Source organism: Emys orbicularis, chromosome 10 (assembly GCF_028017835.1).
Source record: "Emys orbicularis isolate rEmyOrb1 chromosome 10, rEmyOrb1.hap1, whole genome shotgun sequence".
NCBI lineage: Eukaryota > Metazoa > Chordata > Testudines > Emydidae > Emys > Emys orbicularis.
The window spans coordinates 2,451,809-2,740,166 of record NC_088692.1 but is presented as its reverse complement, the minus strand read 5'-3'; the positions used below and the strand labels follow the sequence as shown (position 1 = coordinate 2,740,166).

Sequence of the window (288,358 nt, the reverse complement as noted above, 5' to 3'; positions counted from 1 at the left end):
GCTTTCGTGGGTGAATACCCACTTCTTCGGCTCCATGCATCCGAAGAAGTGGGTATTCACCCACAAAAGCTCATGCCCCTATACGTCTGTTAGTCTATAAGGTGCCACAGGACTCTTTGCTGCTTTTACAGATCCAGACTAACACGGCTACCCCTTTGCTACCATACTTACCGTGAAGCTCCCAGGAGCTTACCCAACTTGGAGCAAGCTAGTCCATGCAACCATCAATGGCTCTATTACAGGGGTACTAACTGCAACCCTGGGAACAAAACACATCAGCTCCATGCCTGGGCCCAGCTCCACGGTGGGCTCTCTCAGCTCAGCTGATAACGGGAACTGCTGAACACCCGAGTAGGACAGATCTAGCCCATGTAAGCCTTATCTATTACACACTGGCCAGGAGCAGCGTGAAGAACCCAGGTGACCATGTGCCCCAGGGCATTTGGGGTGACCCACAATGTCACGGCAGGGATCATGGCTGGAAAGGAGAAATGACTCTTTATGAAGGCCCTAAGTAGTTACATCCTGTCTGCATGCAGTCGAGCAGCTGGGCTCTGTCTCATAGTCCTGACGTCTTCAACTTCCAGCCTTAACTCCTGCTTTCAGCCAGTAGAGGTGAATTCAGATCCCACTAAGGAGAGCTGAAGTACAGTGGATCAGATGCCATTCCCCGTCAGCCGAGCACAGCATGAGAGGATGGTACTACAGAGGTATGTGCAGCTTTAACAGCTCCTGGTTCTGTTTGTTACTAGAGAGGGAGGCCCCTTGGAGGTGGAGATGAGAAGGGGACTCAGCTGGTTTCTAAAATTCCAAGGTGCCTTAGCATGATCGGAGCAGCCGTGAGATTAGATCTGAACAGACAAGGTGGTGCCAGCCAGCCAGCCAGCAGTTCCACTGTCTCATGCCTTCATCCCACCAACTGGGGCTGCACTTCAGACACCGTTTTGAGGCAAGGTGCTTGCAGATCTGCTAGCATCACGTCGGGCAGTGTCAGCGTTGTGTGTGTCCCTGAAATTCTGCCTAGGGGAATTTGGGGCAAGACAGGAAAGTCTGGCTAATGCTGCCCTGAAAGTGTAGCTCAGTGGGACCCTGCCAGGCCTTGTAGCAGGTCTAGCCCCTCTATTGGCCACTGCAGGGACTTAACAGAGCATGCTATGGCAGGGGAAGAGGCAGGCAAACTATGCCGAGAGTAGCTGCCTTGGTTGAGGGACGGAGGGGCAGGGCACGTCTAACTGCCCCAAAGAGGTGGAGCCAGAAAACTAGGCCAGCCAAACAGGGGCATGTGCAGTGGGGTTGGATCTTAAACCTCTCCTCCATCTCCATCTGGATGAAAGATACTATTGGCTCCCTATGCCTGCCCCTCTCTCCCTATCCCAGAGAGGCAGGCACCGGCTCCTGGAACGACCTCCTCCAAGCCCACAGCCTCCCTCACCCATGTCAGTAAGGATGTTGTGCTCCACCCACTTATAAAACAAACCCTCTGCAACTCTTTGCGTCGCCATCAGCTTGCACTGCAAGTTCCTTGGGACCAGAATCTCGCACGGATGTTTGCTGTGTCCTGTAGAACACCAAGTGTGTTCTCCATGCTTAGCAAATAATAGTGCAATGAGCTGGGTGTGAGTGCCTGTGCGCACACATCACTGCCACCCATTCGATAGAAGTGGGTGTTACCCAACTGTGTGTCACAAGACCTGTACTGGTAATGAGTAAGGGGGAGTCCCCTTTTCCTCCTGTGGTGGAAGTCTGTCATTTTACTGCTGCTGTTACTGTGAAGCTCCCTGTGGCCAGAGCTGGCAGCTCAGTGATGACTGGCAAGTCCTAGGTGGCCATGTATTTGCCATAATAATTTTCTGCATGCAAAGCTCTGTCTCAGGCCCCTGGCTTCAGAAGTGTGCAGCGCGGCGTCTTCTCCGCCATGTTTTGCACTGCAGGAGCAGTCTCACTGTCTCTGGCCTTGCCAGCCTGTGCACGTGCCAAATGGCGCACGTCAGCGAAGAACAGCAGTGGTGTGAAATGGAAACTCGCTGCAGAAGGTGAGCAGTTGGCAGTGGACTCCACGCGGCAGGTCCTGGTTAATTGCAGCTGTCACAAAGTGTAACTTGCAGCTGCTACAGGGGATGGACTGTGAGCCACTTGGGGGTGTGGTACATTTGCTTTGCTTCCCTAGGTAAACAAATGTGTGTGGGGGTCTTGGGGACGCTGGAGGAGATGGCTGAGCATGAATCTTGTAATACAGGGCATGGTTGTGGCGGGGTGACTCCCCCAGTTTCTCTCTACATATTTCCAGTGCATCAGCCCCCACAGTACCGAGGTGGTTTAACAACACTCCATCCTTAGTGCACTTTACACAGACTGAATTTTGCCTGAGCTGTTATCCCCATTGTAGAGTTGGGGAAACTGAGACAATGAGAGGCTAAGTGATTTGCCCAAGGCCTGTCACTGAGCTTGTTTTCACACCTTGCTTCAAGAACCCAAGAATCCTGACTCCCAGTCCGATACCTTAACCACAAGCCCCTCTCCCTCCCCTCCCAGCCTGATGGTACATCCTACTGCAATACTAAACCTGTCTTGGTTGGCTACTTGGAAGGCAGCTGGAAGACAGAGGGTGGAGTTTTACCATGATGTAAATAGCTGATGTGCAGTAAGCAAACAGCGCAAATGTGTGGATTAATGAGTCAGTTAATTCGGCTGGCTGTCTTTTTCCTGGGCTGTAACGACCTGCTTAGCTCTTACACTGCAGCAGGTGCCTCTGGAAAACAGATTTCACAGCTGGCTGGTCCATGTAATACCATTGCTACGAGAGGAATATGTGCTGGGAGACACGTGCTGTCCCAGCTCCCCACCCTATTCTGCGCTACACTCCCCGGAGGAGGGAATCCAATCGCTGGCTTTGCCCAGCTGAGGGATGTGTGGGCAGTTCGCTGGGGGCCACACCAGGTTTGCAGATTGCACCTGCCCTCCTCTGCAACATGGCAGTGAAGCCTGTGGAGGCTACAGGGAATGGCGTGAGAGGGGGCCAGCCTGCAGTCTCCACAGGCTGCGCCTCCCTCTCTGGGTCCGGTGGCCCTAGTAAAGATCATCTAGCCTGGCAGCTCAGATGGAATTTTCACTGCCTCAAACACTGGGTGCAAATGATCTCAATGGTGAAAGAATGAGGGAGCCCGACTTCTCAGTGGGGTGGGCTGTGGGCCCAGCATCCCTGTGCCGGGCTCCCTCCCTGGGCTCCCAACCTGCTGCCAGTTGAAAGCTCTAGCCTGACTCTCCTGGCCATCAGTGGGCTAGGACTCAGCTCCCGCAGTGCTGGTGTCTGCACCTGTGCTCCTCCAGGACAATGCACCTGACGCAGGTCGGGATGGAGGCTGCGAGGGCAGGACGGCATTTTCAGTTGCAGGGGTTTGTGCTGCGGAATAAATGTCCATAGGAGAGGAAGCTAATCTGGTGTCCGCTTGGCGCTAGGACATGCTGCAAGACCCTCCGGTCGGATAAAGTTTCCCCACCCGAACCCGAGTGACAACCCAAAACAGCCACGCTTTAAACAGAGTCTCCCATGAGCCGGGAGGGGAGACATACGAGGGAGCCTTGACTACGGTGGTGATGGACACTAGCTCTCACCACTCGGACTCTCCTTCAGCGGGAGGGGCGTTGGAGGAGGTGGCAGCTCAATCCTGCTGCCCCTGAAGCGCTAACTGACCCTGACAGCCACAAAGTCCTAGGTGGCTACAAACTAGTGACAAGAGATGGATCCGCCCCTCCCTCTCTCCCGGCCTGGGGACTCCCTTGTAGTTTTGTATTCCCACCTCAGTGGTGTGACGCTGCTATCCTCAGGGGTTATTTCAAACTAGTCCAGCCATTCGACTTCAGAGGCAGCATCTTCTTTTCCCTGACTCTGGCTCTTGTCTCTCTGCCCTCCCCAGTTCCCGGTGGTTTATATGAAGTCCCAGCTAAACCATCCCTCTCTGCAATGCCTGGATTTCCAGAGCAGAAGCTGCAGTCACCCTTCCCCTCTCTGCTTGAACGCGTGTGTGGTAATCAGCCCTTTCCTGCTGAACAGGTTGGGCGGTGCAAGGGCTTATGCTTCCCTTAGCGGTTACAAGGGCGTAACTCAGCATTTACTTGTTTTAGAACAAAGTGGAGAAATCCCAGGTGTGGGGAAAGGGGAAATAGTTTCATTAGAAAGGGGGGCATTGTATTTTTCTTTGGTGCCTCAAATGTACGAGTTAAAAGTATTCTCTCTCTGCACTACAATTCAATGTATCACCGGTCAGTGCTGACCCTAATTGATTAATAGTCTCGCCTGCTGTTGTGCCTGGCAGTTTGGAAAAGGTTCCAGCAGAAAGCCAACCAGCGGGTGATTTACCACTGAGCTCTTTGGCAATCAGGAAATCCTATTACCTCCTGGCCCAGTGCAATGCTGGGCGAATGGCACTAACACCTAGGCTGGGCGGGCAGGCGGCTGATGCTGGGTCTCTGGACAAAGCCTTTGTGAGTTTGTGTGTCACACAGATGCTCCACCGTGCAGTGGGTGAGTGCATGGACCTTTCACTTTAAGAGTGCCAAGGTCAAATCCTGGTTTAATTCAGCTGTGAAAATCCCCTCGGGCCACACGTGAGACCCTCTGACTTCTCCCATGGGGCCCTGGACTGGAACCTCAAGGGATGCTGAGGGCAGGACTGAGGTGTGTGGGGCTGTGCCTTGCTTTATGCATGGCCACTGCTAGTGCTTCCTCCCTTTCACAGGCGGTGAGGCCCAGCTCCTCCCTTTGATTCCCATAGGAGTTAGGAGCCTAAATACCGTTCAGGATCTGGGTCTGAGTAACTCTTACTCCGGCTAATCCAGACGCCCCAGCAGTGGGGAGCTCCCAGAAGAGGTTGAGTGACATCGTCCGGCAGTGGCAATGAGCTCTACAGCTCCTGCAGTCACAATCCAGCTTCTTTCTGTTCAAACACGTCCCTGCGAGTGTTGCATGCGCAGGGTCTGAACCCGAAGCCGGAGCACAGCCCTCTGGCAGCAGTGATAGGGCACGTGTGGCCAATTGCCCCCGTGCGGCCAAACCCCGGCTCCACTTCCCTGCCCTTTCCTAGGGTCGCCTTTGACCGTCACCTAGGGCTGGGTTCTGCTTCGCTCTCAATTGCTTCTGCCTGCTGGTTTCAGTTCCACCGACACAGGTGCAATCAAAAGCTTGAAGGAAGAGCTGTAGCACCAGCTTGTGGCTGATCTGAATCTTACTGGCGTTAACAAACTGCCCTTGTCTCTCAGCACTGTCTGATGGGACCCACACTCTGTTCTGTGCTGGGCAACCTCTGCATTGAATTTACCACCCCAGGCCTTCCCCTGAAGAGTCTCTCATTGGCTGTCACAAGCCTGACAGCAGAACGTCCCCACTTGTGGCCCGGTAGGAAAACCACCGGTGTCTTTTCGCCTCTTGATCTGCATTAGTACCTTTAAGCAGAGGTACTTTTTTATATCGGCCCTGGTAAATCAATGTGCTACTGCCGGCTTCGCCAGGCCCGAGTGCCTAGCAGGGAGAGCTCCTAACAGCAGACAGTGTGATTGAATAGGTGTGGGTCCCAGATGGCTAATGGTGAGCAGGGAGAGAGACTGGGGTTCCCTGTAGTGCCCAGAAGAACTACCCAATAAGTGGTCCCTTCTATAAGGGGCTTAGCCTAGTAGACCCTCAGAGGGCCAGCAGGCTGCCTGCTGCCTGGGAACTTTTCCACGTGTCTGCAGTTTCTAGAGGCGAGACGTCTCCTTGCTTGCCAGGTGCTGTCAGTATCACCAGCCAGGTAGAAGCAATGGGCTTGACAAGGACACTGTCCCCTTCTCCTTGTCCCTGGAGCAACGTGACTGGGAGAGAAGGGGGTGAAAACGGCACTGAGACGCAAATGCAAAAGCCAGCCTCAGACTAGTGGAGCTTGCAGCCTGGGAAACAGACACACCCGTGCACACTGCTGCGATTCTGAGCGTGCCTTGCACTTCGCATTGTCTGTCCTAGCGGTTTCTCTAACACCTGTCACCGTGGGAGCGAAGTGCTATGTTTAGACAGTGCCTTTTAGTGCGAAGGGACCCCAGAGCCCTTTGCAGTCTCCCATCGACGCACCAAGAAATGAGAATATTCACAAATCCCTTCTCACTGCTCACACGAATCACCCTCTGCTTCTTAATGCTTTATGGGGTGACTTGCTCCCGGGGTTCTCCGGGCACTGCACACGCCTGTTCTCCGGCCATTACAGTGACTGCGCAGAGTGGGGGAGCGGGACAAAGCTGGACTCTGGAGAGGGGGAGCCAGGCTGGTGAGGTCACACGGTGAGTGGCTGGCAGAGCGGGGAACAGATCCCAGGAGTCCTGACTCTCTTTTCTCTGCTTTCCCCAGCAGCTCAGTCCCTGCCCATACCCTGCTTCACGTGGCCTCCTGAAAAATGGCCTTTAACCAAACTGCCGCCCTCCTGAGAGCAGTGTGTGAAAAGGAGCTAACTCCTATGGGCCTCTTTGCAGTGTCAGTCCCGCTCCTGGTCCCATTTGGGAAGCTGGACACCCAAAGAGGAAGCAGCGTCTCTTCCCTACTGTCCGGGCCGAGAAACGTGAATATCTTGAGCTTTTTGTCCTCGGAGGGACAGCAAGAGAGTGGATTTAAGGGTGTAACTTCCTGGGTGGGGAAGAAGAACTGAAGCCGGCCGGTTCTCCTAGTAACAGCAGAAGGGATAATTGAGGCAGCTGGCTCTTGGGAAAGAGATCAGTGTAGGGAGGGAGCAGAGAGAAGAGGGAAATGGATGAGCTAATTCCTGAGCTGCAGAGAAAGGTTGAGTTTTGACACGGTGCCTTAGCGGAATCGCTGGCTTACACTCTGCGGCACTGGTTAGCTCTGCGCTGAGACGTGCTGCTGCTAGTCCCCCGGGGGCAGGGACCATCCGTGTACATTGACTTTGGGCCATAAAGGCCCTAAGAAGCAAACCCCAGCAAGCTTCTGGAAACCAGCCACGGGCCTGTTAGCCTGGGCAAGAAGTTGCCCAGCCCCACGGACCGGGGGTCAGAGCCCCGGAATTGGCTGCATGTGCTGAATCAACAGAGTTTCTTAGATTGAGACTGGTGCCAGTCAAAGACATTTTGTTTCTTCAGCATGTGTCTGTCCCTGCTGGGGCTTGTTTAACATCAAGCAGGCGTGTGGGTTTCCCCACGTAGGTTTGGCTCCCAAGGCATCCCTGCTAGGCCGGCGAGACAGGTCTTACTGCAGAGGTGGCAGCCTGCGAGTGAGGAGGGAAACTCGCTGGGTTCTCTCATGGGAGCCCTGCTTTGTTCTCGCCAAATAAAAGCTCTTCGGAAACATCTGTGGTGCCCCTGGGAAAAGCGGCCTCCTGCACAGAGCAGCCATTGCCACTGAGGGGAGCTGGGTATGGCGTGGGGAGCGCGTTCTGTGCTCCCTGCTTTGGGACAGGATTCTGGCCCTCACTGCTGCTCTTGGATCATATGCGTGGTTTGTGCGCTGGGAGCCCTGTGCTATCCCCGGGACTTCCCGTTTTGAAGCGGTCTCGAAAAGGGGAAGATGTCCCGGTGGCTCAGGCACACAGCTGGGGTCAGGAGCTGTGGGCCGTATTCCCAGAGTCTGCTGCAGGATATGGGGCAGGTCACTTAACCTCTCTGTGCCTTATGTTCCCCATATGAAAAACAGAAGGGAAGTGTCATTTCCAGCAATGGGTTTGTAAGGCCTGATTTGTTCTGGTGCTTGTCAAGGGCTTTGAAAGCCTCTGGTGGAATGCAGCAAACAAGGTAGATGTAATGTGATCACAGTGTGGGGTGGCAAGCAGCATGTACCCCTGATTCTCGCTCTGGGGCATGGGACCCTTTTGGGAAAGCTGAGCATGGAATGGTCTAAGGTGCCCAGGGCTCCAGGGTTACGTCGGTCTTGGCTTTCATTTAAAAACCCAAAACAATGAAGGTCTCTAGCCTGTATGGCAGTGGAGAAAAGCTTGAAAATGTGACCCAAGTGTAACTGATGCAGTAAAGTCTGCCTGAGTCTGCAGACAGCCTGAAATGATAGCTCTGAGAGATGTGTCCCATGCATCTCAGTGGGAACCTGCAGTTCCAAATGGGAGCGGAGCCATCATATGGGGTGGGGGCACCAGGGGCCCTGTGCGGTGTTGGGCCTGGTTGCCTTAATCCAGCTCAGCCCCCTCATCAACACACTGGCCTCAAATTCATTCATCTTTTTCAGAAGCATCTTCTGAGCATTAACAGGGGCAGGATTGTGGACTGGAGGGGCCACCAGGCTGGCCTAGGAATGGGTAGGTGTTTGTGTGTGGCCTTTGTGATATGATCACAGCCTAGTAATCTGCCTGGTGAGAACAGATTGTTTCTGACATCTGCAGAAGCCGAGCAGTTATGTAACTTCTTTTTGCTAATTGTCCTCTCTGCTCCTGTGTTTATACCTGGTGCTTCAGCTACTCACTGAACAAGGGGGAGAAATACAAACCATCCTCCAGAGGCCTTGCTTTGCCTGGCAAAGCTGCTCCTAAAAAGCCTGTTTCCATTACAAAAGCGAGGGAAAACGTCCTAGAAAGACACATTCTCTCCGCTGGCGATGGGAAGGCTGGCTGCCGTGTTGAGACCTAATAACAAACGTCTCCGTTTGCTGCCGAAAATAAATGCCATGTGCTTAAACCATTGTGCACGCTGTCCCCTCTGCACGTGTGACATGCGTAATATCCCCGGCTAGGTGTGTAGTCCCTCTCTAGTCAGAAGGATCACAAAGAGCTTTGCAAACTACTCCGGGGCCACGTCACCCACTGCTGAAATGCTGCTGTCTCTAGGTTGGAGGCTCGGCAGCCAAGTTGCCTCAGTTACCCTACAACTAGGGTGACCAGATGTCCCTATTTTATAGGGACAGTCCCGATATTTGGGGCTTTTTCTTCTATAGGTGCCTATTACCCCCCCACCCCCGTCCCGATTTTTCACACTTGCTGTCTGGTCACCCTACCTACAACAATGTCCTAGGAGGAAATGAGTGAGTCCCATGACAGACTGAAACAGCAGTGGCAATTCTGACCAGCTAGAATGGAATTGGCTGAATGGAAATGGAGCCAGGACTCCTGGGTCAACAGCCCTGGCCTTACAGAATGTTCTTTGTGGCATGACTCACGTGAAAAGCAGCAGTGAAGCAACTCCAGCCGCTCTGCTGGGACACTCCTGTAGCGGAAGAGCGCCGCCACCAGAACATAGCGGCGGGGGGGCGGGGCGGGGCGGCGGGGAGGCTAAAGAGGTAGAGAAAGTCGTCCTGGAGACAAGAGTGAGCTTCCCCCCAAGCCAGTGCCATTATTTTTTTTGTACATAATTCTACATTTGTAAGTTCAACTTTCATGATAAAGAGATTGCACTACAGTACTTGTATGAGGTGAATTGAAAAATACAATTTCTTTTCTTTTTTACAGTGCAAATATTTGTAATCAAAATAATAATACAAAGTGAGCCCTGTGCATGTTATATTCTGTGTTGTAATTGAAATCAATATATTTGAAAATGTAGAAAATATCCACAAATAGTTAAAGAAATGGTTTTCTATTATTGTTTAACACTGCGATTAATCGCAATTAATTTTTTTAATTGCTTGACCACCCTAAAAAATATCTTTGTTGGGCTCGGCAAACCCAAGCCAGGGGCCAAGACACTCATTTTCGGGGTGGGGTTTCCAGATGGTGGTCAGTGGTGGTCTAACTCTGCTGCCATTTAAGTCAAAGGAATTTTACCCTTTGCTTCAGTGGGAGCAGAATTATGCTGCATAATATCAAAACTCCCGCCTCATATGTTATATATTTCTTACAGAAGAACTTATGTTTAGCTAAGAAGTGTGTGTCTTCTATGTCTGGACTACATGTCGCTGCCACCGCTCTCCCTATATGCTGTAATGCTTGTTGTCTGTCCATCAACACGGCTGCACAGTAACAGTCACTAGAGAACCAATTCATCATTTTGACTTTATTGTTTGGTGCTCTGAGCCATCCCTGTAATGCACTTCACCAGGTGCTGTCAGACAGCCCCGTCCCCAAAGAATTTACAGGCTAAATAAAGGAGACTGACAAAGCGTGGGAGAAAGGGATAATATTTCCTATCTTGCACAGGGGGAACTGAAACCTAGTGACATGTGTGGACTTGCCCAAGATCATTGATTAAAGCCTAGGCATTATTGGTCCATGTTTAGGGCTCCAGTTTCTGGAGTCATGTAATTATTGAATCTGGTTGTAATATGAGTCTTGGCTTTCATTAAAAAAAAAAAAAAAAAAAGAACCGAATCCAGATCTGAAGCTAGAGCCTCAGCTAGAAAACCCTCAAGAGGGCAACGAGAACGATTAGGGGTCTAGAAAAGCTCTCGTGGAAAGATGAGGATTGTTTCCTTAGAAAGGAGATGAATAAGATGGGCCATGATAAAAGTCTACACAAAAAGAATTGTCGAAAGACAGATTGGGAGCTTCTGTCTTCCCTGTCTCCTAACACAAGAACAGGAAAACATGCAAATAAATTTAAAATGTGGGAAACTGACAATAGAGAAAAAGAAAATACCCTTTTCACATTATGCATAATTAGACTGTGGAATTCATCGCCACAATAAATTGCTGAGGCCAAGAACTCGGCAAGATTCAAAATGCTGAAGTGCTGCCTAGGCCTTGTGCTGGCTTTGTGCACAGAAGTGAGTTTCGCCCGCTATGATCTTTACCAGCCCTGCCCTGCCATGGCTTCAGGGTTCTGGGTAACTGTCATACCAAGGGCTTTCCCTTCCTCAGCAGAACACTTGCCTGTCTCTTCTTTAGCCCTTCCATTTTCCATATTCCCAATAAACTTGCAACCACCAAAAGGAAGGGATGGAGCCACCAATTCTGTGTTCCAGGCGCTCCACCCAGAACGGTTCTGTATTTCTGTACAGTATCCCTCCCCAAGACTCACATTAAAATAACATCCCTGTGCGCAGGCGGTGCATAAAGATGCCAAGTGTCTGGCTGCAGTGGGGAAATGATGGATGAATGCTTTGTGGAACAAGCCAAGCCCCGTCCCCCCCCAGCAGGAAGCATCTGGGAATCCTCACTTTGCTATTCTGTTAAGGTTTCCTTTGCCAATCTGGGGCTGGAAAAAAATCTCAGCCTTAAAAAGAAAGGGCAATTTACTTTTACATGTTGTCCTCAGTGCATCGGGGCCGAAGTCCACCAAATATGTGTGATTGATTCAGCTAGCAATGGAGCCCGGCGAGAAAGTCGTGCGCCTGCACTGAAATCCTGCTCTCTTTGCCACTGCCTGTCCACCGAGAAGGCCGTCGTGTGCTCTAGGTGCTCCTAAGGCTACTGGCTCTGCCTCCTAATGACCCTGGTTCCCAGCCTCCGTGTCAAGTTGTAATAGCATGTGTACAGCTCTTACCCCGTCCCCAAAGGGGAGCTGAAGAGAAAATATTAGTGAGACAGGAATGGCCGTCTGCTCTCTGATGTCTTTGGAATTTCCTCCCCTGATATTTGCACAATCTCTCTGTCTGTGGTCATAGAATCATAGAAGATCAGGGTTGGAAGGGACCTCAGGAGGTCATCTAGTCCCACCCCCTGCTCAAAGCAGGACCAACCCCAACTAAATCATCCCAGCCAGGGCTTTGTCAAGCCTGGCCTTAAAAACCTCTAAGGATGGAGATTCCACCACCTCCCTAGGTAACCCATTCCAGTGCTTCACCACCCTCCCAGTGAAATAGTGTTTCCTAATATCCAACCTAGACCTCCCCCACTGCAACTTGAGACCATTACTCCTTGTTCTGTTATCTGGTACCACTGAGAACAGTCTAGATCCATCCTCTTTGGAACCCCCTTTCAGGTAGTTGAAAGCAGCTATCAAATCCCCCCTCATTCTTCTCTTCTGAAGACTAAACAATCCCAGTTCCCTCAGCCTCTCCTCATAAGTCATGTGCTCCAGGCCCCTAATCATTTTTGTTGCCCTCCGCTGGGCTCTTTCCAATTTTTCCACATCCTCCTTGTAGTGTGGGGCCCAAAACTGGACACAGTACTCCAAGTGAGGCCTCACCAATGTTGAATAGAGGGGAATGATCACGTCCCTCGATCTGCTGGCAATGCCTCTACTTATACAGCCCAAAATGCCATTAGCCTTCTTGGCAACAAGGGCACATTGTTGACTCATATCCAGCTTCTCGTCCACTGTAACCCGTAGGTCCTTTTCTGCAGAACTGCTGCCTAGCCACTTGGTCCCTAGTCTGTAACAGTGCATGGGATTCTTCCGTCCTAAGTGCAGGACTCTGCACTTGTCCTTGTTGAACCTCATCTGATTTCTTTTGGCCCAATCCTCTAATTTGTCTAGGTCCCTTTGTATCCTATCCCTACCCTCCAGCATATCTACCACTCCTCCCAGTTTACTGTCATCTGCAAACTTGCTGAGAGTGCAATCCACGCCATCCTCCAGATCATTAATAAAGATATTAAACAAAACTGGCCCCAGGACCGACCCTTGGGGCACTCCGCTTGATACCGGCTGCCAACTAGACATGGAGCCATTGATCACTACCCGTTGAGCCTGATGATCTAGCCAGCTTTCTATCCACCTTATAGTCCATTCATCCAGCCCATACTTCTTTAACTTGCCGGCAAGAATACTGTGGGAGACAGTATCAAAAGCTTTGCTAAAGTCAAGGAATAACACATCCACTGCTTTCCCCTCATCCATACAGCCAGTTATCTCATCATAGAAGGCAATGAGGTTAGGCAGGCATGACTTGCCCTTGGTGAATCCATGCTGACTGTTCCTGATCACTTTCCTCTCCTCAAAGTGCTTCAGAATTGATTACTTGAGGACCTGCTCCATGATTTTTCCAGGAACTGAGGTGAGGCTGACTGGCCTGTAGTTCCCCGGATCCTCCTTCTTCCCTTTTTTAAAGTGGTGTTCTCTCTCTTGTGCGTGTACGTACACACACACACACACACACACACACACACACACACACACACACACACACACACACATACACACACACACACACACACACACCATCACTTGCAAAGCAATGCTCCTCCCATTGTGTGATTTCCTTTTGCTTCCATGTAGAATTTTGCATACAGGGAATGAGCCTCTCTAGGCCTGCCATACGACGGAAGGGAAGGAAAAGGACGGGAAGTTTGGCTTTCTGAGCAGCCAAACCCCCACAGTTACTTCCACCTTAGACTCACCAGCCCCAGCCTGTCCGCAGCACCAGACCCCTGCTGGCCCCTGCATTTCCCGCTAGCAATGCTCTATGAGCGAGTGTTGATAACAGGGGCCGTGCTCCCCACGCCCAGTCCTTCTCAAGCTTGGTTACAAGGAGGGAAGAAAGGGCTGTTGATGTCACTTGGGCTTCAAATCTTAGGGCCAGATCTTCAGACTGATGTAAAACCAGCCTAGCTCCGTGGTCATTCAACCAGCCTCGTTAGTATACAGAGAGCTCAAGGAGGAAGAATTGTATCCACAAATTCGGTCTGGCCAGATCTCAGTTAGGTTCAGTCTGCTGAATATCGGGGCTCATGGGGGCGGGTGGGGGGAGGCTAAGGAATGTCTGATCTGAAAATAGCAACTGTTCCTCCTCATGGGGGCGGGTGGGGGGAGGCTAAGGAATGTCTGATCTGAAAATAGCAACTGTTCCTCCTCATTTAAGCCATGTATTACTTCGCACCATGCTGGGCCTGAGTAAGCACAGAGGGAGGTGGGTGAGTCTGTTAGCTTGAGAGCAGATGGGTGGGGGAGATACAATGACGTCTTGCTGCTTGTAATACTGTTCTTTCATTTATAAAGCACCTTTAGATACAGGGCCACTGAAGTGCAGCCACCTCTGGGGTGGAGGGCAACAGCCAAGTGCACAATGCTGCGCAGCAGAGAGGAGGGAGAGAAAGTTTGGCAACCTCCTGCTCTTACAGGAAGACCCATGGGATGGAGAGCAGGCCTGCAGCAGCTGCTCCAGGAGCTCGTTGAATATTTGTGGTGAATATTCCTGGCAAGTTAGCGCCTATTGAAGTGTCACAGCAGGTCTCTGCTGCACTGCTCTGCATTGGTAAATCAGCATGTTCAGCTGCCATCTGCCCCTCCCTGAGCAGTTCTGTTGCTGCCTCTCTGTAGCTGTGTGTTATGCAACATGTGTCCATCGCTGCACAGCTGCACCTCAGTGCCTCGCCATCTCCCTCCCTGCGCTTGGCGCATTGCTTGCACTGAAGGCAGGAGACGCTGTGGAAGCCAGGCTCCCCAAGGAGGTCTGAGCGACAAAGAAGGGGCAGGAACATGGCCCACCGCCCTGGCAATGCAGAGGATGTGGCCAGGCCCTGCTAAGCTGCTGGGCCAGATCTCTGCTCTCAGGCACAAAACCCACTGTGGGGAAGCAGAGGATCAAGAGAGGAAACGCTGTGGCCTGGAGACTCCACTTGGCATGCACCATCCCGTGCGGCCGCCTGGTTGCACTGGGAGTCCAACCCCTAGCGCCTGTAAGCAACCCTGTCCGTTACTAAGCTGACGATGGGCTCCAGGAAGCAGCGTGGTGGCGTTTGGGGGTCGGATCAGTGCACCTTGGAATTGAATGTGTTCTCACTCCATGGCGTTCCTGGGATGTGATCTGCATAGCAGAGGCTTCAGGCGCTGCGTAGGGCACTGGCATCTGCGTAACGTTACAGCCGCTGAGAACTAGGGTGACCATATTTCCCAAAGGGAAAACAGGACACTGTGTGGGGCTGGCCCGCGCCCCCCACCCCTCACTACCCCGCACTTCTTCCCCCCACATGGGGCTGGCCTGAGCCGCTCGCCCAAGCCCTGCCTTCCCCCGTGTGAGCCTTGCCTCCCCGCTGCCTGGGGCTGGCATTGCTGCTCACCCCCCACACACTCCCCTGCACCCCACTTTTTTGACAAAATCAGCAAGAGCAAAGGGGACAGATGCCCACTTTTGCAAAAAAAAAGTTGGGATGGCTGGGAAAGGGCTTAAAAAAGGGACTGTCCCGGCCAAAATAGGACGTACGGTCACCCTCTCCCAGTGCCATTCTTTCAGCCTGTCGGAGCTGCACTGCGAGTCTGAACCCAGCTCCAGGACGGTCTGGGAGGAACTGCAAAGCCTGATGCTCTTGTGCGTTTGCTGCAGGCCAGGTGGGGAGCCAGGAGCACGATGTAGCCGGTTTCTTCCTCGGCTTGTAGCTGCTGTAACTGGGGAGCTGTGTGCAGAGCCCCAGGGGCTGCTGGGAGTAGGCTGGGGTGGGAGCTTGCTGATGCAGCTGGCTCTTGCTCCTGACGGGCTGGCCTCTCTGACTCATGTAGCGTTCAGCACAGTGCCTTATGTAACACACCCGCTCAGTGGCATGTCATCGCCTGCCATTGAAAGGAATGCCTTGCTGCATGGACTGCGGGGCTGCTGCACCCAAAACCTCACCGGTGCATTGGCAGTGACTCTCTCAGCAGTGGTGGGCAGGGAGATTAGCTAGCAACCTGAAGCTTGCACACGTCCTGTCTGGTCCAGGATTCTCCTCCCTCTTCCCCCAGACAACAGGAGACTCTCTTGTAATGCCCACAGTAAGGGATACATGGAGTGAGGTGTGATAGCACTGCCTTATGCTTCACTTTTCCTCCCTGGGCTTCCCCATGTCCATCATCTCCACTCATTGCAGGCGCTCTGGGGCAGGGGCTGGGCATGTCGTCTCTGTCGCTGACGTGCCCTGGCACGCTGACGTGCTATGCGATAACACGCTCCAGGGAACCCTGCTGTCCGCCTGCAATGGGGACGATGCAGCTAGACGGATCCAGCTGCCCACCAAGGCTTTGTGGTTCTAACCTTAGCCCTTGTCGCCCATCTATCTCCGAATGCTTTCCAGAGGAAGGGAAGTGACGTCCTCCTCCAATCACAGACGGGGAAACTGAGGCCCAGTGAAGGGACTTGCCCAAAGTCTCACAGCAGGTTAGTGTCTGAGCTGGGAACAGAACCCAGCTGTGCTGTGTCCCAGTCTAGTCCCCTGGGGTTAGGATGTACAACTGGGAGTACAACAGTCGGTTGCTTTTCCTTCCTGTGATCTTCCTCTTCTTGTGCCTCTTGACTTCTCGGTGCCTCACTGCTAGAGCTGACCGGGAAATGGGGACGTGCTTTCCTGGGGGAATTTTCATGGGAAAATTCCTCATTTTAAACCTTCCAGTGGGGAAACAACCTGGGAAAACTAGAAAAATTAAGGAAGTTTGTGAGCACCTGTTTTCTCCACTTGTGGGTGTTTCCCGCAATGTTTGCCAGTTGGAAAACACTGTGAAAAGTGGGGGGTTGGGTTTTTTCACACTTTTGACCTTTTTTTTCAGCTGGGGAGGGGAAGTCAGTGTTACCTTGTGTTACTTTCTTGCCCTTAAAGAATGTTACTCTCAAAAAAATGTAATACCAGAAACCGGGGGGCGGGTTTTTTATTCAGAAACTTTTTATTCAGAAACTTTTTTTAAAAATGGGAAAACTTCATCAGACGAGGGCTGTTGTTTTTTTGTGAAAAATTTTGTTTCCTCTGAAATCCCATTTGTTTCAATGAAAAACACGTATTGTTGAAAAAATGTCTCCTTTATTTCTTCCTCTGAAAAATGGGGAATGTCCCATCGGTGGGCAGCCCAGCTGTGGTGTGTACTTCAACCTAGGGCAGTGTAATAGTCTCCTAACCTACGATCAGAGAGTCCTGCTGGTGATCAAATGAGTGTCCTTTAGCACCATCCAGCTACTCTCATCACTACAGGTGCATTTCAAAGCATAGAGACCCATACTCTGCTCTTCTATACTGATGCGTTTCCATTGACTTCAATGGGATTTGCACTGGCATCACAGAGCAGAAATTGACCAACAATCTTTAATTTCCTCAGTGCAATCAGTGTCTGGGGTGGGGAGCTTGGATCTTCCCCTGCTCTTTTTCTGAACACCATGTTTCCATCTAGCTGCCGCCATTGCATCCTACTATGTGTAACGACATGTTATCAACCCTGGGCAATTCTGGGGACACTGAAACTAGGGTAGCCAGGGAGCAACGGGTGTATGTGCGTTGTGGAGTGTAACAGTGGGGAAATATTTGCTGTTTTCTATTAAAGCCAGATCCAAAGGGCAAACCCACCTCTGAGATGAAAACTGGGTTAAGGGGCGATGCAGGAGAGACAAGGTATACCAGGCCCTCCTCCTCAGCAGCCCCATTTACGCAGAGAAATGGGATGGATTCACTCAGATAGTTACAATTCTCTTAGGCAGAAATTCTTGGTACCTAATTCATTTTATTATCCCTCACGACATGTCTGTAAATACCTGAGGCGCACAAGGTGGAATGTTATTAACACTTCCAGTGCCAGGTGAAAACCTGTCAGTCTGAAAAGCCTCTTGTTCTGCAGAGATTATACCACTTTATTTAGCCAGATATTCTTTGGGGTAAAAAAAAAAAAATCTTAGCTCCTTCAGTTCTTTCGACACTCAAGGGAAGGCAGTTGGTGCAAAGCCAACTGCTCGCTTGGAGGACAAAGAGGTTGTTCCTCCCGATGAAATGGTGCAAAGCAAAAGTCATACCGCTCTCTCCTCTTCCCCAGCCCCTTCTTGTATCCCTCCTACATCCTGTGTTTTACATGTCGATTTTATGAGAGTCCTGCTGGAGGCTATCACAGGGAGAGCGTGTCTTGTGAGAATGATACTGATAGCAGAAAGCCTGAAGTACAGGGCCGAGTGTTAAAGAGAGACCGCATCTCAGCAATATAAAGCACAGTGAGAGATCCACATGGCTGGGAGCGCAATCAGTACCGAGCGCTTACTGCTAAAGAGATCAGCAATGCTATCTATTTGTAAATGTCCTTACCTGTGATGTGTTAACTCCTCTGGTCTGGATACATTGAAAGTGTCTTCACAAACTAAGGCTCTGATCTAAGATCTAAGCATGTGCTGAATTTTGCCCATGACGTGCAGTCCCATTGAAGCACGTCAGTCTTTGCTTGACTGAGGCCTAAACAACTATTTCTGCTGTTTGTTCACTTTTGTTGCTTACTGCTCTGCTTTGAAAGCTAAGATCAATTTCACCTTTGCTTCTGGTCAGTTTCGTACTGGGTCTAATCCTGCTGTCAGTTAACTACTGACTTCATGTTGGATTTTTAAAGGGCCTTACTCTGAGCACCCAACTTCCATTGACACGAGTGTCTATTTCCCTTAGGCTCCTCCGACAATCACAGCCTGCAGTGGGAGCAGGTTCGGGACCGTTGACGTCTTTGATAGCACAATGCTAGCGGTGGGGATTTGTCTTCATTTTAATTTTGCTGATGTTTTGAAATCGAAAACGATCTTCTGAAAAAATTAATTTATTAAAAGTTGCTGAAGCGATTTCTTTATTAGCTTTCCCTTCTTTGATTTTCTTTTTCACAACCCAACTGATCAAACTCAGCTACAGTCTAAATGTGACCTCATTGCTACCTCCAGCAGCCCCCACTTCTTTTGTTTCCTTCTGATAAGATAGAGGCAAAGGCCAGTGCCACTTTCCACTGGAACTTCCTGGGCGTGACGCGGGAGCATCAACCGTCAGCAGAGATTCTGTAGCGGGTCCATGCAGTTCTGCAGCAAGGTTGGTTTGCTGCTAGCAGATGTCCCCTTGCAACGTTTGCCGTTTTGTTTCCCTTGGAAATCTCCGTGCCTGGCTGGTTCTGTGAGGTGCTTCTTAGCCCGTTTTTTAGGTGCTCAAACAAATAAGAGCAATATCGCACTGCAAGGAAAATGATGGATGTCTACACCAAAGAGCTGGAAGAGCTGGAAGTTTGGTATTTGTACCATCACAAGCCTGTGTGACAATCACGCTGCTCAGCCCAGCAACGCTATTGTGAAACAAAAGGAACCCAAAGGAAAATGGGAACAGCCAGGCTGGATCAGATCCAGTTTCTATCTGAATCAGTGTCTTGTCTCTGACATGTGCCAGCACCAAAGCTAGATAATAAAACCAGGTGACTTGTTTGTTTGGGGCTTGGGCAACTGGTAGGGAGGAGCCCAGCAGTACCACTACATACTCTCCTGTCTACTTCCCCCTACTCTGGCCTAACCCCAGCGCCCCCTGGTTAGTGCTGATAACGGGCATTGCATCTGCTCCTGCCCGCGTCCAGCAATGCTGTTCTCACCGTTGGCTGGGAGGGTAGGGGGTGTTGCTTCAGAATGACATTGGCCACAGGGGGTCACTCTGCTCTCGCCCCCTTTCACAAGGGCTGTGCCTGCTGGTGTGGCAGGGAGCTGAGGTGCTGAGACTCTCAGGACTGAGCCTGGAGCCTGAGCTCTGATCAGCTGCTTTTAAACACTAACCTAGAAGATCCAACTGCACAGCGAAGACCAGAGACTCCAGTACAGAATGGGTCACTTTGTTTGAGAAGCCTAATGAATAGCCAGAGCTAGATAATCCCTCATCGCCAAGGGTGAAATTCACTCCGGTGCAGCGGGCATGGGTGGCACTTTAAACCCACAGCATAGGTCCCTGTGCTGGCCGGCTGCGGAGGGGTGAATTCTGCAGAGAGCAGCAGAAAATGATCCAGTGTTCTCAGATTTCAAAACAACTGTGACACTGAGAATCTCTGGTTACTTTCTAGCCCTTTGGAAGCACATGCAGCAACGGTGCCACTTCCTACGGGGTGGACAGCAAACCTTCTCTGGGCAGAAACTGCCTTGGACCCAGCTGGAGGAAAAACTGGCCTTAGCTGATACCGATATCACTTTCCTGTGTGGAAAAGCCTCAGTTTTGCTTTCTTTAAAATGGGTGTGACTGGACTAACGCGAGGCTTCCATCGTTATCAGGGGGTGACTGGGGATTGCAGTGGAGTCATTAGCAAGGCGCAGCTCTCCTGGGTGGAACCCTTCCTCCCTTCCAGCAGCAGCAGCAGCGGAACGCAAACCATCCTGCAGCCGTCTGTAAAACCGGCAGCTACCTGAGCCGGTCTGCTCTGAGGGGACAGGCAAAGCAACAGCCTTCCCTTAGCCGAGGCCACAGATGCGGATGCCCGGGATATTGCTCTTAATTCCTCTTATGACACAAGTCATCCACAGAGCCCTTTCTCACAAACAGACATCGATCTCTGGAATGAGGCTCTTGGCAGGGGAACAGACTGACCATCAAAAGGCCCCTCATTCTTCACCAGATTTTTCCTGCTGAAGACTTATTAATAGGTCGACTGAACCAAGAATCAATCTGAGCCTTCGTCTGACCTAAATCACCAAGCTCTGGGGTTGAGCCCCGCCAGCAAAGAAAAAAAAGTTTTTAAAATTCTCTCTGGCCTTTGCACTTGCAGGTTTCACTTGGGACCAGGAGCAGAAATTCCTACAGACAAGCTCTTCTCACTGGGCTGTGTATGATACAGAACTGAAACGGCTGGGATGTTGTTTCCTGTCTGTTTTTGTTGCAGGGACACTTGCAGCCTGCTCTCCTGAAAATCCAGAGCTTTGGAGCCTTCGGATAGTTGTAGGTGCTTTTATTAAACTGACCTTTTGGAATTTCTCCCAACATTCCTTCTCGGGGTCAGTAAATAAGCCCTTGGAAAGGGTAAGGTGCATAATGCGGTGGGATCTATTTAACTTTCCTTTACTCTCCCCAAAGTCAGAACCAGAGAAAGTTTAGTAAATATTGTTTGAGACTGATGGGGGCGAGGGGGAGAGGAGGAGAGGCAGGCATTCATCCATCTTCCTCCAGCAAGGCATCAACCCAGCAGGATGCTACTGAAAATTACCGGCTATCTCCGGTATATGGCAGCAGCAGCAGAGTGACAGGCGTCGCTGGAGAGCCCATCCCAAGGGAAGCCAATTGGATAATAATGCAGGAAGAAGAGAAGGGGGAAAACCTTTCATTTATTGGGGAAGAGAGTTGGTGAACTCATCCCCACTGACAATATGATAGCTCCCATCTCCGTGGTTCGCTCCCAGCTCCTGCTTTGCATCGTGTGTCGCTTTGTAACAGCACCGGCCAAATAAAATAACGATTCGGTGACAAAAATAAGCAGTTGGCAAGCTACCTTTCCTCAAGCTGGACCAGAGGCTGTTTCATCCAAGAGAGGGTTTAACGCTCTCCACAAAGGAAGTGGCCACATCAATGCAAGGGCATATCTATTTAAGGGACACCATCATAGGCCCCAACCACATCAGCCACCATCAGGGGCTCGTTCACCTGCACATCTACCAATGTGATCTATGCCATCATGTGCCAGCAATGCCCCTCTGCCATGTACATTGGCCAAACCGGACAGTCTCTACGCAAAAGAATAAATGGATACAAATCAGACGTCAAGAATTATAACATTCAAAAACCAGTTGGAGAACACTTCAACCTCCCTGGACACTCAATAACAGACTTAAAAGTGGCAATTCTTCAACAAAAAAACTTCAAAAACAGATTCCAACGAGAAACTGCAGAACTGGAATTAATTTGCAAACTGGACACCATCAAATTAGGCCTGAATAAAGACTGGGAGTGGATGGGTCACTACAAAAACTAATTTCCCCTCTGCTGCTACTCACTTCTTCTTGTCAACTGTTTGAAATGGGCCACCTTGTTTACATTGGCCTCATTACCACTACAAAAGTGATTTTTCCTCCCTTGGTATTCTACTGTTGAGAACAGCCACTTCCACTTGAATTGAGTTGTCTCGTTAGCACTGACCCCCCACTTGGTAAGGCAACTCCCATCTTTTCATGTACTGTGTATATATATACCTGTCTACTGTATTTTCCACTCCATGCATCCGATGAAGTGGGTTTTAGCCCACAAAAGCTTATGCTCAAATAAATTTGTTAGTCTCTAAGGTGCCACAAGGACTCCTCGTTGTTTTTGCTGATACAGAGTAACACGGCTACCCCTCTGAAACCTGTTAGTATAAATGGTAAAGGTTGCCTGTGCGGACAAGCCCCGAGTTACAGAGAGGAGGATTTACTATGTAACCATAGGCAAGTCAGTGTGGCAGAGATGGGGAAGAGCATCTCTAGCTCCTGACTCCTCTCATGTTCCCCCTGAGGAGCACTACATGGGCCGTGTGTACTCCAGTGTCACCAGTGCCTGATGTCAGGGTACAAGACACACAGCCATGTACCTTCCAGGAGGCAATCTGCTCCATTCCGGCTCGTGCGCACAGGTCCTGTTCGAGTACCTACCCACTTCAGCCTGCCCTCTCTCTGGCTCTCAGAAGCCAAGGCCTGCCTATCCTGGCCGTTTGGGAAAAGCCCCAGAAACAAGATTTGTCCCACACAATGTAACTACTTGTTCTATACTGCAGTGGGGATTCCTGGCACGGCTCTAGTACACACTCTTTGAAACTGGGGGGAAAGCTCCCTCCGGCACTTGGTCCCACACTTGGCTTCTCCGTCCATATTCACTGCCTCCCCTCTTGCATTCTCTGTGATCCATGGGGGCCAGGCCGACACTGAGCTAACGTCCCATGGGGCCCTCTTGAGAAGGGTGTTTGCTCCCATTGTCCCACCTCCTACTGCGCAAAGTCTCCACCGGTTTCCTTTCCCTAGATGAGCGGCAGAGTCCCTGAATGACAGCATATCTTAGAGAGAGGGACCAATTTTCCTCCAATGGAATGAGTGAGGGTCCCTTAGCTCCATCCAAGGTTGCAGATGTTTCTACGTAAAGGTTGCTTTGGCCAGCACAAGGATTGTTCCCTGCAGCCCACTCTCCAGTCTATTGTGGTTTGACGTGTCTCAAGTCATCAGACTTTAGTCTGTTCTCTTGGAGACTTCCACAGCCTAATTTCTCATGCCTGGAAAATGTTTCCTGACTTCAGCTGACATTTTCCTCCTGCTGATTCCAGCCCACCCCTTCTCACCCACCACGATCGCTTGCCATTGTGTGGTTCTTGTGCTTTTGATTGCTCTGTTTCAGATTGCACGCGCTGAGGGGCAGGCACCTTCCTTGGCTTCTTTGCTTAAAGCTCTATGCACGAAAGAGAGCATGCCGGATGCTCCCTTGCCCTGCCCCTCATGTTGTCTCTTACACCAGTGCAAAACAGGGGTGCAGAATGCTTCCAGGTCAGGATGGTAGAGGTTGACACCATGTCGCAGGGGCATGAACGATGGCACATGGGGCAGGGCCTGGGAGAATCAGCCGTACTGTTTCTATATTGCATTTTGTGGTGACTTCAGATCCCCCACCCCCCATCTGGAGACTTCCTAGGGGTTCGTGTCTGCCCAGATGCTGAAGCTCGGGGAGGGGAGTCACGGAAGATAGGACCCACTTGGTAACATGTGTAAGGACAAAGGGGAAAATCAAATGACTTTAAAAACTCTCTCTTTTGAACTGGCTGGAGAGGCTGAGGACTCCCCTGGGGAAGAGACAGAGGCTAAGGAATAACCAATACAGTCCAGCAGCTCACCTCAGCCCCGATGGCTTCTCTCCCTCGAAGCAGAGCAAGGATTCGAGCTTACCCCAAGGTGACAGCTTTGATGGCCTGAAACTCGTGGAGCAGCACAGCCAGGTGGGCTTTTTGTATTTGAAGTCTTCTCAAAAGAGAAGCCACGAGAGAGCGAGGCTGCACGTGCAGTGATGCTGGGGACAGGGCTTTTAAAAGAGGACAAAGCCCTAGCACCAGTCTGACGGTTAATGTATATTGTCGCAGTGCCTGGCACTCAGCTCGCAGGGGAAAGGCAAGTCTGAGAGGGGGCAATAGAAGGCTTGGCTGCGTGAAATGGACAGAGAGGAGCGTCCATCCAGCTCTGTGCGAAACAACCCGATGCTCTTACTTGTTTCATGTGGCTGTGCACAGAGAATACAGGAGAATGTCTAGTGGCAGAGCGCACACACACACACACACACACTCTCTGACAAAATGCCAGAGGAAACATGCAGTTTCAGACAGTGTTGTCTCCAGTGAAGATCTTCCCCAGGCGGCGCTGCGAATCGGCCATGTTCACTACATCCGTGCTCTCCCCAGGCACTGCAGCCCCTCGTGCAGGGGGAGGAAGTGGTTACAATAGACTGATCTCGTTTCGTGACATGGTGTCTATCCTGTAAACAAAATTGCCCCAGCTCCTTCACACCCAGCGACAAAAGAGCCCTTAGATTTCTATTTATAACTTTTCTAACAGAAAACCTGTCCCTGCAAACCAGCAGTCCCATATGCTCTCTGTGTGTCTTGTAAGTACCCAGGTAATGGATACAATCAGACTGGCCATAAGATATATGCTTTGGGCTAACCTGGTCCTGTCTGTGTCTAACACCCATTGCCGATGGTTCTGTTTTGATGACCTTACCCAAATGCTGACCCAGCAGATTGGCTTGACGAAGGGGAGGCGTAGTCACTGCCACTGCTGAGGAAGTGCCCTTGATCCTATCAGAGGATCTGGTGTGATGCTTTCCATTTTAACCCCCTTCTTTACTACAGAACAGCCCTGAGGTGGCAGGCCTGGAGTCTGCTTCATGCACAAAGGCTTCAAAGGCAGCTAGTAATTTGCCTGGCATTTCATCCTCTAACCACCCTGTATTTATCTTTGAGTTCTATGTTTTAAGCCTCAGATGGTCTCAGCTATAATCCGCCGTGTCTCTGCTGCCTGATCACGCTGTGGGCGGCATACTCTGAGCAATCCCTGCTTAACCCAGGCCCCTGATCCCCTCCTGCTACAGAACTCTCCTTTGCTTTTCCCCGCACTGGCTGGGTGAGGGGTGTATGTGGCTGGGCTGTGTCCACACGGCACAGCCTATGCCAGCATAGCTCTGATGGCATAGCCCTGTAGTCTAGGTGCAGAATACACCGAAAGGAGTTTCTAGGTCAATGTAGGAACATCACCTCCTGGGACGATGTTAGCTACGTCACCAGAAGCACTCTGCCAGCACAGCGTGTTTACACCGGGGGTTTGGTTGGCAGGGCTGTGTGGGTCGGGGTGTGGGAAGGTGGGTCGGAGTGCGCGGGAGACGGTGAGTGTTTGGAGGAGATGGTAGCTGTAACCGGGTGCAGACGGATGCAGGGTGTTAAATATATTAGTGAGCAGTTTTTAAAGAATGCCATTTGATCATTCTTGGTCACGTGACCAAAAATACCCTTGGGTTGTTGGCTGCAAAACAGCCCTGCTGAAGGCAAAAGTCTGCACGTGCTCTGGCCCAGCCCTGAGCCTCTCTTCTCCACTGGGCCTCCTGGCAGGGAAGAGGCCAGTTCTCCTAGGTGAGGATAAAGCCTGGGGGGCCTAGAACATTGGACCCCCTCCTCCTCAATGTCCTGGGGTTGCATTTGTCCCTCAGGTCACTTCCTCCTCCTCTCCCTCCTCATCTTCCCTAAATCCACCCCATCCCTAACACTGCTCATTCCTAGCGCCTGCATAGCACTTGGCAGCTGTAGATCTCAAAGCACTTTACCAAAGAGGGCAGGAGCATTACCCCTGTTTTCACAGAAAGGGAAACTGAGGTACAGAGCCTTACTCAAGATCAGCCAGCAACAGAACTGGGACTAGACCCCAGGTTTGCTGAGGCCCAGCCTAGTAGCCACAAGGCCACGCTCCCTCCCCAGCCTGCCTGTGGATTGTAGTAGTGGTTGGAGAGCAAGCGAGCCCAGGAGCAGGGGCGGCTCTATGTTTTTTGCTGCCCCAAGCACGGCAGTCAGGCAGCCTTCGGCGGCATGCCTGCAGGTGGTCCACGGTCACGTGGATTCGGCGGCATTTCTGCGGGTGATCTGCTGGTCCCGCGGCTTCGGCGTACCCGCCGCTGAATTGCCGCCGAAGCCGCGGGACTGGCAGAGCTCCTGCACGCACGCCGACCCAGGCACGCGCTTGCTCCGCTGGTGCCTGGAGCCGCCCCTGCCCAGGAGCTTCTGGGGCCTGCTCCTGAGGAGGGGAGGGGGAGCTGCGGGGCCTGTATCTCCCCAGTCTGTGTCTTGAGTTGTGGATGTGACACACTACCAGATCTGACTGGGAGTGACTTACACCCAGAATCAGGCCCTCAGTACTTCAGCGAGTCACTGAGCTTGTTTTGGTGCACCAGGGTTCACCTGTCTGAGATGCACATAATGGGCCAAAAACCCATCCTTGGTGTAACAGCAGTTGACTTCAGAGGACTCCCCCCCAGGGATGACCTGGGCCCGAGTTGTACACAGTTGGGAGGGGAAGGGAAGGAGGGAGAGAGTAGGAAATGCATGATCCAGAAGGAAAGCAGAGGGTGCATCACAGTGCTTGGTTAAAGCTGGGAGAATTATGCAGGATTTTGCTACTGTCATTACTCTGGTACCCAAGAATAATAATGAATAATGACCAAAGCAGCCTCCTACTGACTAGCATGCACACACCGAACACTAATGTGCAAATCTTCCAGGGCTTTGGTTAACAACCAAGATTTTAAAGTCACAGGTAACATTCCAAGGCACAGAGGCCTGCAGGCATAGAGTGGAGGATTATTCCCAACCACATTTCCGGTGCTACCAAACCGAGCCAGCGCTCGCTAAGCTGGGTAAGAGAGTCCGTAGAGTTCCCTAAAGCAAAGGAGCAGACAGAGAAATGAAGGGAAGGGTGAATTTTCTGCCCTTTGCATGTTCCGCCTCTTTTTTCCTCTTTTCACTCTATTGATTTATTTTGTACATATTGGGTCAAAGCCTCAGGTACACTAGAGCTCTGCTTGGGGCAGCCAAGGAGAGGGAGAAGAGACCTGGGTAAGTTTAAACTCCCTTTGTGCTCCCACGCCCCCAAGGACTGCTGGGTGCTGATTTGCTCCCCCTGTGTAACTTAGTGCAGTTTCAGGGCTGCTGTAAGCCCTGCCACTTTGTAGCAGCCCCCTAGGGGACAGCTGGAACATAGCATGCTCTGACCATACCCTCTTTGCTGGAAGAGCCAGGGAAGGGTGAAGTAACGCTTGCTACACTGGTTCTATGAAAATCAGGGATTTCCCCTTCCTTTCCTTTGTCCCATTGGAACCTGCCACACCCTTGTAAATCTAGAGTGACTCAGTTGAAACCAGTGGGCTATGACCGAATTCTCCCCTAATCTGAGAAAAGAATTAGTCTCATGTATCTCAAAAACAATACATTTCTTCATTTGGTATAATGAAGGTAGAAGGGCTTGGTTTTTCCGGTTTTTTGAATTTGGATAGATCACAGATGTTTATGTCCAGCGATATTTTTTTTCCAGTTTTTGTCAACTTAAATGTTTGCCTTAGAAGGAAAATAATAAAACCCAAATCCTCAGATACTAATTATTATATATGCAAAATGTAGTGACTATGCAAGATTCAGAAATGTAAAGCTCAAGCCTGCAATTAAACTTTGCATGTAATTCTAAAAATATTTTTAAAACAGTGTGCTGCTCTTCCCTCTCTGGGGCGTTCAGGAGTGGAACGCCTTTTCCATTGGTTTCTGGGTGGAGGGAGAAATTGACAATTGTTGGCATTTATTCATTATAAGCTAGTCCTTCCAAGGCAAAGTATAATCTACGGGATACAGGGGAAATTCTCCTCTCACATCCACATGGTCCCTCTTAAATTTGGCCCCTTAGTACGCACAGAAGACAGAACTCCCAGTGAGAGGAGAGCAGAAAATTTGCTGGGAGTCACCATTAAGACCCGGAACAAAGATTTAGCACCACTAAAAAAACCAAAAACTAGAAAACAAAGTAAATTAAACTATATTACTCTTGGTTACAGTTTTACTGTTGTAACTGTATAGACGTGCCAGGCATCACAGCATTGTTTCTAATCAGGTTACAAGGCAGATTTTAAGATAGTACAATGTTCTTCCTGAACCTACACAACTCCGACACAGAAACATGCATGCACAGGGGCGTGTGCACACACACTCTGAGATCAAAGCTATATTAAGTTCCCAGGCCATTAATATCCTGAGCATCTAGTGGGCAGTTATGAACTTTATCAGTAAGAGCAGAGGTGTGTATACTTATACTCCGGGTTCTATTCCCAGTTCTGCCACTGACATGGGCTGTGACTCCGGAGAAAATCACTTAATCGCTCTGTGACTCGGTTTTAATCTCTGTAAAACAGAGATCAAAATATTCTAGGGGTTGTGACACTCTATGAATGTTTCATTAAATGCGTTAATTCCGTTTTCTTTTGGCCTCTCCCTGAGCCTTTTCAAAATTAACAAACAATACTGGTTCTTCTAGACCGTTGCACTGGATTAGCCTCCACGCCACCTCACCTCAGTCTGCTGGACTCTCCTGGTGTCACCCTGGTACACACCGTGTGCTGCATACAATTATAACAAGGCTGGAGGAGGTAGCCTGCTGATACTGTCATGGTGATGGATAATCATTATGGGCTATTAGCCTGACTCCACCTTCTTCCAGGAACAGATCTGAGAGCAGGAGAAAACCACACAACGTGAGGGACAGAATGAAGCTCCTAAATTGATTACTACTCATAGGCCATTTGACCCATCTTCTTCAGGCCACGTTTTTAAATTTAAACACCTGACACTGATTTTGGGCCAGAGGGGTGCTACCTCCTGCCGCTGCAGAAGCTGTAAGGGCTGGTTCAGCCTTAAAAGGGCGTCTTTCCATAGCTGTTTGCTGTGGCTGGCTTTCTCTCCGATTTTGGAGGATAGCTAATCTCCATTGTTTTTAGCAGTGAGGAATCGATGCAGCGTGACTTATAGACTTGGAGCTGTTCTTTTATTGTACAGTGCTAGCAGCACGGATGTCAGAATCAGAGCGAGAGAGTGCATGTTTGTAGGAGCCATAAGGATGGGCTGGAGCTAAGGCGGATGATAAAAGAAGAATGCTAATCAGGTTCGGTGTTGGCAGAAGCCAACTGCTGCACAATAAATAGCCATTTTAATTACTGCACAATATTTATGAGTTCGCTTCCTCATTTGGAAAATTAAAACAAATGCTCCATCCAAATGATCAACATTGTACAGAGAAGTGCAGGGTTGATAAGGAAGCATATTTGCTCCTAATGACTGAATAATTGGCACCTGATCACTGACAGAGCTTTATGTTGTCTGCTGCTATTCTTTGTGTCTTGATTGCAAAGAGCACCTTTAATCTCCATGGGTCTAATTGTTCCAGGCTCTGTTCTGGGCGCCGCCCTTGTCTTCCATGGGCACAGATGTCCATAAACACAGAAGACAAGGAGTGCTTCTAGTGCACAGGGGGAGCAGGAATTGGGAGACCTCATAGGACTCTGCTCTTTGAAGTACAGCGCTGTACAAAAGGATGTTTGGGGACTGAGGTGGAGCACAGGCAGTGCTGGGGCATCAAAAACTACATTAATCTATATGAACAGCCATTTCTCTCTCTGTCTTGCTGTATTATCTACCTGTAAACCTATACGGCACCCAGTCACCATGGTAATGGAATTTAGTGTTGCCAACTCTTGCAATTTTTATCACGAATCTTGTGATATTTGGTGTTTTTCTTAAAGCTCCAGCTCCTGGAGTCAGGGGATTACATGGAAATCATAGCTTTCATTTAAAAAGGAAAGTGTCTAGCCCTCGTGGATGCAGACAAAAGATTGAAAATGTGACCACTTAAGGCTCTAAACCAGACAGCAAATAAAAAGAACCCCTTCATTTTTAAAATCTCATGAGTTTCAAGCCAATCTCATGATTTTTTGGGGGGGCCTGGTTTATGATTTTTGAACATGTGGGGTTGGTAATAGTGTATTTGCATAAAAGGGAGTTATAGCAACCACTAGGGATGAAAAGTGAAAAAAAAATGGACATGAAGCAGCTGTTGGGGAAGTTTCTCATGGTCTTCTGAAGAACTCCTCCTCCATGCACAGCCTATGGGCTGCAATGAGGATCCGGCCCAGTGACAGTAACCAACATTTAAACGCAGGGATGGAAAATCAAAACCCCTCAGCTCCACTGATTTCTTCCCTGAAATCATCATGCTATCCGGGCAAAAGGAATGGTGATGCCAAATCTTGTTGGTGCTAAATATTACAGCTGAGACAGAATGCACAGTAGATAGCTCATATGATGGACCTTTCTGCTGGTCTTCAGCACCCGATATTCTGGCTGCCTGAAACCCATCCCCATGGAGAGAAGGCTTAAGTGGAATTTAAGGGGTGTGTAGGCCACCCCTCTCCACAGCGGGTGAATTTCACCCTATTTGAGCTGTGTTGGTGTCAGGGCTGTAATGGTGGTCTGGTCTAGTGCTCAGAGCCAGGGGCCGAGTCAGGGTCGTGGTCGGAAGTCACGCCAAGGGTCAAAGCCTGAGTAAGGATGCCAAGCCACGCCCAGGAGTAAGCTGGGGTCGGATGTCAAACCAAGGCCAAAGGTGAGGTCAGCAGGCGGGTCAGGGCGAGGAAGCAGCCAGCAGGAATAGGGTGTGGGAACAGGAGCAACATGCAGTAACTTGGTCTCAGGGAGTCTGGGCATCAACAGGCCTAGCAATTAGTTGCTCGGAGAAGAGGTGGGACAGGAACAGGAAGCGTTATACCCAGTGGTGTCCAACCAGCAAGTTTGCTGCTAGTCATCTGACCCTGCTGAGGCCGTGGGTGGCGCCTCCAGCACCGGGGCATTAGCTGGAGTTCCCTCAGCTGACCTTGCAATGCAGTGATGCCCAGGGTCAGGTTCTCACACAGGATGATTTTTTTGGGTCCTCTGGTTGGGTGAGTGTACAAGCATTTGCAGGGTGAGGACTCCCAAGGGCAAACTGCAAGTTTTGGTTCTGCTACTGTCTCATGCACGTGACTGTGACGTGCTTCGCCTCGGGCTGTTTGTGGCAGCAAAGCTCAACGGTGTGAGTGTTCTTGGAAGGGGAGCCCAAAAGGGGCACAAGTGCCGCCGAAGTGGAATTGCCCACTGCTCTTACTCACATGGAGTATGACCTGACCCCCCGAGTAGCACAGCTGGGCACTGAGCAAGCTCACGGGTGAGGAATTTTGCTTTTGCTGTGTTTGCCCAGTGCTATGAAAGATCCATTCTTCATTTCTAACCCAGGGCTGTGCCTTGCTTGCTTATGGGTTTCGTTGCAAACATTTTATACAGCCTGACATTGCAACAGCAGAGCACGCATAAATTATGCTGGTTTCCCCCCAAGATTAGCAGTGTAAATTTTAACTACACCCCAAGCCCTGCTGCATCTTGTTTATGCAGTCCAGTTAGGGGTGGGGTTTTTTGCCCTTTTCTTAGCCTTCCCTCTCTGTTCCTCATTTGAAGTACTTCTGTTGCTATGGAAATGGTGATGTCATTAGTATGGGTGGAGCTTAATGATATTGGTGAGTGCAGTATAAAGTCAGTTTATGTAATGGACTGAAATGGGGAATATTAGCAATTACGATAAACCCAGCTGGGATCTAAAAAGGGCCAAATCCCAACTTCAGTAGGGCTACATATTGAGTAAGGTGCTACTCAGTGCAAAGGTATCAGAATCAGGTCCTTATAGAATTTAGGATAGGTCTACACTACAATCAGAGGTGTGATTGCAGCTCGCCTGGACATACCCACACCAGATTAAAGCTAGTGTGGACGTGGATAAAAATAGCTGTGAAGATAAGATGGCTCGGACCCCAGCATGGGCTAAGAATGCGAGTATGTAACCAGGGTTCTGGGTGCGCTTCACAGCCCATGCTGAAGACCAGACAGCCGCATCTTCAGTGCTATTGTTTCCACGCTAACTAGATTAGAACTAGCACAGGTATGCCTACGTGAACCACAGTCACATCTCTGACTACAGAGTAAAAATACCCTGAGTGTGCATATGGTTTATATATATATATATATATATATATATATATATATACACACACATTCAAATGTGTCTTTCTTTGATCTGGCACAATTGCATTTCTGTTTTGCACACAAAATCACCACAGTTGCATGTGCAAATCAGATATTTCATAAGCAAATGGCCATTTTGACTCATAACTGCCAATTTGCATATGTAAAGTCCCAGTTTTCGGTATGTACACACAGTAATTGTGCCTGCAAATTAATACACCTCTACCCTGATATAACGCTGTCCTCGGGAGCCAAAAAATCTTACTGCGTTATAGGTGAAACCGCGTTATATTGAACTTGCTTTGATCCGCCGAAGTGCGCAGCCCCCCCACCCCCCGGAGTGCTGCTTTACTGCGTTATATCCCAATTCGTGTTATATCGAGTCGCGTTATATTGGGGTAGAGGTGTACATGGTTGCATTTTTGACAGGCAGGCCCGCTGAGTCAACATGCTTTCATGGTAGACTTTAATACTGTTTTTTTACATTTCCCAGAAGTGATATTAATTACAGTATGTGTCAATAACCTTTATTATTTGATCACTGACCCAGAGTACACACTATATTGGAAAATAAAATATGTTGATTTGCTAGTTTACATGCTAGATTATTTTAATGATTAGTGCATAAATAATACAGATTATTTGCACTGTATTAGCCGATGTGCCTCAGAAATGGGTCATGCTGAAGATTTCCAACAGCATTTGATAAAGCATCCGGATTTAGTCATGTATAGATACCTGCAGACCAGCTAGCAGGTCTTTCCAGGTTAGAAGATTCCACTTTGCCTTGAAAGAATTAGAAAAAATGCATTGGTGGCATTTAACACTGTAAACATTGGTTTTAAATGAGCCAGTGGGCACGCTGCTTGGCATTTGCATTATTTGAGCTGGAAGCACCAAGACATCTATTTCTCACTAATCAAAGCTATGTTAATTTTCAGGGCTGGCTCCATCAAATGGAAGGTCCTTTGGTGAAGGACAATTGCTGTTAGGTCAGGTCATGTAGAGGAGCATAAAGCTGCCACGTGGGTTTGGCCACGTGGGTTTGGGTTTGACGTGAGAGTGGAAGGCCACGGAAGGGTCGGACAGATGAACGGTTTGGGGAAACCATGGGGAGGAGAGGATGGCTCAGGGAATTGGTAATGGACTATGGGCCCTTTTCTGTCTAGGCAACTGGTGTGACTATGGAAAGTTATTGAGACCTCAGGCTTATTCCACAGCCTCTAAGCCGACGTGAAACGAGTTAGTCATAGCCCAGTTCCCAGAGGATGGGTGTCCACAAAGCTAAAACATCCCCTGTTACAGTCGGGCACTGGAACAATGTGTACGGGGTGCGGGGGGAGAGCTGAGAGCCACTGAACCGAACTGCAAACCCTGGATGTGATGGAAACCACTTCAGGCCAGGGGGTGCGGCAGCCCCCCCCACACCCCTAGTTCCAGCACCTAGGGTTGCAGTTGAGAGTGAGCAACAGCCTCGCTGCCAGTCTCACCTGAGGCAGGCTAATCTATGATGCTTCACCTCCTGCTGGCCCTGTCCTTCTTTGGTCTTCCTGGTTGCCTTTCAGCTGTTGTGGGCAGCAGGTTGGTGCGTGCATGGACCAGCCCAGCACTGCAGTGCAGGAAGTCTGGTCTACGCTCTGGCGGCACTCAGACTGGCAAATCCAAGAAACAATGTACTGTCACCTCCAGATGGCAGCTGGTAGAATCTGACTGATAATTATAGCGACTGGCTTCCGGGTTCGAAGAGTGACTCCGGATAACAGGCAGAGAGGCGAGCAATGTGATTCTCATGCAGAAATCATGCTCATCACATGTCTCTCCTCATTCAGCCAATGTTTGCACATTTTACTGACTGGAGAGGATTCCATGTAACTACAGTTTTGACAGACAGGCCTGACCAGGTTGCCAGCCCATCTGACTGATGTGCTGATGGCTGTCTGTGGGCAGAGGCCGCAGACACTCAGGTTAGCTCAGCTATTCAGATGATTAAATAGCCTAGTTCATTATGCATTAAAGAGAAAGTGCTCTGTATCTCTGCAAATCAGGCCCTCAGTGGGAGCTGCAGAGGCTCTGCTCCTCTAATTATTTTCGCCCCTCTCTCCACAAAGCTAGCTACAGCCTATCCAAGAAGTAGGCTTCCCTAGGAGGTTGATTTGATTGGATTTTACCTGTTTTCCAGGGAGAGTCAATTTCTTTAACTGTTACTCTTGCAAATATGATTTGTAGCTGGTAAGGGCAGCCCTTCGGTGCAGGCAGGAGGACCTGTGCATCTTGTGCTCTCACTGACACCTGCACCGAGGGGGGGTAAGATGCTGCCAGATCAGAATTTTATGCAACCTTCCCTTGCCCCAGTGGCACCATGTTCCTCCTTCCACTCACTGTGCCCAGGGGCCAAAGCCTGAACACGGCCCCAGGCAGTGGAGAATCAGGCCAGCTTTTCTGCTGACCCACTGACTGATCCAGGCTACTATTGGTTACTGATTTCCAGCACCGATGCTAATTGATCTCACTTGCCAGGAGACTATTTCGCTGGGCCACCCTTGGGATTAAAGGGAGCAAGCTGCAGAGTCACTCTGCAATGATATCACGTTGTCGCTCTGTCACAGCTCTTAGCTTAGGGTCTCAAAGCCCTTTCCAGATATGAATTATCTCAATTTCACAACAGCCCTCTTGGACAACTAAGTTTTATTAGACCCATCTGTGATGGGGTCTATCAGGCCTGCTCTGTCCCCTGCTGGAGGTATCAGCCCCCTGACACCCACCCTGATCAGGAAGGGGTACCAACAAGACTGATTAGTCCTCCAAAGGCCTAGACGGGCTAGAAGGAGGCACTGACCAATTAGGAGCCACCAGGCTTGCCTGATTGCTTCTTCTCAGGGATGTGCTGGGTGAGAAGACGTGCTACCCAGACCCCCAGGGCCAGGTCAGGGCCATGCCCTCAAGCATTGTAACTAAGTGCTTGCCTTTGAGGTTTTGTTTGCTTATTTAAAGGCACAGACAGCCAAATTCTGAGTTTATTTTTTTTAGCTGTGTAGAGACTGTCACCGAGTGCACCGGACGGGCTGCCCAGCTACAAGCAGGAGGCCAAAACTTGTGGAGTAAGACAGGGAGCACCTGCAGTACCAGGTTTGGCCCTGCAGGGGCTACTACGAAGCAGGCCACCTGTGACACCTTGCTACAGGTGAGGTGCTTCTGCCTGGTTACAAACAGCTGTCACAGAAAGCTCACATTGATGAGGAAATTCAACGCCATCTTCAATGTGCCAGCGCAGCTTCCAGACGCTTGAGAAAACGTGTCTTCGAAGATCGTGACACCAAGAATCAAACCAAGCTTCTCGTGTTATTTCTGCTCTTTTGTACAGCATTGAAACTTGAGTCATGTACAGTTGACTCCTCAACCATCAATGATCCTCCACAAGATCCTCTGAATCAAGTGGGACGACCGATGCACCGACATCCGTGTCCTGTCCCAAGCCAAAATCTCCAGCGTTGAAGCTATGATCATCTGTCACCAACTCCGTTGGGCTGGTCATGTTCTTCGCAGTGGTGGCTCCAGGCACCAGCGCACCAAGCGCGTGCCTGCGGCGGCAAGCCGTGCGGTGGCGCCCTGCCGGTCCCTGCGAGGGCGGCAGTCAGGCAGCCTTCGGCGGCATGCCTGTGGGAGGTCCGCCGGTCCCGCGGATTTGGCGGCAATTCGGCGGTGGGTACGCCGAAGCCGTGGGACCGGCGGACCTCCCGCAGGCATGCCGCCGAATCTGCGGGACCGGGGACCTCCCGCAGGCATGCCGCCGAATCCGCGGGACCGGGGACCTCCCGCAGGCATGCCGCCGAAGGCAGCCTGCCTGCCGTGCTTGGGGTGGCAAAAAAGCTAGAGCCGCCCCTGGTTCTTCGAATGCCAGAAAATCGACTCCCGAAGCAGATCATGTTCTCACAACTGAGCCATGGCCAACGGACAAAGGATGGGCAAAAAGAGTGTTTCACAGACACCCTCAAAGCCCACGTGAAGAAATGCAATATTGACATAAGCTCATGTGAAACCCAAGCCCTCAATCGACCAAAATGGAAAAGGACCTTGTAGCAAGGAAGCCAATATTTCAAGATCCAACAGAGACAACAGGAAACAGAGAAACGGGAAAGGAGGAAAGAACACGCTGCAGCCCGACTCAACAATCCAGATCTGCCCATTCCATTGGGAAAAGTCTGCCCCAATTGTTACAAGATCCGTGGATTCCAGATCAGTCTCACTAGCCACCTGTGGATCCACCAGTGATAACTGGCTATCATTTTATGGAAGACAATCGTCCTCAAATTCCGAGGGATCGCCACCAACAGGCGAGGAAACTGAACCACGGAGAAGTGAAGTGACAAGCCTAAGATCACACAGCAAGTCAGTGGCCGAGCTGGAAATAGACCCTGGGATCGTGGCTCCCAGATAGGAACTCAGATACCAAAGCAATGAGAGTGGTGTAAAGACGGTCCCTCACTCCCACCACCTGCTCACATAAATAACAGCAGAAGTCCTGATTCTCCTCTTGCACACATCTCTGCAAATCTGGACTAACTCTGTTAGCTCAATGCAGTTACACTGGTGTGAGTGAGAGGAGAATCAGGATCATGCTCCATACCCACAGGATACAAATCCTTCATTGGATGAAAATACTACCATAAGGGGGCGCCAAGCCTAAGAATCAAGCTCAGTTCCTCACTCCTTGAAACTGGGCAACAGGTATCTTTGGCCCCAGTGGTTTCAGCCTCTGCAGGAAGGCACACCGTGTATAGCTTGGTAGTGACCCGGGAGCGGTATTACCGGGCTCTACAAGTAGCAGCATCCTGCCCTCCTGGGCCTGTAGGAAGGGTGGGCATGAGGTGGAACTTTTGAGTCAGCAGCATTAAGAGGGTTGGAAGAATGGGCGGAGGGAGAGGAAGTGAGATGGAGATAAATCCATGTACCCATCGGCGAAGCAGGCACATGCCTAAAGTTCAGAACATGCCACCCCACCCCTCCCAGCTCCAAAAGCCATTTCCATTTCCATAACACCAGCAATCATTTCCTCTGGGCGTGGGAGTGGGAGGGTCTGCAGAAGTCTTCCAGCGAGATAACAGGACCCGTATTTTGGCAGGTTGATCTGTGGCTGTTGGCTGTGCACTGCCCTTTACATGGAAAATAACACAAGATAAGAACAGTGAAAACAGGCAAACCCAGCACCTCACCAAGGGAAGCCTGCACCTTATCCCCAAATAGTCTTTCAGTTGGGGCATGAGCAGACATGCTGGGAAAACCAAATGTCCCTGGAATAGAGCTGTAAGGACAGGAGAAGGAGCAAAGGATGATGACAACCCCTTAAAGGGCACAAACCACGCTGGGGTGTGGCTCCACCTGCGAACAAGCAAACAGTGACAAGCCCATTACTTTGCTGCCAAGTATGTGCTGTGATCACATCCTCAGTGCATGCCTTTGCTAGGGTGGATTAGGAGAAGGCCTGAGGGCAAACCATTGCAGAATCATCAGTCGTATGACATGGTCTGTTGTCTCGCTTCCCTTTACAATGATTAAGGGTAGCCTCACAACACCGCCATTATTGACAGAACAGCTTTGGAGCATTCACGCACAAGCATCCCTGACAATATTGGCTACCCCAGTGCATTCTGGGTCATAAAGTGTCCACCCACCATGAGACAATGAAGGCCTGATTCGTGCCAAGGAACCTTTGCTGGATCTCTCTCAGCAGAACAGGCTATAATGTAAAAGGCTAATGGCCAAGCTGAGGAATTGTGAGGAAAAGCCGTTACAATTGTGCAATTAATGGTGCATCAGGATCAGGCCCGTAGTTTGTAACTTAGCTGGGCTCCTGCAGGAATGGGCATGTGGGACACTGATCAGATGTTGTGCTGTGCAGTGTGATGAGCTCTGAAGATGAACCATTTTTAAAGGAGAGTGAAATTTGCCAAGGAGCTGCCATTTGTGTAAAACCAGCCATCCCCATACAATGAGGAATTTTAAAGAGCAATCAAATTCTCTGGGACATGGCTATCACAGTCTGTGCCGAGCTATCTGCATCATCGACAAGGCAGGTCCTGCATCACCTGGAGAAAGATTTGATGAAAGACTGAAGAACTTGATATTTTGGCAGGAATAAGGGGAACTTGCATCAGTGCATGAACACAACGTTCATCAAGGGGGTTCCAGAAATAAGCGTTTATCTACACTCATGATTGTTATCATTTGTGTCCGGGGCTGTCTCTAGACACCAGCTGAGATTGGAGTCCCATTGGGCTGGGTGATGTCAATTTACACAGTGACAAGAAAAACAGGAAGCAAAACACCCCTTGTTTTTCAGTGTTAATTTTTGTTCTATGCATTTTATTTCTTTTTAGAACTATCTTGATAACGGGCCCATGAGTGGATGGATGGATTTGGGGGTGTTTTTCAAGGAGGGTGAAGAGATGATTAAGAGCTGGCCTGATGCAGGATGCACTGATTTCACTACAGTTATGCTGCTAGCATGCCAGGGAAGAAAGAGACTCTGGGCAGACCCAGAAGTAACCCCCACCCTAAGATATAACACGGTCTTTGCTTGTGGCGGGGCAACAGGTATTAAAAGTTCAGAGAGGAGTTAGAGAAATAACAACTGAGTTTAATAAGAGCTCCGGGATGGAAACCTGTGATTTGTTAAAGTCGATGGCAAAACTCCCATTGCCTCCAGTGAGTACAGGATGGGGCCGAAGGGTGAAGTTCACCCCTGCACAGAGGGCTGACATGCTACTTATGTCCCACTTCAGCCCACCTTCATGACCAGCAGGTGGTGGGGAGAATCCACTCTGAACTCCACCCCTGTAGCCCTCCAGCAGGGTATCAAGTGACCATATTGCCGTAGAAGACTGGCTGATCTACTCCAAGGGCAGGGTGCGGGTTTTACTGTCTTCTCAGCACTGCCTGGTCCAAAGGTTGCAGACACAGAAGCTTGTGAAAGGAGAGAAATCTGTGCTTGCGGAAGGCAATGCAGAGCCTGTGACTACAGAGCAAGCAGAAGGGAAGGGAAGAGAAAAGCAGCAGCTACAGCACTGCCCCTTTCATCTGACAGACTCCGGGGTTATCTACAGCCTTCAGATAGGGAGGAGGTCAGTAAAGGGTACACGCTGATGTCAGGGGACACGACCAGGGCTTGGGTTCCTATCCCGCCCACTCTCAGCAGAGTGACCCTTCAGCCACACCCTCCCTTCAGAGCTTTGTCTCACATCAAAACCTTCCAGAACTCAGCAGTGGGTTTCTGGGCTGTTTCCAGAGCTCTTTGCAATTTACCCTAACCCTAGCAGTTTATAACCCAGTGGAATTTCAAATGCTATGCTTAGACCTGATTCTCCATTTGCCTGCACCCTGGGTCATACTTTATGCTAGTGTATAGTGGGTGTGAAATGCTACCATTGTGACTTAAGGTATGTCTACACTGCAAGACAAGGTGTGTTCTTAACTCGGGTTAGCTAACTCAGGTTGAAATAGGAGTGAAGACATGGCAAGTTGGCTTTTCACTTGGGTTAGCAGCTCGAGGTTTAACTCCAGGCTCCTCTATAGGTTTGAACTCAAGTTGCTAATGTGAGTTAAAAGCCTTCACTGCTACTTTAATCCGAGTTAGCTAATCCGAGTTAAGAACACACCTTTTCTTGCAGCGTAAACAGACCCTTAGTAGAATTCTATGCCCTCTCTGAACTGACCCCACAAGGTGCCGGAAGAGAAAATAAGCCCCAGTTTGGGTTTCTGGTGAATAGTATTGACCATTTTGTATCTTTAAGTAACATAAAGTGAAAGCAACTTATTGATCAAACATTATTGTGAAACAAGCAGCAGAAATTTGGGAGTTTTATAATTAACTTGGTTTAATCATCAGCACAGGGAGTTGGCTTGACGTTATGGGCGATTTCAGGGTACATGAAACAGAATTAATTTGTTCCTCCTGAAAACCCAGCAGACAAGAATATAAAATATTTAAATAGCCTAACCATCGTGATATACCGAACCATGTAAGTACTTTGCATGATCGTGCGCTTTTCTTGCATTTAAATCCTGATTGGTTTTGTTCATACAGATTTATTAGCTGGTTTGATCCTGTTGCCTCTTTGCTGAGAGGTGGGGGCGTGGAAGTGGGTCAGTTAGTGGCACAGAGACTCAGGATATTTCCTAGTCTAATTTATTCACTTATACCATGTTAGCCCTGAGCAGAGACGGCAGAAACAGCAGTGATCCTGCAAACAGGTGAGCCCTTTCCCAGAAACCCCAGCCAAAGCAGCTCTGAGAGTCCAGGCTTTTAGCCAGAAAGCCGCTGCCTTCTCTAACCCTGATTCCCTCAGTCCTCGACTCTCCTCTCTTCCTGTGTTCTGCCTGCCCCCAGCTGGGAAACCCCTCGGCCCACTCTCAGGGTCCTCGCTCTTCTCATTACTGAAGATGGGCTGGTTCAGGAAAGCTTGGACGTTAGCTCCTTTAGGCCTGGTGTGGGGGCTTGGCAACACAAGATGTTATAGCTCTTATATAACACTGTTCATCCATAGATCTCAAAGCACTTTACAAAGTATCATTATCTCCATTTTACAGATAGGAAAACTGAGGTATAGAGAGGGGAACTGACAGGCCAATGGCAGATCTTGGACTAGACCAGAGATCTCCTGAGTTTTAGTCCTGTGCCCTAGTCACTAGGCCGCAATGTCTCTAAGGAGCACATCAAACAAGCTAAGCCTAGTGTCCATTGAAGCTGGCTTCTCTATGAATCTCCACTTGGACCAAACAGAGTGTTTAATCCACCCCATCTCCTTCATAAACACACATGCGTGGTGCTAGAGCCAGGCTTTATGGGATCCTTTGGCCAGGCCCTCTATTTCTACGGAGAGGTTCATATCTATTACCTACAGATCAGTAATCCATAACATGGACTTATGGCATGTTACTATGTGAAACTCAGGGGGAAAAAATGCTCTCCCAATAGATGTGCTTTAAATCCTGTGTTTGTGATGGTAAATCAGCATCCTCTACTGCCACGGGGGAAATCCGTCCTCCTGCCCCTTGACATATGAATTCTGGGGCTGGGTTGGGGCCTGATGGGCCCCCATTTTAAATTGGAGCAGCTCCACTTTGGCTCTCCCCCGCCTCCCCTCCCCCCATACACCTCTACCCCAGGGCTGTGTAGGAGATCAGCACCAGGGGCTGTGGGGTGGATCAGCGCAGAGGCATTATATCACATCAGCTAGGGAGGCGCTCTGCACTGCACGTATTCTCCAGGGGCCATCTCTGCACCCTTTACGGACGTAGACAGTAATGAAGAACTGGGGACAATGTTTCTTAGGGTTTTGAAACTGCTTCAACCCATCGTTATTCCTGGATTGTGACATTGTTATTTACCATGGAGTTTTTTCCTCTGCCTGTGACGCCGCTGGGCTGTATGTTTGAAAAGCTCACATCTATGAATAGCCTTGTTTTATAGGGTCACAGATACAGATTGGAGCCAATAGCTCAGTCCTTAGACCCCCTGTGCTGCGTAGGCTTTCACATTATGAATTTCATTCCTACTGCACAGAATACAAATTAAGGCAATATTTGATTCACCTTCCAAGCACACAAACATACACACTGGAGATTGTGATTCAGTGTCTGAACTACAGAATCAAAACAAGGTTGTTAAAAAAGTGAGTTAAAAGTAAATGAAAAATTATTGCTTTTCTCATCTGCAACGGGAGCAGTGGCTGTTCCGTTCTAATGTCATGGCCTAGATTTGTCTCTGTGACTCTTGCTTATGGTTGGCTGTTCAGTGAGAATTTATGTTGTACTTGTGCTCTAACATTTGCCTTCTTTGTTTTTATAACGAGACTAGCAGTGAAGGATGTTTTTGCCCCCAGTGGGTGTGTAACTAGGTCTTTCTCTCTATTCTCATCTGAATTCAGATTCTCTCTTCCTCCTTTGCTCCGTCTTATGTGCATTGAAGATATGAAATATGCAAAAATGTGAATGCAGAAAGAAAGAGCAAAGCAGCTGATGTTACGCCGGGTGCCTAGAGGAGACTCCATTTTGCCCGATATTGCCCCCAGTTCCCTCGGCTGTGCCCACACTGCAGAAATTAACCACTGATAACAGAACCATTTGGACAGCACGGCGTAAGCTGCAATGGTGCAGTCATGCTGTTTCAGGTGCCGCTTGGCCCCACTCCCATGCTTGTACTGTACTACACCACTGCAGTTGCACTGCCCTCGGGGTACCTATCCAACAGATTCCCTGGTCCCTGCAGCAGCAGCTTTTGGGAGCCCAGGAGAACTGTGGGGGGAAGAGGTTACACTCTCAACATTTCCTGGGAGACTCCCCAAAATCCCCAGCCACGAACCCCATTTTCTAGGTCATTTCTCTAAAGGGAGGCCAGGATGAAAGCACAACTCTTGCTCCTCGCTCAGCAAAGAAAGTTTCAGTGGCAGCTTTTGCAGAGTTAGTGGGGGAAGTAGCTGCCTGCAGTGGGGTGGTGGAGGTGTCCAGGCAGTAAGTATGAGACCCAGAGACCAAGACTAGCAGTTCATTGAGCTATTGCTGCAATGGTCTTGCACCTCCAACTGCAGTGTAGCCAGATGTGTGCAGTATGTCAGTATGAGGTTTGCCAGGAGGAGCATTGCTCCTGGGTCCAGGCCATAACCACAGTCTGGTGCAATAGAGTAATCCTTGAGATTTGGAATGAGCAGCAGTTGCTGCATAAGTGTGCCAGCTGCCACAGAAATGGTGGACAGTGGGGGCAGAGGAGGACCGTGTAATGGCTAGCCTTGCTCAAAGCAAGTCTAAGCTTACTGATGCTGTGCTCACCTGTGCTCTTGAGGGACCATTTTTGTGTGTGGACAAAAGAGGGATGTTCCGGGCATGCCAGGGGAAGAAATGGTGGTTAGCATGCCAAGTATAGATAGAGCCACCGAGTGCGGGGAGAAGAGGGTTAATGCTGCTGTTAGTACCTGTATATTTGATTTTGCTCTGATGCTTTTTCCACAGGCTTTCTCGGGAGGATTTAGGTTGCTCAGAAACACACCCTCAAATGAAGGAAAATAAAAAAAGCATTCTCAAGCCTCTTCAAGTTTAAATACGGAACGAAACAGTCTGGGCTCACAATGCTGAAGCATCATGAATAAATAAAAGGCTGTGGCCCATGTGCTATGACCCAGGATGCCAATGAACAAGAATCATAACGCCGTTACACTGTCGTTTCCCCAGGAACACTGTCACTGCTGCATGGGTGTGAAGATTTCTCTGCAATCTGCAAGAATCTCTATCTTGTCCCTTTGGGTGCTGTCTTTTTTTCAGAGAGCACAATGCCAGTTCTTCCAGACTTTTGTCAGAAACAAACCCTTCCTGGCACTACTGTAATTTCTTAAAACTATTTTTACTGCGAAGTAGAATTCAAATGTACCAAAGTAGGAAACGAAGCAAATAAACCACACACTGCCATGCAGCAATAGACAACTACAGTTTGCAGTTACAGTTCACCCCTTTCTCTTGACTTGGTTGCTGCAGTTTGATGCAATACCAACATCCCCTCCAGACTTCAACATGCATTTTATTACTTGGAGACTACTAGAAGAGACATTGTATCTTAGTTTTGAAACAATATTTCACTTACTACAACTAAAATGTGACCAATGTTGGGCAGGCAAGATAAAGTTGTTTTATGCAATGTATGCTTTTCTGTGCCAACATGATGTGCGTAGCACACAGTACGTACACACTTCCATCAGCTCAGGTTGTGACTTTTGCTCTGAAATATTCTCAGGCATAATCGGTCCATTTTAAGGTTCCGATTCTGCAAGGAGCTGAGCACCAACTTGAGGACGGGTGTGTGACATTCCCTTCTGTAATGTCATCTGGTGTCGTCAGAAATGCCCTAGATACCAATGAACAGTTTCTCACAGAAACTCTGGGCCTGATTCTGCTCTCACTCCTACCGGTGTAAATAGGAACTAAACCCAATGAAGTCAGTGTAGTCCCACTAATGTCTGATTGGTTTAAGGGAGAGGAAAACCAGACTCACTATTTCTTTAAATCAAAATGAAATGTCTTCCTGGAGGCTCTGCTGTAGTTCAACTACAAGTTATTGGGCTCTGGAGAGCAACCCCTGGATGAGTCCTGTGTTATGATCATAACGATCCCTTCTGTCTTTACAATCCACGAATCTATTAATTCTGTTTCTGGCAGCTCACCTCCAATGCTCCTTATGGACACTCAGAAGAACTTTGTTATTTAGCTCCCTTTATCATCACGTCCTGGTCTAACTCCAATTTCTTCCAGCAAAGCGTTTCTTGTGAACAAGATACAGTAACACAGCTCAGTCACTCAGCTCTTTCATTTCCTGGGAGCTGGCCCTTCTCCATGTGGTGTGAAGAAGAGTTCCCTTCCTAAGGATATGAATCATACCTCCAACTGAGTCTTCTCCTCATCCCTGCTGTCTCACAGCTCTCCCCACTGCTGCTTGGATTTGTGGGGGGACGGTGGGGTCTAGGAGTGAGTCTGACTCTCTGTGAGTCCATGGGGTAAGGAAATCCTGTGTGCCTTGTTTTCCCTGTCTGAAAAATGGGGATAGCACTTACCTACCTCTCAGGAGTGTTGTGAGCATTAAGCATATATTCTCTGTGAAATACTTGGAGATCCTTGGAGAAGAGAGGAGCGATAGTGCAGCAGGAGCAAAATGTCTGAAATATTTTGTATGTTGCTTATTTTCATGTTCAGTATCTTGCCCTTCTTGGCTGGCAGAAGTCATGGTCTTTTTCAGAGGAATTTTTGGTTCAATCCTGTCTGCAGTTATTTCTAAATATTTTGTGAAAAGTTCCAAGTAAAGTTCCTTTAATCACCACAAGCGATCAGAACCTCATGCTCAAAAGTCAGGACTCCCTGCAGCATATGCTGGGAGTTCTGACTTAGCAAGATGAGCATCACTTGCTGAATCACTGATACTGCTTTCTGCAGCACCCTGTGCTTTCTTGGGAAGGCTCTCGTTCATCTTAGGTTATGACCAAAATCTCAGTGCAAGGTGGTATGGCTGCAGCCATTTATTTTTTCCTTCTTCAAAGTAAGATCACTTGCCAAATTGTTTTAAAATAAGGAGGCATCAGGTGTTAGTAACAAGTCTGGGTGTTCACAGAAAGAACTTGTCAGCAGAGTTGTCTCTAAATAGGATATCTTTCAAAGCCTTTGATGAAGTGTTGCAGCTTTCTGCCAAAATTATTTATTATTATAATTTATTAGTATTAGTGTTCCTGAAGATTGGTGCAAGTCTATCCAGGTCCCAGTACATAAGAAAGGAAGCATCCATGAATGTGGGAACATCAAGGGCTAAAGCTTTTGTTGCATGGGATGAAGATACTGCAGCATTTCCAGGGTATTAGGATTAGGTTTATGTTGTTTTCACGTCTTGTTTATTCTGGAAAAAAAACAAACAAAAGGAAACCATCACATGATGGATTTCATAGACAAAAAATATTAAACCTCCTTAATATTAATAGAAATATTCCCATTATTGATTTAAAAGTCAATTAAAACAAGTTTGTGTGTGGATTTAGACCTTACCCTGCACTATTTTCAACCCAACATTGCAATATTGGGCTGGTGCATGAGAATCAGAAAATAAAACTGACTAGGCACTAAATCTGTTTTCATTGTCCAGGATCAGGGATGTGCAAAAAATAAAATAATATGCATGGCATATGAGATTTTAAAAATCCTTTCACTTTAAGTATCTGGGGTATTTTTAGTAAATTGGATACAATAATTGTTTAAATTATGTGATTAAAAAACAAACAAACCTGACAGTGCCTCTCAGCTAATTGGCTCTGGAGTCCTCCTCCCTCCCCCGAATAAACCGGACATGTGAGAACAACATAAACAAGTCTTCAGCCTGCCTGACCTTACTCATGGTATCTAATGCTTCATTCCTGCTCTCTGAGCGGATTCCTGCACACCTCTGGGCAAGGCACAGAGGCAGGGGTTTGCCCACAGAATCCAGCTGCAGGTTTGGGGCTTAAATTTCCCCCTCTCTGAGCCACTCCTGACCTCAGTCTGGGATACCCCATTCACATGACATCTGATCTCCCCACGATTGCAGTTCAGTTGCAGGAGATCAAACTAGGTCATGATGGTCTCCTCTGGCCCTTTAACTCTATGAAATCTCAGGGAAGTAAAATTTACTCTGGATATTTTCTGTACAAGACTGACATGTCCCTTAATGGTTTAAAGAAGGGATTTCCATATTACATTATTTATTTATTTTATTATGTACATGGATTGCAGTAACTCCGAGTTTGTGTTCATCCCCGATGATTACTGTGGTGGTTGTGAAGATGAGGTAGGTTGTGTTTTCTTGCCCTCCTTGAGTATTTATATAATGGGAGTGCACAGTTGTTTGTGTGTCATTTCATGAATGGTAAATAAAAGGAAGTACACTTGGCTCTAGATCTGTCATGCTTAATAGATACTGGAGAGAGACTCCTTAGGGATGTGGGGCTTTTCTCCAGGAAGAGAAAGAGGAAATGAGATTTGTTAATAACTCTGGTAATTGTTTTCCTTTCCTTTTTAAAAAAATAACAGGAGTACTTGTGGCACCTTAGAGACTAACAAATTTATTAGAGCATAAGCTTTCGTGGGCTACAACCCACTTCTTCGGATATGCATCCGAAGAAGTGGGTTGTAGCCCACGAAAGCTTATGCTCTAATAAATTTGTTAGTCTCTAAGGTGCCACAAGTACTCCTGTTATTTTTGCGGATACAGACTAACACGGCTGCTACTCTGAAACCTTTCCTTTTTAAAAGATTCCCCCCCCCATCTCAATAAGGGATCTGTCCGTCTATTCCTAATGCTCTTACTTACCTTTCCTTCTTGTGTCCCTAGTCAGCCACATTCTTCTTACAACCTGTGCTGGAGGGCAGGGCTCTTTCCTGACCCATGGGGGCTTCTGATGGGAAGGTTTCTCCCTGCACTAGGACCCTCCTTCTCCAGGCATGTCACCCCCTGGAATGTGACCCTCCGGGCAGCCACCTATCCAGCTCTCCCCTACAGGCCCCCTTGCCTGCCCTCAGATATGAGCCTGACAGTTGGGGTTGGGACTCAGTTATGCAAATGAAGGAGTTGATGGGCGGAGCTAGTGGCTCTGCAGAAGGTGCTGAGGGCATGGTATGCAAATGAAGGGTGGAGATGGGGGAGATATTTTGGTGGGGGCTCCCTATGCAAATGAAGAGGGGAGGGGGTGGGGCTTGCAGGGGGTGTTAAGGTTGCAGGAAGAGGGGGATGCTCTTTAACTGTTACCTGTGAAATATACAATTAAGAGAGGGATGGGCAGAGGTTGGGGCTCCCCAAAGGGTGTTGGGTGGTAGAGCTCTGGAAACAAGGAGAGGGTAGGCGGGGTCTAGGGCAGATATATGCAAATGAGGTTGTGGGAGCGATGCAAATTAGAAGTGTGTGGGCGAGTTTGCAGATAAAGTCGGGGGGGGTGCCCATCAGGGGGGTGGGCAGGGCTATGCAAATCAGGGCCAGGTGGGCGGGACTGGGAGCACTGCAGCTTTGACGCCGAGGACCAAGCTATGCAAATCAATCCGTGGTGGGAGGGGCTTGGGACGTGCCTATTGAAATAAGTGCAGTGGGCGGGGCTGGCAGACGGAGCTGGGGCACGTCGCGCAAGTAAGGGGGGAATCGGTGGGCGGAGCTAGGAGCAGCGCCGCTAGTGCAGGGGGAGCGGCTATGCAAATAAAGCTCCGGGGCGGGACTTAGCATGGAGATGAGCGGGCGGGCACTATGCAGATGAGTGGGCGGGGCGGACAGAGTCTCTCGCTCTCCCTTCCCAGCTGCAGCCAGAGGTGCCGGGCGGCTGCATCCGGCTCGCGCGCAGCATCCGCACCAGCTGCAGCTCGGGCTCCGCGGGCGAGCAGCAGCGCAGGATGGCGGAGCCGCCCGCCGCCCCCGGGTCGGAGGGCGAGGAGGGCCCGGTCCGCTTCGCCCGAAAGGGGGCCCTGAGGCAGAAGAACGTGCACGAGGTGAAGAACCACAAGTTCACGGCCCGGTTCTTCAAGCAGCCCACCTTCTGCAGCCACTGCACCGACTTCATCTGGTGAGTGCGCCCGGCCGGGGCCCCCGCAACGCGCCGGGACCTCTCCGTCATGCACCCTGGGGTGCACCGCTGGGACCCCTGCACGCAGCACCGGGGACCCCCTGCACCCCTCGGCATGCATTTCTAGGGACCCTCTCAGCCATGGAGCACTTCCTGCATCCCTTGGCGTGCACTGCCAGCCCCCTCTCTGCTGTGCTCCCTGCGGGGAGCCCTGTCAGCGCCCCCCACAACTGTGTATCCCGTGGGGGGACACCTGTATCCCCTGCATGCATTGCCAGGGACCCCTTGCCCCCCTTGGTTTATATGCTCTCCTAGGGATCTGTCTGTATGACTGTGCCCCCTTGTCCCCCCAGATAGACTCTGTATTCACCAGCTACCCCTGCCTCCCTGGGGCACCTCCTTTGTGCACCCCAGGGCATGCCCAGCTCCCTGGGACATTCACTCTGCTCCTCCCTGGCCCCTCACACAACAGCAAGTACCCAGATTTTACTGGGCACTCCCCCCCCCCCGCGCTATCAGCTGGTAAATTCACCCCCTGTAGCTGGGGAGCAAGACTGTTAAACTAGAGCCTCCCCTCTCCCCACATCTCTCCCCCACCCCCCGCTTTCCTGGTGCACCTAGCCTTTCCCCAGGGTTGTTTCTGCAGCATTGAACCAGCTGCTGGGCACTTCCGAGCCTGTCTCCCCAGGGGTGCGTTTGAATGTCCCTGCAGGGCAGCAGCTCGTTGGGAACAGGTTGCCAGCTGCTGTCACTCTGCTTCCAGCTCTAGATGGGAGGATCTGAGAGGTCTCACTGGGGAGGCTCAACCCAGGGAGAAGGGGTGGGGCGGGTTAGTGTGTGGGTTGATGCACTGGGGATGCTAATTGTGTGTGTCTTTCCCTTTGCAGGGGGTTTGGGAAGCAAGGATTCCAGTGTCAAGGTAGGTGCTTCACCTGTATTGCATTTCCGCTTGTTGTGTGTATGTGTCGGGGGGAGTCCCCTGCCACACAGGCCGGAGGGTGTGCGATCCCCGCCATGCTGTGCTGTGGGAGTTGCAAACAGGGGAATCTCTGGGCCTCTGATAGTGCATCTTTGAAGTTCTCAAATGTGGCTGGGAAAAGCCCTGTGGGAGCCTAGTGCTTGGGTTTTCATTGTGCTGATGTGAAGCCAGAGCAGCTCCCTGCCTGGTGGCTTATGCCCCGGGCTCTCGGAGTGGCCAGGGCTTCCCTTCAGGAGATGTGTGCAGAGCGTATAAGACAAGGCTGGGAGAAACAAAACCGAGAGCCCCCTCTGGTTAAGTAGCTTTAAGGTACTGACAGATACTGACAAAAGCCAGGAAGTGCGGGCGGATGGTGTGACTGGTGGGGAAGTGCAGTGACAGTGTGTCAGCCCAAACCCTCTGCTTCCCTTTTAGGTTATTTCTGTCTGTTGGGGGTGGTGTGGGGTGCTTAGTTGTTCCTTTTTGTTAATAACTTTCATTGATGACTTAATTAAAAGTGAGTTTCCCCGGCATGCTGCAGTGACTCTGGTCTCAGCTGTAGCTTTACTCAGACAGGATAGGAGGGGACTCTGCAGCACTGAGGGTGGGTGTTGCCTACACCTCCATCCAATGCAAGCACATTGACCTGAGGCTGACCGCTGCTGAGGAGTGTGTGCTGGGTGGAGAACAGACTTGCACTAGGTGGCTATTGCTACCCCTGCTAGTGGACTGACAGCAGGTGTTTATCGTTATTGTTGTTACACCTAGTGAGATCCTAGTCCGTGACAGGAGCTCCCGTGTTAGGCAATGTGCAAAGAGACTTACAGTCTAAGTAAATGATATCTCGGCCGATGTCCTTTTCCCCAGACATCCCCCTCCCCCCCAACAAGTCTCTCCCCCCTACAGTCAGGTGGCTATTAATGCAGAATATGTATTGGATAAAGGGGTGGCTTTGCTCTTGGAGCTATTCCAGCCTAGCATGTAAATTACCACTTCAGGAATATTGTTATTGAAAGGGGTGTGGGTTGTGGGTGGATGATGGAATCAGGAATCCAGTCAAAATTTATGCAGAAGGTACAGTCACAGTGAAGTAGCTTAGTCATTTCCCCCCTCCCCACTTAATATCTAAGGGATTGGTCAATGCTTTTAAACTGAGTGCTAGTCATGTTTCATCACTTGAAATACAAGTGAGGTCCAAGGAAAGCAGTGGAGATAGGTAAACTCACTTTTTATGTACATAACCTACTATCCAAACATGTGGCTCATTGCGAACTAGCTATCGGCTGTCTAGTTTTGGGATTCTTGTTAACTATGCAGCCCTGAAGCACTTGAAGGGCTGAGTTAAACTGCTTGGAAAATAAGGCTTTATAACAAACCAACGAACACCCCCCTTTAACTCTAGGGTTGTTATAATCAGAACTCTCCATGTTTTGATAATGCTGGGGATTTTTTGTGTTCAGGGATTTATGATGTGTCCTTATTACATGAAATCGGTTTAGCCTGATTTTATACTTGGTGGCTGGCAGTTGTCACTTTATTTTTGATCTTTTTGCAGGGAAATACTTAAATACATTTAAGTATCATACATGCATATACAGTGTAACTAGGTATTGGCTGAGGCAGTTTGGTTCAGATCTGCATCAGGTTGGAGTCTTATTTGAAGTCCAATCAGGGCTGTGATTTATATTTTTAATGGCACTGAAATCTTGTCCCCAAATATCCATTTTGACTGGTGGCTTTCTCTCAAGATCAGCCATTTTGCATGAGACTGAAGGCTCTGTGGAATGAAATCTCACAAGAACAGATAGTCTTGGCAGACTTCATCTGCATCAGAACTGGAAAATGAGCTCCATCAGACTTTGGAAGTGACACAGAAACAAAACTCGAGGCATGAGATCACTGTCTCGAGATTTGAACCCAATCTGACACCTGTCTCTACAACACCTCTGGAAGCCAGGGAATTTTAGAGGAGAGGTTTTATTATGGCCCATTTCTGGACTATAACAAAGGTTGCAAAATACTGCAATAAGCCTAGTTCTAGTGTCCAAATACACTTGATGGGATCACTGCAGAAACTCTCCGAGATGCCAGGGTTCTGGAGATCATTCCCAATAAAATCTACTTGTAAGAGCCTAAATCATGCTGCCTTTCACTCAGAGGTGCATAACATCTGCCACATATGTGACGGGTCTGTCTGTCTTAAACTAGCAAAACCAAAGAAACTCAGAGCTCAGACTAAAGGCCTGGGCTGACGTTGTAGCTTTCGTGCCTGCTTTTCTCTGCGTGCCAGAAAGTCGTAGTGGTGGGAGTCAAGGTCAGTGTCTCGCCAGGGATCTGTAGCCTTCGCTCTGAGGATTCGTATTTGATTTTAGAGTCACTCATCAGGTTACTCCGGTGGCGTGTTTTGTGGCTTAGCCTTGCATAGGGTGACCAGATGTCCTGATTTTATAGGGAGAGTCCTGATATTTGGGGCTTTTTCTTATATAGGCTCCTATTACCCCTCCCCCCCCCCACCTCTGTCCAGATTTTTCACACTTGCTGTCTGGTCACCCTGGCCTTGCAGCAAGTGCTTCTCCCTCACCCCACCCCACCCCACCCATGGCATGTGTCATACCCAGCAGCGAGGTCGAGTTTACCCATTTCTCATTTGGGGAACATGGAGTTTAGGTTAGGTTCATTTACCCACTTCATTTTGCACCACTACACCACTGGCTAAGCCCCTGTGCTACCCGCGGAATGTTAGTGTTTCTGCTGTGAGCAGTAGCCTGGTCAAAAGTGTCCATCGAATTATAACATAATTGAGAGTCAAAATCTAATAGAAAAGAGTCAGCTTGGACCATCCGCCGTTAATGCAGAATCTCTTTCCTGCTATGTAACGTCTAGTGCTCTGCTGCATCCTGATTCCTACCTGTGATGCTCAGCAGCAGACAAATTTTAAGGTTTTATAGTCTCTTTTGGAGCCATTTGGAAGTATTGACCAAACCTGTAATGGAGCACTTGCTCCAAGGTTTAAGCTGTATGGTTGTAACATACAGTGTGGGGTCAGCCAACAGGGTACCTAAAAAGACTCTCTCAGAGTTGCAAACGCACCGCAACTGACCATCAAATGTTGCAAACAAACCCTCCCCCCACCCTACAAACTCCTAGGTGGGACCTCCAAAACATCTGGGGGATGTCTGCATTGCACTGCGTTTGCAGCTCTGAGTCTCGGAGCCTGGCTCAATTGACTCAGGCTGGGGCTGTGTGACGTTACTGCTCGGGCTGCAGCCCTGGCGCTCTAAAATCCAGCGAAGGGGGTGTATCACAGAGCTCAGGCTCCAGCCCAAGTGGGAACGTTTACACTGCTATTTCTAGCCCCTGGGCTCTGAGACTTGGTGCCATGGGTTTTTCTTCACATAAGTAATGCAGACGCACAAGTCATAAGAACATAACATAAGAACGGCCGTACCGGGTCAGACCAAAGGTCCATCCAGCCCAGTATCCTGTCTGCTGACAGTGGCCAATGCCAGGTGCCTCAGAGGGAGTGAACCTAACAGGCAATGATCAAGTGATCTCTCTCCTGCCATCCATCTCCACCCTCTGACAAACAGAGGCTAGGGACACCGTTCCTTACCCATCCTGGCTAATAGCCATTAATGGACTTAACCACCATGAATTTATCCAGTTCTCTTTTAAACGCTGTTATAGTCCTAGCCTTCACAACCTCCTCAGGTAAGGAGTTCCACAAGTTGACTGTGCGCTGCGTGAAGAAGAACTTCCTTGTATTTGTTTTAAACCTGCTGCCTATTAATCCTGTTGACTCAATAGGATTTAACCTCCTAAGTCACTTAGACATTCTTGAAAATCCCACCCCGGTCTGTAAAGGCTCCTCCTTGCCTTAATAAGCCACCCCCTGAGATATTTCAAGTTACGAGCATGCAGAAATCATTGTCTTGTATTCGAGTAGTACTTAGAGACTCCAAACAGATCACAGGCTTCACTTGGCAGGGCGCAGCATAAACATAAAATAGGCAGTGCCTGCCCGCAGATTGCTTCCCAAATCATGAAACTTCTATGGGATTTTAGTTTTTATGTCCCTTGGTAAAGTGTTTTGAGATCTGTGGATGATAAATCTTCTCGGAGGTAGTAGAATTAAACTTAATGATTAAACTGCTGAAACTTAGTAGCAGTGGAACTAATCTTTATCAGAGTCAAAACCTCTTCCACTATGTACACTAAGTTTAGAGAGACACAATCTATGTAGAATATTTTTAGGTTTGAGATTGAAGGCATAGAATAACTTGATGTGCCATCTGCCTTTAGATCACTGATCGTCCACAGAAAACTCCAGGAGGGGTTATAATTTCTCCCATGGCAGGAAGAAAGAACTGAGGATCCCAGGCCTAGAATCATAGGGGCCAGTCCCTTTCCCCCCAGAATTGATCTGTATTAAATCTTGATCATTCCCACCCTCTTACCTGTCAATCTGGTGCCAAATTGGTCATCTTGTTTCAGGAGGCTAGGACAGTACCTAACACTGGGGGTTTTGTTCATATTTGGCTCCTCCTCCAGTCAGGTGTCATAGGATACACAGTATTGGCTACTTCCACCTTTTCATGTTCTCTGTATGTATATATATTTCTTACTATATGTTCCATTCTATGCATCGGATGAAGTGGGTTGTAGCCCACGAAAGCTTATGCTCAAATAAATTTGTTAGTCTCTAAGATGCCACAAGTACTCCTGTTCTTTTTAATAAATGCATTATTTCTAAATGGAAGAAACTATCCATAATGCAATTCTCGTTGATGGTGAGAGGCCTTTCATATTCTGAAATTATTCCATATTGTATTGTTTTAGTATCAAGCACCAACTTTGACTCTATGAAGTTCTTTAACTTCATAAAGAATCTCCTGCAGTAGATGAGAACTGAAGGGCAGTTCACGTCTATCGTATTCTATCTGGGTCTCATCTTGTCGGTGGACATGCATTGGGGCTTCATTGTGCTAGCGGCCTGGAGTAGAAAACCCTGTCCCAAAGAGTTGGCAGTCTTAGCCGACAAGACAAACGCAGGGTTGGAGAAAGGAAGGACTGTTATTCCCCTCTTACAGATGGGGAACTGAGACCCAGAGGAATTCAGTGACTTTTCCAAGTCAAATAGAGTTGAGGCAGAATCAGGAGTTTAATCTAGATCTCCTGATTCCTAGTCCAGAGTCTTCACCACAAACCCATCCTTTCCATCAGCATAGCTGCTGAGCGGTTGCTGTGATTAAGGGCTAAAATGTGGAGAACTTAGTTCTTTATTCTGACTTGGCTACAAGAAGTGGCCCTGCGTCTCTCTATTGCTGTGTCTAAGCACTTTGTTTTAGAAATCAATCCTGTCTTAGATGAAATAAAATACTTGATTTTATATAAGTGTCTGATCTGTCATTTGGAATCTGTCGTTTGTCACTTATTACTTCGTCATTGTCGTAGGCCTTCCAGTCGGGATCTCTATCCCTTGTGCCCTTAGGAATAGCTTTCTCGTATGTGAGATGTCCATGCCAGAACGAGTTTCCATTTAGTTCTGTTTCCTTTCTCGTAGGTCTAGGTGCCTTACAATAAACTGCTGTTGAGGTTTTAAGAGTTTCCATTTATTCAATACAAATTCAAGTCAGGTTTAATAATTTTCCCAACTATTTTTATTCCATTGTTTAGGAGACTTCAGGAAACTTGACTGAAGTATGTGTTTCCCATTTCTAAACTGCTTTCTCCTGCCTGTACCTGCTTAAATAGGCGTTCGTTTGTGCCCTGCTTTCTTTCTGGGGCATCTACAATAATTAGCTTATTAATTACTGTGACTTTCTATATTAAGTTTGGGGAGACTGACTGGTAGTCATTTGAATGATTAAGATACCATGAATTCCACACTAATTGCTGGTCTCTCTCACATGTACCTTAAAGTTATTGAGCAACTTCTCCCTTCAGATAGAAGTATTGAATTCTGTCACCCAATCCCAGCTTCTGGCAAACAGGGGATGGATCACTTGATGATTACCTCTCTGTTCATTCCCTTTGGGGCACCTGCCATTGGCCACTGTCAGAGGACAGGATACTGGGCTTGGTGGAGCTTTGGTCTGACCCAGTCTGGCCGTTCTTATGTTCTTAAGAATCAAGGGCGGCTCTATGTATTTTGCTGCCCAAGCACGGCAGTGAGGCAGCTTTGGCGGCGCGCCTGTGGGAGGTCCGCTGGTAACGCGGATTCGGCAGCATGCCTGCAGGAGGTCTGCCGGTCCCGCGGCTTCGGCGTACTCGCCGCCGAAGCCGTGGGACCGGCGGACCTCCCGCAGGCATGCCGCCGAAGGCAGCCTGACTGCTGCCCTCACGGTGACCGGCAGGCCTCCCCCCGCGGCTTGCCGCCCCAGGCACACGGTTGGTGCGCTGGTGCCTGGAGCCGCCCCTGTTAAGAATACATCTTTCATTAGCCAGTAGGAGTCTTGCATACATGCTGTATCTAAGAACAGATCTTGGCCCATAGAGTCTTATGAGCTAATGATAACACTCAATGTATGTTGAGAAATAGAAATATTGGAAAAATGTAGTTGTCACTGGGGGACTGTGGATGTGTTTGGAGCTGCCGGAGATGAACAAAGTTCAGCATGCAACGCTTATGTATAAGCGAAGAAAAGACACAGATGGAACTCTTTGAGTGTCATAATGATCTGTCGTCCCTGAAAGGTATGAAAGCTTTAATGTGGCCTTGAGTGTGGCTTTTTTTTTTTTTTTTTTTTTTAGTACTTTGAGTTCCCTCTGCTTCTTACAAAGTTCTAAAATGGATTTCTTTCCATGCTGTGAGAACCGTGTAGAGCAGAGACGCGGGTGGGGTGGGGGGGAAATGAGCTTACCCTTGGTTTATTGACCAAGTGAGACAATCCTGTATGGCCTTTAATGGTCAGTGGCATTGCCTTCTGGGGATTCCTAACTGAATGTTTTGATAGTGGTAACGTTAAGCGCATTGATGGAGGTAGCGGTAGACTGCAGCCTGGGAGCTCTGATCTGCAAGTGGCTGATATTAGGCTCCTTTTTTTTATTTATTTTTTTATTTTATTATTTAAAAAAAATTTTTTTTTGGCTAATGGCAGGTGTATTTAGGCATCTAAGTTTAGGGTCTTCTTTTTGAAAATTTTGGCCAAGGGTTTTCCGGTGGGATGGGTTCTGCTGGTGAAGCCAAGCTTCTCTTCTAATGATCGATCGCCTGCTCATCTCAAGCAAGGCAAAGGTGTCTGTGCCTTGCTGAGGACAATGAGTCCCTGCCCCTTTATTGGAGTTGCTAGGCCCTACCATAGCACAAATAACTGTGTGGAGATGGAAAAACCAGGTACCTTTGTAGAACTAACCTGTAATCAGGCTTTACGGAAATTACCTTCTTACTATAGAAACTTGAGAGTAAGATCTTCATTCCTTTTCAATTAAATAAAACAAAACACCTGATGCTGGGAAAAAGGGCTGGTTTGAAAGCCCTGGAGAACAAAGTCTCTGTTTATCCCGAGAACTCATATAGCCTGAGCAGTGGCAGTCTTTCTTTCTCCACATCTGTTTAGCTAACGTGCCTCAATTCTGGCTCAAAGGGAACTGTTGGTTCCCATGGCCCATTCAATCCTTGGCACCTCTGCTGAGACTGCTAACAGGAGTGCCAGTGGCTCTGGAATGAAGGCATGTGTCCTATAGGAACTGGACTTGCTAACAGCTGTTTTGTTGCCAGCCAACATGGAGCCATGTTTCTGTGTCTGCTGATCCAGGCAAGAATCAAACCACTGCCCTATAGGTGAAGAGCCGGGCAGTGGGACTCTCACTTACACGTGGATGTGAAATAACTTGCTCCTGTTACTGCTTGCGGCCTTTTGAATGTACCTAGCAATTGGGAAGGATTTTGGAAAGAAGAATCTTGATTCTTTTAAAAACAACAACGTGCCTTATTTACTGTTGGAGGCTTATCTCACATGCAGCAATTTTTTGTATTTCTTTGTGACTTTATCTGACTCTATAATTAGGCTGGCTGAGGTGTGTTCACCAAGTATTTCATTTAGACTGAAGTTTGGAAATAAAATATTCACTCGTCTTACAATTCAGCTTTCTCATTTGGCTTCAGTTTTCAAACTCAACACTTGGTTCAAAACATAAGCCGGAGAAGGCACCGTAGGATTTAATTAGAGAGAAATATCTGCCTTTAAAACCCACCCTTTCCTTCCCCCCACTCCTTTGCTGCCCTCCAAACGGAAGTGAAACCCGTAATACATTCTAAAGTTGCAAATCATTCCGATGCTACATTCTGTCTTGTTTCTATCATAATTCGCTCCATGTAGCTACTCAAAATGTGGTTTGTTTTATTTCTCACTTGCAGTCAATAAAGACAAACTCCAATCATTCAGAGTTGTCTCAAAACTAGTAATTTAGTGGTATACTGGAGAAATGTTAGTGATCATACAGACTAATTAAAATGGTACTACAATTACTTTTGCAACACAAATTATGTTGTTTATGTAACGCTGCAAAAATTGGAAACATCATTTTGAAGAATGTTTGGATGCCTCTGGGGTGGAACAATTCTTAATATACTTTAATATTGCAACAAGGAAGTGTGCTTGCATACAAGGAACCCAATTCTTTTTGCTGCTAGAACTGGTGCAGTTGAGCAGGTAGAAATAGAAAGGGGAAGTTGGTTTAGTCCTCTGTTTGCTTCTCCAGATGGTTAGTTTTGCAGAATTTTGATTAAAAATGTTTGACAGACACACAAAAGAAGATGCATTCTCTGAATTTAGGTTGAGTAGTGAGGCCTCCTCCAAAGTCTGCTTTAAAACAGGAGGCAAGTGGTGATGGTTCCTTCTAATTCTCCCCTATCTTGCTCTGGATTCCCCCTGCCCCCCCATAATTGCCTTCAAGGTTCATTAGCATGTTTTGGAGTTGGGAGGGAATTCTGGAACTTCAAGAATCTGCAGATGACTTGTAGAAATGTTCAGTTTGTTGCAGCATATATCACTTGGGTACATTAAGAGGCTGTGACTTAATTAGCACCTTTCTTCTTACAAGTGCACAAAAATCCATTAAGTTCATCAGGGAAATCTATTTTTTCCCCATTGCAATTAACGTCGATGGATTTTCCTTTCTAGTCTCCTGAGAAAGGATAGCTGCCACCTTTTTAAAAAAAAAAAAAATTTTTTTTAGCTACAGTAATCGGGTACTCCTGTTAGGGGCAGTAATGGGTCCTGACGTGAAGCCCACTGAATATCATCTGTGTCTTTGCCTCCTGCTGCTCCATCTGGGTAGGGGTATTTTCCCATCCCCAGTAGCTGAGTATGACAACTAGGTTTATGATTAAATTCTTCTACAGTAACGAATTCTGGTGGAAGAATAATCCAATGTTTGGGCCTAAATGAGACCTTGATAAACAAATATTTGAAGAATAGGGTGTTTTTCCTTCCGTCTCAAGGTTTGAGATGTTTGTGCCCCAGTCCCCTTTTCCTCTCAGAGCTGGTCAGTTTTCTGACTAACCGACTTCTTGTCAGAAAAATACAAATGTGTTGAAACCAAAACTCTCTTTGAGGGAAAGGGTCCGTTTTGATGAAACTCTCCTCAGGAAACATTTCTCAATTCCAGGATGGAATATCAAGCGAGATGCCGCCAGAGCCTGGTGGTTAGAGGACTCACCGGCATGTGAGAGGCTTAGGTTCAAGTCCCTGTTCGGAATCTGCTTCCAGTTCCTGCTTCAAATCGGTTGGAGAAGGGCCTTGAAGCTGGGTCTCCCACATCCCAGTGAGTGCCCCAAGCCACCAGGCTGTTCTGCGGTGGGTGTCTCTCTTCCTCTGTGGTTTTTCAACCAGAATGGGAGAACTTTAGAAATCTCAAATTTTTGTGGGACAGAAAAACCATTTCACACCCAGCTCTGCTGCTCAGCATCATGTGATCATACAAACTCCTGCCATGTGTCAGGGACTGGGAGCAGGGACATGGAGTAGCAGCTTACTTCCTTTAGGGGTCAGTTTGTTTTCCCTTTTGAACAGGGAAAGCCAGAACCCTAGTCTCCAGGTGAGGTGAAGTTCATACTTCTGAAAACATGCATTTACACGGGCACAGCACCTGATCTTGGAAAAGTAGAGTTACATCTCTTTGCAAACACAGTTTTGCACTAGCTGTGGGTGCATGGCTTAACATTTAGTCATCCAATTTACTGTGCCAGGAAATCGAGTAGCTATAATCTGAGGCCCTGATCTTGCAATCTGATCTGGGTGGGTGGACCTTTATGACAGTGGAGGTCTGTGGGGCTCCACAAGGGTATAAGGGTTTACCTGTGTAGATCAGATGTCAGGATTGGTGCTTAATTGCAGATGTAGAAGTGGAGGCTGGGCCGTATGCCGCCTTAAAACCAGGCTCAAATTCTTTTGGGATCTTCATGGAAGTTAGAATTTGAAAAGATCCACTGGGGAATCTGGTCCAGTCTTGCCTTTCTCCCAGTCAGTCAGGGCAATATTGTTTTCTAATGTTTGGTCCAGCTCAACTTAAAATGCACATCACTTGTAAATGCTTAAAACTTGCACTGCAGATTTCTGGTTCACCTTTGAACTTAGGAGCTAATGAGGCATGTGCTCATTGTGACTAAAGTTAACTTTTAATTCTGTCCATCACTCTAGCTCAATGAGGGCTTGATCCATATGCGGAGCACTTAATTAAAAAGTGTACAGTCAAAAATAAAATGTTAATAGGCCGCCTCCTGTTCCTGCCTGCGGATCTGTGCAGTAATGAGAAGGGACATTTTGCTGGTGGTGGGTGGGATGGGATTGTGCCAAAGATAAATGTTTGGGTGTATTTCTCTGCAAAAGCCAGCTGTGAAAAGAATTAAAGTGTTTCACATTAACGTAAACACAGCTCTCGACCTGCCAAGGTCCAAACGTGGGACGGGAGCCTCTTAGACGTGTGACAGGGCTCCAGCGTGAGGGACAAAACAAAGCAGCAGTGGAGGCTGAGTGAAGTGCTGTGCAACTAATGCCTTCAGCCTGCCTTCCCGAATCACTAGTTTGGAAGTCAGTGAACTAGAGCAGTTTTAAAAAGGGGAATAACCAGCCTTGGTAGGAGAGAAGTAACTGTAGGTCTTGCATGCAACACGTTCCTCATTTGTTCATAAAATGCAAATGCAAGGCAGATTTACTCAGGAAATTGCGCTGGGCTGGCTCTTAGTGCAGGCAGGAGGAAAATTTCACTGCAAAAGTAGAACTTCTGAAGGTCACAAAGGGCTTTCTATTGTGTTACCGTCTGAGCTAATCTGGCCCCTGGTATGTCCTGATAGCTCCCAGAGAGGCACAGATGCTGTCAGGTTTCCTTCAGATCACTTAAGAGACTGACTTCTCTATTGTGTGCTCTGTGATAACCAGGCCAAGGAGAGGATAAGAATTCATCACAGAGCCTCTTCAGTGCAGCGTTGGCATCACAGCAGACAAAGCAAGCGAGGTAGATAATAGGTACATCTCAAATGTTGGGGTTGTGCTACCCCTGGATTTGTCAGAAATCTCCATTAGAGCCCCAAACCATTGTGCTCTTAAGAGCACAAGCTCTGTACTGACACACAAGGAACAGAATTCAGGTACTGCATGCAGTCCCTTGTTCTCTGGGACGGGAGCATCATGTCTCTATCTCTGGCATGTCTGAGGTTCCTTGTTACATTAGGGCAACAGTTAAAGGAAAGAGCTCCCCTCTCTTCACCACAGCAGCCGAGGGGGAGGAGAGGAAGCTGTGGGGGATGTAGTATACCTAAGCCAGGGAGATGCGTGTTATTGCTCCTCTGCTGTTGGAAGGGGACAGGGTGTCGTCTCCCATGTACCCCCTTGAGCCCTGCGTAGGGGCCATGGAGGTAGCTTGCTTAGCTCTGTGGTAAGGAAGAGTATGTCCTACCTCTCAACACCAACTCCCCGCAAGCCACGCTGCCTTTAGCTGACATTCAGGTCCGTCTCAATGGTTTTCCAAGTCAGCGATGGCTCTCTTCCCAAGGCAGACTAGACAGGGAACAGAGGAGATGGGGGCCAGGGTGGAGGAGGGATAGAGGGCAGAGAAGTAAAATGAATGGAGTTACTTTAAAAGTTCTCCAGACAGCAACCCTGTGAGTGAAGATTAAAATCCCTGCTCACAAATAGCTTCCCTGTGATGGGCCTGCACTGGCTCTCCAGTCTCATGGGGGCTAGCGTCAGGAAACATGCTGTGAACGCCGATGAGCCCACTGGTAAGCCAAGATTCTGCTAAGCTGGCGTGGAGAGCAGTTCTGAGACAGAACATGTGTGACTCCACCTGGCCTTGTCTTTATGTGCTGGAGCAGTCGGTTTCCCACAGACGCCCAGGGGCCTGAGCTGTTTGACTACTACAGATAGTGCCACAGGCGTACATGGCCCTGTACACTAGGCCAAACTGAGCCCTACAAATAGTCCTTGCCCTGGAGAGTAGGGGCTTAAAGACACAACTCCAGCCAGGGGAACTTTGCACTGGTTACACAGCCAAATCAAACGCTCTCTCCAGGAGAAAGCATGTGGTCCGGCAGCCATCGAGAACGTGCTTCTAGTTCTGTAATGCCAAGGATCAGGGGCTCATTGTACAAGGCGCTGCACAGCCAAGAAAATGCCAGCTTGTGCCCCAGAGAGCTTTACAAACTATAACTGCTTTACGGTACCTTGCTCCAAGGAGTCAAATATCAATGGGGGCCAGGTCACTCACAATACAGGCAGCCCCCGTCAGGACTCTAAACTCATGATTAAATATCATTTTCAAGAAGTAACTGGTAGGAATTGTGAATAGAAGTAGCTGCCGTCAGCGTGCTGTCAAATATTTGTACCTGTGCTCTTTGGGCCAGATCTTCAAATGGTGTAATTCTCCCTCGCTCAGTTAAAGTCAGTGGAGCTACAACAAAGGACGCCAGCTGAGGATCTGGCCCTTCCTCTTTAATCCTTCTGGAGGCCATTTCCCTGGATTTTTTTCTGTGCCCTGCACTCCTCACTCATTGACTGCGCTTCATGCTCAGCACCTGCCTTCCCCACATAACTTCTAACCCTATAAGAAGTATATATGACATTTCTATAGGAGAAGGATATTTCTGCATGCATGTGTCCCATAAAAAGCAGGTGTGGGGTGACTTAGAGTGAAGAACTTTGTTTTCCTTGGAGGTCAGTAGGAATCTGCAGGGCATCTGCCAGTGTAAAATGGATTGAGTAGATGTATGGTGCGGGGCAGAATGTCCTTTGGCTATCGGCGCTTCAGAGCTGGTGGGGTTGGCCCTTGTTAAAGGAAAGAAGGTGCTCCCTGCTACAGGACAGTTCCATGATAATCGTCCCTTTTCACCATCTTAGCTGATGAAACTGAATGCAGGCTGCAATTGATTTCTTGGTTGGGGAAGCTGTGCTGATACTTTAAACTTTTCTCTTGTTAAAAAACAGCCCTACAAAACATTGGTTTTTTGGATGTGGAACATCTGATGTCCTTGGGATTCATGTGCTTGGCTCATGTGCAATAAAATTAATTACTGCTGCTTATACGTTATCCATTTTTTATAAAGATAGGATTGTTTTTTAACTCCTTGTTGGGATGGTAGGAAGTTACTTCCACGTATCCCTGTTGGGTTAAGTCAGCAGGTGTGTCCTACAGTTTCTTAACTCTTTCAGTTGCTGACAGTGGCTGACCATATTGCTTCTGAAATGGAAAATGTGTTCCATGAAACAATGGCTGATGTAGCTGTATGGTTTCGCTGTGCAAATTCAGCTGTCAGTGCCCTTTTGCCTAGTATCTGTTTGCTGTCTGTGATGGGTATTGTCTATTGGCTGCACGCTGAACTGCAGTATATAAATCACTTCAGGACAGTTCTTCCTGCAGCTACTTTGTCTGCAGGATTTTTTTTTAACTCTCACTGTAAAATACAATTGTACTTAGCAGTTAGCGATGCAGCTCTTCCTTGTATTGTTAAAGCCCATTACCTTCTGCCCAGCTGCCCCATACTCAGTGTAGTACAGTCTTCTTTCCGGTATCTTTCTAAATAAATTGAAGGCAAAAAAAAAAAAAGGCAACTCAGTTTCCAAAAGCATGAGACTGCAGTCAGCAAATCTCGTATGAAAAGATGCTTCATCCAATTTCTGCTTGATGCATAGACTCTCCTGGAAAATGCTTTGGACTAAGTCACCGTACTGTCTGTTACTATTACTACCTCAGAGTATTGAGTTACTGGAATCAAATAGCGTAAGAGTATGGGAACTGGCCATGACACACATTGATAAACTAAAGTAGGTAGGGTGGTTAGTCAGACACTTTAATGTGTGCATGCTGGTCGGCTCCATGTGGATCATTTTTGACCCTAGGCTATAATCATGTCTATAAGTGAAATTGTTGGCTTTCAAGGGATTCAGATGGACTCGTTAGGCCACTGTTATGGCCACAACTCTCCCCATGGTGCTGAAAACTGTGCTGGGAGAGCAGGGAGAGAGTTCCTGGTGTTTCACGCGAGGCCTGTTTGAGTCCATATTTCCAGTTGGAGAGACCCGGGAGGGCACAAACTCTTTGTTTTAAGAGTTGTGGCTGAATTCCTCACCCTGAAGCTAACTTGTATTTATTTTAGTACCTTATGTGTTGGGGCTGTGTTTTATCTGTCTAAATACATATTGCCAATTAACTCTACTATGTGCATGCAGATGCCCTCCCTAATGCCCAGACCACCTGTGAACCTCCAAACCCAGCCTCCTGGGCAAGTAGATCTTGTTAGCGCCAAGCAGGATCTGAGAAGGGATTGATAGTTTCTGGAGCAGAGTTAGTGGCTCGGACAGAGGATGCTCTGCAAAGATGCCCAAGGAACAGTTCCCTTGGCGAGAACTTCAAGATATTTTGACTTGCTGGGAAAACCAAATTTCAGGAAGGGGGGGGGGGAGTTTATGATTATATACACCATGTACATATTCTGTTTGGGGCAGAGTGGGAATGCTACTTGCTTAAAGGGTAGTCTGCCTCTTCTCTGTGGGGACGAGCGACTTAAAATTCCAACGCTATTTTTCATAATCCTAGCGCTTGCCTTCTGAATTAGGCTGCTTGGATTTAGTCAGTTCCTGTGTAGCTAAAAAGATCACGATACTTGGATCATGGCTCTAAAGTGAGTGAGGTGTAAAACACCCCCCTGGCATGTTGTCATGATGTTAACTGATCGTGCTGGTGGCATTCTTATCGGTTTGTGTTGCATTTTAAAATAATACAACAGTAATAGCTTCACTTGCATAAAGAACAACGAAATACCTCTGAACAGTTAGAATATTTTAGGTGTTGACACTTCTAATACTCTGCTAAATGCATCTTCATGAACTCCAATCATAGCAGAAGAGTGAAGAAGTGAAGTGTTCAAGCGGAGCAAAACACTCTTCTTGGCTCTTGTGAATGGCTTAGTCTGACGCTCTTCAGTGGTACAAACTCTGAAGGTCATATCCAGTCTTGGGATTGTGCGGCCACCAACTCTTGCTATGCATCCGAAGAAGTGGGTTGTAGCCCACGAAAGCTTATGCTCTAATAAATTTGTTAGTCTCTAAGGTGCCACAAGTACTCCTGTTGTTTTTGCGGATACAGACTAACACGGCTGCTACTCTGAAACAACTCTTGCTAGTGGCTGCTCTGACGATTTTTCCTAAGGTACTTAATTAACTTTAGGAAAAACAAATCAATATGCACATAGAGACGTCCCAATCATTGTAATGTATTTATGTGGGAGGAAGCTGGTAGGATGTAGAGCTCCCCATTCAGCGCACAAGGACTTTGTTCCTATTCTTGTGCTCGGAGCGTGTCAAGGAGCAGGAGCCCCTCACCCTGCCGGGGAGCTGCCAAGCCCAGCAGCCGCCCGGAGCCATTGAGCTGTTGTGGTACCTACAGCGAGCGTGGCCCCAGTAGGGGGAAACGCCGACCCATCTCTCTGTCCCTGCTGCCTGTGGACCTTCAGCGAGAGTCTGTCCCAAGAAAGGTGGGTGGGGAACTCACCGGCTGCCTCTGGAGTCCCAGGATCCCCATGCCTGGTTGGGCGGGAGTGGGGAAGCTGCCTAGGCAAGTGCCCCAGTGGCCGAACGCCGCAGCCACCTCCAGTGCTGTGCACACCAGCCCCAGCTATCTCCAGAGGCGCTGCCTGGAGCCCCCAAGGAGGCAGTGTGGTGCAGGACACTTCTCCCTGCTGGCAGTGCCAGTGCAAACACTGAGGCAGTGCGCCTCGCTGCCTTTGATAACCGCTATTCAGGCGCAATAGCTGAGTGCTGCAGGGAGGGGCTGCTGCTTTGCTCTCCCAATCTCCGCCCGTGCTTGGGAGGCTGCCGCATGCGGCCATGGTGGCTGCATTTGAGAAACGCTGTGCTGAAGCACTGCACAGTCCTCACTTACTACTTTTGCCTGCAGATCTGTTGCCCTTTATTGATGGATTGGTGGACAGGCATTCTTCAGAGATCATTACATCTTGGCACTTCATTTGCCTGGGTTAATTACGCTTCCCATGTAAGCAAAACGGTAGTGCTGTCAAGGTCATGAAACTTGCACATTCCATGCCTGCTCTGAAGAAGCTGGTGAATTCATTTGAGCTTTTTTAAGCAGTGTGTTTTTGTTTGTTTGCACTAACCCAAGGAAAAGCATTAGTTTTTGAAACCTGAAAATCCTGCAGAACTCTATTAGAATATCAGGGTTGGAAGGGACCTCAGGAGGTCATCTAGTCCAACCCCCGGTCAAAGCAGGACCAGTCCCCAGACAGATTTTTGCCCCAGATCCCTAAATGGCCCCCTCAAGGATTGAACTCACAACCCTGGGTTTAGCCGGCCAATGCTCAAACCACTGAGCTATCCCTCCCCCCATAAATGGGAGGGATATTAACTCATGGCGTAACCAATAGGAGAGAACAATAGGAGTCTTAGCCAAACAAATAATATCACACCCTCCCTCCTGGACCTGGTGAAAGAGAGAAATAGATCTTTGCCTCCTGACATTAGGAACTACAGTTGCTCTGATGCCGCGGTGATGAGCTCTCGATAAGAACTTGTATATGAAGAACCATTTCCGGATTCTTGCCACTTCGAACCTAGGCCTATTAAACTAGACCCTTCCCCTCCCAGCTGCTGGTATTTACTGTTGAACAGCACCCAGAGTGCCTGGTGCGGGTTGGAGCACTTTTACGTTTAATACTTCTAGGTCAATGTATTGTGACTTCTCCCCATATTCCTGCTCAGTTTAGAACAATCCTCGAGAGTCAGTTGTTATTACTGATTGGCACAATGAGCTGTAATGACGTGGAGAGGCAGAAACCAGTAAGGTGGTGGAACTGCAGTAATAATGTTATAATCAAGGTTATTAATAACTTTAAGCTTAATTTGACACGCATCTGCTCCAACTTGCCCATGTGCTGCTCCTTCAGGAAAACCATGTTTTAAGGGGGAGAATCTGGCATATATTGAATAAAGAGCTTGAGATCAGGAGAGCTGGCTACAATTTTCCCATCAAAGGTTTTTCAACAAAAAATAGCATATTTTTTTCTGAGCAAAACTTTAATAGGAAAAATTATTTAATTGAAAATGTTTAGGGTTGTGTGTGTGTGTGAGAGAGAGAGAGAGAAAAATGGGAAAAGAAAAAAGAGGTTTTAAAACCTCAAAACTTCTTTGGGTTTTTCATCAAAGTTCAAACTTTCATGGGAAATATTGAAAACATTAGAGTTTTTTTCAAATTCTCCATGGAAAACAATTGATAGTAATTTTTGAACAGTTCTAGAGATCTGTTTTAAATGAAAAGTGAAAGTGGAAATCCGTTCCAATGCCATCTCAAATAGCTCATTCTGTTAACTTCCCATGTCTATTCATTTGTCTCTGGGATGGGAAGGTTCCTCAGGATTAAAGTCTCCTGGAAGTCAGACTTGCAGTTTTTAACCTGCATATTGTTGCAGAAAAGTAAAACCGAATCAAACCCTCCACAATGCCATAGTGAGAACCTGCCTCTAGGCTTCCTTTAGGGGCTTCCCCTGCAGTCAAACATCGGTTTTGGCCTGTCAGAGTTTCTCTCCCAGTTAGCTGCCTCACTGCAGCTGCCAGAGATGATCAGCTGGAATTCTTAACCCTGCATGTTCCCAGCAGCCCAGGTAGTTCTTGCCTTCCTGTGGGACATGGCAGTGGCTATCAAAGGCTGAAATAAAATGCAATCAGGGGTTTTAGTTCCTCTGATAAAACTTCTGTTTTTTTTTTTTTTTTTTTGTCCAGCCCCTTTCCCTCCAAGACGCTCTGTAGCAGCTGTGGTGTTTCAAATGCAAACTCTATTTCTGTAGCGGAAACAGAGCTCCTGTCAGACCTCACTTCTTATACAGTGGGTGAAATCCTGGCCCCATTGAAGTCAATGACAAGTTTGCCATTGACTTGAATGGGGCCAGGATACCCATGTGTCTTGGGACCTGGGTCCTCCAGATTCTCTTACCCACACCCACACCCGTCAGCTCTAAGAACAGAGGCTGGTGGGTTGCTATGGGGAAAGCGTTGGGTTCCATTAGTGCTACGTGTAGCAGTGATTCCCCAGTCAGTGACTAGGTCTGTACACTGGGTATGTCTACAGTGCAGTCAGGAGGTGGCTTGCAGCTCGTCTATGCATACCTGAGCTAGCTTTGGTCTAGCACAGGGGTGGGCAAACTTTTTGGCCTGAGGGCCACATTGGGGTTCCGAAACTGTATGGAGGGCCGGGTAGGGAAGGCTGTGCCTCCCCAAACAGCCTGGCCCCCGCCGCCTATCCGCCCCCTCCCACTTCCCGCCCCCCTGACTGCCCCACTCAGAACCCCTGACCCATCCAACCCCCCTGCTCCTTGTCCCCTGACCGCCCCCCCGGGGCCTGCGCCGCCCGGCCGGAGCAAGCCAGGCCGCCATGCTGCCCAGCAGGAGCTCACCGCCCAGAGTGCAGGTGGCACAGTGATCTGAGGCTGCAGGGGAGGGGGGACAGCAGGGGAGGGATTGGGGGAGCTCAAGGGCCAGGCAGGATGTTCCCGCCGGCCGGATGTGGCCTGCGGGCCGTAGTTTGCCCACCTCTGGTCTAGCAAGTGCACTAACAATAGCAGTGAAGCGGCGGCAGCACAGGCTAGCCACCCGCGGACCCTCCCAGAGTTGTGGGCAGGTTTGTACTCGAGGGGCCAACCTGTGCCTCTCCCCATGCTGCCGCAGCTTCACTGCTGTTTTTAGCAAGCTTGCTCGAAGTAGCTCACATACGCATACGTGAAGTGTAATCGCACCTCCTTACTGCAGCGTAGAAATAGCTGTTCTATCCAGTCCCCAGGAGACTAGTGCCTCTGAGCAGTATTTGGGGGGCCAGGTTTGTTTTGGAGTGATTTGCTTTCTAAATCTGTAGTACGTCCCTGCGTCCTGTCCCTGCACGCAGTCCATGGCTGGAGTTAAGGAGTTGAGAATCCCACACCGAGCTACTGGGGCCAAGGGAACACGTTGTCCTCTGCAGTTTTCAAGCTTCGCAGGTTTTCTAGCCCCATTAACTGCACCTGCAGAGGCCATCAGCTCGGCGAGAGAGGTCTGTGCCATAGCTCCTGCAGAGCTCATGAGCACCGTAGCTGAGAGTTCGCCTTAAAGTAGCTGCTGTGGAAGGAGATTTTCTTATTGCACCTCTGTGAAACAGTCTGACTCTAAGCAGCCAACTATCGTATCTAAATGGGGAAACCCAAAGTCATCAATGCTGTAGGATAGCATTTTCTCTCGTCCTATGACCTGCCCCCTTGCAGCACTTCGGTAACGGGCAAGGCTCATTTAATTCCTCCTTAGTTTTTCAGCTGTGAAGTTCCTTTAATTAGCCTCCACTCTGTAGGGTGGCTGTTAAACGTTCAGGATGAGATGTTACTGGATTTTAAAAAACTGCAGCCGTGGCTCACTTGCTAGGTGGAACTGTTACGGTGATTAGCATTTGTGTGAGGATGAAATCCTTGCAAGTATTTAAATCTGTTTTATAAAAAGCACATTGCTCAACCAGAGGGTTCAGATATTTTCCCCTTCCCTAAAGCAGTCTGATCAGATCTTTAATACAAAACACTTCAGAGCTTCAATTTTTTTATTTTACGTTTTGCTGTTCCAGTTCGGCTCTGGGGAAGAGACCACTTTCCAGCTGTGGACAAGTTCCATCATCAAATGCTGCATGAAAAATGACTTATTCTACTCCCAGCTTGGGAAGATTAAATCCTCAAACGGCTGTACGTTAAAAGTTGTTCCATTAAACAGCAGCTGCTCTAAGAAGTTGAATGTTTAATAAACACACTTCTAGCTAAGAAGGTTTCTGGCAGGTTACAGGCCAGAACATTCCAACCTCCTCTGAAATCTAGCTTTGCTGCTGCTCTGATCCCTGGATATTTCAAATATATTCTTCAGAACTTTGTCTCAAAAAGCAATAAGATGTCACCCACACAAGGAAATGCCCACTGGCTTTGCCATACAAAAAGCCAGCTAAAGCATTTATCGCACCTCTGCAATCTTGACCAAGGAGTCAGTAGTTACAGACTTGGAATGAGTACCCTGGTTTATGTGATGCCTATGAAAAAGTTAATTGGCTCTCAGCAGTTGCTGGGTAACAACTTGAAAGCAGTCCCCGCCTCTAGCATAATGCTTCTATCCTGTGTTTCATTGCTGTAGTGTGTAGTCACTTCATGCTCTGGGAGAGCTGTGTAGCTCTAGCAAAATTGGTATGGGGTCCTTTTCCGAGTGTTCTGCAGGCTGTCAGACTAGTTGATCATAATGGTCCTGTCCGGCTTTAAAAGGCTGCTCCTGTAGAAGACAATGAAAACACTCCTTTTGGAGTCTGAGGGGTGGTGGTTTCGCTCAAATAAGTTTCTGGCCTACTGATTTTGTGTTCTTCTATCTATATGTGATGGGGGGGCCTACCCCACACAGGTGAACAATGGGTTAGCAAGAGTCTGAACGCAGTTAGCCCACTCTGCTGCCCCTGGAGGGTGTCAGGCTTGTTATTGGGAGTAGCTGGGCCCTCAAAAAGAAGGAAAGGGGAGTTGCAAGAGGGAACTCAGGATAGAGAAACCAGGACAGAGGAGGCAGGGAGTTCCCATTTTCTGGGGTGGGGGGCGAGGGGGGGCTGGGGAAGGCAGAGTAAAGGGATGGAATTAATCCCTGTGGCAGGCCCTGGAAGTGGGTTGAGGCACAGAGAGGTGGCCCTGAGGGGTCGGCGTTCCAGCGGAGAGAGGAGGAGATAGAGGCCTGGGAACCAGAGGAGAGGCTGCGTTAAGCACAGGCTGCAGGGGGCTTGATGCTAGGAAGTGGCCCAGGGAAACAGCCACGTGTCTGAAGGAGCAGGCCTCCTTGCTGAACACGAGGTCGCTGGGCCAGAACCCAGAGCAGAGGGTGAGTCTGGGTGCCCCTGCCTCCTTGAGGAAGGGGTGTAGAAGCCCATCATAAGGACGTTGAGTCCAGGCTTGGGCTGCAGACTCCGTCTCAAGGATGGGCTGAGGAATAGCCCGAGAAGGGGGAGAAGGGACGTTTTGGGGCTCTGAGTTGTATTGTTGTTACCCTGGAAGGGGGTGACCTGGATGGAGGGCTGGGTCACGAGAGAGGCAGCCCACCGTGGGCCTGGAGCAGCTGTCAGCAGGGGCACTAGAGAGGAGAGCGCGTGCCCCAAACTCAGCCATGAGGGGGCGTTCCAGTAGTGAGTCTTTTTTCTTCGCAGTATGTGTTTTCCCACTTCTCCAAGCTTTTTCTGATATGAGTCTCTCTAAGTATGAGAGGAAGTGGAGGAAAAGGGGGTCAACTGCCTTTACAGCTGAGTGGTTTAACGTTACAACCAGATCCCGTTGACACGTGGATGTGAACATGCTGATTAAAGGTAGGTTTAAAAACAGACTTGGGGAGTGTTTTTCCCCCCCCCTTCCCCTTCCCCTTGGAGTGAAGTCACTTTAATGTGGCTTGATTTAGCTGCTGGTAAAGTTATGCTATCCTCAAGCATCCTTGGTCCAGGCCCTCTGCTGCAGGCTGTGTTAGTGGCGATTTGTCTCTTCTGACTTGCGAGCAAACAACTTTTCCCCTTTTAAAGGAGTCCCATGCTGGAGTTCTTAGAGGGAGGGAAAATTGATTTCTCTAGCTTTAATATTGGCTAAATGAGACCCCAAAGACTCCATTAGACTGTCTTAAGAATTAGCAGAGCCATTGCAAAGGACAGACTAACTTGCATTCTAGCCATTCTGTAGCTTTTCCATGCAAGTTTTAACTTGTGCTCCGGTTGTGGGGGAAAAGGCTAGTAACAAATAGTGATGATATGGAGGAGGCTGACATTTTAGATCCCTGCCTAAATAACTCTCTTTTTAGTGGGAAGTTTTACAGCTTTAATTCTTGTAAAGGGATATTCCACAAAAATCTCTCCTTTAAAATACTCCTTTTAGATGGCCTATATAAAAACATCAATAAAAACTTGTTAGCTTTCAGATCAGCTTGAGATGTTACCCATGGCTTAATCGTATTACATAACAATTCTAATCTTCAGTATGCATGTACCAATAAACATCTGTAACCAGGGCAACACTAAGATGGTGGGTGTATAATAGATTGAACTATCTTTGCTACCCAAAGTTTGAGCTGGGGAGAAAGGTGAAGAATTAAATAATAATTAAACCGCAATATTATGGTGGCCTGCGAGATAAAGTTATTGCGTCACCTAGTATGTAACTGTTGGTAATGTAGATAAAAGACCAGTGCAGAATCAAAGCCATCCATCAGTTAACCACAGTAATGGGTGTTGCCTGAGAACCTATTTGGATCTGCCTTATGATCGTTTTTCCACTGGGATTGCTTGGGGAGTCTCCAGTTTTATATAATATAGCTGAAGGTGGCTCCCAGGAAAGTGTCCGTAGCACTGTATGCAGACTCCCCCCCCAGCCCCACCCCAGATACCGCCAAACTACTTTTGTCACAAGGTCTTCAAGTCCAAGTCAATCAAACTGACCACTGCAAATCAGTCTGAATTCATGGGAACAGTCTGAATTCATGGGTTCTCCACCCAAGTGTGTGCGGGGCTGTTTTGTTTGTTTCAAACACTACCCCTGATTGTCCCACTTGAGGTACGAGCAGGTCTGCCCATAGGATCGAGTACTTTGTAGACAGGCTTTTGAGAGGTATGTAGGAGTACATCACTGTGATGCTGCCAGGCTAGGTGCCAGCTCATGCCAAGCCTATCTGGCTCACCTGTGTGTTAGTATTGTTAAAATAGGTATTAGAATTATCAAAATGTGTTTAGACTTTATTGAATGCTTGTAAATTGCAGCATGCCTTAACCTCTGTATTCCCTGTTGTAAGGTAGTCTCTAAGCACTTGTCTTATAAACCTTTGTAACTGTGGCTATGTCTACACTACTGCGGTAAGTCGACCTATGCTATGCAACTCCAGCTACATGAATAACGTAGCTGGAGTCGACGTACCTTAGGTCGAGTTACTGCGGGGTCTACACCGTGGGGGGTCGACAGGAGAAAATCTCCCATCGATTTACCTTATTCTTCTCGTCGGGCGTAGAGTACAGGGGTCGACTGGAGAGCGATCTGCAGTCAATTTGGCAGGTCTTTACTAGACCCACTAAATCAACCGCCGGTGGATCGATCTCAGAGCGTCGATTCCGGCTGTAGCATAGACCTGCCCTGTGCAAATCACCAGCCAGGAGAGAGATGTTAACTAGTGTAAAGTGCTGGCCAGCAAGGAAGGCCTATTGACAGCACACAAACTAGAGGGGAATGTTAGAGGACAAAAGACTTAATTGTTTACTGCCCTTCCCCCCACCCCACAAAGATGAGTCTTTCAAGTGAATTTCTCCCATCAGCTGAGTTTGCAGATCAAAGCAGAAGGGGGAAAATGAGGATGGGGGGGAACTGTATCTTTATGCTGCTTGGACACTGGGGGACAAGGTTTTTCTAGGCATAAGCAAGAGATCCCCAGTGCCTAGCCTGGGTTAGCCTTAAAGGACATGTAGAGCTTGCTTATCATAGAAGCGTCTATTACTTTTTGAAATGCAAGATTGTAACTTACTTGTGTGTATATGCGTTTACCTGCTTTAACCTCTTAAATAACTCTTATATCCTTTTTCTATATAATAAATCTTTAGATAGTTTATAGTAGGATTGGCTCCAAGCATTGCCTTTGGTGTGAGATCTAAGGGGCAATTGACCTGGGTAAGGGACCGGCCCTTTGGGATTGTGAGTAACCTGAATATCGCTGTGATTCTTGGTGTAATGGACCATCCATCACACAGGCAGGCTCACCTGGGTGGCAAGACAGACCGGAGTACCCAAAGGGACTGTTTGTGACTCCGTGTTTAGGCTGTTTTAGTGCCTGAGGAGTTTACACTTGATGATTGGATGGTGAAATCTCAGTATAGAACTCACAGCCAGTTTGGGGTTGTGCCCCAGTTCTGAACAGTCTGCTCTGACGTTGGTACTCATGCTCGTGAGCCTCTGCAGGACAGCTTGACAATCACCTTCACCGGTTTAAAGAGGATACACTCAAAGGCCAATCACAGCACGTGTGTACGGGGCAAAGGAAATGGCGGTTCTTAAACAGATGTCCAGGATCTCTTCCCTAGAGCCTTCTTTACGGAAACTGATCTAGCCGCATGTGCAAAAACTAAGAAATACCATTAATAAGGCCTTATTCCCATCTGTTCCCCAATTTCCCCCAAAGGGGAATAGTTTAACATCTCTATCTACTTGTGGTTCCTCTTTAATCCTTTAGTCCCCAGCTCTGTCTTCCCAGGTGGGAGGAGACAGGATGGGGAGTTCCTGACCAGCCACAGGGAAAGGCCCTTTAAAACAGGTAATTCCACTGATGTTCCAAGTTAGTTGCGTAGGCAAAAGTTTCAAGCTCGTGGATGTTTTGTATCCATCCACGAGGATGGGACTCCTTTTACTGGTGTGGTGCCAGCACATCTGGAAATGAGTGGTACTTAAGGGCCTTCGGGGCATGACTGATTTCAGCATGGCAGGCCTCATTACATTAAAGAGCAACGGGAAGATTAAAAATTAAACTTGGTAATGAAGGCCATTTCTGCAGAGTGATTATACAACCCTCCTGGAATGCACTGCCTAAGAACTAACCCATTGCGTCTAACAGGGACTTAAGATTAAGTTATGTTACAGCATCTCTCTGAGGAGCTATATTTATAGAGACAAACCAACTTGGTAAAATTTGATTTTAATTTTGTTACAGTTTTGACGGATATTCCTGATATTTATTTGTAAGCATTTTTTCTATTTTTATAGACTTTAAATTTTCACCGTTGTGGGAAGTTATGGGGGAGGGGTCAGACAATCATTACTGAATGACAGTAGACACTGAGATTCAAAAAGTTAGATTTATAACTGTTAAAACACAAATTGAGTATTTTGACATGTAGTATTAACAGAAATATCCTTAAATCAAAATCTAATAAGCTCTCAAGCAGCAGTTTTTTTACTTTGCCTATCAGTAAATTTTGTTGATTGACATTTACTGTTAAAAAATCTAATCTGTGTATGTGTGTGTTTGTGTGTACAAAAAAAAGTGCATATGTTGTCCTTGTGAGGAAAATCAACAATATTTTAAAAAAATGAAGTCCCAGTAGGGTCCTGTCTAACTCCCCTCTAAGACCCTCTTCCTGCGTCACAATCCAGTTCTAGTTTTGGATGGCGACACTTTTACTACTTGTATTGCAGTACCAGCTGGAGGCTCTGACTGAAATTGGGGGCCCCCTCATACTAGGTGCTCTACAGAGCCCTACTAAGAAACCGTCTCGGCTCTGAAGAGCGCACAGCCCAGCTAGACAGAGGGCGTGGAAGAAGGAAAATAAGATTCCCATTTTACAAAGGAGAGCTGGGGCACAGAGAGATGAAGTGACTTGCCCAAGATCCAGCAGTAACTGTGGCGGAGCTGTAACTTGAGATCTCCCGAGTCCCCAGTGCTTTAACGACAAGACCAGCGTTCCTAATGGTATAACTAAATTAATTGTGTGTGGTTTACTGCACACACCCAGTCCTCCTCAAAATAACCTCTCCACAATCCCTGTCATGTCTGGGGAGGGAGAAACTTCTTTTATTTGTAACTTAAGATACTATTAAATCTGGCTAGATTCAGAAATCTGATCTGAATACATGTGTCCTATACTGAATAGGTACCACTTTCTTCTCTTGCTAACGTTCCTTACCGCCGTACATGTGGGCTGGCTGGCAGCAGTAGGACTTAATTTGCCGGCTTTGGGATATGTTTGTTTGGTTTTTCGTACGAGCATCTTGTCCCCTCAAAGCTTGTGCGCCATGGGGTGTGGAATTCTGTTGAAGGCGCCTGCTTGTCACAGGTGTTATGGTCAGAGTGAAACACGAACGCTCTGTTTAAAAAGTAAGAGGAAAAGGTCATGTGAGTAACCAGTGATATGTCTAGTATCAGAGGGGTAGCCGTGTTAGTCTGGATCTGTAAGAAGTGACAGAGTCCTGTGGCATCTTATAGACTAACAGACTATGTCTGAGTCTTTAGGGTTGACTCCAAATAGCCTGGCTAATCTGGTAAGGTCTGAAGAGGGGCTAACAGGCTGGGGGTTATCTTGCCTCTGACTCAGACTGGAAGTTCTGTAGAGCCCTTAGGAACAGCATTGTTGGCCCGGGGGGATTGGCAAAGAATTGGACATTAAATCGAGGGGTGAAGTGGAAGAGTGAGAAGTGCCCTGGCTTACCCGGTGGTGCTTCCGTGAGATGACTGAGCCTGCAGACATCCCCCACCTTGCGAGACTTGAGCACTCTTGGTGAGGTGGCCCAGCACACAGATGCCACAGGAAGTGGTGCTGGTGATTCGGGAGGTGGCATCTTTTCCTCTGAGTCGGTATTGAACCAGTCCCTCAGCATCTCGTAAGTACTATCTCCGATGTTGTACACAAACCCCTTTGCATTAGTGGAATCTCTGGGCTTTCCTCACCAGAGCGGAGATGTCTCCGATGTTCTGCTGACGTTGCTTTCTGGGCTCCTAAAACCCCTGTACTTGCAGACAGATGAGAGATTCTTCCCTTCCCTTCAGATGAGATTTGTGAAAGCCATTCAGAAAGGTCCCTATCAGAGGGAAATGAGCTTGCAGGATAGTATCTACTACTACCTCCAAACTCCCCACCTTGCCTGTGACTTATTGGCCTGCCTGTTGACTGTCTGCATATAGGCAAAGGAATGGTGAGGCCTTGCTGACTGTTGCATAGTGCATAAACAGGATAACTCCCAGCGGACGAGTGTTTAATTCTGGCTCCCCTGTTAGAAGTGCAGCTGTAAGGGCCCTAGTTAATGTCTCCACTGCAGAAATGCGTGTGATGCATACGTGGAAAAACTGGTCACCAGGCAGTGAGGATCCTGTTTGCTGCACAGTGGGCAGATGCATCAGACTGAGTTTCTGTCAGGCTGCTATGGGTGGCTCTCTCGGGCAGGCTGACGCTCCTTGGCAGAGGAGGAGGGTAGAGCGTATGAAGGTTACAGGAAGTTACCCCAGCTATTCAGGGGCGGCCATTTAAAATCTGCACAGTCACTGCACAGTAGCATTGACCTTTGCCACCTGTGTTGTTTATGCTGGGAATGGGAGATACATCCCACTATGTTGTGGTTAGAAGAACTAGCTCTCTGTAGGTGTCAATTCAGCACTCTTCATCAGCACTAAACAGAAGTGTTGGGGGGGGGGGGAAGTATTTTTTTTCCTCTCCGAAGGAACTAAACCCCTCAAGTATCTATCTAGGGAATCATAAGGCACATTTAGAAGTGGGTTTTTTTTAGTGCAATATTTTATTTTTTGCACACTCTCAACGAAGCACTTGTGATGCTAAAAGGGAAATACAGACTTTAGAGCTTTTGCAACAGTAAACTGCTGAAAATCCTGCTGCAAAAGGCTCCATTGTGCAATGAGCATGAAGGATGTTCCATGCAAGGGAAGAGAAATTCCCCTTCTCCCCAGCCCAGCCAGGACTAGCCGCTGAGCCTGGCACAGGGTAGAAGCCACTGGCCGGGGTTTCCCCCAGCCATGCCCCCCTGCAGTGATTTACCTCTTCGCTGGATGCTCTGGGCGTCCAAAACGATGTGCCCGCACTGGTGGGGAGGGGTGCATGACGTTGTTGCGGCTTCTCTATGCTTCCCCGTCAAAGTAATTTTTCAGCAGGGAAGCAAAGAAATCTGCAGGGGACATGAATTCTGTTTGCATGCAGTGATGCAGAATTCCCCCAGGAGTAAGTGACTGAGCAATGTTGGTGTACAGACCCCTGATTCAGGAAAGCACTTATGCACATGCTGAACTCTAAGCATGTACTGTTGGCCCACTGATGTCAATAGGCCTCATTAAAGCTAAGCATGTGCTTTCCAGAATCAGGGCCTCGTCTATGGGCGCATTGGGCTAAATGCAGGTGTATAGCACGGAACCTTGTCTCATTTTCGTCTAGCTCAGGAGAGCGCGAGTTGCCGTGCAGCAGCCTTTTGGAGGTTTGCTGCGCATGAGGGCTCAGTTCCAATTAAGCTGTTACTGCATGTTCAGGTCCTGTCCCAATTAGGTTTTATTTGCTTCCCTGGGCCCTAATGTATTACAGCTGCCTGGCCATTATATGGAAAGCGGGCAGCTTAATTGAGAAGGCTGGTGGCCCAGCTTTTCAGATAACCCCTGTGGAGCGCGTGTCAACAGAATAAACAGCTACAATAAGTTGTTTATGTCCTTTAATAGAACAGGCTGGGTTTGTCACTAGTGAAAACACCTGTGTTGCTACAGTTGTTGGACAAGGAGCTATTCTTAGTTAGTCTTGTTCAATACCATATTAAAACAGTTGCACAAATAGCCGTAGAAAGTGGCAGAAAGTGAGCTGCCTAAAATTCCCCTTCTTTTTTAGGTTGAAGTTATTAGCCACTTTATTTTTGCATTTTGGGAATGTGGCTGGCCATTCCCTGCTGAGCTGGAGAGAATAAACCCATGTACTGCTCTGCTGGGAGACAGTGCAGAATGTACAGCAAATCAATGCTTCGTGTAGGGATTCTCTGCAAAGCACGCATGGCTGTCTTAATCAGCTATTCGGAGGTGCTGTAATTGGGGTGCTTTGAAGCATGGCGGTTGCAGTAGCAGTACTGGGTCGATGAAGGGGATGCTGACGTGTTTTACCTACATACAACTGTTTGTTTTGGGGTTTTTTTAAAGGCAAACTCGACTCTGACTTGGAATCTCTTGAGTTCTGCATGCACTTGCCCTACTTAATCACTTCTTCCCGGTGCTGTTACCTTCATACTCCTCCTGTTCTTTGGCGCACTTGTTGCAACTTGGCCTAACCTAGTTTGTAAACTCCTTGGGACAGGAATCCTGTCACTCTGTTTGCACCTACCCCAGAAAGGCTCTGATCCTGGTTGAGAAATTCGAGGTGCCCATGCAATATTGATAAAGAAGTATCCCATGATTTCCATCAGACCTGGCTTCCCTGCCAGTTTCATGGGTATTGAAAGGACATGACTGTCACTTTTCCCTTCCATGTGAAGGTTGAGGGTGTGCGTGTGGGGGTGGAGGAGAGAAATCAAGAGCCGCTGTCCATTATATATTTAATTTGGGGGTAAACCATCTCTAACTGCTATGGGGATGATTGTAGCACATCCCCATGGAGATCCTCTTGTGGGGAAGGTACATCTTCGCACACTTGTATGACTGGCTGAGCACTATGGTAAGCATCCCAAACTCCTCAACCTCCTTATTTTGTCTCTCTCTGCATGTGGGCTGGTTATGACTTCTGTGCAGTACACTGTTAACTTCCTATGCTGCCTTCACTCCTCTCATCAATAGAAGGTTAACCTGACTATCCGTCGTCACTGTTGCTTTGTTTCCCAGTGTGTCTCAGCCTTGGTTGGTACATTAGGTAACTTCAGAGTCACATTTCAACGCTATCCTCTCTTGTCTCGGTGCTTATTTGTTAGGCTCTTCCTGGCTGGCTACGGGATGAAGGAAGGTTTAAAAAAAAAAACTTTTGAGGTTAGGCCCTCACTACTTAGCTCAAAAGGAAGTGAAAGTTGCTTCACTCTTCTTTCTGATTAGGTTTTGCATAAAGGACTGTCTCGGGGAGGACGTTGTCCTTATCAAAAGAAAATATTCTCGGCTTTCTCTCTTCTCTGGTCCCAAACAGCACTTTGATGTATGCTGCTAGCTTCTGATGAACATACAAATATAACTAGTGATCTACATAGTTTGTATGTGAGCTCTTTCATATGCTGCTGCTTCTGCATGCTCTGGTCTAGCAGCAGTACTTGGGATTACGATCTCTGGGCTTGCTGGAACTCTCCAATACTTGACAAAATGCTGCAAACTTCTCTCAGAATTGGTTTGTGTTTCTTGGCACTGGCGCTCTTCTCTTTAAAGCTCAGGAATGCAGATTCTAGAGCCCCTCTCTGGTCCCATGTTCAGTTTTCTGTTGATCTGCAATAGTACTGATAGAGCAGCACTCCTCCTCTATAGCAGGAGAGGGAGAAAATTCCTTAGAGAGGATGGATGGTCTAGTAGTTAAAGAACTGGACCCAGACTCTGGAGATTTTGGTTCAGTTCTTGGTTCTGCCAGACTCCGTGTCTGGTCTTGGGCAAGTCACTTACCCTTTCAGTGCCTCAGCCCTCTGCGAAATGGGGATGATCAAACTTGTCTGCCTAGACTGTAACTTCTTTGGGGCAGGGACTGTCTTTTGCACCTGTCCTGTACAATGCCTAGTGCAATGGGGCCCTGATCTAGATTGAGCCTTCAGGAGCCACCGTAATACAAACCACGATGATGCTAAACTGCTGCTGCACATCGGTGGGAAGAGTTTCTCCATGTGGACTCACTGCAGCATCTTTAGCTCCGATTTAGGGGACACAATCACTTGGGAGCGAGTGGGCTTTCCTCTCCGGCATACTTCAGAGGATGTGTAACTCTTGTTCCTCCTGGAGTAGGGAGAAGCAGTCTGATTCTGCTCGGCACGCGTCCATGACACCGGGCGAGGAGACTGTGCCCCTGTGTCTGACTGAGTGCTGTGCCAGTGTGCCTCGGAGGGGAGGGAACCTTCGGGTGCTGGGTCGGCAAGAAACGTTTCCATTTGCTGCTCAGCCTGAACCTGGCTGATCCCAATGAGCACTTGTAACTTCTCAGCCGTTACTTTTCTGGCTACACGTGTAGAAATCTTTTTGAAGAGGGGACGCAGCATGGTTTAAGTGACAAAAGAAATAGAGCCGCCACCGTTGTAAGTCCTTTTCATTTGGCTGTTGATGGTTTCTCTTGGGGAAAACAGGATTCTTTATAGAGCCTGGTTTTGTTTGTAGTTACTGCGCTCGCTCCCCCATCTGTATTCTTGTGCTGCTGGGGTTAAAAAAAAAAATAAAAAAAAATCTTGGCCTGTAAACCACTGATCACTCTGGACTCCTGGTCTGCCAGGGAAATGGCCACTTGGGTGTGACACTCGTAGTTCTCTTCCATAAACGTGCGTGGCTGCTGTCACAGTTCTGATTAAACTAGATGCTCTGCAGGCTTCTCAGGTGTCCCATCAACCGACTGCTCTCATCCCTTGTTCAAGATCCTGATGTTAACCCCGTTGATTTCAGTTGATTTGCCGTCATACCCCGTTAGACCGTATCTTGGCCAGTGCTCTGAAGATTTCATGATCAGACTGGCAATGCCCACAGAGTCAGGAATTAAAATCATTTACTTAATTTGTGCAGTAATTAGCAGAAGAGGGCCCTGATCCTGCGCAAGGAGCTTGTAGCACTACTGCAATTCAAATGAATGAGACTCTAGCCACTTCTTTAACACATGGTTCAGTGGCTCCTAAATCTGTATTTTATACAAGCAGGGTTGAAATCCTGGCCCCATAGAAATCAGGAGTTGCCAGCTCTCTCCGCTTGAGCCTTGCGTTAGTTGGTTTGCTTTTTTTCAAAGCCCCACATCTTTGAGAGTCGGACATAGTCCTGGGACTCGGCTTTCATTTTTAAAAAGTCTTCAGCCCTCATGGTTGTGGGGAAACTCTTTGAAAATATGATCCCTAAAGTCTCAAGCAAGAAGGGGAACTCCCCCTGCCCAAATTGTATTTAAGTAATTCATAGGTATGTAGCCTGACTCAGGCTTTTGTATGTTTGCAGTTGGCAATACTGCAGTGGTCCCCCGTATTTTCTGGCTGGATACAGAGGTTTAGTGTACTCGATACCTGGGTAACTTACTGCGTTTTGTAGAGTGGGTCACTTTGACCATTGTGCATTTGCCAGTTCAGACCATTCTCTTCTAACTCAGCGTAATTACACATGTAGTTCCATGCAGCACTTCAGTTGTGCCTTCACAAGTCAGAAGGGGCTTTTTGCAAAGGGCAGAAATAATGATCGCTTTATAATAGCAAGGAGATGAAGAGTGGAGACCTGGAGGGTTCTGTCCTAAGCCATACAGCACGTACATTTTGTAAAACCTCAGAAGCTGTTGTACCGTTTAAGGGCAATGCTCTTTGTTGGCTTGTTACAAGCTGGGAAGTTAAAGCCGGGTTTGGTTTGTAAGTTGTCAATAAGGTTCTTTGCGGGTGCCCTGTGTGGCAATTGCAATTGTGCATTAGGGCATGGTGTGTCTAGTGTGACTGGCTGCCAGGTTGGTGTGAAAACAATACAGCTGCTACACTGGAGTCTGCTGTAACTTGCGCAGTCACCATGGCATGTCCTAAGGGACCTTGTCCTCTGTAGGGTCTTGTGATGTGTAACTCTTTGGCTATCAGCCTTTGTACGCTGCACAACAATGTGAGCTGTAGGAAGCACTGTGTAAAGCGTCCCCCTTTCTGCAGGTCAAGCTCGCCTTTCCATCTTGTGCATGGAGGTCACGGCGCAGGTTGCTAGTTATGGAAGTGCCTGGGTCTGACATTCCTTCTTAGCCTCTCTGCCAAAACAAGTGAGGCTGATACCAATTTGCCTTTTACAAATGTTATAAATCGACTCCCCTGATGAAGGCTCGTCCTGCTGCAGCTCTAAACGCTAACGCTGTTTTCTCTCTATGGGTACGTCTATACTACCCGCCGGATCGGCGGGTAGTGTTCGATGTATCGGGGATCGATTTATTGCGTCTCATCTAGACGCGACAAATCGACGCCTGTACTCCATCTCCGCAGGAGGAGTAAGCGGAGTCGACGGGGGAGCTGCGGCGGTTGACTCGCCGCCATGAGGACGGCCAGGTAAGTCGAACTAACGTACTTAGACTTCAGCTATGCGAATAGCGTAGCTGAAGTTGCGTATCTTAGTTCGAACCCCCCCGCTAGTGTAGCCCAGGCCTAAATTACGGTAGCATGCAGAGGCCCCAGTCAGGCTGAAGGGCCATTGTCTGTTTGAGCGCCAGTTAATACAAAGATATCCAAAGCTTACAGCTGAAGGCCCCAATCTTGCACAGACTGACGCCTGGGAGCAGTCCCATTGAGTTCAGGGCCTGTTCATCCGCTTAAAATTAAGCATTTGCTTAAACATAGGCAGGATCGAGGCCTAAGAAACCATTTCAGGAACATGTCACAACTAGGGTGACCAGACAGCAAATGTGAAAAGTCAGGAGAGGGGGTGGGGGGCGATAGGAGCCTATGTAAGAAAAAGACCCAAAAATCGGGACTGTCCCTATAAAATCAGGACATCTGGTCACCCTAGTCACAATCCTTGCAATCCCCTGATTGGGTGAGAGAGTGACTCCTTTGTGCTAGAGGGGGTGAACCATAGAGCACTTGTTACAAGACCTCCACACTGGAGAAATGACAATGAAGATGGTGAAACTGGATTCATGCTGTGATGTGACCTGCCAAGCGTAATGTGCCTCGAGTGAATGGAATCCGTATACCAGAGCTCTAACATGGGGCTGCTCCGAGCCGGTTAAAGGTTGCTTGCTTGCACTGTGGTTCTCTCCTGATAGGCTTCTTCCAAAGTGGTTTTCAAATTCCTCACCCACTGGCCATTCATATGTGAACACCACCTGTCCCTCCGGAACATCTGCCTTTTCAGGGCGATGCTGTTGTCTTTTGTCTTCGTCGTTTGTCTTTAATGGAGCCACCAGCCTATGGCAACCACAAGTCCACAGTCTGTTCCTAACTCTTCCCTACCTGGCTTGAAATGTTGCCATTCTCATGCCTCACAGAGTTCAGTTTGGGGAAGAACTGGGCCACTGACAGGAACTGCAGTGGTTCTGATCCAGAGGCATACAGTCTGAGCTTTGACCCCACTGAAGTGCCCTATCTACAGTGAATGCCTGGGCTGATATTCTGAAATAGTAAGAGGTCAATGTTTCTACAACTTAGAAGCACTATTTATTGTCTCGTGACGTTAGCTAAGCGTCCAGTTATAAGTTGTGCAATTTTCTGTCAAAATCTATTGGTGGAATCCAGCTCCTGGGTGTCCATATTTCCTAGTTACATGAGGATCTGTTTAGTCACTAGTTCCCGTATAGCTGCCTTCCACTGAGGAAAATGCATTAGGAAGCAATCTTCATTAGTGTATTTTGAATAATACCAAAGAAAGACTGCAGAATTCATACACATTAGAAGGAATTTTTTTCTCTTATGTCTTAGAAATTTTGAGAAGTCATGTATTAGGTCCTGTGGGGATTTATTTGAAGAAATCTTGCAGAAGCCATTTCCTGGCAAGATCTACCACACTCCCTGACCTGTCACATCTCAGTCGCACTTACTGCATTTGCTTCTTCTCTTTCATATTTCATTTTAGGTTGGCAGCAGGGCAGCAAACTAACAGGACCTTCCCATGAACAGAAAAGTGAACATTCAAATAGATTAAAACCTTCCTATTTCAGTAGATTGCAAAGATCTTAGTGATAAGAAGCTGTATTTCCCCCTACTCCTGCGCTCTCTGAAAGATAACTTTGATATGCAACCTAATTTACATACATTTTATTAAATTGCTGGCCAGTACGTCCCTCGGCCCACGCCGCTTCCAGCAGCTCCCATTGGCCTGGAGCAGCGAACCGTGGCCAGTGGGAACCGCGATCGGCCGGACCTGCGGACGCGGCAGGTAAACAAACCGGCCCGGCCCGCCAGGGGCTTTCCCTGCACAAGTGGCGTCCCAAGTTTGGGAAACACTGATCTATGCTATTGCCTTGCAAATAAGCTACACCGTATCTAATGAATCAAGTTTTAATGTACAGCAATAAACCTAAATGTAAATGGAGTTTATACCAGAGGTGAACTTGGCCTGGTGTCTCTGAACTTTGCAGTAGGCAGGTGAGAGAAAGGATGGTCTAGTCGTTAGGACACTAGGTTAGGACATGAGATATAACCAAAGTTCAATTCCCTGCTAGGCTACAAACGTCCTGTGTGATCCTGGGCACTCTCTGTGCCTCAGTTCCCTGTCTGTAACATGGGATAGTAGCACGTCTTGCCTCAGGCATGCTGGGAGTATAAATGCATTAATGACTGTGAGAGGTCCTGATACTAGGGTGATAGGGGCTGTATAAGTACCAGAGAGGGGCGCTGAATTTGAGTTGGCTTACTTGCTTTATTTATGCATGTAAACATGTCACTGATTTATGCAGTGCAAAAGCAGCCATTCCCCTTCTCCCTTCCCAAATCCTGCTTCACTGACGATTTATGTCCACTGGGCTTCCATTGACTGGGACTCTTCTCCTGCAGAGAGCATCAGCTCAGCAAGGCTGAAGCTAAGTTGCTCTGCGGCTCCGTTTCGGCCGAGCTTTGGAGATCTTCAGGGAATGTGGTTCCCTGCTGTCTGAACCCTAATTTTATTAATAAGATCTTAAACGCCACCCAAAAGGTGCATACCATTCCAGTTCTATTGTAGTGCCTTGTATTCGTGCGCCAGGGTTGGTTGCTGCCCCCCCACCTATGCAATTGGGTTTGTTTGAAACCAGAACACAGGAATATTTTGGAGAGTGCCACAGGTTTGAGTGTATATTGTACACTCGGAAGTGCAGTACTAGTTATGTTCTTTGCATGTGGTTAACGTCTCTGCTGACTCACTTCCATGTTTGATTCTTTGAGCACATGACTCCATATCACAAGGGCAGAACAGTAAAAGCTAGAGGTGTGATATTACTAAGTAGTCTTGGTAATGTTTACTTCTGCAGAGCAGCTGTTTTTAATTTGAGTAACTGGGTGACCTGGGCTTCCCCCAAGACTTCAGGGCAGGTTTGAAGTTGGGCTGCATGAAGGAAATGCAGTGGTGATGTACTTCAGACAGCTGATCTGAGAACCCCTGGCATTGGTGGTTGCAATCCAAGATTGGGGAGGATGCCTAAACCTGCTCTCAGCAGGCACTGGGACAACTTGAGAGTGGGTCTCTCCCCGCCCCCTGCCACGCTCCTGTAAACTTCTGAAATTTCTTAGCTGCTTTAAAGGCAAACACATGTTTGTGGCTTGGTGCTGCAAGTCCATGGGGAACTGAATTTCTGTTCTTTTGGATTGTGATATGTAGGAACTGCCAGACAGGAGGTCCACCCAGTCCAATATCCTGTCTCGGACAGTGGCCAGCTCTGGGTGCTTCAGAGAAAGGTGCAAGAGCCCTATAGGAATGGATGGGGGCAGATTATCCCATCACATTAGGCTTCTTCCTGATTTCTACTAGTTTGAGATGGGTTTAAACCCTGTAATAATTGCTTCCAAAAATTGTTAGCATTAATGATCTGGGCTGATTACGATATGACTGTCCAATCTCTCTTTGAGCCTGGATACAGTTTGGCCTCCAGCAGCTGAATAAAGCTACTTCTACTGCTTTCCAAAGGGGCTTGTGAGCAGGAAGCAGGTGGTCTGTTTCACATGATCCTGCCGTTGGTTATGCCCACCGTAATCCTGGGTCTGCCTTGGGCACCGGGGCTGCCGTTTCATTTGAACAAGTGCCAACAGTGGGGCAGGTGCACCTTGGACGGGTGGGGCAGTGAAGTCCTTGGCTCCAGAGAACTCAGCCTGAATATGCAACAAATGGACACAGGTTGAGGTTGGCAGGATGAGGACGTCAGGCGACGACTCAGTGTGTTCAGAGGGTGAAGCTAAGGACGTGCCCTGTTACTTCTATCACGCTTGTGCATCACTTTCCATAAGTTAAAGAGGTAGGTGGCTGGGGTATGGTAGTTCCTCTGTGGCTTTGCTCTGAGTACAAGATCCCTCTGAGCGGCGGGAATTTGACCCCAGTACAGAGCACCTGCCGGCCATGCTGCACTGTCATGAGTCTGGGATGTTGCATTCAGTAGGCAGTTACTATAGACGATGGTGCCGGCAGCTAGCCACGCCTGTGACCCTTTTTCTTCACTGCAGTATTGTTTTCATGGCTCCTTGGCGTCAGTTGCAGGGTGATGAAACTGTAGGAGGCTCATAGTCAGGGACATCAGGGCAGGAGCAGGGAGAGGAGGTGATGCTTAGTGTTACACACCAAACTAGCTTAATGCTTGTCTGAGAATATTGTTGTGAGGTGGGTGTGAGCTGGGGATGTTCAGGATCCCAGAACCGTGTATTTGCAAAGAGCCTTGCAATGGATTATGTAGCGGGCGAGGGCCTGGTGTGTTACTGTGGTAGCCCTTCATTATTATTATTTTAAAAAGAAAACTACCCCAAAGGTTTCCAGCTGTAGATCTTCTCCTTTCATCAATTTGCAACATGCCAGGTCCTCTTCATTTTATGTTTGCTCCTTAGTTCAGAATAAAAGATGTTACTTGACTCCCCTGTTTAGTGGCCACTCGTAGTTAAAGGTTGGAGGTCGTTAGAGCTCTTAGCTCAGGGTCACTTGCTTCTCTGCCTAGGCATTGACAGCATCCCCAGTGGCCCTTGTCAGCTAATTTAAAGGAACTGGTAGCTGCTGTACCGCCAGCACTGAAACACTTCTCCAGTATTTCTGAGGTCTCATGAAATCTTCACGTCAGCTGTCTTTATGCACTGGTGACAGTGGTGTGCCAGGTGTTTCTGACAGGCAAGACAAGGTCCATGCTCTGAGGCACAATCTTGAAGGACAGAATGACAGATAAAGTGGGGAGGGCGGGGACAGAAATGCAAGGAATAACAAGTTAACCGTTACATTTAGCATGTGTTTTGTTAGGAGAGCTGGTTGGAAAATTTTGTTCCCCCCCCCCCCCCCCCAGGGAAAATGTTGACAGATGAAACTTTAATTCATTTTGTTGATTTTTCCATGGAAAAATGTTAAGTTTTCAGTAAAATATCAGACTTGAGCCATTTTGGTTTTCAGGCGTTCATGCTGTTTGATGAAATACCAGTTTTTCCTCAAAGCAGAAACTTACACAAACTTCATTTAGTGGAAAACCCAATTTTCCATCAAAACAGTTTTTGAGACGCAACATTCATCAGCCCTTCGTGGTTCTCATATAGTCTTATCTACGCTGCAGTGTGAGTGAAGTGAAAAGAACAGAAGGATGCGTAAGAGTGGGGGCTGGGGTTGGAGAGCATCTGAATAAGTGAGGTTTTTCATTTTTAGGAGAGACTATTCCAGGCAGAGGGAGCAGCATGGAGTAATAAGTGGGGGAAGGAGACTACGGCTTCACTGAGACAGAGCTGTTTGTAGGGCACAGGAGTGGCTTGGTAGGAGATGGAGAAGGCTGTCTGCAGAGCCTTCAAAGAGGAAGCTGGATATAAACTTCATGTCCAACAAAAACCAGAGGAAGAACTAGGAAGGAGGTATTGTGAGAGGGTGGCAGGAGACCAGGTCGTAGGTGTCGGGCCTAGTGGTTGGAGCTGAAGGCAAGAACTGGAGTCTGGGTCTGAATGCCAGAACCACGGGTCTGGACAGAGTCAGAGCCAGGAACCAGGGCCGAGGGTCATAACTGGAGTCGCAGGAGCAGGGCTGGTTCAGAGGCAAGAGCAAGGCTGGGGCAGGACTAGAACAAGGCCAGGGGCATGGCAGGGTCTAGGCTGGAGGAGGGCAGATGCCAGGCAAGAACAAGGCTTGGAGTGAGGCGAGCACAGGCAGGTGGAGAATCTGCGGGCATGTGTGTTGAGCAGCCAGTGAACTGCTTGTGAAACATCTGCGCTGCTGTGAGAGTTGCACCAAATTGCCTTTTCTCTTTCTATGTTGCATATAAAACTGAATACTTGGGAGAAGCCAGTGGCTTAGATTCTCAGTTGGTATAAATGGATTTAGCGCTGATCCCCTCTCCCTATTAACCTCAGTGGAGCTATGCCAACTGAGGGTGTGGCATGCCATTCTGGAACTGCCCCTGGGCGCTGTGGATAGGTTGGGTCTGAGACTAGCGAGTTGCGCACAGCACGGTTTGAGCTGAAAATCCACAGGAACTTGAGGGCAAGGTTCCATGGTGTGTCAAGCAAAGTGCGACGAACAGAAACATCCCCAAAGAGGTTGTGTGGCGACCCCTCCCTCCCCAGGGGCCGGCAGCAGGGTTTGCAGCACAGTATGGAACTCTATCACTTGGGCTCAGGGACTATGCTAGTAGCAGTACTAGAGGGTTTGTTTCTAGTGAGACCAGCCACTAGATGGAGACAAATCGCACGCTGGCGGCGTTAGAATAGAACAGAGGCGAACTGGTGCTGCCCAGTGGGGTGTTTGGACTTGGGACCACATCCGTTGTCTTCCATCCCTAACTTCCAGGATTCTGTGAAGCTGGGAATAAATGTGACCCAATACTGAGCTGTTTTGAATTCACACAAGCCCCAGGGACAGCAATTATTTTTGCTTGTCTTCAGTGAGAGCTCTGCCAGGGCTGGTGTGATGAACTTCTCCAGAGAGGAGCAAGCTGCTGAAGCCATGTGTTCTAAGTTCTCTCAGTGTTTGGCTCCGTCTTGCTTTCATTGCAAAACACTCTTGTGGGGCATAGGGCAAAAGTTAGTGACTGTCTAGTTCTTTCCTCTCCGTGTGAATGCTTCAGCTGAAGGAACTGAGGGCCTAAGCACTGTCCCTGACTTTCAAATGTTAATACTTAAGTTGGTTTAACTTTTTTCAGAGGATTCCAAACAGTCACACCGTAATGTACGTTAATGGCCTGTCAGTGTGTTCTAATTTTTAAATCTCAAGTGTCTAGTTAAACTTGTGTCACGAATTCCTCCGTGGCTTCCCAGCCTCCTGAGTGAATAAGTGGGTTTTAAAAAAATCCTGCAAGCTAGGGCTGGAGGCAGAGAAGAACACTTTCTTCCGGTTGAAAACGTGCGGTGCAGCTGTCTGTTCTGGTTCCCTGCCTAGGTTAAATTGCGAGGCTAATGGTGTTATAAGGGGAGTGCAAGGCCATTTTCTACCTGCTGGTGCAGGGTCACACGCTCTGTATGCTGAAAATGCACGTCTGTATTTAGGAACATGGGGCTGATCCAATCTGCCGATCCCTAATATCCAGCTAGCTCAATATCCTGTCTCTGACAGTGGCCAGTACCAGCGACATCAGCAGAAGGTGTAACTACTCTGACCTAAGCAGATTTGGGGTAATCTGTGACTGAAGCCTGAGGCTTAATATCCCTACCAAAACCTTATCGCTAATTATAACTGTCCAATTCCTTCCTGAATCTTCTGAAGTGCTTTTCCCTCTCAGTGACATCCTGTGGCAATAAATTCCACAGTCTGAGTTCTCTGGCAATCAGGGCCATTTCGTGGAACTCACATTGTTTGCACATGGGAAGCGAGGAAGTGCAGAATGGCTGGGTGATTAGGAGATAAATTTAGGAACCTAAATGTTGAAAGACCAGGCAGGGAGGCCCCATCACAAGAGCAGAGCCCATGGTTGGCATAGATGCAGAGAAGGAGGGTGGAAAAATATATAGGATCCTCCAGTCCAATTTGACCTAGCTCTCAGCAAGGGGTATCTTTTTCCTCAGGCAGAGACAGGCCTGCTGGAGTGTGAATCTGCGGGGGCAGGCAGTGGCCAAATCAGCCACCCAAAGGCAACCAAAGCAGCCCAAAAAGAAACAGGCGGTGATCTTTGGTGGGGCCATCTGACTCCTATAAAGACAACAGGCTGGTATGGTGCCCACTTAGTGCTGGGGAGAGAGAGCTCTGACAAGAAGTGGAAATGGAATCCGAGAGAATCCGGGGGAGCGGGAGCATCGTTCAGTGGTCCAGGCCGCCAGTAGCCGTAATAGGATGACTAGAGCAAAGGGAAGACTTTGGAGAGGAAGGATGGTTCTGTGGTTAAAGCATTGGGCTGGGATTTGGGAGAGCTAGGTTAGGTTCCCAGCACCACCACAGACTCCCTGCGTGGCTGTGGGCAGGTCACTTGATCTCTGTGTACTTCAGTTTCCCGTCTATAAAATGCCGGTCATAATGCTTTGTCTTGTCTGTCTGAATTTGGGACTTTGTATGCATGCCCAGTTCTTAGCACGATGGGGCCCTGGTCGCCCCCTGGGGCTGCCATGCGGTACCGTAACACTATAATAACTTAGATGATCAGGAAATGCTTCCTTGCCCCGAGGACTCCTGGACTGTGTCACAAACTTGCAAAGGAGGTAGTGGAAATACCATTGCTCGGGGCCCTTAATGCAACTAGCTAGGACAGAACACTCTGGAACATGCTGCTGAGGCCAGTGGAGTGTAGGTGGATGAGATGACAAGTATCTTTCTATTCCTAACTCGTGCTTCTATATAGGGTAACTCTCATCGTGCATCTAGGAGTCAGTGCTGACTAAAGTGAATAGAGACTTGTAATGCAAGAGTCACTTTTGACTTCCGGACAGAATACGACAAATGGCTTTAAATGAATATCCGCCATGACAGGTACGGTTGCTGTCAGGCAGAGGATATAACCGCCCCCCCAGCGCCCCAGAAAGTGAACAAGTGAATTGAATTTTTATTTATTTTTTGACACTAATGGAACAATTTAATGTGATTTCAAAAAGAAATGAAGCCTCCTGAAGCTGATTTAAATATGGAAGTTTAAGCAGCACAGGCCATCCCACCGTGAGTGGGAGCCGTGAAAGCCGAGATCTGAGTGGGATCACGCTCGGTGGGGGGAAGGAGTGGGTGAGAGAGCAAGCTGCAGCTTGAAGCAATTGTTCAGCGTTTGAAGTAGCGGGAAGCGTTTGGGAAGAGGGGCTGAGAACTGTGCCTCTTAACTGATCTCCCTCTTCAGCGCTCTGATTAGCAAAGAGCTCCCTTGAGCTCCCGTCCCTGGGTGAGTTTTCTCCATGCCTCCAGTTGTTGTAACTTTATCAAGGGAACTTCCTTCCCGATACTTGACTAATCCGTTTTTTTTTTTTTTAAATCTCCTCCTAGGCCTGGTTCACCTCGGTTCTTCGCTCCTTTGATGGATAGTTTCTGTCAGGCAGTTCCGGAGGCCTTGCACCTCTCAATATTTTTAAGGAGGGTTCTGGAGAAGTGTCCTCTGAACAGCAACCAGGGGAAACCAGGGTGGGTTTGGCGGTAGGAGTTGTTCCCCAGACGCTACTAGCTTACTGTGAGAATCTAATAGCTAGGCACTTAGGCCAGAACATTTGGAATTGGCCACTGATTTCAGGCCCTTCTGTTTGTGGGTGCCAAGCTTGACTCCTCTACTGTCTGACCCTTTTATTTTTATTTTATTTTTATTGCGGTCCTGCAGCTCCCAGTGAGCCTAAAACCTTACAGGCCACCTGTTCAGCCAGCATGGTCATGAACAGGGGTCTCAAAGTCCCAGCCCATGGGCCATCTGCGGCCCGAGAACCTCCCGGACCCTGCGGTGGAGAGACCTATGCAGCCACGCTGCTAGCTCTGTCTGCTGCAGGCACTGCCCCCCCCCCCCCCCCGCGGCTTCCACTGGCTGGGGGAGAGGGACCGAGATAGCATCACTAGTTGCCAGGCAGCGTCAGCTATGGAGGCAGCGTCACTTTTTTCCACAATGAATATAAACAAGTCAAAGTACCGAACACAACTCTCTGATGCTCACCTTGCTGCAATCCTGAAGGTTTCAACTGCTCAGTCACTGAGGCCAAACGTCAACAAACTGACAGAACTGAAGCGTTGCCAGGTGTCTGGCAAACACTAACAACTCTCTGGCAGGTGAAGAATTGTATAAAGTTGTGTGACAGTTTTATTATTTCTAAGAAATTCGAAATAAAAAATACAATATAAACGTTTTCTTTTCTGAACACCATCATCGGTGACATGATTGGCCCGCTGGGAGGATTTGAGGACTGGCCCTGGCCCTGGCCCTAAGGTAAATTGAGTTTGAGACCCCGGTCATGAAGCATGTGGGGAAGGCTCTAGGGCTGCCATTGCTGCTGAAGATCCTGGCCAGTTGTTGCTGAAATTTGTTGTGGTAGCAACCCATGATGTGCAGGGTGCTTTCCAAACCGGGGGAGACGTGGGAATGAGGATGTGCCCTGAGGGAAAGGGGAAGGGCGCGGTTGGAGCTGTCAGCATGGCCTTGAGCACAGGTCGGATTAGTTCAAGAGGCTGCATTCGTAGGCTTAGAGAGGGGTATTTTGCAGGGGCACTCGGGGTTGAAGTGGGGTGGAGGAAGGGTGGGAGGGGATTGGGTAAGGGCAGGGGCAACTGCAGGGGAGGGGAGTAGAGAGGTTGGCGGAGGAGAACACTGGGGCAGAATGAAATGGGCCAGCTGAGGGCTTGCCATGGCAAGAAAGGGGAGGGATGAAAGTGGGACCAGCAGCCAATGGAAATACAGTAAACAAGAAACCAATCAAGGCTCGGGGCAGGGCACCACTGCAGCGCTTTAGCGAAGATGCTCCTGTGAGGATGAGAGTGCTTCGCCCGTCGGCATAGTTACTCAGCCTCCGCGAGAGGCGGTAGCTATCTTGGCTGAAGCTGGTCCTGCCTAGTGCCACCTTGAAGACTTTCTTATTGCTGCTGGGTGTCGGCCCCTGCTCCCCACCTGCCAAACTGCACCTGACTGCGGGAGTTACTCTGGGCAGTGGTTGCTCTCCGACCTCCAGGGGTTCCGCCACAAAAAGCCGAGCTGAAAATACTGGACGTACGTTTTTGTTTTGTAATTGATGCAGCCTGATGGGAGACACTGGGACCCAGAATTGAACTGGCATGTGGGCTCCAGAGATTGGGTGATAGTGGGTGCTGTATAGGTCAACTCCACTGGAGGGGTGGGGAGGTGAGGGGCAGTGTGTGTGAGGGAACCAGAGAACCTTGCCTTTCTCTGCACCATCGTCCCCCAGCCCTAAAAGACCTGTTTTGCTTGGGTAGTTAGATTTTGAGGCACATTATCTCTGGGCTTAGGTTGCATGCACCTAGCTCCACACTCTTCAAGATGAGAATAGAATTCCCCAGCGGTGGCAGAACTATTCTTGATCTGTGCCAGTTTTCCCCCCTTTCCCTACTACGTGCCCAAATGGCTTTAGCTTTGTGTTGATATTCCCAGGGAGCCACAGCGTGAAGAAAAGTCTTTACACTGCAGCCCCCCGCCCCCAAAAGTCATAAGTTCTCTAGTAAAATAACCTTAAATGAAAGCCAGGGGAAGTTCTTTGCCTGAGCCCCTGGGCCTCCTTTTGTTGGAGAAAAACAAAGGCTAATTTGTGTGAAGTTTGTTAGTGGAAGCTTGAACAGAGGCTTTTGCCTAGGTAGGAGGTTTTTCTTATGTTCTGGAGGAAGATGGTGGCTTCTCTAGCTACTGCTGAATCTCTCTTTTGGATGTTTTTTTTTTATGCATAAAGGGATCATTGGTCAGGACTTGCTGCAGGAAATTGGTAGCGAAAAATGTCTGAGAAAAGCCTTCCATGAGATGGCTCAAAGGGGACAGCAGGAAGTGCTCAGCGCTGACTTGTGTGGTTTCACTTAGCGTGGGGTCCTGTTCAGTCTCTTTCTTTGCAATCTTACAGACTGTACCAGAGTGAGAGGAACACGCAGTCTGCACAGGGAGTTAAAGGCAACTCTAGAGCACTGCCATGCAGTCACCCACAAAGGAAAACTTCCTTCGGGAGCACTGAGGCCTTGTGATCCACTCGTGGACCGCAGAGTGCCTTAATGGGGGTTGTCCAGGGACACACCTGTTCTTTCTCCATGCAGAAATATCAGCAAGATGGCTGCAGTTTCTGTGGGGCTGGACACACTTTGGAACCAGTTTTACTAGGGTGCAATTGCAATCAGAGGTTGAGGTGATAGCACTTTTTAAGATGAAACAGCAGCAGTTAAAATGTGGCATTATTTTTTCCCCATATCTTGTGCACTGAGTTAGCCGAGGCTCACTGGCTTTATGTTTATGTGGGTTTCTTCTTATACGAGTTCGGGGTCAAAAGCAAAATCTACTCGAGCTGACTCTGTGGCTAAGACAGGCTGTGTTCTTCGAATCAGTCAGAACTGGACACTGAAGTCCCATTTCTCAGTTGCCATGTTGTCGTTGTTCAGCTGCAGACCCGTCTAACCTAGCCTGGGCTGTGGAAATCAATAGGTTGTTTCCTTATCGTCACAACCAGAAGCACTAGAAATCAGAGGTTGCTACAATAAGGATTTAATGAGTTTTAAATCAAGTTGGGCCTGGTCAGTGCTTGTTGTAGAAAATGCTGTATGCAGTTCGGCAGGGAGTATCATTAATGATTCATCGGGTGCTCTACGGTCCAGTGTCAGTACTATTCCAGTGATCCAGCATGCTGCTAGGGGCTGCAGGAAGTGATCTCTTTTGAATGAGATGTAAAAGGACAGTCTCCATGACATGATGTAAGAGTAGGGGTGTTAGCTTCGTGTCCTGGATAAAAGTCCAATTGGATAATTTTGCCTACCTAAAACTTTCTTGCTGGTTTCAGCTCAGGTACTACTCCGTTACTGACTTGAACTGTAGCAGTGTTGCTGTGCATTGTTAAACAGCTGCTGTGTTCTGTCCCAAAGGCAGTTGCATTTCAGTGGCAAGGGAAGTAGTTTTTACACTACATACGTACCATATATATATATATGGAGGAGAGACTCCTGTAATAAATTGGAGACGCGTTGGATAAAACTTTAGCGTACCAGTCACCTGGCAGCATGCGTGCCAATCCGTCTCCTCAGATGTGACTAATGCGACCATTCGAAACTGTTGTTGCCAACACTTTTGTTAGTGCATAAACCTGTATTCTTGCTTTAATATACATAAATTCTGCACTCCTTTATACTGGTATAAATCCTTCGAAATAGGTATGATTATACCAGACTTACAGCAGCATGACTGGAAGCAGAATTTGGTTGAATGAGGAGGTTATTCTTGTGATGAGTTTTGAGTGCTCCTCTCTGTGATGATCCTTGTTTGTTTTTACCAGGAGCACTGCTTGGTCAACCTGTCCTATGCACAACCCGGGATTATATTTTGACCACCGTTAACATCCTGCTGATTTTAAAAATACCCAAACCAGAAAACCCTGTCAAATTGTAGGAAAATCTGTACCCCACTCACAAGTTGCATTCACCATGACTTTGTTTTAAATAGACAGAATAAATTTGCTTTTCCAACGCCAGTGTCCTCCACCAAAAATGTATTTCATCAGGAAGCTGACATAAGGCTCAGCCCTGTTGAAAATCAGTATTGGTGGGTTTCGTTGACCTTTTAATATTTGTTGAAATGAGATGCTCTAAAACATAAATATAGGCTTTCAAACTAGTAGGGATTCATTAGCAAACCAGTCTTTAACGTACCTTAGGGAGCTACTCTTACCTCTTGAGTTTTATGCTGTCCACTGGGGGGAAAAAATGCCTCCTGTGGTGAAGGCTGGTTTAAAATGCCCCATTCTCCATCTCCTTCATCCACCTACACATTATGGTGGTCTCTCTGTTACTGTGTCAATCTGCAAAACTTTAAATTTTAAACAGGAATTTGCAGGAGGCAGGCATGGCGTTTCATGCAGGGTTGGCATGTACTGGTTTAATTTATAGCCTCCTGTCTGTTGCTGTACTGTGCCCTGCAGCTGCTTGCCAGCTCTGTTAGGTGACTCTTCCCAGGGCATGAGCAGAAATCTCTATTCAAAACACCTGCGTTACACTATAGCCACTACAACCACGAGGAGTCTGGTGGCACCTTAAAGACTAACAGATTTATTTGGGCATAAACTTTAGTGAGTTAAAAACCCACTTCTTCAGATGTATGGAGTCATCTCAAGTTATGCCCGAATAAAACTTAGTTTTTAAGGTGCCACCAGACTCCTCGTTGTTTTTGTTGATCCAGACTAACACGGCTACCCCTCTGATACTATGGCCACTACATTTTGCAGAGGGGGGTGGGGGAAAGGAGATGGAAGATAGCTCATTGGTGGGACACATGACTTCATGCGTCTTGAGTGGAATGCATTTCTTTTAAACACAGGTAACTGTTTAAGGAAACTCTAGGTGGATTTACGTTATGAATATGGTGGAGTCTTTCAAACCGTGTATGGAACTCAGAGACACTTTCTATTTACATCAATGGAGGAGTTGTCTAAATCCCATACATGGAATGAGATTTTTCAAAGCTTAAGCCCAGGTTGAGCAGCTCCATATTTCAGTCTCTCCAAGTCTGTCCTTGAGGGACAGCTGCCCGTGCTAAGGGCTAGTCTTGCTCCTACCCCATCAGCTAAAAAAAAGCACGGTCAGGTTGGAGGTATCACTTTAGGAGTTATTTAACTGCACCTTCTAGTGCTGCTTTGCTTTACATTTGGAAGGCTTTTCTACCACCATCAGGGCTGGAAGCTTCCCCTTTATAACGCATGTATGTAGTAACTGAATTAAATATGGAGACTTAAAATCTATTGACAGTTATGGTTCAAACAAGCCCCTGTGCTTTTTCCAGGAAAGTCTCCTTGCTCCCTACTGGCAATGAACTAGTCTTTGGCTTGGGGTTTAGCATGTATTTGTCGCATCTCTCCATTAGCTGTTATGTGCTGGTGCAAGCTAGCTGGTTCCTCTAACTCACTAGGTCTTAAATATCGACTTACATAACTTGAAAAACCCTGTTACTTCCCGCCTGGCAAAGGGGGCTCCCCCAGGGCTGGGCTGCTTGCACCAAGTGCTGGCGGGCTTTTCGTTTTCGGGATTAAACTGCTACCTTCAAAAGCACCCTGTGCCATTGTAACCAACGGGATGTTGCCGTCCCTCAATACTGTTTTCACTGCCGCCTTGAGGCCAAGGAGCAGTATGCAGATGTATTTTACCATGCTGTATTAGGAGCATGGCAAGATAATGATTAACCGGTTGAACTGGAGACATTTATGCAAATGTAGTGCACTTACGGCCCCTCTCTGCCTCAACCCCTGTGCTGGGGATGTCTGATGAATGGTCTGGACTTCCTAGCTCAAAGTGAGGCGGGGGTGATGATGCTTCCATCATGCACTCAAACTGCTTCACACAATGAATGAAGGTCAGCACTGAACTGTGCATGTTAAAAGGGCTCGGCTAAGAGATTCGTTATCCACGCTGCTGAGCAGACTTTCCCGCCTGCACAGGGAGTGCTCCTTATCTAACAAGGCAAACAAGTTCCCAAAGGCCTGTCTTCTATTACTGTTGTGACCTGAAAATCCCACGGGTTTAACTTGTACGTGGCGACATGTGCCTTGCCTAGAGTCCACACAGCGTAACTTTAATAGTGTCAGTTCCCTCCTGAAAGTTGCAAACCTGATGTACATCATCAGCAGCTAAGTGGCAGGTTCAGCTATTTAATGTGACTGATTTATGATGTCACATTGTTTCAAGGGCCTAAAATTAGATACAATATAGAAAGAAAACTGTAACCTCTCCATTATTGCTATATCTGGGACAGTCCCTGGCTTCTGTATGAAAGTCATTGCAATCTTGTACGTAAAAGGAGAAGTGATTCTCCTATCAGTAGGTCCAGAGCTGATGGTCAAACTGGAGGAGAGGATCTAGTCTCCAGATATTTGTAGGACACTTTAGTACTGTTTGGGGTTGTTGTTTTTTTTAAACATTAACTATGCTGAACAATTTTATTTTTTTGAGAGAGACACCAAAAGGCAAATCAGTGTCCAAGGATGAATCAAATATGGCATTGTAGGGCCAAATTCTGCCCTTAAAGTGATGTAAATCACTTCAGTGGAATTCCTTCACAATTGTAGCAATGAACTGAAAACAGTTTTTAGCCGCCTTGGTGCCTGCTTTAAGACGACAATCGCTGCACTAGAAAGAAATCTGTCTCAGATGCTGGGAGCAATCCTCCCGCTGTATTACACCCCCTCCCTGGCTTTAGGAGTTTTGTTTGTGGATTCTTTAAAAGTCCTTTATTACTGAGCGTTACTGGTTGTTACGCTAGTAATGGCAGATATGCAACTATGACAGGCTCTTGGGTGCTAAAACCCCATAGTGAGATGCAGAACTACTTCTGCCCACTTGCCGGGTCAGCCAGACCTGCTGGGTCCAATTGGCTCCGGTCCAAGAGTACAAAAAGCACAGCTGACTGATACGTTTCCATGGAAGCATTTTTATGGGACATGGCTTTTTGATGACGTGGCTATTTCTTGCCCAACATTGCTTCCCTTCCACACACCCCCACCAAAACAAAACGAAACCTTTTCCATGTTCATTGAAAATGTTGGGGCTTTCATTGAAAGTTTTTTCAATGAAAATGAGAACTTTCTGCAAAAATGATTAAAACAATTTTCCCACCCAGCTCTAATAAGAGGCCTTGTCTGTGAGGCAGAGGGACCAGGAACAGAGAGGGTCCCTCAGGCTGCAGCCCCCTGAGCAGCTGACCTCTGGCGAAAGCGTAGGTTGTGGATTTGGTTGGTTAGCCAAGTTTACAGTAAAGGCAGACCTCAGGGAGGAGGAGTACTGGAACTACATCCTATGTGCGAGGTGTAGGGTGGTAGGACCAAAAAGTCCCACCAGCAGCTGCTGTCCAGCCTCACACTAAGTTCTGCTGCTCGAGCTGGCCTGGCTGGCACTGGTAGGGAAGTGTAATAGGAAATGGATTTTTGTTGCTGTTTCTTGGTACTTTGTGCTTCATATCAGTCTAGGCTTGCCTCTCTGGAGAGACGTCCGAGCCCTTGGTGGCAGAAACAATGGGGCTTTCTACGAATTGCACATCAAGATGATATTCAAAATTGGTATCTTGGGTTAGCTTGGGTCCTCTCCTTTCTGATGCTATTGGTTTCTTGTCCTGTAACTGCTCTTTCACCACCACAAATAGAGTTTTGTAGGAGAGGTCAGACATGCATTTTAGACCTTATTTGTCTCCATCTGCTGGCCAGCTGTCAAACCTTGTCCAAAGCATGAATAAGGGGATAGATTACAAAATTCTTCTCTCCGTTGCGGTGAGGGCTTAATTTTGACTGGTACGATTCAAACTAGTGATAGTCTTTGTATCTGCGTTAACCACTGTGCTGTCTGGGGGTTTGCACCTTGCTCCAGTAAAACACTTAAGCACATATTTAAATTTCAGTATGTGAATTCAGTGAAGTTCAGCACATGCTGAAGTGCTTTGCTATCCTGGTAGCCATGTTGCATCTCATCAGTACAGTGCATCTACAAATTAGGGATTGCACCAGGGAAACATGACCTAGTTTCCCTAAACTAGACAAGCTCAGATGCACTAATGAGGTAAAATCGTAGTGTGGACAAGGCAGTTTGTAGTTTTAACACATGGTAGCAGGCTGAGGCTAACTGGGTGTAGGGTGAACTAACATTCAGTAAGAAAACACCATTTTTTTTTCCTGGTGAACAAAAGGCCACAGACTCACTGCTCCTTTCCCATGTGCCTATCCCTTCCCTCGCCCCAGAAATTCATCTACTTGGAGTGTGGTTTCCATGGCACAGAGAAGAGTTCTCTGCTCCCACATTCTCTCCCAGCTCAGCTCCCCGGTGTAGGCTCCCAGGGTTCAGACCCCGTCCCTGAGGAGAGGAGTTGGAAGAGTGAAAATCATTCGCACGAACAGCGCTTTCTGTTGGAAATCCTCTGCCCATTGCTGCACAAACATGAAGCTTTGAAGCCAAACTAGGCCTCACTCAGTCAGAGATGCCTATTTGATTTGTTTAAATGGCAGTGAAGGGCAACAAGGAAAATCCTAAAATTCTGCTGAGAAACAAATGTCGAAGAGTAATACAGAAAAATGCTTGCAGTGGCTAGAGAATGCAGTCTAGCTGTTCAAATGTAATATACTGCGGGACCTGCACCCAAAGGTGATTAAAGCTGAAAGCAAGTTGATGGTGTGGGAAGTTGCTCTGTTATGTGCAATATAGGCTTGGAAGGGGGAGAGGGGCTTCCATGTTTCCTCAGTAGGGTGATCAGATGTCCCGATTTTATAGGGACAGTTGCGATTTTTGGGTCTTTTTCTTATATAGGATCCTATTACCTCTTTCCCCCCCCCCCACCCCCTGTCCCGATTTTTCACACTTGCTGTCTGGTCACCCTATTCCTCAGTGTATTTATTGCCCTTGGCAATCAAGCTTCCATTTCCCCCCCCCATGCTGCTTAAACTCAAAGTCAAGGAATCCTTGTGCAGCAACCCTCCATCTTAGTGAAGCATCAAATTAATATTAGGTTATGATGTTCTGTAGCTGCATCTGGTGCCTCATAAACACAGGAAAGTCCCTGCCCGGGAAGACTTCATCCTAATCTGAGAAGTAGGATACATAGGATGAAAAGAAATGCCAAGATGTCAAGTGGGATGGGATGGCTTCTGTATGGAGATCCCAGCTGAGCGTCTGCACGAAAGGAGGGTGCTTAAAGTGGGCGCCTGTTCTCAGGGTTTGGGCAGAGGGGTGTGAGCCTGAGAGTGGATTTTGCATGCGTTTTTCAGGTAAAACACCCACGAGCTGCAAATGGGGCATTGCCCAAGTCAATGTAACCACTAGACCCTGGGCTGTCACTAGGTAGGGTTACCATCCGTCCGTATTTCCCCGGACATGTCCGGCTTTTGCGTCTCTAAATAGCCGTCCGGGAGGAATTGGTAACAAGGTTAAAATGTCCGGGGTTTTTTTCTCCCTCGCCTCCCTCCCTTCCTTCCATGCAGAGTGCGGCTGCTGATTGGGCGGCTGGGCCGATTGAGCTGCTCCCATTGGCCTCCAGCAGCCAGAGCCCGCCCCTGCTCCCCCCTCCCTCTGTCAGCAGCCCTGTGTAACACACAAACCGACCCACCGGGCAGCATGTTTTGCAAACACGTGGGGCCAGAATGGTAAGGGGAGTCCAGGGGGGCAGTCAGGGAGCGGGGGAGTGTTGGATGGGTCCCCGGCCTCCACCTGCCACCCCCCCTCCGCGCGTCCCCCCCCGTACCCCCCTTCCCTGCCTCTCCCTTGCCTGCTTGTACTGCCAGAGCCAGCAGCAACTGCTGTCTGCTGCCCCCGGGTCCTAGCATCCCCCATCCACTAATGGGAAGACAGGCTGCCCTTACCCTGCCCTTCCACCCTAGCCCCGAGCCTCTCCAACGCCCCAAACCCCTCAGCCCCAGCCCTCATCCCCCCGCACCCTAATCCTCTGCCCTAGCCCTGAGCCCCCTCCTGCATCATGAACCCCTCATCCTCAGACCCACAGCCCTCACCCCTGCATCCCCTCCTATCCCCAAACTCCCTCCCAAACCCCCTCCCCCTTCCCACACACCCCCTCCTGCCCTCAAACTCCCTCCCAAAGCCTGCACCCCCTCCCTTTGCACCGCCTCCCACCCCCAAACTCCATCCCAGAGTTTGCACCCCTCACCCCCTCCTGCACACCCACCCCCTGCCCCAGCCCGGAGCCTGCACCCAGCACCCAAACTCTATCCCAGAACCTACACCCTGCACCCCTCCTGCACCCTAATCCCCAGCCCAGGACCTGCACCCCAGACCTCCTCCCCCCACCCAACCCCCCTCCCAGAGCCTTAGGCAGGTGGGGGTGGGTGGGTTGTGGGCACCACCAAAATTTCTACAACCCTGCCACCCATGCGAGTGGATAAGGGTCTGGGCAGTCAGGGTGGGGGGTTCCCAGCAGGGGTCAAGAAGCAGGGGGGGTTGGGGTTCTGAGGGGGGCAGTCAGGGGGGTGGGAAGTGGGAGGGAGTGGATGGGGGCGGGGGCGGGGCTAGGGAGGGGCTTCTCCCCCCAGTGTCCTCTTTTTTGATTGTGGAAATATGGTAACCCTATCACTAGGGATTTAATCTGGGACTTCCAGAGGCAAGACCATGAGCCTGTACCATTTGAGCTAGAAGAATGAGTCCCCTATCTAGCAATTCTAGCAGACTCTGTCTATCCTCTGTGGATCCATCACAGAGGGGAACATGTAACACATTGAACAGAGGGTCGCAGAATGCAGGATTGGGCCCATAGGAAGCAGTGGACTGAGGAGCACGTGGGAGAGCAGAAGAAAATTGGGACAGGGTCAAAATCTAGCAGAGCCTTGCAAGGAGGAGCAAAAATATTATTGAACCTTTGCAATATGTCACTACTACTGGTTGAAAATGTTTATTGCTCTCTCTGTAGTGCTGGAAGGAAATGGAAGGCCAAGGAATGCACCCCAGCATCTGACCATTTCAAGTGAGATTAAAACTGAAATGAGCTGGGGGCTGGCGTGGAGGGGTGCAGGTGGGCTAGCAGTGAACGTGCGAAGCTCTAGCCCTGGGGGGACAGCAGCTTGCAGTGGGTTGGAGCGGAATCTAGCTGCACTGTGGATTAATGGGAGCAGTGGCCAGAGTTGAGTCTGGAAGAAGGCGAATGACTGAAGCTATTATGGGGTGGCTGGTGCACAAGACCCGGTGCAAGGGGGAGGGTAGCATGGAAGAAGTGGCACAGATGAGACTTTAAAATTGGAAAATGTAAGTTGCAAATGCAGGGAACTGGTCAGGAAACTCCTCTTCCCTGGACACACGTGGGCATGCATGCATTCAGATGAAACATGTACATGATTTTTTTTGCAGGAAATTTCAAAACCCACTGTGAAAAATGCAATGCAGAACAAAAACTTTCCCTCTGAAATTCCCGGTCAAAAGTGACGCTGTCAAACATTTCCCCACAAAAACTAGTTTTTGGTCAAAATCCCACTTTTTATCTAGAAAATTTTTGTAAATTTTTTGACCAGCTCTACAAATGAGCATACTGGAAACACAGACACAGACACAGACACAGACACAGACACACACACAGACACACACACAGACTTTCTCTCACTCTAAAAGCAGTGTTAACTTTTCTTTTTGCTCACAGAAACACTCTTCCTGCCAGGGCCCATTAGGGGCTGCTAGAGAAAGCAGTCACTTTTATGACACTTCTGCTTTTCCCCGGGGCCCTTCAGTGCAGTTTGTTCTTCAGTGTCTTTGTGGGGTGGGGGATGAGCTATGCAGATACTCTGTGAGATGGCTCCATTGTGACTACTTTGTGTGCTGCTGTGATGTTGCACTGTGGTGCGGTGTTCTGTAGAGAAACAAAAAGACGACGTCTGGTAACGCCATTTGGAGAATGGGAATTAATGTTTAGGTCCAGTTTTCAGAGCTTATACACTTGGTCTGGTGAGAATCCCTGTCCTTATGACTGTTCAGTCTGTCACAGCTAAACAAACAAGCACCGCCTGCTCAGCTGTAGGTGGAGGGCTTTAAAAAGCAGAGGACTGCACTGCAGATCTCATTTAAGACAATCTGTTTGGAAACATTCCTCATCTAGTATGCGCAATCAAGAAAGCAGAAGTAATGCTGGGCGGGTGGGAGTTAAGCAGGTGGGAGTTCACGTATTAAATCTACCTAAGCAACACAGACAAATTGATCATGTTGCTGTTTACTGTATGGGCCGGTGATGCAAATGTAACCAATGCATCCCCATTCTAAGCAGCCCAAGTGGATTCAAGAAAGAATGGTTCAAGGAGGTAATTAATCTGTTTTACCTCTTTCTTTTTACAGAGAAATAGTTAATTCTCAGTCTATGCATTAAGCAATGAGAGAGCGTTACATGGTGAGATGCCAAGAATGCAGTTTTTAGAGATGGCAGTTAAAAAAAAAAAAAAATTACAAGCAATTTTGATGCTGTTAATTTACAAGAGGGCAAGGAAAGATGGCTTAAAGAAGGGCTGTCAGCTTTGAATCGAACTCTTTAAAAATGAGCTCCAAGAAGCATCTGGTAATTCTGCTACTCTTGAGTCCTGCTACCAGCTTCTGTGGCTCTACAATTATAATTTTCCAGCTTTGTTAAAAATGGTTTTTTTCCCCCCTCCCCTCCCCTGTTGCTGTGGGAAAGACCAGTATGAACAGGGAAAACTGTCTATATTGGGGGAACAGGGAGACATACCTATGCACAAAGCAAACACACTGAAAACTAGAAATGTATTTCTCTATTCTATTTCAGTTACACTAACCTTAGGTGTTACATGTAACAACAGGTGATGGGATTTCATGTGGAAATGAGATTTTCTTTAAAGTTGTGTCCTTTTTTATGGCTATAGGTGCCTTTTCTTCTTTACTGCTTTTATTCTAAAGAAGAAAACGAAATGTAAAGACTACCTTTGAGGTTTCCAATGACGGCCTGCATTTGTCTTATAGAAGACGCGATCGATGGAAACCATGCCAACTACAGCAATACAAACATTATTCAAAATTACATCCCTCAGCAGGAGAGGCTACAGCATCCGACACCTTCAGTGGTTTAGAAGACAAATGAAGGCACTGTTCACAGATGTTGCTGCTGTACACAGATTTTGTGCAAGGATTACAGAGGCCAGTATGCTGGAGGGATGGGCAGAACTGCCTATCAAATCTCCATTAAAAATGCAAATGGAAGATTTCACTGGGACAGAGTTGCATTAAAAAAGTAGGCCATATCATAAACATTAATAAAGTCCTATTGCTGAGCAGGGACACAGATCTGGAAAGCAAGCCAAGAAAGCTCTTTGCATAGCTCTATGTAAATAAAATGAAACTCTTCTCTCTTTCCCCTCCCCTCCTATGAAAGCTGGCAGCCCTGGTAACTTTCTAATTGAACATTGTAGCGTGTAACTGTATAGGACATTGCCCAAGAAGAACAAACCCAATCATAGACTTCAAGGTCAGAAGGGACCATTATGATCGTCTAGTCCGACCTCCTGCACAACGCAGGCCACAGAATCTCACCCACCCACTCCTGTATCAAACCTGTGTCTGAGCCATTGAAGTCCTCAAATCATGGTTTAAATATTTCAAGGTGCAGAGAATCTTCCAGCAAGTGACCCGTGCCCCACGCTGCAGAGGAAGGCGAAAACCCCCCAGGGCTTCCATACCATAACGAAGTTTTATTAACCAAGCTGAATGCATTGGGCACTTTTTTTTTTTAAGGAGCTAAAACAAAATTCACTTAAGCAGCAATTGTTAAAAATCAAGCAGAACTGATTACTCCTCCCTGTAGAATATGCCTTTAGCTGCCTCACTTAATGGGGTACATTAGATACTGGATGATTCACATCCTTTATTCAGACCATGAATAAGTACTCTAGGTAACCGCGTTCAGTACAGTCCCCATGTGTATCTTGGCTTATTGTAGGATTTCTGATTGTGCACTTTGGGTGAAGTTCTCCCGTTCAATCTTGAATTTGCCCTTCAGAAAAACCAGGGAAGATGTAAATGACTAGATCCCTTGCTCCCTAGCGCACACCCAGATCCCCATCTCCTCCAGCCCCAATAGCATGGATACTTCTTCCCCCTCCCGCCCCCCATCCTCTGCATGTGTTTGCACACAACCCTGCTTGGATCAAACACAAACGAAAGTCAGATGTGTAAGTTGGTAAGAGTACAGGGGAAGGAGGGATACGTAGAGATGGTGATACATGTTAGAAATGTCTTGTTGCATTATATTATCGCAAAAGAATGCAAAGGGTGTATTATAGAAAATAAAAATACCCCAAACCGCTTTTGAATGTCTTAAACGCAGTAATGTTAGTGTATAATAACATCAAGTGTTTTTAATTGTTGTGAGATAAGGGCCTGTTTTTAAAAAAATAGACAACTTACCATCCTCTCCCCAACCGGCAATATCACCCTTATAAGACGCGGTGAGTTGGACTGTTTGTGTAGTGCTTGTTTTATAAAGAGAAACATCAAATAGTTCCCACTGTGCAGAAGACAGCTCATAAACTGTCCTCTAACAAGAGCAGGGTAATGTCCTGTCCACAGCCAAGCTGTTGTGGGTGGTGGTTATACAACAGCAGCATTAGGAATAAAGAGAAGGCAATCTGGCCAGACACGGATGGCATGGGAATTAACCTCCTTCAGAGGAGGCATTAAACCCACGTCTTCTCTGCCAATCTACACTGTCTTGGCACTAGTGAATGGCCCCAAAGATTGCAGGGAACCCCGCTGTTCAGTCGAGCATTCAATCACTCCATGCGAAATCAGTTTATAATGCCCAAAGCTGAGGCGCTGTGATTGCAGAGCCCATTATGGCCGACTCTGCTGATTATGAAGTCCCATTTCTGCCAGTATGTAACTCGCTATTGCAAAACACTCGAGTCTGAAAGGTGCTAAATAACACAGGATTCAGCTCTCGTAGAACTGGAGCCAAGGGCTGCCGATCTACAGCAGTGTTGAAACAGGTTCTGGGCCTTGACTCACGCATTTGTTCCCGGACACTTGCCTCTTGGCTGAAACCAGTTTTTCTGTGATTGAAGTAATAGGACTGAGTCAGAACCTCCACATCAGTCAATGACTGCCACACCTCCTAACCCATCGAAATCCTTGCTAGAAGACCTTCCAGTCTTTCTCTCTTCTAGGTTGCTAGTATGAGGATCTTTGCCACTTCTTGCTAATCTATGTTGCATTCAGCTGATCTAGGGAGTAACATTATACCCAGGTTGAAATCTCCCCTGGGGCCCATCGTCAGCTATTGTAAACCGCCATATCTCCACTGAAGTCGATGCTGACCTACACCAGCTGAGGATCTGGCCCAAGGCTGCTCACAAGTCAGTCTCCTAGAAATTCCACCCACCAAAGTTCCTCACCCCCAAAATATTGTTTCCTGTTGCACGTTGGACTCATTTGTAGTAAATTCTGAAACGACCAAGGCCTTCAGCTTTAATTTATAAAAAGCTTAAAATGCAGCAGTGTTCTTTGTGTGTGCTCTCGTTCCATGTATTTCTGCTGGTGTGGCTCTCCTCAGTGCATTTAGCATTGCACCCTGGTGCTGCTCCTGGGTGTGAAACTGGGAAATGGCGCAGTCCAGCCAATGTTTCAGGGACCTCTTTTTTGCAAAAGTCTTAAGGAAGCACCACACAGGGTCTGACGCAGTGGACAATGTGGCAAGTGAATTTTTGCAGCAGCAACTTTTTCCATCAGAATCTCTCTTAAGTCAAGATCTTAAATGGGCAGCAGATCCAGTCACAACTGCAAACTTACAGACGATCGAGTAAGCAGGCTATTGGCATGAAGGATTTTTAATTTTAAAACTTGTTCAACCAATTCATTTATTCTTGCAAACGAAGCTCTAACTGATTGAAAAAATGTATTTACCTGTATTGTAGATACAGCTCGTCTAGTGACCAGGACACTGGACTGGTAATTGGAAAACCTGGGTTCTATATCTGGTTGAGTCACTAGCCTGCTCCGACTTTGGACACATCCCTTCCCCTCTGTGCTTCTGTTTCCTCAGACACACTGTCTGCCTTGTCTACTTAGCCTGTAAGATCTGTGGAGCAGGAGCTCTCACTTTGTATGTACGTCACCTAGCACAAAGGGGCCCCGATTGCAACTGGGGCCTCAATGAACTTTAGGAGTTGTCTCCCCGCTGCTGATGCTCGCAGAATGCCTGAGTTGCGTATGTACACATAGTTACATGTTGTGTTCTGGGTAAAGGATTTTGTGGACTGATTCTCTCTCTGCAAACGTTCGGTGCTGAATTACCATTAGGGATTATTCTTCAGAGAACACAATTTTGATGAGTCCCTAGTGCATTGTTTGGCTATCTTTTTCCTAGGAGAGACGGGAATGCTTGAAGGAGTGACTTAAACATATCTGACTAAATCAGCAGGAGGCCCTGCTACTGGATGGCACCTGTACCCTGCTGTGAAATGTGCCCTTTTCATTTAGAGCTGAGCGCTGCTCAGAAAGCATTGTCTGCAAAGGGCACAGAGAATACAATTTCTCCTCAACTCTGAAACCTTTTGTATATAAAGCTATTCTTTAAAAGAACACCAAAGTGGTATACCAAACTGTATTCTAGGTGGGCGATGATCATATATTGATTCTACCATTACAGGTGAGGGTGGTTTTGGTTTTTTGTGTTGTTTTTTTGTGCATGTGTGTGCTTTAATCCATCCATCTTTTATTTTGGATCTCTTCATTTGCAGGAGCACAGAGTGGCTCTTGCACAGTAGTGCTGGCTTGCTAGCCCCAAACCGTGTGTGTGTGTGTGTGTGTGAGAGAGAGAGAGAGAGAGAGAATATTTGTTGCATCCCTTTCCAAAGGGGATATTCCTACAGAAATGCATTCCGTATGATACTAACTACAAGGTTCAACGGTGAAATTGGTTAATGGCTGTGCCTTTTATTAAGGAACCTGATTGAGTAATGCAAATGGCTTGATGTAGCAGCGCTGTCACTAAATTGGCAGGCTTAGCAGAAAGCCTCTTGGGTGAAACATGTATGGAATTGAAATGTGACTTGGTGTCCCCCCTTCTTCGGAAGAGACGGGAATGTGTGGACCAAGATAGCTCGCTTTTATCCAGAGGAAAACCATGCCCAGGGCTTTTTAGCATGTGAAACTTCCTGTTCTGAGAACGCAAATTCAACTGAATCTAAATATTTCTTTCAGATGGTTTTTGTTCCCTGCCCAGAACATGTGCGCACACGTGTGTAAAAGGGGGAAATCATCGGAGGTTGTTACTAAGAGCTAAACCATCAAATTAAGATGGTCTAGTGGGAAAACTGATTAAACACTTAAAGGAGCGTGCAAGTGAAATGAGGCTAAAGAGGATGAAAAGCAAACTGCTCCCCCTTCCCATCTCTCTCTCTCAGATCCTAGTGTACTGTGCTATTCCTCTGGTGGCCTAAGATTAGGCCACGTGATTACTGCAGTGGATTAGCCTGAAGAGCAGTCATCAGTTGAAGACATTTGTACGTCTTAACAGGGGTACTGCTAACTGATCAGTGATAGCAACTCTCAGTTGCTGTGTTGGATTCCTGCGTTCTCCCCTTCCCCACCCGAAAACAGCAGAGACACGCTTGTGCTTGAGTTTAATGATGATCTGTATAATCTGGCAGCAGTCTGGTGACTGCACCTGCAGGTAAAAGGATCAGTAGTGGGGTAGCCATGTGTACTACCACAAATGCAAATTGCGTAATCCTATGAGGTCCTGTACCAAAACTGTTTAAAAGAAGGGAAGAATTTGTTGTATGTGCACAGTTGTCTCCACTTCCTCTCCCTTCTCTTCCTCCTTGTTTCACTGTTCAGGACCAAAGGTATTTAGATGCCTAACTCCTATTGAAATCAGTGGGCGTTAGGTGCCTAAATACCAGTAACATGCTGATTAGCACCATAATTCTGTAATCAAACCTTTTCCTAGATGCCTAACTTGGGTTGTGTTTCTATGCCTTTCTCTGGACAGGTGCCTGCCCGGCACAGTGCATCGCGACTAGCTTTCCTGTGGCAGCACATGCCCTGGCGCTGCTGTCCAGTGGCCACTCGACTCTGGTCAAGAGGCATCCCAGTCTGCTTTGGGTTAAGGACCAGGCAGCACTGCCAATGGAATACCTTGGAGGGACCCTTGGAATCATGGGAAGCAATGATCTTGCTTCTGCCTCTGTGTCCCCTCAAGGATTGTAGGAAAGTGCTTCATCTGCACCCGCGAACTGATTTTATCAATTCATCTCTCTGCCACCTACTCTTCTAGCTCTAGAGGGTAGCATGGGACTTGGTTTGGAGCGAGTCTGCGTCACTCATAAACTGGCAGCAGTGGATGTGGTTGAGCAGCTAGAGACCAAGTCTTCTCTTGTGGGTCTGAAATCCTAGTCTCTGCAGCAGCCCTAGAACTGTACTATCCTAGTAAGGGGCTGAATCTAGAATGGGGGCCTCTGCCCTGGGTCACCCTCACCAGTCCTTGTTCAGCCAAATGTCGCTGTTTGCTGGAATATATAGGTATCAATGTGACAGTCAATCCTGTGTCAAGTGGATCATAGTAACAGAATCACTGTGTCAGCTGTTGTGTTGCATCATGTTCAGTTACCTTATTTGTTTCCTGGCGCATATTCATAAGTATCAGAAGATGGGGAAATCTACCCTACACCCATATTCCTTTGCAATGATCGCCTGGCAACTTCAGAGTTTGTCAGTGAGAGTAAATGCAAAAGGAAACACCTGCTCCACTCTAGATTTGTGGACGATGAACCTGCTCTCTGCCAGCCTTCAACAACAGGAAGTGGTTCAAATTGCAAAATAAAGTCCATACCGCTAGTCTTCTCTCTGGTAGAGGGAGACAAGTCATCTTAGTTAATTGAGCAGGACTTGCAGGGCTGGTGCAGTGCAGTCAGTGCCAGAGGCAAGATAACTAGATGAACCATTCCTCTGTTACAATATGGCAGAAGCCCAGGTACTTCACTAGGTGGCCCATTTCTCTCTTCCCTCTCTTCATCTGGCAGAGCCTGTGTCCTGTGATGGCTTTATAAGCTTATTAAACTCAGAAGAATGTGCTGGCTCAACAAGGTTATTACTCTGGACACGGAGGCAGGTTGGCAGAGCGGCCAGCATGTTGATCAGGAATAAGTGCAACTGATGCAAGAGAAGTCTCTGATAAATGGCTGGGTGGTTCTTGTGCACACACTCAGGGTGTAAAGCTGCCTGCAATGACTCAGGAGCGTGAGTACCAACCTCCGGGCAGACTGTTAGGAGGCAGGGCACCAATTTTCCAAATTGGCTGTGAGTTCTGTACTCAGATTTCACCAACCAATTATCGAGTGTGAACTCCTCAGGCACCACAACAGCCTAAACACAGTGTGTCAGACAGTCCCCTTGGTCCTCTGATTTATCTTGCCACCCAGATGAGCGTGCTTTTGTGGTAGCTGGTCCCTTACTCCAGGAATCACAGCGATATTCAGGTTACTCCCAAGTCCCAAAGGACCAGTCACTTACCCTAGGTCAGTTGCCCCTTAGATCTCTCACCAAAGACCATGCTTGTAGCTAGTCCTATAGTAAACCATATCTTTATTAAATACATATTCATGTATTAAATGAGAAAAGGGAAATAAGAGTTTATTTAAAAGGTTAAAGCAGGTAAACATACACACACACAAATGAGTTACAATCTTAAGTTCCAAAAGGTAATAAAAGTTTCTATAATTAGCAAGCTCTATATGTCCTTAGGGCTAACCCAGGCTAAGCAGCTGGGGATCTCTTGCTTGTGCCTAGAAACATCTTGCCACCCAGAGTCCAAGCAGCATAGAGATACACCTCTACCCCGATATAACGCTGTCCTCGGTAGCCAAAAAATCTTACTGCGTTATAGGTGAAACCGCATTATATCGAACTTGCTTTGATCCACCAGAGTGCACAGCCCCGCCCCCCCGGAGCACTGCTTTACCGCGTTATATCCGAATTCGTGTTCTATCGGGTCGCGTTATATCGGGGTAGAGGTGTAATCAGTTCCTCCTTGTTAAGGGTTTTATTCTCTTCTTCCCACGTGCTTTTGGCTGCAAAGCTCAGCTGATGGGAGTAGTCCCCTGCATGACTCCACCTCAGAGGGAAGAGGCAGAATAATAACACAAGTCTTTTTGTCCTCTTGTTGATGGTAGAAAGGGAAATTCCAGTTGCAACGTCCCACCATACTACCATCCGGTAATGCTGGATCTTTCCTTTTGGGAAGGGCGTAACACCTTCTGTTGAAGATCACTGCTTCGTACTAATTAATCTCTCTCCTGTCTGGTGATTTACACAGTCACAAAGACTCTCAATACAACTGTTCAAATATGATCTCACAATATGGGATGCAGATGTCATAAGTAATAATTAATACAGGCAGCAACTCACCAGCGTTCAAAAGAGTCTAAATACAAAACACTTTCTTAAAATTCGAATACCTGTTTTATTACTGTAAAAGCAGCAGAGTCCTGTGGCACCTTATAGACTAACAAACGTATAGGAGCATGAGCTTTCGTGGGTGAATACCCACTTCTATTACTATTATTAACCCACAAGTGGGCCAGACAGATTCCAGCGATGTATCTGTTAGTGTCCATTTGAGACATGGGAACCTTGCATGAGCTGGCATCTGGCCTGCCAGCCTCACACACAGTCTAACTGATTGCGTTGTTTGAGGTCAGGAAGGAATTTTCCCTCAGGTCAGATTGGCAGTGACCTTGGGGGGGTTTTGCCTTCCTTTGCAGTGTGTGGGTGCTGCGTTACTTCTAGGATCATCAGGGCACATCTCACTTAATTTCCTGCCCTTGCGGGGCCTCAGGCATTAGTGCATCCTGGTCCCTCTTGTTCCCTGCCTGTGGCACACAGTAGTTTAGTCTCCTGAGGGCTGGGCTGATTCTGGTTCTCGGGCTTGGCGTGGGAGGGATTGGGTGCGGTTTAGTGGCCTGGGATATACATAAGCCCAGATCTGGTGGTTCCTTCTGGCCTTAAACTCTCTGACTATTCTAAAAGGGGTATAACCGACCCCTTCCCATCCATGACCTTGCTGTGGGCCTGGTCTCCACCTGCCAGGAAGCAGTGCCATGCTGGTCCCTGTTATAAGAACCCGAAGAGCACTCTGTTCACACCAATGTGACTCCGCAGCAAAGACACAGAGATGTATCCTGAATTCAGCTGGAATATTCCCTTTAGCTTTTGGTTGGTTACGCATACAGTACGTATGTTAATATCCAGAGTCATTAGTGTCTGTGTTTGACAGCATTGCCGGTGCGACTTAGTGCATATTTTTTTGCCTTTGAAATGGACTGATGCTGGAGAACATTCTGTTACGAACAGAGGTTATTCAGGGAAGCATTATGCTTATGAGAGACCAGTAGGGAGCTGAGGTTAGACTGGAGAAATGTTCAGAATTCTGATGATGGGAAATCTGGGAACAGGCACACACAGCATGTCAGCAATAATAATGTGAAACTTCCTCCTTCAGAGTTAGTTTAGAAAAGGCTGGCTAACCTTGTTGCCTCCAATTGCACTAAAAGCTGATCTTTTTTTAAATGCAAGAAACCTCAAATACTTTTACAACAAAGATCAAATGCTATCAAAATGCAGCGTACCAAAAATAAACCACAGGTAGTCGTAGGGAAGCCCTGAGTTCTTTGTAGCTATAAAACATAACCAGTGAAATATTTTTGGAGCTAATTCTAATCTTAAAATGTCTTAAAACTCCCCAAAGACCTAGGAGTACATCTGATACACTGTGCCATGCTGTTAGCTGGCTATTTCTACCACTGGCCAAGTGGCCCTCTTGTGAGTGGGTCGTTTACACTAGCGTGTGTGTGTGTGTGTGTGTGTGTGTGTGTGTGTGTGGCGAAGCCTGGAAGGTTTGAGTACAGAAGACTGCCCAGGCCTTTGAGATCCGTAGTAGCTGGGTGATTTGGTGATTACGTCACCCCTCCCTTGCATACAGTGTTTTTATGAATGGGATTATCCTTGAGGTTTGTCTCCTAGAGAAGGAGCTTGTTCTTTACAGGTGGAAATAGTACCTTTTGATGTTTGTTTATACTGGGTTATCACCTTGAGGCCCATTGTGCTAGGGGCTGTACAAACCTGGAACAAAGACAGTCCCTGTTCAGAGGAGCTCATGTCTGAAATATAAGATGAGATGTCAGGCCTCTTGACAGCAGGACACACAAGGAAACAGTGAGACCGTCAAATGGTGGAATTAGCAGCGTTCTCCGGACTTAGATGTGTGTATTGTGAAAGCTATAAATGCAGAGTGTGGAACAAGCTGTGGGCTCTAAACTGGGTAAGATGAGTTAAATGCCTGTTGTATCCATTTACTGCCCTGAATCTCTTGGCTCCTTAAGACCAAGACATTTTGGGGGTAGGGGAGATGAAGAGCACAGAGAGCTTGCTTGTGCTGCCTTTCCGCAGTACATGTACATAGCCCGAACTTGCTACAGAGCTATTCTGTAGCCGTGGCCTGGATTTGGTATCATCTCAGTTGAAAATCCCAAAGTTCTCATACGTTGGTATAGCCAGTCTAAAACTCAAACCCTTTTCCCATTCCAGTGTTGGTGAATGTACATTTCTGAGTGCTAAGGAGTTCTAGAAAGTAGACGGAACGAAATCGCTGACTCGGGAGAAATTCCCTGCTTACCTCCAAAGTACATTTTTAGCTTTATGCTTTAAGTAGCGTAGAAAACAGAGGTAAAGGAAACAAACAGGAATTGTATCCTGCTATATATACATTAATATAAACACCACTTCCTTTTGCCTTCAGGAACTAACTGCAGATCGATCTCACTGGATCTGCACTATACTCCAGAGAACTAATACACTCAATTTCAGGATTGCTTGTGTGCTCAGAGTCTAACCGATCGCTACATCCTGAGTTGAGAAGGCATTTCCCCCCGGTCAGGATGATGCTGACTGTGTTTACCAGGGGCTTCAAGTTATGAGCAAACTCCCCTTGCTTCGGCCTCCTGTGGCTGCTTAAATCTCGTTTAAAACATGCCCAGCACACTAGCGAGTACGCCTTTCCGTGTCGGGGTGAGCATGCAGGTGCATTGAGCACAGATGCTTAATGTTAGTGGTTTGGTACAGTTAACGCGATGGGGAAATTGAGATGAGGAAGAGATGCTAACAGGTCAGCTACTTCAGCTGTCAGCCACAGGCTTAAAATGAAACAGCAGAGCTCCTCAGCCTTAAAAGGAACAAATTCATTTTGACTTGGGCGCATCCTTTATATAGGAAGTGGCACCCTCTCCAAATCCATCTCATGTTTCTGTCAGTGAATCCCTAATTTGCATCTTCTAGAAAAGGCTTCTCAACCTAACACTCATTTAATCCGTATTAAATGGCCCTGTGCTCGGTACAGATATTCCCTGTTGACGATTAGGCCTTGATTTTTGCAACTGGTTCCACACCATTTGTCTCCCAGTGAGGCTCTGTGTGGACATGTAGTGGGGTCCACCCATGTGTATCATGGTGCAGCCCCCCCGAAATGTTAGTCCTGTAAAGGATCTGCGTACATCCCTATTGCCTTTCTAGAGGAGAGCACCCTTGACGGGGAGTCCGAAGACCTAGGTTCTCTTTCCTGACCTGCTGGGTGACCTTGGGCAAGCCACTTCCCCGCTCTTGTGCCTCCATTTCCCCACCTGTAAAAACTGGAATGATGATCCTGACCTCCTTTGTAAAGTGCTTTGAGATTGCTGGGTGAAAAGCACTAGGTGAGAGCTAGGGATTATTATTGTTAGGACTCCATGCATGAACTTCTGCACAGATCCCTTCGAGATCAGGGACTATGGGACAGGCACACACAAAAATCCACAAGAACTGCTGGAGCCTCTCAGCCCTGTATTCCCAATGTGACATCTGTTCTGTTACCAGTAACTGGCTAATTGCAGGGTGGTAACATTTGACAGACCTCTGTTAGGAAACTGCTGGTTTTTATTTTTTAAATCCGACCTGTGAGAGCAGCACTGAAGGTTACTTCTGGCTGTTCCAAGCAAATCTTCACCCTGGCTACGGGTTTGAAATATGGTCAGGCCAGAGGGACAAAATAGTGCGGTCAAAGTTAGGGTGTTGTGAGGTTCTGAAGGGCAACGCCAAATCAGGGAGCTGTAATTTGTCTTTATGAATCAACACGAGGTGTTTAAAATAACAAACTAACCCCCCTTCCCCCCCCCCAAAAAAAACACCTAAAAAGAGAGGAGAAATGGCAAGACTTGAATAGAAGTGCTAAGGAGATGCAGGAGTTAACAATTTTCCCCCCTTGATGCTCAGTGAAAAGGCAACACTTCTTAGTTACTATGAAATCTGTATTGCAGTCTAAGGTCTCACCTGGCATCGGGGGCTCCCCTGTGCTAGGCTCCGTACACGTGCATAGCTAGACTTGGTGCCTTCCCCAAAGAGTTCACAACTGAAACCAAGACACGATGGAACAAGAGAGTCTAGGGTTGTATTATATGGTTACACAGCTCAGCTCAGCTGTGTAACCATAACTTGCAGCTTCTGAATCATTTACATATAGTTCCAAGTTCCCTCACCAACCAGAAGCCCCTGTTATCTCTTAACATTTTTTTCACATCCTCAAAAAAGTGATTGAGGGCTGGCTGGCTTTATTTATTTATCATCCATCTCTCTGGACAGACTATCCCCTTCTCCCCCCCACCCCCCATGGAGCTAACCAGAAATGCAGCTTTCACACACTTTGTGACACAGAAGTATGTTTGCCTGTTTTGATAGCATTAGCCCCATGCTGGCCTGCTTGGAGGTGCATTTTTTTAATGGCCAGTTTCCTTGGAAGTCTGAAGATGCACAAGTGTAAAAGATGCCAGAATAACAATCCAGGTGAAGATGATTTGTACCTGGATCCCCCACTCTTTAATTTTCAATCTGTTCTTTGTGCGGGGTGGATCCTCCAGAGACACCTTTTTATATTTTTACTTGTTCTCGGGAGGTCAACCTGGAGATGTTTCAATTACAAGGTTAAATTACCTGATCACTTGAGTTAAAAGTAGACCTGCAAATGTTTTAATGATCTTCTTTATCTGCCTTGTGGGGCTTTCTTTTTTTTCCAAGCCTCCTTTGTCTATTAGATTTTAATTGAACCATCTGTAACTTAACACATTGTGACAGTGAGACCAAGAAATAAGCAAATGGGTTAGTTGTGTAACTTCTGCTGTTAAGGTGCAGTCTATTCTAGATTACAGCAGGACTTGGCATTAAATTAGCATCTCAAGTGGCAGTTTTTCCAATGCCGTGCAATGTCTACCTGGGAGATCCAGAACTAATTTTCAAGCCCGTATGACTAATCCAGTCTTTAAGAACCCTAAGAAACTATGGAGCGTTTTATTTTCAAGGCCTTGCTAGTGAAAGACTACCAACAGGGTTTGAGTTATCGTTAGAGTTTGGGGGGTATTTTTTTGAGATAACTAAAGCTAATACGTTTACAAATTCATGGCCTGCGGTGATATCTGGCCCATTTTGGTAGGCATTGAAAATAATCTCTCTGATGGTGCTTTGGCCTATGTGAAATGAGCTTAGAGGAGTGCAGGTCTCTGTCCAATTTCTAACAGACAGATGGGTCTGACCGGGAGCACTAGCAGCCTGGACTAACATACTGAGGATTGAATAGGTCCTGGAGACTGTGCAGAAGCACCTTTCATTTCATTGAAGAGGTGGAGGAACTTCCCTGCTGCTGCCTGTGCTGTGCCCATTCTGAGGGTAAATGGGGATGCTGTTAGATTTGAAGATTTTCCTGCACATAATGACCTCAGAGTCATAACTTCAACACTTTAAGACGCTGCCACATCCTCTCCGGGGACAGGTTAAAATGAGATCGTCAACTTCAAATCAAACTTTGGTCTGAAAAATTACCTACTGCTATTTCAATTACAGTCATCTTAGTTACTTGTAAGAACATAAGAATGGCCCTATTGGGGCAGACCAAAGGTCCATCTAGCCCAGTATCCTGTCTTCCGGCAGTGGCCAGTGCCAGGTGCCCCAGAGGGAATGAACAGAACAGGTAATCAAGTGATACATTCCTTGTCGCCCATTCCCAGCTTCTGGCAAACAGAGGCTAGGGACACCATCCCTGCCTATCCTAGCTAACAGCCATTGATGGACCGATCCTCCATGAACTTATCTAGTTTTTTCTTGAACCCTGTTATAGTCTTGGCCTTCACAACATCTTCTGGCAAAGAGTTCCACAGGTTGACTGTTCGTTGTGTGAAAAAATATTTCCGTTTGTTTGTTTTAAACCTGCTGCCTATTAATTTCATTTGGTGACCCCTAGTTCTTGTGTTATGAGAAGGAGTAAATAACACTTCCTTATTTATTTTCTCCACACCAGTCATGATTTTATAGACCTCTATCATATTTCCCCTTAGTCGTCTCTTTTCCAAGCTGAAAAGTCCCAATCTTATTCATCTCTCCCTATATGGCAGCCATTCCATACCCCTAATTTTTGTTGACCTTTTCTGAAATCTTTTCCAATTCACACACACCTTTTTTTGAGATGGGGTGACCACATCTGCACAGTATTCAAGTTGTGGGCATACCATGGATTTATATAGAGGCAATATGATAATTTCTGTGTTTATTATCTATCCCTTTCTAAATGATTCCCAAAATTCTGTTAACCCTTTTGACTTCCATTGCACATTGAGCGGATGTTTTCAGAGAACTATCCACAGTGACTACAAGATCTCTCTCTCGATTGGTAACAGCTAATTTAGACCCCATCATTTCATATGCATAGTTGGGATGATGTTTTCCAATGTGCATTACTTTGCATTTATCAACATTGAATTTCATCTGCCATTTTGTTGCCCAGTCACCCAGTTTTGTGAGATCCTTTTGTAGCTCTTCGTAGTCTGCTTGGGACTTAACTATCTTGAGTAGTTTTGTATCATCTGCATATTTTGCCACCAAAGAGGCTGGAGGAAAACCTGCTTTCTTTTCGGTTTGGGTATTTAGGGCCTCTGACAGCACGCTTGTGTCGCTAGTCTAGTTGGCTTCCCCAGGCTTCCAAACAGTACAGGGGAGAGGGGAAATCTTGGGAGCAGTAAGGGGGTGGGGAAGGTGGTTGTAAATGCTCAAAGCCTGGCAGGGCAACTCAGGGGCAGGTCCAGTACTGGAAACTACTCTGAACTGCCCTTTTGAAACTGACCGTTGTCAGTGTTGCTTTCACCAGTTTCTCTTGTGAATGGTTCCGTAAATTACCTTTCAGTTTTTACACTTTTGTTCTATGGTAGCACCCACTCAGAGGACGACACCTCCCGTTTTATGTGCTTGAGCTAATTCAGGTCCACAGTAGAACTGGATTCCCTGTGCTAAGTCTGAAAGGGAGACAGCCCATTGGCGCTGCCTTTCCAGGATTAATTTTTTCCCCCCAGAGCACTGAATGCGGAGATCAACTAAAACGGAGGCACAAGCAGTTCCAGATACTTAGTGTGCAGCTGTAGGAAGATGTGTTCTGTCTCCCCACACCAGGCCCACGCCTGGCAAGTGGTACACTCTGTATTTTGTTTTTTAACCTAGTACATTTTCTTGTGTTACGTAGTTTACACACCCGTCTCTTCCCGTCCCCCTGCAATGGCTCAGCAGAAAAACAGAGTTTTTGCCATCTAGGCACACCTGCCCATGGGCCCAGTTTCACTCTTGTTGGCTCAGGAAGTTGTGAACCACTCCCTTCCTGGTGCCAGCTGGGTCCCTGGCACCCCAGTGTGGATTCAGATTCAGCCCAAGGGAGGGTAGGTGGTGAGTGCTGCTCTCCCCTGGGGTATCCTGGGTGGGGAGGGGGGGGAAAGGAGCAACTTTGACCTCAAGGTGCCGTTCCCCCTGGGAATTCCCGTGGTAAAGGCTGTTGTGGGCACACAGTGAATCGTCCCTGCCCGCTTCTCTGGCTGAGCACTGCAGAGAGGAAGTTGGAGTCTTGCCGGATCCTTGGTGGAGTGGACGTTAGAGCCACTTGTACTGCTCCCATCTCCCCCGGCCCCCATGGACTCTCTGCTAGCAGCAGCTTCCACAGAGTCTGTGCCAGTGGAATCGAGGCCAGTGGTACTGGGCAGCGTCCTGTTTACGGGGACGGAGCAGTATCATGTACCTTGCGGTTTGAAAGTGAGTGTAGGTGTGTATCTCTGCGGCACACTGATGAGGGAGTATCTCTGCGGCACACCTCACCTCAGTCTGAGTTCTAATGCTGTCATCCTTCCCTTCCCCTCCCACACACATTCTAGTTCTATGAATGATTGATGTCCCTGCTCCAGCCGGAGCTGGCTGTGTTCATTGTCGTGCAGAATACATTGTCAATCCGTTACTACATTTAAAAGCTGCAGGCTATTTTTTGAACGTTTTGTTCACATGTTCTCAAATCCTAGCAATATGATGCATAATTATTTTGCACAGAAATATTTAACCTGTTTCAGAAAGTGAGTATTCAATGTATCTGAAAGGTGAACTGCTAGAGCAAAAAAAGAGTTTTGCCCTTCACTGCTGCAGCTCTCCCAGTATAGAGTCTGAATTCTCTCCCTTTGGTAGGTGTATCTTGGTCATAAAATTTGTGAATTAATATGCAAAAATAACAGGAGTACTTATGGCACCTTAGAGACTAACAAATTTATTTGAGCATTATGCCTTAAATAAATTTGTTAGTCTCTAAGGTGCCACAAGTACTCTGGTTCTTTTTGCGGTTACAGACTAACACGGCTGCTACTCTGAAACCTGAAATAATATGGGAGCTGTATGATTGGAGAATGTTTTAATGCACATTGTTATGCACCAGGGGGAAGAGTTAAGGTGAACTTTTTTTAAGTCTTAACACTAGTGCTAGTTGAAAAACGTTGGCAGAATAGTTTTCCATCAGAAATGTAGTTTCACCGAAATTGAAACATTTCACTAGAATGTTCCGACTTTGATGGGGAAAATTTTGAAACTATCTGTTTTTGACTTTCTTGTTTCAATGTCAAAACATTTCAAGAATGTCAAAATGACATTTTTGAATATAAATTTTATTATGTTTTAAATATTTAATATCAAAATAATATGTTTGGCATTTATCAAAATTATTTGCTTCTGAATCAGTATTTTTATGAATTTCCGATTCATGGGAAGTTTCAACTTTACATCCTGATGGGAGATGAGGAAAAACACAAGAATGCCAGAATTTCCCATGGAATGGAAATTGTTTTCCAACCAGCTCTGTCTAACGTTGCTCTCACTAATTCTTAATGTGTCTGTCTATGTAACCTTAATATTGCATTAGCATTACAAAGCGTGTGTGTGTGAATAGTTAATGAGCTATGGTTTTTTTTACAGTGGAAAGCCTAACTATGTATCAAAGCGTGAAGGTGGTACAGAATAATGAGTTTGTGCCCCTTGTAACTAGGAATGTTCCCCAGCTCAGGCAGGCATTTGCTGTAGGTAGAACTTGTGCACACACACAGTCTCTGACGTGTTCGGGGAAGCAGCCGTTATGATTGTCCAAAAGAACTTGAAGGAGCATTTGATGGAAAGGATATTGTGCTGTGAAGCCCTTGCTCTCGCTTAATAGCCGTATGGCTCTGACTCAGGCCAGCGTAAGCTTCCCTGAGCCTGAGCTGTAATGCTATACAGAACTGTTCAGTTTTCTTGCGTCACAGAGAGTGAAACAATACTTAATTTAAACTCTTTAAAGTAATGCTACACGCCTGGCAGCAGCGCTGCGGTAGTGGGGAGCTTTACGTCTGGAAAACGAGGCTCGAAAGCGGGCCGTTGTGCATCTTCCTGGTTTGGCCATACGTAACCATTTAGCCTGGAGAAAATGAGGATTCCGCCTGAGAAATCTGGGAAAGACTAGTCCCTGTACAGCCCGTGGGGTGACTGTGGTTGGGATAATGAGCTCGGTTCTGGGCACCGCACTCTCAGAAAGATATTGACAAACCGGAGGGAGTTCAGAGCAGAGTGACAGAAATTGACTGACTTTTGCGGGAAGGTTAGGAAAGCTAAATCTATCTAGCAGTGGCTGAGTAATTAAGTGTGTGAGAGTTGGGGGAGAGGGGAGGGGCAACGAGGCCTACAAATATTTGAAAGACTTAAATGTCAAGGAAAGGCATGATCCAGGGTGTAATTCAGGGAACGAGGAGGAAAGGGAGGTAATTTAGAAAGAGAAACTTTTTTAGGATGAATATTGGGGGGAAGATGGGGGGAGGGGAAGGGGATGTCTGCACAGTGAGACTAACTTGGCTGTGAAATGCCCCCCCCCCCACTGGAAGGAATGGGAAGCCCCTTTATGCATCTTACAAGTAGACAGGGCTAAACCTCAGAATACGGTGTGGGGAACAACTTGTGCATCAGCAGGAGATGGGCCGGATGAGCCTCCCTGGTATTTCCATATCGAGCTGCTCATTCTAATGAGCTAAATCACGGCTCAGAAGGCTCTTTGGTTTTTTATCATAGATCCAGGTTTAAAGTGCTCTTCATTGTGGGGAATAAAATCCCCAGTGAAGTGAGGAAGCACGTTCCAGTCGTCAGGGCATTTACCTAAGATTTGGGAGACCCAGGTTCAATTCCCCACTCCGCCACTCCTATGCAGCCTTAGCCTCCGTGTGCCTCAGGTCCCCATTGGTAACATGGGGATAACAGCACTCCCTTGCCTAACAGGGGGGTGTGAGGTTAAATACACTAAAGGCTGTGAAGTGCCAAGATACTACAGTAACCGGGACCACATTGGTACCTAGGTTCTTAAAGGTCAGGGTCCTATCTTAAGTTTGTGGAGGAAAATCCTGTATCTTCTCCTTGCCCTTCCTTTCACAGAACTCCTGAAGCATCTGAACATAGTTTCTCCCTCTTAGAGACTGACAGTAATTTGGAAAAACTCTTCTTTTGACAAGGTCCTGTGACCCCTCTGACTCATTCATGCCTGAGTCTCCACTTACGACCATTTTCTTCTAACACAGCCATGTGCGGGTCCCATTGCACAAGGCCTCACCTAAGGACAGGCATGCCGGGGTGTCTCCTTCCCCTGGGTGTAGCTGTCAGCCACTGAGGACATTCCTGCACTGGGTAAGACATGTCCCCTGTTGAGCCTGGGTATCCTATAATCTGCAAGTGCCCCGGAGCTTATGTCCCTGCTCAGCCGTGCAACTGAGACGCAATTGGGTTGGCTTTGACACCTCAACATGGTGTGAATCCATCTAATAATAATAACGCCCATAATCCCTTCCTTGGCCAAACTGCTTTGTCAAAACTGCTGGAGGAGTAGCCACTGGTAATGCTAATATGGGTCTTGAGCACACAGCACATGTCACAAAGAAGCCCCCTCCCACGTGGTGTATTCAGTGTGCCGTGAGCCTGTATGTTGCTGAATTATTCAGCGAAAACTCCATTAAAGCTTGAGATGTGAAGTACTTGGAATTTTGCGCTGCTTTCCTCAGAGTTAGGGCGAGTCTCTCTGAAGTCACATGAACATCTTTCCACCTTTTTAAATATAGCTCGTGGTCTTGGCTCCTTAAATAGCACAGATTGTTGGTCCCACCTGGTCTGTTCCTGGGTCTCCTGCTGTAGGATTGTAACACAAACTCCTTGAGAATAATTCGATAGGCTTGCTTCAAAAGGCTGCCTTCTCCCAAGTCTGAGAGAACCAACCGCATCAGCTGTCCATAGAGCAAAAAAGCTCTGCTTCATCGAAGAAAGGGAGAGAAGGTGTGTGGGGGTGGGGGGGGGGGAGGAGAGGCCCACATCTCAGATAATTGGGGCTTGTCTTTCAGTGGAGCAAATAGGAGAGTTGCAAACGACTCTGAGCTGGCAGAGCAGGATGGTTTCTAAATACAGTGGAAGGTTTCAGTCGTCCCTCAGTGGTTTTTTAGGATATGTGCATGAAAACAGGATCCCTGATTCTTAGGAGTTTAATCTCCTGCCACTTCTCACTTGAAATTTTAAGCCTTTCTCTTGACATTGCAATTATCTCCTCACAGCTGATGATGGTGAAAGTGCCTTCAGGCAAGGGGAAAAGCAGCAAGAGCTGCAGACTCCTGGGGGAGGCGGGTGTGTTTGAGAGACAGAGAGGTTCTGACTTTGGGAAACTGACTTAGTGACAAAATGCTAAAAAGAGCAACATGGTTAGGAAAATGTTGCAAACCTCTTGTATCAGCGCAAACGGGTCTCTAAATGGCAGGTCTGTATACTGTCCCAGGATGCCAATGGAGTATCCATAGAAAGGCCCTGATGCTGCAAACATTTATGGCTCATTGGAAGTGCCACTGAAGTCAAAGTGGGACTGCTCATCAGGGTAAAGGGTGTGTGCGCACTTGCAGGATGACAGTCTTAAAAGGCACCAATCAGCAACTACAAAAGACTAACTACTGAGGGTGCAATAGGCTAGAGTCCCAGTTGTTGCTTTATACAGGGCAGAGAGAACCTGAAAAGCGTGTGGGTTTTTGTGCTGTCTTGTGTTTTACCTGAGGAATATCAGGAATATGAAGTTGTCTTCCTGGCTCTTGCAGGAGATCTCAGACCCTGGGATGCTGAGTGGGAGCTTTTTAGTCCTTATGTGAAGGGTTGGGGCTCTTTGAATCTTTAACAAAGGTCTCTTCCATACCCCCACCCCAATGGTTAGCAAATTTTTTAAAAGTCTGAATACAAGTTCAGCTTTGAATTTTTGTGATGTGCTGGCAAACCTCATTGCTGTAGGACTGCAGCTAGTGGGTAAATTCTCTTTGCAGGGTCACTCTCCAAATGGTTCCTGCACATTTGTACTTCGTAATGTTTTGAAGGAAAGGGTTGCTTTTTGTGGCTTCTACTATTTGTGTTACCATGGCATTGGCAGGATTAAGCCTAATAAGTAACGCCGGATATTACTTATTCTTCCCATCACTATGTTTTAATATGACTCCTGGTTAGGGATAGAAACATGTTGGCAGGAGAAATTTACAACTTGCCAAGTGCCTCTTGAGAACCAAGGGAAATATTAAGGCAGGAAAACAAAAATTAGGCATCAGATTAATTGGGGAAATTAAAAGGATAATTAGGACTCTTGACACAAGTCGTTAATTGCATAAGGACTGCAGAGCATACTTTCATAGAAGCAGAAAATTCGTAAAGGCATAAAATGGCTGAGCAGAGTGGTTAAGGCTGTATAGCAACAGAATTCTCAAAGATGGGTGCAGGTCTCTCCTGGTCGCCCTATGCAAGAATGGAAGCATCCATGCGTGTGGGCAGTATTGAAGGATAAAGCTATTGTCACATGGACTGTAGATATAGGAAAGTATCCTGGATGCCAGGATGAGGAGAATGGAGACCAAGATCCGCTTGGCTTTAGGAAAGGATGAGGAACTGCAGATGCCATGTTTGTAATTCAGCAAGGGATAGAGAAGTGCCTAGAGCACCAACAGGATGACTTCTGGGCTTATAGAGCTAGAAAAGGCATACGATAAAGTGGACAGAAGGAGGCTAGCACCAGTGCGAAATACGGTGTGTCTGAGGATTTCATAACTATGGTGAATGCGCTATACAGATCACCTAAAACAGTGATCCAAACATGTTGTGGAATGACAGACTCTTGGATTGAAAGTTGGACTGTGCCGGGGTTAGCTCTACGTCCACTGCTGTTTGTCACTGATGGACTGTGTCAGCAGGAAGATCCCAATGGGAAAAGGTGAGAAGCTCCTATATGCAGGTGACCTAGCAATAAGGGCATCCTCAAACGAAGATCTAGAGCAGTGGTTCTCAACCAGGGATCCGGGGCCCCCTGGGGGGCTGCAAGCAGGTTTCAGGGGGTCCGCCAAGCAGGGCCAGTGTTAGACTTGTTGGGGCCAAAGGCAGAAATCCCAGTGACCCAAGCCCCGCCACCTGGGGCTGAAGCAGAAGCCTGAGCAATTTAGTTTTGCAGGGTCCCCTGTGGCGTGGAGCCCTGGGCAATCGCCCTGCTTGCGACCCCCTAACGCTGGCCCTGGCTCTTATATGCAGAAAAACAGTTGTGACCCGTGTCGTTTTTATTGCATGTTGGCGGGGCCTCGGAAAGAAAAAGGTTGAGAACCTCTGGCCTATAGGAAATAGTAAACCAGTGGTATGACCAGCTAAGCCGGCATGGGATGAATGAGCATGATGAAGACTGAGGACATGTGGCTCAGCAGAGGTGCCAGAAGGAAACTGGACATAGAGATGAATGGACTCAGACTGAGTTCAAATACCTTGGCAGCTGGTTCACGGAGGACTGTGAGCTTGAACGTGAGATGCATTGCAGGCTGGGGTGTGTTGGAAGAGTGTGGAATGACGTCTTGGGGTTATGCATGACAAGCATTAGCCACTGAGACTAAAAGCCCAACTATACGGAACAATGGTGCACCCCGCAATGCTGTATGGTACAGAAGATGGGTGGTAGAGAGATGGCAGGTTCAACACCTACGTGTGTTTGAGATGAGATGTCTTTGTGCCATACGAGGAGTTGAGACAGATTTCAGAATGAAGGCATTAGGATGGAAGTCAGCCCATGATGTGACTGACAAAATCAGGGAAGCATGACTTTGTTGGTTTGGACAGATCCAGGGGATGAATGAAGAGGATCTGGTGAAGACAGCATGGCAGGAGAAAGCCAAGGAGGCGATGGATGGATTGTATCAAAGATGGTGAGCAGGTGGATCTTCCCCCTCAGACAGACAAAGATCATAAAATCATAGGACTGGAAGGGACTTCGAGAGGTCATCTAGTCCAGTCTCCTGCACTCATGGCAGGACTAAGTATTATCTCTAGACCATCCCTGAAAGGTGTTTGTCTAACCTGCTCTTAAAAAATCTCCAATGATGGAGCTTCCACAGCCTCCCTAGGCAATTTATTCCAGTGCTTAACCACTCTGACAGTTAAGTTTTTCCTAATGTCCAACCTGAACCTCTCTTGCTGCAGTTTAAGCCTATTGCTTCTTGTCCTATCATCAGACGTTAAGGAGAGCAATTTTTCTCCCTCCTCCTTCTAACAACCTTTTATGTACTTGAAAACTGTTATCATGTCCCCCCTCAGTCTTCTCTTCTCCAGACTCAACAAACCCAGTTTTTTCAATCTTCCCTCATAGGTCATGTTTTCTAGGTCTTTAATATTTTTTGTTGCTCTTCTCTGGACTTTCTCCAATTTGTTCACCTCTTTCCTGTAATGTGGCACCCAGAACTGGACAGAATACACCAGTTGAGGCCTTTTAAGTGCAGAGCAGAAGAATTACTTCTCGTGTCTTGCTTACAACACTCCTGCTAATAAAGCCCAGAATGATGTTTGCTTTTTTTCGCAATAGTGTTACACTGTTGACTCGTATTTAACTTGTGATCCAGGATGACCCCCAGATCCCTCAGAGGATGTTTGCATGATGACCTGACCCCAATTGATGGGTTGGACAGGGGAGAAGAAGAAAACAGAAAATTCATAAGACTAAAGGACATGAGGGGACAATTAATGAATTCTTCTTAGAAGATTCTGACTTCACATTATAATTTAATGTTGCTATTTGCTTCTTTGTTTAATGTTCTTTCTCACCATCTTCACTTTCTTCAGATTTTTTATTTTCTGTCTAGTATGAGATGTACAAAAATCACCACCAGGCTAAGGCCCTGATTCTGAAATTAATGTTGATCTGATAGTGGGAGAAGAGTCTAGGAGGTGATGGGAACTGGGAATCATATTACCACCATAACAAGGAAAACTTTCGGTACATCAGTTTTGCTTTTAAGTAACTTTAAAATAAATAGAATAAAGCTCCCGTATTCACCCACCAAATTATGTTTGAAAGAGACCTATGAGCAGGGCAAGGAGATAAGGGAGTATTTTGAATGTGGCAATGGATTTTTTCCTTCTTTTAAAACAAAACAAAAAACCCTTGTGCTTTCAGTGGAGCAGCATAGAAAATAAACAGACTGTTATCTGGCTAAAACATCGTTTGATGCTGTTGCAGAATCAATTGATGTCAGTGGAGCTCTGTGGACAATGTTTAATTATTGCCACTAAAAACCTGCAGGTGAAGCACATAAATATTTTTGTAGGACCTTTTAAATTAAGCTGAAGAAACAACATTCCAATCCAGTCCTCAGCTGGACGATGCTAACTTATTGTAAGGACTTGAGAGCACTTTGGGCCAAAGCTGGGGGTTAGCACCAAAGAGTTGGTGTAAGCAAGTTCTCAGGATTGCCTCCTTCAATTTGATTTGAATTATTAAAAGAACTGTTAAGGGTTGTAAGGAATCCTAGACTTCCCTTCCTAAATAATTGCCCCTTTCTCCCAACTTGAAGATTCCCATGTACCACTGGTTTTGTGTGTGATAGGCAACGCCACATCTGGCGGGCAGTGATAAAATTGTGTGATGATAAAATGTTGTGCAGTACAACTGATGTGTTTTCTAACTGCTCTTTCCAGAGATGTGAAAATTCATGTTAAGCCAACCAAACAAGTTGGCCTTTAGACGGCTTTTAAAACCAAAGTTACTTGTTTGTCCAGCCTAGGTATTTTTTGTTTCTTTTTTGTTTCTTCCCATTCTGATAACCTGTATTCAGTCTTCCCCTTCCTTGAATCTTGCTGCTTGTAGTGTAGGAAACGTCTTTAAATGGAAAGGCCTATAGAACTGAATGGGGAATAACCACACCCAATAAAACTTGAATTAGACTTTTGAATTTTATGGCAGGAATACCATCTTTTATTAAATTGGAGCTTTAAAATTGTCTATAAAGTGTATAATTTTCCATTAAATTATCTAGGTTTTTTTAGAGGAACATTGATTGAACCTCATTGGCTTTATCTCTATTATATATTTTTATAAAGATGGTTTCAAAGGATTCCCTATTTCCACATGAGGAGTGCAGTGTCCACATTTTGGTTACATCATTGGACTATTAACAATTTTTAAAGGTGAAGAGGGACATAAATATTGTGCGTGGCACTTCCATATAACAAATGTGCGAATGTTAGGGCAAGATAGCCCTCCAAAGAGGAGAGTTAGAGGTGACTTGATGGAGATATTTACCATCTTTTGAAGGGCTCAGTGAAAACTGCTCAGTGCCTCCTTTCTATCCTCTCCCTGGATATCCGAGAAGGGGGTTCATGCAGTACAATTAAAGAGAAGTATCTGGAGATGAAGTCCAAGGCGAAGCTGTCTTATGCAGCATTCAGTCATGGTGCAGGGTTTGCTCTCGCAGGAAGTCATTGGACACAGTGCCTGGGTTTTTAAGGAGGGCTGGATGTCTTCCTGACAGCTAACTGTATTTGCACGGGAGATGGGTCTAATCAAATTTCAAGCCGCAGACTCCAAGCTGATAGCACGCAGGGAATGATTCGTCATCTCGGTGCAGCATTGCACCACGGGCCAGGTGCATCATAGGTTTGTGCCCCCCAGTATTTCTGATGCATTGGGTGTAGGAGAATTCTGTGGGCAGCGTACAGGACTGGGTGGGCCAGTAGTCTCCTCCAGGATAGCAGCTTGTTCATGAGTATTTTAAGTGCTTCCCCACTTCTCCAGCCCTCTTCCCCGCCCCCTGTACTACTACATCTCTCATTGTGACTGCACAGGTGGAGGCAGCCTTCCCTTAAGGCTGCACACTTGTGAGGATCTGAGTGCTTTGCATAGCAGGGGCAGCGTTTTACCAGTGGAGAAACTGAAGCCCAGAGTAGCTTTCCCGGGGCACAAGGTGAGCCTGTTGCAGAGCCAGGAGCAAATCCCAGGAGTCTCAGCTACCAGTCTTGTGCTCTAATCACTAGGGTGCATGGTCTCTCCTTTAGAACACCTGTCCAGGCACTGAAGCATAGCGCCTGATGGCATTCTTCCCACCCCAGTCCCCTGCACGATCCTCTAGGAGCAGATCCACTGGGACCTCCCTGCTACTGGTACTCATGCAGATTAAGAGTCCTTGGCCATGTGTTACTTTTTGGGGCATAGGGGTGGGAGGAATCTCCCATGACTGCACTAGCTCTGGTAGCAATGTCGAGAGCACTACTGGGTAGGGCTCCGGCAACCATCAGTGTGTGGACCAGACTTGTTCTAAATAGGCTGATAGCGATCAAAATGCCTGCGCCAGGTCCACACTAGTTGTAGTCCAATGGGGAGAGATTTCCCAAGGAAGCTTAAATCTCCTATAGCAGCTCACCCAGTGCTTGCATCCATGGTAGTCTCAGGAGTGTCGCTATTTTTTTTTTTAATTGTTCTTACAAATATAAATCGGACTCACCTGGAAACAGTCCTTAACCTTCAGCACCTCTACTGTGGAAGGCTGTGTTTTGGTTTTCAATGGCCCTGGGGGTCCCAGTTCCATAGTTAAGCTCCCAAACCGCCTGGTGCTGGCGAGGGGGAATGACGTGTGAGAGGGTTTTCCCCAAAGCGGGAGCCATTGGAGCGAATAAAAGATTGTATTTCAAAATAAAAAAAGCTCAGTATCCTGGTGTGTTTGGGCAACTTGCCCAAACTCTCTGCTTTCAAAAAGCATCCGAACGGAGATGGTGCGTGTGAGGTGATGCCTCATGCATATGGTGGGGAAATTCCTTTGTGTTGGTTTACACTGAAAAACAAATATTCTGAGCCAGAAATAAGGTGTGTGTGGGGGGGACTGGTGTTCCATTTGCTATAAATAAATCTGGTGAAACTCAAAGGATTTGATACCTGGTAAAATGAGGTGCTGTCATGCAGAACTCTGGCAATACGTCTGATATGCGCCTTGTCTTTGAGTGGGGAGGGTGCTGACTATGGTATTGCGATGGACAGGCAGAAGGAGCATGCTTGGAACAGGATCTAACTGCGGCCTCTTGACAGTTGGCTAGGGTCGCAATAAGCCAACAGCCATCCAACACGAATGGGTTTTCCTACACTCCTGTGTTTGCTGGCTATGAACCAAACAACAAGGACCTAGAGGAATAAAAGGCATTGTCCCGAGACACTTAACGGAGCAGGTACATTTCATGCAGCAGCCTGGTCATCTCTTCCTTCATGGTGGCACCTCTCACGAATAGTTGACGTAAATTATTTCTTGCAAGACATTGCAAAGCACGTTGAAGTTGCCTGACTTCTGATGGTCCTACTGCAGCAGGTCATGGTGCATTGGGTCATCGAGGGACAATCTTGCATTGCTTTCAGATGACCCTGTGGAGGAGCTTCCTTCCACCCCCCTGGTTTAGAGTAGTGGCAGAGAGACAGGGCTAGCCATGCCATGGATCATAGGCTATGAACACCATGCAGAAACCCACATTGTGTATTACTGATGGTTTGCATGGTGTCTTACCAGCATAGAAGTGCATGCTGGGCCCCATATAAGCTAATGAATTCTTGTACTGGCACGTTAACCTGTTCTAGAGCGTCATGCAGGTGCCACAGTCACAGCTCTTGAGAACTGGTAGAGGTGGTTGAGTCAGTTCAACCCCTTACCTCTACCCCCCTGCATTGTGTAGCTGGATTTAGCCCATTGGTCCTAAAAAAAAGCTAATGGCTACTTGTCTACTCTTTGCTTCAAAATAATCTCCTGGGGACAGCATTTCCAGCACTCCCTGGCAGCTTGGTCTGTTGTCCAATTGCCCTCGTGGTTACCAGTAAAGTGTCTTTTTTCTTTTATGGAGTTTAAATGTTTCCTGCTATTTGAAGACCTTTGTTTTTTTCTCTGTTGACTGCTAAGGATAATTGTTCTAATTCACTTACTCTAGATGAGACGAGGTTGCTATACAGAAGCAGAGTCTGTTTTGAGAACACAGGAAAAAACATGCTGGGATCTGGAGGAAGAAAATCAATGACATACAGCTGTCTTGTCCAAATTAGCACTAGCTGTGTCGCTAATGTTAGGCATTTGGCTTAGAATAGGAAAAAGCTCCTGTGGATCTGAGTTCTCCCACCACTCTCCCCAGGGCAGGGCAGAACTGCAGACAAATCCTGGAAACCCCCCCCCCCTCACTGTAGCTGACCTCCCATGCTTGGAAGATACACAGTGCATGTTGCATTAATTAGCAGCAATTGTTACACAATAGTGAACACCTGTTACCATCCAACTTCTCCCACAGTACACTATTGCTTACGATTTACAAGCTTTAATTCAATGAACTGCCTGTCTGTCTACAGCAGACCTATCCAACTGTTGGAGTTGATGGATACACTGTCTTTGAAGTCAGACTGAGCAGGACCTCCCAGCAAGGGCCTTTCCTCCCTGGTAGCACAGCTAGACTTTTACTTTCTAAATTTTATACTCTTGGAACAAATTTTGTCCTGTTTTTCTTGGCAGTACAGACTGTGATTTGCTTGGGAAACTGCTCTACAACTTTCCTGGGAATTGTTACAGGTTGCATCTTAGGCTGAGAAGCTTTGAAGTGATTTTATTACTTTCCACACTTGCCTTCTTTCCTACCACCAGAGTAACACATGCTTGCAAATACCCTGGTGTCTTGCTGCTGCTGCAGAGTTCTGCTGTTGAGGTGTATTGCTGGAGAGCAGGACCTTGGGACACATTATTTCTGTGCTAAAACCTTCGTTATAGAGAAGCAGTCAAATTGACTACGGTTTTCTTGCTGCACTGTTAATAAACGGTGTGTGTGTTTCTTGAGTGAAACTTCTAGTCCTCTTCCTGGCAGACTTTTACTGGAGCTGCTCATCTAACTCCTCATGAATTAGGTTCCCAGTGCTACTTGTACGTGGATAGCTGACACAGCACTGCTGTGAAATGGCTCTTCACTTGTGGTGCTCACTCTCATGCCAAACTGGCCTGGCCTGTTGTTGTCTTGTTGTGAGTAGGTGTCCATTGCAGCACGTGGTACATCGTGGGGGCTCAGACACAGGCACGGCCACGCTCTAAGCCTGCAGTTGTGCTGAAGAGGCCTTCAATCACCAGGAGTGGTTTATAGTACTGTACTCTCTGAGCTGCTGTCCTGGGCAAACTGGGTGCTGCTCCCAGCTTTCCAGAGTCAGGGACTCCTTCTCCCCAGTTGGTTACATTCTCCTGAAATTCTGTCATGACTATAAGATGCGGCAGTTTAAAGAGATATACAACTCCTGTGGCAGAATTAGCACCTCATATGCATGGATCTTGGAGGGCAGCCGGTTAAATTCAAGGGATTGACAGAGTTCAAACTCTGTCTATTCTTTAGTTTGGCTACCTGATCTAGAGCCCTCCTGGCCTCCTCTACAACACAGGCTTCCCATTTAAAAATCTCAGATGAAATGATGCTGGACTCCAGGGTCAATCTGATTTCCCCACTGCTGGAAAAGCATCTTCCCTCCCTTCCTTCACACCCACTTGTACAGTATTGCACAGGTGCAGAGGGATGGCTTTTATCTTCCTGTGAAGCATCCATATTAGCCACAGCCAGATGGAGGATACCCATTCTGAAGGACTGGTGTTCAAACTGGTATGGAAAATGGTACGTTTCCTAAACAAGATTTCTTAAAACCTGAAGGGGGGAGGGGTGTGTGTGTGTGTGTGTGTAAGATGGTGTTTTCTCCCCTGAATGACTGTATTAGAGATAACATATATTCACTGAATGGGAATTTCAGGCCAGCAAACATTCCTGCATTAAGCATTAAAGGAATGTCTGTTAATGTTTGTTTTGATTGTACAAACTGCTCACGATCTGTGCAACTTATCTGTGGGGTTTGATGACTTTATTATCCATATAAGATCTACAAATTAACTGTCTAATTAGAGACCTGGGGAAGCTGTTGCTTGTACTGTAATTTCTAAACTGCTGAAGATACAATCTTACAACTCCTAAGTGTAATGAAATTAATACACTGGTGCAAAAGAGTGCCTCCCAGAGGTACCAGTGTATATATAAAGATGTTTAGTTGCCTGATTGGGCTTTGTGCATGTGGAACATTTGTGTAGAAAATCAGACCTTGGATTTTGCTCAGCAGAGTGGAAATTGAGTAATTCCTTTCCAGTGTGAAGCACTGGATTAGTCACCAGAAGAGAGATCTGATCTTCTTCTTCTTTCTTCTGTGTTCGGTGGGGTGCAGCTTTGTCAGAATTATGGCACAATCCCGCAAACACATTAGCACCTGCATAACTTTCGTCATGTGAGTAATCCCATTCATTGCTCACTGGCAAGAGCTGACTGTTCATGTAACTAGTCCCATTTAAAAATTAGACATGTGCTTGAATGTTTGCAGGTTTGGGGCCGAAGGGCTTTATCCAAAGCCCAATGAAATCAATGGCAAGCTTCCCATTGACTGACTTTGGATCAGGCCCTAGATGTGCTAGGTGAGGGTAACATGTTCAGTTCCCCCCCACACACTCCCCCAATTGATTTCCATTACAGCAATCTGTGTTATGGGCCCAACAATCTGTGTTCCTATTTAATAGCTTTGTACTGCTGCTCAATACACAGTTACCACAAAGATGATTTCTCTGCTTATTTGCAATGGGCAGCGGTGGTGGTATCGCTGGCTTAATTGAGCTGTGACTTGTAATATTTTGAAGGCACCGTAATTATTTTTCTGCTCGGTGGCAGAATGTTGCATTGCTAATGTGCCCTGCAGGACGCCACTGAAAGGCCAGGAGGTGTTAGCTGTGTATGTATATTTAATGACTTCCTTAATTATTAAACTCTGAAATGAAACCTCAAAAGAGCATGGGGACAGGCTGTCCTACAAAACTTGGGATGGTTTGAACTTCTGAGCAGACCTAGACTTCCTAGTTTTTCTTGTCACTAGAAATGGATGTTTCGACACCTCTGCTGCTCATGTAGTGGGATACTTAAAATGAAGGCGTGGTGCTTTCCTTCCTTCCTTCACAAGAGAAAGGGACACAGGCCAAAGTTGAGCCTCAGATCTGTGTGTCTTGGTTTCCCTTCTGCTTACGGACTATTGGCTCCAGCTGCTCTCTCAGTCTCTCCTCTTAAGCGTTGTTCCACCTGCCCTCCATGCTATCTCCATCCTTTACCCTCCTCCCTTTTCCTTTTTCCCTTTAAGCTGATCCCATCCTGTCTTCCCTCCTCACCTAGCCTTGTCCTACAACAAGTTTGTAAAATCCTTCTCCGTTCCAGTATTCTAAGGTATAAGTAACAAAACCGTTTTTTTTAACCTGGCTTCTAACTTTCATTGCATCTTGCTTATTCCGAAACTGGTAATGGCGTTCCTCAGATTTATTTTGTCTGGAAACATATTCCAGTTCAGCACTTTATTGGCATGGGGAGGGGTGGCCTATCCTGGGAAGAACGGCTTAAGGGGATGAACAGCTTTAGACTGAGGTGGCTTTGAAATTTGTTTTTATTTGTTCTTTTGAAGAAAGGTACATAAAGGTGACTTCATAAAAGCTCCTAGGATCAGCTCATCAAATGAACTTGTCAGCCTGTTATACAATAACAAAATGCATGGACTTGAAGTCGGTTGAAGCAAGGAAAGGTTTCGGGTGGAATCTGTCAAAGGGTGGTGGTTGGGATATGTAAGTAGGTTGATAAGGAAAGCTGAAGTTGCAACACCAAGCAGTTTGCAAGTGAAACAGCAAGTGCTATGTACCCAAGTGGGTGGGGTGCTCAGCACTGGCCTCATTCTGCTCCCATTGAAGACAGCTGGGGTTGTAGCAGAGTTAGGACAAATGAGAAGCACTCCCAAAACTCCCATCCAACTCGTTAATCTATCAGGAGATCTTTAAGCCTCTTACCCATGTGTCTGACATTGTAAATGAACATTATAACAGAGCTAGCGAGGAAATGAATGTTAATGTAATAAGTTGGATGAAAAGCTGTGTTAAACCAGCATTAGTGATGGAAATTGGGGTATTCCCCATGTCCAGTAATGAGGCTACCTTTTGTATCCACAAAGGTAAAGGCCATAAGGCCAGATGCCATCTGCTCCGGCATTCCGTCAAGACTAAACGTTACTCAGAGGCTAAATTGGCACAGACAGACTAGTCTGTTTCTCTTGCTGAAATCTTTCTGGCTTGTTAGTCATTTTGCCCAGCCACGTTTTAGTGGTTGCGTTCGCAGTCCCAAGAAATGTAGTAGGTGCCGCACAATAAAAGCAAGACCGGGATGATGGTGGTCTTAAAGAGCTTAAAATCCAACGTCAGACACGGCACGAGGAAGGGGCTAGAGTGGGAAGGAGTTGGGGAGGAAGAGCAGGGTCTGCAGTGGGAGGATCACTCAGCAGAGGTGAGGGCACAGCGTGGTGGAGCAGCCTCTGTGTCTATATATATATATATATATATATATATATATATATATATATATATATATATATATATATATATATATATATATATATATATAAATAAATGTCTGACTCATTTCTTGTGTTGCATCAGAAGTGAGCTGTGAGGGTCGAGGTTTGGTGTGTCTGCTCTGGAAGGGGGTTCCATACACACAGGACAGCGCTGGGGTGCAGGGATGCATAGGGGAAACTGAGGCACCCACACAGTATTCAGAGGAAACATTAAGAACAGTCCCACTTCGTCACACTCGCGCAAACATATCCCGATATCAAGTGGGGTGCAAAGCAACGGAGAGAGATGTTGACAAATGGTTGATCCAGGCCATTGGTGTTGGAGGGGCACTCGGTAAGGGATTGGGTCACGTAAGCAGGGAGGGGGGCACTTTCACAGGTTCTTGAGGCCAGGACAAGATGCTTAATCTTGAGGCAGTGAAGAGACCCAGGGGAGGGATTCGAAGAGCAGGTGCTGTGATCTGATTGGCAAGATGGTCTTAGTGGATGCACAGGGTGAGGGTTGGGTGAGGAGGGGCTGAGGGGGAAGCTGCAGAAATGGAAAATGCAAGTGAAGGTCTGGATGAGAATCTCTCTGCTCCGTGGGCAGGATTCAGGGAGTGAATCTCTTCTGTAGAAGTCAGGTGCATCTGACAGTAGAGGAAGCCGGTTCAATGTTGTCAACTACGTAGTGAAAATCGCTTTGCCATTTAACTTGTTCATATTTATCCTCTTAGAATTTGGGTCACTTTCTGGTTTTCTGTTGCTGATTCGTTTTGGTCTGTCCAGCAAACAGCTTTCACTTCGTTTCCCCGCTATTTTCAATACAGTGGGATCAGCATGGCTGCCTCAGTTTACTTCGGTCTTTCCTGCTCTGGAAAAGGAGTGGTGTTTTCACTTCCTCCTGCGGAGCAGCAGGGGGAGCTCAGACCTAACTTTGGGATGAGCCATTGCATGGAATTCCAACAAGAGCTCTTCCTCTGGAGGCGGCGTATTGGCACAGAAAGAGGCGAGAGGCCTGCTCTGGCTGAGTTCTCTGCCTCGTGGGTGCACCCGTGGGTTCTACTTTCCTTTAAGTTTATCTTATTTTTAAAGCCTCTCTGTAAATGCAGCTTCCGCTGCTGCCCTTTGCTCTTCTCCAAATGCGAATCCATTTCCCCAAGTCTGTGTCGTTTTCCTCCTGGCCAGGGATCTCATCACTTCATCCTAGACTCATCCATCTTGGCTTAGTAACCAAAACACCCCAAACAAAACAGTGGGAAACATTTAAAAGTCAAATTCGTGGCCAAATTGTGTGACCCATGTTGGAATCAGGGAAGGGAATTAGATCATCTCCCGTTATTTATTTCCTTACGACTCCACCCTAAGACTGGGAGGGTTAACGACTAGTCAGGGAAAGAGGCAGTGAAGGCGAGGGCAGCTGCGCCCGCCCCAGTCCATTGTCTTTCTTGCTGGGGCTCTCCTGGCTTGTGTGGATGAGTGCTATGAGAATGACCAGGTGCGCTAAGTTGATGGTTTGAAGCTGAATGGGGTGGTTGGTGGGGAGGACAGTTTGAGGCCGGCAGGGCGTCTACAGCAATGGGGAGCATGCAGCAAAGAGAACCTCCTATTTGGGCTGGCGAGTTCAGTATCAAAAGATCAAGAAGTTCTAATGCAGGTTGAAGTTGCCTGATGGAGACTGGAGTCCTCGACCCATAGCCCAAGTTCTTTGCTGTAGTGGCTGCCTGTGGTATTTTCTCCACACCATACTGCCAGGCTGCTTCAACCCAACCAGAAGCTCCGACCTTCTGAAGGAGAATTCAGTCTCAATGGCTTCTCACATAGGGGTGGTAGGTAGGTAGGTGGGTGGGCACTATACTACTAGGAACTAGCCTTTAGACCACTCAGCCATTCCATATAGAGCACTCAGCTATTAGGGAGTTGCAGCTCTCAGCCAGAATTGAGTTGGGGCAGCTTCATAAAGCTGAAAAGTTCCATGACATACTGTCAAGTCTGTGTAATCCAGTCCCCACCTGAATATCCAGCTTCACGTTATTAACAGTTGAGGAGAGCTGAAGTGAAATACACAGTTTAAGCTTTTGTTAGGAAAGTGAACTGAAGCCAGCCCCTTAGTAGAATTGAAGACATTTAACAAACTGGACACTAATAACTTAAAGCACCAACCTACAGCTTTATCTTTTCATTGTCTCAGTTCTAATCCAGTCTTTTTAAGCTGCTCTGTCTTTTATTGTCCATTGTTGGCAAGCACTGCTTTTGTTGTCAGCAGTCTAATGCTATCAGCTTATTATAAGAAGTGACATTTAATACCATTCCTGTACATCTTGAATATAGGCTCAGTCCAAACTACTTGACTCAAATTTATAGTGTGGATTCCCTTGAGCCAGGCAAGGCATGAATTAGATTTGATGACCCTGAGCACAGTATTGGGCAGAGAGCACTGCTGACTGCCCTCTAGATTTTCAGAGTGAAGCTTGCATTCAACAGCAGAGTTTTTACTTTTTCCTTTATATTTGGAGGGTGGTGGGGAAAGTGGTACAGCGAAGGGCCACTCAGTCCAGTAACAACCTCACTGGTAACAGTCCAAGCAAAAATTAAAGAAGCCACCAGGGAATTTACCCTTCATCGTGCAACATCCGGAGGGCGCCTGCACTTGAATGTGTCTTGGAGGCATATTTTAATTTGTACCCAGGTTCAGAGAGAGCGTTGCTAATAGATTCTTAATTTTTTCCTTCCTGCTTCCCAGATTGTGCTGCCTTTGTACGCAGATGAGTAACAGAGAGCAGAGGAGAAACTGTGAAGGAGGCTCAGTGGTTCAAGAAGACAGATACTTGTAGGGCACGGAGGAGCCAATCCAAGTTCCTATGGGGGGAAGAAATTACTGGCAGTAATTTTGCCACTCATAAAAACCTGTCTACCTTCACTTCTTTCATAATGAAACGTTGGGAAATGGAAGAGCACACGGCCCACTACATCTCGCTACAATGAGAGGACTGTGAAGTTTAGCTGCAGGTTTCACTTGCTCTGTGCCTACAAAAGATGTCCTGTACCCATGTAATCAAGCCTTCATTTTCATATGTGCACACATCAGTGATTCCCATCTCTGTCTCAGACCTTCCAGGTTGAACTTGTTGAACTTTTTGCACCATGTATTTTCTTTTGCTCTTGAATTTAATTTCAAAGCTGCTCGGGGGAAGGAGTTGTGCTTTAGGAGAAAGAGGCTCATGCGGAGGGGTATGGCGTTTTAATGTGATGTGGCCAAAAGAGTCGTCGTCAAAGTAGCCTTTAACCCAGACAAGTTCTTCACTAGCCAGAGACCGTGCCAAGTTATTAACAGCTGCCGTTCAGTTCTACTTATGCCCCCAGTTAGCGCTAGAGAGATCACCGTGCCTATGGAATACCTGGTAGCTAGTGCAGAGCTGAGGGAGGATGGGAGGGAGAGAAGACACAGGAGACTGGGTGCATTTGGCCAAGCAGCATTTCACTGGGCATCTTGTCTTGTTTAACCCAGGAACTGCTGGTGACTGGTTGTGCTGAAGGATTTAATACACAATTTCTGCAACTACTCATTCAAATCCTTCAGCGGTGTGCTCTGTTGTGGGTTGGTTCTTCTGTGAAATGTCAAATAATCCCAGTGTTGAGGGTACAAATTCAGACATTATAGTTTTAAATTGTGGGCATGCACCAGTCTGCATAGGAAGTACCCGTGTAAGATACTGCCTTAGGTATGTGACTGTCTCCTTCTGCTTTCTGTAACCAGGCCCTAGAAGAGCTTGCCACTGACTCCAAGCTTAGTGACTTTGCCTTTAGCTCAAGTGGTAGAAGCCTGTTTCCCTGCTGACAGCTACTGGTGCATGTTCGAGATTCACACCCCTCTGTGCTCAGTCTGCAGTGGCCATGAGTCTGCTATAGCCCCACCTACAAAGCCTGGGCTCTCTAGCTCAATCTCTAGCAGCTCCTGGCTGTATGTAGCTCTCCAGAGCCTTGGTTCAATCCCTGGATCGTCAGCCAGGATGATGGCCGTCACAGCCGCACGTGGTGGTGTGTTTAAGCTTGAATGCTCATTCTGCTCAGAACAGAAACACGGTCATGTGACTTCTTGGACGACTAGGACTTAGCTACACCATTCAAATTTCAAATATTCATGATCACTCTCCACAGTGCCTTTATGAACGTGAGAAAAGTGCAATCTGGAAGCAGAAGGAGTCTCACTTCACGTTGTCTGCTGGTAGTTGTCACGTGGTAGTTGTCTGCTGGTAGTTATTCACGTGGTTCTGTTAGGGACGTGCATTTGTTGAGCAGAGAGAAGAGTGGTTGAATTTAAAAGCTCCCTTCTTTGTAAATGTAGGGCCCAGCCACACAAGGTGCACCACTAAGCACCCACCCCTCTATACGCCATCTGTGCTCTTGTAAAGTGCAATCATTTAAACACGTGGGCTTTTAACAATACAGCCAAATACTTCCAAGCCTATTATTTTCCGCTCCCCCCTACATCACCTAATCTTGTTTGCAATACTACATTGAACTCTGGGCTTAATGCCTTGTGACATCTTGGTTTCTTGACTTTCACAATTTGCCAGTCTTTGCACCTTAGGTATCTGACTCAGAGTACCCTTAAGTCTTTGTTTTTCTTCAAGAGATGCTGGTGTGAATGGTTTGTAAGATGGGAGTAAATATCCGTTATTTTCAGTAAGCCAGTATATAGCTTGGAGCTGTACAGAAACCCTGAGGCTAACACTTTCACCCCTGGGTGTCTACAGTTACATTAGTATTTAGGCATCCAAATCAAAGTGACTTTCAGCAAATTGGCCAGGCCACTTTGATTTCGCTGCCTATATACAGCCCTGATCCAGCAAACCACGTAAGCAGATACATAACTCTAAGCACGAGTAGTCCCATAGACTTCAATGGCGTGACTTGCATGTTTAAAGTTAGGCATGTTCTTAAGTGCTTTGCTGGATCAGTCCACGTAGATGGAATTTTAGGCATCCGGGTTTGAAAACATTGGCCTTGGCATCCTGTGACTTATTTATCTGTGATATTCCTAGAGGGAAGACCTCCACACACAGGCCCTGAATCTGTGGATGGGTTCCTTGTGTAAAATATAAAAGCTATAGAGAAGAGGAAGGGACAACTGCTTTCATAGTATGGCAAATTACTGAGCCTCTGGCACTGGAGAAGAGAGTTTTCCTCCCACAAACTTATTATCTGCCTACCCCTTTAAAGCTAAATCTCCATTAGGCTGTACAGCTCTTGTCTATCTACTGATGCTCTTTCTCTCCTGTAGTGTACATTCACCTTGAGAGAGGTAGGAGTCAGAGCATGGCAGGATGATTTATACATGAGGTAACTTCAGAGCATCCAACATCAGTGATGCTAAGTTAAGTGGATGTAGATGTGATCCACGCTTTCCATTAGTTGTTTATGATGTTCATTCAGCTTTTCACGTCAGTGAAGTTGCACTGAAATGCGATCTCTGTTGATATCATGCAACAAGCTGTTCTTAAATTCCACCATGGTCTCGTCGAAAAGTGACCTGCCTTAGGAGTTGTGGGCGTCTTTTTGCTGAGAAATAACTGAATAATGCTGTTAATTCTGACTGCTGATAGAAAACAACATTTTTGAAAAACTGCTCTGATAGGAGGCTAATTAGGCATGTCTTACAAAGAAATAGAAAATGAAATGTAATGATCCAACATGTTTCAGTGCACCTGTGGAAAAGCCTCATATCCTGATGTAACTAGTTACAAGCTTTTCATTTACCTTTTGATTGACATTTTCACTGCATTTTCTTTGCAGTTTGCTGCTTCGTTGTACACAAGCGGTGCCATGAATTTGTTACTTTCTCCTGCCCGGGTGCTGATAAAGGTCCTGCTTCTGATGTAAGTAAATTCAGCAGCTGATCTCCTGTTTATGGGTTTGCAATGTGAAGTCATGGGGGGGAGACACTGGTGAGCCAGATTGGCAGTAAAAATTTCAACCTCTGCTTGAAATGTTAATCCTGGGGGCAGATCTTGAATGCAAATTGCCCCTCAATAAATACTCTGTTTGTCTCTTGTATGCACAACAAAGCTTTTGAGAAGAGATTCCGCTGACTCTTTTGGCTGATGATCGTTTAGCCAGTGCAAATGTTGCCCTTCCACATGACCCTCGAATTTCAGCACTATTACAGTCATGTGAACTATTTGTATATTTTTGAGGTTTTATAATAAAGACCTTTCAGATAGGTGGTCACTTGTTGCCGGTTGAGAGAAAACCACCTCAGTGTCACAAAAGAAGTGCTGAGGCTTGAGCAGAGGGTTGGGAACCTGAGCTGTCATCCCATCTGCCTCTGGTACCTTGACTAAGTTACTGCCTCAGTTTCCCCATCTGTAAAATGTTCATATTTAAGATACCTCCTGCACTGGCTAACCTGTAGTTCCAAGGGTTAATTAACCCTTGCCAAACACTTCTAAGTGCTAAAATAGCTCTTCGAATCATGCTATAGAAGACCTCACAGACTGTTCTGTTGGCCCTAGTGATACTTCCTAAACATCTACCCTAGCTGAAATAGCTGATCATTTCATCTTTTGTCACACTGATGAACTGTCAGAGGATGAGTTGTAGTTTTTAAAAATCTGTCTTTAGTGGGTGGCTAATCTACAGGGTTTCCTCTGAGCCCTAAAGAAACTATTGATCCTGACCCCTCTTCATCATCTTGATTATCATGCCACAATCCAGTCACTATTAAAAGTGCTAGCCCTATCCACTACTCCAATATTTGATGAGAATTCACCTCTGTTACAATTTAGACTCTCTTGGTCATTAATATACAAAGTCATCCCTGATTATCTTAATGCCATGGGTGTTTACCAGAAAAAAATACATATTTTTCAAGAATCTTAATCACAATATTAGCCCTCAGATTTAATTACAATTATGCATGTTTGTCAAACCCTCTCCTGCCCCCAGAAAAAAAAACATTTAAATCAATTTCACACCTCCCTTTTGCTTTGCATGGTCAGCCTTGCACCAATCACTGTAACTTTCCCAGGAAGGAATGACATGAAGTTGAGAAGGCAACAATATCCAGTATAATTACTTACTGAAAAATAATAAAACAATTATAGTGTGAAAATCTGCCACTTTTAAAGACAGCTGTTCTGAGAAACCATAGTGGTGGCTTAATGAATGATTTACATTTTTCTTGGTGAATCCTGATGTCTACAAGGAAGACGGGCAGTGTGAGGCCCAGCCAGGCATGGAGCAGTCATGTAAAGATTCCCTGCAATGATTTTGCCAATGCACTTCAGGCCTGGCTGGAAGGTCTAACTTTTTTACCATGGAAACTGATTAATTTCAGCAACTGCTACAAGAAAGGAGATTGAATTGGAGACACGACAATGACGAGAATGCTAGTTAAAAATAGAAACAGTGGGAGCAGGAGGCTAAAGTTTAACCAAATGTGGTGGCTAAATATACATTCTGTTGCCACTACAATCTGAAGTGGGGAATAACTAGATTGCATGCAGAGATTTATAAAAGGTGCCTTTCTGCATCATGTCATGGGGCTCTGGCCCTTCCCGTGAAGGGCTCTGTCGCTGCATCTAACAGAGGCATGTGCACACATCCCAGAGCACCTTGGCCCCTTTACAAATGGAGCTGTAGTGGCAGGTCACATGCTGGCTCCTAGTCATGTGTCCTGCAGGAAACTGTCTATATAAAGCTCCCCTGCTTCTTAATCATGGGAGAAGACAGGAGAGACCCAGGGTCAGGAAAGGAGGTGGAATGGGGCTAGAGTGACCATATGTCCCGATTTTATAGGGACATCCCAATTTGGGGGGGGCTTTTTCCTATATAGGCTTCTATTACCCCCCACCCCCATCCCGATTTTTTACACTTGCTGTCTGGTCACCCTAAATGGGGCTGTCTACACCAGTCAGGAGCTGGCTGGGAGGAGCCTTGGCTGGGAAGGGCTGAGAAGTGCTGGAGAAAGGGTTAAGAGCCTGATGCTGTCTGGACATCAGAGGGAGGGTGGCTCTCACATTGGACCCTGATACACTGTCTATGGATTTGCTCCCCAATATGTGGCTACTCCAGATGTGACTACAAAGGCAAGTTTACCTCTCAGTCCTGCACATAGCCAGGAGGAAGGGTTGCCTGCGCCTTCTGCAGCCAGCCCAGGGACCGAGGATGTAGGACAACAGGACACAACCCTGTTGTGGAGAGAGCCCCTCTATAGCTGAGTGGAGGATTCTCACGGCCCATTCAGTCCTGAAAATGCCAGTAGGGGACGTGTGAGTTCTGTGGTAGGGGTGTGACAGACAGCTGCCCTCTTGGCTGACACAGGCACCTGAACCAGGGACCGCCAGACCTAGAAGCACGAGCTGCCACAGTTGGAGCTCCGGAGCCAAGGTTCTGTAGCTGGGGACTGTCCTGCATGCACATGCACATCTAAATTTAAGAATATTTCTTGATACGCAGGCCACTAAACAATTCGTCACTGCCAGCGTGGCCAGTGACTTAGAGGTGAAAGGCCCATCCCATTCCTGATCCCCTCACACCTTCCCAGCCCATTGCTTACACTGATGCTAAATAACGTGAGCCTTATTTTTAGCTACAGACTCATTCCCTTTCTGCTAATTCCTCTGCACCGGTCTGGGAGCGTGCCCTGTGCTATGCATTCCCGTGCATACGGGCAGGGTCGTGCGCTTCATCTGCTTTTTTGGCAGGGTCGCCCATTGTTTGGAAATGAGGCTTCTCCGGTTAACTTCCGGGTGACTCCTGAGCGAGTCTCTCAGTTCAGCCTGTATTTCCCTTCTAACTTGCTAACAGGGATCCTCTCTCATACTCCGGAATGGAGCAGGGGAACTAGCTGAAAGGTTTTTTTTCAGGTACATCTATCAGGCTGCATGGACAGAAGAGACTTAAGCTTGATGAGCTTGTTGCCAGCTTGGTGAGAGCTGCTTTTTCTTTGACACAGCAAATGAAAGAAAAATGCCAAGCAGCTGTGTTGTGTCATAGTCTGCTGGAAGGAGCTGGAGAGTGTTTGGGCTTTGACCGTTGGGTTTGGCAGGAACAGGGCGGACGGTCCCCTTGCTGTGTAGATGTGATCGTACTGCATTCCCCTCTCACACCAATCAGTGCCCGGATATCAAGTTCTTTTTAATATTGCCATGTGAAACTAACCAACAGTCCCTGGCTGGGTTCGACTGAGTGCACTGAGAATATTTATTTGTTGTGCTAACTCCTCCGCGCTGTCAGTAGCATACTTCAGGGTATTGTGTAACACAAGTGTACTTGACCCCGGTCCTTCAGTTTCAAAGAAGGCCCTTGATGGAGTATGTTCGGTTTTAATGACTTGGTTGGTGAATAAGAAGGATGGCGTTGGAGAGGCGAATGCAGCTGTCACATGTTCAGCAGATCCGGTGTCCTGCCGAAGGGCTGAAGGCTACAAATGGTCTGGTTAGGCTCTTCCTATATCTGGCCCTGGGTTAGCTGGTGTCAGTACCTGCCAGTTACATGCCCCCCACTGAATAGTACAGGCCCCATGGCTGTAAGGGCTAAAGGAGGAGCCTGGCAGAACTGAGGTTTTGGGGCCTCCACACAGTGGAGGATTAAGTGTAAATACATTAAAACATGTAACTTTTAAAAAACGTTGACATAGCAGTGCTTCGAGTGTTGCTTCCTATAGCATGCAGCTCCGTGGGGACTGCTTTATCCCTGGGCCAGCTGGCAACTCAGCTACTCTCCTGGTCACTTTTCCCCCCTGTGTTTAGCAAATGCTGTTCCATGTACAGTGCACTGGTGCTTGGGAATATGTGGATAAATACTGTCCGATGGTGTGTACACGGAGTGCAATACCGGTATTAGAATGCTGGTAACCCCACGCTGGCAAAGCACTCCAGTGTGCACGTGGCTATACAGGAAAAGCTGCACTCTGCACTGATTGAGTAAAACCTCCCTTAGGAGTGAAACAAACGGCACCGGGAAAAGTGCAACTTTGCTTTTATAGCTGTGTCTACGCGATGGGTTTCTGCTGACACGTCCATGCTGGCTGGAGACCGCACCTTACCACCCCCTGACTGGCAGACCTGTGCCAACAGAAGGCTGTAGAGTGGAACTGGCCTTATACCTAACTTTGCAGTTGAGTTGTAGATAAACCTTCTATCCAGCGTGCTAGGTTTTGTTTGGGAGAGCTTCCCAAGGTGCCTAGTGTTGCTTTCTTTCAGAACGGGAGGCTGTTTTTCTGGCCCATGCGGACTTCAGTTTTGTGGGTGTGTATTTTGAAGAAAGAGGCACATTTTGTTTCCTCTGGATAGTGCAGGGGTGACTCGATCACAGTCCAGACTACCTACGTGGGGGACAAATATTTGATAATGGGCTTCAGTCTAGCAGATAAAGGTCTACAAGAGCCAATGGTTGGAAGCTGAAGTTAGACAAATTCAGAATGGAAATAAGGCATAAATCTTAACTGGGAGGGTAGCGAACACTTGAAACAGTTTACCAAGGAATGGGGTGGGTAGAAAAATTGCTGGTGATGGAGAATTGAGGTTGGATGTTTTTCTAAAAGATCTGCTCTAGTGTAAACAGGAATTATTTTGGGGCAGTTCTCTGGCCTGTGCTAGTCAGGAAGTCAGACAAGATCACAATGGTCCCCTCTGGCCTTGGAATCTAGGAATCCACAACACAACCTGTCTAATAGCTAAAGTGCCTAGGGAAAAACCTCATTTGTCAGACTATTGCTGTCTTGGTTGGAAGCTTTCTTCTATATGGGAGAAACTCACTAATTACTGTCAATTTGCTAATTACTGAATGTTATGAATTAGTAAGTGGAGGGAGAAGGGAAATACAATAAGCAAACCAGCGCCAAACAGGCTAATGGTTTGCAAAATGCTGTTAATGTAGATAATTAGTCTATGTAGGAAGGCAGAAGAGGCCATTATGATCATCTAGTGTGAACTTCTGCATAACCCAGGCCATAGAATTTCGCCCAGTGATTCCTACCACAAGGTTAGCAACTTACAGGCATATCTTTTAGCCGTCCAATCTTCCTAGCGTACTGCAGATTTTGTGAAAATACCGGAGTCTTAATATGTGATTTCATTGTAATACCCCGCTATTTAATATGTGGAGGTAGAAAGAGGGGGTGGGTATATGTGGACAGGGGTGGCTCTATGTATTTTGCCGCTCCAAGCACGGCAGTCAGGCGGCTTTCGGCGGCGTGCCTGCGGGAGGTCCGGCTGGTAACGTGGATTTGGCGGCATGCCTGCGTGAGGTCTGCCGGTGCCACACCTTTGGCGTACCCGCCGCCGAAGCCGCGGGACCGGCGGACCTCCCACAGGCATGCTGCCGAAGGATCCCTGACTGCCGCCCCCACAGCGACCGGCACGCCGCCCCCCACAGCTTGCCACCCCAGGCATGTGCTTGGTGCACTGGTGTCTGGAGCTGTCCCTGTATGTGCGGGGGGAGGGGGGGGAGTGTTTCTGTGAATTATAAGACATGTGGATCAGTTTGTGGATACAACAATATGAAACTCAATAATGACAAGGGCAAAGTACTTCACTTAGGAAGGAAAAATCAACTACAAAATGGGGAAGAACAGGTCAGGCAGTAGCACTGCTGGGGGAGGGTAGAGTGGATCATAAATCGAATATGAGCCAACAGTGTGAGGCAGTTGCAAAAAAGCTAATATTATTCTGGGGGGTAATGACAGGAAGGTCCTATATCAGACACAGGAGCTAATTGGCCCACTCTACTCAGCACTGGTGAGGCGTCAGTAGAGCATTGTGTCCAGCTCTGGGTGCTGCCCTTTAGGAAAGATGGGGACAAACCGGGGAGAGTCCAGAGAAGAGCAACAACAAATTCTAAGAGGTTTAGGAAACCTGACCTGTGAGGGAAGGTTAAAAAGAATGAGGCCCATTCTCTGGAAGCATTTCCTGAAGTTTAGCGAACATCTTATTTTTATTTAACTTCATCCCCTTCCTTTCAAATCTTCTCCCTCCTTGGTGTTTGCACCATTCAGATCCGTATCTATTAACACAACAATCGGGGAAGGAGAGCCAGAGCAAGCGTGGGGAATTGTGTATGAAATGTGTTTATAAAATGATATTTGACATTTTTGCCCAGCATGAAAGTGTCTGCTAATTGAATTCAGTCATCCAAGCAATCGCTCTAACAGTGCTTCTGTGCGCACACACCTATTCAGATGCCTTTTAATTTTAGCATTAAGCAATGGGTAGATGAAATTGCAGAGATACCTGCCTGGCTGTTCCCGTGAGCAGTATAGTATACACGTCTGCAGCCCCTTCTTGTAGCCAGCTTTGCTGCATGGTAATATGAGGGCCTTTACTACTACTTGCTAAAAGCTATGCAATTTCATATCCAATGTAGCTCTAGCCTCAGTGTTAAATCCCTCAGTCTTCTGGTCTCCTCCCACTGGGCAAACGCTGAAGGAAATGGGAAGATACGAGGCCTAACCCTGCTGGTTTTAATCTAACTCCCCAGCAGACCCAACTGAGCATGAGCCCTGTAAACAGAGAGGGTTTTACATATAAATAACTTTTTTTTAATATACCTACAGAGGAATCTTTAAAGGTGCCTTCTGAATTGTGCCCATCTTGTGTGCAGGCTTCTGTGCACAGAACAAGTCTTCACATACACAAAAAGGTACTTGCATTCAAAAATGCATAAGTGTGCACAGATGTCTGTGCACCCTCGCATGCAAGTTTTTTCACTTGTAGCATGTTCTGCTGATGTTGACGCTGGAGTCTCCTTTGGAAAACTTGGCGCTTTCTGCTGGCAAACAAAGGTCTGTTAAGTGCTCAATGTTAATGATTGACTGGTGTACCATCGCCATTGCATTGGTGTACTTGGCATACACCATTACCTAATGGGATGTACCCTACAAATGTATTCTTTGTATTGCTCTGTTGACTAGTTCCCACAACATGGCATTCATTTTTACTCATCTGAAGTTGTTTGGAGCAGTAATCTAGAAAATGACCATAAGCTTTTAAAAGAGTCTGGAAACAAAGGCAAAATACTTGCCTCAAAATAACCTCGGAGGAAAACATTTCAATCTGTGGCTTTTGTTGTTGGGTTTTGATTTTGAAACAAAAAAGGAATTTGAGCTTTCAGCCCCACACTGCAAGCCAACCTGCAGATGCACAAATAAATGGCCACAGAGGATGAGGAGTGTGCTGGGGAACAACAGATGTACGTTGCACCTCCAAAGTTTGCTATTGGTTTTTCTTTGCCACTTTGGAAACCAGTAAACTGGAACTGCTGACACACAACAGCTGAGTGTTTTTGATCCATGGAAGAGGCACGGAGGTTGTAGAGCCGTTCCGCTGGGAGACCGAAATAATCAAAGGTAGCCAGGAGGCACAGCAACAGCAGAGATGAAAGTGAAGGATTTGGAAAAGGGCGAACCGCTTAATCTTATTTTTCTTGTATAAGATATTTCCGATGAAGTTTGGCAGTGGGAGAGCAGTGAAAGCTTTGGGCCGGAGGTCAGGTGCACCTTGTCCCTTTGTGTGGGCTACTCACATTACAGGTCAGTTTGCTTGTGTGTGGGTGGGAGGAGGGATAAAGCAATCAGTGGAGAGCTGCTAGTGCCCTCCTGGCCAGGGCGCTGGGCATAGGCTGGGCCTTGACTGCCTCTCCCCAACCAAAACCCCCTGCATGCCAGCCAGCTCTGCTGAGCCAGTGTGGAGGGGGAAGGAAGCAGTATCAGGAAAAAGGTTCATGCAGCTTCTCTCTCCACTGGCCCTGCCCTCGGTCCGCCCTGGAGCAAGGGGGAAGGAGCAACCTGGTCAATTGAATGACAGCATGGTCTGCTCTGGGCCAGCACAATGGCAGATCTCTCTTTACGAAGCGGCACCTTACTGTAGCAGTAGCCCTTTTGGTTTCATTTTGGGAAGAGTCCTGGAGAACTAGAGAGGAACCAGAGGGCTTGGGTGGAGAGGAGGTGGATATGGTACTGGTCTGGAAGGGAGAGATCTATACGCTACGCATGTAGGGAATCTAATCCTTCCCTGGTGTAGGGGCAGACAGGAGAATCTGAGCAGCTAGAGGGTAATGGGGGGGGGGGGGGGGGAAGGGTTTTTTTTTTTAGAGCCACTCCAGGTTCTCCTGCAATTCTCCCGTCTCTAACTTGTCTCTCCCTCCCTCCCCTGTCTTGACTATGTTAGCATCTACTCCAGCCTCTCTCTCACTTCCTCAGGAAGCTCTTCCAGCAATACTGAGTCTGCAGCCGCTCTTGTCAATCATGCTAGGCAGTCACCTTGGCGAGGTGAGGAGGGGACTACATGGCTCCTAAAAGAGCTTTCCTTATGCCTTGCTGTGAAAAGCGGCCGAGCGGCAGATTGCAGGCTACCTGTGGGCTGCCTTTCCCTACGAAGGAGACGTCTAAATTAAAACTAAATTGCTATGTTTCAAGAGCAACTGCTAGATGCCAGGGTGAGTGTGAAAAAAGTTGCCCAAGTCGTCTTCTATTGCCTGCCAGTCGCCCAGGCTGGAACCTCATCTCAGAATTACCGCCGCAGTTAGTTAAGCGGGCAGGTAGTCATGGAAAGGCCAACCCAGCTGGCATTAATTAATATTTAATAGGTTATTTCTGCAAATAAAGAGCAGATGACAATTACTTGGGCTCTTCAAAAGGAAGCAACACTTCTCCTTTTGTAGTTGAATTTTGCACTTGGCCCATTCTTCTAGCAGGCTTTTCTGTCTTGTATGCGCATCCTGACAACTGTCACTTGGCGATGGCTGGGGAATGCGCACGGGTGAACTTTCTGTTCCTCGGGCTGTGGAGAATCAAGCTTCTTACAGCCGTTTCGTTTTTTAAGGAGCTTTAAGACACAAGGCTGAGAAATATTTCCGCAGATGGGAATATCCCAGCCTAGGCCAGGAATCAGTTGAGGGCACCGGGTTCATTTTGAACCAGTGAAAAGCTAAAGTTTTCCTCTTCCCTAAAGATGTTGCTAATACGCCTGTCATCATTCTAGAGCAACCTACGATTATGTCGAACAATAAGGTCTGGGTTGTAGTGACTCAGTTGTGCATTTTTATGGTAATGCAGCTATCTGGTAACAGGAAGATTTCATTGGCTTTTAATATCTGCGAGAGGAAGGGCAGTCACTTAACTGACTGGGAATGTCAAACGTTGGATTTGCTTAAACCTGGCAACTGACATGAAAAACGCTTGGGATTATTCTTCGTAACCGGCCATATGTCTCTTGCTGAGATGTAAGAAAGATTCATGGTGCTGCACCGTACCAGCTTGCTTTCAGATAACAAGGTTACCACCGAGGTCACTAAACTAAAACAAATGTTCCGGCGAATAGTGATTTGCAGGCCAGCTCAGCGAATGGTATTTAGCACCGTTTGAACATTGATCGCTGAAGTATGTAAGGTGGGTGAGATGTGCAGGCATTTCTGTGGTGCCCCTCACCTTGGCCATGGAACTAGGAAGGCGACTGTAGCTGGCTTTGGGCATGTCTGCTGCTCTGTGTGGAGCTGAAAACCAAGCATAGTTAGAAAGATGAGCCTGTGAAATGTTGCGGCCGTGATATATAGACATAGATGACTGTTGGAATCCACTGCAGCTTTTCCAGATGTTTAAATGAGCACAGAACCTGAACAAAACAGATTTTTCAAAAGTGACATTAAAACTCTGAATCCCAGCCCTAAATTTTAAACCTCAACTGTGAAGCAATAAATCTTCATCTTAAATATTTCGCTCTGAAGACAGCTTAAGGAAAGTGCAACATAACAATACCTCCTCTGCCAGAGAAAGGGTTAGCTTTGACTGACATTTTAGAGAAATTACAGCTCATGGTGTCTGCAGTTGTAATGCATAACAATATCCCAAGTTAGGACCACTTCAACTGAAGCTGTAAATAAAGACCATGAATGTTGGATAGAAATTCCGACTCTTCACCCCAGGCAATCTTGAAACTAGCTTGTTTTGAAATTAGCGTGTGCCTTGCTTTCATCACTGGGAATGAGACAGTACTGTTTCTAGTCTGACAGCCCACAGCCAAGTAATCTTACAGAGCAAGTCTGCCTTTGCCCCTTGGTCGCTCTATTTTTTTGAGTAGCTTGAGATCTGGGGAAACCCTGGCTCCAATCTGCAAAGCACTTAAGTTTGTTCTTAAAGATAAGCGCACACATGTATGTCCATTTAAGTCAGTGGAGCTACTCAAGCACATGCTTAATTTTTAAGCGCATGAGTAAACACTTAAATGGAACTACTCAAGCGTGTGCTTACAATTAAGCTCGAGTGCTTTGCAGGGTTTGGGGCCTGTGTGTGTATGCTGCACATAACCATAGGGAGAAGCTGAAAGTTCTTTGCAAAGAATAGACATTTTTCTCTCCCCCCGTTTTTTTTTTTTTTTTTTTTTTTTTTTTTTTTTTTTAAGAGGTCTCTTTTCCTGTTTTGTTAATGTCCCTGCTTACGGTGCCATCTGCTCTCTCTGGTCTACTTATGTTTGAACCTCCTTGGGGAAAAAAGTGTGTTTAACCTTGCAGGTCATACTGAATATGAATTTTCTGCATCAATGTCTAGGAGAAAAGGGATCATTATATAGAGATGGCAATGCCTTTAAATAACTATTAGTCACTTCACAGAATAGGGAATGAAGCTCTGGTTGTAGGCTCTGGCACTGGAAACATCAGGGCTTCTGCTACATTTATTATGGTGCATGCATCACCCTAAAGTAAGTGCAAGTCTTTCAAAAATGTCTCTGTGCTGTTATGTCATTGTGTGTGTGTCCATGGGTTGTGAGATCCAGTCATATGAGCAGCATACAAGCAAAACTAGAGTCCGTTATTAAAACAGTGGCTGAAGACAGCTTCTTTTTTTACAATCCATTGAATTACCTAGTTCAGTCCAAATTTGTGCACCACAGAAAGGATAGAAATCTGCGGTGCTGGTGATCCTGGAGTCAGACAGTATGCTCAGCCGGTGTTCAGCTTTGCTATGGTCATAAATGGAAAAACTGTAATTTGTTTTTTTTTGCCAACAGCCTGTAACCTAAATGACACATAGAAGCTACATTAAAGCATGAAGGTTGCAAAGTCAAGTGCTCAAAATTTAGGAAATGCCGGAATTGTGGTTGTCCAGGTAGACGGCTGTACAGGAAGCTCAGTAGGGGCTGGGAGCATGTTCAGTTGATATGTGGAGAGTTTCCATAGGTGAGGGACATGCTCGCTGCAGATGGAATGTGAGATGTGTGGGAGAAGAACAACCAGCAAAGAAAGCATGAGAGGAAGAAGACCGCAAGAAAGGATGTGGAAGACTGAGGATACAATGGAAAGACTATCAAGAGAAGTTTGAAGAACAAAGGACTGGAACTCCAAAACCTACAAACCCGTGTGCGCCATAGACCGGCAGGAGCAATGAAGAATTGTGGGCACCTCTGAAACCCCTTCCCCCATGTAAATGGGAAAAGGAGCTGAGACGTGAAGTGAAGTGATGAGCTAAACAAATTGAAGATGTGTATGACTGTGGTTTTCATGATGGCCTGCTGACTAGATAGCCACTGTTATACATGGTCTCATGAAATCCTAGAGAACAGGGAAGCTTTCTTTGCTGGTTGTTCTTCTCCCCTTCTTATCATATGTCCAGCCCACCTTAACTGGGCACCCTCCGGCCTATCACTAAGAGCCCCAAGTTAGTCTTCCTTCGATGTCGTCCATGCACACTCTGTTTACCCGCTGCTTGCCTGCCATTCTCCTCAGTATGTTGTTTTCTACTACCTGTATTATCCTCTCTTTCATCTCCTTAGGACCCACTGTTTGGAAGCCATAGAGCAGGCAGGGGCAGACACACGCAGCATATCCTTTTCCTTCCTGTTTTTTACCTAATTGCCTGTCCTACAGTACTGGGGGGAGGGATAGCTCAGTGGTTTGAGCATTGGCCTGCTAAACCCAGGGTTGTGAGTTCAATCCTTGAGGGGGCCACTTAGGGATCTGGGGCAAAAATCAGTACTTGGTCCTGCTAGTGAAGGCAGGGGGCTGGACTTGATGACCTTTCAAGGTCCCTTCCAGGTCTAGGAGATAGGATATCTCCATTAATTTTTTTTATTTTATTTTATTTTATTTTTTTACTCCTGCCACCTTTTTCACAGCCACCCATGAACATTGGGTTCTTCTCTTCAGTTCTCCTGATCTCTCTCTCTCTCTGTGTAGCTCATAAAGTTTTTATAAATTATTTATAGATGACATTTGACTCCAATTAAGAGCCATCAAATTTTTGCTACTATGGAGGCACAGGGGTTGCTGGGAAAGGAATTGGTATAGTAAAATATGGACTGTCCTTGTAATGCAAAAGCTTTCCTACCAAATATGTACACAAGAGACGTGCTAGAAAGAGGATAGGGATTTAGAAGTTTGGTCGCCCGTCTTGGTGTACTCCGAGAAGGAGGGCTCCCCAGCCAGTGAGCCTGAACCTTTAGGCAGGTTCTTTGAATATTAATCTGCTCCTGAATAAATAAAGGTAGTGTGTTAACATTTTACTGTAACTTTGCCTCAATTAAGAAAAAGCCTTTAAAATAATGTTGTGTGCCTTTCAGTCCCACTAAATTCAATTACAACAAAACCATCTCAAACTCAGATTGGGGTCTAGTGAGCTTTTTCAAATGAGGTTCTGAGGTTTACACTGATTAAACAGTAAAAGAAGCTATTTTCCTTTTGTGCTATTCAGATGTGGAGGATTTTATTCCATGCTGGGCACAGCACGAAGCTGTATCTGTCGTATCCCCCTGGGATATTGGCTGCCTGAGTACTGTGTGTGTTTGAAATCTATCATGTCAATAAAATATATTCACTTGCTGGAGGCTCCATGAAGTGGTCTCAGGGACAAGTCTGTGACCATATGTTTGACATCTCGGCACTAAAATATTCTAGTGTTTACTTTTTAAAAGGGCAAGTAATATCATGTTTGCTGCTATCACATTGTTCACTCTGCTTGTGTGTTCTCGGTCTTCCCCCACCGTGTGTCTGTCTTGTCTATTTTGATTGTCAGTTCTCTGGGGCAGCAGCTATTTGCTGCTTTTTGTACAGTGCCTATTCTTGGTTGGTTAATGAGTAGTAAGCATTTTTGATTGGTGCGCCTATAAATGAAACAAATGTCAAAACACCTCTAAAATGTCACTTGTTGAAGCAGGCTTCCAAGGAGTTAGAACACTGCTAGAAATGATGCAACAGTGAATGAACACGCTAACCACTGCAGTCTTGCCCAGAACATGGTCTGTTCTCTTTCTACACAGCATAGCCTACCTTAAAGGGAATCTTCAATGATGAGAGTAATAGTAAAATGTGTCTATCTTAAAGCCAAAGTCCGTATCCTTGCCACTTGGCTTTCCCTTAACTTTCCTTGCTCCATTTGCTGGCTCTTGGAGATATTTCTCAGGTAAGGTGTATTTCTAAATCCTGTCTGATGCCGCCTCTTGCAGGCTTGGGTTAGTCAAACAATCTAGCATTAGGTGTGAGCTGCTATTGTGTCTGAGCACAATAGCCAGGGGCGGCTCTCTGTATTTTGCCGCCCCAAGCACGGCAGTCAGGCAGCCTTCGGCGGCATGCCTGCGGGGAGGTCTGCTGGTCCTGCGCCTTCGGCGTACCCGCCGCCGAATTGCTGCTGAAACCGTGGGACCGGCGGACCTCCCGCAGGCATGCCGCCGAAGGCAGCCTGACTGCCGCCCTCACGCCCCAGGCACGCGCTTGTTGCGCTGGTGCCTGGAGCCGCCCCTGACAATAGCAGCATCTTGGGCTCGGTTTCCACCAGTGTCCCAATGAAGCATAAGGATGCAGATACTTTGGGCTTTTAAATGCCACATGCACAGTGGCCTCACAAGTTGGCATTTATATACCTGGTGCACATTCCTAGATTGCAGAGCCAGAAGGGACCATTGTGATCATCTAGTGTGACCTCCTGGATAAAACAGGCCAGAGAACTTGCACCCCAAAATTACTAGAGAATATCTTTTAGAAAAACACGTGATCTTGATTTAAAAATTGTCAGTGATTGAAAATCCACCATGACCCTGGATAAATTGTTCCTGTGGTGAATTACTCTCTCTGTTAAAAATATATGCCTTATGTCCAGCCTGAATTTATTTAGCTTAAACTTCCGGCTATTGGATCCTGTTAAACCTTTCTCTGGTAGATTAAAGAGCCCATTATTAAATACTTGTTCCCCATGTAGGTATTTACAGAGTGTGGTCAAGTCGCCCCTGAAACTTTTCTCTAGTAAGCTAAATAGATTGAGTTCCTTGAGTTGATCACTGTAAAACAGGGTTTCTAATCCTTTAATCATTCTTGTGGCTTTTCTCTGAACCCTCTCCAAATTATCAACATCCTTCTTGAACAGAACTGGACACCATATTCCAGCAGTGGCCACACCAGTGCCAAATACAGAGGCAAAATAAACTCTTTACTTTTACTCGAGGTTCCTCTGTTATGTATCCCGGGATCATATTACTTCTTTTGGCCACAGCATCACATTGGAAGCTCATGTTCAGCTAATTATCCACCATGACCCCCAAATCTTTTTCTGAGTAATTCACTGCAGCACTCATCCTATTGTGGCTGGGAAAATGAAAGTACTCGATATTCTGGAGCAAAAACCAAACCCCTTCTCCCTCCGTCCCTCCCCCCGACAAAAAAACCCTTGCTTGTTGCACCTGAGCCCTTACATAGGGAATGAACGACATTGACAAGCGGATTAAATTGTTCTTTAAAATGCTGTAACGGAGCTACTAGTTCAGCAAAATGCTTCTTTTGCTTTGCTTAAGGTGCATCAGGGAAAAATAAGTGGGTTAATTCTCCTGGAGCCTTCTCCCACTCTCCTCTTGCATGTTGCCCATTGCGAGTTCCTGTGCCAAACTCTCTCTCTTTCTCCTCAAATCCTTTCTTAAAGCATGTTTTTTCTGAAGCTGTTCAATATTAATCCACCAGGGAAGAGTGTGTGAGCATGCCTTTGTTTTTCTATATATAAGACATGTACATGCGCATGCACACATTTCACTGCTAGATTGTTGTATAGTATGTGTCTGTGAGATCCTTATATTAACTGATCTGCACTGTGATGACCTGTTGATTTTTTTCCCAATCTCTGGTCATTGGTGTAAAGGTTGAACTGTATTATTTACTGTAGGCTCCTTGGGGGGAAGGAATTGCTTTCCTCTGTGTCGTGTACAGTTCCGAGCACAGTGACTAAGAACAAATATCAGAATCCATTAAGATAAAAACAGAACTCAGTTGAGCAAGTAATCAACAATGTTGGTGTATTTTGTGTCCTAAATTCTTATTGCATGTGGTTTTAAATGGTTGGTCACACTGCTTTCAGATTCTATGTCAAGCTCTGCATTCAGTTTTGGATCTAGTGAAAAATCTTAACCCTAGGAGCACATCTCAGAAATCTGAGGTAGTTTGTTGTTCAGTACAGTTGGGATAAGAACATAAATGCCAGAATGGGAGCATATGTAACCCAAGAGACTGACCCGCACTGGGGGACTTTAAAAGAAGCTGTCTCTAACAGTACAGGGACGTGTGTATGGTGTCATGTTGCTTAGAGCATATAGGTTACAACCATGGGTCTCAGTGGTAATGGTGCCATATTGAAGCTGTGAGGTTTTGTCTCTTTCCTGGCGTACGTTATATGGGGTTTGGTAAAATAAGTGGAACATGTCCTCATCTTTAGGGTCCCAGTAAACAAGATCTCTGTTAGTTTTCGTCTAGCCCCCAGCTGTGTGGTGTCCCCATGTGGTGCTACACATGATGCCCTTTCAAACTGGTTCTGCTGGGACCACATCTTTCATAAGGGCTCTCAAGAAGTTGGTTCCAGATCTCTGTGTCAGAGAGACACTTTGTTTATCATGAGTCCTTTCTTTAGAAGAAGAAGGCCCTTGTTTTAACACAAAAAGTGATGTTGCCTTTCCACTTATGTTAGGAAAGCTTTTAGACATGAATTTTTGCTTCCCTCCCACCCCCTAACTTCAATGGCTCTGAGGAATAACTGTTCTGAACTCCCTGACCCTTTTGAATGGAAGAGGTGGCCTTTTTTTTGGTTCAGAGGAAGGTAGAAGACTGCAGTATGGTTACTCTAGGGTTACTTTACTATGATGCAGATCTTATACTTTGTCTGTTCTTCTGAATGCATCCACAAAATGCTCCCATCAGCAGTTCATTCACACTGTTATCAGAATTGGACATAGAGATTTTGTTATAATGGAGGGGTCAGTATTTTCCAGTCCAATGTCAGTCAGATTCTTAAAAGGCCTTGCTCAGGTTCTATCCCTATGTCGTGGATCCCCTTCACCCCGGGACTTAAATCTGGGCCTAACTAGGTTGGTGGGTCTGCCCTTTGAACCTGCTGCCCTCTGCTGCATCTCTCAGTGAAAGTAGCATTTTCTGGTAGCTATTGCCTCTGGGAAAAGGATGGTGGAGTTGTGTGCATTTGTTGCTGACCCTCCTGATAGTTTTTTATAAGGACAGGTCCGCATCTGAAATTCCTGATGAAAGTACCATTGGCGTTCCACCTCAACAAAGCCATGTGGTGATAACACTTTCTGTTTCACTAGTATCTCTGGAAGATGTTAAACAGAAGCTACTAAAATTAGACATTTTAAAATCAGCAGGTAGAAATAACTTGAATCCAAAAGCTTTAAAAGAGCTCTCTATAATATAATAATAATTAATGGAGATATCCCATCTCCTAGAACTGGAAGGGACCTTGAAAGGTCATAGAGTCCAGCCCCCTGCCTTCACTAGCAGGACCAAGTACTGATTTTGCCCCAGATCCCCAAGTGCCCCCCTCAAGGATTGAACTCACAACCCTGGGTTTAGCAGGCCAATGCTCAAACCACTGAGCTATCCCTCCCCCCTCTGGACCATTAATGTTGATTTTCAATAAGTCTTGGAGCATCGGGGAAGTTCCAGAAGACTGGACCTTGGGCCAACGTTTAAAAAGGGTAAACAGGATGATCTGGGTAATTATAGGCCTGTCAGCCTGATATTGATCCTGGGCAAGATAATGGACCAGATGATATGGGGCTTGATTAATAAACCATTAAAAAGGATAATGTAATTAATGCAAATAGACATGGGTTTATGGAAAATTGATCCTGTCAAACTACTGATATATTTGTTTTGGATATGATTACAAGTTTGGTTAATAAAGGTAATAGTGTTAACGTAAGATACTTAGATTTCTGTGAGGCTTTTGGCTTGGTACCACACAACATTTTGATTAAATAAACTAGACCAATATCAAATAAACATGGCACACATGCATTAAATAGTGGTTAACTGATGGGTCTTGAAATATAATTGTAAACAGATAACTTTCATCAAGAGGATGTTTCCAGTGGGGTCCCACAGGGATTGGTTCTTGGCCCTATGCCATTTAACATTTTGTATCAGTGACCTGGAAAAACACATGAAATCATCACCGATGAAGTTTGCAGATGACCCAAAAATTGGGGGAGTGGTAAGCGTGTAATGAACACGAGTTCTGTGCTGTAGTGGCAGGGGCACCTGTTATAAAGCAAAATCTGCTTAACCTACGTGTTGGGTTGCTTCAGAGACCATAAAGACACTAAATGTATGGCTCCACTGAGAGACATACAGTAATCCAGTGCTGCAGGTTCTCACTCAATGTAAAAACCCCGTATGTACAACTGTGTAATTGGTAGGTCACATTTTGCTTGATTAATCCTGTGTAGTGGGTATCAGTGGGATTGAACAGACGTAACAGACAGCAGAAAGTCTGAGTAAATTGTCATTTCCAAATAGAAGAGCTTATTCCAGACATCCGAATGAATGGATGGAGAAATGTTGATTACAGTGGATAGTCAAGGGACTAGCATGTGCAGCGTGTTCTAGAGCTGTGTTTTGTAAATGCTGCATATTCAGAATTTTGCCTGTAAAACAACAAAACCCGTTGAAGGGCATCGCTTAGTCCATGGGTTTACGGCTGTTCTGGTCTTCTGGCTTATACTGAGGTGATGCGGTATGACGATTAATGCACCATTAGTCCGGAAAAGACAGAAGAAGAAACTGTTGGGTCATCTAGTCCAAGATAGCACTCAGGTCTGTTCTCTAGAGCACGTAGCTAGTTTGGGGCCTGATCCCACTCTCACTGAAAGCACTTGAGGCCCCTCTTCTGTACAACTGCCGTTATTCTGCAGATCTTTGGGGGATTTTTGTGCTATTCGGAATTAGCTCTGATGTTCAGGTTAGCCTTTTTATTGTTGAATTTCATCCTTTTGTGTCCAGCTATATCCTGAAACCTTATTAACAATAATTTCCCCTAAAGCACCTGGCAAGATTTCCCTTAATATTTTTTTTAGAGTACGTTTTCAGGCCTCTTCCCATTATGCCTCTGTAGTACACGTTGGACTTACTTTCAGATAGCCCTTGGGAAACTTCCTCATGCCCTATAGTAAAGAAACTAAGATGCACAAGTCTTGATTTTTAAATCCTTTTGATGTATTTAATTAGGTACGGAAAGTACACTGCTTCTGTGCTGCGGGATTGCGGTGGTATTATGCTGCAAAGTCATTATGAAATTCATTTTAAAAATGCTCTTCCTACGAGCTGTGTTAATTCTTCAAAAGATATAATTTAAAGCTTTCTCTATGACACACACAAAGTACTGTGTGCATAATTTCAAAGAAAACCTCTGCAGCTGTTTTGCAGAGTCCACAATTTCAAAAGTTCAAAAGATTAAAATCTCGCAGACCATCAATACGCTTTGGAATTGTGCTTGCTTCCTCTGAGCCAATTACTCGGGGTGGTCAGACTGCAGGAAAAGGACAAATATGATCCCTGTCGTGAGGGATCAAGCACTGTAAGCTTGTGGCTGACCTGCTTTAATAATTGAAGTTTTTTCCAATGGTTCTTCTATGTCTTTAATATGTAAAAAAATTTAAAAAAATTAACGGAGATATCCGATCTCCTAGAACTGGAAGGGACCTTGAAAGGTCATCGAGTCCAGCCCCCTGCCTTCACTAGCAGGACCAAGTACTGATTTTGCCCCAGATCCCTCGGTGGCCCCCTCAAGGATTGAACTCACAACCCTGGGTTTAGCAGGCCAATGCTCAAACCATTGAGCTATCCCTTTGTGTTAATATAAACCAGGAGTAAAATGTTCAAAATACCTAAATGACTCAGGCACCTACATTACACTGATTTCAATGAGAATTGGGGACCTCTAAAATTTTATCCTAGATGATTTAACCAAACAAACAAACAAAAAAAAGGCAGAGGTTGGCAGCTTGACAAGTTGTGAGCCAGGGTTTAATTTTTGCACAGCATTAAAATATTCGCTTTGAAGCAAGTCTCTGCCCCTTGCTGAAGAGGTGCATGTCAGTGGGGCTCTGTAGAAGGGATGAATACAAATGAGCTGGCGTTGTGCAGAACATTACAGAACAGCCTGGTCTCTGGGTAACACGATCATGAGTCAGGAGACCCGGTCTCCAGATAGGCCCAGCAGTGCAGTGTTCTTGTTGGTGAGAGGTGGGGAAAGGGGTGACTTGTCCAGTGCTGTGTCTCAGTATATCCATACCGTCCTGATTGCGCACACGTGTGCAAGGTCTGCGGGGATAGGAACAGTTTGCAGAGATAATGACAGGTCATTCCCTTTTGCCATTGTACCATTATAAGCTTGTGCTCTTCAACCCTGCTCCAACTCTCCTCTTCCCACATCAGATCGCTGCTTGGCTCCTTATGGCTTCAATTGATGTCATGAATCAGGCTGTCTCCTGAATGAAAAGGTGACTGCCGCCTTCCCTTTTGTCACTGGCATCATGGCTGCATCCCTTGTTTGTTGTAGGGTGCCCAGCCAAACCTACTGTGGCTGTGTGAATGGTTGGGAGAGGGCATTAAATACAGTGGAGAAGATCCTCACCCCAAAGATGGGCCATTTTCATCCCATAGTGCAGCCAATCATCTTTGTAATGTGGTTCTTGAGCACGGTGGGGCTGTTGGCTGGAGCGACCCCCCCCCCCCCTTTTACTATCATGTTTTAATGTACTGAATTGTATCGAATCTAGCCAATGACGCATCCAACTCAGCACAGAATCCGGCGCTGTAAATACAGTAACTAATAAAGAAGAATCATCGTTACAGGATGCCAACGTCTAGCCCTCAGATGAGGAGGAAGATTCACAATGTATATTTAAGTGACTTATAAATAAATGAGACTTTTACAGCCAGGGAGTCATCCTTTTTGAAAGGAGAACATGTAAGTAACAAGCTCTACCCAATTATGGATTCACTGTCAGACTAGAACTGTTCCAACACCCTGTCCTCAGGGTAAGTCCTGACAGGTAGATTTCAGTTTGATAAAAATACAGGAGCAGGGGAATAGAATGAACAGCTGAATCTGGCTTTGAAAGCCAACTGCACCTTCTTTTGGTTGAACAGGGCTAATGACCTTGCAGAGAGGGTAGTGTAAAAGCCAGTGCCTGTTGTGTATGTACTGAGTCATGGAGCCCACAGTCTCCTCGGATGGATCTGGGCCTCTATAAGCAAGGCCTTCCCATCACGAAGGCAACTCGTGTGTGTTCCTCTTCCAAGGACACAATCCCTAAGGGAGGTTTGAGATACTTGCAAGGTTAATTGGTGCTGTCTGTCCCTGCCCTATTGAAGACAATGGCATAACTCCCATTGGTTGTAGTAGTGTGGGCTTGGGACCTACGTAGCTGTAACCAGCCATCCTGGAGTCCTTCTGTGTCCAGTCTCAGTGAGTTCCTGTCGAGCAGAACCAGAGTCGATGTGTATATTTGGGGGAGGGGAGTGGGGAGCGAGTGCCTTGTCGCTAAGGAAGATACGAAGGAAAACATCTAACTGTGGGCAATGTGGACCTGGTGCCTTCTGGCTGTGTGCAGCTGGTTTCTGCGTGACCTTTTCGGGGACCAGGTTGTTGGGCTATCTCTGCCTAGGGGTGTGTGAGCTGCAAGGATGTCCATCCCCGTCTCCTTCCCTGCATCCACACAAGCCACTGTTGTGGTGAGGAGCACAGACACTGTTCAGGTCTAGCCCTGATGCCAACCTTCTCTCCCAGGCTGTAGAGCTGGGGGGGGGGGGAGGCGAAAGGTGGGGAGACCAAGTGCATGTGGCAGAGATCCAGGCCCAGCCAGAGTCCTCCTAGGAACCTTCCCTGCTGCACCGGCCCTACTCAGGCACCAGGTGACCAGAGCTTTAGAGCCACAGTTGAGCTTCTGACCTAGATCTGCTCATGCAGCTGAGTTTCTGAGGCCCCAGTCCTGCTGTTGTGTTCCGGCCGGCAGGCCTTCATGCCCATGCAGAGCTCTGCGTCACCAGCCCCAAGTGTTCCAAACGTGGTGAGTCAGGCCCCCAAAATAATCAGAGAGGCATAAAAATCTTGGGACTTTTAAATGTGGGGTTCTGGTTTCTGAGCCAGCAGGGTGCCCCACGGGCATATTTCCAAGCTTTCCTCTGCAATGCTGAGGCTAGACACTTTAAAAATGAAATCCAAGATTCTTATGAAATAACAGGATTCCAAGAGCAGGGACTTTACAAAAAATACGAGCTATGGCAAGACTCTTGATAAAACGTCACGGGTTGGAAGTGGGACTCCATGTAGGCCTAGGGCTCTGCCGAGGCAGATCAGGTTTGGGACTGGTAAAATAACACCTCCCTTCAGTGTCTAGGGTGACCAGGTGTCCCGATTTTTATAGGGACAGTCCTGATTTTGGGGTCTTTTTCTTATATAGGCTCCTATTACCCCCACCCCCTGTCCCGATTTTTCACATTTGCTGTCTGGTCACCCTATCAGTGTATGTCAGCTCAGACTTGTGTTGAGTGTCTCCCCTCATTCTGAGCAGGCCCTGCTGCTAGCCAGAGGCCTCTGATCGTGCTTAAAGACGCCATGTGAAGCTCAATCTTTTTATTAGCTGCAGCGGCTCATTTTTTAATTTACAGTATTTACCCTCCGGAGCTGCTGGCAGGAGCTCCTTTCCGGCTGCTGCTGCTGCTTCAGAAATGGGTTTTTTTTAAGTCTCTTTGACCATGCTAAAAATGTCCCTTATGTAAATAGCTGCCGTAGGTGTGTGCGCCAGCTGTGTGCCCGGCTCGCGGGGTCTTCAGCACAGCTTCTCAGCACCAGCTTATTAAAAGCTTAAGCTGAAGCGTTAATTACTGTCTGCAGCAGGCCGTGGCTTAGAGCCGCAGCGCCTGTCCTTTGTTACCAAAGCAGTTCCAGAGGTTGGTCTCTTTGCAGGAAGGAATTTAAATGGGATAAAAAGATAATGCCTTGTTTCCAAGCATCTACTGGTAATGTGGAAGTCAACAGCCTCTTGATGAGGCTTACGGTGTGCGAGGTTCATGGTCCATGCAAAAGATGAGCAATTATTCTCCTATTTACACTGTCACTGACTCTGACAAGTCTCTCCTGCCGTTCTGAAAACATCTAATGGCCTTTGAGGGCAGTGTTCTGGAATATTACAGATTGCAGTGCTGTGCTTTGAATCCCATCACAGGCCTAGAGGCACTTATTAGAGGAGGATCGCTTCTGTGTTTTTAGCCAAGATCTCTGAGTACTTCCAGGTTCTGGTCATAGCATTGCAGGACTTACGGATGGGAAAGACCTATCGGACCATCCATTGTATTTCTATGTCCTTGCAGAATTGTTCCCTGTTGGTCACTCTCTTTTGTTCCATCCACTTTTATTTCAGTTGGGAGCTCCATTGGGGAACTACTGCACATCCTACAACTTACTGTCAAAAAGCTTTTCCGGAGACTGAGCTTAAATAGTCTTTCTTAAAATTCCTCCCCTGTGCTCCTAGTTATTAGAACTCTCATCCTTTATCGAGCCGTTCCTTCTAGCTGCTTGATTCTCCTGAACTCTCTGCTCAGTCCATCGCTGTTGGAATGCTGTCCTGCAGTTCCATGCAGTGGTCCCATGGGAGCCAGATAGGTCATTGTTTCAAATGATGTTTTTTTTCTTTCTATTCCAGGGGTCGGCAACCTTTCAGAAGTGGTGTGCCGAGTCTTCATTTATTCACTCTGATTTAAGGTTTCGTGTGCCAGTCATACATTGTAACATAGAAAGAGACCTTCTAAAAATAAGTCTATAATATATAACTAAACTGTTGTTGTATGTAAAGTAAATAAGGTTTTTAAAATGTTTAAGAAGCTTCATTTAAAATTAAAATGCAGAGCCCCCGGACCGGTGGCCAGGACCCGGGCAATGTAAATGCCACTGAAGATCAGCTCATATGCCGCCTTTGGCACGCGTGCCATAGGTTGCCTACCCCTGCTCTATTCTTTTATTTCTTTAGTTGCCTGATCACATAAATATAACCTGGGCCAAAACCGAATTCTTACGTTATTTTTGCGCTGCCCTGGTGTCTGAGAACTGGGCCCCTAAAGCTTTTAATGGTGCCCGGCCGGCATTCTCTCACTTGTAAGAAAACTGAAGACATTCTTATTGATAAACTACTAGCTTTGCCATACAGGCTGCATTTGAGGGTGGATAGCAGAGGGCCATTTGACGGGCCCAATAAAGGGCACCAGACTGAGACCAGAGTAACTCAGCTAATCTGGCTAAAACAGTAGCTACTCTGGATTTTCCCCTGTATGACTGAGATTAGAAGCTGGCCCATAAACTGTGTTAAAATGATCCTGTGTTCACCAAATGTCAATCTTGCACAATATTTCAGGTGCAATCACTTCCAAATTATTGTATCAAAATGCTGTTGTTCCTGTCCCAGCACTGAGGTCTCAGGTATGTTGCTCCTTGTCACGTTACTCACTGATGTTTCAAAGTTTTTTTCCCCCTGTCACTAACTCTGAGACAGAAGGCTGGCATGCTGCCAGGTAGTTCTGTGTGGCTCCTCTAATTGCCAGCTGCCTCGCAGTGCAGCTTCTCATCCGGCTGCTCGCACCCCTGCCCAGTATAATGAAGATGTTTGCCATTGTGAAACGCACATTACAGCTTAGAACAGAAGAGCGGCCATACTGGGTCAGACCAAAGGTCCACCAAGCTTACATCTTCAGGCCAGGCATAGATCACTCCAGCTTGCATTGGGCCGGATTTGCGGCAGCTCTGGATCGAAAAGATCCAAGTCCCATCTGTAGTCATGCTAGAAGCCTCTGCAGTGTCAGCCCCTGGGTGCATGTCTCAGCCCTACGGAAAAGAGCAGCTTTTTCTTTAAAGGCACCTCCCATTATTGTTGATTACTCTTACTTAGGAGGCATCTGTTGCCATGACATCTTGGTTCAATTTGCATAATTAGACCAAGGCAATATTTCTGAAAACTGGCAACAAAACATCGCTACCACAGCACCTAGTCAAACTTCCTCCGAAGAGACCCGACCCAGGGATAACTAGCCAGGAGACCCATTGTCCTAAGGATTCCTGCACCCACAGTTTAGATACCATGGATGTAGCGGGTGGAGGGGGTGTCGGAGATTATTGGGCCCTAGAAGATTTAGGGCTCTAATGAATTACCCAGGAGTTTGAACAGTACCTCTAAGGGGATTGGCAGCCCATGCAGCATGGATGAATGTGTCCTTGGTCTGCCCTATGTGAAGAGGTCTAGAAAATCTGTGTGGCACTGCAGGGAAGAACCAAGTCAAGTAGGTTATGGTGGAGGTGACTGATACAGATCTTACCACACTTCTCCATACCCTCGGGGGTGGGAGTGGGACACAATCTCTTGGGCCACTGGAGAACATGGCAAGCTGGTGATCCGGGGTAGAGATCAGTTCCGGGAAAACCCCCAAATTGCAAACTGCTTTGCCAATGTGCAGCCTCCAGGTCTTTGCATGAGGGGTGAACACAGCCCCTGCCGCTTGCCCCTCGGTTTCACGTGGAATATTTGGATCTAAATATCTTACCACTCACTGGAGGAAACTTGCTGCTTTTGCTGATTCGGGTGAAGCCAGTACAGCTTCTGGCCAGGGGTTTTCCCACGGAGCTTGGCTGAGTCGGTAAGAAGGCAGTTGTGACAATGAAAGAGACACTCGCAGGGTTCACTAAAGAGGCATTTAAGCTTTTGAATCTACTCATCACCTGCCGGCTCATGACCAGATTGTATCCGTTAGCGTCCTGGCAAGTCGAGACAAAAAGTCTCTGATCAATAAGCAAGAGCATGAACCTTCCCAAGTCGGAACTTGCACCTTTCCTTGAAATGAAAATAGGGTTGTTCTGAAGGTCTGATATTGCTGTTGGGGAGGCCAGACTGCAGATGTTACAGAACATCTAGGGTCTTGCAGTCTGGAAAATAAACGGAAGACTGAAGCGTCCCTCCAGACATTCCTGTGTCCCTCCCCCCCGCACACACTGCTACCACCCCCTAACTCCTGCCCCTTCACTTCTCAGCACACTGCTCCAGTCTCCCCGACTGTGCAGATATGTGGGGGCTGGTCAGATTTCTCTTCCTGGTTTATATGAGGCAAATCTTTTGCAATCCTGATTAAGTCTCTCCATCACTTTATCCGCAGCGGTCTAGTCGAAGTTTAAATCTCTCAAACAGCAACTGATCAACAAAAATAGACCCTTGGAGGAATACTTCAGATGCCCTTCAAATATGTAGTGCAAAATCAGCAGAGGCTCTTTCTGGCTTCCTTTGAAGTGATAGTGTCAGGGCTGGGTTGTGGGCGGCCGGCCCGGCGGCCAGAGCACACGTTGGGCTGGAGAAGTGGGTCAATACGGGGTTGGGAACCCGGGGCTAGAGTCAGGAGGTGAGGAGCCAGGCATTGGTGCTAGGAGGTAAGGCCAGGAACCAGAAATCAGAAGCAGGAGACAAAGCTGAGTCAGAAACCAGGTATTGGAGCCAGGAGGTAAAGCTGACGTCAGGAATCAGGGATTGGAAGCAGGGTCTGTAGCAGCAGCTAGCTGGGGATCCACCTAGTTGCATAGACAAATTCCCTGTATCCTCCCCAGGCTTAAATAGTACATTTGGGCCAATCCATAGGTGCTGGAATAGGGGTGCTGCTGCACCCCTGGCTTGAAGTGGTTTCCATCACATACAGGGTTTACAGTTTGGTTCAATGACTCTCAGCACCCCCACTAGACACATTGTTCCAGCACCCCGGGGCCAATCAGGCCTGTCAGTTGGGCTCTCTGTGGGCTTCATGTCCTGTGGCGTGGGGGCCCCTGAGGCTCCTTACCTGCCGAGTGTTTCCACTGTCAGAGCTGTTAGGTGATGGTACAGAAGCCTGCAGAGACTGCTAGACCTGCTCCCTTTTTTCTGGATATTCACAATGAGCCACTGCCCTTTGGCCTTTTATCCCAAAGAGAAAACCCACGACAGCTAAGCCTTGGGGCTTCCAGAGCTGTGTGACTAGCTGATGGGTCACTTGGCTGGCAATTCCAAAAAATAAAAATAAAAACAATTTTTGTTTTTGGCTCGAACAAAATATTGTTTGTCCCGAAACAAAATGTGACGTTTTGATTTTGAGCTATTTTAAATGGTTTTGTAATTTTAAAACGGAAGGAAATTTCAAAACAAAGTAATCTCTACTCCAAACATGGCAATGTTTCATTTTGAAAGCGTTGAAATGAAATGTTTCAGCTTCCGCAGAACTTTTTTCGACCCAATTTGGTGAGGCCAACATGAGTTCACTACATGGCTTGGTGTTGCCGACTCTGCATTTTCCAACAGAAAGGGTTTCAACCGTCACCCAGCTCTGTATACGTTGGTTTTGGTTGTGGTAGCTTTGCAGCACGCTCGCCTAAACGCAGTAGAAGAAGTTGGTAGTTTAGTTGTTGTGAGCAGCGGCACTAAGGAGCGACTGATGTGTAGTGAGATATGGGGTTAGTTGCCATTCTAATCTGGTGATGACTAGAGAGTGTCACCTGTTGGCTGGCTGGAGTGGAATGAGTTGACAATGAGAGCCTAGCTTCTGCTAGGCAGATGTCAACACACAAACCGTCACCGCAATACATTCCTCTGGGATGCTTAGCACAGGCCAAGGACTGAATGTACCATGGAGGCAAATTCTCCTTCCCCCAGGGTAGGTCCTTCTCTGCCAGGTTAGAGGTCACATTGGTGGAGCAGCATGGGGCAGCTTTCCCTGCCATTGCCCCTGCTGTGTGTGTGTGTGTGTGTGTGTGTGTGTGTGTAAACACACCTTGTGTTCCTGTGTGGGTTTTCAATTGCACTTAGTGCTGTTCCTTTTGCAGTTTGTGCCATCTGCAATTTTATCACTGAAATGCCATCACTTTTTCCACCATAAATTCCTCATCCAGCGGGAATTCAGCCTTCATTTGTGAGCTAAATTGAAAGCCATCCAGTTCTGTATAGTTGTTTTTTATGAATGACTGAAGCTTTTGTTTGCCTGAGCAGATCAATCTGTCTCCAGGAAGGAATGTAGAATTCAGAGAGAAATTGCCGTTTCTCACATGTGGTCCCAGAGTGGTATCAGCCTCCATACGCCAGGATTTGACAGGGAAACATTTTGCTGTTTCCCTGCCCCTCTATGAGCTCTGTCAGTTTGCTATGGTCTTTCTACTTCCGAGTGGGTGCATCAGCAGAATTGTTTCCGTGCTCCTATTCCTAATGATGGTCCAAGGGTCTGAGCTGAGGGGTGTGGAGGTGAGGGGTGGAAAGTGACAGTCCTCGGACGTGTTTGGTGGTGCTCCGGCTCTTTGGCTGGAGAAGGAAGCAGGTGCTAACCAACCTCCAGCAGAACAAGTCCTAGGAAAGTCTGCCTGGGGCGTTTATGCTCCCTCATTCAGGAATAACCCATGGAGGGAGAGTTTGCCTTCTGGGAATTATTCTGTTACTTAGGCGATTAAGCCGAAGATGCAGCTAAGGAAAGCACAGCAATCCTTGCTTATCTGTATGCTACATTGAACTTCAGTGACAGGGAAGCATTGCTCACAGCCTCCCCTCTGCCCCCCTGCTGCCAAGGAGATAAAGAGCGTAACATTAGAGACATAAAAAATTATGCTGGGTGGCATCAGACCAAATCAGGCTAAATGCTAGTGCAAGCCGCTGGGGGGAAAGAAGCTGTGACAAGGAGGGAGCCCACCAGATGTTCTTTGCCACCAATAGCACTGGCACCTCAGAATAAAGGAGGAAAGAGGCGCTCGTTCCCTGCCACAGCTGCTGTGCCAGCGCACCTGTCCTCTGCAGAGAGGAGCCTGGCTCTCAGGTAGGATTTCCTTTCCTTTTTGAGACTGTAGAAACAGAAGTGGGAGTGAAGCCATGCAAATGACGCTGGCGATTGCAGCCTGAGATTTGAAATGTCACGAGAGAGCCCAGAGAAATGATTTCCTTGCATTGATAAAGCCAGAGTAATTCAGCTGAATAAATATGGCAAACCATCCATTTCTGACTCTCTCTCTTCCAGACCCTGTTTGTTTTTCCGGCCTAGAGACTTAGGGCTTTAATGGATGAGGGGGATTTGATCGTGCCAGAAGGATGATTTTTTGTTTATTTGGGTACAATTTCCCCCCTCCATTTTCTGGAGCAAGTAAAAATCAGATGTGCAGTAGGACATCCAGGAAGTAAGGGGAGAGATTCAGCAAAGCAGGCATCCATCGCTTCTCTGAAATTACTGAGAGGGCAATGTGCTATGCACATACTGTCCTGTCTCTCAAACCAGGGCCAGGAAAACTCCCAGGCCAACTCTGAATAGGGTTAAATTGATCAATAGTATCTTCCTCCACTGAGGACTCTGCCATGTTGTATTAGGTGCGAATGGCTTAGCAAGTTCGCAATACCTTACCCCCCTACCCCAGCTAGTCTCTTCTTTGATTCAGGCCTGAAGATAGAAGCCTTCAAAATAACCTGTTTGAAGATGACCCACCTGAATCTATAGCGTAACTGACCCTAATCATCTAGAAATGGAAAAGGTGGGTAGAGTGCTAGGGGCTGATTCCCCTAGAATTGTGCTGGTTTAAACCAGTGTAACTCTGCTGACTGCAAGAGCGAATTGAAATATAGACGCTTCAAGAAACTGGTTTAGGTTCTGCTCTCCAGCACTTCTGCTTCCAATCTGTCCCTGTCTGATGATAGCATCCCCTGGGTGAGCTACTCCTGGGGAGGGGGTCAGCAACTCTGTTTGCCATCAATTTTCCTTCATGTCATTACCTTGAGCAGGGTAATGAAGATGAGGGGGTCGCCCTCCGTGGAACAGTTAGGGCTTTGGTCTACAGAACCCACAGATCCCTGGACCTGTGCCATAGGACGCAGCCATCTGTCCAGAGACTGTTTCTGCACTGCCTCCTAGTCACCTTGCCACCCCCCCCCCCATGACAGCCTGGTTCCACAGGTGAGTTGGGGAACACATTCAAATGGCTGGAGTCTTTCCTGGAGGGAAGCACCCAAAAAGTAGGGGTGAGGAGCTGCACTTCTACCACTAGCCCCCTGATTTGGGGAGTCCCACAAGGATCATTTTGTCTCCGGTCCTTCTCAACATCTACCTGCAGCCACTAAAGCTGGTAAGATGACAAAAACAACAAGGAGTCTGGTGGCACCTTAAAGACTAACAGATTTATTTGGGCATAAGCTTTCGTGGGTAAAAACCTCACTTCTTGCATCTGAAGAAGTGAGGTTTTTACCCACGAAAGCTTATGCCCAAATAAATCTGTTAGTCTTTAAGGTGCCACCAGACTCCTTGTTGTTTTTGTAGATACAGACTAACACGGCTACCCCCTGATCCTTGGTAAGATGACAGACTCTAGTGTTGCAATATGCAGATGAGACACACGGATCTACCTGTCCTTAACAATATATGACCAAACCACTGTTCCCCGGCTGGACCAGTGTTCGAATGACATCAGCTCATGGAAGAAGAGCAGCTGGTTGGAGGTGATGCAGGTGGCAGATGGAAACACCCACAACTGGTCAATTCAGTCCATAGTTTAGAAGATTCCTGGATTTCTCCCTCGTATGGAGCTCTCGCATTCCAGCAGGTGCAGGTAATGCTTTCTGCCATCTCCGGTTGGCTGGGAGACTCCGTCCCATCCTGGAGGATGATGAACTGGCCTGGGACATTTAATGCCCCTGTCATCTCCCCTCGGGCAGTGGAATATACCTGGGCATGAAGCACTCAGTCCTCTGCTCTGACTAGTGCAGAATGCTCTAGTTCATCTCCTTGCCGATGTGGGCAACCATGAGCAGATCACACGACTCTTTGCTCTGTTTACTGGTTTCTAGTAGAACATCAAGTCAAGGTCTCGATCCTTATGCAACGGTTTGGGCGAGGATGCCTCAGACTGCCTCAGCCTCTGGGATGAGGACCCAGGACAACTCCACCCTTCCAACCCAGGGGAACTGCTCACTGCAAGTGGAAAGCTTGTCTCTGCAGGAGACAGGGCTGCCCTGGGGCCAGGGAAGTGGACTCCCCCAGGAGGTAAGGACCATCCCACACCTCCCACCTTCCCCTCCACGTGCCAGGCGCACTGCTCCAACGTGCTTTCGCTAATGTACACCCAGAGCACAGTGTCCACAGAATATGTAGCTTTTCAAAAATAGGAATAATCACCCTAGATACAACTTATTCTTGGAGAGGGGAAGAGAGACCACGAAAGGAAAGAACTCCAGGTGACAGGTGTCAGTCATATCACTTAATGCACTCGGATGTCATGGTGCCAGGGCCATATAAGAACCTGAGTGGAATAAATGAGCTGTCCTGTGGACTGCACCAGCCACCCCTAGAAACACCACATCGAGCTTCGCAGAGGCCTCGGCACATGCTGCTGTCATGTCAGGGAAACCCAGCGGGGCCAAGTGGGAGAACGGCCATCTCTCACCCCGCCCCAGGGCGGGAGCCCAACAAAGCACTCGCCAGTGGGCTTCTCTGGGGAAGTGAATAACAAACTCTGTCTTCGTCTGTGCTGGGTGCCACAGTGCCAGCCCAAGGGGCCCCCACACCAAGTAGGGGCCTTTGGAGGCTACCGTAGTACAAAGAAGGCGGCATCCCTTCGGCCTGTCCCCCGCCTAGATACCGTCGCCATACAGCTCTGAGCTCTGGTCACCGCAGGCGGCTGCCGTTCCTGTGGGAAAGACGGGGATTGGGAAAGCACTGCCTATTTTCAGGCTTCAAGAGGAGAGTGGTGTGAGTGCTGGGGGGGACGGGGAGCCGACTCTATTAAACGTCAGCATTCTGTCCTCTGCCCCTGGGTCTTAGTAGCTGTGTCCGAGGCTACCCCTGCTCAGGGCTTTAGTCTGTGTCTGTGATTCTCTGTGGATGAGGTGTGCCGTGCGTACCCATTGTGTTCCGCTGGCTGGCCTAGAAGAGGCCTCCTTTCCTCAGGGAGGCTCACAGGAGTTTTTAATCTTCTCAAGTGTCTTGTCTTTTCTGACACAGAGCCACTGGAGCCAGTCTAATCCCAGCACAACCCTGTAAAGCAACTTGGCAATGACTCTCCAGCGTCTATACCATAGCAAGGGCTGAATGCTTGATGACAAGCTCATCAGAATAAGGAGGGAATAGCCCAGATCCCTGCTGTTGGCCGTGAGGTCCGTGTGTGTGTTATATGGAGGTAGGGTGGAGGTGTGATATCTCCTTGCATGTGAGTATTCCCTTGAGTGGCAATTGTACTTTGCTGATCTGACATTTCCAATGTAGCGTGCACAGCGAGTTTCCTTCTGCTCCTCGGATTGCACTCTTCCAGCAAGCCTCTCGGAAATAACCTCTGCAAGACTCCTGCTCTCCCTGCAGTTCGTTCTGGCGCAACGATCTGTGTCTGAGCGGCTTTCTGTACCGAACACGGACAATGAAAAGCAGGGTCCATGGCTCCTTAGACGCTGAATGCCCCGACACTGCCGGCGCTCAGTAAATGATAGATTTCTGGTTCTTCGGTTGGAGAACTTGATCCTGTTGTTGTCAGCTGTCTCTGTTAGACTCATAGACTTTAAGGTCAGAAGGGACCAATATGGTCATCTAGTCTGACCTCCCGCATGATGCAGGCCGCAAAAGCTGACCCCACTTTCCCTTGAAGTCTTTAAATTAAGTCGCAGAGAATCCTCCAGCCTGCGACCCCTGCCCTATGCTGCGGAGGAAGGCGAAAAACCTCCAGGGCCTCTGCCAATCTACCCTGGAGGAAAATTCCTTCCCAACCCCAAATATGGCGATCAGCAGAACCCCGAGCATACAGGCAAGATTCTACAGCCGGACCCTTATTTTACCAGCGATGGCTCGTTAATGCCTAATTGACTAAAATCACGTTATCCCATCAAACCATTCCCTCCATAAACTTATCTAGCCTACTCTTGAAGCCAGAGAGGTCTTTCGCCCCCACCGTTTCCCTCGGAAGGCTGTTCCAAAATTTCACCCGACGGTTAGAAACCTTCGTCTAATTTAAAGCCTAAACTTCCCCACGGCCAGTTTATATCCATTTGTTCTCGTGTCCACATTAGTACTGAGCTGAAATAATTCCTCTCCCTCCTTGGTATTTATCCCTTTGATATATTTAAAGAGAGCAATCATATCCCCCCTCAGCCTTCTTTTGGTTAGGCTAAACAAACCGAGCTCCTCAAGTCTCCTTTCATAGGAAAGGTTTTCCATTCCTCAGATCATCCTAGTGGCCCTTCTCTGTACCCGTTCCAGTTTGAGTTCATCCTTTTTAAACATAGGAGGCCAGAACTGCACACAGTACTCCAAATGAGGTCTCACCAGCGCCTTGTATAACGGAAGCAGCACCTCCTTGTCCCTACTAGAAATACCTCGCCTAACGCATCCCAAGATCGCATTAGCTTTTTTCACAGCCACGTCACATTGCCGACTCATAGTCATCCTGCGATCAACCAGGACTCCGAGGTCCTTCTCCTCCTCCGACACTTCCAACCGATGCGTCCCCAGCTTATAGCTAAAATTCTTGTTAGTCATCCCTAAATGCATCACCTTACACTTCTCACTATTAAATCTCATCCTATTATTATTACTCCAATTTACAAGGTCATCCAAGTCTCCCTGCAGAATATCCCGATCCTTCTCCGAATTGGCAATACCTCCCAACTTTGTGTCATCCGCAAACTTTATCAGCCCACTTCTACATTCGGTTCCGAGGTCAGTAATGAATAGATTAAATAAAATCGGACCCAAAACCGAACCTTGAGGAACCCCACTGGTGACCTCCTTCCAACCTGTTCCATCGCTGAGATTGACATCCGGATTCTCAGGCGCTGACCTATCAGCCTGATATAGACAGCTGTCTGAATCAGTCCCTGCACGGTGCAAACACAGGTACATTGGGATTGGAATGAACCAGAAATAAAGAGATCCTTCTTGTGCAGGCCAAAGCTGATTAGAGCGATTATTTTGAGCTTCCACACAAATAGAGCTGAGATTAGAAAAATCAAATACGGGTGACTTTTAAGGACCTCCATGCAGGGGAAAGTTGTATCCGACTAAATCCATAAGGTTCCTTACACAGTAAATGGATTTTTCAGAGTGTTCTTTTTTTCTTCTCACCATTTTTGTGAGAAATGGCTTGTGTTTACCCATTCATATTCATAGACTTTATAGCCAGAAGGGACCAACTCGTCTGACCTCCACAATGCAGACCACATAATTTCACCTAGTTACTCCTGGACTGAGCCCAGTTACTTGGACTAGACTAAATCACATCTTCCTGAGAGGCAGCCTTTGCTTCTTCATGGTCTACTTCCTCCTCTTCTTTCGTCCAGCAGCGCCGCCATGAATTCTGAGTCGGGGGCACGCGGCATTTTCCGATTGGCTAAGTAATGCTGTAGGTGCAGCATGGCCGCTAAACAGCAGCACCAGTAGTGACTTGGTGAGCTGCAGGGAGCGAGAGAGACTTGAACACACAAATCGCAAAGGAGCTGCCAACTAGATTGGTTTTGTTTAACTTTCCAATCACTAAGTTTTCACAAGTCTGAAAGTTTCTCCTTTCCCTCTTTTGTGCTAAAATCAGAGTTTGTCTTTTTCTCTGAAATCTCTGCGATGGCTCATTGCCTCTCCTGGGAGCGCAGGAGCTTTTCAGAAGTGCAGTATTACTTAATGAACTAGCTTTCCTGGGATACGGAGGTTTCCAGGAGACAGGTTAATTGTTGTTAACCCTCATCCTCCCAGGCTTCTTATTATCCAGATGACAAGCCCAGCTATTAAAAGGAAGTGTCTTTTGTTATAAATCTAAAATACGTTTTTTTAGGGTAATGTATGAGACCTCTTCAGTTTTCAAATGCAATTAAATTTGCTGAAGCATGCATCCAGTATCTTGCACTTAAGCAGACTGAATTAAGTGCAGTTCAGTTATTGCCCATCTCTCCAATGTCGTTTGAGTTACCTGGGGTATCATGAAAGGAAACTTGTAGTGTATCAAAGTGATTAGTCAACTGAAAGCTTAAATGCAATAAAGCTGAGAAAATTAATTTAAGGAGCATGTGCTGTGTTGACAGCCATGCTTAGCTGAGCCAGGTAGGTGATTCTCAACTCCATGCTTTCTCTTATATGTTTATTTTAAGTTACAATTTATAGAAAAGGGTTGGCTCCTCGTTTCAGGACACCTTGCCCATCCATTAGAAATATAGTCCACTCAAAAGACTGAGCCAAGAGCAACTCACCCCCAAGCCCACAAACAATTAACCAATAATGAAATCAGCCCTGTCTTTCCAGAAATGCCAGTCCTTGCTGAGGCCCAGCCCCAAAAGTCCAGGAACCAGGTCTGGGAACATGCCCCTAAATGTTAACAGTATTTGGGTTGTTTCAGACCAGAGTGGGGTGTTGCTTCCAACCTGGAGGACCCCTCCTGGAGAACCCTGCTGAGATCTCCTCCTTATATACCCAGGAGACTCCAAATTCAGCTCTTCCAATACTCCCCGCTGTTGATCACTGGGGGTGGCTGCCCAGTATCAGGCACCAATACCAGGTGCAGACAGCACTGAGATGGGCAGAGGGTGTGTATTCGTGTTGCTGGTGGCTGTTCAGCATGTCCCAGACCCTGAGTCGTCCAGCCAGTCCCAGGTACCAGCAGAAGGCTCAGGGGACTTGCACTGTCCCTGCCACATGCTGCTGCTGCTGCTCCCGGCCTGGCCCTCTTCTCCCAGCGACAGCACGGCTGCCATGTGTCCAGGCCTCACTCAGGCCAGGCCTTGGATGGGCTCCCCCTGCCAGGGAATCTCACCAACATGATCTTGAGGCTTCCTGGGGGTATTGGTACCTCACATTCCTTCTGTGAGCTAATTTGGGGTCGAGGGAGGCCAAGACGAGCAGCCCAATCTAGTAGCGAATGTTTTCCTGCTCTGCTCCAAGCTAAGCCAGTAAGAAATGCTGCTGGGAGTTGCTTGTAAAGTCTTAAGCAGTGTGGATGAGACTGGGGGAGAACGCCACAGACCGCTAAAAGCAAACAGGAGCAGCTCGTTTTCTCAAAAGTGAAACTGGAGGTGTCACTAGTTTAGCAGCCCGTGCATGCTTCAGTTTCTGCTCAGAGCGGGGAGTTTTGGGGAACATGCAGCAGTGTCAGGAAGACAACTGATGACCTTTTGACTGGGGTTTGCCAGTTGTAGACCCTGTGTCCCCCTGTCTTCCTTGGAGGGAAGCAGAGAAATGCTTCCGAGCAAACTCAACACATTGGACAAGCGAGGAGCACTGGTCGTGAATTGCATCTCAGTCTGATGTGGTGAAGCCTCCAGCTCTGGAAACAACGCTGTAGGAAAGAGTGCTGCAAACCCCTGTTAAAGCCTATGGAAAGGGGGATGCAGCTGATGGAGAATTCTCTTTACACCGTAAAACGCCACAGGCTCCCAGCTGAGGAGGAACGACCTTGGAGCTCTGTATGATGCTATCCAACGTAACAGGCAGTGAAAAGAAACAGAAGGAGAACGGGGTGTCCTAGGTTACGGATCTGTCTTTGTCCTGCCCAACCCCAAAGTTGCCTGCAGTTGAGTTGATGCAGGAGAAGGGGCTGGGGTCCTCTCTGCGATTCCCTGCAAAGTTCCCAGTGGTGGGAAAATTATACCCCTTCGGGGTAGCTACATCTTCCCTTTGCCTACACAGTGGAGTCTAGGAGGCAGGTGCAGTTCCCAGCAAGATTTGGCATAGAATCTAATTAGGATTTCTGAGAATTTTAACTCAGTGGGGTACCCTGAGCTTTGGCTATCAAAACGGCGTGTGAGGCTCTCGCTCTCACCGTAATAAAACTAAAGCCAGAGTTTATAAATGGCTATTGAGTGACACTTCTCCGGGACGGATTGCAGCTAAATAAAACTTACAAAGTGGGCTGGTTAATCAAGCTTCAATTACACAGGAGGATGCTGCAGAAAAAACCCTTCGTGCTGCCAGCGCTTGCTTTTTGTTTTCCATTTGCCATTGTTCTATTTTTGTTCTTGTCAACCTCTGTAATCATACAGGTTCCCCCACACAGCAGTAACACTGGTAGGGAAAGGGGTAATGGATACACTGAGAGAACAAGGCACGACCATGACTGGATTGTACCCCATTCCTCACCCAAACTGGGGCAAAGACTGGCACTGGGCAATATTGTGTGTGATGGCTCAAGCTAGTTGGAAAAATTCCAGCAAAACATATTTTGTTGGGATTTTCTGACTTTTGTTGAAATTAGAACCAACCCTGCAAAATGGTTCATTTTGGTGAAGCTGCAGCGGAACCCAGGCAGGACCATGACAAAACCCTGCCTGGTTTCTGCTAGCTCACCCACTTGGCTCCTTGGCCGTTCAAATGCAGGACGGCCCTAGAGCTGGGTACCCCAACCATCCCGGGCTTGGGGAGCCTACCGGGCGGACTGCCCCAGAGCCCGGGCGCTATTCCCCGGTTGGTGAGAATCTCAAAAGATTTTGGTTTGCATTCCAGATTGGAACAAAACCAAACTTGGAAATGTCCGAAGCCTCCGCAAAATGGAACTACGAGCGCTAATTGTGATTTACACTGGACACTACTGTGTCTTCTGACTGGGCTGCTCTACTTCATAAGAGTATTACTGTCCAACACTGTCAGAACCTCCTGCAGCAGCATCCCAACTGCTTTCAGTAGTCACACTATCTTAGGTTCACAGAGCGCATGGGGCTTAAGGTCAGAAAGGACCATTAGATGGTTTAGTCTGACCTGCTGTATGATACAAGCCAGAGAATGTCCCCATGTACCCTTGTACTGAGTGCAATAACTTGTGTTTGCCCAACGCATCATTGCCAGGAAGACAAACAGCCGGGATCTGAAGCCGGCAAGAGATGGTGAATCCACCACTTCCCTTGGCAGTTTGTTTGCAGGGTTAATTGCCCTCCCGGTAACAATTTGTGCCTTATTTCTAGCTGGAATTGGTCTGGCTTCAGCCTCTGCTAGACGGAAGATCTCTTCCAGCACTGGAATTGGTGCCCAGAGTAAATGGGAGTCTCTTAGTTTGGGGGCTGGGCTGTTGGGGAAAGCGGATAGTTGGCTTAAAAACCTCAAATGAATAGGATTAGTTTCTTCTTCTGAGTTACTTGATTCCCTAAGAGTAGACAGGCTGCTGGTTGGCTGCAGAGCATAAGGATGTTCATTGTGTGGTCTGAACATGGAGGGAGATCTGGAATATCTTTTGCCACCCGTGCCACTAATAGTTCACTAGGCCTAGCGAGTGCAGTGTAAGAACCTGTATCCAGTAGAACAGGATTTGTGCTGGCTCTCTGCCCAGGGGTGAATTTCACCCTCCGGGCTTCCGGGTTAAGACCTAATACATCAAATAAGTTAACTTGTTGCTTTTAATGAAATGTGACTGGATCTTTATGGACCTGATCCAGCTCCTACTGAAATCAATGGGATTTGGATGTGGCCTTGAAGCCCTGTCTCTGCACGTGAAATGCCAAGGGTGGGGGCTACATGCTGATATTTGGTATAAGTCCATGATCTATCTTGGTCTCTCTGTCTCTCTTCTTTCCCGTTTAGGATCCAAGGAGCAAGCACAAATTTAAAATCCACACGTACTCCAGTCCCACCTTCTGTGACCACTGTGGCTCATTACTCTATGGACTCATTCACCAAGGGATGAAATGTGACAGTAAGTGAAGCTCTGTGTTATGGCAACGGCTGATATAAAGGGGCAGGGCAAATCTCTGGTGGTCTGGGGCACATGCCAGGGAAGAACTCCTGACCACATTGAAGTCTAAGGGCAAAACTTCCATTGACTTCAATGGGGCTGGGATTTCACTTCATGTCTCAACCTGTCTCAATGCTCCAAGCAGGACTACAGTGTATTAGGGTGAAATGCACATTGTAGTAGACACGAGTTACTATTTGTGTTCTGTGATGCTTGCTGGGGAGGGGGCAGCCCCTGCCTCCGAGAGTTCGGGCTAGGGCTAGATGGATGCACGGAGGGCACAGCAGAAAGGGGACTACAAATCAGGAACTCTCTTACACACATCAGTCAGAGTCATTGGAGTTAAATTCCACCTTCCCCTTTCCCCACCTGACTCTTCAGAAGTCTTAAAATGGGAAGTAACCTCTGATGTGTGTGGGGGAGGGAGCTTTTCCCAGGTCCTGGTCAGAGAGCAGAGATCCAGGATATGCAGGCCACCAGCACGACTGAAACCCCCGCCCTGCCCCTGACGATCATGCTCACGGTGTGTCACCCAGGTACCACCCAGTGGTCACGCCTTGCTGCTGGGATGGAAAGCGGGTCGGAATGGCCTCGGGCTCTGGAAGAGGAAGAGCAGCGGAGGTACCTGGTTGGCCTAAGTCTCTCTTGGTAGTCCAGCCTTATTGGCCAGTCCTTTTTAAGGCTCACTGAAAAGGAGGCGAGAGATTTTTCCAGCATTTTTTTTTTTTCTTCTTCGTTCCTTTTCCCCAACCCCTAGGAAGGCTGGTGTACAGTCCCCAAGCTAAAGATTATTTCTAGAGCTGGGTGGTTCAGAGGCTTTGTCGTGGGCTAGGGGGCCTTTCAACTCTCGCTCATGGGTTCAAATCCAGCGCAGTCTGGCAGTTATCAGAGGCCCATACCATTTAATGGTGGTTCAGCCTCCGCCATGAAACAAGCTCTGAGGCTTTATGATTCCTGAGTGGGACGGGGATCTCTGTCCCCTTGGTCACTAATCACTCCCCTTCTCTGCCTCAACAGAGGCTGAACATTTAATGAGCCAAAGAGACTGAGCTCCCGCCTGACTCTTAGCCCTGCAGTGGAGGGATCATGTCTATTGTCCATTGACAGGGGACAGTGTGAAGAATTGTGGGGACATTGCTTTATACGGGTGCAGGGGGAGCCAGAGGGAAAACCTGAGATGATTTCAAACCATATATTCGGAGACTGACTTCCTTTTATGCTGGCTTTTAGCGCCACCCTGTGGCTGTCCCATGGAGGTGACAAAATGCCCTCTGATTTATGCAATTTCAGCAGCCCCTTCTAGAAAGCATTTTCTCTGCTCATGTGGGTGTCGAGGTACAATAGCTGGTGGAATTGAGCAGGGAGGAATGACAGACAGATCTTTTCATTGCTCAAATGCTAATTAAGTAAATGGCATTTCTGTTACAATGGGGATATGCAGTAACTAATAGAACTGGTGATGAATACCGAACATCTGCTTTAATGGGAAACCTGTCCAGCCGCCAGGGGCCTGCACATGCCAATGTTTATGTAGTGCCGGGTTCCCATCCATATAGAAACTTGCTGATAGGTGCAGGCACTGCTAATCAATGATCACTTCTAAAATGTCACCACGTAGACATAATTTTTTTGCACAAATTCAACACATGTGCACGTGCTCTCTCCCTTCCTGTTGACCACTGACAAACTCAACCTAATGCGTAGTATTGCAACATGGGCATTGTGGGAGAAGTAATCCAATCAGTGGATAAAAGTCCCAACATGGTGGTTAAAGCTGGCACAAAAAGCACTACAATGTTTCTGGCCTTGCTCCTGCAATGAGGGGCATGCCGGTGGATCTCTGTGCACATGCAGAGCCCCGCTGATGCTACCCAGCGGGACTCCGCACAGCTCCAAAGGTCCGTAGGCAGAACCGGGGCCTGTATCGGTATTTGTACCGGATTCCCCCACAATCCTGCCCGTCTTTTTTCACCCCACTCTGTTCAGAACTTTCAGGCGTGCTAGGAGCTGACTGTGGGGATGTAATCTTGTAATCTCCCTGCTGTGGAGTAAGTGTTTCTGTTTCCTTCTGTGCAGCCTGTATGATGAATGTCCACAAACGCTGTGTGATGAACGTCCCGAGTCTATGTGGAACGGACCACACTGAGCGCAGGGGACGGATATACATCAAGGCGGATATAGAAAAAGAAGTTCTCACCGTTGTAGGTAGGTGCATGGCTCTGCTGTGCAGATGCGGACTCCTCCAGTCCCTCACTATTGTAACTTGCTGCCCTGAAAACTTGGCATAAATATCTCGTGTGTGTGAGTGCTTTCGTACGGCCGGAATGTGCTGGAGCTGCTCACGTCCCTGCTAGTGCCCATTAGTGGTGAGTTTGGGAGAAATGTTCTCTTAATTCTCTGGCTAGACCACTGCCTCTTCTTCCTGAGCCAACCTCTTTAAACTAACAGCTCCAAGCCTGCCCACCCCATCTGCTGGGTCCTGCTTTTGTCTCTCAGACTTAGACTGCAGGCTCCTTGGGGCAGGGATCTGTATGTTTGTACAGCACCGAACACAATGGGGTGCGGGCCTCTAAGCACCAACACAAAGCAAATAATAACAGTCTTCTGGTGCACTGGCTGCTTCCCAGGGCCAACGGTAACATGCCAAGCCAATCCATTAAAGCAGGTGGGTGCTGGATCCTCCCAGCAGTGCAGGGTCATTGCAGGCTGGCTCCGCAATCACTAGATGGGGCATACACGATCAACTAATACTGTACATAGGGGAAACTCGGGGAGGGTGGCATCTCCAGGAAGAAACATGACGCACCAGAGCCCCCTTGTGGTGTCTCGCATGCAGGACGTGCAAATGCAGAATGTGTGAGAGAAAAGAAAGGCATTTGGGCTCTGGAGAGGGTTATTTTCTGCCTCCAATAAATACACTGGCAGAGAGTCCATTTCTGCTAGCAGAACCCAGCCAAGCATTTGTAAGGGATCTTGATTCCTCTGTGTATGTTAACAGCAGGAGAGACCAACCGCTGAAGACTAGACGTCTTTAGATCCGGCAGAGAGAGGAGGGGTTTGGCTGGTCTGGCAGGGACAGAAGCTGACTCTGAGAACATAGGGGGGTGTTTCTCTTAAAGACTGAATGTGACGCGTGGCCCCACTGAAAGGAAGGAGGGCTGGGCCTGGTGCCAACGTCACTGCTCATGCGGCTGTTCCCAGGCTAGCTAGTCTCAATGACTGGGGTTTATTATAAAGAGACTGCCCAGTTCTGTAGCTGGGGCCTGTGCAGAGGGCAGGAAGCATATAAAACTGTATTAAAGGGACAGGCCACAACGGCTGGGTCTCTTGTACAACCTTCCCCCCACCCCGCGACCTCAAAGGCCAGCCTGGCCTTCGGACTATTCCATTAATCTCATCTTTCCATGGCAAGGGCTGAATCCCGCTCTCTGGGATCTCCCAGTTCTCGGTGGCACCTTTGGCAGAAATCTAGTTGACAGCTCCCTGCAGTGCAGATCTGGCTTCCAGGAGGAGATTCTGAGATTGTGCTGCTCAGACGCTCCCTGGTCAGCGCTCAGGCCGGAGCATCCCACCGCTGGGGGCTGGAGTTGAAATGGATAGGGCTGGCTCAGTAGAAGTTTCTGTTCCCCCAGCAGCTGTTTGCTTTGAGGACAGGGTCATAGCTGCAGAGTGTGTGTTTTGAGGCTGCCCTGCTTCCTAGTGGGACAGGCCTGGAAAGAAAAGCAGGCGCTCTGGTCAAGGCACAGGCTACTGCTTGTTCTGGTGGTAGGTTGAAGCACAACCGAGATTGAGTGGTGACCCGGGAGTACAAGAGGCTCTTGGTGACCGGTTGTAATTCTCATGGGAGGAGGGGAGCTATTTAAGTAGAGCCTTTTGATCCACACAGCTAATTCATGCAGCATTGCCGAGTACAGTGTACTGACCTCTTTGAAAAGTGGTAAGGTGTTGCTGTGACCTAAAGATCCTCACTTGAGCCGGATGGAAACGGCTAAAACAAAGGCCTTAGCTTAGCCGTGTCCTGCTTCTCTGGAATGAGGGGCAAATGTATATTTCAAAAAGATCAACGTCCGCTATCACAGAACCATACAGTTCGAAGGGACCATCGAGTCTAACCCCCTGCCAAGATGCAGGATTTGTTGGGTCTAAACCATCCCAGACAGATGGCTCCAGCCTCCTTTGGAAAACCTCCAGTGAAGGTGCTTCCACGATCTCCCGAGGCGTCTGCTCCATTGGCTGACTGTTCTTACACTTAGGAAGCTTTTCCTGAGATTTAATCTAAATCCGCCTTGCTGTAATTTGAACCCATCGCCCCTTGTCCTGCCCTCCTTCGTGGTAGATGTGACTGGCTGGGAGGGAGATCCAGTCTTTAGAGCAGCCAAGTAAGAAAGTTTTGTCAGGAAGGGGAGGTCTGTGCCAATAAACAAGTCTCCTGAAAAATCTGCCAGTTCTCGGAGCCCAAAAAGCTTCCTTGAAGACTCCTCGAGAACCTCGCTAGCTGTTTGGCTCTGTTCCCCCAGCACGGGCTTCTGGGGCCTGATTTTTCAGCGGTACTGAGCCTCTGGAATTGCCCATCAGAATGATTTTCGACAGTAAATGCCTTTTTCACAGAACTGAAAATTTTCAGAGAAACTGAATTTTCCCCAAAAAACTGGTGTGTCCAGCAGGAAGATGGAAATGCCTGCCTGCCTGTAAAGCTCTTGGTAATTTCTCTTTCAGGCAGGCAAACGGAAACATTTCATTGTGGCTGTCCCCACACAGACTTTTTCTGGAAATCTTTTCCCGTGAAAACTGTTGTGGTTTTGACTTTTTCTCTTCGTTTGAGTGGAGATTCCTCCCCCCCCGAAAACACGCCGTTTTTTCACGGGAAGCAATTTCCATGTTCTGCTCTCATTGCGAGCGCTCAGTCGGTCTGAAACCCCAATCCTGAATGTGGCATAATTTGTATGCGGCGTTGCGAGTTGAACAGTGACAGCCCAGATGCTAACCACCCTCCGGTGAGCATTTGTGTTTAAGACGAGCCTGGCTGTTTGTCTCCATGCCCAGATCCATGTAGTAGTGCAGTCTGTGAACAGGTGGGATGGTAAATTGCATGTTACCCTCTAGGTGGCAGCACAGTCCCATAAATGGCCTGTGAAGTCCGTAATCGCGGGCAGTGCTAGGAAAGGTTTCATCTGAGCCCTCGTGGGCGCAACCAAGAGGCTCTTGTCTCACTGGGCTGGGCTTTTCTTAAGCTACCCCCAAGATGATGGATGTGCCCGTGGTGCTGAGGGCACTGGGTGCCCACAGGCAGAGCTGGCATTGCTGACTTCAGGGGGCAGCGCTGGGAGATTGAGACACGAGCCAGGGGTTGGGGTGGGCACGGCTGCCTTGTGGCTGGGATAAGAGTTGAATAACACTGCTGGTAAGCCAGTCCCCTTCCCCTCCCGCTGAACTCCCTTCTGTGGAGCTCCCTTTTCTGGCATTGCTTCCTGGCTCCATCCAGGGCCAGACAGAGCAGCCACAAACCATGAGTGGGTTGTCAGAGCATCCTCCTTCCCCCATCAATCCATGGACTGTGTGCGCGTCTGTCTCCTGCTCTGCACCGCAGGCGTGACCCACTCCCAGGCCAGGGGCAGCAGTGCTGGTGCACGAGACGAAAGCTATTCTCTCCCGGCTGGACGCGGCTGTTTGTGACAGAACGGTGTCCCACGCTGTCATACCCGGAGAACCCTCACAGGGGGCAGCGTTGGTATTCGAATACGCTTTTTGAATAACAATCATTCTTGCTGGTGCCCAGACACCCCGATGATGGGCAGGGCAGAAATGTGAGACTACTCCAATGCTAAATCTGTTTCCCAGTCAGCAAAGCGTGTCAGTTGGTACCATGCTGGAAAGTGACCATAGCTTAGCATGGGATCTAGTTGACCCTAGGTGTGGCCGGGAACAGCCTGATGAGAACCCAAATCTCATTGACTTAATAAAATCAAACCCTTTTGGCAAAGACTCGAAACTCTTAAATACTTGGCAAAGCTTTACAACAATCCATGTTTCCTGCCCCCTCCCCCCCGGTGAAACGTCCCTGAATCTAGAAACTTGCTCTTGGCTCCTTCGCAGCATCGAAGAGGCAGAGAGGGGGCAGCACAATGGTCCGATCCAGGGGCCAGGTTGAGTCAAAGACAGACGTTCCATCGACTCCAGCAGGAGCTGGGTCAGGCCTTCCAGACAATGATTCACATGCAAGGCCCCTCTGAACTCACTAGCAATGTCTCTCCTTTCGTGGGTGACTCCTCTTTGCTCGTTCGTGCAGGTTAATGATGCTGCCAACTTGTTGGAACTTTTTTTAGATGATGATCTTCCCTCTCTCTGTGATACCACTGTCCTGGGTGATGCTGCTGCATCTCAAAATGCAATGTGCTGGGGTTGGAGAAATGTCTTCTGTCTACTATAATAATGTGTGTGTAATAACCAATAAATCCAATACATGGTAAGGCTCCTTGTTTCATGAAGGATTAAATATTTTAGATTTAAGAAAACATAAATAGTTGTGTCTGTTAGGACAGCAGCAACGGAGGGAAGTGAAGATCGACCTGGGGGTCAAGGATGGGTTGTGGTTGCTGTTGCAGTTGGCTTAATAGCCTGTGTGGGTGGCAGCATCAACGTTCCTGGCTCTTTAAAGAGGGACATAAGTCTGTCTTTTTGGGAGCAGGTGTTGCTAAGGAAAATAAGGATTGGCTTTGGATCCCAGCCAGCCTAAGTTTTGGAGCTGTCTATCTGCTTTAAGGCAGCACAAATAGTTGTTTGGTCACCTGGTGTCTTTAGGAACACAAGAACAAGAGAACATTAATTGAAATTAAAAGGTGGCAAATTGAAAACTAATAAAAGAAAAAGCTTATAATTAGACTGTGGAACTCACTGCCACAGGAAGTTGTTCAGGTCCAAAACATACCAAGATCCAAAAGAGAGACAGGAGGTTTATCTGTATCACAAGGCTATCTGGAATGCTAATTAATGCTAACAAAAACAATGGGAAATGATTCAACTTCCCACTTGTGAGTTTCAGTCTCTAGGTTTCATCCTCCCCCATAATAGTTCATGTGGAGGGCAGATATCCCACGTCAGCCTAGTGTGAATCTTCTTGCACCTTTCTCTGAGGCCTCTGGTGCTGGCCGCTGTCGGAAGCAGGATACTGAGCTAGATGGGCCGCAGCTCTGATCTGGGCTGGCTGTTCCTGTGCACTCTGCACACTTTGTGTCCGTGGCCACGCACAGCAACGACGAAAGAAAGCCTCGGTGAACGTGGACCGGGAGATGTTACCAGACTGGGGCACGGCAGGGCATCGTGCCAGCCGACAGCTATTGGATTTGCGTAGCCGTGTTCTCCAGGCTATAAAGCAAAACAGCTGGTCCCCTCAGCACCCATTGTGCTCCTGCCCGGTAGCTGCTAGCTGTGTCCATGTGCCGTTTCTCCCCTCTGTCCCGGTGGGTAAGTGGTTTAGAGCCCAGAAGAGGGGGAACCTTTGTGCTGATGGTCCCAGCTCTACTCTTCCATTTGCTCTTCTCTGCCCTCCATCCTAGTGTGCCCCCTTGCTGCGCTGCCCCTCCTCCAGTGCTTCCCAAAACAGACTCCCTCTGTGAGGCCTTTCGGGGGGCCAGGCTGAAGCCTCTGGTAGCTCCCACTTCTGCTGACCCCAAGGCCCTGCCGCTGTCTGTAGGAGGCGCTCTTGTTCTGTGAAACTCTCTGCTGGCTGATGGCACTTGCTATGGGCAGCCCCGCTGTGTCACTGACCTGCCATACGCAACCTTGATTCTGGGTTCAGCTCTCCCCCCCGAAATGCAAAGAGCCCAGGTAGCTAGTCAGTCCATTGCGAAGGGCATTGCGCACGCACGCACACACACACACACACACACACACACACCACTTTCCCCCACTCGTCCAAGGCGCCATCTACTTGAGACAGCAAATTTGGGACTAATGTCTGCTCTCGCCGTGCAGTTGGCCTTATGCTGAGCCAGAGAAATGGGGTGTCTCCATCCCTTCCCTGCCAGCCTTCATCTGGGAAGGCAACAGGGGCTGTTATGAAAGGTGAGCGCTAGGCTCACAGTGCTAGACTAGCTTTAGTGTTTGCGGATGCTGCTGACGCCTCCAGGGATCGGAGATGTCTGTTTCCAAGATGCACTGACACTTGAGCGACGGTTAAAGATGTTTTTCCTGTGTCTGCTGTAGAAGCAACTTCCAATTAGGCCTTGTTTTCTTCTCGGCGCAGCATTTACTGGAGCGGTGACCTTTTCAGAGTGTGCACCGCTTGGGTCAGGTCAAGGCTTCATCCTCAGTCGGATTAGGATGATGCATCTCTTGCTCATCACCAGGCTGCCCTGGGGACAGGAAAGGCCCCCGAGGAGTGACTGGCACTTTCTAATGTGCCATGCTGGGTGGTCTGTTGCCGAGTGGGGAGTCTATGATCAGTCACTGTCCTCCCCATATCGGGGTTTTGGGGCAGCCCCCTCAAATCAAGTTCTCTTTGTTCATGCGGACAGCCTGGAATCACCCTGCCAGGTGACCCTTGTGCTGTGAGAGATGGTGGCGATGGGCACCGAATAGGAACCCAGAGAGGGAAGGGGCTAGCTTGCATTCTTAATGAATATGGCACAGCTGAAGAGGGATGGGAGGGTGGCTTTCGGGCAGCACATCCTGGCATGCATGCGCTCAGCTGCCGCTCAGTCGTGAGAGCCCTGCAGTGCCAGCTGGTCCCCATTTCTGAGAGTGGACTCCATGCAAATGCTCCCCCACTGATCTGATAGTGACACTCTCCTCTTTAAGTCCCTCCCTGCCTACACTTAAAGCCCTTCACAATCCAGCCATGCCCCCATCCCGAACCTTGTCTCTTAAACAACTCCAACTTCTCCACTCCACCAGGATGCTCTGGTCATCTCCTCGCCTCCCTCGATGTGCAGAACTGCTTCCCCAGACCCATTCCCTCCTTCCAGTCAGTTCCCTCCAAAGCACCCACTTCTGTGAGGCCTTCAAGCAAGAGGTTCGTCACTTGGAAACTCAGGCCAACAGAAACAGGTTCAAAAAAGAACTAGATACGTTCATGGAGGATAGGTTTATCAGTGGCTATTAGCCAGGATGGGCAGGGAAGCAAAACCATGCTCTGAAGTGTCTCTAGCCTCTGTTTGCCAGAAGCTGGGAGTGCACAACAGGGAATGGATCACTCAATAAACACCCTGTTCTGGTCATTCCCTCTGGCATTGGCCACTGTCAGAAGACAGGATGCTGGGCTAGATGGACCATTGATCTGACCCAGTGTGGCCGTTCTTATGTTCTTAAACCAGGCAGGCCTCCTCTCCCACCTCTCGAATGTGTGGTGTGCCCAGAATCCGTATCTGTTCCTGGCAAGAGTCTGTGGCTTAGTCTGTCAAATAGCCCAGTCAAAATTCTGGGCACTCGTTGTCTGAGGTATTAGAGTCAAGCCTCAAATCATGAGACTGGCTTAGAAACCACAAGTGGTGGTGGTGTTTTTTTTAAATAATAAATTTTGGATTTTGTCCCCTGGTTTCTGAGCCCCCAGGGTGCCCTTGGGTCCAGTTTTCAAACTTTTCTCTACAGCTGCGAGGGCTGGAAACTTGCACTTTTTTTTAAAATTAAATTTGATATTTCAGGAGCTGATGCCAGGAGCTGGGGCTGGAAGAAAAACGCCAACTAGGGCAAGAGTCATGATTAAATCACAAGAGCTGGCAACGCCGTATTTATTTAGGCCCCAGTTGAGTGGTCAGCACAGGCCTCCGTGGGGGTTGTGGGCTCTTCTGCTGCAGAGACACCCTTCTTAGTGAGAACAGGTGCCTTGGTGGGAGCAGAAGGGTGTGGGTGAACAGTGGTGGGAGCATCTCTCCTGCCAGTCAGGAACCAACAGGGCCCATGGCACTCCTGCAGTATAGTCCCCAGGCACTAAACCAGCATTGTCAGTACCTGTCGTGGCTTTAGGGCCAGAGGGAGCCCGCTGCCCTGCACAATCATTGAATGAGCTAGAGCAGTCTGCTCAGGTGAGGGCAGAGCGCCGAAGGCTTTGTCCAAGTCATTCCCATCTTTTCCCTGAACTGCTTGTTCTTTCTACTGATCTAACTGCTCCCAGCAAATCTGAGCCCCAGCTGTGGCCCACTCCAGTGTGGCTGTGCAATGCCCCAAGAACCGAGGCTTTGGTAGATTTTTATAGGTATTAGAGTTGCTGGGGAAAAAATGTGTTTTTTTTTTAATTAGAAAAATGGCTTTTTCTTTCCAAATCTAAATATTCATGAAAACTCTTTGCTTGGTTGGGTTCTTCTGGACAGTTTTCATTTACTGAAACCTGTTGGGTTGGGTTCCCACCCCAGGAAACAAAAAGTGCCAATTAATGATTTTGATTTTTTTTTAATTGTGAACAATTTTGGAAAAACCGAGTGGGTCAGTTTCAAATTCTCTCCAAGAGAAGCAACATTGCCGTTTTTGTGACATTTCTCTTTCATTTGTTTGAATCCGTTCTGAAATGATATATATTCTTGGAACCAGAGGTCCCAGATCTTGTCTAAAATCTTGTATTTCAGCCACACTCTCTTGCGCTCCCAAAACGCATGTGCTATGAACCTGTTGCGCTTGAATCAGGCCAATTTTCCATTTGTTAACTGTGCCTATAAAACAACTTTGAAATATGCTGCTCTTTGTCCAGATTCCTGTGGCCGTGGTACAGGAAAGGAACCAGGGTGGGGAGTAACTTCCTCCTGGGTTAGGTTACAGGCAGGACAAGCGAGGAAAGTGTCAGTCGCTAGCATTTCTGGAGCTGTGCTAGGCCAACAGTCTGTGTCTGGAGGCTGCTGGGCTGTTGTACATACAGTCGATAGCAGTTGGAGTGTAGGCCGTTGTTGGCACGGCAGCCCTTGAGTGCCTCGGAAGCAAAAGCTCCAGCTCCTTGCTGCCAGCAGGGCTCGAATGCGATAATCCACGAAACAATTCGGGGCTGCGACTCAGCCCCATGTGCAGCGTTTACACTTCAGCAGGGCTGTCACCGGAACCAGAGCAGCAGCAGAAACCTGTTGAGCTGCCTCTCCTATGTGGGCGAGTCTTTGCATTTGTGCTGCTAATCGGTCCTTTATGATAGGAACAGGGCTCCATTACCGCTCCCCTCGTTGTAATTGGATAATGGGCACGCCCAGGAGTGTGGCTCTGTGCTGCAATAATTAGCTCTGTTGCCTGCTAGGAAGCACAAGGATTTTCTGGAGTTCCCAGCCTAAATTCACTGTTTGCTGTACTGCTTTATCTAATAATACAGTTCCCTGCATAAATAAATGGCGCCATATTAATGCTGTTGCTTTATGAAATTCCCCAGTTCCAAGTCATGATTCAGGGATAGTCGGGCTCTGAACTGCCAGTGGGGGGAGAGTTTGGAAAGTCGAAGGCCAGGAAAGGTGCTTGAAGCAGCTGCTGGCTGGATACTCTAAAACGTTGACGTTTTTTGAGGACCTGATCCTGTACGGGGCTGAGCATTCTGGTCCTGATCTGCCCAAGCACTGAAGCACATACTTAACTGTAAGTGCAGGAGCCGTCCCTTGAAGTGGTGACGGTGATTGTTTGGGGTTTGATTGGGATCCAAAGGGGGAGAGGGAAAATGGTAGCGAAAAGCAGCCTGTACGTGAAGCAGGACCCCAAGGGGCGGGGAGCCAGCTGGATGAGCAGTGACCCGTTTGATTTGTTTGGTTCCCAGTGGAGCTGGTTGAACATTTTCCAAGGGAAGCTGTTCTGTTGGAAAGTTGGCTGAGATGAAATCGAAATCTTTTGTGGGAAATGATTTGTTTTAACTGGGTTGTTTTGCCTTTTGTTATAATATAAAAAAAAATCAAAATGACAAAGTTTCGATCAGGTTGTTTTGATGTTTCTGACATTTTGACTTTTCTTTCTGATTTGAAATGAGAACAAATTTTAAACTGTCAGAATTTCCTGGCCTGCAGACGTTCTATTTTCTGGTCTGCTCTAGTTCTTCCCTCCATTGGGGGCATTATTAATGGCTCCTCTTTCAGCTAGTGTTAGCATCACTTTATGCAAATTATAGCTAAGAAAAAACCTCCTCTTGAATTTCCAAGTTTAAGATTTCTTCTGTTTTTGCAATGCCAGTTGTGTGGTTGGTTTTACAGTAGTGGCTAGAGCTTCAACACAGATCAGACACATTGCGTTAAGAACATAAGAATGGCCCTACTGGGTCAGACCAAAGGTCCATCTAGCCCAGTATCCTGTCTTCCGACAGTGGCCAGTGCCAGGTGCCCCAGAGGGAATGAACAGAACAGGGAATCATCAAGTGATCCATCCCCTGTCGCCCATTCCCAGCTTCCGGCAGGGACAGTCAGAGCATGGGGTTAGGTACTATACATACATGTAGTAGTGAGACAGCCCCTGCTGCCAGTGCTGACAGCCTAAATAGAACAGACAACATAGGGCGGGAGAAGAAGCGTGGCTGAGCCTTAGTGAATTTAGTTGTTTGGGGTTTTAATCTAGCTCCCTGCAGTTTGGCACAGCCACTGCAGTGCTGAAAAGAACAAAGGTAGGAAACGGAAGCAAGTGATTGAACAAGATCTTCTGGCAGCGTCGGGTTAGAAAAATAAAATTTCAAGTGATTGAAAACTGCTAGAAATGCCTGCTAGAAATGATGTACGTTTGTGCATGTGTATTACCTGTGGCAGCCTCATGGTGCGAGGTGCCATATAGACAAGCCCAGAGATGGAGCCTGATGCAAAGAACTTACAATGGAATCTAAAAACATGGACCAGAACCTGTAACTCTCGTTGCTCGGAGCCATCCCATCACGTTGCAATCTATTAGGAAGGGTGGCTGGAGCCAGCCCCTGGGCTCACTCTCATCCTCTGTAGGAGCAATAATGTTCTTTTAACGAGAATAAAAATCAAGCGAACGTCCGTTCTTCTAACAGAACCATTGCAAAATGCATGGAAGTGTCTGGCCGAGGTTTCAGGCGCACATAAGGACTAAACACACTTTTGGACCTGACGATAAGTGGCTAGAAGGCAGCAGAACGTGATCTGCGGAGCACTGGGTCGCTGGGCTACTTCCAAACCTGAGAGCAGCTCTGGTCCAGCTGCTGCCGTGGCCACCAACGCTCGGTGCTGGGATGTTCTGCACCCCTCTAGCCCCCATCCGAATAGCGTGGCTTTCTTTCTCCTGTGAAGCAGGCAGTGTGGTTCCATCTGTCTGTCTAAACTGATTTACAGACCGCACACACCACACGGGGCCAGATTGACAAAGGGATTTAGGTGTTGAAAGATGCCGACAGGCACCTAGTGAGGTTTACAAGCTCACCCAAGTTAAGCCCCTAACTTCCACTGGCTTTCAAGAGGATTTAGGCTTGGTCTACACTACACACTTACTTCGATATGACTCTCTCACGGTGTGAAAAATCCACATCCCCGAGCAACGTAGTTATACTGACCTTAACTCCCCGTGTACACAGCGCTGTCTTGCTGACATAGCGACCACCTCTTCCAGAGGTGGGGTTATTAAGCCGACGGGAGAGCTCTCTCCCATGGGTTTAGAGCGTCTTCACCGGGCATGCTACTGCGGCGCATACAGTTTGTTCTAAAGCACAACTGGAATGGTAAATGTATTTAATCTCAGGCCTGGTCTACACTTACCCCCGAAGTCGAAGTAAGGTACGCAAATTCAGCTACGTGAATAACGTAGCTGAATTCGACATACCTTACTTCGAATTTACCGCGGTCCACACGCGGCAGGCAGGCTCCCCCGTCGACTTCGTGGTACTCCTCTCGCCGAGCTGGAGTACCGCAGTCGACGGGGATCACTTCCTGGTTCGATTTATCGCGTCCACACCAGACGCGATAAATCGAACTCGGAACTTCGATCCGCAGCCGTCGAACTACCGGGTAAGTGTAGACTAGCCCTCAGTTTCTGGAACACCATATGTTAGCTGATATGGAATAAAATGGGGCATCGCAAGATCTCCAGCTAAGTAGATAGTGCAGTGTATTGTGACGGGGTGTATCAGCCCCGTGACATGTGTCTATATATTTATATATATTGCCTTAAGTGAAAGGTAGGAAGTGATGGCATAATTTGTCTGGTGTCAGACAGGTGAGACTGTACATTCAGTCAGTGTTCTGTGGTGGACTTTGATCAAGTATCTTATTAAAGTAAAAAGACTTCACTGAATAAAATGGGACATTGTAGCAAATTAAAATGTCATCAAGGTGTTACATGTTTTTGCTTCCATAATGTAGCGGCTCCCAATGTGGTGGCAGATTATTCTAAGCCTATTGTATTAAGAGGTGTGAATACTGAGTCTGTGGAATGGAGGAGCAAGAGGATGTGAAGCTAGGTCATTGACTCGGCTTGAAGTCCATTATTACGTCTCCGTTTCTGCTTTTCAGCGGCAGTAAGGCAGTATGTAGCACATAGCATGAAACTGAATTTCAGTGATAAAGCTATTAATATGAAGGACTCTCTTGGTGCATTGCCTCGCCGGCTCCATGCTGCTAACTTAGTTGGAATTAGATTTGCCTGCTGTTCAGAGTGGTGTTCTATCTAATTCCCAGGAAGTTGGCTTTCTCCCAATGGGAAGTTCATATGGCTGTGCTGTAGGTTGGGTGATCTATCTGTTCCCTGCTAGGAGATGTGGCAACCCCAGAGGGAATGAGAGGCATGGATGTATGTAGGTTTGAAACGAAGGAACCAGTTTTGTTTTGTATAATCTTGGGAGTGTGGAATATAGCAGGAACCGACAAGATCTCTGGGTACCTTGTGGCATATGTAAAAAGCAACAGAGGGTCCTGTGGCACCTTTAAGACTAACAGAAGTATTGGGAGCATAAGCTTTCGTGGGTAAGAACCTCACTTCTTCAGATGCAAGAATGGCATATGGGCAGTCTTAATACCCACCACCCTTTTTTAGTAAACCTACATAAAACTGCCATTTGTAAACTGACATCTTGGGTAATGCACGTCAGGCTCAGAGCTGGCCCTCCCCTTCAGCGTCAGGACAGGCACCCTACCTGGTGCGGGGGTGTCCACTGCCATCTTGCTCCTCCTGGCACAGCAGCTCGTTCCAAACCCATATCCACCACTGGGTAGCTCTGGGGGCTGTGCAGTATTCCTGCACCATGGGCGTTGGGGGATTGGCGACCTGCTGAAGCAGAAGGCAATCTTCTGGGGGGTTGTCAGTGATCAGTCTGTTCCATGCCCAGGAAGATGCAATGTGTGCACAGCTCTTGCTCCTTCATGCTACCAGAACAGCAGAGGGCATGGGCAGAACAGCCTTAAGAGCAACTTGAGTGCTTAGCATTGGCAGTATGAGCGGCAGAGCACAGTTCTCATGCCCTTTATAGCCTGGGCTAAATGCCACTTCCACCAGTGTAACTCAGCCTATTGATGGTGACATGTTTCAGAGGGGTAGCCGTGTTAGTCTGTATCAGCAAAAACGACGAGGAGCCCTTGTGGCACCTTAGAGACGAACACAGTTATTTGGGCATAAGCTTTCGTGGGCTAAAACCCACTTTATCAGATTCATGGAGTGGAAAATACAGTAAGGTGTGTGTGTGTGTGTATATATATATATATGTACACATGTGCTGTGATATATAATATATATATGTGTGTGTGTGTATATATATATATATATATATATATATATATAAAAAAATCACAGCACATGAAAAGATGGGAGTTGCCTTACCAAGTGGGGGGGCAGTGCTAACGAAGCCAATTCAATTAAGGTGGAAGTGGCCTATTCTCAACAGTTGACAAGAAGGGGTGAATATCAAGAATTTCATGAGGCTGGCTGTCTCTGCAGCCGAACACTGTGCCGCAGTGGGTGGTGGGGGTGACCATCGCTGCTGTGAGTTATTGGCATGTCAGCACACCCCTGTCTCTACTGGGCGGGGTTCTGATGTTTAGAAGAGTTTAACATGCTCGCCGTCTGGTGGTGGTGCTAGTATGTGCGATGCACACTGTGGTGAGACAAGGTCCATGCTCACGGTCTGACTTGGATAAGCATGACCGCTAAATGCAAGCTTTAGTAGTGCCAGAGCTCCTTTGGCCTGGGGTTATTGTGGGAGAGCCCTCCGGGATTCCCTCCCTCCCTCAGAAGGCCCAGGATTCCCTCGGCCAATGAGGCGTGAACAAGGTGGCCCCTGCTACCGAGGAAGCCAGTCGCTCAGTGCTGACCCTAGGCCCGCTGTTAGGACCGCACATCCTTCCCCCCCATCCATCCCACTTTCCAGGCTGGGTATAGGCACCCCTACCTGCTGAGGTCTATAGCTCCTTCCACCACTGTCCATGGTCTCCTCTCCCCTTGGGTCAGAGCTGTCCACATCTCCCTCCATTTGGGTTCGATTCTTGGCTCTGGATGGGGAGTAGGGTCTAATGGGTTAGGGTAGGAGGGACAGCTATGAATCTGGACTCCTGGCTTCCATTCTCAGCTCTGCTAATGGCTCTGTCTGGGGCCAGGAACCAGTAGGATACCTGCTGGCCTTGGAAAGATGTGTATTGTCAATCCATTGCTTTGAGCCCCCACTGGGCTGAGAGGCCCCGTGCTAGGCACTATTCAAGAGCGAGTGGTGTGGAGATTTGCAAGAAACACTTAAGAATTTGGGGGGGAGGGAAGTAGGCGGCAGGGCTGGCTTGTCCTTGGGGCTACAGACAGACCTTTTGGCTACAGCAGTGCCAGTGCATGTGTCTGGGTTCTGTCTTCTGGGGTGCCTTTGTGAGTGGCGGAAACCCACGGAGTGTCTGAGAGATTTCCTTTTGCTGTCTCCTTGGAGCTGGCGCCTGCTGTGGGGACTCAATCCTTGCTATTTACCGAGTTGATGAAGTAGAACATTGACCAAAACTGGAACCAATTATGCCGCGATTAGATAAACGAGCTGGAAGTGCATTAATTAATAACCACCAGCCCAAGAAGATGCAACCTTAATGAGTCCTGTGCTTTTTTCTATTATGTGGAGATATATCCTTCTGCAGCATATTAATTAAATGTTTTAATGCACTTGGGTGTTAATCTGCATTCCATACACTCACTGGGCTGCAGTCATTTTTGGATATGTCTGCATGGGGGGAACCCTGTGGCAGTGAGTCTCAGAGCCCAGGTCAACTGTGTGGACGTTCGGGCTCGGGCTGGCGCTGGGTTCTGAAATCCGGCAGGGTGGGAGGGTCTTAGAGCCCAGGCTCCAGCCTGAGCTTGAACATCTATGCTGCAATTTTAGCTCCAGAGCACGAGCCCACATCAGTTGACCCAGGCTCTGAGACTTGCAGCCATGGGGTTTTGCTGGGCGGGCGTACCGTTTGGGGCAGGGATGGTGCATGCTGCTGGAAAGATGGTCCTGTGCAGTAGATCAGCCTCTAAGCATTCCCTCCACCCAGAAATCCCATCCAGGAATGTGTGAAACAGTTCATGCCATGTGCGTTTCACCCTGGGCTGGTCACTGGGCAGGAAGGTTCTGGTGATGCATATTGGGACCAGAGTCTGCAAGGGCTGGGCAGCTCTGACCAGGGCAGGGCTGCCCAGAGGGGGGGGCAAGTGGGGCAATTTGCCCCATTCCCCGGGCCCCGCAGGGGCCCCCATGAGAATATAGTATTCTATAGTATTGCAACTTTTTTTTATGGAAGGGGCCCCCGAAATTGCTTTGCCCTGGGCCCCCTGAATCCTCTGGGCAGCTCTGACCAGGGAATAGTTACAGGGCTCCTGGGGGGCGGGAAGTTCTTGAAAATACATCCACATCTCCCTCCCCCTCTGGATTTCCAAGAATGTCCCACCTCTCATGCGTTTGTCTAAGGGGAAGGGCTGTTTGGAGAAGGGCTCTCTCTGTTCTTGTGCATTGTATGGTCCACGCTAAACAAACAATAGTGACAGCTCTGCATGCTAGGAAGGGGAGGGTAATTGATTATGCAGCAGTGTATAAGAGACGTTTTGGATTTTATTTTTTACACACACACACACCCCTATACTGCACTGCATGCTTAGCTAAGAACAGTCTGCTTTTGATTTAACTCCTGTATGCATTTTGCCTTCCTCTGAAACCTTGTGTAGTAGCTGCTACTAAATGCAGGCTACCAGGCTGACTGGAGGACTGGTCTTGATCCAGGGTATTCCTTTAAAATGGCACCAAGTCCAAGGTTTCTTGTCTTCGTTTTTTGTGTCTCAATAAAATTCTGAACTCAGTCATGCTAACAAACCGAGATCGGTGACACTCACGGGACTGTCGCCATCTTGGCTGACAACCGGGATCGAATTGGGGGATGTCCAAGTTAAGGCAGGAGTCTCCACAGCTTGAGCTCAAGAGCCCGGCGTTGTAGCTGAGACCTGTGGCCCGGGCACAGAGGGGGACACGGAGTGCGCGCCGACCAGTGGGTTACACTCCCCCTTCTGCAGTGTGCGCCCCACTGCACTGGGGGTCAGTATTCCAGATGGGGAAGTGACCTGGCCAAGGGCAGGCAACAGAGCTGGACTGAGAAATTGGCAGCTCCCGGCTTTCGTTCCCAGTCTCACTCCACACTGCCCTGCCTGCCTTCGCCCTCCTGTCATGTGGGTTTTCAAAAAGTGATTTTTTTTCCCTTGTTTTTTTTTTTTCTCATTAGAGAAGCGAGTGTTTGAAATCTGTTTCTCCTACTGAGCCCCTCCCTGCCGATACAGCTGGCTGAGTAATTAAAAGATACCGGCTGAATAATTCATATGAAAACTATTGCAAATTTTGTGGAATAAATTATTCAAATGCCCTTCGACCACCTCTACCTGTCCTGGCTCTGTGAGGGTGAGCTCGGCACATCTCTCTCATTCCCATGGCAACAGAGTTGGGTCCCGAGTACAGGGTAGCACAGAGAGGGTCTCTATCATGTAAGTCCCTCCAAGTGCCAATGCCCCCTGCAAAGTCAGGTCTAAGTAATTAGGGCTCTGGCAACGCAACAGTGGTTTGAACCTGCGCCTCCCAGGCCAATGCCTTAACCTCTGAGAGTGAGCCAGCCCCACCATCCTGACACCATTCCACGGTCCACAAACCAAGTGAAAGGGTTTAGGGTTTTTCCAATGCAGAGCAAAGACACATTTCGAACCCTGAAAGGTTGCTGGGAAATGTTTAAGGAATACGTGGCTAGCCAGGGATTTTGTTCAGCCTGGAAGGGCTTTTGCTCATTTGGCATCCAGAGCTTAGTTCTGACTCCGTCCGTGCAGCAGCAGGAAAAGTATCACTTTATACTGAGTGACAGGGATGTGTCTGTTTGGAGTCCAATTCAGGAAAGGATCCCTTTGTTCCAGACCAGTCCAGAAACACGTGCCCAAGTCCCATTGAAGTCCAGCAGGATTGAAGCATGGCTGATGTACTTTCCTGATTGTAATATTCTTATTGGTAACTATTAGCAGTGAAAATGTTTTTGCTTAAAGATGCATGTAGCTGTCACAATTTGAGAGAGAAATATTTTGTAATAGAATTTAATAAACTAAGAAATGCTATAAATTTTCAGCATAAAACATGTCTCTCCTCTGCCATGCCTGAGAACTCTATGCCAGTCCTAGTGGGATTAGATAGTATGTCTTGATATAACTGTCTGTGTGTGTGAGAGAGAGAGAGTGATTCTTTAAAAATCACTTCTCCTTAGCTAAGTCGTTGATTCCCACTTGAAGAACTAGAAAGTTATTTAAGGTCAAAGGAGGAGCATTATGCAGAGGTTTCTATTTTTTTAATGACTTGATAATTTTATTTCCATTAATAACATTTCTAGCTGTGCATGCTGAGATAATGACATCAGGGTAATCAAATCTCATGCTTCCGGGCGTAAACTGATAGAATTCCTGACCCTTGCAGTCAATCTGCCCCTCACCTAAAGCATTGCACAATGGCCCAGATAAATGATGCAGGGTTTTTATTTGCCTGCCTCCAGAATGTGTTATGTTGGCCAGTGCTGACTGTGGGATACCACCCTGGGTGCAGCATTGGTTTGATCCGCTATGGCTTGCCTTTTTTTTCTCCCTGTGGCTGGAAGGCACGTGGGGAGTGCGGGCGTTGAGTGAAAGAATGGGTGAAGTTACCAGTATTTGAAGCACAAGAGAGCTTGCCATGACGGGTGTTAGATTCCCTACATTGCCAGCACACACAATAGCATAAGCATTCCAGGGAATCCTAGAATATCAGGGTTGGAAGGGACCTCAGGAGGTCATCTAGTCCAACCCCCTGCTTAAAGCAGGACCAATCCTCAGACAGATTTTTGCCCCAGATCCCTAAATGGCCCCCTCAAGGATTCAACTCACAACCCTGGGTTTAGCAGGCCAATGCTCAAACCACTGAGCTATCCCTCCCCCCTGGGAAATGTGAGGGGTCCTTGTATTTCTGTGCATCTCCACTGTAGGGAGATTGAGGGTGATGGGAAGAGCTTTCCTGTGGTAACCAGTGTTGAAATCACTCTGGATGCAGGGATGGCTTTTTCCACACCTTTGAGCTGGGGGAAGAGGCTGCTGTACAAAGAAAGTCCTGTCATGGTGAGGATGGGCGGAATGACTGACCACGCAGGCCCTGGTGCGTCCAGAACCACGTGGGCACTCGAGTTTGTTTGATCTGTGACGGCCATTCGGGTGCTGAATAATGGCCTCTTGCTCCTGTGGGTTTAACAGATGAAACCAGACAGTTTTGTGCTGTCCTGAGCAAAACGAAGGAGGAGGGATTGAATATTGGCACAGAGCTGAATGAGACCTTAGTGGGGTGACTGTTTCCATAAACAGTGTCCAGAACCAGACTTGACCCCAAGGATTTCAATGGTCATAAATATTACAGAGCAGTGATGTGCTACTAATGCCCCCACAAAATAAACCTTCCCCATACCTGTAAAAAGCCCCATGTGCCAGAATACAGGATTTTACAACAAGTAGGCGTGAGACTCATGCTTTCTTGTGTAGCCCTCTCTAGCCAAGGAAGGAAACAACAGTACTGGGCAAAACCAATGGACCTTGAGTCCACATGGCCAGATGTGCTTTGCTGGAAATGTTTGTACTTCCTGAAATATGCTTTCTTTTGCTAGTACTGCATTACACAGAGCACAGCTTGCTTTTGCCACCGGATTCAGATCACAGAGGATATCTTGTCTGGGGCATCTCACTCACTCAACATTTTGATGGGCATTTATTTTATATTTTTTTTTATAAACTGTGGTTGAATTAGAGTAATGGGTCAAAACCAAGGGCAGAGGTAGAGAGGTGTGTGTGTGTGTGGTGTGTGTGTGTGTGTGTGTGTGTGTGTGTGTGATATCAAACTAACCAAGAAATTAAGAACTCAATTATGGGAAAGGCACTGGACAAGGGAAGCCTTGGAGAAGAGATTCTTAGCTGTATGCAGCTGTATGGGCAGTTTTTGTGCTTGGCTTTTAATACAAAACGCTTTCATTTTAGGAACCAGCATTTAGGGATTACTTATGTTTGTTTACGAATACGATAAAGCTTGCTTTCTTTAGACTTGTATTATTAGTTAGATAATGGCTTGTTGGAACCTAGTTTTGGATTCTTCTTCTTTTATTTTTTTTTAATACATTTTGTGTTTCATTATTCAGAAATGTGGTTATAATGATAGGCTTTTTCTATTAAAAAAAAAAAGAACAGATAAAAGCACATCACAATGATGAGAAAATATGTATTCTTCTCTCCAGATACGGGTGGGGGGAGGAGGGGAAATCATTCTGGTTGTATTGGAGCAGAGCCTTTTCATGACCCTTGGAAATTAAACTCATTACTTAGAGATTTCACATAGCAGATTTCCAGTTCTCAAGCCATTTTTGTGTGGATGGTACAAAGCCTTCTCTAGAAGATTTTGACTGAGAGTCCAAATTAAGCCACAGAATAGCTACTGTGTATCTTCTGAGGCACAGAGTTGGTATTAGTATTGGCTTAACAAAATGATTAATTTACTTAATGGCACATGAAAGTAATTGTCTGAATGAACGCTGCAAAATAAATGAAGTCACGCTGTTCGTGTCTGTGAGCTATTATAAAGGAGAATATGGCACTGCTATTAATAACATCCTACTGTATTAAATTCTGATCCTGTTCTATATTGCTAAATACCCCATAGACGTGCATGTTTATGATGTGCACACAGTTATCAAAGACAGATACTCACCAGGTCACCATAAATGAATAAAGATTGTCCCGTTACTTTCAGTTCTCTGGAGCCACTGGACACGCCTGTTGAAATGTGTGGACTATGGCAGGGCCTCCTGTGCTTCTGTGGAGCTGGCAGTAGCTCAGACAAGAGTTTTTGCCATGATATAACAGTCTATAACCTTAGCTATCCCAAGATAGCTTGGATCAGATATTTAACCTCCCTTCCTGAGCCACATACAGCTTCTTTAGAGAGCTCTTTGAGGCTTGATTCACTTACTGTTACCAGCAGCACAGTGGAGAAATCACCCCCCAAGGACTGCTGCTTGTGTATTGAGAAGTTATTCTGAAAAGGCTATTCCTGATTAAATCCATGTGTGAACACTCTTATTCCAGAACGGGAGTGCCTTTATTCCAAATTAGTTTAATTCTCACTGGAAGTGGATTAAGCTAAGGGTATGTCTGCACTGGAAACTTGAGTCGACCTACATTGGGTTGACTTACAGCCACGGCAGTAATTACTGCTTTGTTGCATGTCCACGCTACTCTCCTTGGATTGGTGGTGCATGTCCTCACCGGGAGCGCTTCCACTAACCTAGGTGGGGCCAGGGCCAGCTCCAGGCACCAGCTTTACAAGCAGGTGCTTGGGGCGGCCAAGGGAGAGGGGCGGCACCTGCGGCAATTCGGGGGCGGCAGGTCCCTCACTCCCTCTAGGAGCGAAGGACCTGCCGCTGAACTGCCGTCGCCGATCGCGGCTTTTTTTTTTTTTTTTTTTTGCTTGGGGCGGCAGAAATGCTGGAGCCGGCCCTGGGTGGGGCACTATGGGGAGTTGAGAGCCCGGTCTCTAAGCTCCGCTGGCAGCTCCCTGCCGGGAGCCTGGCTGCCCCACAGGCTTCTGGTGGGCGCCCCCCCCCCACTCCCCATTCCCAGGCGGGAGCAGGTTCTGGCCAACCGGGCTTCTCGCCCCGGCTCCCAGTCAGGAGTGGGATTCAGCTGCCCAGCTCTCCAGGGGAGCAGGGGGCAGCTGGGCTCTAGCTGCCCGGCTTTCTTGTCAATCAGGACTGTGAAATTGACAAGACCGCCGATGTAAGGGACACAGTGTCCTACAGACACTAGGTAGCCCTAACTCCTCTGACATAAGCCCTGCACCTCTCTTAAAGGTGGGGTTCTGATGTTGGTGTAGCAGGGCACTTACCTCGGCGGGAGCAAGGCTGTAGCGTGTACGCTGACATAATTAGGTCGACCTAAGCTGTTTTACATTGACCTAACTGTGTAGTGTAGACCAGGCCTAATTCAGGCTAGGTCTACACTACAGCGGGGGTCCGACCTAAGATACGCAACTTCAGCTACGTGAATACCGTAGCTGAAGTTGCGTATTTTAGGTCGGCTTACCTGGCTGTGAGGACGGGGGAAAGTCGACCGCTGCCGCGCTGCCGCCGACTCCGCTGCCGCCTCTTGCCGTGGTGGATTTCCGGAGTCGACGGCAGAGCGATCAGGGATCGATTTTATCGCGTCTTCACTAGACGCGGTAAGTCGATCCCCGATAGACCGATTGCTACCCGCCGGATCGGCAGGTAGTGAAGACAAAGTCATTCAGAATAAGTCATTTAAGAGTGTCAGCATGTGGACTTACTCAGGAATAGCGAATCTGCTTTAAATTCACACCCTGCCTTATTGTAGATTAATTTTTGTACGTAGACAAGTCCATAGTCATCTACCTGGAAATGACCTTACTCAGGTGAAGGGATGGTGCACTCTCGAGGGCAGAATTTTACTTGTATTTTTTTACTGTCCCTTTTCCCTTCCACTCCCCAAATCATCCCAGAAGTAGTCATTGGACATAATACAGCAGAATTGTCATGTGTTGAAATACCAGACTGTCTGATAGCTACAGAGTTTAAAAAAACAACAACCCAAAACAACCCATCTGGATTTTAAAAAATTTTCCAATACCATTTTCCATCTGGTTCCCTGTGTGGGGTGCTGGCTGGGTTTGTCGTAACAACAGAAATTAAGTGGAACAGGAGTGCCTGAATTTGCACAAAAGTGTTTTTTGTTTGATTATTCATCTCATTAGCATTTAGCATCTATGCAGCTGGATAAAAACGTGGAGAGAGAGAGAGAATAGGTATTGACATCGTAATATCCTGTATAAAGGGAAATAATGCCAATATTTCTTTATATACTTACCCAGGCCCAAAGGAGGGTAAGATTGGGAATAAGACCTTTTTCTCCAATGGCTTATCCTCCCACACGGGTCAGGAGTTGCTGCAAAGGGATCATCAGCAAAACACATCTGGTACCATCTTTTATACAGATGTTGGGCTTTGGTATTTTCTGAACTAATAGCTTGAAGACCCTCTTTAAGGGAGGGGAGCTTCTTGTGATTGTGATGGGGGTGAAATCATCCACACTTTGTATCCTTGGGAAAACAAAGTGGTTGTCTTAGCCAGCATCTGCCAAGATGTATATTACTATACTGTAATATCTTGAATGCCCACCGTGTTTCCTTCCACTTAATAGGAAATAACTACGCAGTCTCAAATACTGTTGGTGAATGTTGAGTGGCACCCTCTGTACTCTTGAGCCTTCACGTGGGCACTGTTGGCCCATAATCTTGCAGTAAAGAGACACAACCTGTTCCAGACGTATCCTGATCCTCTGTGGGTCCTTGCCCACTATATATTTTTCTTATCTGGCTGTCCATAATGAAGTCAATCCTGTCCCCTCTTCTGTCAAAGGGGCAGGAAGGTTCTTTGATCCACATGGCTTGGTCATCTTTTGACTTTGAAGAATATTTAGTGCTATAAAATCAATGATACTGCCCAGGTATCTTTGATTGGATTGCAGGCTATTCCCTTGCAGCTTTGCCTTTCTGTGTCTCGCATGCTTCTGTTGAAGGTGTCATGTTTGATGAATGAGCTCGTTTATAAATGGAGATTTGATTTTTGGCTATGAGTTAGATTCCACGGAGCCGGAAATTGGGCTGTGTTTCAGGAGGACAGAGCTAGATTGCAGAGTTTGAAGCAGTAATCCCCTTTGAAAAACAAACTGGCTCCCGGTCCTGCACTAAGAAGGCTTTCCAGAAGACTAGGGAGGCCTATTTGAAAGTGACTTGGATCTTTACAAGGAATCCCTAATGCTTTGCATTCGCATACAGCAGGCCTGGTTGGTATTCTCCTCTGGGGCAGAATACTGGGTGAAATCCTGGTTCCATTGAAATCCATGGCCAAGATTTTCCACATTGCTTTTTCCTTCCCCCACCTAGAGTTCTGGGGTCCTCTTATTTGATTCCATAATAGGTAGGTTAGACAAGCTGACTTTCCAAATTAACCCTTTCACGGTCATCCCCCCCCACTGCCCAATTTAGCACCTGATGGAGCGTCTTGCTAGTGGTTGTATCCAGTGGCTACAGTAGATTGGAAGAGGAGGCGTTTTCCCTCAGCTTGCAGCAGAGGGGCAGCTACATCCTCCTCCATATTTTTAACTCCTTGTTGTCTGTGCTTCAACGCTTCCGGTGGGACTTGTCATCTGGAATATCTTCTCCTCAGCCCGGCAGCCTGAGCATGAATGAGATCGTGCTTTGAATGCTTGGCAACTCTTCAACATAGAATGATCTAATCTGTTTCCCCAGCCTAATTTTATTTTATAATGCTGCAATCCAATTAGAAGCACTTGAGGTCTCCTGCACATCTCCCCTCCCCCACCTGCTTTATCTCCTCTGATTAATTCATTTTGAATTCAGTTAAAATTATCTTTAGCCCATGCTCACCGAGCACTGTGGCTAGATAAATATCGCCTCGCTCTGGATCCAGTAGCTCATGGAAATTGCCTGGTTCCAGAAATTATGTAACCGCTGTCTGTTGTTCTGCTGCAGATTCCCTGCAAATTCCCCAAGAAAGGCTACAGTCCTATTCTAATTGTAAAGCTTAGAAATGACGTCCCAGCCTGTTGTGATTCCCAAGGCTGTCCTCCCAAAATGGACTTGAGCACTTAGTTTACCAAGAAAGCCAAAGGACATACATGGGAATTGCTGTGTCTGCGTTGTGGGTGTTTGGCTGCCCCCGTTCCACACACACACCCCTCCCCCCCAGCTGTTGACTCCATGCTCTCAAGTCAGGCACCTATTTGGGGTTTGCTTTTTTGCTTTTTGGTTTCTTTTTCTTTTTTTTTTTTTTTTTTTTTTTTGCAAATAAATATTTAGAACTCCTGTGATAAACCCACTGTGTCCCTTTGAACCCCCCTTGGGTTTGTGGAACATAGTTCCTTTTCCAGCGTCTGCAGGGATTAGACGGGTTACGATTACCTCTGCTGAGGCTTCCTCCGGGAACTTGGCTGTTCTGAGTTTCCCTCCAGTCTGTAGCTCTCTCATGTGCTGTGGCCCAAGGAGAGGCTCCCACTTCCCTTTTTATATTCTAGCCCCACTTGCAGCATGACTCATTGTAATTATCCTGACTCTGAATTCAGGGCTTTAGCAGCTGAACCTAGAGTGACTCAACAGAAGAGCCCTGCATTAGAATCTACCACCCTGATTAAACTTCCCTAATGTCTAATTTGCTCTTGCAATGGTCATCACTTCGCTCTTTCCATTGTCCTTCCTAGGACAGTGGGGGGCATTTGCTGCCCAGGCACTAATCTATATCCTGAACCTATTTCTTCATCCTCTTGTTCTTTGAGGGACATTTAAATTCAAATCGATGCTGGTCTCTTCTTACAAAAGAACCCTGGATCTCATTCTTTGTTTTATTTTACGGTTTGCAATGCGCAGGTTTTAGTGGGGGGAGGGATAGCTCAGTGGTTTGAGCATTGGCCTGCTAAACCCAGGGTTGTGAGTTCAATCCTTGAGGGGGGACACTTAGGGTTCTGGGGCAAAATCAGTACTTGGTCCTGCTAGTGAAGGCAGGGGGCTGGACTCAATGACCTTTGGGGTCCCTTCCAGTTCTAGGAGATAGGTATATCTCCATATATTAAAAAAAAAAAAGTTCTCTCTTCTCAAAAATAAAGAGTTTTCAAAGTGCCCAAGGGCCAGATTTCTGGAGGTGTTTAGGCTCCACAAGATGCTTATAGGCACCGGTAGTGTTTACAAATGTACCTAAGCAGGTTAGGCGATGAACTCTCTCTGAAGTCAATGGGAAATGGGTCCCTGTGTTTTGTGGATCCCACTAAATGCCTAATTGCATCTTTAGGTGCCTAAATACCTTTATAAATCTAGCCCTAATTAATTTAGGATGTTCCATTGATTGTTTTAAATGGGACTAGTGTTCATAAATCACATATCAGAGGGTAGCCGTGTTAGTCTGGATCTGTAAAAAGCAACAGAGTCCTGTGGCACCTTATAGACTAACAGACGTTTGTCGCTTTTTATAAATTACATATGCACTCTTGAAAATCTCTCCCTCCATGTTTGTTTTATTTAGACTATTGGCAGGGAACTCTCCTATTATGTCTAAGTGTCAGGACCCTGGTCTCAGATCCCGGTCTTGAACCTCAAGTATCAGGGGGTAGCCGTGTTAGTCTGTATCTACAAAAACAACAAGGAGTCTGGTGGCACCCACGAAAGCTTATGCCCAAATAAATCTGTTAGTCTTTAAGGTGCCACCGGACTCCTTGTTGGTCTTGAACCTGGATCCATCAAATTCTTGGGAAGCAGCCTTGGCCATTGTGCCACACCAGCTCATTGAATTACCAGGGAATTCATAGACTAGCTTTCAGCGGTTCCATGACCTGCTTCCTGATTGGCCACATGGTCTTGACTCTGATTGGCTGGTAGCCATATATAAATTTCCTGCTTCCTGTCTGGCCTTGTCTGAGCAACAAGCCATTGCCTGCTGGTTGCTACTCAGACGCAGCTTGAGTGCCTTGCTGCCTCACCTGACCCCGCCAGCAGCCTTGCTCTGCCTTCCCCTTGGATTGTGTCTCCTGGCCGTTGGACCTCTTGTGTGAACTCTGACCACTGATCTGGACTGCCCTTCGACCCGCCTGACTCCTGGGTGTTATGCTAAAACACTTAACACACTTATGGTTGCTGTATAAGTAAAAATAATAAAGTGAAATCCTTCCTTCAAAACACAATGTATAATTGGAATGTGGAACTCATTGCCACATGAAGTCATTGAGGCCAAGAATTTAGTAAAGTAAAATGTGGATTATACATTTATATGGATGAAAAGAATATCCACAGTTAATGCTAACAAAATTTTTGAAAAGGGATGTTAAACCTTGTGCTTCAGGGCCTTAGCCAATCTCTAACTATTAGAGAGTTGGCAGATTATCTCACATCTGCTATTGCAGGATTCTTACACCTTCCTCTGAAGCATTTCTGAAGCTCACCACCGATAGGGACGAGATACTGGATTAGATGGACCGCTGGTATGATCTGGGATGGCAGTTCATTTCTTCTTAACCAGCAGGAGGAAGAGAGGGAACTTCGCAGTCCTGCATTTGAATAGCATGTCCATTACATGTGTATTTACTTTGTATTAATCATTCCTATTATGACCAATGTCTATATTAACTCAGTTTTCAGTCAGTATTGCAATGTAATGTCAGTCAGTTATGCCATGTCATAAGCGTATGGGACAGAAATATTTTTAAGGAAGCTGAATAGGGCTGCAGATATCTTTGTAGTTTTAACATTGAATTTACTTTTTATTTTTTTCCCTAGTAAGAGACGCCAGAAATCTAGTTCCTATGGACCCTAATGGCTTGTCAGACCCTTATGTGAAACTTAAACTAATCCCCGACCCGAAAAGTGAAAGCAAACAGAAGACCAAAACTATAAAGTGCTCTCTGAATCCTGAGTGGAATGAGACTTTTAAATTGTAAGTAGAGTAACACAAATTTAATATTGTAAAGTAGACCCTCTCGTCTCCAGAATGATTGTGAATGTGTTTGCTGGGCTTTAATTATCTGAAATATTCAGCTGATTCAATGGAGAAGTAACTTTTTTCCTGTCATAATGAATGTCTCGGAAATGCTTTAACTTCTGCTCTGTGCACTGATCAAAGTCTTGCATTTCAATGAAAGAACTTTACATTCTCCATTTGAAATGTGCGCTATCAGCAAATTAAACATTAAAGAAATGTATTGTCGCTGAAGACCATCACTTCATTTCATATTCATTTATTTATTGAACGCACGCGCGAAGCATGTGGAATTGCGGAGATAACTTCCACTACAGACATTTTGCTTCTTCCCCTCCTTTATTGCAGTCAGCTGAAAGAGTCGGACAAAGACAGAAGGTTGTCAGTGGAGATTTGGGACTGGGATCTGACCAGCAGAAATGATTTCATGGGGTCTTTGTCGTTTGGGATTTCTGAGCTGCAGAAAGCAGGCGTTGATGGATGGTAAGACTCAATTTGCTCTAAAGCCACAGAGCTCTGAACACAGCAGTGTCACCTTGTACCCAGTAGCAACCTGTCATTCTGTGGAGGGCTAGCAAACTGTTGAAACAACCATTTTAGTCCCCAAGTCCCTTGTGTTCCACACAACGTGTCCCATCACTCTGATTGCTGCCAGTGATTTACATCCACAATAAAGAGTTGTGCAGCTGAGGTCCTAGAACGAGAGTAGTGAAGGGAGGAATTCCTACCGGATTTTGAATTTCCTTCACTGGGTTACTTAAATTGTGTGTCCCCTTCATTGTGTTTTTTTGTCACACATTGTTGTGTTTCATGTTTGGGCTCTGGCTGGTTGGGAGCTCTGAGGGTTTCCCATTTGTATAGGCCAGGGGTGGCCAAACTTACTGACCGTCCGAGCCACATACAACCATCTTCAGAAGTTTGAGAGCCAGGGCGCACTTGCTGGGGCTCGGGGCTTCAGCCCCATGAAGCTCCGAGCCCTGGCAGGTGCTCTCCATGGGGCTGAAGCCCTGAACCTCAGCAGGCACGGCCGTGGGGCTGAAGCCCCAAGACCCCTCTCCCTGCTGGGCAGAAGCCGGAGGTGACACCTGGGGAGGGGGGGGGGGCACATGTGGTCACTTTTCGTCCTCCCCCTCCCCCCCCCCGATTTTTGCCAGGGTTGCTGGCCCCGCTCAGTCACATGGTGCCACCAGGCCCCCTCCCTGCATGGCAGCTATGGCTGTGGGGAGAGGCAGTGGCAAACAGCTGGGAGCTGCTTTTGCTACTGCCTCTACCCATGGAGTTAAAGCAGCAGGCCCCTCCCTGCAGCTCCCAGCCCTTTGCCGTTACTTCTCCACAAGGAGCTAACACTTGGGAGCTGCAGGGAGGGACTGCTGATGGTAAGGTGTGTGTGTGTGTGTGTGTGTGTGTGTGTGTGTGTGAGAGAGAGAGAGAGACTCAAGCTGTTGGGGGGGGGGGGAACAAAGCTTTAAATTATGCCCCCACTTTCAGCAGGCACCAATCATCTCTGTCAGAAGCCCCTAACCCCACCACCCTACTGCAGGGCAGAAGCCCTGAGCGCCCCCAGAAGCCCTGAGCGCCAGACTGGGGGGCAGTCTGATAGGTGGAGAATGAGCGGGAGTTTGGGGGGGCTCCGTGAGCCGCACTTTAACTGTAAAAAGAGCCGCATGCAGCTCGCCAGCCACAGTTTGGCCACCCCGGTCTAGGCACAAATCAGAACGATACAACATTTAATTCGTAATCCCAAATCCCAGCATTTGTCCTGCATGGTAGTATGTAGGTTTCAAAACTTCAAATGTATTGGGCTACAAGGGAGCATGAAAAATGTAATCTAGGGTGATTTTAACAATAGTCTCGTGGCTTCACGTACCCAGCAAGGAGCCTTTGTGTTGATCACAGTGTGAATCCAAAGAAAAGCCAGTGGTAGCTAGTTAAGGGAGAGAGTAGAGAAGGAACATGAATTATGTCTGAGGCTGTTGCTTCTGCAGCCCGTGGACTAGCTGAAATGATGATTAGAGGTTTCTTTCAATGAAATGAGAAATCCTGTCCAAAGCATGTAATTATTGTCACTTGTTACCATACGAAAGATGAACACAGTGGGCCCATAAAAATCATGTTGTATGGGGTCTCTTCATTTTCATGTTATCTTCCCCAGCAGGTTTCATGCCATTTTAATTTCCTTTTGTAGTCACTGAGGCTTGAGAGATATGTTACCTTACCATGTGAAGTATAGTAATTTAAACGGGTATTGTATGTGTCTTGCAAGCAAAAACCAGATGGACCACTTATTATGGGAGGCAAAAAGCTTCCCTGGATTCTCCACTTTTTCCTTGAAGAAACTGCCTTGCAGATATAGAGAGGAAAATGTGTAAGAGCCCATATTTCTAATTTAACTCAGAGCAGTTAGAGAAGGAACGTTTAGAAAACAGAATAATCAACAAACGTCATACAGCTGTAATCTGTTTTTAACTGGTGGTGGCATACCATAAAAATATGCCTGCACATCACTCATTTGCCCTATTATTATATTATCTTGTCCAGGTTCCCACTTGATCTCTGCAGAATAGCTCCAGGAGGGGGAGGAGTGTGTGTGTGTGTGGGGGGGGGGGGCAAGAAGGCCTGATAAGGCATTTGTAAATATTAAGCAGGTCCACCCCTGTTTAAGGCTGAGGAGTGGGACTACACCTTTTCCACCTCCAAAATCTGGGTTTCTGGATAGAAGCGTCTGTGTCATTATAAAAGTACAGAGCAGCTCCAGGAATAGCCCCTCCAGAATCCACCCGGAAGGTGCACAGCCGGGCTGCGCGCTGCTCCGTGATGGGTAACTTACCTCGCTAGAGGAACACACAGCTCTGCAATGGAACATCCGGTTACATTCGTACCTCCTGCCTGGTAGGAGTTTCTGCTAATGAAATAGTCGTAAGGATACCCTGCCTCTCACATTTGGAGCTCTCAGTGCCTGGCAAACGTTAGTGATGCCTCTCAGCTCCACTGGAAGGCAGGTCTTACGAGCCCCACTGTGCGGATGGAGAAGCTGAAGCGTAGAGACAGAAGTTCCATGCAGCAATGAGATCAGGAATTAGAGATCCCATCTCCCGAAACCACGTTCAGGTCCCCTGGGCCTCACCCCCTTAAAATATACCTGAAATGGAGGCAGTCTCTCTCTCCTGGAAAGAAGCTAAATTACAAATCCCTCCAAGGCTTATGGTCGCCTGCAGGCATGTGTGCGCTTCAGCTGGGATCAGGCCATCGCCCCCTCCTAGCGCAATGGAAAGCATGAGCCAGAGTTTCTCACGGAGTTTTAAAAATCATGTAAGTGGAGATCTAAGTAATTTTCCCTGTCACAGCGTTTGGCTAGAATAAACTCTGGGAGAAGGCTCTGATGCATATTTCATATCTCAACCACTGCAGTTAATGGAGAAAGCCAGGCTCAAAGGAAGAGGCCGTCCCTGTATTATGCAAATACCACTTTGTTCATTCACTGTAGACACAAGGCTCTCTAGATAACATCCAGCCGATAACGATAACGGCCCCTCGCAGACTGCTGTGGAAAGGAATTCACTGAGGGAGCCCAGGCTTTGCCCGGGGCTGAATAAAATACCTCCGATCTGAATGACATTTCCATGATTTCTGTTAATTGCTGGCTAAGCTCTCCACCCCCTCCCCGATTTTTGTGGAAATCTTTGCTTTACACTTCATGGCTGTGGCTGTTCTCCGAGGCAGCGGAAGCTCGCTTTGAGTGGGGATGCAGACGATAGGAGGGGGATTAGGGTGGGTGATGTGCATGGGGAGCTACTGAGACTTGAGTGGGTGGGCAGCTGGCTCCAGGCTGGGATGGCGGGTCCCGGCCATTTACATCTCTCTCACTAGTGCCGGGGTAGCTGCTCCTAGCCCTGGCCCGATCGCCTAGGTTCCGGCCTGCTTCCCAGCCTGACTTCAGGTGCTGCAGCATCTGCTCCAGCCCCTCCACGTCCTGCTCTTGCTCCACGCAGTTTACAGGGAACGTAGGTTCCCAGATTATGCAGCGGAACAACCCGCAGGAGCAGAAACAACCATCAGGCCCCTTGATATTTCCATTGCAGCAGCGCTAGCCCCTGCCATCCCTGATTGCTCTGGCGATAAGCGGCTGGCCTGCTCTTCTGGTCCTGGGTCCCCAGGAGCAGATTGGGTCGGCAATGCCAAAATCTCTGTCTTTGGGGAGGGGGCATTCCCACTGGTGCTACCACCAGTTTCACTGCCTTGGTTGAGCGGGCATGATTCAAAACCCAGTGAAGTCAATTGAAAGACTGATAGACTTCAATGGATTTTCAGTCAGGCCCCTAGTTTAAACCAGGCTCCAATGGCTCTTGGTGTCTATACCACTTGGCAAACCCCCCCATCAAGGTGCCTTGTTGAAGGGCATTATGCTGTTGTTTGTGTGTGTGTGTTGGGGGAACAACCAAACACCTGCACGGTGTTCCAGCGACACAGCTGGAAATCTGATGAAGGGGGTATTGTGAGTATAAAGAGCTGGGTTCTTTCAAACCCAGGAGATCATCATCGGTGCAGAAGGAAAAGGGAACGGAGCAGGACAGTTGTGTTTAACAGCCAAGCCAAAAGCAGGCTGGAGCCATCCGTCTCGGATGGTTAAGACCCAACAAATCCTGCATCTTGGCAGGGGGGTTAGACTCGCCGACCCTGGCGGTCCCTCCTAACCCTGTGGTTCTATGATTCTGTGACTGGTGTCTGAGGTTCAGGCCTGTCTTAGTTACATGCTGTTCTTGCTCTGTCCATCTAGGTTTAAACTGCTGAGCCAGGAGGAGGGGGAATACTTCAACGTCCCAGTTCCCCCCGAGGGAGAAGAAGGAAACGAGGAACTCAGGCAGAAATTTGAGGTGAATGGAGTTTTCTCGGACACCCACCACCTTTCCTTATAGCCAGTACTACGTGGGCTGCCTGGAGTCCTGGGGTGAAAGGTTGTTCTCAGTAAAGGGCATTTCCACCCTGCCCTCATCTCACCAAGGAGGGAGGGAGGGAGGGAAGCTCTGCTCCAACCCCATGCTCTTCCCCGTCCCCTTTCCTGCCTGTGTAGCCATGGGGCAGGGCTTTGTTCACTCTTGTGCCCTTTCGTGGGTAGCCTGCCTGCATTCATCCCACCCAGAGCTGAGCACTGGGTTTGTGGGGGGAACTAATGAAAGATCACTTCAGAGACTTGAAGCCTCCCGGCTGTTCTTTACCTGGATGCATTAAGTGATCAGTGCAGAAGCTTACTAAATTCATGGGTATATGTGGAGGCAACACTTTTACTGTGTATGCAGTGTTGGTGCAGTCTTGTTGGCCCTAGGACATTAGAGAAACAAGGTGGGTGAAGTATTATCTTTCACTGGACACTTTGTTGGTGAGAAAGACAAGCTTGCAAGTTTTGGAAAGTTTGTTTCTCTCACCAAGAGAAGTTGGTCTAATAAAAAATTTGACACCCCCCCCCCCCACACACACACTTTTCCTGTGTCCATGAACACTTCCCCCCCCCCCATCTCCCCCCCCCCCGCCATGTTGGAACCCTAAGGAACGTTGCTGTTTTAGGCATTTGTTCTATTTACCCTGTTTCCTGGGACTCCATACATGCAAAAGAGACAGCAATGAACTGAGGTTTTCTGCTTCTGAACAGCCATTTGTTTAATGACATGAGAACTTGCCCCAATTTGCCCAGTCTTCAAATAGCAAAACTCCAGAGTTGGAGGTTTTGTGCACAACATTCAAGCTTTTGATTATTGAGATTGAGGCCAGATCTGCAGCGGGTGTAGATCAGCAAAGCTCCATCAAAGTCCGTGGAGCGAGGCCTATTTACACCAGCGGAGGGTCTGATGCTGTGCAGTGAGCCCTAGACCGAAATATGCTTCAGCAATGAGTGACTGCTGTGGAGCTGCATTCGTACACATGCATTTTCTCCATCTGAGTCCACAGCCAGTCTGAATATTAACTAGGCATTGAGGACACTCAATGGGATTTTTACTTGACAACCTTTAATTAAATTCAGCACAGTTGCTTCAAAGAGCGCTTCCAATATCTATTGTTTGGGCCCAGGAGTCCTAATATTTGTCTTCACAAGAGCACTTGGCTTGAGTGGGTATAAAAGGTTATCATTAGTAAAACATACTGCGAATCACGTTTGATCTTAATGTAAACATTTAGACTCTGCTGTCTCAGTGACACTGTGCGTTTCTACGCCCTTTGTGTGTTTAAAATAGCAGCGCAGATATGTGGAACCAACTGCAGTGGATTATTTCATAACTAAGATGGAAAGGCTGCAGAAGGTATAGATCCAGTATGCAGATTCACTAGGGCATGAAGTTGTAGTGGGGGGTATCAGCTATACACTGACGACGGTTGGTGCTGATAGGAGTTATTTCTAACTTATTGCATGAGTTAACCCTTTCACTTCTCTAGAATATTGTATTTTAATTAGAAAAGACTGCGATCTATGTTTGTTTGGTTTTAGTTTTTTTGGAACTGTGGCTTAGCCACCAATTGGAGAATCTATTGGAGGAGGTGAGATATATGCACAGGATTTTTATGCTTATAATGTTATCTACAATTAAGCTAGAAAAGCATTGCACCAAAGTAAAATTTTGGATAGCTTTGGTTTGTAGTAATCTGCGTGCTACTGAGCGCTCAATCCAGAGCCACAGAGCTAGAATTTACAGTAGGCATGAAGCTGTGAGCCAATCAGGCTGTGGGTTTTTTGCTTTTTAATTGTTGGCAGCTTTTATATTTCTCATTTAAACACAAAGCTTTATAATAAACTCAGCTTTACCATTTCATTCTCAACTCTTTAGATTGGATCTCTTTATTAGGATTTGGGATTATACAATTTTTGTGTTTGTCAGCATGAACATAAATGTAGCCGGAAGAGGAAATCATTACATTAATATACTTTCAAGGCTATCTTTTAATGTAAGAAGGATGAAGATCATGTCCTGTGATGGCCTAACATACACTTGATGTCAGAACAATGAAAGTGTTGTTTGAAATTGCAATTTTTCTCTCAGTTTTGAAGTACAATATAATGGAATTTGTTAATCTGTTTTATCTGTAGTCTGTGTGACTATAAATTAATATAATTAATGAAGATAAACTAAGATATTGATATAATTGGATTGGAGACCAAGCTTGGAGAGGAATCCTTAAGTTATTCTGCACACATTCTGTTTCCTACGTTGTGTTGTGGTAACCTCCAGTATATTATCTCACATATTTCGGGTGGTGATCTCTTTCATCTTTGAGAGGATGACAGTTCCTGTGAATTGACACTTGTTAGGAACTGATCCTTAACAATTGAGTACAAAACGCCTATTAACTGACAGAAAATGCGGATGGAATTCTTGGAGGAGCAACGGGGCCCTATACACAAGTTTACGAGTTCCCGTTTAATACTGTAGATAGCACTTTTTTACCTTGCTTGGCGTGCCTGCGCAGTGATGCTGTCTAACATATTAGGAATTGGAAGCTAAATTAATTGGGCCACAGACCGGTTGGCAAGGCCAAGTGACAGCGAAGGTCAGATTGGTTATGGTGCATTTGTAGGAAATGCACAGTGCAAATGCAATGAAAAATGGCAGCAGCATCAGCCTAATGTGTCTGAAGGGCGGAGCTGGAAGCGAGCAAAGCCCCTTTTTGGAAGCTGGGTTCCAAGCGTCAGTCCCCTGAGAAGTGTCACACTGGTGCGGCACGCTGACCTACTTATACGCAGAATCTGTTCTGTAGCATTTGTTCCTTTCAGTGTTTCTTGCTAGTTACTTGTCCTATCAAAAAGCTTCTTTGGAACATTGGAAATAGTTGCGTGTTCCAGTTTACACTATGCAAACCCACAGCACTTTGGTGACTCTGTGGAGAAAATAAGGGGAAGGAAAAAACCTTCATTCTGCAGGATCCTACCAGCTGTTCAGTTACTGATGTGTGACCCTCACAGCCAGGATGCAGACTGATGTGCTGCTCCGAACTCAAACTTGTGATAATCAGCTACTAGAAGAGACCGGGATTTCGGCTGAATAGCTGCTCAGGGGAATCCTTTTAATTGGCACAGGCAGGGCTGGAAAGAAACATGCCTGGGAAGTGGTGGTCAGAATTCACTCCTGAAGGTCCCAGGGGTTCCTGGAGCTGAAGAGCGCGCATGGAGCCTTGCAGCATGGACTGTCCCAAGGTGAATTAGTCTGGCTTAGCTGCTACAAGGACAGGGTAGTGTCATGAAGCATAAAAAGGACCTTGATGCGGGATGTTAATGCCACCTATAAGACGCCATGACTTGGCAGGTAGCAGCACCAGGGACCTGCTTCAAAGCCCATGAAGTTAGTGGGAATCTTTTCACTTATTTTCAGTGGGTTTTTGATCTGACCCTATAAGAGCTTCCTAAGGGAGAATCTTTAATTTGGGGCTGGATAGGCCCCAGTGGCTCTTTTCTAGAATGGCAGTTGACTCCGTCTCCTCCCTGGCTTCTCACCATAGTAAGAGCCTCCTGAAGGTGACCGTATTACGTCTGGAGATCTGTCCTTAAGTTGTGTGTGAAACGAAATGGCTGGTCTAGTGGACATCGGTCTAAATTACACAACTATCATACATGGCCTCGTTATTTCTTTGCTTAGATGTGTAGAGTCTCATAATGCTCATGTGTATCTTGCCTGCACATTCAAGAGGAAAAGAATGCAGCTTTAATATGGCTCTTGTTGAGCTTCAGCACTATGACTGGATAACCCTGTACTTCACACCAGACCTAATGTAACAATTAACAATCTTCCTCCTGTTCTTGGATTTGTTGACATTGCAATGGAACCAAATCCTAGACCAGAGATAAATTCAGAATGATTTCAGTTCAGTATTCGAGTCCATGAGGATACTCTGTCTTTCTTTAGTGCTTCCTTACAACATGGATTTGCTAGGAACTGAAAATGTGATTTCAGACTGAAATCTCTAACTGGCCTGTCCGTTCAGCAACAGCCTTCCTAGGGTGTCCTGAGAGGTCATGGGGATGCACTGTGACGCTAATTGTAATGCAGCCGGCAAGAGTTCTGTCATTTCAGTTAAAATGATAAGGGATAAAAAGAATCCACCAATCGATTTGCATTAGTACTGCTTGATCCTGCCTTTCTGGGCAGCACAAATCAATAGGACAGAGTTTCAGTCTTATATTCTGAGATGCTGTAGAAAGCATTGCAAAGGAAGTAAACATGAAAGGAATGATATGGAGCACTGCATGCTACAGAAGACCTGTTAAAATGCTTGTCTATGTGCCTCTTTTCACCAACCTCTGGCCCCTCTGTTCTGTTTAGCATGCAGTGTAATTACTGGCTGAAATATTGATTGCCATATGCCTTTTTGTGGGCTTCCTTCAGACTTATGTCTGCAACTGTAAGTACCCTCGGCTTAACAAAGAGTTCTGAAACAGGCATAGAGTGAAGCTTGCATTGCATGTTTTGCCAATTTTCCTTATCATTTACCAGCCACTTGCTGGGGCACCTTGATAGATGTGAACAGCAGCTGGTATTGCGTAGAGTCAGGTGCAGTAAATTAACTATGACAAATTGGATTGGATAATGATGGTCAAGTGCTTTTTTATTTTTGTGACAACATTTGCAATGAATTAGTTATAAACCAGAGAGAGAACATGAGCATTAAGAGAGTATTAAAAATATGTTAAAGGACTTTCACATTGACTCAGACATGGGAACATGAGCACAATGATAGAGAAAGCAAGTTACCTTTACTTGAGGAGTGGTCAGCTGTGTTCTGTGGTCTGTTATTATAGGCACTTATGTGTTTTTAATGGCTTTCTCCCTTCTGGTTTTGCTAAACACTCTGCCTGATCTTTCAGTAATTCCTTCCTGTATTTATAATCTCATTATCTGCTATCCTAGACATTATTGTGGTATCACAAATTCAGGTTACACACTAGATGAAATGGGAGGGAGGGAGAACTTCCTTGAACACAAAAACCTCAATTACTAGCAACATTAGTGTGGACAACAGTAATACAAAAGACCTGTCAATATCACATTTAAAGAGATAGTTGGGTTATAAATTGTATTTAAGAAAACTATTAGAGACTATTAAAACAGAGCAAATTAAAACCCTTAGATTACTTTTTACTCCTTATATTGTTCATTTGCTCTTTGCATTTTCCTCAGCAGTGAAAGTTTCACTCTTGGTTAGCCAATGTCACTTTCAGGTTCTCATGCACTGGCGCAGTGTTGCAATGTTTGGACTGCAAGCACCCAAGGGAATGTGTATTGTTTAAAATGTCATGGAATCTTCAATATTGGTCCTAAATTTTGTAACAGCTTGTTTTCACAGACCATGATTTGGTGTCAAATTTGACTCGACAAAAATGCTTTAAGACCATCTATACCATGTGGAAATGTTTTCCCCTAATATGAATATTCCTCTTCATTGTGCCTATATTTTCACCTGTATTAAAATGGCTCTGGAATGTGACCTGCTAAGAACTTTTACAGGCAAAAGTATACAACCCAGGACGGGCTTTAGCTTGTTTAATTGTACAAAGTCTTGCTTAATTGTACAAATATGAAACCTCTTAAGTCAAATTCAATGCCCCAGACAATATTAATCCAATACCAAGTATGCGTGGTTAAGAACACTGTGTTAAGAAGTGCTGAGGCTAAAGTGAAACATGAATCCCTAATTCTGCACCCTCATGTGCATGAATTATGATCTTATGTCACTAAAAACGGTCTTAGGAATTGCCATTGCAGACCGGAGCAGATCCATCTAGCTGAATGTTCTGTTTGCCAATGGCTAATATCAGGTGCTTCAGTAGAAAGGCACTGATGGAATAACTTGACTGTGGGGAAAGTTTATTCCAACCCCCATCAGGCGTGGTGTCCACCCTAGGCTCCCCTCCCCCCGGCCAAACGTCCCACCGCTGCTCTCACCAGTTCAGCTCTGACCAGTGCTAGCAATGGTGAGAGGCAAGCATGAGTGCAGATGAGGCTCCAGGTGACTGCTTGCCTTTCATTTCAGCTTCAGCCCCAGCACTGGGTGCCAGATGGAGCTACCCACCAGGGGGCCAACTAGGGGAAGCAGAAACCTGCCCTCTGCTGGAAGTGCCTGGATTTTATTCACTGTCACATGTCTAGTTCTGAATACTAAGAAAATACAATGGGTTTGGGCAGGATTCCACCTTAGCTAGAGAACTTTGGAAACGTTAAAAAGTCTAAAAATTACTTTTGAAAATTGCACTTTTCTGGGAGGCTGAATCAGTGGGTTTTTTTAAAAAAACGATAGGGTTATAGATTTACGCACAGGTCCGAGGCTGTCATTCTGTTTTCAGCCAGTCTTGGACATAAGGCTGCTCAGTGACTTCAACCTCTTCCCTGGAGCACTCATTCAGAATTGCAGCTGCAATTAGGCATCGATGGCTTCAGGTTTTTGCAACGTTTTCTTTCGTTTTCAGTGCAAGGCCTTCGGTCACCTATTGGTAGGTGCCGCAGGTGACCTTGAATGGAGACTTTTACAGCAGAGAGAACCTTGCAATAACCAATTAGCACCAGCAAAGTCTTGGTGATTACTTGTGAACCTCCTATCTGGAGGAGCTATGAGCGACACTAAAATTGAGCTGCTGGAATCGGGTTAATGGAATTTCATGCTAGACTGAGCTCTGTGCAGGCTCTACAGTGGGGCATATTTCTGAAAATTAAAACGGAATACATTGTGAGATAGCTTTTACAAATTCTGGTTCAGTAAGTTAGATAGCCACTGGACCAATGACAAGGCACAGAGCAAGTGATGAGCTTTAGTGCTTAAAAATGTCTTTTGCGAGGCTTCTTAATAAGCAATTGTGATTTGACCAGCTTGTGTGATTGCGTTGAGGATGCAGAAGAAGCACTGTGGAGTCTGTTCTCAGAAATGTATTTGTGGTTTCATGCATTCAGCCTGAAATGACAGAGGAGCCCAGTTCTCTTTAATATCAGATGTTAATAAAGTCTGGGCTGGATAAAAATTCCCCTTATTTTACTCCAACATGTTTGTATTTAACAGCCCTTTGTGCATAAGGCCAGGGACCCAAGGCATACAGTTTGCCTTTGTAAAGGAAGCAGCTCATCTAAGCCCATGTGGTTTTTTTATTCCTAGATCTTATCACTGTGCTGTTACTGATGAGCATTCTCTCACGTGTCTGGGGGGAGAACAGAGTTTTAAATGTTCCGTTAACCTGTGGCATGCTTGGGGACACTCCCTGGTTGTTCCCTCTGATAGCAGTTTGTAAGGGCATTCCGCAGATTACTTACAAGTATTCCAGTAGGGGTTAATATTCTCTGTATTGTAGCTGGAGCTTAGAGACTCCTTGTTCTAAGGAAATGCCTTCCCAGGGGAAATGGTGGAAGCCCCATGAACAAAGGCATTTAAAAAGAGACAGGACAAAGAAGTGGAAAATATGCAGTGTAGTGTCCCCAGGGGAGTGGTCTAGGTGGAATGTAATTGGTGTCTTTTTCTGTTTCTAATTACTTTTTCGATACCTTGAGGGAAGCTCTCCCCTCACCAGTCAAGTTAGATTTTCTCAATGTTCTGAAAGCTGCAGGAGAGGAGGGAGACAGCCAGTGAGCTCTCCAGGGAGGAGTAATGGGTAGGGGACCTTCCAAGGAGATTTGTTTTAAAATACGGGGAGCAATGCAATGCACTGTTTGCAAACCTACCAAATTGTGACCTGGGTGGTGGTTTGATTGTTCATATGGAAAAGGCATTCACAGCTCAGCCTAGTGTTTCGCCTAGAAATAATCCCTTTAACATACACTCAGTCTTAAAAATGGTCTTTCTTGTCATTTCACTTGATTTTTTCCCCCCCCCCACTCTTCCCCTTTCAGAGAGCCAGGATTGGTCCAGGCGCCAAGGCAGCCGAGGAGAGGATGACGCATGCGATTTCCAAATTTGACAACAATGGAAACAGAGATCGGATGAAACTGTCAGATTTTAATTTCCTCATGGTGCTGGGGAAAGGAAGCTTTGGAAAGGTGCGGTCTGAGGAGGTCCATGTGTTCGTACATCTGTGAACAGTGCTGTGCTTGACTTTCATGTGTCCATAATAATTCCTAATCTAGGCTCTGTCACATTACTCCAGAGCAGCAGGCTGGGCCTAGGAATGATGCCTGGGAGCCTGGCTGGCCTTCGACATGTGTGCGTTCCCCAGCTCATTAGATGGCAGGATTGGGGAGAGGACAGGCCATATGGGAAGGGAGTTCGCATCTGAATTTGGCACATGACTAGAAGAATGAGCGCTAATTGCTGCAGTCAAACTGTCAGCAGAGAGGAGAATGAGCGCTTCCAGTGACTGCAGCCGGGAAACCAGAGGGGCTTGGCTCTAGATTGTGTAAGCGATGTAGGCAGGACTGCCTTGGGGTCTCCTCTGCAGTACAGCGCAAGGGCAGAGAACTGTTCGATCAGCAGGTAGAACCATCCCGTTGAAAACTTAGATACCTGCTTTAAAAAGGGATCATGCCATAAACACCAAAGCACTTCTTGTTCTTCCAAATGCTTCTCTGTGGAAAGGCTGGAGCAGTAGGACAGCCAAGGTTCCATTTTTGTGTCCTGGGAAATTCCACTTATAAGAGGCACCAGTGGTGTTCAGGTGCTGTCACCAGGGCGGTATCAGGGACTAGAGGGTATTGATTTAAGGTGGAGAGTGCTCTGCTATTTTGACCACCTTTCACCTGAGGACTGTGTAGCAATTTATCAATTTCTGATGCATCCCAGTCACAGTAAGGAATGCTGAAATTCAGGTATCTGGTTAGTTAGAGATTAAAAATTTGAGATTCTCTTTCTGGAAATAGGGTTACATACATACAGAGTGTGTGTGTGTGTATATACATGTGTTAAAGCTCTTTCTGTTCAACTGAGTGTTTTTTCCTCTCTAATAATTAAAAATCTACATGAACGTTTTAATTGGCTTTACAGACCAGTTATGTGCGGTAAGAGAATTTATTTCTTCTAGTAATTGTGGGATTCTAGAGTCTTCATTTTTCTTAGTGGTTTGCCAACTTTATCAAGATTTTCATTAGAAATTCCAATCCTGAAATTGCTACTTCAGCTTCAAAGTCTAGACTAGGCGGAAGGCTGTGTTTCCGTTGCTGGTGTATCAATACATCGTTCACCGCTATGACAGATGGCCTGACACCAGACTGTTTACTGAGCTTTCTTAATAGAGGAATATTTCTCCACCTCAGTATAAATGTCTTGGATGGGGGGAGAGGGGATGACAGTGTACCGAGAGGACACGATGCTAATGTCTCTGATAAATGTAATGGATCAAAATTGTGTCCTTCAGGATTCACCCTATATTTACCCTCCTTTACTCATCCAGATGGAGGAAGTGTTCTCTCATGGCTAGACCAAGGCTAGAGTCCAGAGTCTGGGTTCTGTTCCTTGCTCTGGCACCAACTCATGACCTCGAGCGAGTCACAACCTCTGTTTTACCATCTGGAAATGGAAATATTTCACAGAGTAAATAATGTTTGTGGGGGCTTTGAGATCCTCCAAAAATAACTTCCCTCAGCCCTTAGAACCATCAGATTCTCCGTCCGGGCAGCTGCCCCAGGAGCTTCTCGAAGCGACAGCTCTGGAGAGGGTCCATTTTAGCTGTTTGCTCTTGGTTCTAAAGCTAAAATAGTAGTGAAGATGCATGCAGGTTTATTCTAGTTCTTTAGCTTTAAACAACAAAATAACACACACACACCCATACAGAAAGCGATGGGCCCCCAAACAATTAATTAGTGACTGCCCAGCAGTATTAAATAATCACATGCAGATTAACTCAGCCAGTCAATCAATCCAAATCTCTCTCACACCCAGGAACATCCGAATCGGTCTTCAACTTTCCCCTGTAAGCCTGTCAAATCGATACTAAATGGAGCACAGTCACAAACCACCTAAACATTCTCTGCCAGCTGTGACCTCTCCCAAGTGCCTTCTGGTTTGTCATCTCAGACCCTAGCCAACCGCAGTTTAAAACAACACCACTAAAATCTTACAAATGAAAACTAGCCGCTGCTTTTGCCCACTCTTCCCCGCCCCCCTCCTCCTCCACCACACAAATAATCCCTTTGAAAGTCTCCTGCTTTGGCATCTGGGAATTTGGGAGTTTTTTCTCCTCTTCTTTTTATTTTGAGAAACGTTAATAAACCCCTCAGTTGGAATCGTGGCTTATGTAAGGGAATGTGACAGCAACTGTTCTATGGAACAGACTGTTATAAATATGCAAATTAGTGCTCGTTAAAACAGAACGTTGGTCTATGCGATTAGCTCCAGCCCGGCTCCCACTATTCCCCAGTGGGAGGGTTCCCCACTTTTTTCCTCTCATCCTTTGCTGCACATTTGTTCCTTAACATTCTGAAATCAAGGAGTTCCAGCTGCGCGTCTCTCTGCCGGAGGGATATCTGGGAAAACGCTTTAGAGGATTTAAGGCTTTTAAGGACTGTGTGGAGAGAACGTCGTTTATTATTATTTATTTTCCACTTAGTAAGATGGAGCTGTTGGACATTTCAAAATTAACCATGCGGATCATCAAATCCATCCCAGCCCATGAGCTAGCTAGCGTGTGAAATGGGCATGTTGGCAGGGAGGCACTGGGTCTAAGGTGGCATCAGCACAAAACAATCTTTTCCCCCATAATGGGGCATCTTGTTTCCTTAGATCTGTCCAGGCTTCAAGAACTAGATAAGTTCATGGAGGATCGGTCCCTCGATGGCTATTAGCCAGGATGGGCAGGGATGGTGTCCCTGGCCTCTGTTTGCCAGAAGCTGGGAATGGGCGACAGGGGATGGATCACTTGATTCCCTGTTCTGTTCATTCCCTCTGGGGCACTTGGCATTGGCCACTGTCGGAAAGACAGGATACTGGGCTATGTTCTTATGTTCGTTGCTTGTTCCCCATAACTGCCCAATTGGATGGCTGAGCTCTGCTGTGCAGGTCTGAGAAACACATTCTGCCCTAGACATGTGCAGCCTGGCTAGCAGTAATTTGTATCTGTCACAGTAGCCTCCTTCCACAGCCTGTGTTGCCGCAGCTTAAACTTTCTAGTTCCATGTTTTGCCGTACGTGGTAAACCACCTATCAAGTCATTGATTTTTTTTTTAGATTCAAAACAGCCTGTAAGAGCTGTTTGAGTATAATTGAACCTATTTTAGTGAATCCCTGTTTCACTAATAAACTGGTTAACTCTTTGGTACCCAGAGCCAGCATTTACTGCTTAGTATTCTCCTCACTTGCATGCTACGGCTGGCAAGCATCAGGAAAACCTAGATATTGGCCTCGGTGGAGTTTAACAAACCTGTCCTCTCTTCATCCAGAGTTGGACTGCCTCCAGTTATTATGCTGGAACCTTCCCAAGCACATACACTCTCTTACAGGAATAAATCAAGTTAAATATCAGCTTCTCGTGTGCCAGAAAAGGAATTGCAATCTATCTTAGAGTGTGTTCTGTAGGTGTAAAGCCACCGCAAAGACCGGCTTGAGGGTCATGGGATGGAACAGTTCTCCTCTGGCTTTGTTACTGCTGTGGGAGCTCAGTAAAATAATGGCATCACATTTCATTGAGTGAGTGTTTGGTCTTCAGTTCCACCTGGACTCAGGCTGAAATGTGCTTAGCAAGATGCTAAGGCCACCCTTCGCTAAATCCAGGGCATCTTGGCCCATTCCTGGGCTGGGGACAGGCCCATCTGCTCCCCCTCCTTGGCTGCTCTGATAGCCAGGACCAGAGCAGACCCAAGCAGCGATAAATTATGGGATTCTCCTTGAGCTTTAGCAGGTGGAGGGGGAGAAGGGACCCATAATTCCCTAGGCCTGTTTTTAATTGAACAGTGCAATGTTGGCAAAGCCTCCCTCTGGTCTAACAAAAATTGTAAAAAGCTAAATTTATGCAGCTGGTTCATATTTTGCAGCTACTCAGTCTGTGACACGAGTGAGCTTGGGTTTTATGGCTTTTCTCTGGAAAGGCCTGAGCCTTTTGCTTCTGCAGATCAGGGTGTTGGCAGGATCCCCTGGCTGAATGAGTTTGGGTTATTTACTCTTCTGCCTGTCTAGGGTTGATTATTTCCCTGGTGTGGGGGAGAGCCTTCATGTTTGGATCCATCACATACCGGTAATGATTTACAGTTGCTGAAGACTGCTCACCGGTGGCCGTTTTTATCTTGGAATTGAATCACTTTATATAGAAGTTCTATGAGGCGCTCAGCTACTGTGTTGATGAGGGTCATATAAGTACCTAGACAGATCAGTTTTAGTCGCAGTTTGCAGTAGGATGGCACTGAAGACAATGGTATAAACCACTGTTGTTGTTTTTTTTTTTTCTGCTCCAGTATTTATAGGGTTTCAGGTGCCGTGGGTGCTGCTAAAGTGACGTAGGTGAGTGTTGCAAGGAAGAAAAATCTGCAGACACTACACTACCTTATTTGCGCAGAATGCCTCTCCCAGCGGTCTGGAAAGTACCTTCCAAACAGGCCAAGGGTCAGGTCCTCTCCTCGGTTATGCAGGTCTGAATTCAGAGTGGCTCCACTGACTTAAGTGAAGCAACTCCGCATTTACACTTGTGTGACCCCATGTGTCTGTCAGTCTGGATCTAAACACAGAGTAATACATTGACCCAGGCTTAGTAGCATACATCATACATACACTCTGTGCAAGTGCCCACTGATTTCTTACGCAGCTGCAGAGAAGGAACTCTGTTTTTCCTCCTGTATGTTAGTGATGTGGAACTGCCTGGCTCACAATCTTTAGACCAGCACACTGAGATGCCTGCCACATGTTTCAGCGTTGGTATGCCATTGGAGAGCCACTGAATAAAACATTTACAGCTTAAGTAAACCCTAGAGCAGTTTTTTCCCATTTAATTTTGTACAGCAGGAAACTGTGGCCTCTCATTCCATTGCCGACACTAAGAACAGTGATGTGGCAACAGATGTGCCCTCCAATTTGATGAGAAAGGTACACTGACATCACTTCGGCACCATCCATCAATCTATTGGGGGTTTTCACCCTGGAGGGCTAGGCTCCAATTGACTAAGCAGAGTCTGAATCCACCACATAATTATTTACAGTTACTGAACCCTGCACTCCAGTGGCTTTTATCTTGAAGTGTAATCAATTGTTTTTTTTATTTTTTTTTTATTTTTTTTTAATTTTTTTTGGTACCTCAGGGAAAACGTCTCAGTGTGTTTATCCCTCAATGAGCTTTCTTACCAAAATGATGCACACACTCTCCTGGAGGCTTTCAGGCACAGAATTTTTAAAAAGTATCCAAACTCTCCAAGTTTTGTAATGCACCATGATGCCTCTGCTTCATAACTGAGATGACTCCTGCTCTTGGTTTCAAGAAAGCAGTCCACTTGTGGCCTTCATGCTGAGACACAAGGTTTAGAGATGCCCTGTAGCCTTTCAGAAAGAAGTGTCTAGCCAACTGGAGGCCTGATCCTTCCAGACATGAACAACATGGTTTATTCATTCGCTTCCAGATAATCTCCCTTCTTCAGATGGCTTTCAGGAACCAAATGTTAAGGATAAATGTCAGTGATCAATTTAAAATATTCCTTAGTTCATGCAAAATTGTAAGTGCTTGCACAGGTCAGATGCAACAGACAGAATAAAGGAATCTTAACTGTGTGCTTCTATAGCACTTTTCATAGTCAAAGCACTTTACAGGAAATAACCACTTTATCCCTACAAATTGCTCCTGCAAAGTGGACTAGTAGAACTATCCCAGTTGTGTAGCTGGAGATACAGAGAGGGACTTGTTCAAGTCATGCAGTGAATTGACAGGAGAACTGCGACTAAATGCAAGAAGGTTCTTGCTCCTTGTCCCTGTCCCTCATTGGGTGACTTGCTAAACTGGTCTTGTGCCTACATTGTATGCGTCATTAAAAAACAAACAAAGACCCTCTAGCCCTCATGGAGAGAGTGGCCATCTGAAGTGCGGACTGGCAGCTTCTGCCTGAATTTGCAGACAGCCTAAAACAGTAGCTCTAAGAGGTGCAAACTGTCGCTGTTTGCCTCTGTTAGGGTGTCAGCTCTGAACCCTAATGGTGATGACTTAAATGTCAATGTTTGTAACTCACTGATGATTAAAGCTTACAAGAAAGAATGGTGGTTATATTCTGAAGATCCCCATGGTCAATTGTCAGTGACATCTCATTCTAGCTTCACAGGTGGGCAGAACTTAGCTCATGCTCAGAGAAGTGTTAACACCATTCCCCTCCACCCGCCGTTTGACTCCTGATGTCCTTCATGAGCTAGTGAAGAACAGTCAAGGGAAACTAGGGACCTTTCCTTCTGAGGCTTCAGGACATACCTTCTCCAAGCAATGGTTTCAAAAATACTAGAGGGTGGATTGACCTTCTCTCCTTTCCAAGGCATCAGGGTGCAGGACATTGTCCCTAGTAAGAAAGGACACATGCTAGTAATCTTCTTCATGTTCTTGTCCTCATGGCCCAGTGAATGCCTGCCTCCACACACACATGCTTGTCAGGCTGCTGAGGTATTTGAACTTCAATTTGAAGACTGGGGACTCAAAGTGCTACTGCCATACAAATAATAATCTGTCCCAGTGCCCATTAAGGTCCATGAGACTCTTTCCAAGGCTTTCCCTGAGCTTCGGTGCAAGCCCCGAGGGCGTGATCCTCCAAGATGCTGAGCGCACTGGCCTGCTATCTAGTAAAGTATTTAAGCACGTGCTTGGTTGTAAGCACAAGCGCAATCCTGTTGACTTCAGTGGAGGATGCCAAGTGACGCTGGCTGAGGATGTGGACCAGTACTGCGTCAGGTCAGTTGTCTGCAACCATTGTCGGGGAAGGAGACAGAACCGTGGTCTCCTGGTCTGAGCAGAGTCGGGAACACTGAGATTCTAATCCCGGCTCGGGCAAGTCCCTCTGTTTTAGTGCCGCGCTTTCCCCATCCGTAGGGTACGGGCAATACCATTAACCTGCCACATGGGGAACTGTGGGGATGAGTTAGTTGGGCTTTGATATGGAACAGCTGTGTGGAACTGTCAGGTGGTGGTGTTACATTAGTTAAGCTGAGTAATAATGAATGTCCTCACCAGCCGCGATTCTCATTTGAATGTGCAAATATTTGCCAAAACACTTGACCTATGCTCAGTCATCAGGGTTTTATCTACTAATCTTAGACAGACTCAGACGCATTCTGCTCTGTTACTCATTTAAATATAAAACTGCACACCTATGGGGTTATTCTCGGTTTACATCGCTGTACCACAGTAGAATTAGGCCCCGTGAACCCTATTTAATAAAACCCTTCCTAGCCCTACGGTGAAACATAGATATTGTCACTGTATTTAATCTACCTCCTGTGACACTGTCTTGGGGGCATCCAGAACTGTAAATTACCTCCTCTGCTGCGGCATGCGAGAGATTTGCTGCTGCTGCTGCTAGACTGTGCATCAGTTCTCTGTTACCAGCCCACTCCGCTCCTCCGGACTCTACCAGCCCTTCCTTCACCATGCAGAGAACACTTGGGGCAAGTCAGTGCCTGAGCCCCTTGAAAGAGCATTGGCCTGCAGTGTCCAGCCCGTCACAGAAATTACCAAGTCCACTGTCTCCAGAGCGACAGCAAACACACCTTCCTGTTCGCTCGGCTGAGGATTCACACTTGAATATCTTGTACTGAGAGGAACATTTAGTAAAGCCAAGAATAAACTTATTAATAAAGAACAGCAATTCAGGTGATACTAAGCGAGGCTAATAAAAACCGAAAATGGTTATAAATAAACCAAAAGTCTAACGTGCTTTCTAGTGACTAAACATAACCGTCTAAAACTGCCTTAGACAAGGATTGCTCACCGAAAGTCTCCTCTGTGTCAGAAGTGCCGGCCAGCCAGGATCCAGCTTTTGTGGATATAAACAGTGCTGCTCTTTTTGCTCCCGCAGAGGTTTGTTCCCCCTCTTCTTATAGTCCAGTAAATCTTTGAGATCTATCCCGTGAAATGCACCCCGAGAAAAAGTTCATCTGCCCCTCTATTCTTCAGCAGCACACGCCATGCTGTTCTTCTCATCCTTCTGTTAGTTTGCTCTTCCTGCTGACTCAATATGCAATTATAATTCCCATTGTCTCTGGCAAACCCTGCTCCATTTACACGTGAGAGACCTGGGCAGACTGGCAAGTCAACGTTCCTTTATCTGGGAAACCTTTATCAGCCCTGCCTAGTTTGCTTGGTTTAAACATATTTTCAGTATACACAAACAGCTTCTTAATTGTTATCTGGACATCCATCGTGCCATGGTCCTGATGACCAGCATGTTACAAGCTTTCATTTGATACCTTACACAACATTCTTTGTAGATAAATACCATGCCAGCAATGTGTTAGGTGTAGTGAGTTGGTCAGGTCAGATAGGAGTTGCTGTGACAGAATCATGGACCCTCTCCTGGGGGCATTGCCGCGCTCTTAGGGTCACATCTCCTATCACCCAAACAGCGGTATTTTTGCTGGGATTCTATTCTCTTGCCTTTCAAAAGTCCACAGGATGCTGCCTAGCTTTTTTTTTTTTTTTCAGCTCTGCTACGGTCTTAAATTATTTCTGTTCCACTCTATTGATGTTCATTTCTCCTAATTTATTTTCAAAACAGCCTAACGTATGTTCTCAGTGTGACTAAGGATTTTAATAGTCTCTTTTAAATGTAAAGTAATTCCATTCCACTGACTATTTGAATTTAACACAACGAGAGAGAGAGAGAAAATGGGAAGCAAAACGTGGCCGCTGGTGAGCGGTGTTTGTTTCGGAAGCAGCCCACACCAAATTGAAGCAATGTATCTTCATAATCTGTGGGGTGTCGGCAGGATTTTCAGGAGTCCTCATTCGGGTTGATTTGATTAATGAGACAAAATCGCACTAGCAGGAGACGGCAGCCTCCGTTTATTACAATAAATAAATCTGCAGATTGACACAACTGGTTTTAAAATATTAGGTGAACAAATTATTCTTCATGAAGTAAAGCAGTTGCTGAGTGATGGGCCAGATGAATAATTGTGTTTCAATTTACCCTGGGGGTATAAAGAGTGCCGCCTTTCATTCACTGTCAAACAAAGTGGAAGCAAATTAAGATAGTTGCATAACTTTTTACCACTGTGGTATTTGATGAGGACTCTCTGAATCTGAGGCTCATCCACCAGTGCTGCTTCCATTCAGAGCACCCCAAATATGGATGGGCACTCGGAGAAGAAGGCTGGTCTTGTGGTTAAGTCCCTGGACCGGAGATCTGGGTTCAGTTCCTGGCTTTTCCACAGACTCCAGGGTAAAGCATGTAGGGCCAGATTTGTAATGGTATTAGGTGCCTAAAGATGTGGATAGATACCACTGAGAATCTGACCCGCAGTGTCTCTGTACCCCAATTCCCCATCTGTGACATGAGGATAAAAGTATTAAACTACCTCACCGTGTTGTTGGGAGGGTAAGTATTTCCGAGATGCTCACACACCGTGGTAATGGGAGCCATAGCCAAATAAACAAGCCCTAGGTGGATCTCCTGGCATCTGTGAGGACAAAGTAGAAACGTAGCCCGGGCACAGGCACAGCATAAGCAATTCTCCCGTTTCCCGCACAGGTCATGCTCTCGGAAAGAAAAGGCACCGATGAGCTCTATGCCGTTAAGATCCTGAAGAAGGATGTCGTTATTCAGGACGACGACGTGGAGTGCACGATGGTTGAGAAGCGAGTGCTGGCTCTGGCTGGGAAGCCTCCATTCCTAACACAGCTTCACTCCTGCTTTCAAACAATGGTAAGTGGGCAACCCTTACATTGCCATCAGCCCTGTGCAACATGCCCCTCAGAGAGGCCTTGTGTAACTGAGGGGTTTGTATCCAATGCGAACGTTAGTGGGGTGAGTCCCCCCCCAGGCACCATGGACTCTAGACCAGCTCGGGGTGCTGTGAAGGGGAAGAGGCTCCAGTCACTTCAGGGCAGGGGTGGCAGGTAGAGACCTGCCCCTAAGATGCCTCATCATCCGAATCCAAGGAGAAGGGAATCCCCACCCCCATCCACCACCCCAAGTTCTTCCCAAGCCTCGGGTGATCCTGAGACATTGCAGTGTGCTCTGAAGCACTATAGAAATGCCTGTAAGTAAATATATGAATTAAATATGTGGCCAGATTTTCAGCCCCCTTTGAGCCTGCCTCTGATTTCACACTGCGCTCTTTGCGCACCCAAAGAACCGTACTTGGAAAAGTGCTCGCGTACGTTTCCCTCTTGCCAACCTTTCATGCACCAAACACTTCCTCTGGGTGTGCACGTTCAAACATGGAGCCTCAGGCTGGGAACCTGGCAAATTTATCAGCCAGCCCTTGATTGAATTAGACCTGGTCCTTAAGCCTTTCAGAAAGACCCTTGTCTAGGGTTTGAGTTACAGTCCAGGTAGCAAAATACCACTTTTGTCAGTATTCGCTGCTTGGAATTAAGAAGCTGAGCAGATGGTGAAACCTAATAAGAAATCCAGAAATTTCCAATTGAAATAGGCATCTTATTAACTTCTGCAAATAATAAATAGCATTTTTTTAAAGCCGTCTGTGGCCAGCTGTTGAACAACTTGTAAATGAAAACGCCCAGGTATTTGTCAGCAGGAGCAGGGAACAGTAATCGGTATAGTCTGCTAGACGGACGCCAGTGGAGTTGGAGAGGATTACACTTTAATATTATCCCAGCAATTGGATTTCCCAAACACATTCAGTGTATTTAAAGTGTGTGGCCCAGCTTTGCAGAACAGTAATCAAAATATGGCAGGGGAAGCTCTTTCAAACACCATCTTTGTGGCATCTGAAGTGAGTCAGTGCAGGATTATTTCTAGGAGACCTACAGTAGCTAAATAGTAATCATGTTTGTAATGTAATCAAAATGTGTAGCAGAGTGTATTATCAAATGCAAGCACAAGCCCTCTGATTTCTCGGAGCACAGTCCAAAGCACAGTTCCCAGCCTGCGCTGTTAGTTCAATTGACTACTAAAGGGAAAAAAAAATCTCAAATCCACCTCTCAAAGAATGAGAGAATTATTGTTCAGGCATCACAGGGGGAAATTTTGCACCCTCAGCTAAAAGCCTGTGGGCTCCAGCTAATCTGGAAAAAGGCATCTTTATAATCCCAGAGGCACGGCCAGCATAGGCCAGTCCTCAAGGACTGCTGTTAACTGCCCATCAAGCGTAAAGGCACCTCTTGTTCCCATGTGGGCCAGGACGGAGATGAGCGCTTCCATCATAGTAAGCGATAATAATGGGTATTGTCCGGCCTTTGCCTCCACGTTGCAGTGTGAAGCAAGGCAGGAGAAATGGTAAATAAAATCAGCAGAATAAAGGGACCCAAATAAACCCAAAGAATCCCATTGTTCCTGACTCAGCTGTTGGGTGAGAGAGGGGCATGCATGTTTTATCAGAATCCTAGATAAGTCTGGGCATGCACTGATTGAACGTCGATGGAAAATGCTGAGGATCAGAGTCGCTTTTCCTAGCTGGCGATGCAGCTTTCTGTTCCAGCCTGCAGTCAGGCCAGCCATCTGGCTTCTCTTTCTCTATATCTATATAAAAGAAAGAAGCTGTATCTCTATATCTATCTATACACTTTTTTAAAGCACAAACATTGTTTTCCTCCAAAGTGAAGGAAGCTGAAGGCCTGTTTTTTAGTACTGGCTTGGCTGTATCGAGTAGCCACCTTTTTAATGTTCTTCCCCATTGATGTTGATTGATACTTTTTAGATAACCGTTCTGAAGATGTGCAATATTGTCTGACATTCCAGTTATTATACAAGTGTGATTGTGCTTTCAGAATGTGAGTTCCCTCCACTGCACATGTCCGTGTGCACATGTATGGAGGGGCATGTGCAAATCGTCCAGACATCAGATGGGTCTAAACCTATTTTAGATGCTTGTAATGTCATGTTTTATGTCGCCTGCTCACATTTGCATACCTTCTGCTTTCCTTGCTTTTGTAGTCCTGGGAGCAGGGCAAGGTTTATTTCAAGGAGAAATGCAGAGAGAGCAAGGGAAACAATGGGTGAAATATTTCACATTATTGTAGGCCAGGAATCAAAAGCCCCCTCTCAAGTTTTGGTTGCTGAATGACCACTGTATCTGGCTGCTCCTTTATACTCAAAAATCATCTCTGCAGCCTATTATTTCCCGGACGCTTGTTTTATCCTTGGAGATGTCTGCTGCCCTGCTATGGAGGAGTGCACACTCCTGCTTTGGATTGTGTTGAACTTCCCTTTGTTCATCTTCAGTTGGGTGTGTGTTTGTGATTGGGGGGGGGGGGGGTGAAGGGCCAGCGTGAGTGCAGCCCACACACACACACACACACACACACACACACACACACACACACACTGGATGAGGTACTCACTGGGTACCAGAAGATTGACCTGTTACTGCCTCTCTTGCTGAAGCAAAGGCTCCAGCTCTTTGTGGCAGGAGTGAGGTGTATCCACCTGGCCAGGGGACCTTTCCCCCCCACCCCCTTGTGCCTGTAACTGGATGATGTCACAAGCCCTGTTCCTCAGCCACGATAAAAAATACCCCAAGTCTTGGATGCAGCCCAGTGCGCTCCTCCATGAAATACACCTGCGTGCCCCACTCCCCTCCCTGCAATTTGTGCGTGTGGGTGGGTGGGTGTGTCCCTGCCCCACCCGCTGGAGGGGAAGAGCCCTGCTCTGTGTGTCTGAGTGCGTGCTAGGGTGACCAGATAGCAAGTGTGAAAAACTGGGACACTTTTTGTTGGGGGTGGGAGATATAGTTGCCTAGGTAAGACACAACCCCTAATATTGAGACCGTCCCAATAATATCAGGATGTCGGGTCACCCTGGTGTGTGCTACTTGAGGGACGAGCCCTGCTCTATGTGTGGAACCTGTCGACCTGTGGAACTCTGTGCCAGATGATGTTGTAAAGGCCAAGACAATAACAGGGTTCAAAGAAGAACTAGATAAATTCAGGGAGAATAGGTCCATCAATGGCTATTAGCCAGGATAGGTAGGGATTCTGTTTGCCAGATTTTTCAGATGGATGTGTGCGCCCAGCCAAGTGGGAAAGAGGGGTGGTGACACAGTGTATTGGGGGATACATTTTATGAAGGGTTAGTGTGTGTTATAAGCATGTTACAGACACAAGCAGCATGCGTTAGAGCTAGCTATAAGCACACCCAGCAGTAGGGGTTTGAAATGATAAGCAACCTTTTGACCTGTCTGACTCTCTAACAATCGATTTACCAGTTATTAAAACATCTACTAATTTATTAACCCTTTATAAAGGTCCCTTGAATACAGAATGTAACTGGAGAGAGTGTAGGCTGAATATCGGCTCTGCAGAAAGTGACATTCAGGGAGGATGAGGTCAGTGCAGCTTCCTTTTGGTTCACCTGATAGACCTGCTGTTTGTGGGCCAGGAGGCTGCTAATTGAAATCTCTGCTGCAGCAAGGTGTTTGATGGATGGACACGTACAAGCGCGAACACACCCTGTGTCTGGTCCTGCAATGGCAGGTTTTCTGGCTGTGTAAGTGCACTAAGGGTTTGGCCACCATTTGGCAAATGCAAGAAGATTCAAGGGAGGCATCCAGGCGGATGTGAACATTGCAGATGCCTCTTCTGGAGCTCTAGCTTTGGATTCTCCATTAGCTGAACGTTCTTGTGTAAAAGCTGCTGGCATATCAGTACTGCAAAAATATCAAGCGATCCAGGATCCTGAATGCGGCCGACAAATGTGTCTTGAGATAAGAGATGAAAAAAGAAAACCCTGATGTCAAAAAACCTGAGTGTAAATTGCTAACAGAGTTCCAAATAGAGCAAGTGTGTGTCATTTATCCACAAACTGCAGTGCCTTGTGCTGACGGACTACAGCTCTCCCTTTGTTAATGCGAGTTGTGTATGCAGAGTGGTTGAGTGGGGCAATAGCCCCATGGATGTGGCTGCTCCCTAACCTGGCTGGGGATTTTTTTATTTAAAATGAAGATTTGGAAGGGGAGAGGGGGCAGGGGACCCCAGACTAGTCAGTAGTTCATTGGTTAAGATAATGAGCTGGGATGTGGGAGGGCACAGGTCCAAGTGCCCTAACCACTCGGCCATTGGCTATTCTGGTCGCTCACTTGCACACGTCTTGCAAAATATTTCAAAAGGGCTCATTTTTCTTCCAGGGCAGGCAAAACCAAATTGCAAAACCTCCATTTTTTCCCCCCCTGGCAAAACGCAATTCTTTTTCTTCGGCCAGTCCTACTCCACCCCTACCTGCCTTACAGGCCAAAGCTTGCAACTGTCCCCGAGGATCAGAGAATGGGCTCCACACACTTAGGAATCTGTCTGGTTACCTTACATGCATCACGCAGACCCAAGCTTTGCCTGCATCGTGTTGGAGGATGGGCACCAGGAATGACAACGATATGCTATATATAGATTGTCGAAGGCACAAGTGGCACTTCTACGGGGAGTTAGGTGGCTGTGAATATCTACCCCTAATCTTCAACCTCACTACATTCCCTGCTCTTGTGATTCTGCTGCTGTTCTTAATTTTCATGTTCTTTTCTTTTAGGATCGCTTATATTTTGTGATGGAATACGTGAATGGCGGGGACTTAATGTATCAGATCCAACAGGTTGGCAGGTTTAAAGAGCCCCATGCTGTGTAAGTTCAATAGCCAGTGTTAACATTCATCCTTTGGGGTGGGGGGGGGGGGGAGTATTTCATGGGTCTGTGGAGTGTATCTGCGGGTTTAGGATACATGGTTCAATGTTCATGGTTTTGAGGGAGGAGACATGCAGAACGGGAGGGTGAGCAGAGGGACAGCAGGAATGCAAAGATGAAATGTTCCCGATCCAGCCCGATGGTCAGAAGTAATTGCAGAGAGCAGGTTTTATTGCCTCTTGGGCCTGAAAAAGCACCAGGGAGTGCTTACAAATTTCTCTCTAATTCAGTGTTTTGAGAGGCTGCAAATGGGATAGGTGACCATCTCTTGCTGGCAGTCAGAGGGCTGCTGATCCTGGGCCTCAGCCTCGGCCGGCTGTTGGCCTGAGTGCGTCCGAGAGCTGCAGAACTTCTTACAGAGCAAGGAGATTTCACACGTGTGTGTCCCAGGCCAGCCCATCTGTTGCCCAGACTGGAACCCCTCAGCGGGGAAATCTACACTGATGAATCTCATGTCTAAAAAGAGGCTCCCCTTGGGTTTGATTTTAAGCTACAGCATAACGTGTCACTGGCACGGCGTTGCCTTGTGCTCTTGTCTCTGCCTTTCCTTTGCCAGCAGTGCTGGTCACCAGGAAGTTTGTGGGTGAGCAGGAATTCCTTCTGCAATTAGCACTCTCCTAAACAGCCTGCTGCATCTGCTAGATGAGCTCAGCCCAGGGTTCCTGATCCCACCAATGGGGGTTTTCAAGTCTGTGGTTTCTAGTCATGATCCCGTAAGGAGGAGCAGAGTGGACGACACCCTCGGAGCAAACAGCGTGCCTTCCCATCGGGAATAGGCTGTGCTCAGTGGGTGGTGTCTGATGTGCGTCTGGGTCAAGAATCTCAAAAAGGGGTTCTGTAGTTACACCCCTAAGCCCACACGTAGACACGTCAATCAGTGGCCTGAATCTCAAATGTGCTGAGCATGCAGCAGTTCCTGTTGACTCCAGTGGGAGACGCTGCGCACTTTTGGAAAGCAGACCATCTTACGTACGTGCTTAAATATGGACTCAGGAGCCTAACTTTAGTTCTCCATTGTGTTTAAAACCTTGGCCCTAGATCATCACATACAAGGAGATTTCAAAGGCCTTCTAAGGAGAGTTCTCCATGTCCCCCCATTTCGGCAATCCTTGAGCCACATCTCCATCCAGAGACCCCTGCATAGTGCTTCTCTCTGGCTAGCCAGCCGAGGTCCTCTGAGGGCAACACAAGGGGCTCCTTTGTATGGAGGTGAAGATGCTGTCTGCGCAGCCCTCCCCCCAGCCTGGGGGCCACAATTGGATTCCCTCAGTTTTGATCCATTGACTAAGCAACTGTGCTGTGAGGTGTTTAAGCAGTGAAGCTGTTCTGTCGAGTGGAACAAGCCTTTCCATGGACCGTCTTGAGAGAGAGCAGCAGCCGTGTGCTTTGGGGTCCGCAATGGAAAGTGGTTTTAAGGTGATTTCATGCTGGTAAAAGGTACCAGATCGGGAGCCCTGGAGGCTCCCTAGAAGTTATAGATTTAGTAGAGCGCAGGCTGCAGGAATGGGAGCTTCCCCTCGCGCCGCCATGGAGACATGCCTCAATCCTGCCCTGCGGGGGCCATCCCTAGACATACAAGAAGAACAATCAGTCTTTGGCTGCTTTACTGCAGCTGCCAGCCAGGTGCTGATCAGTGGCTTTGGCACCTGCTGACTGTAATCTGGGCTGAGGATAACAAAATGTTTCACAAACCCACCAAATCCGCTTTTTTTTTTTTTAAAAACAGCCTCTCCAGATCTAGGCTGGGTTTAAAGCTTTCCAAGGGACGCTGTATAGTTCAGGCACAGTCCTGTGAGCACAGAATATTCTTTAACAGACGTTACCACTGGTTTCTTTATCTTCTTGGCCTCCCCATGGTGACATGTAATTTTGTGTGTCATGTTCAATCACCCCATAGTAACGAACGGTCATAGATCTTGGCTCCTTTATTTTAAAAATGGAGATCTATGTAATCAGAAGTGACAGCCCCACACTAGCCCACAGCAACCTGGTCGTGTTATTACCCGATCTGTGGCAGAGGGGAAGCTATGTCACTCTTGCATGATACTTGTCCAGTGTTTTTCCAGTGCGCTTGCCTTTATCTTTTTGGGATGTAGGCCCAGTGTGTTTCATTTTGTGTAATTAGATTTGAAAGCTTTTCATTTTAATTTATCCGCTTTAATTATCAGTATTCCTGTTAAATCTTTAATTTCAGATTCTATGCAGCAGAAATTGCTATTGGCCTATTCTTCCTACAAAGCAAAGGCATCGTTTATCGGTAGGTGAACATATTCTCCCTCTCTCCCCTTCTAAAGAACTGGTGCAAAAATATGAGCCTGTTTATTACAATGATTGGACTTTGTGCTTAGGGTTCAAAGAGTCTCTCTTGTGTCAGCTAAGTGACCTAGTAATCAGCACAGCAGTCCACTGGGGCTGCAGCCCATTGCAGTGTCATGGAGCACAGTTTGGCAGCTGTCCGGGGGGTATACATGCACTGAATAGAACTGGAGGCCTGTTAATGTTAGGGTACGTGTATACTTACCTCCGGGTTCGGCGGTAAGCAATCGATCTTCTGGGATCGATTTATCGCGTCTTGTCTAGACGCGATAAATCGATCCCGGAAGTGCTCGCCGACGACACCGGTACTCCTGCTCCACGAGAGGCGTACGCAGAGTCGACGGGGGAGCGTGCCTGCCACGTGTGGACCCACGGTAAGTACCTTGTAGTTCGAACTAAGATACTTCGACTTCAGCTACGTTATTCACATAGCTGAAGTTGCGTATCTTAGTTCGAACTGGGGGGTTAGTGTGGACCAGCCCTTAGTGCTTTGAGAGCATGATTTTCTTTTACCCCAGTTTTGTAGGGAAGAGAGCTCATAAAAGTGGTTCTGATTTTTTTTCCTGCCTCCCTGTTTTACATTTCTGTTTGGGCAACATAGATCACAGCTGGTGGGTTGGATGAATTGTGAGATGTGTATTTTACTAGGGAGCGTTGTTTTCTCATCTTTGAGACTTTGTGAGTGCTTATGAGTGGTTTGTCCTGAGACTTGCAGTTATAAACCTGGCACTTACCGTTCCAATGCTTGCAATGTGAGTTACAACATTCTAGGTTAGCTAGATTACTGGCAGGCCTGGACAGCACTCCGAGGCTTCTGGCCAGGCACTGAAACTAGCCATCGCTCTTTCACATGCTGGAGTCTCCACAAGGCCCAAGGTAAAGCAGAACATCCTTAATGAATGTCAGATGTCATTAACTGCCCGTGAAGGAGAATGCTGACTGCACTAGTGTAGTCATGAGTTACTGAACACTGCTCCAAAGACGAAAGCAGTCGGGACAACCAGACATGAGGGACATTTTTTTTTATTTTATTTTTTTGCCATTGGCTGTTGCAGAGAGACATTGTAAGTTCACTAGTACTTTGTGCTGCTTCTCCCTATAAAATTGAATGCAGCCTTTTGTTTATCTGTCCTTGCCCAATCCAAATTCTAAGCAGCATTGCCATAGTTAGTGAAGTCCAACAAAAAGTGAGGAACTGTAAATTGTGCTATTCCCGCTATTGCACTTTCACTTAATTGACCAATTTGTCCAACTGAGGAAGTGCTTAAAGTATAATTTTGCATATGAAATGATCTTGGCTCCAAATAGCTAAATATAATTTCTCTATGAAGTGTGTTGCAATACTGAATGTTGAATTGTCCATCCCAAACCTTTACACTCCTCTTTTGGTGTCCCTTTCCATGTCACTGCAGGATTAACAGTCTTACTCCTGGTCTCCCCGTCACTCTGTGCTCCCCAAACGTTTTTGTGATTACACCAGGGAAACCAGCTCATGATATCTTTGTTCCTTCCGAGTTGAGTCATGATACATGGTTTCAGTTAACTGGGGAATTTGTAGTCCAGAGCTCTTGTATTATCTCTTCCCCATAATTCTGGTGCATTCACTCAGTCAGAGGCGGGATGAACCTTTGTACATGTACCAGAGGCTCTGCCACTGTGACTCAAGTTAGTAGATGAAATGTATGCATGATTATGTTTATGCTGGAGGCCAGTTGGCTGCTGGGTGAGAAGCCAAAGAGGGAGAGGAGTTTAGATGCTGCTACTAAAATATTAGCTGGAGGGAAATCAAGGAGGGGCAAAGGGTTTATTTCCACCCTAACTACTGGTTATTTTCCAGCCTTCCTTTTCCAGTAGACCCTACTGTAGCTTGTGTTAGAAGCGAATATGGGTAACTTGCGTTAGAATAGCGGATCCAGAGCATATGACAGAGGTATTGTGAAAAGGGGCAACCAAACCATGAACTTAAACAAAAACACCTTTACAGAAACTCAGGTGATTGTCTGCCTACTACAGTAGTTCTTCTCCTGGTTGGAGGCTCTGGGCTAGATCTTTAGCTAGCCTAACTCTCCATAGCTCTATGAAGTCAATGGAGCTATGCCTGTTTACATGAGATGAGAATCTGGCCCTGTCTATCAAGCTGGTTAACATTAACTTCATGATGTGCCCTCAACTTCAGCTCTACGGTGTATGATTTCCATTACCCTGTTAAAGAGATTTGCAGCCTTGGGCACAACTTCGTAAATCTTGATAGCAGATGGCAATTGACTCAGAGTTCACAGTTTGCACCATGACAAACATACCACTAGGTTACCGGTCTGATGGCCTTGCTGTACCCTGTGGACAGAGATACAGCACACACGCCCTTACCCCAAACAGAGACCTTTGGCTTATTGTACAGGACATAAACAAGAAAATAATAACACAGACCACATAGCTGCTTGGTAATTACATGGGGAGCTACTTCTACTTGAAATACTGAACGTTCACTGAAAGACTACCCTCCAGTTCTTTTTTTTAGTGTAACCCCCTGGCCGCATTGTAGCCGACACTGGAGAACTGAGCCAGGCATCTCCAGAGCTGAAGGCATGAGTCTCTACAGCTTGAGCTGAGAGGTGTAGCAGACTCGTATCTTCTGCGGGTCAGGCACAGAGGCCTGTTGTGTTACATTAGGAAGAGAAGTTGAGATAACGCTAGAACCTTTTCTGACTTGGTACCATCTACCTTTAGGTTACATGTGAACTCCAAATACACTCTGAGGTGCATAGAAATTAAAGATGAAAAATGATCTATTAAGTCAATCTCCCTGCTAGTGCAAGATTGTTCTGTACAGTATATTTTCCAGTGTGTTGTCCAGCCTGGCGTTTATGTGGAATAGACATTTAAAAACTTGGGCGCCGGTATGCCTAGATTTCATTCTGAATCATTATCCCCAGGACGTCTTCCTACAAAGGGTGTATGTGTGAGGGAGAGCCCTTTGCCTGAATGAGCTTGGATGCAGGAGGTCTGTTGGCTTTCTTTACTACATCCTTTCAGTTTGACCCTTTTGTGTAACAGTTATTTTACTGTCCTGCTGTAGAGACCTAAAGCTTGACAACGTGATGCTAGATAACGAAGGGCACATAAAGATCGCGGACTTCGGCATGTGTAAGGAGAACATCTGGGATGGAGCAACTACCAAGACCTTTTGCGGCACTCCCGACTACATTGCGCCCGAGGTGAGGGAATGAGATGTGCAGCAGCAGAGGCTCCTAGGCGATGGGTTTTCAAGGATAAAAATATCTTATGGAAATGTGTATTTCATAAAACACCTTTTGCTTCTGTAACCAAGGTTTGAATGGATACAGGCAGAGAAAACACAATAGCTTCAGTGGCTTTTGTCACTCAACAGATGCATTGAATGGCTTTTGTCATAAGCCCTCCGACAATAATTGTCAGTTGACAGCATTTCCTTCAGCGATGCCTGTGTGACTGAGTCTGGAGGTGGCTTGAGTTTTTTCAAACCAGAGATAAGGGCGATCCCTTTAGGACCAGCTGGAGAACGCTGGGCACTGGAGCTAACTGGGAATTTTCCATTGGAATGATTTTGCAACAGAACATGCAGTTTCTACAAAGTTGAAATTTTCGGTGGAAAAATTGATTTTTTTTTCTATTTGGAAATTCAAAATAAAATATTTCATTTAGGATTGGTTTGACCTGATTTGGAATATTTCATTTTTTTTAACAGACCCAAAATGATTTGTTTCAAATGACTTCAATAAAACGTAAACTACACTTTCCTATTATGACACATTGCCTTATGGGAGCTGTAGTTCTACCCTCTTCTCTCCAAAAGGAGGGGCTCCCAGTAGGATTACATCTACCATAAGGCAATGTGCAGATTTCATTCTGCCCAAGCTGTGTGGTGCATCAGGGCAGTCACATGACTCTGGATACATTGTGGGAAATGTCCTCAGGCCAGAAGCATTGTGAAGGCATTGTGCTCCCAAACTACAGCTCCCATAAGGCAATGGGTTACCATAAGAAAATACAGTTTAATGTTGAAATGACTCAAAACAAAGCATTTTTGTGTCATTTCAAAAAACTGAAATAAAACATTTTGATTTCGGGAAAGTCTAAGTGTTTTGTTTGGATCAAAAATATTTCAGCACTTCAAAGTCAATTTTTTTTTTTCAGAATTCCCATTACAAGGAAAATTTCTGCTTCCCGTCTCGTAGCGGGACGCATGCCTGTGTTGGAATGTCAGAATTCCCGGCAGGAAAGCAATTCTCCGTTTTGCTCAGCTCCCACAGGGGCCCATCGCTGTGTCTGCCAGGCTGTGGCAGCTGGGCTTTGTCACCCAGGACTGTACTGAACATTCATTCACTTAAATGTTCCTGTGATCTGTGCTGCTTCTCCCACTGATCCCAGCATTACTACTATGTGTGCCTACCTGCAGCAAGGAAGCCAAAGGCCTGGCAGTCAAAGCTAATGTCTGAGCATCAATCCACCCACTTCCTTCCCAGCTCTCTGTGACCTGCACGCAAGGAGTTGCCTCCGTTCTCTGCTCTCATTCCAGCTTTTCAGTGCCCTCTTCCAGCTGCTGGGTGGTGGAAAGAGGGTGAGGGAAGGCAGCAAGGAGAAATCCTTTACTGCAAAGACCCTGCTCACAACTTTAAAGGGTTCCGGCCAGACAGGAGGGAACCAGCGGGAAGATTCTCTCCCGCTCCCTCAAACCACCTTCTCAAGGGCTCAGCTCGGGTTGTTGGCCCCGAATCAATCCCCTTCCTCTAGACACAGAGGGCTGTTGCCAGCTCCATTTCCTTGCAGCACGACTGGGTCTCTGTGCCTGTTGGCCAGCCAGCTTGAGGGCTCTGGACAGAGACCCAGCAAACACCATAGCCCCCTTAGTAAGCTATGTTCTGCTGGCCTCCCTGGTTTTCTGGCTTGGGGATCAGTACCTGGGGTGCAGTCTCTGCCCCTTCCCTGGCAGCCCAGTTTGTTCCCCATCATCATTCCCCCTCCATCCCAGTGGAATGTGGTGTCTAGTGGAGTCACTTTTGTTGCTGGGGATATGGGCACTCACCTGCCTATGAATGTGGTCTGGATCTCTCTGCACCCCTTGTCCTGCACCCTCGGAGTTCTTCTCCCCACACCCAGACTCCCTCTCACTGGGGTGGGGCAGCAGGGTTCCTCTGACTCGGGGGGCCTCTCCTTCTCCATCTTCCCCTCCTCATGTACGCTCTCCTGCTGGGATCTGGGGGCAAGGCTACTCTGTCTCCAGGCCATACTCCTTTCCCAGTACCATTCCTCGTAGGGACCTGTCTCTGTCCTGATTCCCTAGCAATTCTGCGTCTGTGTGTGCAAGAGCGATCCCTGTTCCCATGTCCAAATCTTCCATGGAGAGCCCGCTCACCATCATCCCAGCCCTGGGGACGTGTGCCCTACCCATTCAGTCACAGCTAAGAGCCAGTAGTCTGTTACAGCAGCAGTGCTGCAGCACGTAGGTTGACAGTTCAAGACTGCCTGAGACCTTTCTAGTGAATACGCTCTGACCAGGGAGGCAGGTTCCCCTTCCTAATGGCTCCCTCCTGTACGTCAAGGAACCTGGTACAGGAATCTGCAGGACGGCTCAATAGCCACGTCAGTCCATAAGGCCTTGCCTCACTCAGGGAGGCCGACAAGGACTTTGTCCCTTTCGCAGCTTTGGCTCAGGGTGCAGGCGTATGGAAGCCAAGAGGCTTTTGGCCTTCACAGGGTCCAGTTCGCAAGGTGTTAAATGTGCAGAAATTCTCCCCTTCATTAGGTCTGGGGAATTCCTGCCTTCCCCGGGTTCTTCCTATTCTACAAGGCCCCGGGATAAGTGCGCTCTCAAAGCAATACCTCCCTCCTTGTTATGGGGCTACTCTGAGCAGCCTCTCGGGGGGGGGCGGGGGCATTCAGAAGCTCCCAATCTGTGATTCTACACCCATGGTCCTGGGAACCCTATTACATTGTCTCCGTCTAGCCAGCCCACTGGTGCTACTTTGCAGCCACCTGTCTAGGTGACAGCTCCCTTTGTTCTGCTCTTTTGTTCGGTTGGGTCTGCCTCTTGATTTGGCTGCTGTCCAAGTACTCGCAGAAATGCTGAGTCCTCATTGCCAGTCTTTGCCAGGTGGGGAATCCGTATGTTGTGTTTTCTTACCTGGGTGGTGGAGTCATTTCTGCTCCCCCGACCCCTTGAGTGCAGAAATCAAGAGTCAATGATCTTTGCCCTCTTAGATCGTGGTTTCCTCATGATTGGACAAGGCTCCATCTCTCACCCTCTCCTGGGATTCTCACTGGAGCTCACATTTGGAGCAGACTGGTCTCAGAGGGCAGAAGCGTCTGTTTCTGAAATCTGTAAGGTGGCCACCTGGTCCTCATCTTTATTTGGCCTGACCTGTTGGATCTGCCCTCGTTTGCTGATCCTTTGTTGTCCATTAGGGCTTCCAGGACTTCTGTAAGGTAAAGCACCTCCATCCGCTCACTGCTTGCAACATCCATTGTTTGTAAATGGTGTCACTGGATTGGATGGGAAAAGAGGAACGTCCGACAAGGGAAAACTACTCACCAGTAGGTCTTCTGGCTGTAGTCAGCCCTTCTCCCATCCCAGCCTTGATGGAGGGTTATCTCCCTGTCTTTGTACTGGAAGTCTCTAGTTGGACTGCAAGTGGGTGGGCAGCGTATCACTGGCCTTGCCTGGCAGATCAGGTTCCTCGTTGCATCTCATAGAGAGAACTATGACAAACGGAATTACCAGTGACTAATATTCCCTTATTAAAATAATCCTGAGACTCCCCATCCTGTTACTCGCAATGAGAGGCTGCAGGTGTGTTCTGAAATAACTTCATAGCAATGTCTCCAAACTGTTCAATATCTTAATGCTTGTGTCAGCTTATTACTTTAACAACTGATGGCATTGTGTGTGACATATTATGCTTAAAGTACCGCCTGGGGGCATGTTAGCCATTTATTTAAGGTAGCCAATGTTGCGGTTGCTCGTAAATACCTGTCCCCTTAAAAAAAACAAAAAACAAAGAAATTTTCTTACATTCTGCCTGAATGCTCAGCAATGAAACATTAGTATTTATCCATTGAAACATTTTAAGGAAATAAATCCCCTTCAGATGTATGTCAGATTATGTCCCAGTATTCTAAACTACTTTGTGTTTCGTCTCAGCCAGGGAGATAGTTAATTACTAGCCCAAATGTGTATTATGTAGCCTCTGTGTATTAAGAGTAATAGCTCTGTTGCTGTGGGTGATTAATACTCCTTCAAAGCAGGACAAATGACCACGTCCTTTGGTAGTCAACTGAGCATTATCACGTAAACACTTATTTTCCTTGGTTTAGTTTGTTTTTTCAATAGAAAAGCAGAGAATGGGAAATTAGGATGCAAATTGCTAATGGATTTAGGAATATTATTATTATTTACCCCTTTGATAGTGCTCTTTACCTGTCGATCTCAAGGAAGGAAGTAAATTTATCCCCATTTCATAAATGGGGAAACTATGCACATGCACTTGGCCAACATCACACAGCTGTTCCGTAGCAGAGCCAAGATTAGAACCCAAATTCCAGGGCAGTTCACTCTCCATTAGGCTCTGCTGCCTTCCATGAAGAAGCTGAAAATGTTTTATGCTGCTATGGCCTCAAGTTAGAAACATCCTGTGACTTGATTGACCCATTTGCTGGGACTCTGTTATAAGGTACAAGTCACCCTGGTACCTAAGGGACTGCAGTGAGTATGAATGACTATCACTGGTACAGTTTCCTGTGAAGAGAGAGTGCTCTTTAGTGGTTGTTTTTTCTGATGTTTCCTACCAGGTTTTTTTGTTTGGTTGTTTTATTTAATATTTTTTACTCTTAGAGGACTTTGGTGTGAGCAGTTCACCCCTGAATTTCCCAGAGCATTGGCAAATCACCAAAAACCAAGTGAAAGGAACACTAAGTGAACTAGAAGTCAAGGCAATTCAGAGCTGACACTCAGGGTCAGATCTGAGTAGTTCAGCAACACTGAAAGGAAGAGGAACAGACCCCGATTCAACAAGCTATGTGCCTGATTTTAAGCACACTCCTCAGGTATTTATAATCAGGCACGTGTGTAACTACTTTGCTGAATCAGGACCCATGTGAAGTTAAGGACAGCATATCCGCTCTGATCTTTAAACTTAACTGAATGTCATTGCTTTTGTAGGTTTAAAGTAGGCTGTTGTTAGGTCATTTGATGAGGCCTGTGATTTAAAGACTGAAAACACCTTATTTTCCTGATGGGGCAGTAATGGATCATGGTAAGAGGCCATAATCAGGCTCTGTGTCGTACACCAGAGAGGTAACTTTGGAACGGTTCTGATCTATTAGGCCGATAGGATTGGTCATGTATTGTTTATCTGAACCCTGCCCCATGAGCCTCTTGTATGTAGCCGGGTCCTTTCCAAACTGTCGGAAGAGAGAAGCTCTTGTTATACCTGCTCCATTTCATGGCTGTAATCAAATGCAAATGGCTGTTTGCATTATGGAAGATTGACAGAGTAATCTGAAAAATAACCAGTTGCCTTTTGTTCTTTGGGGATGTTGTTCTCTGAGGGAGGGGGAGGTGGAATGTGCCAGGGTTTTCTCTTCATGTGGGAGAGAAATGGGGCTCCATGTGGGCTCAGATGTCTGTCTGTGCGTATCAGATTGCAGGATCGGGGCCTCAGTCAAATGTGGGGGGTGGGGAGGTGGGAACAGAAAGAAAAACCTCTTGGAGTTGAACTGAATCACGTGTGTGTATATTTTACTGTGATTAGCATGTGATTTGCATTCATATTTGAATATATGAATCTATTCAGAATAGAATTCTGTAATTAGGATGAATAAATTGTGTAATTGTTCTGCGTTAAGTAACAGATGGCACAGCCTAAGGCCTGTCAAACTCTGTACGCTGAAACGATGCCCAGCAGCAGCAGCTAAGCAAATAAACTGGGGCTTGAAAGAGCCCTTCAGAACACCGATTCGCTCTTTGCCGAAGCCGGGTTTCTTAGATTCAGTTTCCAGCCTGGTTATAACTGTGTGTGTGCATGCGCTTCCTGCTTCCCCTTTGATCATTGGTACCCAAGACTAGAGTGACCTCCTCATTTGAAAATGGGAAAATAAAATGACAGAAACATGGACTCTCCCAGACTCCCCCATATGCACCGTCATTCAGACAGCTGGACCGGCTGACTCAGTAGCTTGGTAGAACAAACGGTGTTCCTCCTTCTCTCCTTCACTCTCAGGAGGGCTGATTGCTGGAGTAGTTACTTTCCTTAAATAGCTGGGAAATCAAAACACATGCTAGTAGCACCACAGTTGGGCTGGAAATGTCCCGGTTGTGCAGCGGGATTGTACATTAGCTTTTTCTATGATGAAGACACACAATCTATGCTGGTGTGTCTAAATTGTCCTTTCATGTGGGCAAGGTACTTTGTTCATTTGGGGCTCAATCACACAAGCCAATGAGTATTCTGACCTTGATCCAGCAAAGCCCTTAGATCATGTGCGTAAATTTAAGTACATGAGCAATCCCATTGACTGTGATAGCCTGGGCCCTTATTCAAGATACTGTGAAGCGACTTAGGAGGTTCACAATCTTGAAACAAGTCTGAAGTCCGCTAGTGATCATGCAGATTGCTAATGGTTTGAGTACTGTGCAGGGACACGCATGTCTGGAAACAGTCTCTGGTCCGCTTCTAATGCAGGAATACATACCAGCAATGTCGGCATGCGTAAAGCATAAACTATGGTGCAATATAACTGCCTCTACTTTGGAAGAATGTAAAGTGGAGAAGGCTTATTTAGGTAAAGTGGGACTTTCTCATGGTCTGGTCGGTTTTTCTCCACTGAACAACTTTGCTATCTAAGTGGAGTTTCTCTGGAAGCAGAATTGTAACTTAAACCTTGGGATGCACCGGAACAATTTTTGAGCTTTCAATTTATTTCACTAGAAGGAGAGTTTCTCTGTGCCAGACATTACTCCAGTTGGTTTCAGTTGTACTCTGCCCTGACTGGTGGCTGTTCATGACTTAGGAGAAATTAAACCAAGCTGTGTGCGAAGCTGGTAAATGATCTTGCTGATTTCACGGCAAGGTTGTATAGACTGTGATTTCACAGCCACAAGTTTTCACAAAAAGAGCCATGCAAACAAATGTGAAATGTCATGTTTTGAGACAAGCAATTGACCCTTATTCCAATGAAATTTTGACTCTTGAAATTTCAAAACTGTAATGGCTTTCAATTGAAAATTGTATTATATCCATTTTAACTCCAAAATGGTCAGATTTGTAAGCAAATGTGATGCTGCACAGTTGTGGGAGCTTTTTTTTCTTTTTCTTTTTCTTTTTTATTTTCTGGAAGTTTGAACTATTTTATGAAATAAAAATGCAATCTAATAGCTTCAAATGTTGAGATTTTTAATTACTAAAATTTCATAAGCCCTTTTGAAAGATATACCTCTACTGAATATACCTAGAGGGCCAAATTCTGTACGATTACTCCAGAGCAACTGTAGAGAAATCAGTGGAATTAATCCAGTTTTACACCACTGTGAATGAGAGTAGAATTTGGCCTAATGTTTCTAACTGAAACAACGTTGTATCTGTAGTGATGAATCGGGGGGGAGGGAGACCCTACAGTTGTGAGCAAACCTGATCACTCTGATCATATCATTGTTCTCTCTTGTCACGCATTGACTTTTCAGGCAATATCTCAATTTACCTGGCTTCTTAGAGCTGAAGCTCATAGCAGGCTGTATTTAAGACACCATGTGTTCTGCATTTAAAAAAAAAAAATACATGCTAGTTGAAAAATCAGAGTGAATGTTTTGTTTTTCCTGATGTCATACATATGCCATGTTAACAAGTGCTGTGCAATGCCTGACTTGCAAAGGTGCTGAATACCTGCTGTTACTGTCTATTTCAACAGCAGCTGCAAGTACTCATCACTTCTGAAAATCCGACCACAAATAAATATCCCTGTCCTTTTGACCTGGACCAAGGCTTGGAATTATTTCGCATTGTGCCACCAGGCTAATAATTGAAGCGTCGTAATCCTACTGTTTTTGTTGTTTTTAGATAATTGCTTATCAGCCCTATGGGAAGTCGGTGGATTGGTGGGCATTTGGAGTTCTGCTCTATGAAATGTTAGCTGGCCAGGTAATTGAATTTTCATTGATTCCCATGGGATTTTGTTCAATTCCATTGTGAGCAGCTGTTGAAGAGCAATTTGTTTTGTCACCAGCAAACATCGGGAGGGTGGGGGGCAGTGCTTTGTGCGGTGCTGGGGATCAAGCGTCGTGGATCACAGCCATGGGGAGAGGCTGCCAATCTGAAAGAGATCAGTCACGAAGCGCCCGGAGAAATGAAAGGTGCTGACTTCCTACCTGAAGATCATAAACACAAACGTTATTCCAAAAACAACGCTATGCCACTTAACCTGTCTTCTCTCGCTTCCTCCCTAGGCGCCCTTTGAAGGGGAAGATGAAGATGAACTTTTCCAGTCCATTATGGAGCACAACGTAGCCTATCCCAAATCCATGTCCAAGGAGGCCGTGGCAATCTGCAAAGGGGTAAGGGACAGCCCTGGCTTTTTGGAGGGGGCAAAGAACGTATGGCTTGGTTTTTATGCAGCGAGGTGCGGCGTTGCACATGCAGCTGCGTGCCTAATTCAGGGCGCGCTCCCTCCAGCTGCTGTCACACGTTGTGGGACCACCCATACAAATGGGCAATAATGGCACAGGCCACTGTTATTGGGCTCAATACAGGAGTAACGGGGTGACATTCCTTGGCCTCTTTTAGACAGGAAGTCAGACTAGATGACCCCATGGTCCGTTCTGGCCTTTAAAATCTAGGAGTAAGTGCACATGCCAAGTAGCTGTAAGATGGGCCGTCCTGCTTGCTTCCCCCTCAGGCGGTAATACTGCAGCCCCCCTGGAGATTTGCATCCGGTGGCCGCTCTCCGTGACCAAACGGTGGCGCTAACGTCTCTGCAGCCGGGGTGAAATCCTGCCAGGGAGGGTGCTGCCATGGATTTCAGTGGGATCCGTGTTCACGCTGGACAGGAAAGCATAAGGGTTCTAGGGGCTCACCTTTCCCTCGGAGGGCACTAGGCAGTGCTATGTATTTAGTGTCCAGTTGCCAGCCATTTTGAACACCTGCAGCAGAGAGATTGTGCCACTGTAACGTGTATCTTCCAGCCCACCCCTCCCACTGCTCAGGGTCAAAGATTGAGCACCCTTCCCCGTTCTGTGCAGGAGGGAGAACATGCCTCAGAAAGCAGCTGCTTTCCCCATCCCTTCGGCTTTATCCCTTCTTCCCTGGTGATTCACTGTGTATGGACAGTACAAAGAGGGGCCCTGGCGCCTCCCTGGGAAGAGGCAGGCTCTTATGCTGCTGCTCCCATCTGCCCAGTGCAGCATGGGCTGGGAGGGGCACAGGGGCCACATATCAAAGGGGAGCGTAGCATACAGCCCTACAAAGGCAAAGCCGTGCCAGTTCCTAGAGTAGGTCCCCCAGCCCTGGGGGGCTTAACAAGAAGATCCATTCAGATGTGGTGTGGGTGCCACAGGCTGTTTCCAGGCCAGCCTCTCCCGCACGGGGCCTCTCTGTTATTTCATGCCTGTCTCAAAGAGTTTTAAATACCTGTTGGCTTTTTGTCCCACGTCGTCATGCTGCTGCTGTCACTCCAGCAATGCTGGCGGGCGGTAGCACGGGGTCAGCACGTGTTGGTTTGAGCCCAGCTGTGCACCCCCGTCACGCCCTTTCCATCAGCCCTATCTGTGCCTTTTGGGCCAACAGTCCAAGCCAGTTTCCAGAGCTCTGCCCGTGTGCTGGCTCTGCTGTTGCTGCACAGCTCCCCTCTCTAGGCCAGGCCCTCTGATATTGGTAGGACCCTGTGGCAAGAGAAATAAAGGTAAAACACCGTCCTGTGCTTAATCGGTTTATTAATGGGCCTCCTCTCCTCTAAGCAGCTCCATCCCATTTAGAAGCAGGACCAAACTCTTTATTTTCATGGCTGTCTTAGGCCCGGTCTACACTACCACGTACTTCGGTATAACTTGCATCGCTCAGAGGTGTGACTAAGCCACCCCCTGAGTGACGTGAGTTACACCGACCTGAGCACCAGTGTGGACAGTGCTACCACTGCCTCTCGCGAAAGTGGATGTATTGTGCGGACAGGAGAGCTCTCTCCCATCGGCATAGAGTGTCTGCACCAGAGTGCGATGAAGCACTTCTCGGATAGCCCGTAGTGGGGGTACGTGGACGTCGAAGGGGATGACCTTGCAGCTGAGAATGTGGGGGTGCCACAGTCTCCAGGCAGCACTTGGGGTTTGGGCTTCTGGCCTTCCAATTAAGTGGGAGTGGTGGGGATGAAGTGTGGAAGCTGATAGCAGGCACCAGACTTAGGGCCATTTATCCAGAGACTCCTTTACCACACTGAGTGGCAGCAGGGGAAGTTCATGTATTTGTATTAGACATAAAACAATATCAGGGCCAGGATCTGGGAAACTTCATAATGATATTTCTAACTAATTTTAAGGTAGAAAGTAAGGCCAGAATCCTGCAAATTTAAGTGCCCGTATATGTATTTTGGAGGATCAAGGCCTAATTTTACCTTATCAAATGGCTTTTTAAATGAGACCCTGTATGGAGCAGTGTACTGAGTTGGGAGCCAGCCCTACAAAGACTTAAGTGCATGCCTAACTTTATTTGCACCCTAAGTGAACAAAGCACATTAGAGTCTTGATGTGGATGTTTATTATTCAGGTTTGACCCCATTCCTCAGTCAGCCAGAACTCAGCTGTAGTCCAAGCTCTCTGATCATTAGATTATTGTGTAGGGTGCCTGCTTTAGTTTTAAAAACTTTTTATTTATTTGTTATTTTAAAAATGTCAAGCTCTCTGTAACTCAGAAAGTAGCATTTGCACCTGTTAGTGGATAATGACACAACCTGTGATTAATTTCGCTGCAGCAGCATTGGGTAGCTCCCTTTCCCATTGCAGCAGGACTCATAGCATGTGTTACCAATGGGAAGTACTGGCTCTTTGGAGGGGAAAAGTTGAAGTGTTCCAGGTTTTAAGTGGGTCATAGGGAAGCGATTGTTTTCCAGGTCACTTGGCAGTCAATTTCAGTAAAAAGTAACAGTAAAGTCTGCATGTTAATTTAGAAGCCATCATATTAATCTGAGCGGGAGTTTCTGCCAACTTTCTGGTTTTTAGTGGGGGGAGGAGGAGGCTATTTCTCCAAGTCTGGCATTAATGAAGAGAGGAAGATGTTTTCTGGTGTTATGCTAAACATCATTTTCCCCACAGTGCTCCAGGGAGTAACACTGGCGAGTGATTAGAGATTGGAGCAGTGATAAATCTAGCTGTCTGCTTTATTTTCTGTCACATCAGTCAAAACCTGAATGCTGTAAATCGACAAGAAGAGACCATGATTAAAACATCTGCTGGGTATAGCTGTAATGGCTTTTCTCACTTCTGACAAATATGAAACTGCATGGAAGGAAATTTAACTATACATACAAGTCTGGTCTCCTTTGTAAATTCTTTCTTTTTTGTCTTGTGTACTTTGTGTAGACAACAAAGTGGTGGTTCGATACATATATTTTTCTGAACTAAAAAGATACGAGGGACATTGCATTTTTCTCCCATTATCCCCTGCTCCCCCACAAAAAAATGGACTGCAATTTTAAGAAGCCTCAGTAAGCTAAAAAGACAGACTTTGTCCAGACACATTAGAGGGGTCGGTATCTTCAAGTTAATGAGCATCTAAGTCTTGCTGCTTTTCCAGGAAAAAGTTTCATTAGCTAATATACAAAAACAACCCAGTATCAATTCAATGAAAAAAGCAATTGGAAAAAGCTCTGCATGTAAACATGAAAGGTTTGTATGTCTCAGCCAGGATTTCCAGGAACAATTGAAGGGGGATTTTGTTGTCCCTACACAATTTTAATCCTGTGTGCTAGTGCCAGTCATTATTTAGTGTAGTTGTAGATGTTGCTTTGGGAAGCCAGGAGATGGAAAGCAATGTGACACAGAAGGCTCTGTATCTGCATGAGCCAAATGGTAAATGTTCATCAGATGCACTCACTGGGAAACAAATGGGATACTTAACTGCGTCTTTGACTCTTCATTAAATGCCACTTACTAGATCAAATGTAATAGTGCTTTCCCTAGTAGAGTATCGAATGGGTCGGAGAGGGGGGTGTTTTAGGAGAAGAAATCTGGTGGGTTTGCGGTGGCGGGAGGGAAGGGGGAGGCAGACATAACAATTGGTTTTATTGTGCATAGCTTTCTTTGTGCAATCCATTCTTGCTAAAGAGACCAGAAATGCTGGTTCAGCTATCAAAAGCCAGCACTCATGCTGGGCAGGCTCCTGCCATCAGCCCTGTGTCCTAGATGAAATGACAGGTTGGCCTTCTATCCAGACTACCTGGCAGGTGACAACTAAAAATATACCCCATCTCTTTTTGAGGGACACATTCTTGTTTGTGACCCAACTGGTTTTCCTAAAGTCTGTATTTAATGGATCACGTGTGCACTAGAGCACTGGCATCAATATAAACTGTTTTCTTCCCATATGGAGACTTTTGAATGTGCCTGAACAAAGTCACTGTTTCCAGGTGAACAGATTGCCTGTGAATACCAGGTCCCTCTTGAATCTCTGTTGATAGCCATGGCATTTCCTGCCTTTGCTTCCTCAGTAAAATCTACAGGTATTTGGAATGGTATTTTCAATAGCTCAGATGCCTGGGGGAGGAAAACATCATATAATATATAACTAGCACATTGTTTAGATCATTTTAGTGGTGTAATAGACACATCAGGCTATTCCACATCCCACTACCCCTATGATCTATTGGTGACACGGATATTGAAGTAACACACAGTATCTGATATTTCCAATGGCATCTTTATCTTTTAATAACGTTGAAAAACTGATAAAATGTTTGTTTTTTTAATATATTTTGGGGGGGGTTGTTTTGGGGTTTTTAAGTTTTTTAACATCAGTTTTAAGTGACCCTGATAATATGGGAAGATTGCCCGGTAGGATATGTCATCGGGGTGATGTGTTTGTGCCAGGCTGCGGTGACATGCTGAATGCTGCATGATGTAACAGGCTACATGCAACTCACTAATGCTGCAAGTGACAGTTCACAGCATTCTGGTGACGGTCAAAATTTTCCAAATTTTGAATTCTCAATGACCTATTTTTTTTTGTCAAAAAATCAAATTTTGATGGGGAAATTTTCACCAGCTCTGGGACAGTCTGTCTGATCCTAATGCTATCTTTGCTTTCCTTTATGGCTGAGAGTTCAGCTCAGTTTCTATTGTCCCAGTTTACAGGGACACAAGTTATTGTGACCATGTTCCAACCATGAGAATCTGGGAAACATATAGATTGTGGCTTTCAGTGGTTTAGGCCTGTGGTTTTCTTTAAGTGAGGGTTCCCATCTTTTTGTTATCTCTTGGGATAACTGGCAGATTATGAAGACATTAGAGATGTTCTCAGTAGGTAATGAATAGGCAATGAACATATAGTGGAGACAAACCCAGCTTTCGGAACAAGACACCATGGTACACAATAACTCTGAGTGGTAATCTCCATTTTAGGGACATGTCTAGTATATGCAATGAAGTCAATATGTTGCATGCATGTCATGTGAGCCAGACACTGAATTTAGAGAGGGGCAAAGATCTGTTCAAGCATTTCCACCTCTCAGTGCAGGATAATCTGCTTTAAACAAAGCCCTCAAAGATGTAGCTCCCTTTGCATCTCCATTGGCTAATCCTATTATAACTTGAGAAGTTAAGGCCCCAGGTCAGCAAAACCCTTAGGTACTTGGTTAAGGACTTTGCTGCATTAGGACTTGAATCAGTAGAAGCTGACCACATAGTCAAGATACAAAATTATGTTTTTCCTAGACTACATAATTGCTGTTTGAATTAACTCTTGAAATGTACCATTGGCCTTGAATATGTATTGGTCTAATACAGTCCTCTTCATCTACAGTGATGTGTTATATTCACGGCATTAGTGTAGGGATTAAACCAACTTCTTCCTATTTAATACACACAATGCCAAATGATTCTCTTCTATAAGTCAGGAGAATCAATCTGTAGGCTTCATGGGCTTCTGTATAACAATAGCAGATGGTGCCTTCATGCTAACATGAAGAATAAAAGCACAAAAGGAAACTGGAAGATTTAATTTCTGAGTGCATGTATCAAAAATACAGAAGAATAACTGCATCACAATAAAGCCCTGTGCAGCAATGCAGACAGGTACATCAAGTAGAAAATTAATCTTTTATAATTCATTAGTCAAGGCAAGCTAGGGTGACCAGATGTCCCGATTTTTTTTATAGGGACAGTCCCGATTTTGGGGTCTTTTTCTTATATAGGCTCCTATTACCCCACCCCCGTCCCGATTTTTCACACTTGCTGTCTGGTCACCCTAAGGCAAGCTGTTCAGAATGTGGTGTGGATTTGTGTTAACTTTGGGAAATTGTGTGTTTAACAGGGAAATTTAAATTTAAATTGTGAAAATTTAAAGTTTAAATTTAAACTGTGTGTGTGTTTGTGTCTCTGTGTGTGTTTGAAACAACTACCACCAAAAAAACAGCAGGTAAACGGTAAGATTTTGGCTAGTAAAACCTAATTAGTAAATTAATGTAGGATATATTTACTGCTGTGTATGAGAAGCGGACTATAAAACAACAGTAGGTGCAATGGAACAGATGCTAGTTCAAATTTTAATGTGCACCTCTACAATAATCAAATTTCTCTCTTAAAACAAAGATCTACCTATGAGTTAACATCCAGGTCCCAATCTAGAGAAATTTTAGCTCCATCAACAATTTTCTGCTATCATGCATTGGAGAACGCCAGCTCCAGTAGACAATGCATGCAATACTCAGCATTCGGTCTTATACCGGCTGTGGAAGCACAACAATTATTTACATCAGTTATTAGAACTACAAAAAATCCACTCAGTGAAATTGAAAATTCTCTCCCTAATTCTTCAATGTTAAATCCTCTTGTGTGAGGAGAGAGATAAGGGAAGTCAGGGGACTGTCGTGTAGGGAGGAGCAATGCTGAAAGGTGAGCAAGATTTCCATACAAACCCAAGTAGGCGTTGAAAAACAGACATTTTGGCATTTAAATTGTGACCATCAGATTTTTGTCAAATCTGAACTAGAAGCAGATCCCGCTGGTTTCCAAGTGAGATGCCGTATTTCTGCCATTCTGCCTCCACAGGATCTGATCCAAGTCAGTGGGAGCTGAGTAGGCTCATAGGTCTTCAGAGGAGTCACGTGGCTGACACGTGTCTTGTTTCTAATTCAACATTTGAAGTGACTCATCCTGCTTGGCATTTTCACTGCTGAATTTTATATGTAGGAGTCCCAGTGCTTGATGTTTCAGCCGAGGCCCTGGTCGTGCCAACACACACGTGCTTAACTTCACTACCATGAGGAGTCCCATTGACTTCAGTGAAGCGAAACATGTGCATAAGAGTCTCCAGGATCAGGCCCAAGAAAGAACACCACCACCACCACCACCCCATATAGCTCTTTGCATGTTGGCTGGATGTAATCCAAGCTAATGTTGCATGTGAAAATCAAATGGAGAGATGGAGAGAGACCGCAACTGAAGGAAACAAATTTGAGGAAGAGTTCTCAGTGGACATTTTAGAGTCTCCAATTGTTGTAGAGGAAATGCTTTTGTAATAACTTCCCATTGATTCATAGACTATTTCTCTCCCCGCTGTGATTCAACTGGCAGGATTTGACTTATCAACGAGGGTCTGATCCAGAGCCCTGTGAGGGAGATGGAAAGACTCCCGTTGACTTCACTTAGGGCAGGTCTACACTAACCCCCCAATTCGAACTAAGGTACGCAACTTCAGCTACGTTATTCACGTAGCTGAAGTTTGAAGTACCTTAGTTCGAACTTACCTCAGTCCAGATGCGGCAGGCAGGCTCCCCTGTCGACTCCGCGGTACTCCTCTCGCCAAGCAGGAGTACCGCAGTCGACGGCGAGCACTTCCGGGTTCGACTTATCGCGTCCAGACAAGACGCGATAAGTCGAATCCAGAAGTTCGATCGCTCGCCGTAGACCTACCCTAAGAGTTGGCTCAGCATTATAATGAATATAGGGAATGCCAGAGCAAAGATCTGAAACAGGGAGTCTCCCACTGTTTGGTACTAAATAGAGTGAAGGAGAGCCAAAAGAGAGCCACCCAACAGCCTCCATCTGGGACTTTTGACCACCAAGAACAGCCCCCTCCCTGCCATATGGGACAGGTGGTGTGGCCCGTCCTTGTACTTCTATGGCTCATTCACTCTGGTAGGGGAATAGGGGAATCCATATCAAACGTTAGACAAAAACGTGACTACATTTTTATATATAGGCTACTACTTACCCTATTCTTCTGAATGACCAGGGACATTTTTGCTTTTATTACATCAGCATAGTTTATTACAATGTAATTTTTTATTCTTCTTATTTATTAATTTTTACAATGACTCGAACACTTCAATCTCAAATAAGACAATATTATCCAAAACCATAATGAGCAAGTAAAACTGCTTCAGTTCCCCCGCCCTGAGTCCTATCATCAGGTTACCCTCCTTCTTCCAGATCCACCTCTCCCCCTTCCCAACCACAGCTGTCCTGTGCTCCTGGCAGCCACAGTTACAGCGGCTCTTCTCTGGCAGGAGGGGAGGGCGAGGGAGTGATGCTATACTGGATGGACACCAATATCACTTCTTAAGCTTGCTAATGGGATGCTTTGATCCTCGCCACTAGCAAATTAGCACATGTTGTCTGGAAGATGATTGATTCAGATCTCAGAAGCCAGGGCCCACTGCCTAACACTTTGCTGCTAGATGCTGGGATTTCTAGAGCTGATGTGGAAGCCATGAACATTACTTCGGTAGCTACTCAACCACTGGCACTGAAGGGGTTAACCTGGGCTGGTTTCCCAGCTGTCTGGGTAATTAATGCACTGCCACTGGCCACCAAGGGTGGTTGTTGGCTCCAACCTTTTTACTTCACTTCACATTTGTATTTCCGGTTTGTTTGTTTATTTATTTATTTATTGGGGGGAGGCTTTTCTTTGCCACTAGGTCTGCGTGGAACATTTTTTTTTTTTTTTTTTTAAGATCAGTCTCCCTGAGCAAGTTTATGTGCAATCATGGTTGACTTATGTCAAAACATTTGCAACTTCCAGAATTTGTGTGTGCCTATTTGGACACACAAGCTCTGTTACGTTGCTGGGATGGACTCTCTGCAGAGCGTGAAATTCACCCCTGACAGAGAGGCCAGGTCCAGGTTCCAGAATCACTTAAATCCTGCTTTCACCCCAACAGCATTGTGAGTTGTGTGCACACCTCTCAACCGCTCCTAGTTTTGAGGGCTGTCACTCATTTTAGTCCCAACGTTACCACGTTCCACACGTGTAAATAAAAAATGAGGAGACACCACATCAGAAATAGAGCCATGAATCAGAAGCTCTAGAAAGAGAGGCCTTGACACTAAAGGAAGCAGCTGTTTCCTGCGTGAGCGGTGTTGTGTGTCCCCTTTACTTTGGGCCTTTAAACATAAGACCTTAAGAACGGCCATACTGGGGCAAACCAAAGGTCAACCTAGCCCAGTATCCTGTCTTCCGACAGTGGCCAGTGCCAGGTGCCCCAGGGGAAATGAACAGAACAGGGAATCCTCAAGTGATCCATCCCCTGTTGTCCACTCCCAGCTTCTGGCAGTTTGGGCCTTTGTCACACCTTGCCTCCCAGATTTGGCCTGTAGCAGGTTGAGAACTGTTCTTTGTCTGACCTGCCCTGGAAATTGGCAGCGTGACCCAGAGAGAGAGAATTTGAATCTCTGTCCAAGGTAGGAGAAGGGGCAGTGGAGGTTTGTCAGCTGCTGAAGTGAACATTCTCCCCATGAAGTGAGGGGGAATTATGCATGTGTGTCATGGGGGGTGGAAGGCATAGGACTAGGCCTGTCTTCCTCCCATTTCCTGAGTGTTGGAGGAGGGATAGCTCAGTGGTTTGAGCATTGGCCTACTAAACCCAGGGTTGTGAGTTCAATCCTTGAGGGGGCCACTTAGGGATCTGGGGCAAAATCAGTACTTGGTCTTGCTAGTGAAGGCAGGGCGCTGGACTCAATGACAAGGTCCCTTCCAGTTCTAGGAGATAGGATATCTCCATTAATTTATTCCTTTGCCTTTTCCAAGCAGTTCCAAAGTTCATAGATTTGAAAGGCAGAAGAGTCCATTGTGATCATCTAGTCTGATCTCCACAGCTGGTCCCAGATTGCACCCTGTGGTTCCTGCACTGAGCCTACTAGTGTGAACAGCTGCATAAGTCACCGCTAGTGACAAGTGGGAAGTGTTGGTGTCCTTTTGCAAACCCAAGTCCCTGTGCTGTAGAACAAGATTTGCTGCAAACTGGTTGTGCTCTTGGAACTGGTTTGTTTTAACTGCCCTGCTTCTAATGAAGCAGTCCTTTGTTGCAGGAGTTATGTTCATATTCTCCCTGCTTGTCGACATTGTATAAACCTCTGGTATCTGCATCTTATCTCAGGACACAACCCAAACAATACCACCAGGATATTAATGTTTGCACAGCACCTCTGAATTCCCTTACTCTTCTCTGCTTTTCTTACTGGGTCTGTGAAAAGATTGGCTGACAATACATCCCGTTTTGACCAGGACAGTTCCTTTTTTAAACCCTGTCCCAGCCATCCTGACGTTTTTTGGCAAAAGTGGGCATTTGTCCCGTTTGTTCTTGGCCAACTTGATCAGTTGGCAAGAGCAATCGGGACAAATGCCCACTTTTGTAAAAAAAAGTGGGGTGTGGTGCGGAGGAATGTGGGGGAGGGATGAGCAGAGATGCCAGCTCCGTGCGGGGTGGGGGGGCAGGGCTCTGGGGGGGGGGCGGTGCTCATGAAAGAATTTAGAGGAGACTCTGGGAATCCTTGCTGTGTTTGTGGGCCCCGTTGTGGGGTTTTCTGTTGAGGGAGATGGTCTGACTCTAGGTGACCCAGTTTGTCCCTCTGTGCCTGGCAGACTGGGTCACGGTGTAATGGTGGCCTCAGCCTCCTCTTGCGCCCGTTCGATTGGTGGGATTTTCTGAAGCAGTTTGGCTTTTTGTCAATGAATGTTTCTTCTTTCTCTCTCTCTAAGCTAATGACCAAGCACCCTGGCAAACGCCTGGGATGTGGCCCTGAAGGGGAGCGGGACATCAAGGAGCATGCCTTCTTCCGATATATCGACTGGGAGAAACTCGAGCGCAAAGAGGTTCAACCTCCATTCAAGCCAAAGGCTGTAAGTTTGATTGTATTAAAGTCTCTCTCTCTCTCCCCCCCCCCTCCCACACACACTTTCTCTCACTCCCCGCGCGCTCATACACAAGCATATGTGCAGATGCTACTTTCCTTACCCACTCGATGAACATATCCCACTTACTTTATATATTTAGGAGATCCCACGCCCATAATGCTGGCACATGTCTAGCAACCATCCTAAGAGAATAAATCATTCTGCCTAGCGGGGCCCCTCATCTTAGGGTGACCAGATGTCCCGATTTTATAGGGACAGTCCCGATTTTGGGGGCTTTTTCTTATATAGGCTCCTATTCCCCCCACCCCCAGTCCCAATTTTTCACACTTGCTGTCTGGTCACCCTACCTCATCTTGTCTTCAGAGTACAGCGGTAGAAAGCCTGTGTGTGTTGGCTCAGGGATCTTATTGGATTGCAATACCTCTCAATTCGTTAGCACCGGGGTCACTCTCTCCTGTTGTTCTCCCTCTGAAGCTGAAAATGTCTTTCTAAACTGCCTCCTAACATCTAGCTCAGGAACATATGCTAAGTCTGAACTGGTAATGAAGCAGCAATTCACTCACTGGCTTGGACCCCAGGTAAAGCCCAGCAAGTCTGGAGCTTGAATTGTGTATGAGCATTAGCAGAAAGCCAGAGGAGAATCTGAGTTTCTTGCATTGTTTCTGTATTTCTTCCTGCTGGACTTCGCTAGCTGGGGTGCAGGTAATAGGTACTTCTGGGGGATGGGAGGAATGTGCAGCATATATTGCTAGATGTGGGCTCTAAACTCTGAGAGGTGGGTATGCCAATGGTCTGTAGACTATTTAGCTACCATGGGTAAGAGGAATCAGTACGTTGACAGCATGTGGCTGGCACTGAGAGGCAATTTGAGCAGCCAGTAATGCAGCGTTTCAGTCTGTATAACGCCTTGCTTGAGGCATAAGAGTCAGAAATCAGAGGAGAAAGGAGACATTTTGAATACCAAAATAGGGTTCTGTGCCTGATGTGAGGGGAAGGATGGCCCAATAGTTAGAGCGCTACCCCAGCTCTCGGGGGACCTGCCGTGGGGTTCCTGTAGGACCTCTCTGCCTCAGTTCTCCACCGTGCAACATGGGCCATAGCAATGCCCTGCCTCAAAAGAGTGCTGCGAAGATAAATACCTTAAAGATTGTGAGGGGCTCCGATACTACAGTGATGAGGACCATATCCGTACGAGAGAGAGATGGATCTCCTGCTCCTCTGTCCCTTTCTGCAACGACCATATGGCAATAATCGATCATGTGGTGTCGAGACGCTAATGGCATAACAGCCCTATTACAATCTACTTCCTGGAGTCTCCAGCTTTGTCCTTCGGTTGCTCACTTCTTTGTCTGTGTCTGTGTGTGTGTCTGTGTGTGAGTGTGTGTCCTGCTCCTCACTTGTCTGTCATTTCCTGGGTCAGAGACCTGCACTCTGCGTGATCCCAAAGGCCCAAAGTTAAAGCTGATTCGCAGGATTGGGGTTTTGTGTTTAGTAACCTCAGGTTGAGCTGGAAGGAAGCTCCATCTGGTCGCGAGTCCGTCCCCCTGCATTATGGCAGAAGTGATTCAATTATCCCTGACCCACTCCTGATAAATGTGCATCTGGGTCCGACTCTCTCAAGTAAAGGAGGATCCCAAAGTCCTTTGTTCCATCCCAGTTTCAAAAGCTTTCCCCATGTTTAGTCCCAATTTTCCTCACTGCAGCTTAAGGCCATGTTTATTTTTCTGTCCTCTGAGACGGAGGATCATAAATCTTTGCTCTATTAGTAACATCCCTGCAGTATCTGTATGCCGCTGTCCTAGCTCTTCTGAGTAGTTTTGCCCCATGTCCTGACCCTTCCCTCTCAGGTCTTATTGTCCGAACATTTTATTATTCTTGCTAATTATACTTTTACCTGTATCCTGATCTCATCACTGCTGCTTCCTCCACGGGGCTAGTTTCCTGTAATGAAATGCCCAGACTTGCTTTTCCCCTGACTTACTCTAAGAACTGGTTCCCTCCGAGGATACTCATTCGCTGTTAACAGCACATGGAATGCATGGAGCATGTGCCCGTAGGAGACGATTTAGCATTACATATCTGTGGTTAAACACCAATCTTCTCTAGCAGCCTCTTCCCTTTTAAAGCCCATTGCCTGACTGTTCAGAATGGAGAAATTGTCCAGCTGGTGGGCAAAGTTAGCGCCACCCCAGCTGCGTGATGGCTTCCCATTTGCCACACTCATTGCCTTATGCTGTGTTGCCAAGACTCCAGTTAGGGCACAGGAGTGGTCCCTGGGAAATTGGATTCTGTTCCTGACTCTGCCACAACCCCCGTGTGTCCAGGGGCACCTGTCTGCATCTGCAGAACTGGGATCATGATACTTCTGTTCCTCCTTGTGCTCATTCGTTCTGAGTCTCCCAGTCCCACCTGGATCCTGTGGACCCCACCAAGCCCCGGAAGGACTCTGGCTTTCCATCCTGTGCTCCAACATAATTATGTTTAAATTACTATTCTGTATTTACAAAGAACTCCAGCTGACTGAAGTCTTGTCTGGGAATGAAGAAACTCTGCTGTCCTAGGAAAAGGAACTCAGGCACATATGACCCAAGATCTGCTGCTGTGGGATTTGCACTCTGACCATATTCCCAGAGAAATAAATGTCCCATTCCCCACAACTACAAGCATATTGGACATTTTGAGGCTCAAGGGAGCGGGTGACACCTGGGTGAGGGTTATCCATTGCTGCCTTGTGCACCGTGGCTCAGAGGGGAGGAAGCTGTAGGTCATACACTGTGGGAAGAGATTTCCTTGCTGCTGTCACAGCCCTGGTAAAGCTTCCCCTGTTAGACCCTTGCCAGGCAGCTGTGTTTGGGTCCCATGCACTGGACCCATGTGCTTTTGAACTTCCCTTGGTCTGGCTAGGCTCTGGCACCATCTTTCTTTGGCCTCCATGGCACACTTCCTGAGCACAAACTCCATCTGCTCCCTTTCGCTGAACCTCACTGTCCAGCTGCCAGGACCTGTGCTGACCTCCCAAAACATCCCAGTAGCTCAGGCCCGCTCTTCCCCAGAGCTCCAACCGTGTGTTCACCCTTCACTTCTCCAAGAACGTGTGAGAGTTGAAGCACATAACATGCAGCCTAACAAGGGTTCCAAAACCTGCCTCTCTTTACACAGCACAAGAGCTATAAAGATCCAGACAAAACAATAAAACACTCGCACCCCCTTCCCTGCCTCAGTTTCCTCACCACTCTGGACTGTTCTTGGGGCTGAAGTGGGAGTCCCCTAGCGTGTCCAGGATCCTCCCCCTTCTCCTCCTGCACAGCCTTACTTTCTGCTTCTGCTTCTGCTCCTGTCTACCTCTCTCTTTAAAACAGCTGGGGGGAGTCCTCCTTTCATAAAGATGCAGTCCCCTTTGTCAGGTGCCTCTCCCCCAATCAGCCTTGTTGGGTGTTCAGAGTGCCCCACCAGCTCATTCTGTTGCATGATTACTGCCCACCTGGGTGAGCTGTTTTTCTAGTCTGGCTGCCTTCTTTGTCCAAGGGTGCTTCCATTTGAATAGAAGACTATCAAGGTTTAACAACCCTGCATTACTAGCCTTGTGTCAGCACCCCTTGGATGGAGGTAAAAAGACAGCAGAGAAGGCAGACTAGCCTCACAATCAAAATGGAGTTTGCAGTTTGATAGAGAGATGTACAAAGAATGAAATTATGAATTCTGTCATAATTTCAAACTGGAATTCCTAAGTTGTACATAGATTCCCCAAATCATCACAGCTGGTGAATCATTTGGGGTCAGTTGTAAAGCCAGACCCTGATTTGCATGCTCAGGACAGGAGATATTTGTGTGAATTATGTTAATGTTCAAAAATGAAAACCCATGTGGGGCTGCAAACTCGAGGAGAGGTGAGGATGATGCCATGCATTTTAATATGTGTCTGGAAGTTACACCATCTAGCACAGGGCTCAGGAAGCTCAGAGACTGACTTTCATTTGGCAATGATCCATTTTTCCTGAAATTTGTAACTGCTAGTTTTCCCCATCTGTGCTCATTTTCTAACCAGACCTGCTTCTTCCTCTCTCCTGCTGTTTACCAGTTCCTTCCTGAGCCAGATGTCCTGTTACTGTATCTGCCACATGTTGCATCTTCTTTGTTTGTTTGTTTGTTTGTTTTTAATGCAAAAAGTTGAATTCTGTCAAAAACGCTCTCTCAATGTGTTTGTTTTTAAAATGTTCAAATTGTGTCCTGCTGTAAATGTCTTATTTCTTTAAAATTCCCTTTGAACGTGGACCTTGGAATGGAGCATGGTAAGCTATTGTCTGTTGTTTCTCATCTAACAGCTTGCCGTAGGAAATATTTTAACATTTGATAGGAAAGGGAGATTAGTATTAAGGTAGGTTCAGTAGATTTTTGGATTAGTGAGGATTAAGATGACTCAGGTACCTGCTGATGGTTTATATTTCAACAGCCATGCATCTGTGTTGAAAAATACATATTCCTTTAATGCCATCTGCCAAAAGGAAATCAAAGGAAAGGAACACTTTTTTAAAAAATGGTGCTGTCTGGTTATCAAAATGCCCATTCACAGTCACAGGGATACAGAAAATCTGGGTTTAAAATATCCTTGGGGAAGGAAGAGTTTGTGATCACTTTTAAAAGTTCACCTGTAATCAGAGAATACCAGGGTTGGAAGGGACCTCAGGAGGTATCTAGTCCAACCCCCTGGTCAAAGCAGGACCAATCCCCAGACAGATTTTTGCCCCAGATCCCTGAATGGCCCCCTCAAGGATTGAACTCACAACCCTGGGTTTAGCAGGCCAATGCTCAAACCACTGAGCTATCTAAGGCTTTTAATGGCAGTAAGTTTGGTCTTGTGCAGAAAGGCGCGCGCAACGGCAGTATGTGCTAACATGGTCTTTTTCACTTCCACAGAAATCTTTTTTTTTTTATTATTTATTTCAGATTAGCCATTGAAATAATATAAAGACAATAAACTACATGGAACTTTTCTTGTCAGCCAAGGTTTTAAAATACAGACTGTAGATAAGTCTCCATATGGACACACGTGTGCACATGCGCAGAGAGCTTGTCTGCACTACAGAATGTTACCATGTTTGAACGTGTCAGCTGACACCAAGCTGATCACAATTCAGAGGTCAGCACAGAGCAGACCCCATTGAGTTCAGCGTCACGTCAGCTAATTTATTTGGTGACAGCTTTGCTCCAACACGGCAAAATGGTTTGCGCTGTACACAAGGCCACTGAGGCCGGAGCGGGCCAGGGCTCCAGTACAGATGCCAGTTAAGACGCTAATGGGAGTGAGCTGGCACTGGGCTGGGTCAGGCCCTCATCTGCTGTGTTTCAGCTCTGGTGTCATCTTTACCACACTGGATGGTCACCTGTCTATACATAACTCTTGCTGGGGACTAGCTTCACTAACCTCCACTTTTGCATAACACCCAAGAACTCCTTGCAGTGTCTTCCTAATGCTGTAGCAGCTCTGCAGACACAGCAGCTGGGTTCAAATGAAGCCTTGGTTTACTCTCCCCTCGTCTGGCTGCCCGGAATGGCCCCGCTTCACTTCTTGGGAAATTGTATAATTTTAAAACAAACCAACAAAAACGGACAGTTAATTATTCAGCCTGACTTGGGTCTGCTCTGTCCTTGGTGCTGAAAATACGTTCTTGAGCTCTTGTGGTTTGGTTCCTGCTTGGTGCTTGATTAACCTTTATCACAGTGACTGGAACAAGAGAGATCGGAGGCTGCAGCTTGTCTTTGGTAGGCAGAAAGTCAACGATTCTGACAAGGGGCTGTGCTTCGTTGCTCTTAGGTTTGGTCTCCGCATACCAATTCCCTGCCTGGTGGCGCTTACCCTGAGAAGTGTGTTTACACACTCGCTCTGCCTCTCATTGAGATAATTATTGTTTTTGGTGTCTAATTACTCCTTTACTTTACATAAAGCCTAGTGATTTGAAAAGTCTCCTCACTCTGAAAGCCTTGAAATCAAATGGCAGAGTACAGAAGTGCTGACAACAAGGAAGTCAGTGAGTTTTTTTTTAATCTTAATTTAATAATTATCTAATTGCATAAATTAGATCTTATTCGAATCATTTTGAGTTAATGAATATTGAAATACTATTTACAGAGCCAGCTACTTAGGAAATGAGTCAGTTATGCGCTCCTAGCTCATTTTTCTTGCTGTAACCTCTGTTGTAGTGAGGTGAGTCCAGGAGACCCTGTGAGCCATTTCCGAATCAGAGATGGTGAAGGGTTTAGGGGGCAGCTCCTATGTAGGCAAGCACATGTAACTGTGCAGTGTGACTATACGGTACCTGCGGGAGGTGTGCACTCTACAGCATGTTAAGGCTCAGTCAAATGGAGAAGAGTTTTCTAGCTGTATACAGCAGAAATCCCCAACTAGTCAATGTTTTAAAGTTAAATGTTTTTCCCCCCTAACAAAATGGACATGCAGTGAGGGTAAAACCATGAGCTCTTCTCTGTCCCCCTCAAGATCATTCTCTCTGACCTCATTTTAATTATTTGGTTTATATTTTCATTCTCTTCCGAAGAAACCTCTTTGGTTACAGAAGAGACTTAGCAGCCCTGATTCAGCAAAACATTTCAGCAAGTGCTTAAGGCCCATTGAAGTCAATGGGACTTAAGCATGTGCTTAAAATTAAGTATATGCTGTGCAGAACTGGGACCTATATTATTAACCAGTTTTTTTGCATACTGAAAATATTTACTCAGTTAGTATGCAGAAGTGTTCCCAGTGTATCCCTGCATATAGATTTTTTTGGGGGGTAAAATTGTCAAACGCACTTAAGACCCATTTTCAAAAGTGACTTAGGAGTCTTAGTCCTTCCATGGGCTCCTAACAGCCAGATTTTTAAAGGTATTTATACACCTAAACATTCAGACAGGCACCTAGTGGGAATTTCAAAAGTGCCTAACTCCCATGGGTGCCAGTCTCCATCTTCAGGCAATGAAATCTCTTTTGAAAATCTGACCGAGTCACTTTTGCAAATGAGATTTTGGCTTCTAGGTCACTTAGGGGCTTTTGAAAATGTCACTCTCTCTAGCCTTTGCCCCAGGTTGGAGGTGGCACATTTCAATCCTCTCTTCTCCTTTGAAAATCCCACCCTTAATTGGGCACTGGCCATTAGCAGTTTGTAACAGCCCCTCTTCACAGTAGGCAGAGATTTGAATGGTTTGTGTGATTGCTAGGGGTCCTTTAGGAAAAAGCAACCCTGCTCCCCCCAGAGACCTATCGTGCTCCTCTCTGAAGGCCAGGCAAGGGGGATGAAGGCCCACTTTGGTGAGCAAAGGATTAGCAGCACACCAGTGTACTCTGTAATTCTGCGTGACTGTCTCTCCCTCTCCTGGCTGTGAAAAGGGGACAAGGGGAGTGGAATCTGTTTCATCCAAACACTTCTTTATCAGTGCATAATTTCCACCCATCCTTGTGCTTAGTATAATTTTTAGAAGTTAAGTAGACAAAGCCATCAGTACAGCATCTTGGCAGCCCTAAATGCTGTCTCGTTCCCAAGCTGCTCATTTTTCTGCTAAGATGCTTTATAAGTGCAAAGCATGATTACAAAGCAATCAGCACTTTGTGCATTTCATGGTCATGGACAGTGCTTGTTTAAACTTCTCATGCTTACCCATAAACAGTTCTTTCTTTCCACCGCATGGACCAGGATAGCTAGGGAGATGCACTCCAAGTTGGGCTAATGGAAGCATGTGCAAGAACTTGGCCAGCTGAGGAGTCATCATCTTTTGCCTCTTCATGTGGACTGAATTGGGGGGAGGGTTGTTTTTTAACCCTGTTTTCTGTCTCACTGCCACAGTTGCAAAAAGGATTCTGAAGCAGAGACAGCTGTTAAACTAGGACTTGGAGTCTGGCCAAAAATTACCTGCCTGTTTTTATTTTCACTCTGTATAATTTGTGTCAATGTGTAGGTGATGGAATAAGGCAATATGTTATAAGGTGATGAAGTGCCCTCTTTTTAAACCTCTCCTCCTAGCATTCCAGAAAACCTTGCTAGAAGGAAAATACTTGAAAACTCTGGTCCCTTTTCACAGCACTCTGACTCCAGTGGAGCAGACCCAATGCTTTCAGCGGTAGTGCCCCCTGAACAAAATACTACTCAATGGGGCAGATCCACTGCTGTTGTAATAGGTCCTAGCTCCATTGAAATCAACCGTGCGCTGGCGATTTACACCAGCTGAGGGTCTGCCGCAGAGGGGATGAGTGTAGCAGAATCAGGCACACTGCCCATGGGAGACAAGGTGGGTGAGGTAATATCTTTTGTTGGGTCAGCTTCTGTTGGTGAGCGAGCAGCTTTTGAGCTGCACAGAGCCCTTCCTCAGATCCAGGAAAGGTACGTAGAGTGTCACAGCTAAATACAGATAGTTTAGCATAAGTAGTTAGCACCACAGTTGCCAACTTTCACGTGGAAAATAAGCACCCCAACTTTCACAATAAGCCAAAAATCCAACTACCAGTAATCCCATTTCAAAACAAGCCAGTCCCTAAGAACCCCAACACTCTGTGACTAGATCCCCCCGGCGTGCAATCTGGGCCTGTGGTGGGCCCGCTGTGCACCCCTGATTCTCTCACCCCCTTGCCCCTGCTTGCCGGGAGCCGATCAAAAAAAAAAAAGCAACAAACTACAAGCCAAACAAGCAACTAGCTAAAAGCCAAAAACTAGCCAACAAGCAACTCACAAGCCAATTAAGCCAAAAACAAGCCCAATTTCTGCGGGGGTTTTTGTGGGTTTGTCATGTCTGGTTCTCAGGGACCATTCTGGCCCATTAACACCCCTATAGTTCTAGGAGAAAAAGGGGCACTCGTGGGGTACAGATTGTTGTAATAAGCCATAAATCCAGTGTTTTTCTTAAGACTGTGATTTTTAGTGTCTAGCAAAGTTATGAATGTAAGCTCCCCGGCCCGTCTTCTGAATGCATGGTGCAGGTTTCCGTTGAAGATGAGGACTGATAGGTCAGATGCCGAGCGATTGCTTTGTGAAAAGTGGGAGTTAGGTTAATCTCCCCCATTCTGATTAGGTGCTCACAAGCTGTAACAATGAGAGTTTGAGGGTGTGTCCAACGCACCACCTGAGCTGAACTTCAGGAATAGGGGAAGATGTTTGTCATAACAGTGAAAATAGCCAGAGTCAGCGGTGTGGTTTTTCATGACATTCCCAGGATCAATGGGGAAATATTTTATTATGTCTTTGTTGTCTCTATTGGAAATCAAGCGAGATATTGGTAAAACAAAAAGGCTATCTTCTAAACTGACAGTTTTATTTCTGCAGCTGTCAATAAAAAGCCATTCTGCAGTGGCTATAAATATTAGACAGGATACTTTGAGGATTTGTGTAAAATAGATTCCCACTTTCTCAGTTCAGGATGGAGTGCTGCTTGTTTGTTCAGAGAGTACTAAACTGGGGTGGATTGCTTTCCCCAGGTGGCTTTTGTTAAATATAAAAATTACTATGGGATGTCTTCCTCCTCTTAAAGAGGAGCTCAGTTTTGGAAGCAGTAAAACTCGATGCTGATGTAAAGAGCATCTGTTACAGCCGACAGCAATGTGAATTCTTCTCCGTATCACTTATCCAATGGAATATGGCTATATCATCCTTCAAAAGAAAAACCTGTTAAAATGTTACTTGTCAATCTGTTTGGAAAGGAATTGGCCTGTTGTTCGCATTACCATGCACAGCTGCCTGCTGTATTAATTAGTGAAATGGCAGGATATGGTGCATAAGGGCTCTAAGGTACTGGGGGTTGGGATAGCTGGTTTGCTGATAAATGTCTCTGTAACCTTTAAAGAAAGAAGGAGCAATTGTCACATCTCATTCATACAAGGATGAAAGTTGAATTAGGATCCATGAAGAACAAGAACCCTGGAGGCATGGCTCTGATCTAAAATATGCAGCACAGCATCTCTTCAAGGTCATTTCAACAATCACTATCTTAACAGCACAACACGGATCCCTGGTTATAGCCCTCAACCTTTGCGTTTTGGATTGCATGCAGTTCACATTGGGTATTTTCCAACTCTCTTTTGGTTAGGGCATTTATTTTGCCATGACACAAACTCCATCCCTTTCCCCAAAAATTGTAGTTATGTGACTTTGACCTATTAGCCAGGCAATTTCCTTGCATTTTTACAAACTTCAGGAACAAAATCACCTATTCACAAATCTGGAAAATAAATTCATAGTGTCTGAACAACTTTTCAAATATCCGTACTGTAAAGGCCTTTCCGATATTATGGCAGGAGTCATGCCTTGTTGATGCAGGTTTCTGTAGCTAAACATTAAAATAATACTTTGTTTTCCTGTAGAACTTTTCATCCCAGGATCTGAAAGAACTTCACAAACATTAAAACTTTGCCCAATTAACCCTAAAGTAATTGATACTAAGTGTTTAAAAAACCATGCAGCACATCCCTTCAAAGCAAGTTCAGGCCTAGTGCCCCCAAATGTTTCAGATGAGCTACCGAACGTCTCTCCACCAAGAACTTGTGAAGCTAATGGCCAGTGACAGGTATATTTGCAAAGCTTTAAATATATATGGGAGTGGGTGGAATCTGCAAATGAGCTGCTTATTAGCAGGTAGCTCTTGCTATGCTGTATGTTACGATTCTGATAACCTTTTTCAGTTCCTTTCCCAATAGTTTGTTTTATCTTGTTGCTAAGGGGAAAAGCTAGTGACAACGTGGCCTAGAAAAGCCCATGTCTCCACATTCTCTTGAGCCTCCAGGGTTTGCGCAACTGGCAACTTCATTTTTGTGAATTTATTTTCTATTGTTGATGCTAATCTGATGGCTTTCAGGCAGCCAGCTAGCGGAAAGGAAAATATTTTCTCTGCTGACACCAGTGTGTCCAACATCTAAAATATCTTTTGTAAGAGTCCAGGTCTGGTGTTTCATTGCATGGCTTGGGATAGCTACCAGCTCTTGCCAAAGAAACTGGAAGTCTTGATGGCTATCGTTCAAATTTTATATTTTGTGGGTTGTCAGATCAGCATGGGACACTCAGGCTGTTTTGTCTTAATTTCTAGACATCTATGACCTCTCCAGCTGTCATGCCGAGTTAGGGAGGGCATGTGTCTTTAGGTTATCTTCTGCTCCCTGAATCATTTGGAAATAAGGAGCATCCTCTTAACAGCCCCCAGTAGTGCCACTAAGCTAAGGTGCCATCAGGGCTTTTGTTGCAACCTTCTCTTTCCAAAGTCTATAGCTTGGCCGCCTTTTAAAATTGTTCTGAGTCTTAGCAGAGGTGACAGGTTGGAAGCCGTTTTATTGAACCAACTTGGGAGATGATTTGATTGTGGAGGGAGGCCAAGAGAGCAAACAGAAGTTCAGTGTTTTCTGCTTCAGTAAAAGGCAGCCGCTTACCCTGCGAATGGAGGGTTCCCTTCTGGTGTTCTTGGCCCTTTGTTCCCGAAGATGCATTGCATCATGGGACCCGTAGAATCGATTTCTCTCTGCTGAAAGGAATTTGGGGAGGGAAGAGTGTGAGGACATCAGAACGGAGGCTGGGAATTGGTCTGTGGGGGCGGAGAAATTACCCAGTTTCTGTATAAAGAGCATCTAACCAGCCATCTGCCTATCACTCTGATTACTTGGTTCGTATATTTGTAACTCTTCCCCTCACTCAGTGTTTGTCCTAGACACTGCGCTTCTCAGTGTGGGCCTGCATTTCCCCTGTGCCATTTGAGGCACCCCCACAATATAAAGGATGAGAATCGCAGTGGACTAGTTCACACCAGATCTGCACTTTGGATTGCTTAATATCTTTGTAACTCACATAACTTCTTTGTCAGCCTTGATCTTGAAAGACTCGGGCATTTTTATGGATAATACTGTGTTGTTCAAAGACCAGCTTCTAACTGCTGCTAAACTAAGGTCTGGTCTACACTTAAAAATTAGATCGATCTGGCTATCTTGCTCAGGGCTATGAAAAATGTCACGCCCTGAGTACCGTAGTTAGGTTGACTTAACCCAGGGTGCGGATGTGGCTAGGTCAATGGAAGAATTCTTCTGTTGGCCTAGTTTCCGCCTCTCAAAGAGGAGGATTAACTACCTGGACAGAAAAATCCCTTCCTTCTATGTAGGAAGGATCTACACCATTGTTGTACTGCTGCAGAGGCTATAGTAGACGTGGCCTCAGCTTTTTAAGAACCTTCCCTCTTGTTTTGCCACTGACTGACCCCTCTTTTACATAGTGAAAATGAAGTGACTTGTCCCACTGAAGTGCTAAAAGGTTACCACGTCTGGTCGAAATACAGAACTGGGAGTGATGCTAGCCATATATTTCATGGAGGCGTGGTCACTGTGATGGAGGGGGCAAGGTGTATTTGCCTTTCACCTGGCTAGAATACCATGGGGAAAAGAGACAGGAAAAATCTTGTGAGGTGTCTGAACACATTTGGGCCCTGATTCAGAAAATCACTTAAGCACATGATTGCAATCTCTAAGTATCTGTACTGGGGAAGAACTTTTCTGATCATGGACAGCTGTTTAATCTAGCAGAAGAAGGCGTAATGAAATCCATTGGGTGGAAGCTGAAGATGGACAAAGTCAGGCGAGAAATAAGGTGTAAACTTTTACATTGAAGGTAATTAACCATTGAAAAAAACTTACCTAGGGCTATGGTGAGTTCTCCATCACTTGAAGCCTTTACATCAGGACTGGCTGTCTTTCTAAAAAAAAAAGTGCTCTAGTTCAAACCTAAATTATGGGCTTCATGCAGAAATGGGTGGGTGAAGTTCTGTGGCCGTGTTTGTGAAGGAGATCAGATTAGATAATTGTAATGGTCCGTTCTGGTTTTAAAATCTATGAATCAGATGCTTCAGTGCTTTGCTGAATAGGATGAGCTTAAACTCATGTTTAAGTTTAAGCAGGAGCTTAAGTGATTGGCTGAACTGAGACATTGATCTGCACAATGGGAAAGGGATACGTTATGGCTGAAGAATACATTCTGAAGCTGAGCAAACAGGCTTTGCGTGGCTGTGGCTAGCATTTAACTTCCTCTTATGTGGCTAGCATTTAACATTATTCAGTGAACTGTCCAATGGTTTTAGGAATAATTATGGCTTACCTGGTGGCTGTTAGAACATAAAATATGCCAAAGGGGCTGCGTATTAGCGAGCGGGCTGATGTTAGCATTGTCTTTTTTTTTTTTAACCTCATTGGTGAACAAAAGTGGAGAATTTTGAACAGTTCACAGGTATTGTCTTTACTGTTTAATATTTTTAGACCCGTTACGTTTATTAAAAATGCAAATCTGTTTTCTCAGCAAAGGATAGTTCATTTGGGGAAGTCCCAGCATGTAAAGCATATGTGCTCTTTTGAGATGTGTATTAGGGAGAAGAGATAAGGAGGCAGATAGGTCCTGGCTCCTACACCTCTAGTGCCAGAGGGAATAGAGCCAGGAGTGTCGTATTGAGTGGTAAGAAATACAGCTTGCTAACCGTTAAAGTAAAGCCATTAATTCCAGTTCATATAGGATGTGATATGCATGTGGTAGGTATAGTCAAGCAGTTTGTAACTGTGTCACTTCCTAATAATAGACCAATGATAAGTCTTATGAGCTTCTGTTATAACCTAGTACCCATTTAACAGTTCTCTGTAGCAGTATCCAAGGTTACAGGAGTTCTTTACATACTTTATTTTACATTCAAAGTGAAGTGAAGCATTTGACAGGTTTCTCTCACTCCCGTCCCAAACCAACCCTTTGTTCCATACAGAAAATGTAAAGCCCCGATGGTTGAATTCTCAGCTGTCAGCTGACATCAAATGAGGTTCTGGCCCCTAGAATTACTATTTAGAGGATCATCATGCTGGCTATTTTATAGTGTCACCTCAGTGAACCTATCAGAAAGGCATAGCAGTGGCGCATTTCTGCGCAAGATGAGAAACCTGGAACCTCTTGGGTTCTAATCCTGGCTCTGACACTGTATCCCTTGTGGCCTTGGATAGGTCTCTTATCCTCTCTGACTCCGTTTCTCCATTTGTGAAATGGAGAGTATCCTTATCTCTCTGCCTCATGCACCACGGGGAGCAGGGGGATTAAGGAGAATGTAGAGCGTTTGGAAGAGGACCCGTCCTGTGGAAACACCAAGGAGTACTTAACAAATGCAAACTTTTTAAAGGAAAGTGAAGGTGAAGCTGTGTGTAGCTCAGTGTATGGTGGGTTGGGACCACTAGACCAAGCCTCCCTAGGATGCCTGCTCATGTGACAACGCCCAAGAGCTGTTTGTTGTCCTGGAGAAAGGAGGAGCCTACGCACCCCAGGGTGGGGAGTGGTTGCACTTCTCTCAAGGTGACCCTTCCCCACTTTCCTAGAGGAGGCCTGAAATACTTTTAGAAGCTACCTCTTTTGGCAGCTGTATTATAAATGGGACCTTCTCCCCATCCCTCCAGATCAATTCAACTGAGCGGTTTCCCTGTGGGTCATAAGGCAGCACACCTTTCCCTCATGCTATGCATTTTCCAAAGCAGTTCTCTCTAAGAGATGCCCACTTGCAGTACCTGCACCGTTTCCCAGACCGCGATGCCGGAGCGAGCGGTGCAGTGTGGGACGCAAGGACTGTTACGCCAGGGATCTCTTTGCATGCAGTGCTGACACGGGTTAGTTTTGCTGGAAGAAAGTCTAATCCAAGTGGCATTTGGCATGTGTGTGGGAGCATGAGGTGTCTGACAGGTGTGCTGGGGTGGGGGTGGGGGGACGACACTGTAAATCTCTCCAGTGGCACAATGGCCTTGTCTGTGCTAGGCATTCAGCCCGTAGGGGTTACCTAGTGTGAGATCTGCAGAAGCTGAGGTGTCGCTGCTTAAACGTGGACAAGTGGAACTATCTCAACTGTTGGTTCATGACAAAACCGTCTAGTTCCCAGGCGATGGAGGGGAAGGGTGAGGTGTGTATTGGTAGAACACTGGTGCTCTTTGATAACGGAAGCTGCCTAGAGCTTAGCGGCACAGCTCAAACAGGTACAGTATGACTGCATGCGACTGGGAAAAGCTCAGCAAGTAATTGCACTGCCATCTCATTCCGCTCCTGCAATTACTAGCCATGCTACAGCCTGATAGTTTATCAGGCTCTGGCTACTCCATGAGAAAACATAGCCTTGCAATTAACAAAACTCATAAGTATTTTGCATCTTCTTTTCTTTTCTCTCATTTTCCTCATTGAAATAATCTGCTCTGCAAGGTGTGAATGGGAGGGGATTGCTGCAGACCGCATCCAGTTTGTTTTGTTTTCTCCACCCACCACAAGTTCTTTTTTCCCCTCTCATAGTGTGGACGGAATGCGGAAAACTTCGACCGATTTTTCACTCGCCATCCACCCGTCTTAACTCCACCTGACCAGGAAGTCATCAGGAACATTGACCAATCAGAATTTGAAGGATTTTCCTTTGTTAACTCTGAATTTTTAAAACCTGAAGTCAAGAGCTAAGTAGCTGTGTAGATCTCATTCCTGCATCTTTATCACCCAGTCCCAACAGCTGTTGTGGTGACATTCTTCATTGCAAAAGTTGCATTCATGGTTTTTCTTTTGTAACGATACTAGAGTGACCATGTTTCAAAGCCAGAAGTGTCTTCACATAATTTGGGACCTCTCTGTATGACAACTGTTGTGTGAAAAGTACTGCAATTTAATTATGTTTTAATCAAATTTTACTCCTAGCTAATGATATCAGTACATTGACCGACAGATCATTAAATGGGGTGTCTAACAGCTCTCCAATTACAGGCCATGACAATTGGGAGAAATCTAAATATTTGCCTTGCTTTCCTGTTCTTTCACTTATCTAGCCCTTTAATGTAATCACATGAAAATAGCTGCTGTCATTTCAGTCTGTTAGTGGCAAAGCAAGTGGTGTTCATTAAAACTTTACCTGGGAATTAAGTGTGGAACACTGAACTTTGCAGGCTTCTAATTAATTCTGAGTCTTTTACACCCCCCCACCCCCCCAAAAGCAAATAGTTTGTCAAGAGATTGGACATGGGACTTCTTGTCTGACATGCAACCCTGAGTCCTTGTTTATTTAAAAACACTGCAAAATCTCTTGCCCTTTTTTAAAAATTTTTCATCAGACACAGCACTCCCTGATAGCTGTAATAAATAACTGGGGAAACCAAATCTATTGCTCACACAGATTTCTCCTGATTGTGCAGTTTCTTAGTAGCTTTTTTTTATTAAAAGAAAGTGCATCATCCAGCTATAAAAGGAAAGTTTGAAAGAACCCTTGTAAATGCTTTCAAATCTATGGTCACCCTAGTAAACACCATACATGACATGGTTTTTACATTATTTCATATCAAACCTTTTTTTCCTTTGGGTTTTTTTCAAATGCCAAAATGATTAATTCAGTTTGTTACATGCGGTTTAAATGTGTCAAAAATGGTATTAATGAAAATGAGCTGATATTTAAAGTCTAGCAGTATTGTGAAATCTGATGAAGCCTGTAAAGAATTTTGTTTTCACTAATATTCCTACCTTAAAGAATGTTGCTGGATATTTAAATAGTCTAAGTTTGTGTTCTTAGAATCCAAAAAAAGGAAGGGGGAAAAAAAAGCTTCAGGAAAGATGTTTCTCATGAAACAATGACAATCGTATCACTTCCTTTTGTACCATTCTGCCAGATGTTTGTGGGCTGTCACTTTGAATCAAGCTGCTTTGAGCTGTAATGTGCCAATCTTTTTCCAATACTGATTATAAAATAAAAAATAAGAAACAACGTCAAAAAAACCCCTGCATTTATTTGTGAATGATGAATTTCAACACAGTCCTGCACTCTGAGATGCCAGAAACCATGAGACTGAGTCTCAGTCGGGATGGAGTGGCTTTGGGAATCGGAATGTTACATGCACATCATCTCTGATTGCTGACCGTGTTTGAGTCCAACCCGGGATACCCCCAAGTTTCCAGGTCTGCTCTAAGGCCACAGCAGGCAGTAGCCCACATCACAATACCGGCTCCTCCACCCACAGTGTCACTGCCCAGGGTGTGGCCATAGGTCTGAGCTGAATTACCCCTTTCACTCCTGTAGAGTGTGTGTCCTTCAAGACAATGCATGAAGCTATCAACTGGCATCCTTCGGTGGCACCACCACCAATCTCTGCGGTATGTATAAAACAGTGCCCCTCCTCCCACCCCTCATTAGAAATTCACAATCAGACCAATAGTCCATCCAGCCCAGTGTCCTGTCTTCTGACAGTGGCCAATGCCAGGTACCCCAGAGGGGATGAACAGAACAGGGAATCATCAAGTGATCCATCCCCTGTCATTCATTCCCAGCTTCTGGCAAAGAGAGGCTAGGGACACCATCCCTGCCCATCCTGACTAATAGCTATTGATGGACCTATCCTTCATGAACTTATCTAGTTCCTTTTTGCACCCTGTTATAGTCTTGGCCTTCACAACATCCTCTGGCAAAGAGTTCCACAGGTCGACTGTGCGTTGTGTGAAGAAAAACTTCCTTTTGTTTGTTTTAAACCTGCTGCCTATTAATTTCGTTTGGTGACCCCTTGTTCTTATGAGAAGGAGTAAGATCCAAGATCTCAACTGCTGATTGAAGAGGGGGCTTTCTTGTTCTGAAATCCAGGTAAAATTCATTCTTTCTCTAGTGAGAGCTCAAGAAACCCCCATCGTCCTTGACACCCTCTGGGTTAGCTCTTTAAATGTCTTTAACAGTAAGTAATGATTACAGGATGAGGCTTTGAAGCTTCCAGAAATTTTAAGCGAAACTATCTCTATCAGACAGTGCATGGTGAGCCGGTGACTCATTACTGCATGTGTGTACTCTCAAGGGAGCCGTTGTTCAAAGCAATTGGTAGGTTTTTAGCTAGAGAGAGATCACAGGCATCTGCTAATCTCATTCTCCCAAATGCATACAAAATTCCTTTGCTTCCTCTGGAATTCTGCTTCTGCTGCATTATAGGAGCCTTTGAGCTCTGTAGGATTATTCTCAGGGTGCCAAATAAAGTACCAAACGCAGCAGGGGCTACCTGCTAGCCCCCATCCTCTGTTCCAGCCCACATCACAGGAGATGCTGCTCAGTGTGGAACTCTTCCAGGCTATAAGAAAGGGGCATGGACAGGCACTGGAAATGACTGCTGAAGAAATTGTGACTGCCCCTCTAATATTAAGGGAGACACAGCTGGGGGAGTGATTTTCTTTTAGGAGGAAGTTGCCCACATATAAACAGGCCTCTGTGCAAGACTCTGCATGTGGAATGCACGGTCCCAGCAGCAGCGGAGTACAGAAACAGCCTGAGCATTAGAAATTCACATTTGAATACATGCGGGAGGCTAAACAGGCCCCTCCTTCACCAGAATTCAGAGTGAAGCTGGACAGATTTGCATCCGACAGCTCCCGCTTCACCCTTGAGATGTACAGCGTCTCCTACACACAATCAGAAATGCAAAAAACCTGCCACCCAGCACATCTCCCAGAGGTCGAGGCAGGATTCGGTCCCCCTTGGTCTGGCTAGCCAAGTTTTACGCATCCCTGCCCTCCCTTAGCCAGGTGATTCCACAGCCTTCTGCATCCCACTGTCAGGGAGCTTTTCCCGAGACAGCCTCAATTTCCCTTTCCTAATTCATGCCAGTACCTCCCACTTGTACCCCCCTGTATCCCTTTCCCTGCTCCCTCCACAAACAAGTAACTTCCTTCCTCGGCAGAGGCCTAACTAGCATGTGCGTGCGTGCGCACGCACATCTTTAGAGAGAAATTCACAGTGAGAAGAAAGAAGTTATAATAGTTTTGCTCATCACTAAAGCAGAAACCACTTTGCTGCTCTCACCAGCTGGGGATTCTCTCTATGGATTTCTCTCCCAAGCCAGCGGAAAAGTGCAAGGGGTGAAGGGGAAGCTGCTGTAAAATATCCTAGCTGGTGAGATCCGTACAGGAGAGACGGCTCCAAAGGGATGGAGACAGTCATGCTCCAGCTTTATCAGCAGTTCTCTGCTATCAATCAACCAACGTTCCTGACCCCTTGAATGGGCACTTGCGGCGGATTTTTCGCCTACGCATGCCATTGTTTCACTTTACAGATATCCCTCCATGCTGTGCTTTTGTAGCCTGGGAAGGGCCCCTGTGCGTCTTTCCATAAGGCCTTTTGGAACCTGTCAGTAAACTCGCTGCTCCCAGCCCTTCCCTCTGCACGTGGAGATCTAAGTCAGCAGAGCTGTGCCAGTCTGGGCAGTTACTAGAGTTGCCAATTTTGATAGGACGTATTCCTGGATTAATCTTTAATTCCTGGAGACTCCAGGACAACCCTGGAGGGTTGGCATCCCTAGCAGTTACCCCCATTGGACCCTTTCGCCTTCCCAGTTTCCCCGACGAGGAGTGCAGGGTCTGGCCCCTTGGGCCACCCGTCACTCGTCAAGCGGATGTGGAGCCCGGCTCATCAGCGCGAGAGGAACAGGGTCCTTCTGGCCATGCCCTGGGGTGGGTAACACCCCGCTCGGCTCCCAGGTGCATTCACATCTCCTCTTTGTCAGACAGAATCCCTGCATCTCAAACTGGCCCCTTCTGCTCCGTCTCCCCCCCACCCCATTATCCATGCCTTGCCCTGCACCCCCTCCTCACCTTTCCTGGGCAGGGGTGGGAGTGAGGTGAGGGGGGAAGCAATTACCCCCCCCCCCCCTGCTTCTCTCAGCTGCCAGCTGACCAAAGGCAAATGTTAGCGAGCCAGACTTGGGGGGGGGGGCAGACACAGGTCGGTGAGACAGGGCATCTGGTCACTTCAAGGGTGGGGGAAGGCTGGGGGCATCTGCTTGCTTTGAGTGGCAACCAAGCACGCGGTCACTGTCTTCTCCCTGTGAGCCCTGATCTTTTGCTTCCATTTCAGCTTCTCTCTCCAACTTCCCCCACCCGCAAGCCCCACTGGCCTCTTAGTCCATGCCACATTTGCCCCTTGTGTCCCCTCCCTCCTCTTTGGGGCTTTTAACCTCCTCTCGTTCTCCCCCACGCCTTTTTGAGGGCGGAGGCTGCTGTCTCCCCTTGAAACGGTCTAGGCCTCCCTGGGGCAACCCAGCTCCAGGGAGCAGCATCTTGTACAGAGCCTGGTCAGTTGGAGGGAATGCCCCATGGACGGGCTGGTCTCTTCTGGCCATCCGTCTGCTGCGCCCTTGGTGACATCAGGCGCTGAGCACTTCCTTGTCACAGGCTGAGGTGACCAACAGAACCTCCTCCTAAGCCAGCCACATCACGGTCGCCGGCATTGTCGGCGATTAATATCCTAGGAGAAAACGGTACCTTCCCAATAAGGGACTAGCTGGATGTGTCCGTGACGACCTGAAGTAAAAGAGCCGGCTGAGTTCAGGCACAGGGCCGACTGAGGGGCAGGCGTTTTCCACAACACCCTGGCCCCCACCCACTCTGACCGGAGCGATTGCTCTGAGCTGACTCACGTGCAAGTGGCTGGTGAGTGTGATTGTGATGTGGCGCTCCTGTCCTAAGCAGCAGCAAGAGGCTTCCTCTGGAAACGCAGCACACCGTGTGTCGGGGCCGCTGCTCTCTGAGAAGGGATTGTGGGGGCGGACTGCTGTCTGGTTCACATGCTGGCCAGGGGCCTCCTTTAGACTTCATAGCCTCTGAGCCCAGCAGAACTAAAGCGTGTTGCCAAGATGCAATATAAAGCCTTCCTGATACTTCATCAGTAAAGACAATCTGAAGGTGAATGGCCATGCCTGGCTGAGAGCGGAGACTTCAGGGTACTGCCAGGTCAGTGCATTTGCATTCAGGCCAGGTAGCTGTTGGAGCATGAGGTATTCAATCTCAAAGTGACACGGCTTCTCCAATGTGTGAATGAGGTTCTGCTTCCCTAGCCGTGGAATTGCAGCCCCGAAGGAGTATTGTGCAAAGCAATGGCTACCCCTTTGACACTAGCTGACAGGATAATAAACCAGAGCTGCAAAAAAGGCGGTGCGCTCGAACGGAGAGCATGGGCACCGCAGACGTCTATTAAAACAGGGAGACCCCGTCTAAAATGGGACCTTGGAAGGCCAGTTCTCGGCTTTCAAAAATACAAAGTGACCGACAGGATCCACAAGACGCACAGTTACCTGCAATGACACCTGCCTCCACCCAGAGCCCTCTGGGTGCTGCTAAACTAACTCTCACAGTCTAGCACAGCAGGGAAGGGAGTCCATTGAATTTGGGAGGAACGAAGGGTATGTCTCTCTCCAGCAGTGCCTCCCAAGCTCCAATATGCATCGCCAGGGCTCCTGCCACTTCAGATCTAGCTTGTATCCCAGCCCCCGCACTCTTCACTGCAATGGGTCTATGCTGGGCCCCCCTTCCACTGTGCAGGCTCCTGCTCCTATGGGAGCTTGCAGCCACCCCGGGCTGAGGTTTGCAGTAGCCCAGTGTCTGTCTGAAGGGGAGGTAGTGCACACTGGGTAACACACACATCCCCGCGTCAACTGATATGATGGCCTGGGACAGCAAGAAATCAGGGCCCTGAACTAAAGTTGGAGCTTACTGGTAGGATCTAGCACTTACTGATCCTCTTTGCTTGGACACCATGTGATGAGCACCTTACCAACACCCGGGTGAGCTCGGTGAATGATTAAATGCCCCCATTCCCTTAATCACATATTTTTATACTGATGAAAAGTGCTATGTAAGACCTAGATATTATTACTCTGTTGCATGGAATAGCTGTGGTAGGTCACCTGTCTGCATCCTGTTTCAGTCATCACATAGAATTCTCGTAGGTTTCCTCAGCATTGGAACTATACTGTTATTTACATACTGCAACATCTGCCATCTTTAGTAACAATACAAGTTCGCCTCTGGATATTTCTTTACTGATGAGGTATTTCTGGTGCTTCTATTGTGTTTTTGCTGCTACTGGGTTCATACACCAGCCAAGCTTTTTTTAATGCATTACAGCCAGCATGTATCTTAGTTTACACAGGCAAGATCCATGTCATAAATGAGTATTAAAAACTGCATAGCTCTTTTTGTTTAATGAATTGGGTCTTGCATGCTAATAGAATGTCAGCCTAACTGAGACAATAATTCTTTTTGCTTTAGTCTAACTGTACAGTCTATATTTCTGTGATGATCTGGATTTAGAAAAGGTTGCATCTATGTCATTTTATTTTTACACCAGGTTTTTGGACCCACTGTATATTTTATATGTGACCCTGGAGAAAATCACATACTCATCTCAAATTAAATAGATAAAACAATGTGGAAATCAAGATGATACAGCAGCTCAACTACAAATGTCAGACTACTAACAGAAAAAAAAGGGGGGGAAATTATCTGCTACCACCAAACTTTTATGGCTGATTAGTTTTGTGTGTATGCTGAAATCATAGTAAATTGCTTAATTCCAATATTGGGGCTTGTTGCTTTCTCCGGGACACTCTTACTGTAGATAACGAATCCGTGTTTCCAGTGAAAGTTTTGCATGTTGAGAAACTGTTTTGTTAGTTTTCTTTTTTAAAGCTGCCGGATTGGTGGGTGAGGGGAGAATTTTCCATTTGAATGCCATGTCCCTTCTGTACCGTACTGTGCTGTCATCATGTCACTGTATAACTTTTGTTGGGTATTTTGAAGTTAGATAAATGCTTTCCTGTTTTTGCACACTGTACCCAATTGCATTTATGTGTATAAAGGCTACTGCTGAGTATTTGAATGTAGTGTACCTAATCTAACGTGTAATTTTCTTAAAAACCCAAACAATTTCAGAATATATGTATACATACCATGTACAAATCCTAAAGAATGGGCAGCATCGATCACTCTGAACACGCATACGGTATTACAGACATCCACCTTGCTGGGATTTCTCTTGTATTTTTCTCTTCCTTTTGATTGTGTTTAATTTTGTGCTTTCCATTTGACAGAAAGACAAACGAGACACTTCCAACTTCGACAAAGAGTTCACCAGGCAGCCTGTGGAACTCACACCTACTGACAAACTCTTCATCATGAACTTGGATCAGACTGAGTTTGCTGGATTCTCCTATACTAATCCAGAATTTGTCATTAATGTTTAGACAAGATGCAAATGCCACCTCCTGTTCTTGCAATCCAAACCTTCAGATCGCCTTGTAAATATCAACACTAGTCTTCCGGGATTAACGGTGCATACATATATACATACCCTCATTCGAAATGTGGACATAACTTATTTTAGGAGGCCTTTATATGTATGTGTCACTTGCTAGCGTGATTCCTACATCTGGAAATATTTAGTTTGTGAGGTAACAGCAAGAGGTAATACTTCTAAACACTACCAATAATGGTAACCAATAGAATTTTTAAACAGGTCTGAATATTGTCTCTAAATACCAAATTGCTACAGTCTTTGTAATTTTTAAAATCAGATACTGAGATTCTGGTAAACTTTTAATTATTCAAAAATTGTTTCCTTGGAATGCTAAGCATGGTTGTTATTTTAAACTGTTGTGCTGCAGCTTGCAATGACTGTGAAGTTGTCTTAGAAGCACCTTTTGTTCAAGAATTGAAAGTTAAATCTGATCAGTGTGAAGAAGTCTGCGTATAGACATATTTATATTTTAAATGCATTGTATATACAGTCAAACTGGCTCAGTGAAGCTGTCTTCCTCTTTAGCCTACTGTAAAAGTGTGCGTTTCAATACAATAATCATTTTTGTTCCTATTACTCAGGCATAACACTACAAAATTAATTTCATTCCCGTTCTAGGAAATCAGAACACATGTTTTTTCTAAGTAAAAGGTGGGATTTTTTTTAAACATCTGGAACAGTTTGCAGTTTTGATATACTATGACAACACTCATAAATCTTTCTCTTGTTTTTTTCACAGACACTGTTGAAAGTTAATAGCTCTGTAAAGGATATTAATATTCTACCAAAACACACACATTTGCAAGCTCAGTTTACAGTTTAGCAACTGAAAATATGCCCATTAGGAGAGGGCGCTATTGAGGGCTATTTCTAAAGGTAACTTTTTTATAGTATACACCCTTTGCTATTATCTAGATGTGCAATGTAATTAATTTTCCATATGCCCTGGTTTAATTTGGAGTAAAACTAAGTTCGGTTTTCAAGGGTTTTATTTAGTAACCCAGGACCATATGTATCATTTTAGAATTTCTAAATTTTACAAAAATATTCCAGCTGATATTTTTAATAAACAATTTCAAGATGCATGTAGCAAGGTGCCATATGGAAGAGCAAAGCCAGACAAGGTCAACTGCTAGTCCTTCAGCTGGCTAGCTATTCTTTCTCTTTATTTAGGCACAAATTCAAGAATTAAGTGTGTACATTTGGAAACACTGATTGTTATTCTTGTCTCGCTGTATGTGAGTTGGGTTGGTTTCCAATAATTTTTTGTTTTTAAACAATACCAATTTTAATTCATGAATATAGTGAAAAGTAGAGGTGGGGATCTTATGAGTTATATGGAATCCTATAGAGAAAATAGTGGTTTGTAGGTCTTTTATAAACCTCAAACTTTGCCTTTTGAATATTTTTTTAAAAAGGATTTAAGGGGAAAAAACTGCTAAACACTAGGAACAAATGTTTTTAGCTCATCCATGGGCCATGAAAAGTGTCCAAACAACCCTAGATTTACTCTGTTCCATTCCTGAATTTAATGGAGGCCAGACCTGCTGCTTCTTTGGAGCATGGTGTATTCTTGGTCTCCGTGAGCAATGAATGAGCTGTATTTGAGGAAGCAAAATTAAAAAAAAAAAAATTAAAACTGCAAATTGTGCCAGATCAGTTAGGAGGTACACGGGGAACTTTGCATCATGCCACGACCGGGGAAGATGTGGTTTGAATTTATGATGAGAGTTTTCATAACTCCAGCATATATTGCAGAAGATTGCCTTAGTTTCTTCTGCAGATCACAGCTGACTTTTTTGAAGCAAGTGTGTTACTGTAACTGTCAAATATATTGCTACAAAGTTAGTATTACTTAAATGGTGAATGTTTGTTTTTTAATTTGTCTCTCTTGTATTTTAAAATTTTAATACCCTGCCCCATCCTAGCTGATCATGGAATATCGTGATTTACCTTACGGCAAGGAAGGTACCATGGTAACTTTACCATATGCAATTTTTTACATGCAGCCTAGAGAAGGGGCTTTTGTTTTAGACATTTCTGTATGTTTGAGTGACAATTCTGCATGGAGTGAGATTTGCTTAAAAGCTAAAGAACACAGTTACCTTCTACCACAAGAACTTCCTAAGTCCCCCATCCTACAAACAGTTACACATGGGCTTAACTGTGCTCATGGGAGTAGTCTGGGATTGCGCACACATGTAAAGCTAAGCACATGGTATCGGTGTCCGCAAGACCAGCACCTAAGGTCCCAGTCCTCAACCCCCTTAGGCAAGGCCTGATCCAGAGTCCAATGAAGTCAATGCATAAAGCTACTCATCCGCTTTGCAGTCTGCAGGACCAGGCCTTTGAGTTTGTTCACCCAGGCACTGCCTGTCCTGCTACTGCCCAAATATTTTTTTCAAGGTTTGTTTTCAGACTGTTTTATGGACACGTGTGAAATGGAAAAATCTGCCCAGCAGCTGACACTAAGATTTGTAAGGACGCTGCCAAGGAAGGACAAAGTGACAAGCCTTGAGATGGTTGACTCTCTGCTTGCTGACTGAAGCTTTATAGAAGATGGATAAAGAACCAGCACTTTGGGAGGATCTTAACCACTGAGAGACTTCAGACAAGCCCTACCAGTACTCGTGTGTGCTGCGGTCTGAATAACGCTGTGTAAAAATGACAGCTGGACAGGTCACCCCTCTGGAATGCACATTGGCATGGCTCTCTGTCAGAGAACGAGAGTGCAGGTTGGAGGGAGGCGTGGAAACAGAAGAGTCTATAAATATGATGGCAGGGATGCTCAAAAGGGCAAAGGGGAGGTCCATGAACCTGAGACTAAAAAAAGGGGAGAACTCCACACTGGAGAGCAGGGAGCTCCTGACAGGTCACTCAGGCAGGGGAATAATTCTCCAGAGGAATTTACTATGGCAAAGGAAGATCCCCTTCCACCTCTGTAAGTGTCTACACTACTAACTGTGCTATAGCAGCACACCCGGGTCACTGCCGCCTTTCTAGTGTAGACATCAGAGGGTTAGATTTCATATGTAGAACAGTCTAGCAGAGGCAGGGCTGAATTAAGCGTCACCCTGATGATCAGAGAGCCTGATTCTGGTCTCACACTGGATTTACCCCAGTGTAACTGGTGATTTCATTGGTGCCATCCCTGATTTACCTCCTGTGGGTCTCCAGGAGGCGGCCTGGTGATGTCAGGATGGGGTGCACAGCCTCTTTAGAGCGAGTGCTGTGTAATTGCTTCTCCTGGAGCGGGAACTGCTCTGAGATAGACGTGTCTAAAGCTGGCAGCCAGGCTGAGCAGACTGTTGGGTGAGCTACTCCTATGCTCAAAGGCTGATGTCTTTCTGAACCCCAAGATGACTGTAAGGGAGGTGAGCCCTCACTCCTCTGCCTGTGCATGGAATACGTACCCCTGAACATGGCAGGCACATGGGCGGCCAGGGAACTCAGGTGGTTTCACTGTTTTCTGTTTGCGCCTTACGTTGGTCTGTGGCCCATCGGTCAGCATCTGTGTAAATCAGGCCTCTACGAGGCGTTACACAGAACTGTCCAGAAATGGAGCCTTGAGCGGGTCACGCATTCAGCATTGTGTTTAGGGACAAGCTGGGGTCTCCCTGGCGTTGTGGGGTAGAACATATGCAGATTGAGCTCGGGTACAGCAGGCAGGGCTCAGAGGCTAGTGGCAAAGGCAGAGGTAAAGCTGTTTGCTTTTCTAGGCTTGTTAGAAATTCATTTCCCAACATTCATATTTACATCAGAGCAAAGATTTCACCAGCCCTGATGCGATTTAGTTGGTTTTTCGAAAAACAGCTGAGAAGTAAAACCACCTCTCTCTGCTTTTTAATCTCTATTTCGTTTAAACTGCCACTGCAGTGGGTTTGGTTCCAAGAAGCCAGGGTTCTGAGTCCCTCACTCGAGGGGAGAAATCGGGATGTTCAGGTTTTAATTCACTTGGATTTGTGTAAGTGTAGAATCTAAACTGGACTCGGGAGCCCTGCTCTGATCAGTGGCATGTTGGCTTGACGCCGATAGTAGGCGTGTCAGTGAGCGTGTTTCAAGCATGCCTGTGTTTTGCTGCAGGAGTTTCCAGTGTTGTGCGTATACTGCTGATGTGCGGTGCTCTTCGCGCTAGCCATAAACATGCTGCTTCCCCCTCTGCTATTCGGGCCAATGTTTGTTTGTTTTTTTTTAATGTGCCTGGCTTAGGCACAGGGACAATCCGTTTTAAAAAGACAAAAAAGGACCTGGCACCAAAATCCAGGTTAAGACCCTCCCATCCCACCAAACTTTTCCCTCTGTTGGGCTCAGTCTCTCTCCCCATGAGATACGGGTTTATGGCCAGGACCCTCCATGATCTCAAGGGGACTGAGTCAGGTATAGGAGCGTTTTACATCAGGATTCTCATTTCCTCTCTGATCACCCCCACCCCCATACATGGCCTCACAGCTAACTTACAGCCCTGGGGGGAAACTGAGATCCCCCAGCTCCCTGCCATATGCAAAGCTCCTCTGATAGGAAAATGGTGCAGGGGTTACCCCTGCTGCTCACTTGAGAGACCAGGGTTCAAGTCCATGCTCCACCCCAGATTGCAACCAGGTGTGGATTTTTACAAAGTGATTTGTATCACCAGACACACGGGGCGTGATTCTCCCTTGCACGTGCCTTTTACATCCTCATTTACACCTGTGCAAATTAGATGTGAATCCTGCCAGCTCAGAAATGGTACTTGCCCACAGGTGTAATGTATACGTACAGCACCCTGCAGAGGAGAACCGAGCACTGTGTGGGCCTTAATCTGCAGAGCCCCTTCCACTTCCTTTGCTTCAGAGCTCAGCCTTGTCTGCACACAGAAATGCCACCAATTTAACCCAAATTGTTTTTTAAAGTTACACCAGGGCACTGGCTGTAAGTGTAGCACATTTCG

The 288,358-nt window shown here is 46.8% G+C and overlaps 1 protein-coding gene across 2 annotated transcripts; it reads left to right on the top strand.

Moving 5' to 3' along the window:
- The first annotated feature begins 47,547 nt into the window (after window positions 1-47,547).
- PRKCB (protein kinase C beta) lies at window positions 47,548-283,378 on the top strand. 2 transcript variants are annotated; one of them, XM_065412808.1, is made up of 17 exons: window positions 47,548-47,717; window positions 48,605-48,636; window positions 140,875-140,957; window positions 178,885-178,996; window positions 181,112-181,240; window positions 207,795-207,951; window positions 208,342-208,476; window positions 212,768-212,864; window positions 220,839-220,985; window positions 230,577-230,750; window positions 235,527-235,618; window positions 237,873-237,935; window positions 241,071-241,209; window positions 249,082-249,162; window positions 249,468-249,575; window positions 260,200-260,340; window positions 283,226-283,378. In XM_065412808.1, exons 1-17 carry the CDS (start codon window positions 47,548-47,550, stop codon window positions 283,376-283,378), a joined length of 2,013 nt encoding a protein of 670 aa, XP_065268880.1. The 2 variants fall into 2 exon arrangements, with proteins under 2 accessions (XP_065268880.1, XP_065268879.1); XM_065412807.1 differs by lacking the exon at window positions 283,226-283,378 and adding an exon at window positions 275,652-276,285.
- The last annotated feature ends 4,980 nt before the right edge of the window (window positions 283,379-288,358 follow it).

What these genes read in the sequence shown, in the direction of transcription:
- PRKCB (XM_065412807.1), top strand. Translation starts at nt 47,548, where the DNA reads ATGGCGGAGCCGCCCGCCGCCCCCGGGTCGGAGGGCGAGGAGGGCCCG. An exon ending in CCGACTACATTGCGCCCGAG is followed by an intron (nt 241,210 to 249,081) that starts GTGAGGGAATGA and finishes TGTTGTTTTTAG; the next exon opens with ATAATTGCTTATCAGCCCTA. An exon ending in CCGTGGCAATCTGCAAAGGG is followed by an intron (nt 249,576 to 260,199) that starts GTAAGGGACAGC and finishes TCTCTCTCTAAG; the next exon opens with CTAATGACCAAGCACCCTGG.